The sequence below is a fragment of the Emys orbicularis genome, chromosome 2, assembly GCF_028017835.1.
Source record: "Emys orbicularis isolate rEmyOrb1 chromosome 2, rEmyOrb1.hap1, whole genome shotgun sequence".
Lineage (NCBI taxonomy): Eukaryota > Metazoa > Chordata > Testudines > Emydidae > Emys > Emys orbicularis.
In genome coordinates this window covers 16,372,809-16,618,656 of record NC_088684.1, presented here as the reverse complement: position 1 = coordinate 16,618,656, position 245,848 = coordinate 16,372,809, and the positions used below count along the sequence as shown (strand labels likewise).

Sequence of the window (245,848 nt, the reverse complement as noted above, 5' to 3'; positions counted from 1 at the left end):
GCAGTGGCGCAGAAGTGAGGAAGATCAATTTCTTTAACAGGTTTGTTTTTATTGATGGGAGTAAGAAAATGTGGTCACTGGTCACAGATGACAGGTTGTCGCTCTGCACAGTTTCTTCACAGTTAAATTATAGGGGAAAATGTTCTGTGGCCTCTGCAAGAAGTCACTCGTGACAAGAGCTCTCTCTTCAGAGATATCAGAGGGGTAGCCGTGTTAGTCTGGATCTGTAAAAAGCGACAGAGTCCTGTGGCACCTTATAGACTAACAGACATACACGAAAGCTTATGCTCCAATACGTCTGTTAGTCTATGTGCCACAGGACTCTTTGTCGCTCTCTTCAGAGATAGTCGCTAAAGGTTTTACTGTACTTTGGTCTAATTCTGGTTGTTGGGTTTGGCGTGTGGGTGGTGGGTGATGCTGGTGGCCTGTGATATACAGAAGCTCAGACTAGATGATCTGGTGGTCCCTCCTAGCCTTAAACTCTGTGACTCTGACCATCTATATTGCTAGAGACAATGAAGCAGACTGCTTTTTTTCATGGACTGTTAGGCACGCGATGGGAAATTATTGTGTGAAAAATTAACACAAGACCCCTCTACAAATCCCCGCTTCTTACCTGAGTGCTAAATTACACTCCGGAAATTCTCACCCTTTCATCTCTGCTCCTTGGATGTTCAGAACGTGTCCAACTTTCGCTTGAGTAACAAAATGACACAACATTGCATTGGCTAGTGAGGCTGTTTAGAAATATAGTGACAAATCATCTGTAATTTGTATAACTTGATTAATTGGAAATCTTAATTAAAAAAAAAAAACACAGCCAGAAACAAAAATCAACGTGAAACGAAACCTGACAAGAAGAGACTGGGGAAAGTGATTCATGCTCAGAAACAAGTCTCCCCACTGCCTGTTACAGTATGGCCAATGCTATAATATGCATCTTTCCACTCCTCTTTTTTGTGAGCTTTAAAGGTGGTACTCAGTAACATCAGTCTACGATTTTACTTTCCCTGGACTTGTCAGAATGGGGCGAGGACTGTTCCCTCAGTTATAAATCTCTTTGGTTGCATAGACTTGGAAAAGCAATGGCATTTTTAAAAAACAGCCACTGTGTATGCATCACTTGACAATGTTGGCTGTTTGGCACTGCAAACCCAAAAGTTCTCCCTGAGCCACATTGGAGTCTCCCATTTTGTTTGGCTCGTGTAATCGGATTGAGGCCTCATTTTGTACACTGCTGGTGTACAGCTGGGCACCGGTGGTAACATTTTTTCATGCACAGAAACCTTTTATCCAATGGAGCCTTGTGCATGCAAACCCCATCACAACTGCACAGACATGTTGCTGCTGAGAAAGTGTGTGGAGAATTGTGCGTGCACAAGTGGAGACTTGAGGCTGCACTGAAAATCAGGTCGTTTATCCCTAAAGTTTTCATGGTTTTAGTAAGTCATCTTATCAATGCACCTTCCATTCCCTTTCTTCCCCAACCCCAATAGAGATTGCCCAACAAAGCTCATAGTCTAGAGTTTGAGTGGCTATATTTATTTAGTTATTGCAAATCATTATTGGAAGTCTAAGAAACTGTTTCCAGGGGTAGTTTAATGGCCTGTAAATCATTACTGCGTGGAATGAAGTCTGCCAATATGGTCTACTAAACAGTGAACAGAGACCCCTTCTCCGTCCCCTGCCCCCAGTCATTTCTACACTAAATTAAGGGGTACTTCAATCTTCAGTGGAGAGAATGCTGAGGTGATGACAATATGGACCAGTCCATCCTCTCTCCATTTTTTATCATGTTATTGGCTGGGGTTCATTTGTTTTGAATTTCAGGCTGGTCATAGACTTCAAGTGATTTTAACCATGTTTGAAGAATGTGGATTGCGCAAATTGCTCTGTAAACTACTTTCGCCTGCCCCAACAAGCTGCTGCATCCCACTGAATGTGCCTGTACCAAGATTCATGTGGGCTTTGACGCAGATCTAGCTCTGCTCAAGTGGTGCTGAGTGCCAGAGCTCAACGAGTCAGGTATCCCTGAAAGGGTTTTTGTTTCAGTCGTGGCTGAACTGGGATGGTCCAGGGGATGTTTTGAGGAACTAAAAGTAATAGCGGTATCAGTGATCCTGTAATATTTACCCAAATGGCTCCATTTGTAAATCAAATACATCTCAAAAAGTGAGCAGTTTGGGCAAATGACCTGGCTGGTTCACCTAGGTATGTGCTGTAGTCAGCTTTTACATGGCTTTCTGCTCCCAAGAGCCAGGACCTGCTGCGGTTTCTACTGTACAGACAATAGAAGATTTCTTCTGCATTGCAGAAGCCACAGCAGGTCTTGGTCCTCATGTCCTGGGTCTTGGGCACAGAAGGTAATAACAAAACCACTTTCTTTGGATAAAATTCATTGAAGCCACCAAAATCCACAAGCTGTACGAAGTCACCTCCTGAGGTAGTTCACCCTCAGTCCAGGAAATGCCTTCACCAACCTGCTCCTCATTCTCATAAGTACAGCCCCTCCCACCCTTCCTTACACTTGTCCACTGGGTCTTGATTCATTTCAGAGTCCCTTTCAAAACTACATTTCTTGCTTTTAAATCCCTCCACAGCCTTGCCTTTCTCCTCCCCTCCTTATTCCTTCATCTGTTAGCCCTGGTCTCCTTTTAATTGCTTTACACACAATCTTCACCCCTGCTAGTGCAAGAGCCTTCTCCTCTGCATCTCTTTCCATGCCTCTCTTTTGCTGCCTCATCTTCTTTGTCTCCATCTCTTTTCAAATCTCATCTGAAAACACATCATTGCCTCCTTGCCTGTGCCACCTAATTCCTCTCCTCCTGATATTGAGCCCAGCTGTGCCACCTTTCTTCTCATAAGTCAACGCTGCTCACACAAGTCCCAATGGAATTACTTAAGCAAGAGCTTGCCAATGGAAGTAAGCATTACGCAGGCAAGTCCTCAGATTTTAATGATGATTTACACATTAGGGGGATTTCAATGCCAGGATCTCGTAATATTTCACAGGTATTAATAAGAGAGGCCTCACACCACCACTGTGTGATTGAAATTATTATTCCTATTTTATAGATAGCAAAACTGAGGCAACAGAGAAGCTAAGTGACTTGCCCAAGGTCACACAGCAACCATGTGGCAGTGGAAGGAATAGAAGCCAGGTAACCTGATTCTGTGGTGTTTGTATTGCAATAGTGCCTGCAGGCCCCGACTCCCACTGGACCCCATGGTGCTAGGCACCGTACAGTCACATAGTAAGAACAGTCCCTGCTGCAGAGAGCTCACGTTCTGACTAGACAAGGCAGACAAAGGGTGGTTTAGCTTTAGTTATGTAAATACAGTAACACAGCAGACAGTGTGTGTTGGTTGTGTGTCTGTCTGGTTGTCTTTCAGATGCAGATCTGTAGTGTACTGACACTGAACCATTTTGTGAAGACACACACAGGTATAGTCCTGAAAAGAAACTAAACTGCATCTGGTCTGGAGCCAAACATTTTCCAGCTGGGATGAAAAATATTATCCCTTGCTGTGCTGCAACATTTATCACTTATTGCCTGCCAGCAACGTGCTTAGCACCGGCCATACATCTGAGTTAGCCACAGCCTATATGATTTAGTTCAGATGCACACAATATATGGCAGATGACAGTCTAAACTCCCACTCGGCAAAGTCTAGGTCAGGGGTCTCCACCCCCACTCCACCCCTTCCATGAGGTCTCGCCCCTGCCCAGTCTCTTCTCCCCCTCCCCCGAGCGTGCTCCTCCCCCCTCCCTCCTGGAAAGTGCTAAGCATTATACAGAGCATACAGATCACTGCTGCTCCTACAAGTCATTTCCAAGCGGTTTTAATAAAATATATACACTCAGTAATGCACCTCACTCAAAGGACAAAACATGCACTTAGTTAGATTTACTTCTGTTAAAGCCCCCCCACTGCACCACCACTCCACCACTGCTCGGCCTCTTCCAGGGGTGGCAGGTTTGTAGAAATTTTGGTGGTGCCCAGAACCTGCCCCCCCAAACTCCACCCCCACCTGCCTAAGGCTATGGGAGGGAGTTTGGGTGGGGGTGGGGGTCTGGGGTGCAGGCCCTGGGATGGAGTTTGGGTGCTGGGTGCAGGCTCCGGGCTGGGGCAGGGGGTGGGGGTGCAGACTGTGGGATGGAGTTTGGGTGCTGGGTGAAGGCTCCGGGCTGGGGCAGGGGGTGGGGGTGCAGGCTCTGGGATGGAGTTTGGGGTTAGGAGGGGGTGCAAAGGTGAGGCCGGGGGACACTCGGGGGAGGTGCGTGGGGGCGGCAGGCGGGGCCGGGGGAGGGACCTGGCCCCAAACATTGGGGAGCAGCGAGCAGGGAGCTTAGCTGCCACATAAAATAACTCGGGGGGGGGGGTGAGGGGAGTTTGGCTTTGACCAGAAGTAACTGGGGGGGGGGCACGGGGAGCTTGGCGGGCCGCAGGGAAGAGCTCCGCGGGCCGCATGCGGCCCCCGGGCCGCGTGTTTGAGACCCCTGGTCTAGGTCCTTTGTGCTTTAATTAATTTGCACATTGGTTCAATTCAGCCCTCCAGTCTCCTCCATTGTATGTTGGCAGTTTGTTCTGCTCGTTCTCCTTTCGGGTGACTAGGTGTACAAGTGCTCCCTGGAGAGGAGATTAGAGCTGACTGATGAAGAAATCCACGGGGACGTTCCAGGTGAATGAGGCCCTCATGATTTTCTTAGAAATATAACCTGCGTCAGTCACCCTACTTAGTGCCCAGTCTACCAGCTCATAAGTGAATCTGTTCAAACAATGGCTGCTATAAAAGTCTGGCAGAAGCTAGTGCAGAGCATGCAGGGTCTTGATCCCTCAGCATAAGAAGGGGTCACAGTTCCTGCATCGAAAGATGGGCCCCGTACTTCTCAGCACCCTTTTCTGCTTTATTAGCACAGCATCAGCCAATATATTTGGTAAGTTTACCTTTACTCATTCTTGTCCCTTATGTGTCTCAGGCTGGAGCCATGCTGTGTTTGCCTCTGCCTGAGAACTTGGCACTCATACTTCACTATTATTGATTATTTATATTATGGCAGCACCTACAGGCTCAGGGCCCCATTATGCTGGGCAATACACCATGAAACAAGACTGATTTTATAAAAGAGATGTGCCAATGACTCAGTGGTCGTTGCGCTGCCAGGGATTTGAGTTTAGATTCCAAGCTATGGCCCACGCTCCTGGGGCCAGCAAAAGCCCCGATTCAGTGAAGTCAGCGTGCACCTGTCTCAGGGAGGTGTGACATGGGCTGATGACTCCAAAAGAAGCTACTGGAAGGACTGACTGGCCAACACAGATGCGTGGGTGAAAAGAATGGGGCAGCGGGGAAATACAAAGGATCCTGGAGGATGCCCTCAAATTTAGGCACCCTGGTTATTCGTATTGATTAACCATTATTCCATTTTACGATGAGACTCGTGATATCTGGTGCACTAATGTGAATACACCAGAATCTCAACTCGCATTACAAAAAAAAAAAAAGTTTCTAGCGCTCATGGTTATAGAGAGAAGCTCAAAAACGTGACCCCGGAAGGCAAATAAATATAACCCACTGGTGAGTGTCTATTACCTGCCCCCCTCTGTGCTAATGCACAGAAGATCTGAGTTGATACTGCCGCAAGTCCTAGAGGCCAGTTCTTTAGGTTAAATTGTAGCAGCCCATGATTTTTAGTTCTGGTGACCCCTGGTTCAATCCCTTCCTCTGTTGGCCAAGAGGGCAGCCATCAGGCAAACACCACTCCCAATGGATTATTTCTTAAAATTCATTGTTTTAAGCTAATCTCATGATTTTTTTGGGGTGGGGGAGGGGGAGGAGACTAGCTCATGATTTTTGATCATTAGGAGTTGGGAATACCCAATACCTGGTACAATCTCCCAGGGCTGCCCAGAGGATTCAGGGGGCCTGGGGCAAAGCAATTTCGGGGGCCCCTTCCATAAAAAAAGTTGCAATACTATAGAATACTATATTCTCGTGGGGGCCCCTGTGGGGCCTGGGGCAAATTTCCCCCCTCGCGCGCGCCCCGCCCCCCCGGCGGCCCTGCAATCTCCTGACTGTGAGGTCTGTTAGACTGTGGAATAATGTCACCAAAGAAGGGGAAACCCCATTGTGGTGTTTAAAACTAGATCCAAAACGACAGCACAGACTATACTGCTGGAGACAGTGCTGAGCCAGGCTCAGGATCTAACAGGATGGTATAGAAATCTCAGTGATCTCCTTCCCTGTTTATTGCATGCAGAGTACCAGGCTGAGTCCCAGCCTCTCCGCCCCTGTGAGCTCCAGAGGGAAAAGGCCTTTTTGGAACGAGAAGTCTACGTCCCTCAGTGCTTGGAAGATGGCCAGTTCCGGTAAGATAGGACAGCCACCTGTGGACCCAATCCTGTACCACTGAGGGCAAAGGGAGCTCTGTGGCTGAGCGGGATTGGACCCCAACGTAGTGGATAAGGAGGACTGTGCTCCAGCTTCAGACTCTGTTGAATGAGTTCTGTCTCTCTCTAGTTTGGAATTATCTATGGGGTCCCTACTATTAAGAAAAAGAACGGGACTGTTTTAAATGTGGTGGGCCAGATTGTCCTTTACACAACACACCTGGTGGGTTCCAACCCACAGGGGAGAGCATCCTCCATCGGGTTGCTACTTTCCCTCCCACAAATGCGGCAGGGAGGGGTTGGAGCCAAAGCTTTGCCACCCCCAACGTGCTAGCCTGCATAGCTGAGCCAGAGCGAGGAGGGGGGAAGTAGTCTGCAGCAGGTATAGGGGCTGGCACAGTTTACGTCTTCCTTGCAGCAAAGGGCGGGGGGACCAGCAACTGGATTGGGACTCTCAAATTACCAGACTGGCCTAGATTTGAGTTAGAGAAGAGACTGACCTGCGCAGAGCAGATCTGGATCTGGATCCGGATCCGGAAAGGAAGGATAGTCTTGTGGTTAAGGTGCAGGACTAGCAGTCAGAGTTCTGCTATCAACTTTCAGTGCAACTGTGGACAAATCACATAGGCCCAGATCCTCAGATGTATTTAGGCACTTAACTCCCTTTAAAATCAATGGGAGTTGGCGCCTAAATACCTTTGGAGATCTGGCCTTAATCTTGCTGTCTTTCAGTTCCCTATCCCCCCAAATAGGATAACAACACTCTCCGACCTCACCTCACGGGGCGCTGCTAGGATAAGCTCATTAATGTGTTTGTGGTGCTTAGACACTAGAGTGATAGATAAGCCTATAATTAAAAATTAATGCATTATTTAAAAAAATGAATCTGAGCTTTCCCACTATTTGGGGCTGTTCAGGCCTGCCTCTAAATGAACATATTGTAGATCTGATAAGAGGTTGCACAGCTAGGCACCCATCGTACTATGGGCTGGGCACTGAACTGAATGAAGACTGGAGGGGCCCTATGAGAATTCCAAAGAGATCCCATCAGTTAGCTCTGAATAGCCTAGAAGCCATCTCTAGAATACAGTTCTTCCTGATGCCACTGCTGTGTTGTCACATTGTTCTTTGTCCTGTGACCGTCCCATTGCTGACAGGTATATTTCATATTGATGGACAATTCTGTTGCCAATAGAAAATGATGACGTGTGTCTTCTCCCCAGGACTGTGCAGTGCAATACGAATGGCCTCTCCTGCTGGTGTGTAGATGCCAATGGTATTGAGGTACCAGGCACTAAACAGACTGGAGTTCCAATAGCCTGTAAGTCAGAGGTCGTCACTTTTTTTCATGGGTGGGTGGTAAAAAGCTATTTACATCCCAGTGTGACAACTGTTGAAATCAAGTGGACTTTGGCCACTGACGTCAATGAGAGCAACAGCAGGCTCCTGGTGGGATTTATCCATCTTCCTCAGTGGAAGCTCTTTAAGTTACTCAGGACCTCATCATGCAAACTTTACTTACCTGAGCAATCCCTTCTTGTGTGAGTTATCCCAGTGTAATCAATGGTGGCCTGTCCCTGTGCAAGGGCACAAGGAGAGAGAGAGAGAGAGTGTGGGTGTGGGGGTGTGGGGGTGAAACAGGGGCCTTGAGCCCCCATCCCTCAGAGTTTGGTTCTAAATGGGGCATAAATTTTCTAAAGCAGGTGCCAAAATTTCACATACAAAAAAATACAAGTAGCCTGTGGCAATAGCATATGCAAATTCAAACTCCATGTGGGATTTCCCACTGTTTCCTTTGCACTTCCATGATCAATTACTTGTTTTAATAGGAACAATTACTCATTTACTTTCTAAGGGCTAAATCTGCCTTCCAGTGCCACACCCAAGTAGTCAGGTTGGGTGCAAGGACCTGGGAGGAATTTACTACAAAACACTTATTGTCTTTAATAGGAACTGAGTGACTATGGCTTTAATGGCAGCTGGGAGGAAAATGTGCCCCTCCCCAGGATCTTATGGGAAAGAGCAGGAAATTGACATGATAGAGCATTGTTCTGGCTTTAGTCACTCCCAACCTTCTGGTACAATTTCACTTCACCTAAATTTCAAAATCCCCTAAGTTTGGATTTTGAGGCTCAGACTATCAGCTGGTGTAACGTGAAGTAAGGTCACTGATATGATGAACAGGTCGATTCTCATTTAAGTTGGCTGGTGAATGATAGATTCAAAGGCCAGAAGAGATCACTGTGATCATCTAGTCTGACCTCAACTCAGTCTGATAATCTGGCCTTGAAAACATGAAGTAGAACTCACCTGAAGCCGGCAGGTTTTGCCTGATTTCAGCTGATGTCAGGTAGAATTGCTGGGTTTCTCTTGGGTAACTAAAACCATAAATCCTTCCCTGGTCCCCCAAAATGGTGAGTTTAATCTGAAATTTATACCAGGCTCTCTTGCAATATTTGATCACTCTCCTTGGCAAACCTGACTGAGCGACTGAACAAATTCATGGTCTCGATGTGGCCCAGAGAAAACTCAGATGTCCTCTAGAAAAATAAATGGTTTTGTGCCCAGCAATCACCTTCCACTAATGATGCCTCTTTGGTATTGTAGGTTTATCCTTTTGCCAGCTCCAAAAACAGCAGATCTTGGTAAGTCATTACGTCAACAGCAGCGCCATCTCCTACGTTCCACAGTGCTTGAATTCGGGGGAGTTTGACCCAGTGCAGTGTGATGTGGGGCCGGGCCAGTGTTGGTGTGTGGACTCTGAAGGGATGGAGATTTATGGCACAAGGCAGACTGGGAAGCCAACGCGATGTAAGTAAAGTTCAACAAAATGTAGATTTGATTTCATGTTTGGAGGAAGGGAAATAAAAAGCTTGCGTGTGATGAGCTTGGCTGCCAGGAAATTTCAGAGTTGTCTTTCCCAAATCATGGAATGATGGTAGCATGTCCAGATAACTTGCATCCAAGAGTTTTAAAAGAGCTGGATAAGGAGCTTGCTCGATTTTAATGTTGATTTTCAATAAGCCTGGGAGCACTGGGGAGGTTCCCGAAGACTGAAAGAAAGCTAACGTTATGCCAATATTTCAAAGGGGTAAATGGAATGATGTGGGTAATTATAGGCCTGTCAGCCTGACATTGGTCCCAGGCAAGATAATGGAGCAGCTGATACAGGACTTGATTAATAAAGAATTAAACGAGGGTAATATAATTAATGCAAATTAACAGGATTTATGGGAAATAGATCATGTCAAATTAACTTGGTATCTTTTTTATGAGATTACAAGTTTGGTTGATAAAGGTACTAGTGTTGATGTAATATACTTAGACTTCTGTAAGACATTTGACTTCATACCACATGATATTTTGATTAAAAAACTAGAACAAATAAAATTAACATGGCACACATTAAATGGATTAAAATCTGGCTGACTGATAAGTCTGAAAATGTAATTGTAAATGGAGAATCATCATTGCTCAGGTGTGTTTTTAGTGGGGTCCCACAGAAATCTGTTTTTGGGCCTCCACTATTTAACATTTTCATCGGTGACCTGCAAGAAAACAAAAAATCATCTCTGATAAAGTTTGCAGATGACACATTATTTACCACACTTCCAAATTTTATATCAGGTTACTGATACAGAGTGATGTGGTTCGCTCGGCAAACTGGGCTATGTTGTCGGGTGTTTGGCTGCATGTGTGTGCGTTCTCTCTGTGTGCTGCCCCCAGCCCTGCGCAGACAGCTGGCATGGCAGACCTCGAGTGAACCGCCCAATGACCAGAAGATCTGTTAAGGTCTGAAGGCACCCAGCCAGGTTTATTGTCGACAAAGCATGGTCCTAGCTCCCTGGATCAATGTCTACAGTTACAATAGCACAAGTATGCCCATGACAATGGACACAGCTCAGTGAATGGTGGGATTTTCATTCCCCCGCTAGACTGGCCAAAAACACTCCCTCTGAGATACCTCTTTATACACCGATATGAACAAGTTACATATTGCCCCTCTGACATATCTGGGTGCCACCCTCTGATGCATCTGGGTGCCACCTATTGCCTTATACTTATTGGCTCAATCAAAACATCTCTATCCATCATGCTGTCATCTTGACTTTATCTTTAGGATGGGTCAGCGTGTTCCTGTTATCGTTGGTGAATGTGTTTGGTATTGAGGTACCACCCTTCTGGAATGTGTTTACGTGAGTGCCTAGCACTACTTAGGAATGTATATTTCTGCAATAGCAGCCCTGTTCTTGCCAGATTCTGTGAGCAGGGCCTGCCTCTTGCTCACAACTTAACTTTGCTTTATATCAGCAAAGCTTGTCCACTACTTTAGCCCAGGCCTCAGGCCTCACACCAGGCCTCTGATACAAGGGCTTATGTCTCAGGCTCTGTTCCTACTACAGGCTGAAGCAAACAATATGCCTTTTAATATTTCTCAATGTGAATGTATGCATCTGGGAACAAAGAACATAGGCCATATTTGCAGGATGGGGAAGTCTATCTTGGGAAGCAATGACTCTGAAAAAGAGGATGGGATGGGATGGGGGAGCTAATTAGCTGAACATGAGTTCCCAGGTGCTACACCATGGCCAAAAGTGCTAATGTGATACTTGGCGGCATAAACAGGGGAATCTCAAGTCGGAGGTTATTTTACCTCTGTATTGGGCACTGGTGCAACCACTGCTGGAATGCTGAGTCCAGTTCAGGTGTCCACAATTCACGATTAGAAAGGATTAGAAAACCTGCCTTATAATGGCAGACTGAAGGAGCCCAATCTATTTTGCTTAACAAAGAGAAGGTGAAGGGGGGACTTGATTTACAGTTTGTAGGTACCTGCCTGGGAAACAAATATTTAATAATGGGCTCTTTAACCTAGCAGAGAAAGGTATAACATCATCCAGTGTCTGAAAGTTGAAGCTAGACAAGTTCAGGTTGGAAATAAGGCTTCAATTTTTAATAGTGAGAGTAATTAACCATTGGAGCAATTTACCAGAGTCATGGTGTAATCTCCATCACGAACCATTTTTATATCAAGATTGGATGTTTTTCTGAAAGATCTGCTTTAGGAATTATTTTGGGGACTTCTATGGCCTGTGTTGTAGAGGAGGGCAGACTGCCTGATCATGGCTCTGGCCTTGGAATCTATGAATCTGTGTGGCTTGCTGTCAAGCACTTGTGGGAGGGTGAATTCATGACAGTGGATACTTGTTTTCCATCAGGTCCGGGGAGCTGTGAGATCCGAGACCGTCGCATTCTGCATGGAGTTGGGGAAAGGAGCCCACCACAGTGCTCAGCAGATGGAGAATTTTTGCCTGTCCAGTGCAAATTTGTCAACATGACGGACATGATGGTCTTTGATCTTGTTCACAGTTATAACAGGTAGGAGCAGACATTTCTGCAATTGAGTGGCAATTCTGCAGACCTCTGTGAGTCATTACATCCTTGCACATTCCGGCTGTAGCCCACACTAACCCCAGTGAGTCTTTGTCTCCCTCTGCCGGTTGGACCAGATAAAGAGCTCGGTGTGTCGTCTATTTCCCAAAAGCGAATAGAATTATGTTAGTTTACTCAGTAGCAGTTTGTGATTTAAAAACCAGAGCCAGCTCATCAACCCCACAGGCAACGGAACCAGCGTATCCTTACGCATTCTCAGCTATCTCAGTATGATTGTCTTTTGTACAGTGTCTGTCATCCAAGGCAGCCCTCACCATACAGAATGAATTAACACAATGAATGAGCTAGCTAAGAGCAGCGGGAGAGAGACAGGTAAGAGATGAAAGATGTTCCCACTGGAGACCTGGACACAGATGCAGAGTCAGGGAGGTGGAAACATACAAGGAGGCTGTTTCATCTCTCAGGGGTGGCAGAGCAGGGGCTCTTGCACCCACAGTGGTGAGGGTGCGTGAAAGGACATTGCAGCAAGTCAGCCAGTGGGAGATGAACAGAGGGTGAAAAGAGGAGTATAGAGAGAGACCAGGGCTCTTTCATGGCTGGAGCAGGCCATTGGGGGATTTTAAAACATTAAAACACACAGATGGGACAGGAAACACTAGTCCTGTTGAGGTGCAGGAAGAGGGAGGGAAGTAGTAAGGTTTGCCATGGAGGGATGGGGATTGGAAAAGGGGACCTGATTAGCGACAGCTCTCCTTTGGCACAGCTGCTGTTGAGGCTGAGTCCAATTTTTCTGTGAAACAGTTTTGCCTGCCTCTCTCTAATGTGGCTAAATGGTCATGGCTTCAGACTCATTGCTTGCCTCTGTCCCCTAGAGGGCAGAAAAGTAAACATAATGCCTGTCTTCTGGCTGAAGCCTATTCCTGTGGTGAGAGAGTCTAATTTAAATGTGAATCTTGTTGTTCTGAGTTTTGGTCTTTAATTTAAGCAAAAATAAAAGTACTACAAAGGCAGGCCAAGCAGGGCAGCCCAGAGGATTTAGGGGGCCCGGGGCAAAGCAATTTTGGGGGCCCCTTCCATAAAAAAAAGTTGCAATACTATAGAATACTATATTCTCGTGGGGGCCCCTGTGGGGCCCAAAGCCTGGGGCAAATTGCCCCACTTGCCCCCCCCCCCCCTCTGGGCGGCCCTGAAGCCAAGTGCCTGGTGCAAATTTGTCAATGTGTCAGAGGAGGCTATTTTGGCAAGTGAAAGATAATGCGTCTGTTTCACTAGTTGGCTGGTGGGTATGGACAACCAAAAAGGCAACTAGAGTGAAGGAAGTGATGCTTTAAAATGACATTTTGCTGTTCCCATTGGGAGTTTTGCCTAGAAAGTGGCTTCAGGACTGGGTTTGAGTAGCTTCCATATCACCGTATAAATCTAAGCAAGATTGTTTTTACTTCCAGCTTTCTACCTTTCTCTCTAAGGAACTTACGTAGACCCCGTTACCGCAGCATCTGAGCAACTCACAATCTTTAATGTATTTATCCTCACAGCACCCCGGTGAGGTAGGGCAGGGCTATTATCTCCATTGTGCAGATGGGGAACTAAGGCAGAGAGAGGCTAAATGACTTGCCCAAGGTCACACAAAAAGCAGCAGAACAAAATCCGGAGATAGAAAGGTAGGAGTTTGGGAGCTGAGAAGCCACACTATTTTCTTTCTGCTTTCCGCATCATTTCCTCCGCAGTAAAGATTCTGGGGGCAGATCTCTCAGCTGCTGTTAATTGTCATAGCTCCATGAATATTCTGCCTCTCTGTGTTATTTGGTTGTTGATGTACAGAACACAACTCAGCCACCTTTCTTGACACTGGGTGTGGTCCGTAAACAGTGGATACAATTGGAGCTGCACAGTCTGATGATAAAAGGGGGCTTCCTTAGAATCACTGAAAAATGAATAACAATGTAAGCCTGATGATGCCAACAAATCCATGTTTCTCTCCTTTCCTTTTCCCTTTTCTTTACACCTGCTCCCATCTCAGAACACATAGGACAGAAACACGAACATGGCCGCAGTTCACACATCTGCTTCAGCCATTTTTATGACTGGGTATGAGAGTTAAGATCTTGGCCATTTTGTCATTATCCACTGCTGGACAAGGACAAGCAAATAGTAGGGACAATAGTTAAAAAAGGAACAGAGAATGTAAGGGGTGGATTTTCAAAGCTAGGCACATGCAGTACAAGTTACATTCTTATGTGGGCCTGATTTGTACTTTTTTCATTTTATTTAGTCATATTCTGAACTCAGGACAGAAATGACCAATACCAGGATATGACCATGTGTCTATCCACACGTTACACATGGCATAATTTGGTGTGTAGTATATTTTTAAATTGAATTATTAAAAAAACCCATGTGCAGAAATGTATTTACCCAACAGCCTGTCTGAAAGCCGTACATGTTCAGATGCCATGGTGATAGGCACGGTATAAGAACCTGAATTGACTAGAAGACTCCCATTGCATTTAGTCACACTACTCTCATAAGAACAAAGGATGTGCCAAACAAGAGCACACCATTAGTTTAACAAGTGTGGTGACCTTTCTTCTGAAAATGACCAATGCTTGATGCTTAAGAAGAGCCTGAAAGCACCAGCAATGCACCAAGTCACTTGTGCCACTCTGTATATGGGGGACAGGATTCTCTGGCCTGTGCCGTGCAGGAGGCCAGACAAGATGAGTGTACAGGTCCCTTCTGGCCTTAATAATTTGTTACTGAATTTCTTCCTTACCCCAATAACAATCCATCTATGTCCTGGAGCATGACATTTGATTGCTCTTCTTTTATCATGTCAACTTTATTGTTAGTGGGCAGATTCTCTTTTGGGGTGTGGCAGCAGCACCAGTGTAAAGGGGCCCCAAAGATGATTTAACCAGCCCATGGAGGATTGTTCCAGAGTATGAGTGATCATCTGTGGTATGAAGCTGACGTAGGGGCGCTTACATCCCTCCTCCCATTTCACTTCTGGAAGCGTGGCCAAGACAGCCCTATGCCAGAGTGATACTTGGCTGCATTTTTGGTCTCTTGGGAATGTTTCAGCCTGGTGTTAGTCAGAGCAGCCCCAAGGCTACTGTAGTATCCACAAGCTACTGCATAGGGGACCAGCCCTGTATACAGCTGCAGTAGGACCAGGGAGAGCAAAGAGGAGCTTCAAACTCCTTTGTGCAACATCCCTGACCAGTATCCCAGGGTCCAGTCCAGTATGTATCTACCCCTCTACCCACCCAGTCTCAGGTTTTTATACAGCACGAATCACCATGGTATCTAAGGGTGTAATACATTATTTCTGCTTATTAAAGCATCCATCATTGTTGAAAAGCCTGACTAGATTCTTTGATTCTGTTTACTTCTTTGGTAGTGAATTTCACAGCCCTTTGCTGGATTTCACCACACAACTGCACACAGCTGGGAGGTGTGTGCCTAAATCACATTTAGGAATATGAGCATGGATGTATAATGCTAATCTGATTGTATTAAAACATGGGGAAACTGTTTCATTTGCCATACTGCCTGAACCTAGAATATTGTATCTTCTAATTGCTTAAAGAAGCCCTGGTATATCTGTCAACTAAGATCACACAGATTATGGGTTTTTTTTTTCAACTCTGACCATATTAAGTTTCCTTCTTAAATCATTCCTTTGCTGGAATCTGGCTATTGTCACTACTAGAATATGTTAAAAGAATCCAGAGCTCCTTTGATCTCCAGAAGTAAGCGTCAGTCTCACTTGTAATATGTTTAAAAAACCTTTCCTTTTAATCCATTGACTCATGTTTTCATAATGTAACAGATTAGTGTTAGGTTTTATCTGCTGTTCCATGCTTAATTCAGTGTAGAAAGCAGATGTGGGGGGGAAAAAACAACCTCTTTGTTTAGGCTTTCTGCCATCTTGTGTGACTTTGTGGAAAGCTGCTAATGAGAGGATATTCGTAATTACATTAGCCTCACTGACACACATTTTACAATTTTTGCTGCGCTTTCAAAGGTTGGACCAGGATCCAAAATTATCTGTCAACATTTCTGCCGCCTTCATCATTTTAGAACATTAGGTGCTAATAACAAGACTAAAAATGGCCTGAAATCGAACCAAGAAATGACCTCATTGCCCTTTGCTCATTGGGTTCTGTTATCCAGGACGACGGTGCTTAGGCTCATTTGTTGAGGAAACACATGTATAAACTCTTGTAGTATATAGTGAGCAAGGCAAATCTTGGACTAATCCTGATCTGTGGGGAGCCAGGACACATTGCTCCATAGTCTAAGGCCTTGTTAATAAAAGGAAACACTAAAATTTGGATCACAGTGGAGTAGGGTTGACATAACTAGCCCCAGAAGTGCCATAATGCCTTTGTTCTGTGAGCCCTGCAGTGGGAGTTTGGAAAAGAATATGATTTCTTTGTTATTGTCAAAGGGTCACCACAAACTTTCCACTTCATAACTTGTTGCTTTTCCTTTTAGGTTTCCAGATGCATTCCAAACATTTAGCTCCTTCAGAAGCATGTTCCCAGAGGTCTCTGGGTACTGTTACTGCGCTGACAGTCTGGGGCGGGAATTAGCAGAGACTGGTAAGTGCCTTCCAAAATCTGGTATGTCTTAGCAACAAGACTCAGAATTCCTCAGAGAAGGGTAGATGATGAACAAACACCAGGAGCACAGCTTCATTTCAGTGAGAAAGCTAAGGGCTAAGCTGGAGTCATCTGTGAGCAGGCATAGCAGCTGATTGTACCAGATACATATCTGTGGCAAGATCACTTAAGGATGGTGATTACTCGCTACATTTTCTCATTAAGAGTGTCTGACCAAAGCATCATCGTTGCATTGGCCAGCCCAGTTTAGCCGTGATCAAAAGTTATTTTCCCATTGTTGTTGAGTCCCTTCTGTCAATAGTCCAGTTCCTACTGGGCTGGTTGCATATCAGAAAGCCACCAACACAACCGGCCGCCTCATTAGCAATCTCAGCAGAGAGGTGCAGAACTGAATGGACCTGGAGACTGAACAACTCCCTTCCCTGTAGAGCAGGAGTTCTCAACCTTTTTCTTTCTGAGCCCCCCACTCCCCCTCGCTCCCTAAACATGCTATAAAAACTCCACAGCCTACTTGTGCCACAACAACTGTTTTTCTGCTAGCGTTAGGAGGTAGCAAGAAGGGTAATTGCTCGGGGCCCCGCGACACAGGGGGTCCCACAAAGCTAAGATGCTCAGGCTTCGGCTTCAGCCCCAAGTGATGGGGCTTTGGCTTTCTGCCCTGGGCCCCAGCAAGTCTGTTATAAAGAGGACGGTGCCCAACTGTTCTCTGTTTCCAGTGAAAGTAGGACAAGAAGTAATCAGCTTAGTCTTCAGCAAGGGAGATTTAGGTAAAAATATTAGACATTAGGAAAAACTTTCATCCTATAAGTGTAGTTAATCACTGGAATAGGCTTCCAAAGGAGGTTGTGGAATCCCCATCATTGAAGAATAGGTTAGACAAACACCTGTCAAGGATGGTCTAGGTTTACTTGGTCCTATCTCAGGCTGGGATAGGGGCTAGACGACCTCTTGAGGTCCCTTCCAGCCCTACATTTCTGTGATTCTGACACTGTATGTTCAGTCACCCATGCACAGTTACAGCTTGCTTAGCTACCACAAAGCAGCTCAACCCAGCCCCTGAAACAGATAGTTTCTTAGAAGGTAGATCATGCAGCCCTTACTCATTTAGGTAGGCACTTAATCACACAAATAGTCTCCTTTATTTCAGTGGAGCTACTTGTGTGACCAAATGCCCATCATCTAGCCTCATAGTTCGAATGATGGAGGAGTCGATGTTTGTCTGGTAGGAGGCATCCATTTCTGTCACCTCTCAGTTGTGTACGAATGGCAGATGAAGCCTCTCTTTTTAAAATGCCCCCCCTGTGCTGAAAGGCTCTCTTCTCTCACAGGCTTGGAATTGCTGCTTGAGGAAGTTTATGATACAGTTTTCACCGCATTGCAACCTGCCCACACCTTTACTGAGACCAGCATCTATCGGATTCTGCAGAGACGGTTTCTGGGGGTGCAGCTAGCGACCTCTGGCAGGTTCAGATGTAAGTACAGTAGCACCAGACTGGAGTCCCAGGGGTGACACAAGACTTCTGGAATACAAGTGTGATCACCATGCTCTTGGCTGGCACACTGCGGACTGAACCAGGAACCTCCCGAGCTAAAAGCATGAGCTGCTACTACTTGAATTGAAGAGCTAACCTTCATTAGCTGGGGCTCTGCAGACCGGGCACAGTGGGGGACTTGTAACACGCACTCACCATGAGAATGTAATGCCTCAGTACTGAAGCAGGTATTCTTTCAGCTATGCGGAAATCATTTGCCTTTCATATTTTTGGTGTTAGCTGATCACTCTTGGGGTCAGGAAGGAATTTTTCCCTCTCATGTGGATAGCATTGTGAAATAGACCCTGGCTGCATCTATTCAGACATGACAGTTGTCAACGGAGAACAAAGCACAGACTCTCAGCCCCTCTAGCACCGTAACAGCCGCTAGAGAGAGGCTTGATCACATGTGCTAAGACACTGTATTACAAATGGGTAGTTGCATGATGGGAGTTTTACATCATCCTCTAAAGCTGCTACAGGTATAGACCATTATATACGCTCTGGCAGATGTAAAATGAGTCGGTGGCCTCGGGACCATTCCTAGTGTACAGACGTCCACAGCACAGCCAGCTTCTTAATATTCGCAGCAGAGAGGCCAGGGATTGTCCTGTCCGGGAAATGCAAATACCATCCTACCAGGCCCACGGTAAGAAAATGTGGGGCTGGCTCATATTGCCATTGCCTACGCTGGACCCATTGCATGATAAAGAGAGATTTTATACTGTCTGTCCACTTGGTACCATTAAATCCACTTTAAAAGCAAATGTGTATGTAGCCCTGCTCCATTGAATGAGAAATTACATTTACAGTTATGCAATAGCTATTAAAATGGCTGAAAAGTGTGTTGAAGTTTTAGTCTCTATTGTTTACTTTGAGGAAGGAATTCTAACAATTAAAAAAACCTGAGCATCGGGGCCTTCCCTGAACAAACGTCAAGGAGTTATTCAGACATGACAGAACCAGGACTGAATGCAGATTTGCTCCAACACTTAACACTTTTCCTCCATAACCAGCAGCATTTCTCTTCCAGGCCCCTCTAAATGTGAGGTTGAGAGGTTTGCAGCCATTCGCTTCAGACATACTTATAGTCCGTCTTGTGAGGATAATGGGGACTATGCCCCAGTGCAGTGCGAGCAGGAAGGGTCTTGCTGGTGTGTGGACCCTGAGGGGCGGGAGATCCAGGGAACGAGGAGGCAAGGGCAGCTCCTGACATGTGGTAGGTATTGGAGTGATATAGTAATAAATTCCTGGCACTAATTTTCACATAAGATGCACAAACGCACATTATGTATCCTCCCCAATCCTCCTGAAAGTTTTGTTAGATTTTGGAACAAAATACCACAGTTATTGTCAAAATTTCCTGCAGGCTTCTATTTTCTCTCCACCCCTTTTTCTTCTCTGGCCCCACAGCTGCACAATACACAGTCCTGTGAGAGAACAGCAGTACCACCAAATAGACTTCACTTCCTGCCCATCCAACCTAGTGATGGCCCCCTATCCAGGACCTCACATGAGCCCCCCTCTCTCCTAGCCTTTATCCTGAAATGGGAGTGTTCCCTGAGTGAAAGGTGCAGCACCAGTTCTCTTGTCAATATTGTCAAGCCCAAGCATTCAGAAATTATGAATCCGGCACTGAAAATTCATTAGATTTTAAAAACAATAAATGGTGGGTTCCTTTTATTTGCCCTCCTGATTTTGGCTCCTTTTCGGTTCACATTTTCAAGCATTTCCCTCTAATTATGACAGCTAGAAAGTCACATTTGTTTTAAAATAGAAGCTGAGATTCACCTGACTCCAAGAGCTGGGACTTTAAGAAAAACACCCAATATCACAAGGCTTGTGACAAAATTGCGAGTGTTGGTGACACTGCACTTGTGGTTTAACCCTCTTTTTCTGCTGTGATGCCTCTGGTGTGGGGGTGCATGCTTCTGAGGTCTCTTTCCAGCCACCTTGTTCCCCATCTCTGTCCCTGTGTTACTTGACCATGAAGGTTGCCAAATCCCATAGAAGCAAACGAAGAAAAGGTATGTGAGCTGCCATTTCATGAAACGAGGGAGATTTCATTAAGGAAAAAATGCATCAAGCTGGAGCCCAAAATGGAAGATGACAGCAGAAAATGTCAAAGGGGTCAGATGGGGGCAGGGAAGGATTTGTTTAAAACCCTTCATTCTGGAGAGTAATGCCTAAATATTCAGGTTCGTGCTGGAGGGTTGGGGCTACAAAGGCTTAACGCAGGCAGCCTTCGGCAAAATTAGTTTTTCTGTCTACTAGACATAGTTATGCCATGTAGACAAAGAAACAATCAATTCTGGGTGTCACTCATGATCCAGAGTCACTATAAGCTTTAGGTAAAGATGAGCTTACTGTAAAATGAAACTCTTTGCACGCCTTCAAGGCTGATGAGCAAGGATATTGCAGAAGAGCCTCTGGGAGGCCTCTGCATCTGGCAGGGCTGGTTATTTTCTCTCTGACTGCTCCTCTGAGACCTTCTGATGGGTTTTTGTGACATAACTTGAGGCTGCTTGAAACTCAGGGATGCAGATTTTTTTTTGGCAAATTCAGGAAATCTAAGCAGAGAATTTGGAGGTTCTGCCGATGAACCACTGAAAAGGAATTTTCACAAGGATATATTCTTAGGGAGACTGGTCTAGCAGCTACATGCAATACAGTCATCACATTTTTTTAATCTACCTCGTTCAGATATTACAGGAGTGCTTTGTCAAGCAAACTGTCTTCTCTTTACACACTGGTGTGATTTGCTTGAAGGAGGGGAGGGGAGAACATTTTAGAAGCATGTATTTGTTTCTTATTGACATTTTTGGGGATGTGAATTTGTGTGGGTCAAAAGTGCTGGCCTATTTGATCCCTCGAAGAATCTCACCCAAAAGAAACACAAATAGCCACCCCTCCACTAAAAATAAGGAAGGGGAGAGCTACAAAAGGACATGGATCAACTAATTAAGGGAGAGAATCCAAAAGCAGGAACGGGAGTGCAGGCTAGAGGGTGCAAACGAAGGAACCAGAAGGGGACAGCAAGTATAGCTCCTCCATCAAGGGGCTGGCTTACTGGAATCCTAGGAGGTGGTGGGTGGATCCCACCAGAGCTAAAGGCCCACCCCCTCAGGTGAGGCGAGGGTCACATGACCTGGGGGACAACAAATGAAAAAACAAGAACAGGAGTAAGGGTTCAAAGTTCAAAATGAGGGTCTTGCATGGGGACATAGACCAGAGAAACTCGGACAAGTTGCTGGATTGATAGCCTAAAAGACTGAAATGTTTATCCACAAAGCAGGTACAATAGGATCCGTGCAAGCTACCTCACCCGTGTGCATCAAACCTGCGTTGGGCACTAGAGATGAAAGGGTAGTTTAGTCTCTGTGTGGCCTCAGCAGAGGCTGCCACGAACACGAACAATGATGACTGTGGGTTCTAGGATTTTTGTGAGACGGTGGGTTCTCACCAGCCCCAAGGAGTTCAGTAAACAATCACTACTGTGACTTGGCCCTCCAGCTAAGCCCCAAATCCTACAGCTCTGGATGTCACCAAGCCATTCCTGGTGACCTGACCACCACAGAAAGGGGTTGGGATTGGGGGGAGAAGGATTACTTATAAAACAGGTGTGTCAGTATTTAGTTTATAATCATCTACACCCAAAGTCTTTAGTCACATTTCCCCATTATTTCACTTAGCCTCTCAGGCAAGTCCACAGTTTCCTAGGGAGGCTGTTCCCAGCCGGTGCCCAACTCTCCCCAAACTCATTCCCTTTTCCCTTAAGAAAAGGCCTCTCTTCATGCCCCTTTCTGGGGCTGTTTTTCCTTTAGCCCTCCTTCACCTCTCTGTGTTCTTGGATGCTGCCTCTCCTCCTCTTCCCCCCTCCCCCACCCGGGATGAGCTGGGTATGGTTTATATAGACCCACCCCAAACCCCTCCCATTCCCACCAGCCTCTGAGAAGCTTGGTTAATGGAATCATCTGCTAGGGGGTTATTCCCCCTCCCCCCATGTGACAGCACATACTATGTCACCAATTCCAAAATATTTGTCTCCTTGTTTTCCTGTGTCCAGGTGAAGAACGAGCATGTGCCTCAGAGAGACACCAGGCTCTATCGAGGCTTTTATATGGACCTGTTGGGCACTTCAGTCAGCACAGTTTGTTCGACATCCCAGATGTGACGTCAGAGACTATAGCCAGGTTTTCGAGCTCTTGCCCTCCTTCCTTCAAGGAGTTGTTTGTGGACTCTGGATTGCTATCTCCTATCACAGCAAAGCAGGATGCCAGCCAGCTGTTCGCACTAGAATCCATCCTCAGTGACGCTGTCAGAGGGATGTTTCCATCAAGACAATTAGCTCGAGTCGCCCTTCGGTTCACCACCAACCCAAAGCGCTTCCAAGAAAACCTGTTTGGAGGAAAGTTCTTGAAGAACCTGATCCAGTTGAACTTTACGGGAGCGCTCGGCACTAGAGGGAAATTCAGCATTGGCCAGTTTTTCCAGCAGGGAGGCGTGACAGGAATGGACAACGGAGGAGGCTTTGCAGAACGACCCGAGGGGTTGTCACTGGAAACATCAAAGGAGAGCTTCAATGTGAGTCAACCTCTTGTGGACAGCTTTGGCCGCACAGTTAGTTTACAGGACAATCAGAATGGGGTGGAATTTCTTGCTTCTCTTCTGGAACTTCCAGAGTTTTTTGTCTTTTTACAACATGTTATTTCTGTCCCTGAAAACATCGCTGAAGATTTAGGTGAGGTGGTGAAAATAGCTTTAAAGTCCAAAGATTGCACTCAGCAGCCCACGGATTTGTTTGTTCCGACGTGCACCAAGGAGGGGAGGTATGAGGAAGTTCAGTGCTATGAAGCCACGTGCTGGTGTGTGGACTCGCGAGGTAAGGAAGTCCCAGGCTCAAGAGCGCTAGGCAAACGTCCAAGGTGTCCCACTGCATGTGAGAAGCAAAGGGAAAGTCTGCAAAGCTTGAAACAAAGCCAACCTGCAGGGTCTGATCTGTTTGTTCCCTCTTGTACAACGGAAGGTGGTTTCCTACCGGTCCAGTGCCATGGAACTAATTGCATCTGCGTTGATTTGGAAGGCAGAGCTATTCCAGGAACAACAAGAAAAGCTGGGGAGGCCATGCAGTGTAAGTCTAGGGATTAGTGTTTATTTTTTTAGTAGGGATTGTGCTGCTGTTCATGCTACTTCTCCTCTTATTCGATATTGGAAATATATGGGCTAGTATGTGAGAGCACCACTGCCCTCTGCTGGAAAGAATCAGAAGTGGTCCAGCATTTGTTCATGTAGCCCTCTAATGGTTGGGGGATCACAGAGAATATACCCTCAAATAGTCCTAGAGATAAGGAAGAGTCCCCCTTAGCACAAGTGGGTGTAGGGCCTGCACATCAGAGCAGAAGGATGTGAGCTCTATCCTTGTTAATGAGCATGTCTCTGAGTTCTGTTCCTGCTGATGTCCTTGTGGCTACTGTGAATGGTATAGCTAGTGACCATGAAAGCCAGTGAGTGCATGCAATTGGCACATCATGCTCTGCTCACTGCCTCTAGAATAGCCTGTCTTTCGATAGAGTGGAAAGCTGCTTTTCTTATGGGACAAAATAATCCATGCAACTGCCATTGACCCTCCTTGGGCTGAACCCAGGACATTCTGAGCTAAACCTATGAGCGTCTATTACTTGAGCTACAGGACTGTGTCCCTCAACTGCTAGCTGTAGGAAACGCATTAACTTCGTGTGTGCACCAGCCGCTAAAGGGGACAAAGGCCAAAACACCTAATGTGGGTCCCACAGTCAGTTCAGAAAATTGAGTGTCAAATGTTATAAATGCTACTGTCTCTTATATAGTGATTTTCATCGTAAATTAAGCTGATGATTAGATGTTCTAGTGCCTAAGTATGACACTGGGCATAAGCCTGTAAAATGTAATAACAGCCCCCCTCCACTCTTCTATTAATATGATATAATGGCAGAGTGAAGTGCCTTGGCTAAAAAAAGAGATCTTATATTGACACCTCAAGCTCAGTGGGCTCGAACAATGACAGACAGGCAGAGGAAGCTGGTCCCAGAGGCCCAGGCCCCCATTGAGAATAACCTGCTGCACTTTTTGGAGAGTTCAGCACCAGAAAACAATAGCAAAGCAGCCAGCAAATTGTCACTGCCATGATGGTCCAAATGGAGAGAGAGAGATCTCAATAGCTATGTCCTGCAGCATTTAGGGATTCATTGATTGCAGTCTATAACCTGTTTGGCCCACAGTCTGAAGCAAACAGGTACCATAGCCAGGGGAGAGCACAAAACACTGGTGTTTTAGGTTCATAATGGTCTGCTGGACTCAAAGAGACGTGCTACTACGTTTTGCTCTTTTTATCGAGCCACTAGCAAGTGTTAACAAAATGAGATTTAGCCCTGACGTTGGCAGTTGTGGCCTCCAAAGGAGACAAACTGACATCTGTGCTTTGTTTGAGGGCTGAAGGTATGTCCTATAAATGGCTGTAAAATGTAGTTAGGTGGGAGAAGTGAGGCCTGGAGTTGAAATTTCCTTTTAGATTGGGGTGAACACGTTCCGTAGTACTTTGCTACACAAGTATTCCCAATGGTATCTATGGGGCTTGGTTTTTACTCCAGTGGGAGTTTATCTGAATAAGGATGGAGGGCAGATTTTCAAAGGTATTTAGGTACCTAAAGATGCAGGTAGGCACCTCACCTGCTTAGGTGATTTTGAAAATTCCATTTGGTGCCCACCTGTATCTTTAGGTGCCTAAATGCCTTTGAAAATTTGGCCCTGGGTAAAAACCTCAGGATTTGGTCCTCTTTTAATAATGGGACAAATAATAATAATTGCCCCCAAAATAGGCATACAATCAATAGTAACAATAAGCAATTTCTCTAAATGTTTTTGCAAAGTAACCAAGTTCAGGTCAGCTTGCATCACATACCTACGGTGCATTCCTGAGATTATTGAATGCATATTTTCCTTTCCCTAGGTCCAAGTGCTTGCCAAGTAACTGCTGCTCAGGTTTTTCTGAAGACGGTGCAGCTACTGTTGTCAGACCCACGTGCGCTGTCTCAGCTGTCCAGTGTTTACATTCCACAGTGCAGCACCGACGGTAACTGGAGACAGGTGCAGTGCGATGGCCCCCCTGAGCAAGCTTTTGAATGGTACCAAAGGTGGATCACCCAGAATAATGAAGGCAATACTCTGCCTGTTGTTGACTTGTTGAAAATACTACTTGAATATAAAGAATCATCTTCCCAAGGCTTTGCAGCCTTTATTAAAGGCTTGTATGTGGCTGGCCACCAGAATATCTTCCCAGCATTGGCCAAGTATTCTTCTTTTGATGCTCTTCCCCCTGGAGTGCTGGAGGGCAACGTGACAGTTGTGTCAGAGAACGTTTTATTGGATCCATATACATTCTGGCAGCTTCTGCATGGTCAGCTCACCCATTACCCAGGGTCCTACGCTGATTTCAGTGCCCTTTTAGGCCACTTTGAACTGCGCAGTTGTTGGTGTGTTGACAGCAAGGGAGAAGAACTGCAAGGAACTAAGGCCGAGGCGAACAAGATCCCAGCATGTAAGTAACATGACAGAGTTTCTGGTTCTTTATTTACTCCAGTAAGAAAAATTCATTTAGAGAACTATGAAGTAGAAAGTTATTGACTCAGGGAAGGACCCATTGATTCCACAGTTACTGCTAGCAAACAGCTGTCTTTTGGAAAAGAATAGATTGCCCCAACTTTAGTAGCATGGTGTGTGGTGTATTGAAAACTGTTCAAATGACAAGCTATCACTTTAAGTTTCAAGGGGTTTCCTGCTTCTGCTTGCAGGCTAGGGAACTCTGTAGGCAAGGATGAGATCTGGGTTTTCTGCAGTCAGTCTGCAAAAGACGCAGTTGGGTCCAAGATGGATTGAGTTGTGCCATTCTGCCTTAGATAGCAGCCACTCTCTCTCTCTCTCTCTCTCTTTCTCTCTCTCTCTCTCTCTCTCCCCCCCCCATTGATTGTTGTGTGTTAGATTTCTGGATTCTAAGAAATGAAGTAGTGTTAAATTGCAGCCTTTCCGGAAGAGTATTTATGTTTTGTTTCTAACTCTGTGTGTATGCCGTGAACATAACATGGAGAAATAAAATAGAGAAAATCCTTTCTGTGGAAAAAATGACAGACAGCCTTATACCAGGGTCAAGTAGATTTTGTAATGTATGGATACCATTTTTGGAATTTGAACACAATCAAAACACAGATAATGAGAAGGGATTGAGCAAGTAGAGATGGGTTTGGGACTTATGGAGGTAATAAATACAAGTTATGAAAGTAATTTGTTACATGAACTTATCATACAAGCATTATGTTAAGGATAAAATAGAAGCACTATAAAGTAAGGTAAGAGGAATTTTCCTTGCTATTCTTATTACTCAGTGTTTTCTTGCCATCAGCCTGATTCAGAAAAGCAAACCTCTTTAGGAAAGCACTTAACCAATGTTTAAGTCCTTTTGAGGTCAATGGGACTTAAGCATGTGATTAAAGTCAAACACATGCTTAAATGCATTCCTGATTTAGGGCTGTAGTTAGCATGGTATAGTCAGATGCTGCAGCGACGAGGACCATGTAAGTACCTAGATAGATGGATTGGATTTTCAAAAGCACACAGCGGTAGCCTAACCCTGCTCCCATCAACTCAGTGGCAAAACTCCCCTGGAAGTCAGTTGGAGAAGAGTAAGGTCAGCGCTGAATGCTTTTGAAAATCCCACCTCACAGGTGCTGACTTCATCATTTCCCAGTGGGGTGCTTGATCCCTGCTCCGCACCAGGCCCTGCCCCCACAATACCCCTTCCCCCAAGGCCCCGCCCTGCCTTTTCCCGCCCGGGCCCTACCCCACCTCTTCCTGCCCCTGCCCTGCCCCCGCCCCGTTTTTTCCTGCCCCATTCTGCCCCCTCCTCCGAGCACCCCCTGCCCTCGCTCCGCCCCCTTCCCCCCTGCACACCGCTCAACAGCTTATCGTGGTGGGCGTGAGGTGCTGGGAGGGAGGGGGAAGAACTGATCAGCGGGGCTGTTACCAGATTTGACCATTACTTTGGGGTATGCTCATTTATTCAGGTTACTCTTCTGGGGGGGAGGGGGAGTTCTGTAATTCTATCAATGTACTGCTTGTGTCACTTGTGTGTTCATATGGAGCTCTACTTCTCCCTTCTGCAAGTCCCCTCCCGATGGAGCTATCCTGCGGGACCTAGGTTCCCTAGGGCTGGGTTACTCCAGCCCCAGAACTGGATCCCACTTCTGACACCACGTTGTCACGGACTCACAGATCGTGCCCACTCTTGGCCCCGTGCGGTCCGTGGGGGGTGCCCCTTTTAGTGAGACAGCCCTTCTCGGGGGTCCACTCTCTCTTGGGGTCAGGCCCCTCCACCTCCTGGAGCCGCACCTCTCGGAGCCTTAGCACGTCTGTCTCTCGCCGTGGGCCCCCTCGGGGAGTCCACTCGCTCTGGACCCCCGGGGCCTCCACCCCCGAAGGGGTTGATGCAACTGTTCTCTAGACCGGAGTGACTCTCAGCCAGCATGAAACAGAAGGGTTTATTGAGAGTTGAACACAGCACAGGAAACTCTCTGACCTCAGGCCTGGCCTCCCTCAGCCCAGCACATCCCAGTCTCTCTGCATCCAGGTGGGAGACAGACAGACACAGACACACACACACAGACAGACACACAGACACAGACACACACACACACACACACAGAGCAAGTCTGAGTGGACCGGGTCAATCAGCACTGTCAAGGTGACCCCTTATATGTCTCTGGACTCACTGGGCTGGATGAAGCAGCACTTTCAAGCTGCCTCTCCTTATATGCCCCTGGGCTCCATGGACAGGGTCAAGCAGCACTTTCAAGCTGTTACCCTTATGCATCCCAGATTCAGCACGTCCCTATCCCCACTCTCACATCACAATTGTACTGGCAGTAACCTACTTGATGAGCAAACCCCACAGTATTTTGGGAGCTGCAGGGATCTTTAGCTTAGGTAAAAGAAGCATTGCTGTAGAGTGAATGGGGGAAGCTAAAAACACAAAAGCAAGAGAGAGAGAAGCAACCAACTTAACCATAAAAGTTATGTATTGAATAATAGTGATAACTACACAAAGAGGGCTAAACCAACATAACATACATGATTAAAGGTTAACACCTAAGGTAGACAGGAAAACGAAGAGAGAGAGAGAGAGAGAGAGAGAGAGAGAGAGAGAAGGGGGTCTCACCGCTCCCTGAAGCTTGAACTGGTCAGGGTTCCCAGGTGATGATGGTGGTAGCTAGGGTGACCAGACAGCGAGTGTGAAAAATCGGGACGGGGGTGGGGGGTAATAGGAGCCTATATAAGAAAAAGCCCCAAATATCAGGACTGTCCCTATAAAATCAGGACATCTGGTCACCCTAGTGGTAGCTGAGGGTCCTGAGGGCAGGAGACAGGCAGAGTCCCCAGCACGATCAGTCAGGAGAATATGGAGTCCCAGTGGAACTGATGCATAGTTTGGATCTAAGCATCAGCACCCTGACTAGAGGGTGAGTAGGGATTTTTGTAGAGAAAATACAATTGTTCAAGGGAGAACAATAGATTTGTTTATAGGTAAGCTGATGACTCAAGGGTTTTCTTTAGGCTAGACAATACGAGCTGATCACTCTTGGCCATGGGTGGTGTTTTCTTCCAGGGAGCTCACAATGCAACTAGGCTGCTTCAGTATTTGGATATCAATTAAGGATTCATTACTAGAATTGGTCTGATAATTGCTGAGCTGGGTGTGTGCAGACATAGGTTCATTAGCATCTGGAGCAGAGATTCCCATGATGCAGTGCTTCCCTGCTTTTTCTGGTCCCAGAGTTCAGTGTGGTTCTCTGTTCTCCATTCTGTATGTAAATTGAGATGTCTTCCTGTCCCATCTTTCATGCAGATGAGGCTAGGGGAGTTGTCTCTGCTCTCCATTCTGTATGCTAATGGAGATGTCTTAATCTTGTCACCCTTGTCAGGAGGGGTCTAGGTGTGTCTCCCAACGCCCTTCACTGCTCTCTGCAAGTTTTTTCCTCTGATGGGTTTTGGTTTAAGCAGAGGCTGGGGGGGCGGGGGCTGTCTTTCATGAGTCAGGCTGGATACTGTACCCTGGTTCCCCAAGAACCCAGAGCTGACTGGTATCAGGGCCCACCAGCGGGTGGGAAGCACTGTGGGTGAGGAGAAGGAGCTTATCAATGAGGCTGCAGGTAGGGACTATGCTCACCTGTATATCATGTTGCTACCAAAGCAGTGGGGTTCTGCACTGCACCACATGGATAGATGAGCTGTGAGATGGCCCTGGGAACTAGAATCGCCATCTTAGTTCCTCAAGTGGGTGGCAGAAAGGACAAAGGGTGGAAAACTTCCAGTGGGGGAAAGAGCACACGAAAGCTTAACTATCGGTTCGGGGGGCAGGACTGGAAGAAGGGAGATATTAGATTAACACAGATATATATTTGCAGAGAAGCTTGCATGGAGCCTGTTCACAGTATGCCTGGCTACAAGAAATGAGTAAAAGACAAAGCATAAAAAATGCAAATGACAGGCCATATGCCAATCATCACCCTGGACACTTTGCTTGTATGTTGCATCCTTTCTCCCAACCTTTGTCTTAACTGACTCAAGGCAGGGACTGAGCCTTTCTGCCTGTTTACATGGAGCCAGGCACATTCTGGGTCATGCTGTAATACAAATAAAGAATAATAACAACTCTTACTGATCACTTATTTGTGTGTGTGTGTGTGTGTGTGTGTGTGTGTGTGTGTGTGTACGTACAGAGAGGGTTTTTCTTTTAACTGATGCAAACCAAAATAAATATAGAAAGAACCAAGAAATGTTTTTTCATAGATTCTAGGACTGGAAGGGACCTCGAGAGGTCATCGAGTCCAGTCCCCTGCCCGCATGGCAGGACCAAATACTGTCTAGACCATCCCTGATAGACATTTATCTAACCTACTCTTAAATATCTCCAGAGATGGAGATTCCACAACCTCCCTAGGCAATTTATTCCAGTGTTTAACCACCCTGACAGTTAGGAACTTTTTCCTAATGTCCAACCTAGACCTCCCTTGCTGCAGTTTAAGCCCATTGCTTCTTGTTCTATCCTCAGAGGCTAAGGTGAACAAGTTTTCTCCCTCCTCCTTATGACACTCTTTTAGATACCTGAAAACTGCTATCATGTCCCCTCTCAGTCTTCTCTTTTCCAAACTAAACAAACCCAATTCTTTCAGCCTTCCTTCATAGGTCATGTTCTCAAGACCTTTAATCATTCTTGTTGCTCTTCTCTGGACCCTTTCCAATTTCTCCACATCTTTCTTGAAATGCGGTGCCCAGAACTGGACACAATACTCCAGCTGAGGCCTAACCAGAGCAGAGTAGAGCGGAAGAATGACTTCTCGTGTCTTGCTCACAACACACCTGTTAATACATCCCAGAATCATGTTTGCTTTTTTTGCAACAGCATCACACTGTTGACTCATATTTAGCTTGTGGTCCACTATAACCCCTAGATCCCTTTCTGCCGTACTCCTTCCTAGACAGTCTCTTCCCATTCTGTATGTGTGAAACTGATTTTTTCTTCCTAAGTGGAGCACTTTGCATTTGTCTTTGTTAAACTTCATCCTGTTTAACTCAGACCATTTCTCCAATTTGTCCAGATCATTTTGAATTATGACCCTGTCCTCCAAAGCAGTTGCAATCCCTCCCAGTTTGGTATCATCCGCAAACTTAATATGCGTACTTTCTATGCCAATATCTAAGTCGTTAATGTTAAATGTTTAATGTTAAATAAGAGACTCTTGAATATAAATGTGTGAATCTTTATTAATTAAATAAAAGTTATTAAAACAACCCTTTGCTGTACATACAGGCCCTGGTGCATGTGGAAGTGTAAAGAAGGAAGCTATGCAGTTCATTGATGAAGCAGAACAACTCATCCTAGCTTCGAATGGCTCCCATATTCCTTTGGGACAGAGCTTTTTAATGGCAAAAGGACTTCGACTAACGGACAACGATCTTCTTCATTTTGCTGAGACCTTTCAATCAGGGATCGCATTCTCTGAAAAGCTATTGGCAGGAAGTGACTATGCAGTCCGACTGGCAGCACAATCAAGTAGGTTGGGAGGAGTAGAAGTTGGTAAAATTGATTGAAATTAAACCTTTGGAGAACAGGGCCTTTGCTTAAAGGGGAGTAATGCATAAACTAGCCCAAAACATTATCTGTATATACCAGAGCTCTATAGGCCAAAGTCAGCCTTACTGAAAGTGGATGTAAATCCATCAGAGTTAATGAAGTTTCAACTGCTTACATCAGGGCTGAGTTTGACCCTTTTTCTTATGTAGCACAGTGGGCGACATTAGAACCTGAACATTTCCCATTCATTAAATTTCCCAGTGTATTTGTAGTATTTCCCCTTCTAAATAAAGGGAATAGAGTAGGATGTTGTATATGTGCATTTTTAAAGAATATCCTGGTTTGTTTATTTTTTTTATAGCCTTGCATTTCTACTGGCGGAGTCACTTTACTTCAAAAGGTTCTGCTGGACAAGCTACGCTCCTGGGATTTCATCCTTACATTCCCCAGTGTGATGGCCTGGGGAACTGGGAACCAGTCCAATGCTATGAGAGTACTGGTGAGGCATCACTTGTAAAATACTCGCTGCTTCTTGTTGAGTTGAGATGAGTAAAGGCAGGTCAGACTGACATATAATGTAACAAAATTAGAAGAAATAACATCACAAGTTATTTCTTAACCAAAAATATATTCGCCAAACGTTATTTTAAATATATATCTGTATTGCTAGGAGAAAGACTATGGCTGCACCATGAAGATACTTGGCCAAATTCTGCCCCTCTGGCTTTCCGTTGTGAGGAATCCCTGGGTAACATAAAGCTGGCATACCGGGCTTTGTCACCCACACTCTTCCAGGTGTAGGGAGCATTCCCGGGGGCCAGATGTGGGAAGGCAATGAAGTAGCCCTTTGAGGTCTGTTTTACCTGAAGTAATTTAGAGCAGTCTCTAGGCTAATCTAAATTATGGCAGGGAATGGCTCAGATGCCGCTCAGCTCTAGTTGGGCTTAAAGTCCCCTTTCCCCCTGACATTGGGCCCATTGTTGACTGCAGCTTGGCCAGACCTAGTGTTACATGTTCATACAGCAACAACCGAAATAATATTCTGAACTTGTTATTTTTAAAATTAATGTTCTTGTAAACATTACAGACCATCAGCCAAATTTTAATCAGACTTATTACCCTATAATATTTCAAGCGATTCCAGTAAAGTCTTGTGGGTTATCAGTCTAGGTAAACTGAGCCCAATGTGTTCATGCACTGATCATGTGAGTTTACTCTTCACAAAATGTGCCAGATCGTATAAAATAAGAAATACCCTGTATCGTCAGCTAAAGTACAAACCAGAACCCTGATGCAGAAATTGGAAAATTTTTGGTTTTTCTTGCCAAAATGAAAAACTGAAAGAAAAAAAAAATTCGGTGCAAAGAAACATTTTGTTCAACCCCAAATTATTTTTTTTAGGTTTGGTTTTGTTTAATTCTGTTTCTTTTTTATCCTTTTAAAAATAATCTAGCTAAATTTAGAAACACAATGTTTCTAAGCAAAAAATCAAAACATTTCATTTAAAAAAGCCAAATGTTTCAACTTTTTTATAACAAATATTTCTCTGTTTTTGAACGAAACTGTTAACTGAATTTGTCCCAAATTCACAAATAATTTTGGTGGACCCAAAATTGTATTTTTTTTTTTTTTGGGTGAATAAACTATTCATCCAAAAAATTCACCCAGCTTCCTCTTCACTGATCTGGATTGTGGAACGAGCCATTATATTGTTTTCACGATTATGCTGCCATATGGACTGTGTTCAGTATCCCAGCCAACAACAACAACAACAATCCTCCTGCTGTTCAGATCAGCATGTGATAATAACAACATAGGAAAGGGACATACATTTTTCTAATGTAGGGCTGCTATTATTTCTTGCCTAGGTCACTGCTGGTGTGTGGATGAAAGGGGAGGCTACATTACAGATTCTCTGATCATACGCTCAGCACAGTTCCCAAAATGTAAGTTAACCTTTTCGTCCTACAATTTTCCCTATTCTTAGCTGATACAGGTATATATTTTAGTTTTGATTGAGATTTTTAGTAAATCGCAGATAGCATAACAGAAGGTTGTTTTTCTTAAAACCTTCACAAAAGAAAGCAAAGGGAAGAAAGAAGTTTTGTTTTGTAGCTAGATGAACTCTGTGTGTCTGTCTCAACTATTTGGCAGGCTATTTAGAATATAAGAACAGCCATATTGGGTTCCTAGTTCATAACAATGAGTTCCACAGGGTAGTTGTGTGAAAAAGTACTTCCTCTTGTTTGTATTAAACCTGCTGCCTATTCATGTCATTGGGTGACCGCTGGTTTTTGTATTGTGAGAAAGGATCAATAACACTTCTCTATCCACTTGTTTTCCACACGGTTCATGATTTTATAGACCTCCATCATATCCCCTCTTTCTAAGCTGAACAGCCCTACTCTTTTTAGTGTCTCTTCATATGGAAGCTGTTCCATACCCTCGATCATCCTTGTTGCTCTTCTCTGAACCTTTTTCAGTTCCACTATTTCCTGTTTGAGATGGGTGACCAGAACTGGACACAGTATTCCAAGTATTGTGCGCCCCATGGATCTACATAGTAGCATTATGATATTTTCTGTTTTATTTTCTATCCCTTTCCTAATGGTTCCTAAAATCCTGTTAGCCTTTTTGACCACTGCTGCGCTGAGTAGATGGTTTCAGAGAACTATCCTCGGTGACTCCAAGATCGCTTGCTTGGGTGGTAACAGCTGATTTAGAACCCATCTATGTATATGTATAGTTGGGATTATTTTTTCCAATGTGCATTACTTTAAACTTATCACTGTTGAATTTCATCTGCCATTTTGTTGCCCAGTCAGCCAGTTTTGTGAGTTCCTTCTGTAACTCCTCGCAGTCTCCTTTGGACTTAACTGTCCTGAATAATTTTGGATCACCTGCAAACTTTGCTGCTTCTCTGTTCACCCCCTTTTCCAGATCATTAATTAGTATGCTGAACAGCACAAGTCCTAGTACAGATTCTTGGGGAATCCCACTATTCACCTCTCTCCATTGTGAAACTGGCCATTTATTCCTACCTTTTGTTTCCTATCTTTCAGCCATCAGTGATACTTGAGATGAACTTCCTTCTTACCCCTTAGCTACGTAGTTTCCTTAAGAGCCTTTGGTGAGGGATCTTGTCAAAGACTTTCTGAAAATCCAAGACCACGTATTGACTGGATCACCCTTCATCCATATGTTTGTTGACTCCCTCAAAGAATTCTAATAGATTGATGAGGCATGACTTCCCTTAACAAAAGTCGAATTGACTCTTCCCCAACAAATCATGGTTATCTGTGTCTGATAATTCTGTTGTTTGCTATAGTTTCTACACATTTGCCCAGTACTGAAGTTAGGCTCACCAGCCTGTAATTGCCAGGATCTCTTCTGAAGCCCTTTTTAAAAATCTGCAATATTTGACTTCTACATTTACCCTTTTGCTTGATAGAATTTAGGAATGGACGTGGTTTTTTCGAGGAAGTCTTCTGCTTCATTCCCCCAACATTGAATCTACAGTGTGATTAACTGGGCTAGAATGTATGTGCACTTCTGCCCTCTATTGCATCGAGTTGGAATGCTCTGCTGAGCTTCAGAGGCCCTCTACTGCTAACATCAAATAGCAATTCTTGGCCCTGATGTAGCAAAGCATTTAAGCATGTGTTTAATTTTAAGCATGTGAATAGGTCCCTGACTTCAGTGGGACTTGTCACATATTTAAAGGTAATCATGTGCTTAAGTGCTTCGCTGAATGGGGGTTGTAACTCAAATGGATGAGGCATAAGTTTTTTGAGTATACGCAGGGGTGAAAGTAACTTAAAGGATTTACCCATATGCTGGAGTCCTGAGTGGGGGCGTGGCCTAAACCTGAAGAGGTGTGGCCTCAACCGGAAGAGGCAGGGCCTTTTAAGATTTAAAGGCCCTGGGACTCTGGCTGTGGCTGGGAGCCCCAGAGCCTTTAAATCACCCCAGAGCCACCAGCTGCAGAGGCGGCTGGGCGCCCCGGGGCTCAGGGGCAAATTAAAGGGCCTGGGGTTCTGGCTGCTGCGGAGCTCCGGGCCCTTTAAATCACCGCCAGAGCCTGGCTGCTGGAGCCCCAGGGCTCTGGCAGCCGGTCTTGAGTCTGCCACTGGGGGGTAGCGGCAGCAGGGCTCTGGCGGTGATTTAAAGGGCCCGGGACTCCGGCCACTGCGGGGAACCCCGGGCCCTTTAAAGCACCGCCGGAGCTCCAGCAGCAGGGGAGTGAGGACAAAGGATAAAATGTAATTTTAAACCCAGGTTTTTATAGGATTTCCATATGAATTCTTTGTAAAGGTAAGTGTTGTTTCTCGCAGGGCCCAGTTCTTTCTGCTGGATCAAGCTTGTGGGCTTAAGAGCAGCTTTTATTTGATTTTTGTGGTTCATCTTGTCACTGCTTTCTTACATGAAACTGGAAGATGTTTTTAATTGTAAGGTCCCATTGGAAGAAAATATAAGGGATAAAGGATTTCAGGAAAGCGGGCAGTTTCTCAGGGAGACAATATTAAAGCCACAACTGCAAACTACCCTGATGCAGAGGAAAAACAGGAAGAATAATAGGAGGCCAATACGGCTCCATCAGAAGCTTTTAAAGTGGAAACATGGATGAATTGCTAACGAAGATTACAAAAGGATAGCCCAAGCATATAGGAACAAAATCAGAAAGGCACATACTGAGTTACCCCTAGCAAGTGTAACCCTTCAATATCTAAGGGTTCCTTTCCATTGATACAACACAGAACTGGCTCGAGCCCTCACCCAGTTTGGGAAATTTACACCCCACCCCTGGGTGCCTCTGAGAGGCAATATTCCCCACTCGCAAGCACAGAGGGAGTGAACCTAACAGGTAATGATCAAGTGATCTCTCTCCTGCCCTCCATCTCCACCCTCTGACAAACAGAGGCTAGGGACACCATTCCTTACCCATCCTGGCTAATAGCCATTAATGGACTTAACCTCCATGAATTTATCTAGTTCTCTTTTAAACCCTGTTATAGTTCTAGCCTTCACAACCTCCTCAGGCAAGGAGTTCCACAAGTTGACTGTGCGCTGTTTGAAGAAGAACTTCCTTTTATTTGTTTTAAACCTGCTGCCCATTGATTTCATTTGGTGGTCCCTAGTTCTTATATTATGGGAACAAGTAAATAACTTTCCCTTATTCACTTTCTCCACACCACTCATGATTTTATATACCTCTGTCATATCCCCCCCCTTAGTCTCCTCTTTTCCCAGCTGAAAAGTCCTAGCCTCTTTAATCCCTCCTCATATGGGACCCGTTCCAAATCCCTAATCATTTTAGTTGCCCTTCTCTGAACCTTTTCTAATGCCAGTATATATTTTTTGAGATGAAGCGACTACATCTGTATGCAATATTCAAGATGTGGGCGTACCATGGATTTATATAAGGGCAATAAGATATTCTCCGACTTATTCTCGATCCCTTTTTTAATGATTCCTAACATCCTGTTTGCTTTTTTGACTGCCACTGTACACTGCATGGATGTCTTCAGCAGACTATCCACCATGACTCCAAGATCTCTTTCCTGATTAGTTGTAGCTAAATTAGCCCCCATCATATTGTATGTATAGTTAGGGTTATTTTTTCCAATGTGCATTACTTTACATTTATCCACATTAAATTTCATTTGCCATTTTGTTGCCCAATCACTTAGTTTTGTGAGATCTTTTTGAAGTTCTTCACAGTCTGCTTTGGTCTTAACTATCTTGAGTAGTTTAGTATCATCTGCAAACTTTGCCACCTCACTGTTTACCCCTTTCTCCAGATAATTTATGAATAAGTTGAATAGGATTGGTCCTAGGACTGACCCTTGGGGAACACCACTAGTTACCCCTCTCCATTCTGAAATTTTACCATTTATTCCCTTTCTTTTAACCAGTTCTCAATCCATGAAAGAATCTTCCCTCTTATCCCATTACAACATAATTTACGTAAGAGCCTTTGGTGAGGGACCTTGTCAAAGGCTTTCTGGAAATCTAAGTATGCTTTGTCCACATGTTTGTTGACCCCTTCGAAGAACTCTAATAGATTAGTAAAACATGATTTCCCTTTACAGAAACCATGTTGACTATTGCTCAACAGTTTATGTTCTTTTGTGTGTCTGCGCGAGGCTGGGGTCGCTGCTCGCCCGGGCCCTGCCTCCCCCTCCCCCTCGCATGGGGCTGGCATTGCTGCTCACCCACCACATGTTCCTCCACACCTCACTTTTTGACAAAAGTGGCATTTGTCCTATTTGCTCTTGGCAAGAACAAATGGGACAAATGCCCACTTTTGACAAAACAGTCGGGAAGGGCAGAACTTTAAAAAGGGACTGTCCCGGCCAAAATAGGACATATGGTCACTCTAGTCAGATGTTGTCTTATTCAGCAAGGCATGAGGAGATCAGATTTATTTCCTTCATTCAGCCATACGTTTTCTCTCTCAAAGGCCAGACATCATGTCAGCGATCTCGAGCCAATGCGTTAATTTCCAGCTGGAAACAGAGTGGATCAAAGCTCAGCGCTACTGCTGCAGACCTGTTCATCCCCTCCTGTCTTGAGGTAAATGAGTATAACTGGGGGATGGGCAGGGAAGGAGCAAACTGAGCCTTCCCCACCATGTTTAATGCCTTGGCAAGGTCACAGGCAATTGCAGTTCCTGTGCTGAGGAGCTTCCACCATGCACCCCTGGGGGTTCACGTCACCCTTCAGGTGGAGGCATAGAGGTAGGATGCTGAGCAGGGTCTGTGCCCAAAGGAGAGTAGACATCACCCTGCTTAAAGGATGGTTTAATGTGCTCACCCTCCACACAGGGAGCTGGGGAGGTGACGGTCTCTCCTGAGGTGCCATTCCTGATGAAGCTTTCCCTGGACAATGTGGCTCTGCTCTGGCCCCAATGAAGAAATGTGCCTAAATGACACTATTCAGTTAACTGAATTTTAAGAGGAACTTTCCAATGATTTCTTCCAATGGAGGGGAAGATTTGGGCCTCAGAGACAGAAATCAGTTCCGCCCGGCCCCAGGACAGGCTCCACAGTGCTTTCTAGTTATATGACAATGATCCACATGGGGCTTTGAAGAAGGGGACAAAGGATAAAATGTAATTTTAAACCCAGGTTTTTATAGGATTTCCATATGAATTCTTTGTAAAGGTAAGTGTTGTTTCTCGCAGGGCCCAGTTCTCTCTGCTGGATCAAGGTTGTGGACTTAAGAGCAGCTTTTATTTGATTTTTGTGGTTCATCTTGTCACTGCTTTCTTACATGAAACTGGAAGATGTTTTTAATTGTAAGGTCCCATTGGAAGAAAATGTAAGGCATAAAGGATTTCAGGAAAGCGGGCAGTTTCTCAGGGAGACAATATTAAAGCCACAACTGCAATCTATCCTGATGCAAAGGAAAAACATTAAGAATAATAGGAGGCCAATACGGCTCCATCAGAAGCTTTTAAAGTGGAAACATGGATGAATTGCTAACGAAGATTACAAAAGGATAGCCCAAGCATATAGGAACACAATCAGAAAGGCACATACTGAGTTACCCCTAGCAAGTGTAACCCTTCAATATCTAAGGGTTCCTTTCCATTGATACAACACAGAACTGGCTCGAGATCTCACCCAGTAACCTGGGAAATTTACACCCCACCCCATTGCTCCCCAAGGGACTAAGACATAAGACTCAAGAGGTAATTGTAGCATTCTACTTGATGCTGGTGAGGCTTCACCTGAAGTATTGTGTCCAATTATGGGTGCCACACTTTAAGAAAGATGTGACAACTTGGAGAGAGTCCAGAGGAGAGCATCAAAAATGATACAAGGTTTAGAAAACCTGACTTATGAGGAAAGCTGGCCATGGTTTGTGTTGAGTAAAGACCTGATAAAAGTCTTCAAATATGTTAAGGGCTTTTATAAAGAAGTTGATGATCAATTGTTTTCCATGTCCACTGATGGTAGGTCAAGAAATAATTAGTTTAATCTGCAGCAATGAAGATAGGTTAGATATTAAGAAAAACTTTCTAACTCTAGGGCCAGGTCTACACTACGGGGGGGGGGGGGTCGACCTAAGATACGCAACTTCAGCTACGCGAATAGCGTAGCTGAAGTTGCGTATTTTAGGTTGACTTATCTGGCTGTGAGGACGGCGGCGAGTCGACCGCTGCCACTCCCCCGTTGACTCCGCTTCCACCTCTCGCTGTGGTGGAGTTCCGGAGTCAACGGCAGAGCGATCGGGGATCAATTTTATCGCATCTACACTAGACGCGATAAATCGATCCCCGATAGATCGATCTCTACCTGCCGATCCGGCGGGTAGCGAAGACGTGCCCTAAGGGTATAGAACAGGCTTCCAAGGGAGATTGTGGAATCCCCATCATTGGAGGTTTTTAAGAACAGGTTGCACAATCACCTGTCAGGGATGGTCTAGGTTTACTTGGTCCTGCCTCGGTGCAGAGGGCTGGACTTGATGACCTCTTGAGGTCCCTTCCAGCCCTACATTTCTATGATTCTATGACGAAGGCTTTTGAAATGTGGGTTCTAGTGCACATTGCGCATTAGCAACAGCCCTGTGTAAAGTACATCACCCTACAGTGACTTTTAATTGGTCCATCTTAGACTGGAGAATATACTGTGCTACAGAAATCAGATACAGGTGCTTGGTGTGTGGATCCCACGTCAGGAACCGTAGTTCAACACAGCAGCAAGGATTCAGATGGCAGCCCCCTCTGTAAGTACTGGTATTCACCAACTTGCTGGCTAAACCATTTTGAAACTCAACCATTTATTGCCTCAGTCTGACAGGTTCTCTATTACACAATTGGGAGTCGAGAGGCTTGGTTCTGTTCCTGGGCCTGCCACTGACTTGCAGTGTCCCCTTGATCAAGTCAGCCTCCTTAATCTTATGTACTCAATGGTTGTAAGTTGGCTTCAGTTGAGCTTCACTGATTTCCATCAGCTGGAGGTCTGGTTCCTGGATTTTACAGTCCCATGGTTCATGCTGAGGTATAAATTATGAGGAAGTCTCTGAGTACCATTGAACTTTAAAATATCCTCCTCCAAAGGCTATAAAATAGCATATATACAAAATCACAGCAGGTATAAAATATCATCTATTTACATGGCAGTCTGTGGCCCGGCTCCAGTGAGATTCCACAGTTGCTATGACAACCCAGAATTGTACCTAGCAGCTCAGTGGAATAGGAACAGGCCTGTCTGGACATCTGGGAACCTTTTATCTTTTTAAAAGATAGGTGTGAATCAGTCCCTTTTGCCTGTGCCATTTAGGGCTTTCAGCACATTAAAATACATTTAGTTTGTTTATTTAAAAAATTGCAAGATGCCTTCAATACGTCTTACTACTGGCTGAATAAATCATTACAAATAATTTATTTAACAAATTTTGCTTTTTTTATGTTTGCAAATTGTCCACAAAAAAGATTGCAAAACCCTTGAATTTAGTCTTTTCACTGAAATTGTTGGCGAACAATTTCTGCTTTCAGACTGTTCATTATCAGTGGATTGTGAATATATACAATTTACATATGCAAGAGTACAAGCTTAGTTCCCAGTTCTGCAAGATCTTACATCTATGTAATTTTACATACAAGCTCAGTCCCATTGAGTAAGAACCAGGCTGAACACTTTGCCCCAAGCTGGGATTGAGTTCATTGGAACTATTCATGAGCGTATAGTTACGTGTTCATAAGTGTTGGCAGGGTTGGGCGCTTAAAATTAGATTTTTTGTGTGTATTAGTGTTAATAAATAGAGCTAGTTGGGAATCTTCTAATGAAAGATTTTTGTTAGAAAATGCCAATTTATCAAAATGAAAACAGTTCACAGGAAAGAGTCGGTTTTGATGGATCTCCAGGTTCAAAATAAATAAACAAATACATCTGGGGAACAAACATTTGAAATTGATGAAACATTCTGTTTCAACATTTTCAAAATGAGAAATTTATTTTTTTGGTTCAAAATGACTTTTTGTTTGAACATTTTAATTAATTTACAGTTAGGCTTGACAGAATTTGATTTTTATTTTTTGTATAATTTTGATAGATAATATCAATGTCTATCTTTGACCAAATTTTTAATCAATCAAAATTTTCATAGTTGCTTGAAATTATGGTGTGTGTGTGAGAGAGAGAGAGAGTGAGGCAAGAGAGGGCAGACAATAATTATTTAATAACAGTAGATTTTGAGATTCAAAAAGTTAAAGCTCCATAAAAACATAAATTGTCAGCATCCTATGTCAAAATGTACAAAGTAAATATCCTTAAATCAAACTCTAATAGGTTCTCAAGCAGCATTTTTTTCACTTTGCCTATCTGTAAATTTTGATGATGATGATGATGATTTGTGTGTGTAAGGTGAAATTGATGTTTACTGATATTTACTAATAAACAGACTAATCCTTCCAAGCCTCTTCATACTAAAATAAGGATAAAAAAAAAAAAAAAGGAATAAGTTAAATATATAAAAAGGTCAAAATCAAAATGTAACACTTTGAAATTTTATAAATGAAACATTTTTACTGACATGACCCAAAAAAGTTTGATGATTGTTTTGCAAAACATTTTGAGATTTCAATTTTTTGTACCAGTTCAGGATGGGAATATTTTTTTTAATCTTGAAAATTTTCATGGCATGGGAAAACTGTCTGTCCCCCCTCCAATTTTACTAGTAAAGCTTATTCACTGGAATACTCATGGAAAGTGAACACAGAAAGTGCTCAAGCACAGTTGAAGCAAAATTGTTTTAAATATGAAAACATATCAGTATAATCAGTATTGTATTTATACAAGATCACCTTTATGAAGATTCAGATAGCTTGCATATTAATGGTTCAAAACGGCAGCATTTTGTAGAGATAGTAAAGTCCCATGTATAACTATACTGATACAAACTTAACTATGGTCTCACGACAATTTGTCCATTATAATCTCTCTGTTTCCTTCAGTAATAGCCCCAAATTTAAAGTACCATTATGGTAAGATGTAGTGTTTTGGACAATTACTGTACAATACTGAAGTTCATTTCTGTAGGTGCTCAGAGTTTCTCCCTTTCTGCTCTTCTTTCCCTTGTAATCAATCTCCTTGTCTTTAAAGGTCCTGGTTTCTGTAGTATGCTGAAGTCCAAAGTTAGCTTACGAGAAATTGGCAAAGGGTACATCCCTCAGTGTGAAGGGGACAATGGGAACTTCTCACCACTCCAGTGTGACCAGGATCAGGAAAGCTGTTGGTGCATCTTTGAGAATGGAGAGGAGGTGCCTGGAACACGAGTAAGAGGAGAAAGGCCAGCATGTGAAAGTGAGTTGTGACAACAGTCAAAATAACATTTACACAAGGTTCAGATCTAGAACAGGACCCCCTGATCTAAACTTTCCCAACATTTAGCTGTGTTGAGATTTAAGGTTCCTGTTCAATCTGTTATAGAGATTTATTTTTATTTATCTATGTATTTAGAGGCTCCAGCCAGGCTGGGCACATTTTCCAAACTTCCTTAAAGTTCAGAGGGGTTGTGTTTGGTTGGGCAGGGGAGCGGGCTTTTGGATTCAGTGGCCAATCTTAGTGGTAATGAAGAGTCAAGACAGATGAGCCAGTCATGCTAATCTAAGAACCACCCTGAACACTTTGCTCAAGACTTGAACTGAGCCCAGTCTCAGCCTGCCCTTGGATTGGAAAAAAATTAACTGGCTGGAAAAAAAAGAGTATATTTCTGCAATTCCTACTTTTGGCCTTTGACCAGGATGATAAAGTAGATGGGCCATAACGGTTATAGATTCCCCATCACTGAACTGAAGCAGAACAAATTAAACATTTTTCAATAATATGGTCCAAATTGCAATGATAAATTCACAGAAATTAGATCTAGAAAAACTTCTTCAAGGCCAGAATTATCCCCTGCTGGACATTCTTGTGCACTTTGTTCTATTTTTGAAATGAATGTTGTTGGTAGATTTGAAAAAAGACCGAACTACAAGAAAGTATGTAGGATTCCCTATGTGATTCTGGGATTTGCCGAGTTCTACACATGGATCTAACTGTTTCAACACAGGGCTGCAGCAATGTATGCTAGTCACATGGATGAATCCTTTAGGAATTTGGAAGCTAATGTACTACATTACATTGCAGCAATAGAGCATTCTGTAGGAGAGTTCTTGTGACAAAATAATAATGTTTAGGGAGCCTAGGAAACCAGGATGCTCTCAGGGCATCAGAAGAGCAGCAGAGAAAGGTGGAAGAGCTTTTGATAGGCTCCAGGAAGAGCATGAGTTGGCAGAAAGGACCTAGTTTGGATCTTCTCCACTCGTCCTAAATTCGGAAGTCCTTTCTCTGTCCTTACTCCCATTGAAGGTCAATAGCAGTTTTCCCTGAGTATGGGCTGAAAATGGAAGCTACCCTCCAAGATGTTGGCAGGTTTTGCATGGGTGCCAGGTATTGTTTTGGAGCCTCCAATGCCCAGTAGGTTTTTTTTCCCCATCTCTAATGGATGCAGGCACAAGAGTGATCAGTAACAATTCATGGTTTAGATACTTCTCCAGCCCCAAATTGTTAGAAAGACGTATCGGAAAAATCTCACAAGAACAGGTTTTCTTGCCAGATTTCAGTTACCTGCTGTGTACGGTCAGGCTGTGAAGATACCCCGAGAACAACCTTTCTCCTGGAATTTTGTCACATCTACTTCTGGAAACACAGAAAAAAATATGAAAAATAATGGATAAAAAAAAGTTAATGGAATGTTTTTGAACTTAAATAGCTTGGTTAGAGTTTAGGATGAAGGTTCAGAGGGTTCTTATTTTCCTCCAACTGGCTTGTCCATCCAGCCTGTAACTGCTGGTTACTAATCACTATTGTTAAGAGCTCTGGAATAAGCCTGGGAAGTAACCCAAGTCTTTATCACTACCCTGGACATATTTCCAAGATGGCAAGATTGCCTGTCAGCAGATGAATCTGACATAGTGGGAGAGTACTATAAATCCATTTGTCTATATCAGAAAAGACAGCAGTAACTGTAGGTAGTAACTTTCAAGTGCACATTGAATACAATATGGTTTTCATTAGAGCAATCAGTTCCATAATAGCTGGGTTCCCCATAGCTCATTTTCTGTCTCCATATAATAGAGTTTGATAGAAGCCAACATTTTCTTGTTGATGTGTACGGCTTGTTAATTCTAAGTATCTTCATATTCCGCACCACCCACATTCCATCTTTCCACTACTCATAAATGGAGTGGGGGGGAGAAAGAGAGACGGGATGCTCTGAGTAAATTCAGACGCAAGTCCCTGGATGTGATGACTTTCCTAGGTAGATTGTTAAAAGTGCTGGGGAGAGAGGAGTCAACATTCTACTTAGTGACCGTTAAGCCACAGGGATGAATTGCCAGTGGATGGTGAAAGGCACTGTTCATTCCTACAACAACAGCAAATGGGCTTCAAAAGTGTAAAAATGACAACACAGCCTTTCTCTTGTGAGCTGCTTGTCAGCCTAACAAGAATGAGGAAGGAACTGGAGTCTGGATCAAACAAGGAAGTTACTGATTGGGTTCAGTAATGAGGGACCCAAGCTGAAACCTATGTATGATACAGGAAAAACAAAGGAGTACAGCCAGCAACTCTAAATGTTACATTCTTTGGGGAAAATTCTGCTCTTGATACACCAGCACACCCCATTAGAATTAACCATACTGGGCCAGTATAGATGAGAGCACAATGTGGCCTGTTGGTTGTGAAAAATATTAGAGCAATACAGAAGACAACAGGTTGGTTTTACATTGACCCATGTGAAGAGCTATTAATAGAGGTTGCCCTAAACGCCTACGATGACAACAGATAAACTGGTGATAATAGAAATTACCTGTGTTATATGTTAGAACTGATGCTGTTGTGCTGATAATTGTATTTGTCTCCAGAAGTCTCAGGAATTGCTTTGGGAGTTTGTAAAGCAAGCGACCACCTCCCTTCCTGGCCTCTGGCTTTGGGCTTATGAGCTGATCTGGAATCACTAAGAGGATAGGAAATCTTGCAATGACCTTTTTAATGAGATATAATACACTTCATTTTTAAAAAAGGTGCTATAAGGGAAACTTGTAAAATAGCATAAGAGTTGGAAATTAAGACAATGAGCAACTGATATTCTTCTCTTAGCTCCACATCATAATGTTCGGCACTGAAGAGTGACATGAAGAGGAGGTGCTATGACACAGTCAGTGTTTGGGGAAACAAGCTATATTTGGCAAGCAAATGAGCTTTCTGATGAGATGGATGAAATTGATATGAAGGCCTTTCCACTCTAATGGCCAAATAATATTTTCAAGCCATGCATGCAGCAGTCTGTGAGCCCAGTCCAATGCCCACTGAAGTCAATGTAAGTCCTTTCATTGGCTTCAAAGGGCATTGTGATCAAGACCATTGACATCAGTGGGAACTATATGCCTAGGTCTAGCACACCTGGGAGGTGATGAGGGTTACTTGGAGAGTTTATCCTGAATGTTTCATAGTTTTATCTTTCACATGTTCCTTTTCTTCATATCTTCCCAGGTCCCCAATGCCTCCTGCCTTTCAATGTGTCTTACGTGGTCAATGGAGCACTTTTCTGTGCAAACATCTCTGAACAAAATCAGAATTTTCAGAAGTGCCAGCTGATTTGTCGTCAAGGCTTCCATAGCGCCTTTTCCAATGTGACATTCCTGTGTGATAGAGAGAGTCGCCGTTGGATCTCAGAACCCCCCATCTCTCAAAGCTGTCAGAGTAAGTACAGCTGTTACAGAGGCGTGTTCTCATATTTAACCGCAGATCAATGTTTAAAAGCCACCCATGTTTATTACCTGCACCTTCACCTGGGAGGATGCGGGGGAAAGTAAATAGATTTAACAGAAGCTGCCCTCATTTTGAAGCCACCTTTAAATTCCAATAACAGGAGGTAGTAATGAGATCCGTGGCTTCTAAATAAGCATGTGCAGTAGGTCAATCTTGCTCTATGCCTTTATCCACATCTTTGCCTTTCAGCTGCTTCCAGACCTGGAACACTCCCCTTATTCTGTAATTATAGAGCTATAAATAGATGGACATTTAACCTAAATGCAGATTTTTCTCTGTAAGTGAAAAGTCGCTGGTGTCATGAAATGGCTCTGATGGAATCGCTTACTTCTGAAAGAACAGATGAGTGCCAGATGTCTGAATTTGGCAGAACTCAAATGTTTATTCACATAATCAAGTAATTTTGTTACTTCTGTGTCTTTCTGTAGCAATCTGTTCCCTCAGGTTATTGACATCTTCATTGGCTGCCGCTTGGTGTTTTTGTTTTGTTCAAGAATAAAAATCACCTCAAATCTTGGAAGCTGCATGTGTCTGTTCTGAACTCATGTGGCCAGTTCTTTCTTACCACTGGCCTTGTCAATGATTTGGACAGGAATGGGTTCTGATCAAAATGTCAGACTTGAACACTACTGATGTTTGAGGTAGTATGGATCAGATCTGGAACTCAACTTTGCAGCTGACCCTTGTCTCTACAATAGGCCAAATTGAAATGCTGGTTTCAAACATTCCTACCCACAACAAAGCACCCCCCCCCCAGCACACACACACACACAGCCCACCACCCAAAAAATAAAATAAAAAGTTAAACACATTTGGATCTGGATTCTGGTCTCGATCTAAAATTTTATCCATCTTTCACCCTAAGCCTAACTAGTTCTCTCTTTTAAAAAAAAAAAAAACAAAAAAAAATTCTGAATGACTTTAGTATTTGCAGAACAGGTGTTGATGCAAGATCAAAACTTGGCTTGCAGTGTCAATGGCTTTTCTATACCCCCTCCCCTAGGTAATTTTGAAAGGCAGCTTTGGTAAATGTTGCATCATAAATATTAAGAGCACTAAACACCCTTTTTTTCTTTTTCAGAGCTCCAGTTATTTCAGAATGTCCAAGCTCAAACACACTTTGAGCTGTTGCTGCCTTCTGAGAAGACCTGCAGCTCTGACTATGCTGGTTTACTGCAGGCATTCCAGATCTTTATATTCGATGAATTGAAGGCCCTTGGTTTCTGTCACATTCAGGTATTCTACGTCTCTTTTTCTGGATGGGTGAAAAAAGTGTGCAGCATTTTATGTTCTGGACATGAAAAGGCAGAGACAAAAAATATGGGGTCTTATAGATAACCCATTCACAGCTGATCACAGACCAAAAATTTCATTTGGATCATTTGGAGTGAATTTTTCCACAGACTTCCAGGACTTTATACAGACTTTCAGCTATGGAGAGGAGTGAGCTGGATTATATTCTGACTCATGGAGCATCAGCTAACAACACATTATAATAAATCTCTGTGTTAGGATGTTTGTTTTGATAATCAGGGTCAAATTGACCATTCTTGAATTTCATTTCATTACTAGTATGTTTTCTCATAGGTGGTCTTGCCTAAATGTGCAGTAGCTTTCACCAAACTATGATATGCTTCTCTTCTTATGTTAACCCTTTCTACTGTGTCAACTTCAACCCTGTGTGGAAGATCAGCACAAGGCCTATGCATTGTTTAAGTGGTACATAGACACTGTGACAGCCCTTTGCAGAGGGGTGAATTTCACTCCACCATGCATAACAATTATTCCATTTTGTATGCAAAATTCCAGTTTTTCTATTGTCTCTTACATGCTAAGGTTTCCTACAATATACAATTCAATCAGTATTAAATACTGAATATGAACTAGTTTGATACTTACACTATTCCATTAATGCTGCTTAAAATAGTTGCTGAACTGTGGTGGGCAGGTTCAGGTCAAGCTGCAGATGCTTCCTGCTTGATAGACCTTTTCTACTATAACCAGCATGGGCATTTACAACAATTACCCTGCCCCCTCCAGTCCACTCCCACAACACCAGTGAATTCTGTCACAGCTGGGGTGTGAGTGTTCTGGCCTAGTGGGTAGAGCTGCAGCCAAGGATCAGAGCTGGAGTTGGAAGCCAGAAATCAGAGCCAAAGTCAGCACTGCCAGGCAGGTTCTCTATGGGTGGCATATCCTGTGGTGCTTGACCCATGAGGCTCATAGCCCGTCAATCACTATTCTGCCAGAGCTCTTGGGTGGTGGCACTGATGTGGTAGTTTCTCAGCAACCAGTGGACCCAGGTTTTAGCCCCCACCTACCTAAGGCAGAGATGTGTATTATCCGAAAAGAGAAAAGGTAAGACAATTCCATGGAGCCTACTAGGAACCTTGCCATGCCAGTCAGATAAACTGGAAATTACTCAGACATGAGGGTGATAAGGGCCAGTTCAAAAACCTTAGATAGGGAGTGAAATCTCCTGTGTGTTGCATTGTCTATGCCACAGGTATTGTGACAAAGGAAAATCATTTAAGCAGGCTTCTTCTAGTACAAGTAACAGTAAATACAATATGTATAGTAAATGCAATACATCTTAGGGTCAATATCTGGTTTGTGTATAAAAAAGACCTTGGATAAAAATTTCAAAAGCATCCAAGTGATTTAGAAGCCCAAGGCCCATTTTCAAAAGGGACTTAGGCACTTAGGAGCCTAACTCTCACTGAAAGTCAGTAGTACTTAGACTTCTCAGTGCATGGGTCATTTTAAAAAATGGGACTTAGATGCTTTTGAAAACATCCCCTCTTGTCAAATGCTTGTTTTGAGCATAGGCCCGTGTAAATATTCTGATACAGAGGCAGCAGTGAGAGCGAAAAGGCCACAAACCTTAAAATCTGTCTCTTTTAAAAATTATTATTAAGGTAAATACGTTTGGAAACACGGGTTCCGTTTCTGTTTGCGATGATTCTGCTGTGCTGGTGGAATGTTTGAGTGTGGACCGACTGGGGGTGAACATCACATGGAAAGCTCAGCTTGAAGGCATCCCAGCAGCTTCTCTCCCTGATTTACATGATATTGGTATGTCTTTTTTCCCCCTCTGTTGATGTTTCTATTTATGGAGCCTATTTGGCTGTTAATTATACTCCTCTGCCTACTCCTGGGAGAAGATAATGAGCTTAAAAACTGTCAGGAATGCCAAGTGGCATTGGGGGGCAGTCCTGGAATGTGTTTTCCCCACTCTGAATTGGAGCTGAAGTTTAAGGCCTTCAAAATTTGGCTCTGAGAAGGATCAATACTTGCCTATTTTCAGGCTGTGACTACACTATGAAAAGGAATCGTGTTTGAATATAGTTATCAAACAGGGCTCTCCATCTGGGTCTCCCTCAGCTGGTGTTGAGAATCGTTGTGTTTCTGACATGGGCAGGCTCATCTCAGCTGTTGCACTCCACTGGTCATGTCCCCAACAGCGGGAACAGTTGTATTACATACGACTTGAGTTGGACTTGGTGGAAGCCATAGTTTGCACCTGTTGTCAAACTTCCTCCCCTATACTATTGTATTCTATATAGGTTCTTATACTGCCCTCATCACCATAGTATCTGGGTGCCTAACTCTTTAAATCCTAAATCCTGTGTCAAGTACACACACAGTCCATCAGTGTGGTTGCCGAGTCAGCCACAGAATCAGGGCAAGGCACTCCTTTCTTGACTAGAAGCTGTGAACACTGCTGGCCTCTGCCAACATAGAAAGAAGAGACGGAGCATTTATCCCCAGCTCAGGTGCCCCTCATGCTGGCATGTCTGCAGTACTGTGGCTTTGGAATGCCATTCCCAGCATTTAAAAAAAACCCAACCCTACCTCCACAAGTTCCCTCTTCTAATTTGGGGATTTCAAGACTCCATGTGCCCTCCAGTGCTGTTGCTTGATCGGAACTGAGTTCAAAAGTCTTTAGAACTTGGCTCTGAGTGGAGTGGTTGTGTGGTTAGCGTACAATTACACGGTCTGTTTGTGTTTACATCCATTTGGGGAAACATGAATATTACATTGTTTGCGTATGGTGGATCTGCGTACAATTATATTCAGTTTTATATTCAAGTTTATTTTGAACAGTCTTCTAGAGTATTGGGAATACATTTTGTCCCTGTTCACGCTACCGTTTCCCCCCAGTCCTGAAATGCTTTTCAGGGAATGATTGAACACTACAACAATACAGATGAAAGTATGAAAGTCTCAATTGATGTAAAATGTCCCATTTTTCTCATTCTGGAGCTATTCTATACACCTGAATGATTGCGAGGGGAGCAGAAAAGTCAATTAAAGTTGTACCAGCTTCAGTTTCTTACTATTGTAACTGTTCCCTGCACACTCTCAGAGAAATATCTTGGTTCCCCTGTCTGCACCTTGGCTGTACTATATGTACAGTTTGTGAAGACAGGAAGAATTTTCACCTGCATCCGTGAAGCACAAAATAGCTTCACAAGGAGGTGTTCCTATCATGACATATTTAGTAGTATTACAAAACATTTACAATGATTTTTCTTCCTCTTCCCTTCTTTTTGTCTTGAGGATGGCTTACCTATCCCACTGGAATCCAAGGACCCAAAAGTTCTTAGATGATTCACTGATCAGAGAATCTAGGGATTCCACAGTGGCATAGCAACAGTTCCATAAAACTGTTCTATCCACTGTATCAAAGACTTTTTGGAAATCTATACAATTCATATAAAGTGGTGAATGCCATTTGACTGACAGTTCTACGATGACATGTAGGGTTACTATTTGATCTGTACATGATGTCCCCTGTCAGAACCTTGCCTGTTCTTGTCTTAACTTTGAATCTACTGCTTTCTTTATTCTGTCTAGAATAATATGTGTAAATACCTTACTTGGGATAAACAGCAATTGAATTCCCCTCCAGATTTTACACAGACTGAGGTTTCTTTTCTTTGGTAGCTTCATTATATGACCATTTTCCCATTTGTTTGGTATTTTTTCTTCTTCCCATATCTTTTGAAAGAGGCCTTTCAAAATATTTACTATGTTCAAGTCTTCCTTAAGAGCTTCCAATGGAATGTTGTCCGGAATTGGTGCCTTTCCACTTTCTAACCGATTGACTGTCCTCTCTATTTCTGCTCTGGGGCTAGGTCTTAATTTGACATCCAGATCTTCTCCTTCCTTTGTACCTGGGGGATTGGTCACTGACTTGCCATTCAGTAGTTGACTAAAGTACTGTCTCCATGTATTTAATTGTTCTGATGACTTTGTTTTTAAGTTGCCCTTATTGCCTTGAATTGGTTGGTTGGTATTGTTTTTCTTCTTGACAACTGTCTAGTGATGTTGCAGAGTGTCTTCATGTCATTTTGTGCTACGGTGATGTGTGCATCTTTTGCCATTTTGTATATAAAGTCTTGTTTGTCTTTCCAAACACTCTTTTTGGCCTCTTCTTTCTTTATGGCATATTCCTCCTGGAGTCGCTGTATCTGTGTTCTTGTTTTTGCTTGATTTAGTTTGTGTGCTGCAGGTTAAGAGTGTTCTTGCAGAATAAGCATAATAACACTACAGTCGATTCAGTGCAGCCAGCTGTACAGAGTTGCGTCATTAGCTGCCTGCACCTAGTTGTGAAATTTCCCCACTTAGTTCAGCCGGACAGATACTCCTAGGTTACAGCACATAGTCAGGAAACTAGACCCAGAAGAGTCCAGAGGTACAATGATTGATTTGAGTCGGCTGCTCTGCTGAAAATAATTTTACCGTAGGATGCACACTTTCGCATACCTAGCTCTCTGTTTACGCACATAACATGCTCTCTTTGAAAACCCAGCATTCACAGTCTGGAAGCTGTCATTCCATTCAGGAGAACCCAAGGACAGTACAAAATGTACACCTAGGATGCTTCCTGTCTGATGTATTATCACGCTGGGCATCAGTTATGGCTATTCGGAGGGCATTTGGAAGCTCTCAACTTGCAAATTCATAGCAACAAAATCCATGAACATTTCAAATGAAGCCATAAAGCTTCTGAGCAAGGGTTAGCAAACAAAATCTCCTCCAAGAGCCCTGCTGTCTCTGTCTCTCTCCTGGCCCATCCAAACCAAGGAATCCACACATACTTAGTGTAGGAGTCTGTCCTTACAGAAGCAATAGGATAGCCAGGTTGTTTGGTCACAGAATAAAGGAAAGGGAAAGATACTCGCATTCCCCTGGAAGGCAAGTCTCCAATTCCTCTTTATCCTGAGCTACAGGGAAGAGGGGCTTGGTCATCTCTGCACAGGTGAGTATCCAATGCTGGTGCCGCATTCTCTGTCTCAGGTTCTTGGCTGGCTGGTTCTTGTTCACGTGCTCAGGTTCTAATTGGTCACCATATGTGGGATTGGGAAGGAATGTTCCCCCAAGCCAGACTGGCAGGGACCTTGGGGGTTTTCATCTTCCTCTGCAGCATGTGGGTGTGGATCACTTGCCGGGGTTATCTGGATATGTCTCTCTTAATCAGTTCCCTGACACTGCAGGAGCCTTGAGCATTGATACATCTTGGTCCCTCCTGTTCTCTGCCTCTGGCACATAATAGCTTAGTCTCCTGTGGGCTGTAATACTTTGATCTAAGTTTGGTTGTTGGGTTTAGTGTGCAAGTGCTGGGTGGTGGAGGTGGCCTGTGATATACAGGAGGTCAGTCTAGATGATCTGGTGGTCCCTTCTGGCATCAAACCCTATGACTCTATGATTCTAAGAGAGAGAAAGCAGTGTCCACTGAAACAATGTGTACAGGTTAAATCTGATTATCGAAACCTCAACTCTCTGAAATTCATGTTATCCTGAACTGGGTTCTGTGTCCCAAATCTGATACAAGACTAAAAATTGAATTTTGTTTATCTGAAATGCCAATTACCCAGGGGTGTTATTAATGACTGGTTATTGTTTGTATTAAATAGCACCAAATGCTCTCAAACAGGCTGGGGTCCCATTGTGGAAGCATTATACAGACGTCAGCTGTCCCCTTAGGCATCTGGAGAATCCGAATCTATCTGTACCTTTTGTTTAAAGCTTATCGGCCTGATATTATTTTTTTCCAGCTAGATCCAGTATCATAAGTGTGCTGCTCTATTTCTTTTTCCTTTAGAAAAAGCAATTGTTGGGGAGAATCTCATTGGACGCTTTGTAGCACTGATTGAAAGTGGTGGCTTTGTGTTACACTTGGACTCCAAACAGTTCCCAGCAGATACGTCCATTCGTTTCCCCCGAGATGAAGATTTTGACCTATCTCCCAGTGTTCAGCTCGGATGCAGGAGCGGATTTCGAAGAAGTTCATCTCTTGGGAGAGCGATCCCAAATTCCCAAGGATGTGGTATGTTTCCTTTTGACTTTCCCTCCTTTGTTGCTGTGGTTACTGTGAGTCAGTGCAAAGTTACAGTTGGAACATTAACAAGAAACTTTCATTGGCACACTTCTCAGGTGTCAGTCTCTACCTATGTGTGAAGCACCAACATGAGTGCAAGGCCCTCGCTGAGGAAGGAGCCACTCCTGTGCTACTCTTGCTATCCTTGAAGTTCAGTTACACTCTGAAAAGTGAATCTATGCAAAGGGCAGCATTAGATTCTGTGTCTGACCCTCAGACTTCATCTGAAATGTGCTCCGTTTATAAAGAAGAAGATCATGGTTTTGGAAGTTCAGCCTGGTATCTGAAAGTCAGGGGAGGCTCTTTGTGGCTTGTGCACCACCACTAGTAATAAAGACTCTGCTAAAACGTCTGGTGGTGATGCACGAACCAGAATAGAATCCAGCTCACTGAGCAGCTGCAGAGGTGCCAGCAGTCCTGGGATCGTGTATCCCTGGGCAAAGTCCCAGGAGCTGGACGAGCCAGTACAAGACGCAGATGGAAGTTCTCTCAGCTCCAGCCAACACACAACCTGATTGCAGCTCTGCCCCCTTATTCCCCTGCTGTTAGGTTTCTGTATCTCCTTCTTCACTGGACACTGACTCACGTTCCCCCTAGATCCCCTTCCCTTAGTGACTTTGCTCCTTCTGTCAATTTCCCCCAATATTCCTGCATGCTCCAGCCCTCCCGAAACTCCAACCTATGGCCCATTGAGCCCCAACTTCCCCAGGCCCCACAACTCCCAGCTGGACAGGAATTCCTCAGAACTACAGGGTAAGAGCAGGAATTCCTCTGGTGCAGGAGCAGGAGAGGGGGTTGGCCAATCTCCTGACGCAAATACTCTTGGTGTGGCAAACTTCAGCATTATCTTGCTATTTTTTGAAAACCGTATCCATTTAAAGCCCCTGACAATGAATAAATTCGTATGGAGACAATCTGCCAGAATAAGCACACAGGGCCCTGTTTTCATTGGGATAATTCCCCTACGGTCGGCATATTACAGGGGCAACAAAAACACTGAAAGCTGCTTGATGTCACTCTGGTCAAACAATTTGACTGGTATAAACAGGGTGAAATACACCCCAGTCCAGAGAACCAGCCCAGGCCTATGCACTGCTTAACTCCCACCCAAACTCTGTTTTGGGGGCTGTGGGTGGTGCAAAGAGTTGAATTTCACCCAGAAGGAGCACATCTGCCCTTCTGCCACAATCCTTTGTCAAACCCCAGACACCCTTTGTTTGCTTTCCCTGCAGCCTGATGGGAGGTCACTGTTCTGTCCGAGAGCCGAGAATAAAAACAGTGATGCCCTGGCTTTCCCACACCAGATAATCCTGACAACATCTTTAGTTAGTTTCAGTCCCATATTGTTCTGTTTAATGTTCTTTATTAAAAAAACAAAATCGAATGCCTTACGATGCCAACTAAGTAGCTGGCCTGGAAACACGAGCTGGAGTTTTTATGTTTAAAGTTCTGAACATGCTGCAGCCCTTTGATGCTTTTTATATCTTAAAGAGGAGGAAAAAAAACCAAACAATAAAAATAAGTAACAGGGCGTTGCCAGATGATAAGGAGTGAAGCTCCTACCTTGCTGTCAGTGGGAATACTGGCAAAACATTTCTTTTTCTTTGTTGTTTTAAAAGTTATATGAATCTTAGTGCTGGTGAAAGGTTCTGGGTTGAAAGCACTGGTGTCTGGCCTACACTATAAAGTTGTAATGCTTTCACTACCGCAGGATATTAAAGCAATACAACCCCTCTTCTGGTGGCTGTAGTTATACTGGTATAAAGGTGCTGTTGTACCTATTCGTGTATGGGAAGAGGAATAAGCTATCCTGATGTTACTGCATCTACCTTAGGGGTTATACCAGTATGACTATTTTGATTTAAAAAAAATCACACCCCTAACTAAAGTAGTTAAACCCACAGTTTTTGTACCAGTATGTCTTCACTAGGAGAAAACATGTGTTCCTAACTCATGTCAGCTAACATATGGTCACCCAAAGTCTATGGGGAAGCCTAGGGTTCACCTCAACCTGTTAAATTATGTTAAAACTGCAAACGGCCTTGTCTTCACTAGAATTGTACCTTATGATACTTACCACATGTGAAAAAACATACCTTTTTTTCTTAGTGAAGACAAGGCCTTCAAGGCTAGCGTGGACACTTCCCAATCATTTGTTCTAGGCTACAAATGTCTATAGTTTACGCTAGGCTCAACATGTTAACTTCCTCAAATTAATTGCCAATCAATTAACTCAAGGTAAAAAATGCAGTGGAGACAGCCTATGCTACACCAGTTTCTGGAGGGAAATCCCATGCCATTCATACACACTCAGATATGCAGATATACCATGTGAAATGATATTGTCCAAAAGCTCACTGTTATTTTCAATTTAAGAAAAAAGCTCTAAGGTGGGACAGTGTTTAGACCTAGTGCCTTCTTAATCTGTCTGTTTGTTTGGGATTCTCCTCACAAGCCCCCACATTTCCCCTTTGTTTTGTTTTTTCACACAGAACCAGATCAAACTATTAATGTGATGTGGGTCAAAATGCTCTCAATCTGTTGAGTTTTACCCAAGGTAGTGCCATGACACCCTCTAAAACATTGGAGGACTGAAATTTGAGAACTATATTGAAGAAAATGTAATTTTTTTACAGTTCACATGTGCCGATAGAGAAAAATGGGAAGAGTATCCATTCTTGCCTTAATGTTTGACTTTTGTAAATGCTCTAGAAGCTGAAGGGTAACTCAGGTTCCTTTGAAATTTGGTGTGCCTCATTGAGGCATGGGCTAGCATTAGTGATCCATATTTGGGCTCATTTGACTTGAGTCAAATGAGGTTCTTGAGTTATAGGCCCCCACAAAATGGTTTCCTTCTTCTGCAATGCGCTGTTAAGCTGAGAGGCACTCATGCCTGGATGAATCACAGACTTCATTGAAGTTGATGGCTGTAAACTCACCCTTCAGTTAACATAACTAAAGAAAAGTTAATCACAAGCCCAACCTGGACTGGAAGTTGCTACAATTTTTTAGTCATGGGCGTCCATTTTATTCTGGGGGAACGTAATCATAATATTTGGACAGCCTGGACTGTGCATTTCCTGGGTTTCAGAAGTCTGAGTTTTGCTCAGCTCAACATCCTGCAAGGGACCGACAGAACACCAAGCAACCTTAACTTAGCGTTAAGGTAATTTTTTACCATTGAATTTAATGGAATGCAGTGCACAGAGCAGGAGGACTTTTAAATGGAGTGGACCTTTTTATACCTATCATGTATAAATACTACAGAAAGTGAAGATCAGGAATATGCGTTAGCTGTAGCATTAAGAGTACAATTAATTTTGATGGCTCCTGTTTTGTATTGTGCTGATTCTATCAACTGCCTTTGTAAAAGAATGTTTTAATGGGCTTTTGAAAGAACTGTTGAGTGGAGCAAAATGCTTCATAGTCCAGCTTTTATAGGGATTTCATTTTCTAGTTCTTAGTCTAGAAATGCAGCTGTGCATTACTTGGTGAGGCCAGTAGGTCATGGCCTAGGAGTCTCTAAACACAGAATTTAGCAGGTAGGAACTCCTGAGTTCTTAACCTGGTTCTGCTATTATATGTTGTTTATGGTTACTAACTATTAAGCATCACATGCGTGCCCTATGGCAAGTCATTTATCCTCTCTGGCTTAGTTTCCCCATACGTAAATGGGGATGATAATAATATTAGTAACTTATTACTTAGGAGTCTTTGTAAAGTGCAGTGAAGATGGAAAAAACTCCATCTGAGACCGATTCTTCAATCAGAACCTCAATAGATTTACCTTTACATGCTAAATATAATTAGCAGTGAAAGCCATTTTCCTTTCTCTTTTCTCTCTTTCCTAGTCCAGTTGGTTGTTGAGCTACAAAATATTTTCTCAGATCCTGAGCTTATTTATTTAATTAGTTGTTTTATTTCTCTTGTTCATGACATTTTCCCCTTTCTACAGGGCAGTTTGGATAGCTCTTGATGGCAGTGAGCCATTCTGGTGGTCTCAGGAATTTGTTGTGCTCAGTGTATTCCTTCTGAGACATGCACTGTGCATTAATCTTCCTTTTCATCTCCATTACATTTTCCTTCCTGTCTTCTAGACAAAGAATGTAGGCCATACTTACAGGATAGGGGACTGTATCCTGGGAAGCAGACTCTGAAGATTTGGGGGTGATGGTGAACAGCTGAACATGAGGTCCAAGTGTGACGCTGTAGCCAAAAGAGCTATTGCGTGCCAGGAATGCATAAACACAGGAATCTCAAGTGGGAGTAGGGAGATTATTTTGGCTCTATATTTGGCACTAGTGTGACCACTGCTGGAATACTGTGTCCAGTTCTGGTGCCCACAATTCAAGAAGGATGTTGTTAAATTGGAGAGAGTTCAGGAAATGAGCCACAAGAATGATTGATTAAAGAATTAGAAAACATGCCTTATAATGGTAGACTCAAAGAGTTCAATCTATTTAGCTTAACAAAGAAAAGTTTAAGAGGTGACCTGATTACAGTCTATAAGTATCTAGATGGGGAACAGATATTTGATAATGGGATCTTCAGTCTAGCAGAGAAAGGTATAAATGATACAATGGCTAGAGGTTGAAGCTGGACAAATTCAGACTGGAAATAAGTAAATTTTTCATGGTGTGAGTAAATAACCATTGGAACAAGCGTCATGGTGGATTCTCCATTGTGACCATTTTAAAATCAAGATTGGATCTTTTTCTAAAAGGCATGTCTAGGGATTAATTTGGGGAAATTCGATGGCGAGTTATTCAGAAGGTCAGACTGGGTAATCACAATGGTCCCTTCTGACCTTGGATTCCATGAATTTGTTGCTTCAGGTTTGCTTGTATTGGAGGCATATAGGAGCATGTTTTCCTGGCTGGAAGATGGATGTTTCTTTGTTCATGTTTGCCATGTCTTAGTTTACTCTTATCTGCATTATCATTACATTGACTAATCCTAATCTATAGAGTATTTTGTGGATATGTCAGTTTGAGGTGATTGGTTGTTCATAATTGAACCTTGATGAATGTGGCAACAGAAATCTCATGATTGCCTAAGGTGTTAGTGGAAAAATAATTTTAAATATGTACAGCCAGCTAGTGGCTTTGTGAGCTTGGAAAAGCTTTTCACTTCAGGAGGACAATCTGAGGCCTTTCATGACACCTGTTCATCAGTCACTCTTGTAGTTTGGTGGTGATATGAATTCATACTAGTTCCCTTTTCCATTTAGAATTTTATATATGGAGATATACTTATCCTATCTCATAGAACTGGAAGGGACCCTGAAAGGTCATTGAATCCAGTCCCCTGCCTTCACTAGCAGGACTGATTTTGCCCCAGATCCCTAAATTGCTCCCTCAAGGATTGAACTCACAAGCCTGGGTTTAGCAGGCCAATGCTCAAACCACTGAGCGATCCCTCCCCCCTCTGTAACTTGTATTAAAATAGTTTCAAACAGAGATCAGTATGAATCAAAAAGCTGCTAGGTTCACAACTGAATTAGCAGCTCAAACCTTTCTCTGTGATAGGCTCTACCCAAACACTGGTATCCCCAGACTTTGGGGTATCTCTGAGGTGCCTATCGCCATGAGGTCTAAGCACCAAACAATTAGAGGAAGCATTTAGCATATCCTAAAGGAACTAAGTTCCCTCTTTTACACCTTCTATTCCCATTTTTCCCCTCTGCCCTTCTCTTGTGGTGCTTCCTTCCACTCCCCTGCAATCATTCCACTGTGGGCTGGTCCTGGGGCAGAATAAATGCTATTCCTGGGGGAAGATCTTACAAACGAGGTGATTCTTGCACGTAGAGCCAGGCTTGGGCTCACTTTGTTCTTCTCCTGTGAGGTGCTTTATCGTCTGGGTCCTGCTGTTGAGAATGCAGCGCCCCCTGCTCATGAGAGCCTCAATCTAGATAAAACAGCACCAAGTTTCAAACTCATATATGGAAGTGTTGGATCCAAGGTTTTGGTTTCTCCCATTTTAGGGGTATAAAGATTAAGTCCAGAGCTGTAGTTTAGATCTGGGGTTTCGTTCAGGCTCTCCTCTCGTTTCCAGCCTGGTTAACATGTATAGATTTTAAGCTAGAAAGAGACTATTATGATTATCTAGTTTGACCTGAATAACACAGGCCATAGAACTCCACCCAGTAATCGCTTCATTGAGCATAATTTGTGGTTGAACTCGGGCATATCTTTTAGAAAGACATCCAGGCTTGACAGCTCTATTTTTGCTTTATCCTTTCATCTTTTTTCCTTGCTGTTCACTTTTTGCTTCTATTAAGTAAGAGTATAAACCAGACATAAATCTACTCTGCCTGTTTACATACATATGATATCAGGCACATGCCACTTCCACTCTGTGGTTCTACAACAAGAAACAGAGGAGAAAGTTCTGAAAAGTTTTTCTCCTTTTAAAATTGTAAATGCTTTAACTCATCTCTCCATCATCCTCTGCATTCTGCCCTCCCACCCCCCGAGTGGCTTGTAGATTCTTTATTTCATCTGTAAGTAAAAAAAAAAAAAAAAGTTTCTTCCCTTGAGGTTCTTTTTTATTTGTATGATCCCTTCTGCATACATTGGAAAACCTCTTTAACAAATGGAACAAATAGGCTGGTGTTCTGAACATACGTGAGAGATGAGTGTCCTGTCTCTTCCAGGATTTTGTACTTCCTTAATTGATTTTTGATATGTGTTGTGCCTGGTTTGCCTGCTTTGGAGCCCATTGAAATGAATCCTCCAGTCCCATGACTATCCCAGACTCTCCTACTGGAACATGACAAATGTGAAGAGGAATGAAGGAAGATGGTTGTTATTAGGCTATCTGTCATTCTGATTTATCACTGAGGTCAGTAAATTAGTTAATTCACAAGGCAGCATGTTGGCTGATTAAACGCAAATACAGCACCCTGTGGACTATAGTGGTAATGGCCAATGTTCTACTAGAGTTACTCTTTGGTACAGGTTTAAATTGCTGTCAACACACTGGGCAAGAACAGAAGTGAAATTTTGCACCATATCATTGTCCCAAAATATGCATTTGATGGTTTTTGAAGGAAATCTACATCTGGAAAGCAGCTGTGAAATAGCAAGTAAACATACTGTCTGGTAAATGTGTCTGTGGTGGTGATACTGTTCCGAGTGATCTGAAAGGAAAGATGGTATTACATGATTGCCCAGAAGACAATTAGTCATCTGCTTAACATGCAGACTGTCAGCTGGAAAACTTGCTCTTGGTTTGTTCTGAAATGCTGAACTCAGAAAGGTATTGTTAACCTATGGGGAGGAAATCTTTGTGTTGTGGTTGTCGTGTATACAATAAGTTAGTTGTCTTTAATCCAACAATTCCTTTCCTGCTTGGAACTACCTACCAACAATTTCATTACCAGAATTTTTTAATGAAAGCATTACCATATGGTGGCTTTTCCCTGAGTTTTTCAGAGTCTCTGTTAATGTGAATTTTCCTATTATTGTCTAAAGCCTTTGTTGCATTTTGCAATCTGCCCCCACAGTTGTATCTTATTACAGATGGACCCGATCCTCAACATTCCCACTTGGAGTCAGGTCCATCAGAGTTTCATGTGCTCTGGTTTGAGGGTCTTCTTTTAGACCCATCTGTGGCAAGGCACCTTCTCGGCCTCACCAGCCTCAGCTGTTTTTAGCCTTGGCGAAATGGGCTTGGCTGCACAGGGGCAGTCCATTCCTTCTCTCTGCCAGTCTTTTGGGCTTGTTTTTTCTCCCTTATGGGAGGGAGTGCAGCCTCCCCTCCTGGTGAGTCTCGCTGTCTTGCTGCTCCTCACCTACTGGCAGCATGACTCCTTCTCTCCCTCCCTCTCTCTCAACAGGGGAGGGTTTAAAAGGGTCTCAGGCAGCCCTTAGTTGGAATCAGCTGATCCTAATTGACCTCAGGAAACTCCCTCCCAGCTGGTCCTAATTGACCTCAGGTAATCCTCTTCTCAGGTGAACCTGACTGACCTGTAGTCACCCCTCCTCAGTTGATAGGGAGGAGGGCCTTTAACCTTCTGGGACTGTTTTTTACCCCCTCCTTGCAGCTGTCTGTCCTGAATTTATCACACATCTGAATTAGGACCCTGGTCTAGATTCCCTGGATTCCAGTCACTGGAGGCTTTAGGTGAACATTTTAAGTGGGGCAATGTTGGTAAACCCTCCTAAGGTGCACATGTGCTCATCAAGGTCTTGCTCCAAAACCTATTGAAGTCAATGGTAAGTCTACTGCAGCTGTGTTCTGCTTATGAACCTATGTGTATGGATGTCTGAAATGGTAACATTTCAGTTGAATTCCATAGAACTAATAATGTGTTTTCCTCTGTAGTTGTTTGTCCTTCAGGCAGCTACTTTCAGAATGACGAATGCATTCCGTGTCCTCCTGGATTCTATCAATTTCAGACAGGAAGCTCCTCCTGCATCAGGTGTCCTGTGGGGAAAACTACAATCTCCGTTGGAGCTTTCATTGCTGATCACTGTAAGTGGCCTGATTATCATTGTGGAAGAATGTCATTCAGTATCTACTTGGTGAGAGCTTTTGAGCTTTCACAGAGCTCTTCTTCAGGTCTGGGCTTACTCTCTCTCACCAGCAGCAGTTACTCTAATAAAAGATATTACCTCACCTACCTCAGCTCACTTAACTGAAATTTCTAAGGACCTAACTAAAACCTTGCCTTGATAACTGTGCCCTTCTGTAGCACAACTTGTGCTCATAAGGCAGGTATCAACATACTTACAAATTTGTATACTAGTAAAATCAACCTGAATTGCGTCTGTTGGCCCACAGACCTATGAAAATAAAGGCAATGATGCCTAAAGGAATGCACAGATTAAATCCCTCAGTTTGTTTTCAGTATTAGCCCTTGCTTAGAAAAGAGAGGAAGTAGAGAGCAGAAGTATGTTGATAACGTGGGGGAAGGTATTTGGGTTGAATTGTTGAAGGAGTGACCGTCTTGCATTTTGGCTGGTATCTGTTTGGTTTCGAACCTCCGTTGAAGTCAAAGAGTTATGCCAGGGTGAATTTTCTCCCCTGGTTTTATTCATATAGGTAGCTCTTTGGGATTGATAAGGAAGGGGGCATATTTCTCATTTATACCTTTTTCCATTAGTATCACCTTCTGCGTTACTCCCCAAAACACATGTGAGGAGACTGATGTTAATGTAGACTGGCCCTTTGGGCAAACTTCTCTCTCAATACAGATTACTTTCTATGGGTGTATGAACTGGGGGGTTTAGTCAATGCATTCCTTGGGCATTATTGTCACTTAAAGCATGACCCCTTTATCCAACCGTTAGCCAGTTTATGATAAATGAAAAAGTGAGTTGCAATCTCAGACATCAATGCACACTGCTTTCTCATTTTAAAAAGCTACTGGATTTCTTTGATACTCTTAGCTAATTGGGCTATACCAATTTTTGAAGAATAATAAATAATAATAATAATTAATAAAAAAACCATACTCTTAAATATATGGGCCTGCCTCTGTAGGTGAATTTCCTCCTAGCGCAGTGGACCAGAGCAAAGCGTATGCACTGCTTAAATCCCACTTAAGTCATTTTCTGAAGTAGGAGGTGGGATTCAGCAGCACATTGGCCTAGTGCTGGCCCTTTGTATAGGGATAAATTTTAAGCCTTTGGATTTATTCCCCTTTCTCCTCTAGCTTGCTGTTGGTAGAGTGCTGTCTCTTAAAAAAAAGTGCTGAGGATTTGCTGGGCTGGGTACGGGGAGAAGAGTGGAATCCTGACTGCCATTACGGATTTGTTCCTTTGTGCAGTGGAGGAGACCTTTGATCACTTCTGAATCCTTAAAAGTTCCAGTTAGCACTGGGAAAAGCATCTTCAAATATAAAGCAAAGCTCTTTATAATTTAGGAGTATCTGGGAGGACTTGGTTCTCCAAGAACAGGGGAATAAAAAAAATAACAGAAGCAAATTGGTTTGGTGAGATCTTGTGACTCCTTATTATTGTTCTGGATATTTCAGCTTCCCATTGTAGTTGGCACTGCACATGCTTCCTTCTCTGAAGAACTTGCCTGTGCTGTAGGCTCCTAAGGGACCCATAGGCCCTCCGTAAGCTCTCTGTGGCAGGGACTGTGTTTGTACATGGTCCATGACTAGAGCTCTTAGGCTCTACCACAATGCAAATAACAATAAAAATAATTTAAAGTGATGGAACGGCAGCTGTGAAATGCTCCCTGTAACTGACATGAGAGAGCCCTCGCCTTCAGGCAGTAACGCATCCATTTCTTCTAGAATACCTTTTTCCTACTCATACACTGAATGCAAGATACATAATGATCCAACTCTTCCCTTTCATGTGACAGGTATCACGGATTGTCAGAGAAATAGGCAGGGTTTACAGTGCAGTGAAGATGGGCAGTATAGGCCTTCCCAGGCCGATCCCATCACCAAGAAATCCTTCTGTGCTGATAGTCTTGGAATGACACTGGACTGGACTGAAACAGACCACCCATTGACAGATTCCCAGTGCCTAGGTAGGTATCAGAAAAATAATTGCGCTCACTTTGATCCTATGCAAGTAACTTCTCCTTAACAAAATTCTGGTTTCTAAGGACAGCTGAGTCTCAAAGGTTATGGGAATTCACTTAACTATAAGTCTGGTCTCTTCCTCATCCCACATGCCTGCCATTCTCCTTGCTGGTGGGTTTATTTACTAGACTGGAGAAAACATTCTTTTTGAAAGGGAAGGGGGTGACGTATGTTCATAGGTACCCTTGGATAATTGACAAATTGTTTGTCTGATCATTTCTTGCTCTCTGTCTGGTGCAGTCATTACAGTATAACGTAGCAGGACCAGGGCAGAGCAAAGGATTTCCTAATGTAAACAGCACTCATGGTTGCTCTCATAAGACCTGCTCTGTAGTGTTAGACAAGTGAACACATTGTCGCTGTTTATTATTAGATTTTGGTACCCTTGCTCATGTTGTGTAGTGTCTTACTCCATGAGTGACCCCAGGTAAGTCAGGGACCTGGACTCCAGCATGAGTAAGGTTATTTTAATCTGTCCCTTAATGATTAATAATTAGATTTTTAAGTGATATTTTTAAAAAGTTATTTCTAAATGTTGCTTTATTGCCAAGATACTAAGCTACGGCCACAGACTAGATTGTATACAGCATCCAGAGCAGTGGAACAGGAATCTCAAACATAAAATGAAATAAAACGGAGTGTCACTAAGTTAAAGCTAGGAGACAATCCATTAAATGTTCAGAGACAGGGTAGGGAAAAGCAGCATTTCAACACGCTAATCATACTGTATATAAAGAGATGTTAATAACTACAGGAAATAATCCATTACACAACCAAAACTTGTTTGTGGTCATTTGCAGTCATGTTCCTCAGCCAGAAAGCTTGTACTTTCCCCTCAACCAAAGTGATCAGTTCAGCCTATAATTCTGTAACTCTGGGCTTTCTCATGCCATCAATGGTGCAATTAATGAGGATCACTACTTAAAAAGTGATGGCATGGTATTGTCTTCTACCAGTAATTTGGTAACACGTTTTTGGTGTGTGTTGAATGAAAGATGTATGAAATGAAGATTTTCAGTAGTGAAGGAATTGACAGAAGAATTTCATAGAATCATAGAAACATAGCACTGGAAGGGACCTCGAGAGGTCATCTAGTCCAGTCCCCTGCACTCCTGGCAGGACTAAGTATTATCTAGACCAGGGGTGGCCAACCTGAGTCTGAGAAGAAGCCAGAATTTACCAATGTATATTACCAAAGAGCCACAGTAATACATCAGCAGCTCCCCCACCCCGCTCCCAGCGCCTCCCGCTCACCGGCAGCCCCGCCGATCAGCGCCTCACCCTTCCTCCCCGCACCTCCCGATCAGCTGTTTCATGGTGTGCAGGAGGCTCTGTGGAGGGAGTGGAAGGAGCGAGGGCATGGCAGGCTCAGGGGAAGGGGTGGGAAGCGGTGGAGTGGGGACAGAGCCTGTGGCAGAGCCAGGGGTTGAGCATTCAGCACCCCCCCGGCACATTGGAAAGTTGGTGCCTGTAGCTCCAGCCCGTCTGTGCCAATACAAGGAGCCGCATATTAACTTCTGAAGAGCCGCATGTGGCCCTGGAGCCACAGGTTGGCCCCCCCGATCTAGACCATCCCTAACAGGTGTTTGTCCAACCTGCTCTTAAAAATTTCCAATGATGGAGATTCCACAACCTCCCTAGGCAATTTATTCCAGTGCTTAACCACCCTGACAGTTAGGAAGTTTTTCCTAATGTCCAACCTAAACCTCCCTTGCTGCAATTTAAGCCCATTGCTTCTTGTCCTAACCTCAGAGGTTAAAAAGAACAATTTTTCTCCCTCCTCCTTGTAACAACCTTTTATGTACTTGAAATCTGTTCTCATGTCCCCTCTCAGCCTTCTGTTCTCCAGACTAAACAAACCCAATTTTTTCAGTCTTCCCTCACAGGTCATATTTTCTAGACCTTTCATCATTTTTGTTGCTCTTCTCTGGACTTTCTCCAATTTTGTCCACATCTTTCCTGAAATGTGGTGCTATTTTCAGCCCTGCAGCGCAAGCCTGAGTCAACTGACCGGGGCTCAGACTTGGTGCTGCAGGTTTTTCTTTGTGGTGTAGAAATACCCTCCCACACCTAGACCGTGATAAAATCACTGCTGCTTAAGCCGTTCTGATTTATATATTTCAAAAAATTCTGATATATATAGTTAATGGAGCTGGTCAGGATGGAAAAAGTAAAAGCACCTACATTTTCGATTTAAAAAAAAAAATCAGAATTTTTTGAAATGCAAAATATTGTTTAATTTTTTTTTAAATCAACAAGTTCTAGAGTGGCTCAGAAATCAGGGGAATGTTGTGAAAATTCCATGACATTTTTCCTAAATTTTAAAGTTTTGAAGCGTCATTTTGAAATTTGAAAAAATCTTATCCACCCCCTTCCACTATCAATCTCCTCTCAAAGTAGGATCAGCCACCACAGATTACACTATCTTTCTTCTGGGGAAAAAAAAATCTCCTTCTTAAAATAGAAAGTGATAAATTATAACAAAATCGGGGCCCACCCAGGGTGTCCTCACTGTCACTATGTTGCAAACCAGGGACACTCAGAATTGTATAGCAACAGCCCGGATGGAATCTACATCTTCCTCCGCCAAGAGTACAGACCCCTATCATTTGAGCTAAAGAATCTTCATGAACAGTTATCAGAACAGGGCCTATGACACACAGCTGTGAGTTCTATTTCCATCCCTCCAGTGATGAACAACCAATAGCAAATTCATTAACATTAGGGCTGGTTGAACATTTTTTATTATGCAGGGTTTTTTGACAGAAAATATATTTTTGAAAAAAAAACATAAAATTTTCAGCTTTCAACATTTTTTATTTCAAAATTTTTCATGAAACAAAATATATATATATTTTTAAATTGTGTCTAGGTTTTTTGTCCCACTACCCCCTAATTTTTTTTTTTACCCTCTTCCTTTTCCTATGGATTTTTTTTTTTTTTTTTTTTTTTAAAGAAAATGGGAAGTTCCCTCCCCAAGGAAAAAGTCATTAAAAAAAACCTCAAACATTATCTTCCAAAAATGAAAAATCTTAATGAACATTTTCAAACAAAATTCTAAAAAAAGTAGTTTATTTTGACTTTTTCCTGAAAATTGAAATCTGTTTGAGATTTTTTTTGTTTTGTTTTTAAACCAGACATAATGACAACACTCATTCAGCCTGTGCATTTGAATAGAAGGAATTAACTGTTCTGCATGGAATGTTTTTGGCATTGTGCTTTAAGAAGGAAAACTTTTCTCCCCCCATCTTACCCACCCCAATCCCCTGCCTTTCAACCCTCTTCCCAACCTAGTTAAAGTGCAGGATTTTTTTGTGTGTTACATTTTTGGCTTACTCCTTTGTTCTTTCCAAGCAGAAAATGACGGTTTTATCAAAAGCACCTGTTGACTCAGCTTTGACAACAACAAACATTTGTTGTCAATTAGCGCTGGCTGTTTTGCTTTAAGAGGACAAATGATTGTTTTAAAAATTGATCCTCTGCTTTTATTCTGTGGTTTATCCAGACGTCTCTGGGCAAAAGCTCTGCTCTTGGATCCTGGTGTAATATCTCTGCTTTGCTATTCCACTCTGGTGTGCAAGGGAATGAGAGCTGAGTTTGCAGCTACTCCATGCGCAGAGCTCTAGGGGCTGAGTCCAGCCCAGGATGCCTGGTCGCTTTGGCTGTGTTAGACCCAGGGGAGGCTCTATTGACAATCAGTCTGAAACCTCCCCTCAGTTGGTGGTCGGCCAAGGAGAGGGGGTGGTCAGGCCAACTGGGTGATGCTGCTGGCTCAGTTCATCCCCTGAACTCCCGGAGAGACCAAGAGGAGAAGTTTCTGCTCTCTCCAAATCTTTGCGTGTTGGTCCAATTTCTGCTCTTAGTGATGCTAAGGTAAATCTGTAGTAACTCTGTAATCCTTAGTGGAGTGGACTTAGTTCTGATTTATATTGGTGTGTCTGAGAGCAGAATTTGCTCCATTGCCTTTGTGTTTCATGTAATTGCATCACAAGAAATAAGTAAAAACATCAGTAACAGCACTTTTCAATCTACCCCATCCAAGGGTTTTACCAATCTGCTGATGACTTTTCTTCTAACATCACTCTCTCCATTTAGCTAGTATTCCTGTATTGTAATAGAATCTTTGCTAACGACCAAAGAAAGTCAGGATATTCCACACAGATTTCCACATTCAGTTTTCCGTTGCTTCAGAACTTGCTATTGTACTGGAGACCATTTCTGGGATATTTGTTTTAGCAAAATGGCTTTGTCCAGCAAAATGATTTGGACTCTGTTTCCATGACAAGATTGTATTATTTGGAGTTGTTATATGTCCAGCATGACTAATTAAATTGTCTTGTTTTCCTTTCCTCCTCTCAAGGACAAATATAACAATCAGGTTTTATTTTAGGGTCATGTTCAGGTGGAGGAAAAGAAAGGAAGCATTTATTTCTCACTTTTCCATCTACATGGGAATAAATCTGGCTTTGATGAACTAAAAACTACCAGCTTTGGAGGGATGCTATCCAGGGCTTTCTTTTTTCCCCCTTTAAAACAATTCAAAAATGAATTTATGGCTATGAAAAGTGATTAACTGGCACTGCTCTAGACTGCAATCACTGATTTACAGTGCAAGCACATCTCTTTCCTGGAGGCACCTGGATAGGTCCATCAATGGCTATTTGCCAGGATGCACAGGGATGGTGTCCCTAGCCTCTGTTTGCCAGAAGCTGGGAATGGGCAACAGGGGATGGATCACTTGATGGTTTCCTGTTCTGTTCATTCCCCCTGAAGCACCAGGCATTGGCCACTGTCGGAAGACAGGATATTGGGCTAGATGGACCTTTGGTCTGACCCAGTATGGCCGTTTTTATGTTCTTATGACCTTCACTCAGAGAGAAAGTAGCTCTCTTTCGATGTATTCTTTAACATCAGAGAATAACAACAGGGAAGGTGCCTGGTTCTCTGATGGGCCCCGTTGCATGCTAGGACAACATTCAGATATGACACACACAATATTGTAAATTAATCTCACATTAAATTAACTTGGACTCAGTTAAACTCCCTTTGACCTTACTGACTGATCTGTAAAGGAAACTAAGCTTACATGCCAAGGAGACAAAGAGAGTTGTAACAAGATATAAATTAATTCTTATTATTAATTATATTCCAGTAACTCCTAGAGGCTCCAAATGAGATTGAGGCCCCGTGGTGCTAGACACTGTGTGTGGTGCGACACACTCCTTACCCCAAATAGCTTACACTCAAAGGGGGCTACATTCTTCTCTGTACGTTTGAGGTTTGTCTCAACCAGTGAAAGTGGTCACGTTTACGTTGGGTGGCTGCAGATCCTCCCTACGCACAATGTTTCAGATTAATAACCTTATCCTTTAACTCCTTGGCTCCCTTTTCTCTACTCAGCCCAACAGTATAATGAATGCTTATCCCCAAATAGCGCTCACAGTTTGTGTAAACATGAAGATTGAAAAGCAAGAAGTCACCTTTCTTGTCCATTTATGGCCTCGTACTACACTACATTCTGCTCCAAATGGAGACCTGGTCCTGAGCATCTAATACCTCACAGGAGAGTTCTGCAATAGTTTGTTTCAGACATTTAAAAAAAAAATTTGTGATTGTTTCACAGAAAACTGATGTTGTTTGTTCATTTAACTAATGAATCCTTCCCCCCCTACATACTTTGAGTTTTCTTTTTTTTAAGTAAAGTCTGTGTTGAGTTTCTCTGGAAACTGAGGAGCAATTGAAATAACATGCAGGAGACTTGACCATGCTGTCTGCCTTTTAGTGCTCAGAAAATTTGAAAGAGTTCCTGAATCCAAACTGATCTACAGTGCAGAAGATGCTAGGATCCTTCGCTCGGAAACCATCCAAAGAGACCCTCAGAGTGCGCTCTTGCAGTGCATTTCAGGTAAGGGAGAGCTCTCAGCAAATCTGTGTGATTTACGGTAGAGGTCACCAAAGAAGACAGCCTTCAAGCACTGAATTTACTGTTCTGCCTTAGCCTAGCATTGTCTGCCTTGCAGTTCAGCAGCAAATTCACTGTGAGAGGATTACAGTGTTTGGTGATCTTCCTCACATATCAGAGAGGACGTCTCTGTCTGTGAATGTGCTTTCAATTACCATGTGGCCTTGGACAAGCCATCAATGGTCTGACTTTCAGAAATGCTAAACACCCATCATTCCTGTTGACTATGGTTGGACACTATGGGTTTTCAGTACCCCTGAAAATCAGACCACTCACCTCTCTGTACATTGGATGTGTAAAGTACCTATAAAATAGGGAAAAACAGTCCTTATTTACCTCACAGGGACATTGTGAGTTTTAATATTCATGCACGATCACCTGTGTTTGCACTGTGAGTAGTCCTTTGGCCACCTCATGTGTACTGACTTTGGGGCTAATTCAAAGCCCATTGAAACCAACTGGGAATCTTTACATTGATTTTAATGGCCTTTGGATCAGGCCCTTTTATGTTCGGAAGTGAGGGAGTTAGAAGGCAGAAAGAGATAGGAGAGTGTTTTAAAATCACGCAGGAAAGTGAATACAACATCAGCAGGAGCAGCAGTGAGGAGGAGAGGCAAAGAAAGGGAGGTGGGCGGTGGCTGAGCAGCAAAAAGGACCCTGGTCTGAAGACACTTGGCATGTGTTTCAGCCCCAGAAAGTGTGGTGAGACTAGTCACACAGCTCGGATAGGGAATTCTGACTACTGAAGAAATGTTTGTGCCAAACCATTCACGGCTGCCACACACTATGCACAAAATGTTCATTGAACAACTTCCAGTAACAGTCTTGCACAAGTCTCTTGGCAGGCAATAAGTGGAGAAAGAAAAAGGGGCTAAATTCAATAGAGAAATAGTTGGTCAGGAATCCTTTGACCAGCTTTGGTTTCTTGAGCAAAGGCCGCAGTACTCTTACAAGCCATGTTCATTACATTACATACCTAGTCTCAATCAAGATAGTTTGTCCTCCAGCTCAGTCATGAGTAACTAAAACCTGGTCTGTATCCCTGGGAGGCTGGAGCAGGTTATCCCATATCTGCCTACTGCTGGGTTTCTTGCACCTTCCTCTGCAGCGCCTGGAACCGGACACTGTCGGAGATGGACTACTGGACTAGGTAGACATGGGGGTCTGATCCAGTCTGGAAATTCCTGTTTCTTTTACAAATTGCACTAGTTTAACTAAAGGTGTGATTTTAAACGGATTTAGCTGAACTGCTGCAAAACCTGTGTGGAGACTTAAATCAATTTGTACCTGGCTTATGTCAATTTAGCTCAAGGAGCTTCCTGACCCAATGAAGCTAACTTGATATAAGCTAAGTTTAAAGTGATTTAAGAGTGTCCAAACAGGGTTTTGCAGTAGTTTAGTTAAATTGGTATAAACTGATTTCAAAACCTGTTTTAGTTAAATTGGTGCAATTTGTAATATGGCTGAGGGCTATGGTTCAAATCCAGTAGGAGGAGTCCACGTGTATACAGAAGACACAGCTATCAGCCAGCTGGAAACGTGGTGTTGTGTAAACGAAATGGTGAACCTTTACATTTCTTTCATGCTTTCAGACTGTGAGACAGATGAGTCATGTGGATTTGTCACAGTATCTGCTCTGGGTTCTGAGGTGTTGTGTGAACTGCACAGTGCTGCTGAAACCAACTTCAACTGTACCACTTCTGGACTGGTAAACAATGACACTTCTTTAAAACGCATAGCCCAGATAATACCTGAGAGCCAGTATGAGAACCCATTGTCAGAATGCCAGGGAGTTTCCTGACTGTTTAGACATTGTGTTCTAGTATGGTAATGGTGAAGTGCTGGTGGGTTAGCAAAGAAATGAGAGTGAAGGTTTTCCAAAAGTGATTTTTGGGTGCCTCTGTATTTCGTTGGGACACCTTAAAGAGGCTTGATTTTTAGAAAGTGCTGGAGAAACTAGAAATCAGGCCCCTTTAAGGAGTATTGATTTGAGCACCCTAAAATGAAGGTACCCAAAATCATTAGTCACTTTTGAACATTTTGGACACGGCATAGTGCTCTCTAATTCCTGCATCCCTGCCGTGAATAGCATCCCCCCCGTATTGCATTAGAGTAACAGTAAGACAGACAGTGAGATGAATTAACATGTCCAGAGTGTCACAGTGTGTCAGTGGTAGAGTCAGGAATAAAACACAGCAGTCCAGGTTCCAAATCCCCAGCACTGCCTGCCCTTATTGCACGTGAAATAAGAAAGCTAATCCTAAATTTGCTGGGACTGCCGCCTATATTGGTCTTTCCTAGAAGATGTTTGCCTCCCCTGTGCTGATCTGCTACAACTCCAACCAAATCACCATTCACAAACTCCCATTCTTCAAAGATCTAGACCAGGAGTCGGCAACCTTTCAGAAGTGGTGTGCCGAGTCTTTATTTATTCACTCTAATTTAAGGTTTCGCGTGCCAGTAATACATTTTAACGTTTTTAGAAGGTCTCTTTTTATAAGTCTATAATATATAACTAAACTATTGTGAAAAGCGACAAAGAGCCCTGTGGCACCTTATAGACTAACAGACGTATGGGAGCATGAGCTTTCGTGGGTGAATACCCACTTCGTCAGACGCATGTCCAGACTAACACGGCTACCCCTCTGATACTAAACTATTGTGGTATGTAAAGTAAATAAGTTTTTTAAAATGTTTAAGAAGCTTCATTTAAAATTAAATTAAAATGCAGAGCCTCTTCCCCCCCCCCCCCGGACCGGTGGCCAGGACCCAGGCAGTGTGAGTGCCACTGAAAATCAGCTCGTGTGCCACCTTTGGCACACGTGCCATAGGTTGCCTACTCCTGATCTAGACTATGCTAACAGTGAAACAGATAATCGTGTCAGTTGTCAGATCTTTGTCCATTCCTCCACTCCAGGGTCTTGAGCTAGATGGCATTTTGCCACTTTCTTTTGGCAACTCATTGTTTACGAAACTACGCCACCGTTGTTAATACAGTGGAGTAGCATCAAAGAATCATGCCCTGATCTGATGGAATTGTGATCAAACAGCAGAACTAGACAGCCCCAGGGAGTTGTGGCAACTGTGAACAGTATATACTAATTCATCATCCTCATAAGCGTGAATAGACTGTATTTTCCCTGCTATGAATTAAAGCACCTTTATGGTGTCTCTGTCTGTCTCAGATGAAAGGTGTTATGGGAAATTCTGCTGCCACTAGCATTGCTAATCTTAGCTGCCTGCTTAAAGTGAGGAACCAAGAGAAGGATGAAGTGACTGTGTATCTCAAAAAAGGTAGGTACTGAACCTCCACTGATAGTTCAGTTGTCTAGAAAAGTGAAAAACGGATCCTGCCAACAGTTAGGCATGGACTCCATGAGGACATGAGTCTCTGCGGGGTCAGGCACTGAATAGCAGCACGACAGCCTCTGTCAGTCTTCTAGAACTAACAGTTAAAGGATTTTTGATTCTATTAAGATTGATTTTCTTGCAGTGTGATTTATATAGAGAGAGCATGAGTGGCTTTTTAACCATCCTCTGGGGTGCTGAGCAGGAGTTTAGGATCAGATGGGTATGTCCCACACCATTAGTTCCTTGTAACTGTAATGTGGGGCTGAGGGTGGAGGGTGAGCAGGCAGGGACAGATGAGAAGAGTAAAAAGGCATTGATCATTCTTGGCCTATTCTCTTACTTCTGTGTTTCTGTATGATGGGGAGTCTTTATTTAGCCTAGGTTTTCTGTCCTTTTATTAATTACAGAAATCCGACACAATATTATAAAGAATCATATACAAAATTAAAATCTTGTCCTAATTTTTACCCCTTGATAAAACCTTAGATCATTAAAATGGAATTTGCTTTTCACCATTTATGCTCTGTAAATTTGGCATTTCTCTTGGCTTGGGCAGTAATATTAGACTGGTCAGTTTTTAAACTATTATTGATGAGTATTAATGTAGCACCTCGTCCTAGATCAGAACCCCATTGTGCTAGGTGCTGTATTAACACAGACCATTCAGGGGAATGTTCAATTTTTTTAAAAGTCATCAAAATGTCAATAATATCCCCAAAATATTTCTATTCAGATTAGATTTAGCAAAACCATTTTTATAATATCACAATATTGGGGCCTAAAACTCAACATTGTTCACCTTTTTAAGCAACTACAAAGTGTTATAAGAATTATCAATTCCGTTGGCTGAAAATCATAGCAACATGTGGGCATGCAGAATGACTGTTATGTAGTGCATCATTTCGTATCTCAGGATCAGCGAATGTTCTGTTGAAAGTGTGACTGAAGGTGATTATATCTGAAAGTTTCTAGGTTGATTATTTTAATTATATTACAGACGCAAGACCAGACTTACGCAAAGTCACATTTACGGAAAAAGTTCCATAAGCCAGAAATAGGATTTTCAATTTGCGGAAATTTTTGCGTAACGTACAGGTATATGTTTCCGACTTACGCAAGGCTTTCCAGAATGGAACGATTGCGTAAGTTGGGGGGTGTCTGTATTTCCTAAATTCTCAGGTCAAGACAGCACAAAGTTAATTATTTTAACAAAATAAACCCAACCAAACAAAAACAAATCCCAAACCCAACAAAAACACATTTTATAGGGCACCTTTGATGCCTTTTCCTTTACAATTTGAGTCAATCTTTAATGTCAGACATGAACATCTAAATTAATCCCACAAAAATTTGCACCTGCACCTCTTGCATAAAAATATCCATTTCTGTGTACAGAGAGCGCGCACACAATCTTGTGGATGCAATTTAAGCACCCCTATTCAAACCTGTCTACCTTAATGTCTCATCAGAAGGAACTCTAGCATCTGCTTGGAGTGGAAATACAGATTTTTCACAAAAAGGAATTCCTTGGCAAAAACACGTTGTATTTGATGTGTTGCTTCATTGTGTCTGTTGTAGAACTGCATTATTTGGCTATCTTGGCTCATTTCGACACAAATTGTGATACTCTTACACTGAGAAATACCTTGCTCCCCAGGTAATCTCATTTACTTCAATAGGATTTACTCATGGTATATGGTACCTTCAACCACACAATATCATCTGTCCTATGCGTTTTTTGTTCATTTGGGTTCACGCTCCTTGCACAAACTCCAAAGCTCAAAACAAACCATCCCAAGTGGCAAAGTTCTACTAGGCATGGGTCCAAAACTTCTCCTTTCACTGGCTTCATTTGATTTCTATCAGAAACCATAAACTGAGCTCAGATTTGCTCAAAATTAAGTCAAGTCCCACTTGAACCTGGGCAGAGACTTCTGCCTTGTATCTTGGTGTTTTAGACTATCTGAGATTTGAGAAAGATCGTAATAGCCTGGATATGTAAACCTGTTGTTGAACTTAGCATGAGTTTCAGATTTGTAATGAAATTTAAAGGCCAGAAAGATTTTGCTATGTTGGGCTTTTATTGTAAAACATTCAGCCAGCTCAGGTCTGGAGATATTCTGCGGCTATTGCTTTGCCTCCTACACTTGTTGGAACACGCTTTTTTTTTCCTTCCTGTTCTGTTCAGGACAAGAATTCACCATATCTGGTCTCAAGACCTTTGAGCTGACGGATTTTCAGAATGTGCTTTCTGGCGTGTACAGCTCAGTGGTTCTCTCGGCAGCTGGCATATCTTTGACAGACGTTCATCTCTTCTGCCGTCAGGCTTGCAGCCAGGATCCTTGCTGTGATGGTTTTATCCTCAGCCAGGTTGTACTTGATGGAGGTAATCATGTTCAAACTGCAAAGGCAAAATGCTATCCCATACAATGGGAAACTTAACAAAAGCAAAACACTGGGTGCAATTTATGCCTGTGCAGAGGGCCAGTGCTCTGCCTATGTGCAACTTAAATCCTTAATTGAGACTTAAGTGGCACATAGATCTTTGTCCATGGGTGACTCTCACTCCTTTATGTGGGCAGGCAGAATGTCTAAACACTGGATGCCTATGGTAGTAATCCCCTTTCTGTATTTGTATACATCTTTTAAATGGCATGTACTGCAATAATGAGGCTTGTCAGCAAGTTTGCCAGAAGTGGGTACTTGTTTGTTGATGGGGGAATTAAAATATAATAGGAAATGTTTAAAATATAAACCAATTACCTTGTTCTATGAGCAGGAAAAGGAGCTTTTCAACCAGACTTTTTATATCAGGTTATAGTTTCCCAGATACTTCATAATCACTGGAATCCAACTAGAATGCAGTGAGGTGGATGGAGTGCAAAGCCCAACCCATGTGCAAAGGCTATTACCTTTGTCAGGGCAGTCTTGTCCATTCTCTCCTCTCATGCATTCTCTCCCTTGCCTCATCCATATCCCCTACAGTCCTTCCAAAAGTTAGAATAACAGACTTTAAGGCCAAAAGGCACCATCAGGTCACCTAGTTTGACCTCCTGTATGCCACAGGCCACTAACTCAATCCAGCACCCCCACACTAAACTAAGTGTGGGCACAGTCCTGCAAACATGTATCATCCTGTGCAGTGCATCTCACTGACTTCAAGACTGATCCCAAATATCTTGGCAAGATCATTGATTCTCTGTCAATCAGATTTATGGTTTTATCTTCTGCTGTATCATCTCTAAGGGCTATGCTTACCTGTCATGATGATATTCATTATTCAACGTCCTTCCAAAAGTTAGAATAACAGACTTTAAGGCCAAAAGGCACCATCAGGTCACCTAGTTTGACCTCCTGTATGCCACAGGCCACTAACTCAATCCAGCACCCCCACACTAAACTAAGTGTGGGCACAGTCCTGCAAACATGTATCATCCTGTGCAGTGCATCTCACTGACTTCAAGACTGATCCCAAATATCTTGGCAAGATCATTGATTCTCTGTCAATCAGATTTATGGTTTTATCTTCTGCTGTATCATCTCTAAGGGCTATGCTTACCTGTCATGATGATATTCATTATTCAACGTACATTTCTGTAGCTGTTGCTCGCTAATATAGTGCATTCTGGCTTGGATACTGGGATATGGTCCGAGAGGTCATATCTTTTGATGTAAATGGTGGTATTCGATCTGGCCCATTTAGCACCAGCACTTACGCATGTGCTTAACTATAAACCCACATTTAAATCCCATTGACTTAATTAAGTTAAGCATGTGCTGAAGAGCTGTGCTGAATCAGGGCCTCTCTGAGGCATTTGATTTTACATTATTGGTTCTGCAAGAATTGTTCAACTCTTTCTTGTATTTCCAAGCAGTTGATCATACTTGACAATGGGACTGCTCATGGTTGAAAGTGCTATGAATGGGGTTTGCTCACTGGGACAGGGACAACATGTCTTGAACATTGCTAAAGAATCATGCACTTTTGTAGTGCAATAGATACAAAAAACTGCATTAACAAAACATTATTAAGGTATCAATTCTGCAAAGGATGATATGTATACTTAACTTTAAGCACATGGATAGTACCATTGAGTTCAATGGGAATGTTCATAGGTATAAAATTAAATACACGTGTAAGGGCCTGATTTTCCAAGATCAGAGCCTGAGACTGCAGCACTTAAAAGTTAGAAAATGCCAGAACTAGGGTTATTCATGCAATCGTGACTTTGCCCCTTGTGCATTATAATACGGTCTTTGATTAGATGGGCGAATACTGTTTTTCCCCCCAGAACATTGCATTATTCAGAGCACAGGATTTATTTACACCATGTGACAATTCAGGGCTTTGCAAATCAATGGCTTTGGATATAAACTTTCCTTCATGTCATAAATATGGAAAAAATGTTAGTGTCCCATGAAACAATAAATATGTGAAAGAAAGTCAGTTTTTAAAGGAATCTTGGCTAGCATTTTAGCTACCATTTTTCTGGAACTTTAATTCTTGGAAATAGATTATGTTTATTGTACACAAAGTCCAAGTTATTAATGAAAATCCAACAGAGTGTGTTTACCAAGATTGATTTTGTTGGCAGATTTTGGGTGTATTTTTTGTGCAAAATGCCAAGATGAACAACCTTTGATGTTTCTAAATAATTTTTAATATACTTGCAATTTTATTTATGATGTGGTACAGTAAGTATATGTCTGCTCTTTCGGGATTGATACCCTGATATTTGTTTTTCATTTCTACTTCCTATGTTGAACTTCATGATATATTTCATTGCTTAGTTTTGGCTCATGTCATTTTAAAATGAGAGCTAATGGTGCAGACCACAGAATGATGTTACTGTATAAGTCACGAGTCATTCAACAAAGTGGCAGCACAGCAGACCTGATTAATTAATGTGTAATCCAATATAACTCCAGTGAAGCCATTGGATTTACATCAGCACAAAACTGGAGTAATGCAGTAGTGAATCAGGTCCATCATATTTCTGGTAAGGACAATACAAAACAAAAAGCAACCCATTATAGGTTTGTACACTTCGCATGCATTCATTGTCAGAATGAGCTGGCCTCCCTTTTATGTGTTTAAGGTCTTGCTATCTGAATCTGTAGAAGAGATTATGAAATGACTGCACATTATGAAGACCGGTTTCAGAGTGGTAGTCTGTATCAGTACAAACAAAGAGGAGTCCTTGTGGCATCTTAGAGACTAACACATTTATTTAGGCATAAGCTTTCATGGGTTATATCCCATGAAAGCTTATGCCCAAATAAATGTGTTAGTCTCTAAGGTGTCACAAGGACTCCTTGTTGTTTTTGCACATTATGAAGCTGTCTGGTTACCTGTGATAGCATGTTTGGGTCAATAATGCCTCAAAATGCATGGATCTGACTGGTATTTTTGGTTAAAAATTGTATAGCATTCACTGCTAGTAGGAAAAGGGGGGAGGGATAGCTCAGTTGTTTGTGCATTGGCCTGCTAAACCCAGGGTTGTGAGTTCAATCCTTGAGGGGGCCACCTAGAGATCTGGGGCAAAATCAGTACTTGGTCCTGCTAGTGAAGGCAGGGGGCTGGACTCAATGACCTTTCAGGGTCCCTTCCAGTTCTATGAGATAGGTATACCTCCATATATTAAAAAGAAATACTTACTTTTACTTAGAGAATGAATTATTAAAGGACATTTTATGTCTGAGCCATGACAGCAGCCACAAACCAAGAATGCAATGAGTCTAGATATTATAGAAGTAGATTGGGAGCCAGAATGCCTGGATTCTACACCTGGCCATGCCACTGACTCATGGTATAACTTTTGGGAAGATTTACACCTAAGTTGACTGAATTCAGGCTCCTGTCCAATAAAGCATTCAAGCACTTGACTAAGTGCTGTGTTGGTTCAGGGCCCAAGATTGTAAGACTTCTGAGGCCATGAGTGTGTCTCTCTATGTCTGCTATGAAATGCCTCGCACGCGGCTGGGTGTTGTTAATTATTATTCAATGTTATTTGTAAAGTAGGAGGTATTTGTGGGTGCTTAGCATCTCAGAAAACCAGGTTACAAGCTTATATGTCTTAGGCATGAATTTAGGTGCTCCGCTTTAGGCACTCAAATTTGTAAAAATTGGCCCAATTTTCTGAGCATCCCAGTTTAAAAAGGGGATAACACTTACCAGTCTGACTGTGGTGTTGAGGTTTATTTAATGATTACAAAGATATTGACACCCTTGCATGAAAGGTGCAGTATAAGTATTATTACAAACGTACAATTCTCTCTTCAATTGACTCTAGGTACTATCCTGTGTGGGTTGATGAGCTACCCAGATGTGTTGCTCTGCCATAGAAATGACTGGAGTCGAAACTCAAAGCCTGGAGGAGATGGAATATGTAAAGGGGTGAACTACAATGAAAAAAAGCAGCAGTTTTTATTCAATCTGGGAGGCCAAGAGTTCGCTGGAAGTAAGTAAATAAATTCTTCCATCTTAAATTACGTTTGCTAAATTATCCTATACTCACTGTCCACATAGACCCTCCAGCCCTTTTTCTTCGTTCCACTCAGTGAAAGCTCTTCCTGACTTCAGTGATAGTTTTGCTGGAATAAGGACTGCAGGATCTGGCTATGTATGAGCCAAGTGGAATGAATTTAATTGCAATGGGCTTAAATTGCAGCAAGAGCGGTTTAGGTTGGACATTAGGAAAAACTTCCTAACTGTCAGGGTGGTTAAGCACTGGAATAATTTGACTAGGGAGGTTGTGGAAACTCCATTGTTGGAGATTTTAAACAAACACCTGTCAGGGATGGTCTAGATAATACTTAGTCCTTGCATGAGTGCAGGGGATTGAACTAGATGACCTCTCGAGGTCCCCTCCAGTCCTACGATTCTATGATTCTATGAATTATCCATTAGTCTGGTGCATTTTTATGACTTAACCTACAAGATGGGCCCTTGTACTTTATTGTGGCTACCTGTGTTAATAAAAATGAACAGAGTTCAAAACACATTGTTTTACATTGTTCTGCAAGGGCTTTGTGGAACACTTAATTCAGGTCTGTTCAAGTAAACCGTCTATCTAAAAACAAAGGTGTTCATTGTCTCATTTCTAATGTAGCCAATGGCTGCTTCCAGATTTCATATGATCTAAACTCTTGGCATGAATTAATTTTATGGCAATTTAATTTTCAAGGTTTGTAAACTCAAAACCATGGTTCAAAGCCAAGAGATCCTTTGACTATGCAGTTATGTGGTTTTATTACTTATTTAAATAGAAAGGTCAGAAGAACCTTAGCAATATGTAAGACAGATACCTTGTGGGGTGTGTTGTCTTGAGGAACTAAAAATTCTTATTCAGCTTTTAGAGTTAGATTAAAAAAAAAAAAAAAGGCACCGCAATTGCTTGTGTAAATTAATTACGCATTTAAAATTACAGGCATGCATATGCAGCAGGTCAATTGTGTGCACAAAGGTCTTGAACCTTTGTGTGCACAAAGGTCTTCCACTCCACGGAAGTGACACTTGGGTAAAAGTGGGGAAATATAGCAATGAATCAGTCTCAAAATATGGAGTTCACATTTAAACAGGATAACTGCATGCGCAAACAGATGAGTGTATGCAACTGCTTTTGGACCCTCAACTGTATATTGATGGTGTTCAGTTGCCAGATTTTACCCATCACCATGTATTATGTATACGTAGTTCAGGCACCAGGTTCTGAAAACTTAAACCCAACATTATCACAAATGTCTGCAATTTTAGCTGCCTTCCAGGGGCCTAATTTTTCAGAGGTGTGGACACCAACAATTACCATTTAAATTGAGTGGTGTTATGAATGCTCAAAACCTCTAAAAGTCAGCCCTGAATATCTCCACTTGAGTGGCCAAAAATTGGTGAACACTTCTGAAAGTAAGGACCCCAGTACTGCAGCTGGATCTGTCTGGGCAGAGACCCAGGTCCTGTGGCGCTTCATTGAATTCAGTGAGATACCACATGGGCATGGGGTCTGCTTGCATAGATCCCGTTGCAGGATCAGGACCTTGGGACTTAACTTGTCTGCCAAAGATTCACCATGTGTAAAAAGGGAATAATCATGCTTACTTGCCCCCCCCCCCCCACGGGGGTGCTGTGTCGGTCAGTTGATGTTTTTACAGCATTTTTAAGATAAAAAATGCTAACGATTATAATACAGTCGGTTACCAATGCTTTGACTGGTTAGACAGCATTTAAGATTCTTACTGCAGTACTTAGCTACTATGTCAGGGGTAGGCAACCGAAGGCGGCACGCGAGCTGATTTTCAGTGGCACTCACGCTGCCTGGGTCCCGGCCACCGGTCTGGGGGGCTCTGCATTTTAATTTAATTTTAAATGAAGCTTCTTAAACATTTTAAAAACCTTATTTACTTTACATACAACAATAGTTTAGTTATATATTATAGACTTCTAGAATGAGACCTTCTAAAAACGTTAACATGCATTACTGGCACGCGAAACCTTAAATTAGAGTGAATAAATGAAGACTCAGCACACCACTTCTGAAAGGTTGCCGACCCCTGTACTACGTTGATGGGTGCAGTATCAGAATCTATATGGACAGATAGAGAAATGCTGCTTACAGTACTTATGACTTCTCAACACACGTCTGGTGGAGGTTCTTAGTTCTTATATATCCTCCATTACTGCAGTATCTGAGCACCTCATTCCCTTTAATGTATTTAGTCTCACGACATCCCTGTGAGGTAGGGATGTTCCCCTTTTTACAGATGGGGAACTAAGGCACAGAGAGACAAGTGACTTCTCTAGGTTTACACGGGAAATCTGTGGCAGCACAGGGCTCACCAGACATAGGTTAGCACCCGAACTACTAGACCATCTTTCCTTTAGTGTCGTTGTACTAGAAATGTTATTGCATAGTTGTATTAAACTTTGGAATGTGGTTTGATATAATTTCCCGGCCGCTCACCATAAACCATTTAATTAATTTTAGCAATTGCACTAATGAACATTTCTTTCTTTGTCAGCTTCTGAGCTCTCAGAAGAAACGGAAGGAGCCTTCAGCAGCTTTCAGCGTGTCTATCTGTGGAGAGGTGAGTTTTATCCTGCTGTCACTTATAAGAGGTTGGAAAGATAAAAGACCAAAAAAATGGGGGCCACATTCTCTGCGAGTGTAAACGGAAAAGTCATTTGACTTTAATGGAGCTGCACCAGCAGAAAACTTGGCCCTAGACCAGAGTCTTTTCTCACCTACAATGGCATGCTGCTGGTGTAGAATCAGTGTAAGCAAGAGGTGAATCGGGCCCCTTGTTTCTGAAATCTATGCAAGAAGCTATGGAGACACAAGCCATTTATCTCACTGTCAGCCCCTGGATACCAGGGTAATTTGGCACTTTGCAAATATCTAGATAGATTCGTTTAATTATCATGACTCATCACAAGCTTCCATTGTTCCCAGTAGATTTACTGCATGAATATCCCAAAACACTTTTTTGCTCCCACTCTAAGAGTACATAGGGCTGCATGCTTCTAGAGCCTTGATATTGAATATTTACTGAATACGGATATTTACTGAGTTTAGTGGATTCATTTTGGTTCAGCATGGTGGGATTTTCAAAAGCACCTTAAAGCAGTTCCAGAGCTTTTGAAAATCCAACACTCCGAATATAAGAACTGCCCTATCAGAACAGACCAGTGATCATCCTAATCTGGTGCCCGTCTCAGCCAGTGGCCAGTGCTCAGCCCTTTAGCGGTAGTTGTAAAGCCTCCTGTAGTGTAATTCACTTGTGCAGTATATATCACAGAGAGGAATTTCTTCCTAACTCCAGCTGGTGAACTGCTTGTACCCTGAAGCATGGGGACTGATACACTAACTGGCCCCAAAACAGGGGCTAAGTGCAGACACTTACTTCATCCTTTGGTGAAACTTACTAAGCTGTTTGCTTAGATAGTAACATTGCCCTGTAAGATGTTCTTTGTTAACTTGTTGTGTAAAACTCAGTATCAGGAAACTGGGTCATTACAAAACCTAAACCGAATTTCCCCAATACTAATTTCTCCCTACTGTTACTCACATCTTCTTGTCAACTGTCTGTAATGGGCCACTCTCATTACCACTTCAAAAGTTATTTTTCCTCCCCTGGTATCCTGCTGTTAATTGATTTATCTCATTAGACTGACCTCACACTTGGTAAGGCAATCCCCATCCTTTCATGTATTTATACCTGCTCCTGTATTTTCCACTCCTTGCATCTGATGAAGTGGGTTCTAGCCCACAAAAGCTTATGCCCAAATAAATTTGTTAGTCTCTAAGGTGCCACAAGGACTCCTCGTTGTTTTTGCTGATACAGACTAACACGTCTACCACTCTGAAACCTGTTTAGGAACTAATAGTGTGTTTCACAGACGAACTGCAACTGGAATCAATATGAGCTTAAGGGACAGTCTTTTTGTTCTGTGTCTGTATGGGGCCTAGCACAATTGGGGCCTAGTCCATAACCAAGACTTCTAGGCACTATATTAATACCAATAATACAGATTAATAAATAGCTCTGATTGTGTTGTAGGTTCTGATATGATTACCCAGACGAAATCCTCTGCATGTGATGCTGCTGTTTTACAAACCCAGACCGAGCTAATGTTACCAGGTACTGGGGTAGTACTGTAGTCGATGCTGGGTGGTGACGGTGGCGGCTTATGATGTACAGGAGGTCAGACTAGATGATCTGATAGTCCCATCTGGCCTTAAACTCTATGACTGTGTGAAATAACAAGGGGAAACTTCAGATTTGATATATTTCATGTGACAAACAAGGAGGATGTGTTTAAGACAGTGTAGGAGAATGCGGAATTTAGCTGCGAGTGCCCAGAACACACGGTGTCAAGCCTATTGTTTTTCTCTTTGTTCAAGTACATTCATGGGAAATGAGTAGGTTTGGGCAGATTGGTTCAGGCAAAACAAGAACCCCCCTGAACTTTCTCCCTGGCTTCTTTTTCTTTTTCATTTTCACATGACCCTGCACTTCCAAGGCCAGGACAGAAGCGAAAGTGCTAGAATATCAGAGGAGAGCCTGTTCTAATGACAATAGTACAGACTCAGAGGATTTGGCTTCTTCTGATAAGCTTCTGAAAGAACGTATTGGTCCATAACTATGCTGATTTGCACCAGCTGAGGTTCTGGCCCACAGACTTTTGGGAGCTTAATGGAACCAAACCTGAAGTCTGAAACTAGAATCATAGGCCTTTTGTCCATAGACACCTGCTGTTCCAGATTCTGCTCTTGGTTAGGCCCGTGTAAATCCAAAGTAACTCAACTGAAGTCACTAGAGTTTCTACACAAGTGTAACTGAGAAAAAAAATGTGACCCCTTGATGGCAGAGTTTTGGTTCATCTACACCAAGTTGTAATCCTTCTGTGAAGCTTTGATGAATGTCTATGGGAGATGCAGGTGTGATTTAAGGCAGCTAAAATGGTAAAACATGGCAAACTGTTATTGATTTACCTCATATTATTTGCATGAAAGATAAACTAAAATTCCCGTTTAACTGGCTAAGCTCCCATATGATTAGTGGAACACAAGTCTAGACTTTAAAAGGAGGAATAAAAACATTTAAAAGATTGACTGAAATTCTTTTCATTTACCTGCCAAGACTTGAGTTCAGGGCCTGGGGGTTCGACATTTTCCCTGCAAGAACTGATGATATCATTAAAACCTAAAGCAATGTAAGGAATGCAGCTTTCTGCACTGTGTTTTAGGGATGAGTCATATCAGCTACTGTTTCAAGAGGGGCTGTCCATAAATTACGCAACACATTTTTGGTGATTTTTCCCCCCCCCAAAACCCACCCACCTCTTGTAACTTTTTGTAACACTGAAACAAACACACACACTTAAGGACCCACTCACCCGCTAATGTGTTACATAATTTATGGACAGCCCCAGAGAAACCTAGGAGACTGAAGGCTTGGGTCTTGACAGGTAAAAAGACTTCCAGGTCACTTGTTAAAAATACAGAGTTACTGAGAAATCTGGGGAAATATCTGCAAGAGTGAGACTTTTTATTACAGCACGATGATGTTTAGAACACATGGCAACATTTCTGAATATTTTATGATGAGAGAAAATGAATATGGGGGGGAGGGATAGCTCAGTGGTTTGAGCATTGGCCTGTTAAACCCAGGGTTGTGATTCAATCCTTGAGAGGGCCACTTAGGGATCTGAGGCAAAAAATCAGTACTTGGTCCTGCTAGTGAAGGCAGGGGGCTGGACTCAATGACTTTTCAGGGTCCCTTCCAGTTCTATGAGATAGGTATATCTCCATATGAAAAAAAAAATAGACACAATAAACCCCCTGTACATGTTTAGCCTGAGATATGTGAGAGGTTTAGCATTTGTGATCCAAGTATTAGTGTTTCTTTGGTTTTGTGTTTCAATTTTTCGCTGACTATTTTAGTGCTTCGTGGATTAAATAACGTGGGAGTCGTACAGGGCCAAAATAATGTGCGGTGTGGTCTGCTCCTCCCTTTTGAGAAATAAGAGAGTGTTTATTGACAAACTGGAAGGAGATCAGTGGAAAAACAACAAAAATGTCCCAAGAGCTGCATGGGCTTATTTAAGGGGAATAATTGAAGAGAGGCAAAAATAGCTCAGGGACAACAATGGGAAGGCACCACAGTCTACACACATTTGAACGGAGCACATGCCAGGGATAGAGAAGAATTACTTAAGATGGTATATGGGGGTAATTACTGGGAGATATAGGATTAAATTAATAAAAGGAGCATTTTGGCTAAGTATTGGGGGGGAAACTTGCTGATAGTGGGCTGTTGGATAACTTCCCAAGGGAACTGGTGGAAATTGCATCACTTCAGGTCATTAAAACTAACTTGATTAACATGCTAGAAAAGATATTGTGAGGAATGATCCTGCAATGGCAGGTAGATGGACTGGATAAAGTTAACAGAGAGATGCTGTGATATGAGCATATTGTGCTTTATTTCAGCCCCTTAATAGACTCTTGGAAAAAAAAGATTAAATCCCAACCCAAACACAATTCAAATATACAGGTATTATCCCTGAGACAGTCCTATTTAAAACCAACCTGGATATACATTAACCCTGGGAAAAGGTTACAGCTGACACACTGTGGAATTCAGAGTTTTACGTATAAACCATCCTAATGTATCCCAGATTGTAAATAAATCTTGCTTTTTTTTTTTTTTCATGTGGATCAGATTCTGTAATGGAACTTTTTTCCCTAATGGACAACAGCCTGATACAACTAGACCAAAGCCGTTCCATCCCATCCCAGCAGTACTGGCTCTTCAAACACAAGTATTCAGCAGAGCAGGCGACGCTCTGGTGTCTCACACGTAAGAAATCTTAGACCTTTATTCTACATGCTAGTAGGGAAACAATAATTAATCAGCAGTTTCAATAGCTACCCTAGTCATGGGCATTAGAAACTGCAGCATTTATGGATTTTTTTTCACAGGGAAAGCGCAAAAATTGACATGGGAGTCATGGGTTGTACTCTCCAGTCTCAATGAGAAGCCACCCAGCCCACGATGAAGCTGGCAGGCTGGCACCACTCCCTTGCCGCTCAGTGGCTTTGTTGACTGTGGCAAAAAACTCAGTCATTGCTGGCGCATCTCCACTAGCGGTAGCAGCAGTGGAAGGTGTAGTGTAGTGTAGACAGTACCCAACTGTTCTTACTACCAAGTTAGATGACATCGTGTTAAAATCATCTGGGTCCTGCTTACACTAGAGCTGTGGAGCTACACCAGTGGTGAATTCCAGAACATGAAGTTTTCCCAGGATAGGCACAGTTGTTGGTAAAAACTTGAGTGAGTCCCTTAGCCCCTAGGTAAAGAAAAGGACAAAAGTCATGGAGTAATGCTCAAAAATGTTTGTTATAAAAGGTGATGATATCTCTAGTTTTCCATGATACTGGGGCTCAGATATGGGCCTGATGCTCCTCTCATACGACCGAGTAACTCCACTGACATCGGTGAAGTTACACTGTGGGGTAACAATGGGGTAAGAGAGAGGAGAATCATTCAAGACATCATTCAAATCAAGTTTATTGTCTATAGTACATATTTTATGAAACAACGCTGGCATAGTCTACCAATGTTGGGGGATAACATATTTCCATATTTTGGAAAGATGGGTTGCTAAATCTCTGGCTATGTTTACACTGCTCCATAGTTCGGACTATGGAGATATAAACAGCAGTGCACACCTAAATGCTGTCCTGTAACTCCCACATGTGGATGCTGCAGGTGTGAACTAAAAGATTTCTGGATCACATTAACATAGTCCTGTTTGAAGAGGATTGTATTATCTTGAACTTTTAGTTTGCACCTGCAGCATCCACAGGGGGGAGTTACAGAGCAGCACTGTGATGTAGACTTCTATTCATGCCCATGTAGTCTGAATTGCAGGGCCATGTAGATAAGCCCTCTGACTAACAGAAAAGCAGCTACTAAGAGAGATGCCCAACACTATAGACATATTTAACTTTAAGAAGTCAGTGGGACTACTCACATGCTTAAAACACTTGTGTAAATTTTGCAGCATCAGGGCATCAATAATTAGCACAATAATTAGCAAACTGGCCTGATCAGTTCGTTATTTTATTTTTTTAAAGTGCATTAGAGCCTTGGAGTTTTGCAAAATTCCTTTATTATAGCAAGGAAGGAAGGCAGCCAGACAGGGTGTGAATTTCAAGGTAAACCACAAAAAGGAACCAACTCATATGGTCAATCTGCATAGAAGCATTTTTAGTGTATGAGAGGAACTCTCCAGAAATAATTTTACAGACGTTTCATAGGACGTTCTAGAAAATGTTTGCTGATACTGCCTCTTTTATTTTATAAACCAGAAGAAATATGCAATTGTTATTGTAGGTTTAATATATTGAATTAGTTTGGAAATCCTCATATCTGTTTCTTGGGTGTTCTGGTCCCTGTTTTATAAAAAGATTGCCTAAAACAAAAAAGACTGTGAACCAGATCCTACTCTCAGCTTTTCCTGTGTAAAGCTGGAGTAACCCCACTCATGCCAGGAAATTATTCTGAGTTTACACCAGTTAAAAGCAGAATTTGTCCCTATTTATTTTTCTTATACAGTAATAGCATAATAATAACAATAATACACACCTCAGTAAAGAATATTTGTGCTAAAGGTTTAATTTTAAGAATTATAAACAAGGGAGAGATGAGACTGGAGAGAAGGGGAACACAAATAGCTAAGTTTATAAAACTGAGCTGCTCTGCCTCTTAGGTTGCGCACAAGAAGATGCATTTTGTCAGCTGGCAGCTCTTCAGAATACCACAAACACGTATTTTGCCTGCACACTCTATCCAGAGGCTCAGATCTGTGATAATTACATCAACCACATCCCCGAAAACTGTCAGACAGTATTACCCCAGCAACTGCAGACCGTGTATCACAAAATAGGTGAGCTTCAATTTCTGTGTTAAATTGGAATTTCAGACAGATGTATGTTGTATTCCTGGCGGCATCGATCAGCATCTCAGCTTTTACTTTGAAGGATGTCAAATGGGAATGTAGGAATGTTATGAACTGCAATAAGGAAGACTAGGTGGCTCTGGATATAACATGAAGTAGCAATGAAAGACTAACATTAGTAACTGAAAGGCATCATGGCTATGTGATGGCCAATTGCTGGTGATCTCCCTTCAGTTCCTAGTGGAAGGATATTCACAACGCATCCCAGTTAGCATCTATATCAGAGGGGCCAAAGGAAGCTGCACCAGGAGTCCTCAGACCGTTCCCTAGTCTGAACAGTATTTGAATATGGAGATTGTCATTGGGTTGGAAGGGGGAAGGGATAGCTCAGTGGTTTGAGCATTGGCCTCCTAAACCCAGGGTTGTGAGTTCAGTCCTTGAGGGGACCATTTAGGGATCAGGGCAAAAATCTGTCTGGGGATTAGTCCTGCTTTGAGCAGGGGGTTGGACTAGATGACCTCCTGAGGTCCCTTCCAACCCTGATATCCTATGATTCTATGTCTCCCTTCCCATTCATAATCATTGACATCCTTGTGGAGACTACAGTAGTTGTGTTCATAGAAAAGTGTTTAAAGTATTTTTAGCTTCCTTATTGCTTCCAGCCCCATAATATTGCTCTGTTATAAATGAAAGAACACAACACCTGAAGTACTGAACATTGACTCTATTAAGAGCCAAAGGGAAGGGGAAGCTGCATACACTACCCACTCTGCATTCTCCTAGTCTATCCAGAGATGCTGCATTCAGTCTGAAGTGGACTACCTAATTCAGTGGACTGGAATCACTTCAATACAAGTCCCTGCTGGCCTGGGAATTCAGAACCTGAACTTGAGTCCCTTACTTATCAGCCCATCTTGCTGCCATTAGAATGCCTGTTGGGCATTCATCCTGTGTAGAAACAAATCTAGCTGTCAAACATGTTCGCCTAAATTTATTTTCCAATACACTGAGAAATCACCACTGTGTCATAGAAATGTTGCTTTCTCCCTCCTCTTTATGTTCGCTTGATAGTATAAATCATTTGAAGAAAGAAGTAACTTTCCCTTTGATGTTTTCAGTCATTCTAGAAGGGACTGCGAAGAGCTTCTACACACGTTTACCGTTCCGTAAAGTAACTGGAGTCTCAGTGAGAAACAAGATTGACATGAGCGGGAAAGCCATTTCCGATGGGTATGATCCAACTCAATTCAGTTTTGTTAGCATGGGGCTGTAGCCACATTCAAAATATCAAAACCATATCACGTAAATGGAGAGGATCAGGCATATTCATTAAAAATATTAAAGAGCAGTATATCTTTTGGGGAGAATAACCAATATATTACAAATATTAATCACACAATTTTAAGTGAATTTATAATATATTCATTGTATTATCTAGTCTGTATAATGTGATACCACAAAATCAGTGATTGGGTGGATAGAACTGTTGTCAATAACGCACACAATGCATCTATGCTAATGTTTTCAGTACAGTCACTGTTCTAAATAACAACAGCTGAGCTCTTATACATACAATACAAAGAACTGGAGAGCGCAGTGTGAGTTTGCAGATTCTGCACAACTCCTCACTGCAGTATATTGGCTAAACTCTCGGGACCTCCAGATCTAGGGTTGCCAACAGTCCCATATTACAAGGGACGTCCCTTATTTAAATAGAAAATTGCCTGTCCCCTACTAAATCAGTGCAGGATGCCTTTTATCCTGTACCTCAGCATATTAAAATATTATCATTATGCAAAACCGGTTTTGTTGTGACCTTACCTTCCAGTGAGATAAAGTTTGTAAAATTAGACAATGTAGTAATGCAGAATCGGTCCCAGGATTTACTGAACCAATGTATGTATAGCGCAGCGGTTCTCAAACTATGGAGCACGGCCCCCTGGGGGAGCACAATAAGGTTATGGGGGGGCATGAAGACCTGATGGGGCCACGCTGAAAGGGTGGTCAGGAGGGGGCTCTGCGGCAGGGGAAACAGACAGGGCTCTGTGCAGGTGGTCTTGGCTTCCAGGACCAGGCTCCCTGCCCACCTTGTTCCCCCACTGCTGCAGCTGGAGTAGCTACCACCCAGCAGTTATGCTCGTCTGCTGGGGACATTGGCAGAGACTCTGTGAGCGGGGAACAGAAGGCTACACCCCGGGAGGACTGACCCCCCTGCCAGATAGAGCCCCTTCCTGACCCTGGCCCTTCAGCGCAGCTCCAGGGCACACAGCCCCATCCACTTGCCCTGCCAGATAGAGCCTGTGCAGGGAAAGCAGATGGGCCTGTGCTCAAGGATTGGAGTCCGCAGAGGGCCAGTAATCACTGGTGCATCTTTCCACTCCCGTCCCAACCCTGGCCCTTCAGTGCTGCCCTGTTCACTTTCAGAGCTGGGTCCGAGCCGCCAAGAGTGCCTGCCTGTTGCAGGGAGAGGAAGGTTTCCTCAGCTGGTTAGTACGCCTCACCCTTTGTGGTACAGGGCACCCCACCCCTGGCCCAATATCACAGGCTATTCCTCCCCCTGAGGGGTGCTAAGAAAACAGTTCTGTATTTTTGAAATACAATGTTGGCAACCCTAGGCAGGAATTGTGAACAAGGCTATAGTTTCAACAGGCTGTCAATTGTACTAAAGTCTGGAGTATTTTCTTCTTTCCTGTTAGGTTTTTTGAGTGTGAGCGCCGATGTGATGCTGACCCCTGTTGCACAGGATTTGGGCTTTTAAATGACTCACAGTCAACAGGTATTCTTTACTGAAGCTGGATTTACAGAGTTCATTTTTCAGTCTGTGTCCGTTACATTGAATGTTGCTATTCTTTCAGCTTGAGATGGCCAGGCTAAAGCCCTTGCCGAGCTTGTCAGCGCCCCTTCGGAACATTTCTGGTGACAAGCTACTCTCTCACACGCTGTGGCCTGGTGGCTTGGGCAGTTGCCATGGATGTGGGAAACCAGCATGCAGGGCCCTGCTGTGCCTGATTCAGAATGGTTGGAGATGGAAAATTCTCCTCTGAATTAGGCACAGCAAGGACTTGACCCTGAGTCTCCCACATCTAGGCTGACCAGATCACAAGTGTGAAAAATTGGGATGGGGGTGGAGGGGAGTGGGAGCCTATAGAAAACAAAACCCCAAATATCAGGACTATCCCTATAAAACTGGGTCATCTGGTCACCCTACCCACATCCCAGGCTACTGCTCTAAACATTAGACTTTCAGGCATCTCATACATGCGCACACACTCCTCTTCCAAATTTCAATCAGAAAACAGACATTTCCACACAATTCTGTTTTCACAAAAACATTCAAAGGGTCTTGTCCTTCTTCCAGTGCGGAGCAAAACCAAATTTTGAAATGGAATTGTCGTTCTCTAGACCGCTCTGCTTCCTATCTATTTACAGCCATCTACCAGAGCAGTAAAGTACTTACCAGCCTTAGCTCCCATAAGTAACATCTCATGGGAATGGTTTCTTAGCAGGGCTGTAGCTCTACCAATATTTCACACAAATGGATAAAATGGTATATCATCCGTATCCCTCTCTTACTAGCCCCACTCTAAAGACTTTGGCTGATGTCCAAAGTGCCTCAGGGAGTTAGACACCCACACCCTAACGAAATTCAGTGGGAGTTGGGCATCTCATTTTCTTCTGTGCTTTGAAAAACTTTAACTTTGGCTTCCTGTGTTCTCACAACCATGATCTTGCACACATTTTCAACTTCAATTTTGGTTTTCCTCATTTTTGGGAGTATTTAGCTTGAGATGCCCAAGTCAACATTTTCAGACTTGGGTGCCTAATGGTTCTTAGGGTAAAATTTACAAAAGCCCCCATTTGACTTATAGCTGATTGAAAGTCAAAAGGACGTGGGCTCCTAAGTTACTTAGGTGTTTGTGAAAATTTTACTCCTCAATTCATATTTAGGCGCCTAAGCGAGTGGCCTGATTTTCAAAAGTGTTGACCACCCCTCAGCTCCTGCTGAGGTCAGTTAGAACTGCTAGGTGTACAACACATCTGAAAATCATGCCAATTTACAATCAGGCCTGGTTTTGAAAATCTTGGGGCTAGGCCCTCCATTTCTCAGAGGTGCTGAAAAGTTAGTTGAGAGACATCAATGGGCTTTGGAACTAGCTCTAATTGCCTGATAGTGTCCCCATTGAAATCAAAGACAGTTTCATCGTTAACTTCAATGGGAGCAGGATCTGGCCTTAAGTGACCTAATGGGTCTTTTGCTTCTCTGATTTCTGAGCCTAAGGAACTTTCATATAAGACTTAGTGGAACCAGAAAATATTAATTTTCTTAAAAATCTTATTTAAAACAGTTACCACGATGATTTTTGTAACTGGATATTTTCCTGGTAGGTGGTGAGGTGCTCTGCTTGACTCTGAACAGTTTAGGAATCCAGACCTGCACTGAGGAAACGGGAAGCACTTGGCAGATTTCCGATTGCAGCTCTCCAGATGTCAGAATATATCCATTTGGCTGGTATCAGAAGCCTGGTGAGTAATGCAGGTGGTCTGCCATTTAGAGTGTCTTCTGTGTGATGTTATTTATTTGCTTTATAGTAATGCTTAGAGGCCCCAACCAAGACTGGGAACTCATTGTACTAGGAAATGGACAAACACATAGTAAGAGACAGGCCCTGCCTCTAAGAGGCTACAGCTAGAGGAGGCAGACAAAGGATGTATTTTTATCCCCATTTTGCAGATGGGAAACTGAGGCACAGAGAGGTTAAATGAGTTTCCCAAGGTCAAACAGAAAGTGTGTGACAGAGCCAGGAACTGAACAAAGATCTCTTATATCCCAATCTAGGCCCTCAGTTTAGTTACAAGACCATACTTCATTCCCACCGTCCAGATTATACTAAGGTGCAGCAGTCAGTAAACCGTACCAATCTTAGAAGCCATACTGGGATATGTGGAGGCCAATACTCTCTTATCTAGGTCTTGACTTTTGAACCATTGAAGCCAATGGGAGTTTTGTTCCTATGTTTAGTGAAGGCAGGATTATGTCCAGAGTTTAAATACCAAAAATACCGCGTTTCTAGTGTGCATTGAAATAATTCAGCCATTGATAAAAGCTAGCCTATTTAGGTGAAGGAAGTGTTTCCAGAAGACAAGAACAGCACAAAGAGGGAAGTTGATTAGAACTGGTCAAATATATTTTATTTTCCATAAAAAAATTTCAACAAAACTAAATATTGTTTCTGATGAAAATTTTCACTGAATTAGTTTAGGGTCAGGGGTTATTTGTTATTTGTTTTTGTTTTTAAAGAAAACTCACAACCCCATAATTTTCAGTTTTGGAAAACTAAACCCATGATCATTTAGATTTTTAACAACCGCAAACCAAGCACTTTTGTTTTTTTAACAAAAACATCAAAAATGTAAATGAACATGGAAATTTTCTTGGGAAAATGTACATTTAAACAACAAGCCATTTTTTGTCCAAAAATAAAAAAGCTGGAAACCTTTCAGTCAGCAATAGTAATAATCAGAGTTTCAAGCTACCGAGTAGCTCAAAAATATAATTTATGGTGTTTTTTTTTTCTACTTACAGAGCAATTCGGTGACAGTCACATTTCTTTTAGATAGAAAGAACAAAACACAAGACAGAATAAAAGTAACATGGCTGCTAGTCATTTGCGTTTAGATATTTAAGTGCCCTGCACAGAAAATATGGACATAACATTTCCACGGCTAAATGACTCACATAATGCAAAATCTTTCTTGGTGACTTTCAGTTACTCTGCTTACAGTAACTATATTGGTGCACTCAACACCAAGTTTGCAAAAAAAAGTAAAAGAATTTGGAACAGCGAAATCCTCTTGTCCATTTATCTGGTGGAAAAATATAGTCATGTGGCTTTTTGACTTATATATTCCAGAGGGTAGGTCCCAGGGAGGATAATTTCTAATTTGGTTGGGGTGAGTCAATGGCAGGAGAGGGAGGAGTAGAGTAACGGGATGGTGCATAGGTGCTGGAATTAGGGGTGCTGCTGCACCCCCTGGCTTGAAGTTGTTTCCATTATATACATGATTTACCGTTTGGTTCAATGGCTCTCAGCACCCCGCAATACAAATTGTTCCAGCACCCCTGGAATGGTGCATTTCGGAGTGAATGTTCTCTTGCTGTTCACTGGTTTTCTAGGAAGTGGACCGTCTGACCTGAGCTGCAAAGTTCAGCTCCAGATCTGGATTCAAACTTCCCTGGATTCGGGGAATGTTTATAGGTTCATTCACAGATTCCAAGGCCAGAAGGGACCGTTGTGATCATCTAGTCTGACCTCTTGTATAACACAGCCAGAGAAAGGCCATAGAACTTCCCTCAAATAATTGCTAGAGCATATCTTTTAGGAAACATCTGGGAACTTGGTTTAGGCTCATTTCTGCATACAAATATTGTTTGTTAGTTTGGTTTTTTTGTGGTGGTGGGAAACGGAAGGAGAGGTAGTATTGTTTTTAGGAAGCCCTGTTTTACACTAAAAGGCTCAGCCATCCTGAATTCTCTCTGTGTGGCCTAAAAAATATGCGCCACAGACCTTAGAGAACATGGGGGGAGATTTCTGCCTGCTGGAGGGGTCACTGAACTCTGTTAGACTTGCAGTCTCTTTTTTAGCTTTGCCAAGCTAATTAGAATCCTGCCTGCAGGTGGCTGTTCTGCATGCACCACATTGGAGCCTAAATTGTTTATTTTTTCTTCATCTTCTTGGAAAGTATTAAATTATTTTGAGCAACAAGCTCTGTGCTGTCTGACTAGCTGACCACAGCGTGTGGGTGGGGTTCCACTTTCTCAGGCTTTCCTTTGATGCATCAGAAACACTAAGAGAAAATGGAGGCATGTCTGAAGCCGATCCTGCTATCGTTACTCAAGCAGACTACAGGGGGACTAGTTCTATCGAGGTTAAGGCAGAAGGGACCATTCAATCATCTAGTCTGACCACAGCCCATTTAATATCACCCCTGTATTGAGCCCAATAGAGGTATGTGCAAGGATTGCTCATGTGGCAGAGGGGTTACTATATCAGGATCTACTGGATATGCAATCCAATCTGTGTGGGTGGGCCTTTGCTTTTGTGCAGAATCCCACTGAAGACTGCGCTCCACAGGGGCGCAAGGGCCTGCTGGGGTGGATCAAAGCCTGAATTTGTACCAAATGACAGGAGTAAGGACTCAATCCTGCTCCACCCCTGTTAAAGTCAATGGAGATTTTTGCCACTGAATTTCATTGAGAGCAGGATCATACTGCCCGTTGCTTCATTACTGCTATTTTTAAGTCTAGTTCCTTTCTCCTCTGTAATACATAGAAAGCTTTTGCTTCTTGTCTCCTCTTTCCAATGGAGGATGTTGAGCTAATTGTCTGAAACAGCATATGAAAATCCTTCTCTGGGTGACTATTGACAGTTTTGGTTATTAGAACTGACATAACTGAGCAATGAATTTACATTATGTTCTGCATTTCACTCATCTTGGGCATTGAAATTAGGCTGGTCAGTTATGGTTGATGGTAGATTTTCATGGTTTGGTTCTCATGCATTGGCACAACATTTAAACTATAAAATGTGCTGCAGAGACCAATTCTGCTCTGGTGGGGAGTTAGTCTAGATGGCCTAATGGGTCCCTTTTATCTCTAAATTCTAGAGTTTTGCCATAGCATAAAGTCCAGTGGAGGCTGAAGGCACACCTGCTTCTGTGTTCCAGCTGCACGGAGCAGACGTGGAATGTCCCCCTTAGTCGTTTGCAGCTTGACTGGCAAAAACGCCAAAGGATTTGTCCCCATTTTGTAGGTGCCCTGCTGTCGCTGTAATCATCCTTAATCCGTAATTCAACTGTAGTTAAAATGATTCACTCTTCCTAAAGGGTACGTTATTCTAAGAGGGCAGATAATTTAAAACTATTAATCTTAGATACATATGCACCTTTTAATGTATTTATCCTCACAACACCACTGTGAGGGAAGGAAGTACTATTACCCTCATTTTACAGAGGGGAAATCAATGCACGGAAAGGCTAAGTGACTTGCCCAAGGTCATATAGGAAGTCACTGACTGAACGGGCTTGAACTCGCATTTCTCAAGGCCTAGTCTAGTGCCTTAACCACTTGACCATCCTTCTTCTCATTAACAAGCACCCCTGTTAAAGTCCAGAGGATTTTTCATTTCATTCACTCCGGGCTTAGGCATTATTATATGGCAGTTCCATCAACAGAAGATGTCACTTCTTATTGGACAAAGGCACTGCAGAGAGGAGCCTATGGCTCAGGCCAAATGGGGCGCCGAAGAGAGAATGGAGTTAGCTGCATTTCTTTTTGATGGGGAGGAAGTTTTAATGCGTTCCCACTGTACCATGCATCAAGACAAAAGTCTGCACAGATGTTAATGCAAATCAAGATATTTGCAGACAAAAATTTGTATCACTTGTGCAGGTGTGTTCCGGCTTCGGGGACTAGAAGTGGAACAATTATGATGAAAGTTTTGAGGCTGAAAAAGAAAGTGTAAAGTCGGTGACTGAAATCTGGAGGGCCTTACACATGCCAATGGACGTTCGCTCAAATAAAGCCCTCTGGCTTTAGCCCACTATAAAATATTTTGCTGCGGAAATTTTGCTGAAATCTTTATATATTTCATGGTATGTTGGCATGCAAATAAAAAAGAGCTAAAATAACAGCAAATATGAACAAGCGCTACAGCCTAAAGCCAGTGTTTGGGAAGCAAAGATATTAAAGTCTGTTTGGTTTGTGTTGTGGATGTGCAAATCCCAGAAATGAAGTTGCAGGTTCAGAGATGATATAGTTAGATTTAAAAAACTATCTACCTTACATTGTTGTAACAAACTGTCTTTTTTTTTTTTTAGCAACCATGACGAATACTATACCCAATGTGTGCCCACCTGTTCTGTTTCCTCGTAGCCCAGAGAACGGTGAGTGTCATAGTGTATTAGGGCAAAGAAAAGAATTGAGGAAATGTGTAACCTCTATTTTTCATGCCCTGCATAACAACCACTTTCATAATGATCCATTTATGTTTCCTTTTTTTACTCTGTACAGATATAGCAGGTATTTTCTTTCTTATGAATCATTTAACCAAAATAGACGAGCTATTGACTGGCATGATTAGCCTGTGGAACTCATTACCACAAAGATGATATTGAGGCCAAGAATTTAGTAGGATTCAAGAAGGAATTAATCATTTATAAGTGGAATGGTAACTGTGATGGGTTGGATCACAGAAAACCCCTTGGGAACTGCCAACTGATGTGCTGAGACTACCCCTGAGCCTGTTTCCCCTGGCAGCTTGGGACTTCAGTGCCCTGCCTGGTTTGAGCTAGACACGCTAGCCTGCTACAAACACAGACCCAGGTCTGAACCACGTCTCCTAAAAGCTGCAGGCTTAACTGAAAACAGCTTAAGAAGTTTTCCTATCTCTAACACTCAGATGGCCAGCTCCCAGTGGAGTCCAAACTCCAAATAAATCCGTTTTACCCTGTATAAAGCTTATACAGGGTAAATGCATAAATTGTTCACCCTCTATAACACTGATAGAGAGATATACACAGCTGTTTGCCCCCCTAGGTGTTAATGCATACTCTGGGTTAATTAATAAGTGATTTTATTAAATACGAAGAGTAGGATTTAAGTGGTTCCAAGTAATAACAGACAGAGCAAAGTAAGTTACCAAACAAAATAAAATAAAACACGCAAGTCTAAACCTAATACAGTAACACAATGATTACAGATGAAATCTTACCCTCAGAGATGTTCCAATAAGCTTCTTGCAGACTAGCCTCCTTCTAGTCTGGGTCCAGCAATCACTAACACCCCCGTGGTTACTGTCCTTTATTCCAGTTTCTTTCAGGTATCCTTTGGGGCTGGAGAGGCTATCTCTTGAGCCAGTTGAAAACAAAATGGAGGGGTCTCCTGGGGTTTAAATAGACTTTCTCTTGTGGGTGGACACCCCTCCCTCCCCCTATGTAGAATCCCAGCTACAAGATGGAGTTTTGGAGTCACACGGGCAAGTCACATGTCCATTCATGACTCAGAACTTACAGGTAGCAGCCATGGTTCACATGCTACCTTGAACGTCCTCAAGTAGACTTCTTATGTGGATTGGAGTCTTCCAAGATCCATTGTCTGTTAAGTGTTTCTTGACTGATCACTTAACTTGCACATTCCTTTCTCAAGAAGCTGACCAAATGCTTTACTAAGGCTACTTAAAATCAAACAAGTACACAGCCAATATTCATAACTTCGAGTACAAAAATTATACATGCATACAAATAGGAGGAATATATTCAGTAGATCATAACCTTTGCAGAGATATGTTACATGGCATATCTAGCATAATTATGTCATATTTACTTTCATAAGCATATTTCCATAAAGCCTTATGAGGTGCAACGTCACAGTAACATCCACAGTAATGTTAAAGATGATTATAAAGGGATATATACCTTCATATTTTAGTGCATAAGCCAATCACTAACTGATGAGGTGAAGAAGAAACTTCCCCTCTGGGTAAGTTGTTATTGTTCACTGTGGGGTTTATTGAACCTTCCCCTGAAACATCTGGTGTTGGCCATTGTTAGAGACAGCATACTGGACTAGATAGACCACTGACAATTGCTATATTAGTACATTGTTCAGGGGAGGCTTTACCAAATCAAGGGAATCCAAATGAGTTTTCAGGTGATATACAGGAGCCTGTAATGTACAGTAGCCAATTCCGAAAACACAAAGTTTCAAGTATCTGGGTTCCAGAATCTGGGAAAATGGAGGATGAAATTAGAGCTAGGATACTCAATTGAAGAAACATAAATTCACACTGTGTAGAGTCAAGCACAGGAGTTTATTATGCACAGCGCTGGCGGAGTGTCACCTTGCTTATTAGGCTCAGAGACACTGCAGAACAATTAATTACAATAGATTATATAGGGTTCTCATTGGGCGGAGAGAAGCAACGGGGATGGGTTTTCCCAAGCCCCTGGATAGGTTCTATCAGCAAGACAAGATAAGCACAATAAGCCAATGGTCTCTAAAAGATTACATAATGACTCCGCCCATGGCCCAAATTAACATATTGCTGACACACAGGTAATTACCCCCAAACTATGTCTATTAAAGTATATAGGTTAAATCCTAATTTTGCGGTCCAGGGGAATGACGTAGCAGCTCTCTCGGTTGACCAACAGATACATTCCTAGAGATTTAAAGCGAAAAAGCAGTAATTAGTACTTAACAATAACAATTGTTTATAAGTTTACCCTTGCATTTCTGTGGGCTAGGAGGGTGTCATACATTTGTGAGGGGAGGGTGTCATAACTCATGTCAATTATATTGGGCTTCTTCCTGAACTCTGTCTGGGATCTGAGGGGTATTGTACCACTATCTCCTCCCTGCATTAGGGAGTAACCATGAGGCCTTTCTCGGCGCTTCATGTGTCTATAACTCGCGATAAGGACGCCCAATTACATTCGGAGTTATGCTGACTCTGCTCACTGACTTGAAACACACAAGGTTATCTGTTTACCCCAGCTTTCTCTTAGTTAGGTATTGTTCTCTGTTAGCCAGCCCCCATGGCCCAGGCCAAGCTGTGGACTCTGGGCCTATATAAAAAGGTCTTAGCAGAAACTGCAGTTAAAATTTTACATCCACATTAAATGGATTATGGCCCTTCACAATGCCTGACTCAACTGGAGAGAGAAACATACCAGTAAGATGAAAAGGGAAGTCTATAAACCAGTGGTCTGACCAGTTTTAATGTGTGGTGTTGGGTGTTTGGCAACAAGGAAGAAACATGAGCAAATGATCTGTTCCACTGAAACGCAAGTGTTGAGATGAATGAGTGGTGTAAGGAAGAAGGACCATGTGAGGCGTGTGTATGTTACAGATGTGCTCAGAGTAACACCCAAAAATGAGGGAGCGCAGACACAGAGGGTTTATTCATGTAAAGTACAGTCCTGACAACAATGTGGATAAGAGAGTCTAACAGGTCAATATTGAAGGAGGAAGACAGAGAGGCCGACCCAAAAAGAAGTGGCGGGATGTCATAAAGGAAGGCATGTTAGCATGTGATGTGACAGAGGACATGGCACTAGAGGGAGAGGGCTCATAGAGCAGAGTCCATTTGATGAGAGTAATGGAAGGCAGAGGAATACAGTAGCCTGTAATGACTATACACAATTGCAACTCCAAGTTGAAATCTATTTTATTCCACATAAAGCGTTGTCTTTTTTTAAGATTCGCTTTGAATCAGGGAAGAAAGGAGGTGGTGAATCAGGCCCTTCGCCGTTTCTTCTTTTGTTATTTCCTGTGATGGTGGAAATAATGTGACAAATGTTGCCTGATCTGTTGGTTGCATATTAAATTACATTGATGGATTAGAAATCCCAATGAACACCCTGTGGTTTGACACAATCCCTCCTGACTATGGAGAGATCTCTTTAATGGATGAAACTTAACTGCTGTTTGTTGGGACTTTACAGTTGCTGTTTTCCAGAAATGCACGTAGATTGTCAGCAGGTATGGGGCTTTGCAGAAATGACTTTCCATAATATATGGCATTTCTGGTCAGTGCTGTATATAAATGGAAAGAACCTGATCAACTATACCATAATAAAAACTCATCTGGCACCAACTACATTTAAACTTCTCTGCCACTGACTCGCCGTGTGGGCTTGGGAAAGTCATTTAAGCTCTTTGCTTCCATTGCTCTATCTGGAAAATGGGGATAATAATACTGACTTAGCGCACAAGAATTAGCTAACGTGTAAAGCACTTTGTAGATATTTAAAGCAGTGTGTAAGGTGTGACAGACCCAGACCATTGGGGTACAGGAGTCTGGTAGAGGGCAAATATACTGGTCACTGGATGAGTAGTTTTCTGTTCCCTGAGTGACCAGAGCAGGGGCTGCACTAGAGTAATCAGGAACCTGCTAGAACCAGTTAAGGCAGGCAGGCTAATTAGGACACCTGGAGCCAATTAAGAAGAAGCTTCTAGAATCAATTAAGGCAGGCTAATCAGGGCAACTGGGTTTTGAAAAGGAGCTCACTTCAGTTTGTGGTGGGAGTGTGAGGAGCTGGGAGCAAGAGGCGCAAGGAGCTGAGAGTGAGAGGGTGTGCTGCTGGAGGACTGAGGAGCACAAGCGTTATCAGACACCAGGAGGAAGGTCCTGTGGTGAGAATAAGGAAGGTGTTTGGAGGAGGCCATGGGGAAGTAGCCCAGGGAGTTGTAGCTGTCATGCAGCTGTTACAGGAGGCACTATAGACAGCTGCAGTCCACAGGGCCCTGGGCTGGAACCCGGAGTAGAGGGCTGGCCCGGGTTCCCCCCAAACCTCCCAATTGACCTGGACTGTGGGTTCTCCTAGAGGGGAAGGTCTCTGGGCTGTTCCCCAACCCACATGGTGAATCTCTGAGGCAAGAAAATCCGCCAGTAAGCACAGGACCCACCAAGGTAGAGGAGGAACTTTGTCACAAAGGTTAAAGTTTTTTTTTTTATTATTAACCATATTATTTAAACTTGGTTGTAAGGTCTGTGTAGATGTGGCTGTATAACGGGAGGAAAAACAGGTGTCCAGATGGGCATGTACAGAGATGACTCCTTTGGTGAAATACTGAAGTGAGCTAACAAGGGTTTCTAATGGATCAGTGTCAAGCTGGAAAATTCCATTCCTTTACAAACTATCTTTTCACCTGGAAATCCAGAAAAGGCAGTTCTATTTTAAGCCCTCTCTTCCTCCCCTTGTTAAAGGTGGTACTAATCTCGTCAGCTTCCTTTTTCATTCTCTTGCCTTAGTGCAGGGAGCTGGAGTTGATGACTTCTTGAGGTCCCTTCCAGCCCTACATTTCTATGATCCTACAACCCATGATATTTAAAAATTTGCATGACCAAGCTGGGTGGGGTTGCTAACGCTTGGAGGACAACATTAGAATTGAAAACAACCTTGACAAATTGGAGACTTTGGGCAGAAAACATTTTTTCAGCGTGGTATCTGAGATACTGGGTTTTATTTCTCTACTTAGAATAGGACATAATTAGTTAACTACATATTTCAGACACCATGACATAGTGACCATTAATAGATGTTCATTTTTTAAATGGTGACCTCTACATCTATATACTGTGTCAGTCTTTTTAATACAGAAATATGATATTCATGGCCAAATCAAACAGGACCTACTCAGTCCAAACTCAGGTAAATCTCCCACTTACCTCAATGTACAGTAAGGAACAGTCCTACACTGGCTGGGGGATGGTCTAGATGATTTCTTAGGACTTTTGCCATCATCTCCATCTTCTATGGCTCTATGATAATGGGAGATTTTCCCCAAGGAATAACTGAACAATGGCTGTAAGATTTGGCCCCATGCGAATACATTTATCAGCATGTATTTTCAACGTGTTACGCCTCCCACCTCAGTACAAATGTTTAAAAAATGTGGATGCACCACAGCATCCAACCAGAAGAGGGAGCACTATGTTATGCTGGAGACAACCTGAGTGAGGTCACAGGAGAGCAGAAAGCCAATGGGAATGGAGGGACCAATTTCCTTCTTTCTCCCCCTTTCCCCCCTCTCTCTCTCTCTCTCTCTCTCTCTCTCTCTCTCATTCTCAGCAGGTGACATTTGCTCTTCTGCAGAGGGCCAGCATGAGCAAGCACCCTTATGTCTTGCTGACGCTCACAGAGATGTAAGTGGTGCGTAGGCTTTGTGCTGACCCACTGCTGTGGGATGAATCTTCTACTTTGTGAACTAGCCCGAAATTAAAGGGCCTGATCCTGGGAAACCCTATAGTCCTTATCCTTGTAAGCCACCCCATTGATTTAACTGAGGCTGCACTGCCAAGAAAGGGCTTCTCACTTGACTACCAGGTCCAGAGAAAGGAAAGGGGTTGCTGAGACAGCCTGTCAATATGTGGCATTCTGCCACAAGTCAGAAATGGGCAGTAGTGCAAACCTGGGCACGCTGTACAAAGATCGTTCACCCCCATTATAGTCAAAGGCTGTCTTATACTTGCAGGTGTTAAATTGGGCGACACTGAGCCACTTTGCCATGTGAATCATAGAATGTCAGGGTTGGAAGGAACCTCAGGCGGTCATCTAGTCCAACCCCCTGATCAAAGCAAGACCAATCCCCAACTTATATAATATAATATAGGCCCAATCCTTCAATCTTACTCATATGAGTAATCCTTGTTCACATGTGTTATCCCACTGACTAGTTGTGTGATTAAGGATTATTTACACAAGCAACAGTTGCAGGAACGTGCCTGGAAATTATTGAATTGAATTGGTCTGATGTCTTCCTCCAAATGCTGTGGGTATATCAGAGGTCTAGATAAGATAAGAACCTTCCTTTTCTCGACATTCTCCATCAGTGTATTTGGCACTTTCCTTGTCGTAGTTTGAAGAGTTGGAGTTTACCCTTTTTAAGAACTGGATAAACATCTGGTGCACTTATGTTGTCCTACACACCACTTACTATAACTGGCACCACTGAAAGGACACTTGCTTCCATTTCACATCTGCGCAACATCGTTACTGTACTTCTCAATGCCATAAATAACATCTTTGTGTGTAGGTTAAAGTGATTATAGTTATTATGTGGTAGGTTTAAGAAAATGGTTCATTCCGATTCATTCATAGCCAAGTAGGTTCGCAAAAATGTGAACAAAACCTATTTTTAAAAGGGAAGTGAATCCATGCCGCATTGATGTTATCCAGTGAGCTGGTTTTGGAGAGCAGTAGAATAAATGCATTTGCTGAGAGGCATCACTATTAGGCCTGAAGGCATATACTGTATGCTATCCACCAACTATGTTGAATTATCACAAAGTGTTTCCTGCCATTGAGGTAGATTCTGGGCACCTTTAAATCTGTATTTTCTAGTCATGAGTAAATTGGTTCTGAGTGGTGTTAGTGGTGAATCAGCCTTAGCCACCTTCTAAAGCACAAACCAAACTGACTCTGAAGTTTAAAAAGGTTGGATGACTTTTTTATTATCATGCATCTTTGCTCTTCTTCCTGGTTCTGCCTCTGGGAGCAAAGACCTTGTAATGCTATGGGAAAAGCTGTTCCCATTATCTTCGCAGCCAGAAATCTCTCAAGACAATTTATTTTCAACTCCGTGTTGCAGAGTCAGGAGGAAAAGCATTTGAAGTGTTATGGCATCAAACCTCTGAATTTTTTGAGATTTGTCCATCACTAGTAAAGACAGCTGAAATTTTCATTCATTATAATCATCTTAAAGAACCCTAGCTAATGCTGCTCTGTATCAATAGTGATAATAGCAAATCTTCCATTAATTTGTCTAGTCTGAGTAACTCAGATATTGATGGTTGTGTAATTGTTATGTTGGTGCTTAAATAGGATGTGACATAATTTGACATCATAGTATTTGAAGCGCAGATATCATAAAATCATGTTGTAGAGAAAATATCCAGTCTGTCTGATCTGGGACTGTGCTTAGAAGGGAGTGACTTGCAGTAATCTTGTGTACCCTAAGTGAGGTTTACATTAAAGTCATTGAGCTTTGAAATCTCCCTTCACTATGTTTTAAAATGACCCAGCCAACTTTTAGTAGGAAAGAACAACTATAAGAGACAGGGTCCTGTTGCAAAATTCAGATAGAGATTCAGAACACCTCAAAGTTCAGGGGGTTTGGGATTTAGGCTTGATCCATTACTGTATAATCATAGAGGTCACTTGCAAAATTCAGTTCTAGATGTGAATTTAAAACACCCCAAAAGTTTGGGATTGCTTGCATCCAGGTGTTCAGTTTGGCCCCGTTTAAATATAGGGACCATTTGTGAAATTCAGAGTCAGGTCAGAGTTTGACTTTCTAACATAAATTAGGCATGTCAGATCTGGGGATTTGGTTTATGCCCATCTCTAAGCACATCATGCATTTTTCTCTGAATTGGACTCTATTCATTACAGTATGTGTGCCTCTACTTCCAGACATCAAGGGTGCGATTGTCCAAAGCTTTGGCCTATCTCTTCTCCCACTGAAGTCAGTGGACTCCATCATTGACTTCACTGGGAGCAGAGAGAGACCAGTACTGAGTGCTTTTGAAAATCCCGCCCTAAACCTTGCATACCCTAACCATAAAACATCTGGAAGACAGAAGCATTCTGTATGAGACATCTGTAATTTTTCAATAAAAGTTACAGAGCTGGATGGATTCAGACCACTATAATTATCCACTGAAAGCAATTGCTAGAATGTGGTTAGGAAGAGTGGCATCTAGCCTATATATATAAAACAGTAACTTCTCCCATCAGGTGCACTATGTACATTCAACAAATCAGCACTTCTATGGACCTATGTGCCTTGTAAGATATTGAAAAAGCAATTTCTGCATGAGACAAGCTTAGATCAGACTTGGGAAGGCCTTCCTTTGGGACATATTGGAGAGTGGGTGGGAATGAACCGTGGACACAGGTAGTTACCTACCAGGTGGAGGAAAGAAGGGGACTACTAATCAGCCAAGTCTACAGCAATGTGATCAACAGCACAGCAATGAAATGGGTTCGTCCCAGAGTTCACACCATGTTTGTCACCCAAATGGTCATGATTTTGCACGTATCTGTACTTGAATTCAGCGGCAGGGAGACAGTGAGAAGACAAAGCTGAAAGTAATTTTGACAGATATTATTTGAGAAATGGAAAACATTCCCAGAGCGGTAAAATGGAAAGGATCATATATGAATGATGCAAGGATCAATTCTTTGAGGATTAAAGCAAAGAACGAGCAAGGATTGTGCCTAGAAAAGGACACTCTTCATACACCATGTGTGCTCCTTGTATCTTTGCATTGTGCTCGTGTGATCTTTTGCGCTGTTCCTAATATGGGTTGCAAAGCAGCTGCTGAATTCTCTGTATTTTAAAATGAAATGAAATGTTTGGATCACTCTCTTTCACACACGATCACGCATGCACATACAGGTGGATAAAATCAATTACCCATTAACTTCTAATCAAGATAAATAAGCCATTTGTATTCCTTGTTTCACTTGGGATATGTCTGCACAGCAACTAGACCCCCACGGCAGGCCAATGCCAGCTGGCTTGGGCTGACAGGGCTCGGGCTGCAGGGCTGTTTCATTGTTGTTTCGATGTCTGGGCTTGAGCTGCAGCCCTGGCTCTAGGACCCTGCGAGGTGAGTGGGTCCCGGAGCTTGGGCTCCAGCCCGAGCCTGGAAGTCTACACAACAATGAAGCAGCCCCAGCCCTGCGAACCTGAGTCAGCTGGCATTGGCCTGCCGCGGGTTTTTTGTTGCTGTGTAGACATACCCTAGGAATAAACCTCGCACCGCTGCTCTGAGATAGCTATACTGGGCAAAATTCAACACTGGTATAAATCCAGAGTAACTCCATTCACTTTAATAGAATTGCTCTGGATTTACTCCTGTAAGAACAGAATTTGGCCTAGTAAGAACTATTATGGATATTTTATAAATGGATAAACTGAGGCACAAAAAGGACATATGATTTGCCTGAGGTCACACAGTGGAAGTTATGGAAATATAATTATCCTAGCGAAAATAGCTTCCAACACACCAGACATGTTGACTTACAATGGAATCCAGACAAAACTCTCTTTTTTTTTTTTAGAACATAATTAGTAATTTGAAGCTTTGTGTCTGAAGCTAGACAGATCACCAGTTCCATGCTGTCAGAACTGGATTATTGGTACTCTGTGCTCTGCAAAGTTGAAGCATAATGATTATGTAACAATCTGTAGCTTAAGACACATTGCTAAAAAGCTTCTTTTGTTCAAACAATAATAATACTAATAAAAACAGATTTTTTGAAAAATTATGTACATGGGAATTGGAAAAAAAAGTCACCAAAATTTAACCTAGAAACAAATAAGACATGGATTTCTAACAGTACAGGCAAATAACTATTGGAACAGATTATCAAGGGAAATGGTAAATTCTGCATCACTTGGAGATTTTAAATAGACTCAATATTTTTCAAAAAGCTATGCTCTAATTCAGCCACAGAGTATTGGCCTAGATGTAGGAACCGCTGGGAGAAATTCTTTGGTCTGCGTCATACAGAGATCAGACTAGATGATCATAATGGTCCCTTCTGGCTTTAAAACGGTGAAGTCTTATGAATCGTAAAAAATAAGATTTGCCTTATGAATCCTATCATTGGGCCCCTGAGCATTTTGCCTCTTGTTCTGGCCAATACTTAGGCCTGGTCCACACTAACCCCCCACTTCGGACTAAGGTACGCAAATTCAGCTACGTTAATAATGTAGCTGAATTCGAAGTACCTTAGTCCGAACTTACTGCGGGTCCAGACGCGGCAGGCAGGCTCCCCCGTCGATGCCGCGTACTCCTCTCGCCGAGCTGGAGTACCGGCGTCGACGGCGAGCACTTCCGGGATCGATCCGGGATCGATTTATCGCATCTAGACAAGACGCGATAAATCGATCCCAGAAGATCGATTGCCTGCCGCCGAACCAGGAAGTAAGTGTAGACGTACCCTCAGTGCTTCGAGCGAAGTTGAAAACCAAAGTATAGTGCACCTGGTATGCAATGCAGGGACACGTTCACAATCCCACTGATTGTATTTCTAATGATGGCTACATTAATTTGTAACATGAAATAACTCTGTGTTCTTTCTTAAATATCACTACAGTACCAAATTAACTGACTAATTATTTTTAGTTAATTAGGGACAATCAGCCTCCATCGTCATGGGCACAGGTGCCCTGAAGTGTAAGAGAAACGGCATGGTTCCAAAGTGTGTGGGAGGAAGATTAGTGGAGGTTGTGTATACGGCGCACAGCTCTTCCTGCACTCCCTGCTCACAGTTGGCGAGGGATGTGCAGCACAGACGCAAACAGGCTGTGGGAGGGGTATGGTAGGGTAGGTGGATTCATCACTATATGAATCCACTTGACATTGCTCCCTGGAGAGTGGAAGCAGAGGAGCTGCCGAAGCGTCTGTAGCCTCAAGGCTGAAATGACAGCCACGGCACAGCTTTGCAGCAACTCTTTAATGTGTGAGGGGCAATTCATTCTGTCTGATCTTCCCACGCAACCCCCATAGGACAGCCTGACCACGTGGGCTTCAAACTTAGCACAGGATTTGTCCTTAATAACAAGGGACTTTTAACCAGGTATATTTTGGTTTCATAATCCAGTTTAATAAATCACATATTATTCTGAATTCACAAACTGCACCTTCCCCTCTTGGTTTACTTATGTAGTTCAAAGGGCAGTGTCAAGGTGAAACTCTGAGCTGCGATATTTCTCCTGTGTTACTCGTACCATCTTAGATAAATTCTTCTATTACACTGTGAACAGTGGAACAAGACCAATCTGTCAGTTTCACTTCCTTTTTCTCATGAACTAGCAAGGTGTTTCACTGCTAAGGTGGAGAATATGTAACAGCCCTGTTTATGTGAACCACCAAAACCTTCAGCTAGAAGGTGCTTTGGATGATGGAGGAACCTGCTGACCAACTTAGAAAAGGCTCTCTTCCAGTGATGGGAATCAGGAGCAGAAAGCTGGCCATCTTTACAGACCGGCTGTCTTTAAACAGGCTGAATCCAATCTTTAATAAGCATACACCGCTATAAAATTGCATCTTGCATGGTAGGTGAACTCAAACAGCAGGCATTGCTGTTCACCAGCAATCGTAACACAGCAGCTGGAACAGCATTCCTCCACCCTACAATGACATGGAGAGGGTAGTCCCAGGCTTGCAGGCCCCTCTGCTTTATAACCTGCTGAATTGGTGAAAGAAACCAAAGTAATTAAAGGCCCATCCCGGCCCATAATTTTTTTTTTCTACTTATGCATGTCAGATTCTAAAAGACCCACATAAGTTATTTTTCTCTGTTTGCATATGAGAAAAAATTCTGAATGTATGGGGTGTTTTCCTTTGAAAACTTCTGTGAAAAACACTAGGGCCAAATTAAAAAAAACACAACAGGTGTCTAAAAGTTAGATCCTAAGTCCATATTTAGTTGTGGGCTTGATGCAGGAATCCCTGCCTGAAATTCTATGGCTTACGTTACATGGAAGGTCAGGTTAGAGGATCAAAACAGTTCCTCTGACCTTAAAATCTATAAATCCATGAAAAACTCCCATTGACTTCAATGAGAGTTAGAGCCCATGCTATATATAAATAAACTTAAGATAAGTCAAGGGGTAAAATTTTCAAAAGCGCCTAAGTGACTTAAGAATGCAAGTCCCATATTTAGAAGTGACTGAAGCTGTGAAGGTGTTATGAAGGAACAAAGGTGCCTAACGAGGCAGTTAGACACCCAGAGGGGTTTACAAAAGCTCTTAAGTTAGTTGTATGCCTAACTCCCATCACTTTCAATGGCAGTTAGATGTAGGGTGACCAGACAGCAAGTGTGAAAAATTGGGATGGGGGTGGGGGGGTAATAGGAGCCTGTATAAGACAAAGGCCCAAATATTGGGACTGTCCCTAAAAAATCGGGACATCTGGTCACCCTAGTTAGATGCCTCTCCTGCTTAGGTGCTTTTGAAAATCCCACTAGGCACTTATCTATATCTTTAGGTTCCTAACTACCTTTATAAATCTGGCCCTCAGTTACGTTTGAAAATTGAACTTGGTCTCCCCAGTCACTTAAGTTTGCTTTTGAAAAGTTTACCCAAGATCTTCTCAGTCAGCCCAAAGGTAAATCAAGGTCTGCTGATGCCCCATACCACTTTTCCTCCTTGAATAGCTATTCCCTCTGAATTTTTTGCTGGTCTGCTTATTTTGTTTATTTTCCTATGCTTTGTCTCATAGTGCCTTTGGACTCCTGGCTGCTCTTGGGTGCCTCCTCAGTACTTACTGATCCATCCATCTTAAACTTTGACGTTGCACAAGTCAGCAGAGAGATTTCTGATGACTTCTCCACTGCTAGAGATTTTTGTCTGTCAGGTGAGGAACTGATTTTCTTATATTGAAGATGGCTGTTTTCTTTGGCTTTGTAGAACATGATGTACTGACTTATGACAATGAAGCATGTTGTTGAGAACAACCGATTTTTAAAATAACTCTACCCTAGCATTTCTTGAATTGGGAAGAGGGACCTGAAATAATTTACCTAATGAAAGACTTAACAGAAAGTCATTTGGTGAAGTGGCATACTTTTCAGCTGCTTTTGGATAACTTTGACACCTCATATGCATCTACTAGCCACCACGCAATTTGACGAACAGCAACAAAAATGTTTGAGGAGCTGAGGGGATTAATTTATCAGTAACAATTAAAAGATAACTGTGTGTAGCTAGGCTAACAAATGACTTAAGAGACAGATGTGACAACCACTTACAACTATTTGAAGGCTCCAGGAACTGTTTAGGATGGCACAAGGGCGGTGGGAGGTATAGTTAGGAGTATTGGGTTGAAATTTAGCAAAGGTATGTTTAATCTGAGCCTGAATATCAGAGACAAATCTTCCCAATGGGAAGGCCTACTAAACAGTATATCAAAGTCTTCTCTATTTAACTTCCTATGCTCAATCAACCTTTAGTCCCAACAAGTCCTGGGAGAGGGGCTAATATGAGAACAGGAAGCTCTGAGCTTGAGTAAAAGCTTCCATTTGCTGCAGAAGGCTCTTTCTCTGCAATATCATCCCTCCTATTGTGCAGCTGGAGGTGTAATTCCCAGCTTGGGTAGATGTACAGTTGCTAGCTCTGATTGAGATAGTGTTCTAAAAATAGCAGGGTGGCTGCATCAGTGTGGGCGGTGGCTTGGGCTAGCCATCTGCATACAGTCCCATTTGAGTTCTTAAGTACATACTTGGGTTGCTAGTTTGAGCCATTTTACTGTGTTAGCTCGATCAGAACTAGTGCGTCTCTGTCAACTGGAGCTGGGAATTATACCTCCGAGCTGCAGGGCAGCACTGGGCTTTTCCATTTTATTTTCGTATTAAATACTTTTAACCACTGGAAAAGGTGATTTCCAAAGGCAAAAGATGGCAGACAGTGGCTCAGCTCCATTTGAAAGTCAGGAATGTTAGGAGCTTCATTTTCCTCTGTGCCTTTGAAAAATCTCCTCTTAAATTGTTTGGGAGGTTTGATATTTGTAGGGTGACCACATGTCCCGTTTTGGCCAGGACAGTCCCTTTTTTAAGCCCGACCATCCTGACTTTTTTGGTAAAAATGAGCCTTTGTCCCATTTGCTTTTACTGACTGGATCAGTTGGCAAGAGCGAATGGGTCAAATGCCCTCTTTTGCCAAAAAAATGGGGTGTGGAGAACGTGTGGAGGGCAAGCAGCGATGCCAGGGTTCGGGCCTCCCCAGCCTTATGGGGACAGGCAGGCATGGCTCGGGCGAGTGGCTCGGGCCAACCCAGTGTTGTGGTGGGAGGGCTCAGACTAGCCCCAGATGGTGTCCCATTTTCCTTTTGGGAAATATGGTCACCTTAGATGTTTTGAAAACACGTCGCATCTGCTTTTCTTTCTTTCTTTCTGTCTGTCTGTCTGCCTGCAATCTCTCTCCACAGCCTGTTCAAAGAACCAGTCCTGCACAGTGATTACCCTTGAAATCCAGCCATCAGCGATACAATGCATTTTCTACCCCGATACACAGATATGCACACATGGCCTGCAAGGCCACAGCTGTCAAGTTTTACTCAAGGAGCCAGCGACTTACATCTATTGGAGGCAAGGTAAGAGCAAGGCTGTAGCATATTGAAGTAGGCTCCATTGTAGAAGCTTGTCTGATAGATGGGAGAATGGTGAAGTATCTGGTAGAAGCAAAGCACTAGAGTTGCCACCCATCTGATTTGTATGGGATGGTCCCAGTTTGGGTGGGGTTGTTCTGCTGCATCCAAAAAGGCACGTGAACACCTCCCAAAATATCTGTTGTGGTGAAGCCCAAAATCATCATCATTGTCATGTTGCATCACAACAGTGGGGTGCAATATGTTTGGCCTGCAAAAAGACTTTGAAAGAGGGTAAATCTCAAATAATTTAGTAAAATTTTCATCAGTATCTAAGTACTTAGAAGCCTAAGTTCCATTAACATTTAAAGAGACAGCGTCCATAAGGCCTAGATTTCAAAAGGTATTTAGGCGTTGCTAAACTCAGCAACTCTTAACTGATTTAGGAGCCTAAATCTCAGTTTCAAAAGAGATTTAGGCTCCTGAGTGCCTAAATCCCTTTTGAAAATGAGATTTAAGCTTCCAAGGAAAACAATTTTTTCTTATTTTCCCCCCCTCTCCAAATAGATTCATTCGCACCCGTCTCTGCACCTGATTTAACTTCATCCGTGTACATTCCATCCCATGGAGTTTTGCTCGGCAGGTCCCAAGCAATCCGGGTTGGTTCTGAGTGGAGAAATGTTAGTCAGTTTTTTGGCATTCCATATGCAGTACCTCCGACAGCAGAGAACCGGTTTCATCCTCCAAAGCCCTTTACCTGGCTGCAATCCTGGAATGCTACTATGGTTCGGTGAGCAGGCGCATTGTTGAACAGTCCTTTGATGTCTTTGTTTGTCAGTGATGATCGAAACCCATTCAGGCACTCAGATACCATAATGATGAGCATGGTATAAATGACTAGATATGTTGATAAATTATTACATTTGGGTGCTAACAGAAAAAAACACCTCACACTACATACACACTGCCCAAAAGTTGTATTTAACATTACACCATATAGTGTATTATAAATAATACTGAGATTCCAAAATTAGTGCTCCTTTCACTTTCTTTCTTTCTTTTTTTTCTACATCTCTCATATTTCAGCCCTGGTGAGATCTGGAGGGGGTTGATGCTGTTTGCGGTGGTTGGTTTTTAACTCATTGAATCCAAAAGATATGCTCTTGCTCAAATAGAAGTCATGGGCTAGATGCAGGAATTACTGGATGAAATTCTCTGACCTCTGCTATGCAGGAAGTCAGATTAAATAATCAGAAGCGTCCCTCCTATCGTTAAAATTCTGTGAAAACACAAATATTGATTGAAATGGTGTGAGTAAAATTCTGAACATTACTTGTACTGCACAGCCTGATGTTCAGGGAGAGGAGACTTGGTGGGCATTGGGCATGTTACCTTGCAGGATTTCATTTATCTTTGTTGTGTGAAGCCAGTTAGCATTAATTAGTCCAGGAGAGCCAAAGTATACTTGTCACAAATATAAATTGATTAATGAAAGACAGGAGATTCTAAATACATTTGTACGAAATACCTGTGCATTTGGAATCTTTAAGTGTTTAACTCCGGCAATTAGTTTTAAAAAATGCAACAACAACAACAATGTCATGAAAGTAGATATATATATATATTTTTTTAAACTATTAAAGGGGTTCCTAGCTCAAAGCATCTATGCCCCATGAAATAGAAAGCACCGTACAAAACACGTATCAATCAAACTGAGCCCTGCTGCACCAACACACAGGAAGCTGACACAGAAGGGAAACGAGAGGATGGAGGATAGGTCCATCAATGGCTATTGGCCAGGAAGGGCAGGGATAGTGTCCCTAGCCTCTGCTTCCCAGAAGCTGGGAATGGGCAACCAGGGATGGATCACTTGATGATTACCTGTTCTGTTCATTTCCTCTGGGGCACCTGGCATTGGCCACTGTCGGAAGACAGGATACTGGGCTAGATGGACTTTTGGTCTGACCCAGGATGGTCGTTCTTATGAGATTGCCACAAGACATGAACTTTCACTTGAGCAAAAGTGATCAATTCCCAGCTGGTACAGAGAATAGCAGACTTTTGTCTTAGTAGATGGAGAAAAACAAAGGAGGAAGCCTAACACAGGGATATTGTAAAGGCCAAAAATATTACTGGGTTCAAAAAAGAACTAGATAAGTTCATGGAGGATAAGTCCATCAATGGCTATTAGCCAAGATGGTCAGGAAAACAGCCCCATACTGTGGTGTCCCTTAACCTCTGACTGTCAGAATCTGGGACTGGATGACGGGTGGATTACTCAATAATTGCCCTGTTCATGCCGTCAGAAGCATCTGGCATTGACCACTGTGAGAAGACAGGATACTAGGCTAGATGGGCCATTAGTCTGACCCAGTAGGGCCATTCTTCTGTACTTACGTAAAAGGGACATGGACAGAGCCAGTGAAGGGCCCCAGCTGACCTTTTCTGGGAGAGAGTCCAAGAATTAAAGACCATTGACCAAGACCCATGATGACTGAGGCTAGTAATCAAGAGCAGCCCTGTGCCAGCCCTGTGGGGAATGGGTAATAGCTCCAGTACTTCGGATCTGTGTTATCAAGGGTTTTTAATAACACACTCAAGAAGTGAATGCAACTAGAGACTCTCTCGTGGGTGGTTGAAAGCGCTTGGCGTTTGGTCGTCGTGTGCTGCAGCATGCACCTGAGCCATGTGGGTGTCAGCAGCGTAACCACATTAGCCATGCAGCTTGACAGATGCTCAAGGGATCTGATGAGATGCAGCTTGTTTATTCAGGTGCACAGTGATTATGTACAGTTGACATACACAAACTGTTGCAGTAACATATACAGCATCAATTCTTGGTGACTGCAGCCAAAATGCTGTGTATAGTCATCTGCTGTACATCTTCGGTAAGGGCTATCTGCCTCTACTGCCTCCATCTGAAAATCATCTCTTGCCTCAGTGTGAAGAATTTGGCTGAGATTTTCAAAGCTGTTTAGGGACTGTGGGTGCCTCATTCCCATTAATTTTAATGGGAACTGGCTGTCCAGATCCCTTAGGCGACTTTAAAAATCGCAGCCTTTGTCTTTTGTTGTTTGTTTAAGATCAAAAGCACTGTTCGTAATTGTAAGCTTAGATACAAGGAGGATTGCCTTGGAGAATCACACAGACCTTAAACTGCCAGGTCTCCTGGTATAAGTAATGAATGCAGATCATTATAATATTAGGGGCTTACATCATCATAGCACAATATTTTTGTCTCTTTATAACAAAAAGTCAAAGTAGCAGGCCAACATTACTGATATGAGAGAAGTTTCCCATATATATTTATTGTCGTGGTAGACCTGGGTCATACTTGGATAAGAGATCTCCAAGAAACAGCACCTATGGAGTTGATTCAGTAGGTGGCGCTATTTCCTCTGAGTCAGTACTGAACCGCTTCCCTTGTATGTTGTTAGGGGAATTCTGGAGGTGCCATATTTTTGGTGAGATGTAAACATGAGGCTCTGATGACTTGTGATTTTTTTAAAAAAAACAACCATGATGTTTTTCATGAATAAGTTCACTAGGGTTGTGTCCTGCCCATGTTCTTACCTGAGGACAGGGCCGGCTCCAGGCACCAGCTCAGCAAACAGGTGCTTGGGGCAGCCAAGGGGAAGGGGCAGCACGTCGGGCTGTTCGGTAGCAATTCAGCAGCGGGTCCCTCGGTCCCTCTCGGAGGGAAGGACCTGCCGCCGAAGAAGAAAGCGGCGTGATGGAGCTGCTGGCGATCGCGGCTTTTTTTTCTTTTTTCTTTTTTCTTTTTTCTTCTCTCGCTGCTTGGGGCGACAAAAACCCTAGAGCCGGCCCTGCCTGAGGAATGCATATATTGCCCACCCAGATTTTCCCCTGCAATGTCAATTCAATGTGCTTCATTGTGTCAATTCAATGTGCTTTGTGTTTTAAACTGTTGCATAGCCTTGTTGTGCTACACAGCTCCCTTGTGGGAAAACTCTGTAGAATTTAACAAAAGACGATAATTTTTCTATAATATATTGGAACCACCCTGAAGAATTTAATAGCAAATTATATCCCTGATACTGATTTCTGTCCGATAATTTAAAAAGTCTTAGAGAGAATTCCATAGGTTTTTAGGGTAGTTTCTATAGAACCCTATCAGTTCCACCCTTATTAAATTTGTAAGTCCATAAAGGGTAAAACAGCACAGATGTGGCTGCATTTCGGTATGTGGGACTCCTCTTAGTCCAAAATAGCCCAAATGGTGGTGACCTTTCAACACAGGCAAAAGAAGTTTGTTTGATAGGGTTTTTGGAGAGGGCTGGTGGGATGCTCTCTGGGATGATGACGGGCTGGAGAGGAGTGTCTGCAGGTGTCTGGTTGATTGAGTTTCTGTTGAAAGAACTGTTTGAATGCTGCTGGGATTTTGTTGTATTTATTGTATTGTGAACGATTTGTTAGGGCACCTCTAACATTGGATAGGCATCCTTTTTGTTATTTTAAATCTAAATAAATAAATATATCCTGTCTTTGCCTCCCAGGGTGGTTGTTAGATGAATGCTAGGAATGTGTTTGAGATCCACAGATATAAAGGTGCTACTGAAGTGTAAAAAAATTATTTTATTGAACTTCAGCTAAAAATAAAATGAGCTGCAACAGTACAAAATGCTGGTTTGTCAGCCAAAATTAACACAGCCTGTATCTTTAGGGCTAGTTGTTGGCAGCCTGGAGATGGACTGCACCAATCTTCTCCTGTCAGTGAAGACTGCTTGTACCTGAATGTGTTTGTGCCTGCCAGCATTGTAAGTATTGAATTACTAGAACATGGTGTAGCAAACTGTTGTTGTCATGCTGTCTGGAGTGGCTCACGAGTGAGAATACCAGCCTCAGGGCAGACTGTTAAAATGCAGGGCACAACTCCCAAATTAGTTGTGAGTTCTATAATTAGTTTTCACCAACCGAGTAACAAATGTAATGTCCTCAGGCACTATACAGCTTTAACATGGAGTCATAGACAGCCCCCTTGGGCATTCCGATCTATCTTGCCACACAAGCAAGCTGGACTCTGTGATAGGTGATCACTTTACACCAAAGGTCACAAAATATTCAGGTTGCTTCCAGTTCCAAAGGACCAGTCACTTATCCCAGGTCAATTTGCACCTTAGATCTCACACCAAAGACAATGCTTGTAGCCAATCCGGTAATAAACTAGCTAAAGGTTTATTAATGAGGAAAAATAAATTAGAATTATTTACAAGGTTAAAACAGATAAACATACACACACACACATGAGTTGCATTCTTAGGTTTCAGGTGGTGACAGAGCTGTTGAAAGATGCCAGCTTTTTATGTCCATTAGGGCTAACCCAGCTTAGTCCGGGGGATCTCTTGTTTACACCTTCCGTAGGAATCCAGCGTTTTGCATTAGGTGAAGTTTTTTCTCCTGTTTGGTGAGTTACGGTTTCAGAACAAACTTTTTACAGTTATAGAGCAAATACTTAAGTATTGTCTTATAGCACGGGATACAGAGATTATAAGGAGGATTAATACATGCAGCATCCTGCAAGTAATTCATAAAGTCAAAACAGTAAACATATTGTTATAACATTAATATCTATTATAACTATACTAACCCAAAGGCAAGCCAGACTGGTTCTCAGCTATGCATTTGTCAGTATTCAGTAAGGCCTAGGGGCCTTGGCACCTGGTCTGCTAGCGTCACAGTTGAATCACTTGAAAATGTTTTAACCACGATAAGCGGAAGTGTTTAAAGTGGTATCCACAGCATCCTAGAAGTAAGAGCTGGAGAAGCCTTAGCAATGGTAAGTCACCTAGTCCAGTCTCCTGCCAGTGCAGGACTCTTCCTTGCAGTATAGTTATTTGTGCTTTGGCTAAGCTGTGTCTCAATATGTCTGCAGAGCAGGAAATGCAAGTGGGCAGAGAGGAGGAGATACACAAAGGGCTAGTCTGTACTACACAGGCTCTGCTGAGACAGCTGTCACAGTTCAGGGCAATTGCATTTGTATTTCTCCACCGTGGTCCACCGCTTTAGATTCCCCGATCTTCAGCCATCACCTCTTGGGCAGAGACCCGCATCTCTCCCTCTTTACTGGGGTTTGTCCAGTCTGCACAGTTCACTCCCTACACTGTGATATTCCTGGCAAGCCAGTCTTCCTCAACAGGCCAGCATCTGCACTTTGCTGTCTCCTTTCTAAGCAAGCACATTTATTCTTAAAGTGAAAGCATTGCACAAAATACATATTAAAAACAATAAAAGAACCAGTGCGCCTACTAAACTGCTTTCCAAAGGTCACGCCAACTCCAGCCTTGGGGTCTGGCAGCTGTCAGTCCTTTCAACCCTTCCCTAAGGATTTGGGGCCCCTGTTGGACAGCAGGTCCTGTCCATTGGCTGGATCAGAAAGAAGGCTCCGAGTCAGTTTAAACTCTGGCTATTTATCCAAAAGTCCTGTCTTTGTCTGTTGAACCAATACATGTGAGCCTTGCCACGTGGTGGTACTTCTCTGGCGGCATTACAGTTTGACTAAGGCAATTTGCCTAATCACCCCCGCCAACTGTTTTTAATTCCTGGAGGGCTGCAGTCACCTGCCCCTATGGAATTACATACACTCTGTGGCCCACAATGATGCATAAACTTAATGCAGTAAGATCTCCTAAAGATACTTCAGGAAATTGTTGTATTTGTCACAACTGCTATATCAGAATAGCTATCCTGGCATAGCCCTTTAGTGTAGCTGCAGCGTGTATCAACAGAAGGTGGTTTTCTGCCAGCATAGTAGCACCATCTCCCTGAACAGTATTAGCTATGCCAACAACAGATGCACTCTTTGCCTTTGTGTCTATACTTGGGGTTTTGCTGGCACAGCGATGTCCGTCACACCCCTGACTGACATAGTTATGCCAACAACATGTTGCAGTGTAGAGCCGGCCAAAGACAGGGGAAAGAGAGGGAGGCAGAAAAGAGGATGGGGAAGGAAGGAAACTAAGGGCAGAAATAGCAGTGTTCTTAAAAACGAGACTGTTTTCCCAGGGGGTGATACTGAATGCAACCCAGCTAACAGTGATGATGACTAGCAGTTTAGTTACTATATACGGGCCATAATCTACCCTTGATCTTTGTGGAAACCTCCCACTGATGTCGGTGGAAGGTCTGCTGTGGATTGAGTGTAGTCAGCAGTGCTAAATTTATGCCCCAGCCCACGGATCACAAAAGTGTTCCTCTCCAAAAATGGGAGCCCCTGCACTCAGATAAACTGTCAACTGAAAATTTTAAGTTAAACTTCATAATAAGTAAAAAATAAACTTTCCTACTGGCCTGGGTATTCTAGCTGAGCTTTTAACCTGAGAGTAAACAGGGACTGGGGGGCCTAGGGTATTGGTATAGGGATGTGCCTAATGTACAAGCATGCATTTTGCATTCAGTATTATTTGAGCTGCTTGAGTGCAACTTCATGTATGTTTTAGAAGTGGCCAACAGTCTGTTTTCTTGCCGCAACACCAGATTGTTATCGACTTTCTGTGCAAAGTCATTGCTTAGTAAAAACTTCAGGTCATCGTCTCGGGAAGCTTGCCAGCTCCCTTTAGCTACTGCTTTCCAAAGAGCAGGGGCTTATTTGAAAGCATCGTGTTTACAACAACCCCAACTATCCAAATGGGCTCTCTCTTTTATTTATTTATTTATTTATTTGGGTAGTCTGTGGGCCTAATACTCCTCTCACTCATATGGGTGCAAATCAGAAGTAGCTTCATTGAGGTCAGTGGAGTGTTGCATGGGTAAATCTGGCGTAAATGAGAGAAGAATCAGACCCTTTATTTTTACAGCAGAAAGCGGGAACAGGATAATATGCCCCAGAATGGCATTTCCCTGCTCTTTATTGTGGTAAACTGAAGTTTTTACCCACGTGCGAAGAGCAATAGCAGATGGTTTCAGTCTTGATGAAGTTAAAACAACAAAAACAACCAATATGATGTCCCCTGGAGAGAGACCGAGCCCAGTGGCTCGCACAGTAACATTCTACATCTGAAGTGAAACACAAAATGGGAGCTTCCTCCTGTAGCTGGGAAGGGACTCTAACATTTAAAGCTTCAGTGCCCAGAAAGCAGAACACATAGTTCCGGGCATCACATAAACTTCCACTTACAGCTGGCATTTCTGAGCTCCTTTTCCCACCAGTAGCCATCCTCGCTTGTCACGCTAGCAAAGCAGGGCTGGGTTTTGTCTCGGGTTGCCTGATGCAGCTCAGGCAGAGGGCTGATGGTAGTGTTGCTGGCCTAAATAAAGAGTTGGGTTAATGTCGGCTGTGCACCCTTCAGGGAAGAATCTTCTTCGCCTTCCCATCCTCTCTGTGCCGTCAGTGTGGTGCACACCTCCCAGGAGCGCCGCCAGCTTTTCTGCCACTCTAGGCGGCGGAAGGTCCCGCCCCGAAATGCCGCCGTGGTCGCCGCCCCCCAAATTGTAGTGCCCTAGGCGACCGCCTAGGTTGCCTAATGGGTTGCGCCGGCCCTGACACCTCTTAATGCAATCCTGTTAAGGGCAGGGGCGGCTCTAGCTTTTTTGCCGCCTCAAGCACGGCAGGCAGGCTGCCTTTGGCGGCCTGCCTGCGGGAGGTCCCCGGTCCCGCGGATTCGGAGGCTTGCCTGCGGGAGGTCCGCCGGTCCCGCAGCTTCGGCGTACCCGCCGCCGAATTGCCGCCGAATCCACGGGACCGGCAGACCTCCCACAGGCAAGCCACCAAAGGCTGCCTAACTGCCGCCCTCACGGCGACCGGCAGGGTGCCCCCCGCAGCTTGTGGCCCCAGGCACGCGCTTGGAGCACTGGTGCCTGGAGCCGCCACTGGTTAAAGGCTGTTACACATCCTGGAACTTGGCTGGTTCTGTCAGGGTTAAAATGCTCCTGCCAAGCCCCTTCTGAAATGCCTTGCAGTGGAGCGGAGAGGATAATTGAAAACATTTCTGAACTCCAGAAAGCCTGTCAGAAATGCCTTTTATTTTCCGTGTTTCACGAAAACCGAAGGAGTCAAGGCTCAGGTCTAGCGTGATGGCTAGCCTAGTTGCAGAAGGCAAGGGCAGTTTTATACTATTGCCCATCACCGTAGTAGGTGAGCTTTAGCTGCAGAGTTCAGATCTGTGTTCCCATCCTAGTCCCTGAAATTCAGGAGTGCTCTGCTCCTGGCTTTTGGGTCAGGTCCATTCTATCCTGTCCTGAGTTCAGATCTGGATCCAGACGTGTCCAGATTTCACGAGCGTATAGCCCTGGGATTGGCACTGGGCACAAAGGACACACTGGTGTAAAAATTTGGCCAGTCCTAACTCATTCTCTTTATTTCTTTGATGAGGGTGAGGCTTCATTTTGGGCCCAATCCTGCCAGGCACAAATCTGCTCCTGTGAAACGTTGAGCACCCTCCGCTCCCAGGATCAGGCCCATTGGGACTGCCAGCTTCAGTCCAGCTGCTAGAGAGCACATAGCCAATTAGTGTGGACCCCAGCTGATGACTGTGCATGTGTGCCATGCACATTAGCACAAGGGCAAGCCCGTTGAGTCCTTAGGCAGCAGCAGCTCCCCTGGGTGAACCGAAACGTACCTTTCCCACTAGCTGAGCCACTGGGAGCTGTACTAGACTTGTCTCTGTTGAAAGTCTCTCTGCGTGTTTTACTGCTAACAGTTTGACCGTCCATTCCTAAATGCAAAACCAGAACTGATCAAACAATGTTGGTCAATAGCCACATGACAATCGTGGCTGGTGCTAGCGTTGTGTGTCTGTGAAGAACTTGCTGGCCAGTTTTTCCAATTAGCTGCAGTGTTTTCTGTAGTATTGTTCTGTGTTGCGTGCAATAGGCCAGATTCTACTCTCATTTACAATGGAGTGTCGCCATTGACTTCAGTGGAGTTACTCCAGATTTCCACCTATGGTCCAAATTTGGTGTGAACCAAAGGTCTTTAGAGTCAATGGAAAGGGTTGGCTTTACTTGGCTTTGGACCAGGCCCTACATTCTCTCTGCCCTAATATGTAGCTGCCACCTGTCCTAGCTGTGTTGGTTAATTGACTGTAATTCAGGATAGAGAATAAAGAATGTGATAATTTTTTTTAAGGGAATTTATCAACCAATATATAGTATAAAATTAATTGGATACCAAATAAGAACCTGGACAATGCAATGCATCTCACATTTTGTATGGAATAGTTCATTTTTAATATAAAAATATGGTAGCATCCTGCTGAAATGATTAATTCCAAAAAGTGAAGGAGAGATTAGTGGTTGCTACAATTCAATACAAAGATCTGCTTTAGATGATAGCACTAAGAACCAGTAGCTCTGTGCTTGAAATCTGTGCTCATCAGGGGATCACTACCCAAATTATCCCATGTGCTTCTCAAAAGGTTGGATTCATGTACAAGACAAACCAGCTGGGGAATTTGCCACTTCTCTGTGCAGAATAACCATGGGGAAAAGAAGCAATTGTATCTAAACCTTGTGTATTGTAGGGGAGATGCGGTGAGTGGGTGGCATTCTGTTTACCCCTAATACTTGAAGGCTGAATCTTCTCAGTAAGATGCTCCACATCTGCTACCACAGCTTCTGCTTTCCCCTATCATCTCTTCTCCTTCCCCCTTGTTATCACTAGGAAATTAGGTAATGTTATCTAACATGACTTTAAACACAACCGAGGAGTCAGCTAGACGGGGACTGTTTCTAGGGAATCTCTACTGGAACCACTTTGACAAGCTGACATGATGTTAAGTAAGATTTGCCCCTGTGATGTTTAACATTGTGTTAGCTAACATGACTCTGCAAAGTGGTGTTTGTTAGATCAGATTTTTAAGTGAAGACAAACCCTCACACCTGCTCTCTCTCATTCCTTTGTTCCTCCCCTCCAATTTCTTGGCCAGGACCTGCATAATTGTCAACTCTGAATGGGAAATTGGGGATGAGACAGTCTGAATTAGGTACTTTCTCTGGAGAAGCAGAGGCAGAAGATTCAGAGAAAGCAGCACTTTTCAGCACTTCTGGATGAAGGCAGCACATTACTCAGTCGAACTCAATGCCACTTTGCTCATAATAACAAACATCTGAACTGATTTTCCACCAGACAAAGGAGGGTGCAACACATTTTCAGTTAAAAAATCAGGGTCACCCCTTAACAATTACAGAAAGCTGAGGGCAGTTTGCTACTTGCTCCTGGCCTCTTTTTTTGCTGGTAACTGACACTCCTGTGATGGTTTCCTCCTGCACGGATGGCCACACATTTGCTGGAAACAGATGCGCAGCCATCTCTTTTGCCTGTGCAAATGGGATCATCGTGTTTAGTTAATTCCGTTCAGAAAATGACAGCAGCAGCAGCCAATGCTATCTAGTTGCAGGCAAAAACAAACCCCAGATGTGTTTGATGCTGGTGTACGGACCACCAGCCTGTCTCTGAAAAATACCAACAGCTGTCAGGCTGGAGGGAGGTTACTAGTGGAATTCTTCAGTGTTTGGTCTTGGGACCTATCTTATTTAACATTTTTATTAATGACCTTGGCACAAAAAGTGGGAGTCTGTTAAGAAAATTTGTTGATGACACAAGTAGGGAGGTATTGGCAATACAGAGGAGGACTGGAATATCACACAAGAAGATCTTGGTGACTTTGAAAACTGGAATAATAGAAATGGGCTGAAATTGAATACTGCAAAGTGAATAGTCATGCACTTAGGAACTAACAATAATAATTTTTCCTATAAGCTGGGGACTCATTAGATGGAAGCAACAGAGGAGGAGAAAGACCTGGGTGTATTGGTTGATCACAGGATAACTATGAGCCACCAATGTGATGTGGCCATGAAAAAGGCTAATGCAGTCCTAGGATGCATCAGGCGCAGTATTTCCAGTAAAGAAAGGGAATTGCTAGTACCATTATTCAAGGCACTGGTGAGACCTAATCTGGAATATTGTGTACAATTCTGGTTTCCAATGTTTAAGAAAAATAAATTCAAACTGGAACAGGTGCAGAGAAGGGCTACTAGGATGATCAGAGGAATGGAAAACTTACCTTATGAGAGGAGACTCAAAGAGCTTGGTTTGTTTACCCTAAGCAAAAGAAAGCTGAGGGGTGATATGATTCCTCTCTATAAATACATCAAAGGGATAAATACCAGGGATGGGGAGGAGTTAAAATTTAAGTTAAGCACCAATGGGGACACAAGAACAAATGGATGTAAACTGGCCATCAAGAAGTTTAGTCTTGCAATTAGACAAAGGTTTCTAACCATCAGAAACTTTCTAACCAACAGCCTTCCAAGGGGGGCAGTGGGGGCAAAAAACCTAACTGGCTTCAGGACTGAGCTTGCTAAATTTATGGAGGGGATGATATGATGAGACTGCCTACAATGGCATGTAGCTGATCTGCGACTGCTAGCAGCAAATATCCCCAACAGCCAGCGATGGGACACTAGCTGGAGAGGTCTCTGAGTTACTACAGAGAATTTTTCCCCAGGTGTCTGGCTGGTGGTTCTTGCCCACATGCTCAGGGTCTAAGTGATCGCCATATCTGTGGTCAGGAAAGAATTTTCCTCCAGGTCAGATTGGCAGAGACCCTCTTGTGTGGGGGGGTGGGGGGTTGCCTTCCTCTGCAGCACTAGTGTAAATGGTGGATTCTCTGTAACTTGACGTCTTCACATCATGATTCAGCTAGAGGTTATGGGTCTATTACAGGAAAGGGTGGGGAAGGTGCTGTGGCTTGCAGCGTGCAGGAGATCAGACTAGATGGTCATGATTCATAGATTCATAGATTCTAGGACTGGAAGGGACCTCGAGAGGTCATCGAGTCCAGTCCCCTGCCCGCATGACAGGACCAAATACTGTCTAGACCATCCCTGATAGACATTTATCTAACCTACTCTTAAATATCTCCAGAGATGGAGATTGCACAACCTCCCTAGGCAATTTATTCCAGTATGATGTTCCCTTCTGGCCTTAAAGTCTATGACTGTCCACTGAGCAAAGGATGGTGGAGAATGATGTAGGAAGGTCCCAGGGGATATAATAATGGGATGAAACTGAAGAATGGAAAAGTGCAGAGAGGACCTAGGGAGAGTGATGCTGCTTTTTAGACACTACCTATGCTGGCAGGAGGGATGCTCCCATTGGCACAGATAAATCAACCTCCCTGAGAGGCGGTAGCTAGGTTGACAGAAGGATTCTTCCAATGACCTAGCACTGTCTTCACGGGGACTTAGGTCCGCTTAACTGCACTGCTCAGGGGTGTGAATTTGTCACATCCCTGAACAACAGAGTTATGCCGAGGTAATTTTTAAGCGTAGACCTGCCCTCAGGAAAGTTAATCTAGATTAATTTAAGGTGTGAATTTAAACTGTGTTAAACCCCTCTATGGACACTCTCATTAAGAATTAAAGTGGTCTTAATTTGATTTAGTTTAATTCACTTTTTGGAATTGAATCCAGGCCACTTTAATTCTGAATAAGAGCATCCACACAGGGGTTTAATGCAGTTTAACTTATCCACTTTAAATTCACATCTTGAGTTAATTCCTGAGTATCCCCATGTAGACAAACCCTACGATTAGGAGGCTGGATTCAGCTAAATGGCACATAGTCCATTCCAGGGACTGGTAACCAGTCAACAAACCGAATGTAATTCTAGGGCTGCTGCCAGGCAGGCAGTTCTCCTCTCATCGGTGTCACTGCCAGGCAGTTTTGAATTGCTTGGAATGTTCCAGAAGAGAGGATAATCAGGTTCACAGCAATGACCCGAAGGAGACTATAGCCCTACATAGGAGTATCAGCCGCTATCATTCTCAGACAGACTCATTGTTGCATTAACTTGTCTGTGATCCTTACAGGGCAGAAACATGGCTGTGCTGCTGTTCTTCCACAATGGTGTGAGTGGTGAGGGTGAGAAAGGGAGGACGGTCGTAGACGGATCATACCTAGCTTCCATCAGCGATGTCATCATTGTAACTGCAAGTTACCGTGTCGGCGTTTTCGGCTTCCTTAGCACTGGTAAGTCTGTACACTGTCATGAATCTATGAACTGCAGGCGAATCACATTCTGCAATGTTTGTTTCCAAAGCGTTTGTTAGTTCTGCTTTTTCATAAGCCGGCATCTTTGAATAAGTGTTTTGGAAGACACATCCAAGGAAAGTCGGGAGCATTGTGTCAAGGGGACATGGAGAATAGCATGAGCCAAAAGGGGGCACAAAGCAATCATCCCATTTCAAAAGAGCAGCTTGACTTTTGTTTACAGATAAGATCATGGATGTTTGTATGTACAGTAGAACCTCAGCATTACGAACACCTCGGGAATGGAGGTTGTTTGTAACTCTGAACAAAACATTATGGTTGTTCTTTCAAAAGTTTACAGCTGAACATTGATTTAATACAGCTTTGAAACTTTACTATGCAGAAGAAAAATGATGCTTTCCCTTTTATTTTTTTAGTAGTTTATGTTTAACATAGTCCTGTACTGGTGCTTTTTTTTTTTTTTTTTTTTTTTTGTCTCTGCTGCTGACTGAATGTGTACTTCCAGTTTCAAATGAGATGTGTGGTTGACTGGTCAGTTCATAACTCTGGTGTTTGGAACTCTGAGGTTCTACTATAAAGGGAAGTGGGCCAAAGCGAAGGTCTGGCTTTAAATCTTAGGGCCTGATTTCCAGAAGTGCTGTCTGACTGTAATCCGAGTTCACAAATTTGTGTGTCATCCTTGCGCAGGGGCCATGCTAATCTTCTCTGTATCGTTCCAATTTTAGATGACCCACAGTTAAGGCACTAGCCTGGGATTTGAGAGACTGGGTTCAATTCCCTGCTCTGCTATGGACTTTTGTGTGACCCTGGACCCTAGTCACGTAGTCCCTCTGTGCCTCTGTAAAATGACAGTGCTTCCCTGCTTCATGGGACTGCTGTGACAAAAAGTACATTCAACTTTGTGTAAGATTAAAGATGTAGTTTGGTAGCTGCTTGGCACCTCTGAAAATCAGCCCCTTGTCTCCTATACAGGATTTGCCACTATAATGTGCAGTGACTAGTTGAGGGTTTTTTTTAAAGACAGCTTCACCATGTCTATGCCTCACGGAGCCAACAGAGGTCGCCCATGTTATCTTCTGACAGATCGGGAGTTACCGTCCATTGACTTGAGTTGTTACCATTTTCCATTCCAGACACTACAGCAAAACCACACAGTTCATTATTGTAAGCTGGGAATTAGCACACTTTCCTCCTCATGCTCTGTAATGCTGGGGACTTCTGCTTCCCAGCGCCCGCTGATCCCGCCTACTATAAATAAATGGCTTGTCTGGCCAAATTTCCAGAAAACAGGTGCATACCTTGCACGGACAAAGTACCCATTCTGCCTGCACAAATACATGTTTGCACCTACCTATGTCTGTCTGTCTGAGAGCAGTGCAGGTACCTGCTGTTTGGCTTGGCTTTTATTAGGTCTTTTAGATTCATTTTAAACACTTACAAAATATTTGTCTTTTCCCTTATTTGTCTGGCAGGTTTATTTGCCTGAAGGTCGAGTTTTGCCTGTGTAGTGACTCAGCTGAGTTTTGCCTGGTGTGGGGTTACAGCAGCATTTCTCTTCTAGGGTGTTAGATGTTTTTGGAGCTCATCGCCAGCAATGCCTGTTTTTAGTTCAGCCACCTGAGAGCCACGCGCTGCAAACTCCTTGTGCATTTAGGTCTGAGGTTGGCAAGGGCCGCATCTGGGGAAAGTATCACTATGGTTAGTTTTCTGCGAACCGGATGCTTATGAAACTGACACTTAGTATTGGCTAGAGCTAGACAGGGTAGATAGGCATTGTGCAAGCTTCCATTACGCAGCACTGCCCACACATCTGCCACTAACCTCCTTCAACCCAACTCGTCTCATCGTGGTCTCTTCCTGAGAGGAGTCTGCGAGCTGGGCTGAATATTGCATGATAGCGTTGTGGTGTGGTCAGATGTCCTTCTCAGTACTCGGACGAACCCTTCAAGCCCATTTTCACCTGTGTTCCAGTTGGAATTAGAATTTGGGTCTTCAGGGGTGAAAAGGGATAGTGCACAAACCCACTGCCTAGAAACCAGTGAACAGCAGCGTCTGTAACGTTCTTTGCCCCTGCTGCAGCTGTCCATAGAGACAGTGACTGATCCGCCTGTGGGTGTGTTGGCTGAGAGGATGCAGGAGCCTTCCCCCAGCCCCTTGGCCCAGTTCACATAGGGCAGGGACTGCTACCATTTCTGTGTTTGGGAGAGCTCAGAGATGCTTCCTCAGTGTACCCCTGGGGGCCCAAAAGGGACAGGGAGGAGGTGGGGCCACACTTCACAGCAGCCTAGGCAGACCGTGGAGCAACTCCTGCACAGTGGGGAGCATGGGGAGGTCCCTCAGTACAATCACTCCTATCTCCCCTGAGGGCGGGGCAATGCCTCACTGCTGGCCAGGGCCAAAATGGCACACTTTGATCTAGTCTGAGGGGAGAGTTCACACATTCATTGCAGCTAGAAACTTTGCCACTACTGTAGTTACCCTTTACCTTTCTGTAGCATAATGCAGACTCCCTAAGGTGCTTTTCTCTAATGTTTAGCAGCAGAAGATTACACCGAAGGCTCCCCAAGCTGCTTCAGATACCATAAGAATTTTTTCCTGGCACACACACCAAAACCAAATAGAAACTTCTGGGAGGTTTTCCTTTTCAAGTACTTGTTGAATGAAATCCTGGCCTCACTGAAGTCAATGGGAGTTTTGCCATTCACTGCAACGGGGCGAGGCTAAATATAGAAGTGTGAATATTAAAACGTTTTGTAAAGGGCCCAACACCATGAACGAAGGTCCTGATTCCCCAAGCAAAGGCAACTTCTGGATCCTTTGATGTTTGCTTCTCATAAATTGCAAACCCAGGAACGAATGGGTTAAAGCTAGTAGTTTTCTTGCAACAAAAAAGCTGCCTTTTCTATTGCTAGCTCTGCAGTTATTCCTGACTCTCTTATGTGGCAGAGCTGTTTTAGGGCTAGGTGGGTCATGGGTATATACACATGGTGGTTGCTTTGAGTGTAGAGAAAACACAGATATGGGTTACACCTGCTTTTCTGTACATATTGAAAGGGCACTGTTGTAGGTATGTCTGGATGTAGGCAAAAAAAGATATTGTGAAAAAACAACTTTCCTCATTTATGATACAAACAACACCTGGGGTGGTTAGAACTGAACAAATCTGAAAAATCCAATCCATTGTGTGTTGTGTGGTTTGATGATGAAAATAGGCTAGTGCTTACCTTTAAGTCCCATAGAGTGGGATTACTCAGATGCTTAAAGCAAAGCCCGTTTATAAGTGTTCTCAGGAATGGAGCCTTAGTAACTATGGATGATCTCTATCCATAGAACAGGCTATGGCAGTGAAAGCTTTCCCCATTGCTCTGCCATTGTCTCTCAACCCAATATGGCTATAGGCAAGAAATTCTAGTCTCCATGCTCATTCAGTCCTTGTCATTCTTAGCAGAGGGGCCAATAGTTGTGGTGTAGACACCTTTAAGAACTATATTGAGACCACTAAAATTCTATTCTATTCTGATTCTTCTATTTCACCCATCATGGTGGCATTTAAGCACCTCATTATATTATGTTGGGGAACAACTATTACAAGATGAGAGCTTTCAGTCACTATTGGCCAGGGTTGGATTTGAACTATTGACCTACAAACCAGAAGGCTTCATATTCCATTACTAATTTGTTCCCCAGAGTGTCTTTAAATGTATCCTTATTTTAAAGATACATTATTTTGGTCTTGGCAATGGAAGGAACAAATATTTTGAACGAGATTGCTATTCGTGGCTGTTCTGTCTCCTTTAAAGCTTTTCTAGTTTTGAATAAGAAGGCATTGAAGACAGGTAGGTAAATATAAATGGCCGACTGTGAATCAAAGTCGTAGGCAATGAACAATTATTTTCACTTCCTTTTTGATACTTAACAAGGAATTGCTTATTTCTGCTTTTATTGCTTTAAGTTCCAGTTTTTTAGAAAAAAGTGTCATTGGGAAACTAATGCCAAAACCATCCCGCTTTTAAAATATCAGGTTACTCTCGGGCACTGTTGAATAGTTGGCTGTCCTTTGGGTAGTCCTGGGGAATATATGGTACTAGAATGTTCTCGGCTTTTCTCATTTGCAAAAGGGCTGTGAGTGGCGAATTGTAAAATTCATGGTTGTTATTGTCAAACAGTTATATGGGACCACAGAGATGATGTATCAGTTGGTTGTATTAAAATACATATTGTATTTTAGTTATAAGACTGTAAGGGGATGCAAGGGAATCCAGAGGGTTGTAATTTATATGGCAAGGGGCTGGACAGGATGGGTACAGGAGGAAAAGATGCTACAAGAATGTAAGCATTGAGAGCTGCAGATAGCATTTTTGAAGACGAAGCTACCTATTTAGGTAACTAAATATGGTTTGAGAAGTCTAACTTGAGGCACTCAATTTAGAAAATCTTGGCCTCAGTCTGTAGACAGTATGATAGCTTGCTGGTCTGCTAGCTCAGCTGCCCTTCCCTTATTATATTTAAAACAAAAAACAAACAAACAAACAAACGAAACCTCCTGTAATTGTAGAATCATAGCTTCAGTGTCTCTGTTCTAAGCTGTAATGTTTTGGGTTATTGTTGGGAGATACTGTAGTACTTTGTTTTCTTTTTTAATAGAGGAGTGTAGATTTTTGGTTAATTTCATTGAGACAGAAAAGTCCCAGCAGGCCGATATAAAATGAAAACAGAACAACATTCATGATTTTTCCATTTGCAGAAAGAGGGGGTGTATTGTTGTTACTACTAAATAAAAACCCCTTTCTCATGGCAATCCATGCAGCTGGAAAAGCCATTCATTTTATTCATTTTGTATAAACTGGCCACTCTTATATTTTCATTAATATTCTCTGGGAGTGGAGTGGAACAAGCTACTAATATATCACAGAGGCTTTGAAGAAAAGTTTCATCCGTACATTGCTGCTCTCATGGTGTGTTAATTGTTAGCCTGCTGTTTCCAATCATCTCCAGAACGTTGCCAGAGAACGAGTGAAATCCTGAACCCATTGAGGTCAGCGATAAAGCTCCTACTGACTTCAACAGAGCCAGGATTTCATCTCATGTGCTTGGCTCGACCTTGCTGCAGAACTCATCAGTGATGCGCTCAACACTTCCCCCCTCTGTTCCTTCTTTTATAGACATTAGAGCACTGGACTGGGACTCAGGACATCTAGGTTCTATTCCTGGCTCTGCTACTGACCTGCTGGGTCATCTTGGGCAAGTCACTTCCCCTCTGTGTGCCTCAGTTTCTCCATCTGTAAAATGGGGATTATGATAGTGCCGTCCTTTGTGAAGTGCTTTGAGATCTACTGAAGAACTGGGTAGCTGAAGAACTGCCCTGTGACGCTTCTCCATTGCAACTTGCCTTAGCTGAGTCTGTTACATTCTAGGCTCTTTGGGGCATGTAATTTCTTTGTGTCATGTACAGGGCCAAGTATGTTGCCAGTGCCTAACAAATAATGAATAACCACAAAGTCCCCTGGCTTGGTTGTAACAGTGATGCAGCCGAGCTCTTAGGCTGAGTCTGTACTACTAGGGCTCTGGCAGCATAGGTATGGCATCGTAGCTATGCCGGCATAACCCTGGAGTGCTGCCTACAGTGATGGAAGGGTTTTTCCTGTCAGTGTAGGAACACCCACACCCCCGCCCTCAGAGTGACGGTAGCGAGGTCAGTAGGAGCATCCTTCCATCAACCGAGCTGCAGCTGCACTGTGGGTTAGGTCAGCGTAGCTATGGAGCTTGGAGGTGGGGGGGAAGGGTTGTTTCCACACCCCTGAGCACTACAGCTGTCAGCTTAAATTGTAAGTGTGCACCAGGCCTTAGATAAGATGCCCCCACACGGGGGTTGAAATGGAAAAGCTTGCATGGTCACTGTCTGTGCCCGACCTGTTTGGTAGGGGAGATTTCTCTTTCCAGGGTTCCCATTCTGGCATCCAGTGCCCAGTCTAAATCCCACTGATGTCAACAGAAACATTCCAGTTGCTTTTAATGACTGGTTAAATTGAGCCCCTATGGAATAAGGCACAGAGCACTGAAAACTGTCTCCTTTTATCTCTTGTAATGGAGGCAGCTCTAAGGGGGGTTGTCTATACAGTGACTGCCATGGAGGAAGGTGCTATAAGCTGTGATATCGGTTTTATCCAGTCCCAGATGTAGGACTGATATTAAAAATGTATCATTCCTCCACTTAAATGTTCAAGGGTCTCGCCTGTATATCATGTCTGCTTGCAGAGCAGTAATTGCCCTCTTCCCATATCGTCCAACAGGTTCTAGTGTGGCCCGTGGAAACTGGGGTCTTCTGGATCAGGTGGCAGCTCTGAAATGGGTGCAGAAGAACATTGCTAGCTTTGGAGGAGATCCAAGTCAGATTTCAGTAGCAGCTGATCGTAGTGGGGCAGACATTACCAGCATCCACCTACTTTCAGGTGCAGCAGATTTGAATCTCTTCAAGAGGGCGTTGCTGATGGTGAGTCCCATTCCTCTGTATCTTAGTAGTGGATACCAACGGAAAAGACATGAATCAGTGTTAACAGAACTAGGGAGAGTGCTTGCTGGTTTTATTCTATACATCTATACATTATATATATTTTATTTTATTTTATTTTTTTATTTTATTTTAGCCTCACTAAAATATATTATTGTATAATAGCACCTAGCAGACTCAACTGAGATTGGGATTGCCTTGTGCTAGGCATTTTACAAACACACGGTAAAACCCATTTAAGTGACTGATTTAATCAAACTGACATTTTGATTCCTGTCACTGTGGTTTTTCATGTGTATATACACAGAACTGGTTCATAATTTATAGAGTTTCCATTCTGCAAATATTATTGCTATTCAGCACTTTTTAGACTACAGAGCTGATCTGCCAAACATCCGGCCTCTTTGAAGGATCCGTCGTCCTTGAGGTATGTTGCCAGTCCCATGAGAGATTCACATTCTAATTTTCACTTTTTAAAAAAAGTAAGTTTCTAGTCTTTGTGGTTGCGACAGTAACTTGCTGACAGGGATTGCATGTTCCACTGTTTCACACTGCAAAAGAAGTGTCCCCATTCATCTCAACTTGAAGTTAACTCTTAAAACTAACAATGATGATTTAAAGGTGCAGTTGATTTGCACGTACAATTTCTGCAGTATCTCCATACAAAATGGATAATTGAATTTGAAATTGGCCGAGCGAACAAAGGGCAGAAATAGCACTGGTCCTAACAGTGCCTTGATTTTTTTTTTCATTTAGTGAGTCTAACTATGACTTGACTCATACCTCTCCAAGTTACCTCATTTTGAGGAATGTTACTTATTTTAGTCCCAAAGTTCAACATCAATATTGTGTTCTCTCACTTTTTCGGGGGGTGGGGGTGAAAATTAGTTATGCCAGAAATAAGGAACCATGAAACTAAGTTTCTAGGAAGAGTTATTTTCATGAAATGAATAAATCCCTTTAAGCATTTTAACTTTCCAGTATGAATCATTTTTGTCCCCCTCATTATGGTCTTTGTCACATATTGAATCCCACATTTTGATCTTGGCAGGCTGGGAGGTATGACATAACCAAGGCCTTGTCTATGCTGAAAGTCGCACCCGAGAGAGCACAGGGAATGTGTGTGTCTGCTCTGTAACAGATTTAACAAATTCATTTGAAAACTGATTTAGTTAAACCAGTGCAAAACTCTGTGAAGGCTCTGTTTTATTTAAACCTGACTAATATCCATTTAGCTTAATGAGGTAAGGAATTGAGTTAAGAAATTGATATGACCAAGATTTAAATCAAATTAAGAGTCTCGATGGAACTTTTTATCTTTATCTTTTATTGGACCATCTTGTCTCTCTCACCAATAGAAGTTGGTCCAATAAAAGATATTACTTCACCCACGTTGTCTCTCTAATATCCTGGGACCAACATGGCTACAACTAGGGTTACCAGATAGCAACTGTGAAAAAACGGGACAGGGGGTGGAGGGTAATAGGCTCCTATATAAGAAAAAGTCCCCAAAAACGTGACTGTCCCTTTGAAAATGGGACATCTGGTCACCCTAGCTACAACTACACTGCATGCAATAACTAAGTCAGTGAATATCCACCTTTAGTTAAACCAGTGGAACTTTGATAGAGACAAGGGACTTTCGATGAGACCTATGCACTGAAGTCACTTTGGAACTGAGACTTACGCTCCACAGTAACTTAGCTGCTTTTGAAAGTTTTACACAAGGCCTAACTAAAAGTATAGTTATCCTCCGTCTTTGTGCAAAACCCTAACTGTTATCAGTGAGAGATCTGCTATCTGGAGGGTGGCATATGATCCTAACTTTGTAGTACCAGCCATCAAACCGTAATTTAAAATGTAATTTATCCCTCTCATTAGAATGAGTTTGACAGCTCACTACTGTACTGTAAATATTAAAGTATTTTCTTGAAATATTCATACACAAAGAGGGGTGTGTGCTAGTAAGCTAAGAGTGTGTGTTGTCATGCCTCTATGCTAATGAACCCTCAGGTTACCATAGACAACAAACTTAAGCTGAATAGCGATTACATATTATTTTAATGGGGAATAAATACAAAGATGTGCTTTAGAAAATGGTAATGCTTCACATATATGTTTCATTGGTTAAGAGCCCAACCCTTTAGTAGCAATATATTAGAGTGTACAAACATCTAGAGTTCCTGAGTCTATTTTGTTTTGTGGTGGTCGCTATTTGTAAGTAAGTTACATTCACGTTTTATTGTTCCCAAATGTTTTTAATCAGACTATGGACTGTTTACATAGATCATTGTGAACTTTTATGACATACACAGATTGTGCTAAGAGACAAGTACAGAAGATATCCATAAAGGACCCAGTTCTTCAGTGATCCCTACCTTGGATAGTCATTTAGACCTGTGCAGAGTGGCTGTGTTAAAGTCAAAATTCTCAATTCATGTACATGGATGGTACAGTTTTATTCCGACAGGGGTAAATGACTCCCCTGAAGCTGAAGGCACTGGAGAGTCAGGGTTCAAAGGGCCAAATTGTTATTTCATTTACAGACCTACAGAAAAGATACACATGCATCAGAAGATACTCTAGTCCATGATGGTTCAATCTATTTGTCACTAGATGGCTTTAGGTAATATCTGATTGCAGCTGTTCCCAAACTGTGGGTTGCGACCCTAAATGGGGTCGTGCCATCAGCCGATGGGGTCACGGCCATCCCTACCATGCGGAGGATTCCATTTTGGTCCGCACAGCATGACCTCCCATGTACAGTGTGTGTGAAGTCACAATGCGTGGAGAATGCCATTTTGCTCAACTAAATGGCATCCTCTGCACAGAGTGACTTTGCATGCACCATACATATGAGGTCACAGTGTGCTGAGGACGCAATTTTGTAGAGCAAAATGGTATCCTCTCTGTGGTGTGACCTCCATCCTGCCTGGGGTCCTGGCAGGAAATACTTCATTAAAATGGGGTTATGCAGTTAAAAAGTTTGGGAACCCCTCTCTTATTGCTATTTCATGTATCTTTTCAGAAAAGATGTTCAGAAAAAAAATGTCTTGTACCTGTTGCTGCTAAACTAGTATATAGTTTAGAAATAAAAAGCATTTAATATAAATATTATACATAAATATATGTAGCCTTCAAGAAATTAAGTTGAAATCTGAGCACTTTCACACAAATTTCAGACATACTGCAACTCACTATGACTGTAGGACCTAATCTGAGCATACTTTAAATGTCACTTTAAAACATTTCCTGGTGTATATTACTAGATTGGGCCTGAGTAGCTGAATTCTACTCTGTTACACCCATGTATCCACTTTGAAGCCGTTTAGCTCACTGCGAAGAACAACTCCAAGATTGCTCTGTCTTGTGATTTCACTTGGCATTGCCAGCAGCTGAGTTAAACCATTGCGAAGAGCAGGTTTGTTTTGTTTTTTTTCCCAAGAAGATGAAATTCAGTCTAGATTCAGTGTCACCAAAGCAGTTCTTGGAAGTTAGATACCAGCTGCGTTTTAATGGTCTTTGGGGAGCCAGCGAGTTTCTGATTTCTCTGCAGCAGAGATGGAAATAACTTTGCATCCAGAAGAGAATAGCCTTATTGCTGAGAGTCTTCTAATGACACAGAAAAGGTGATGAACAGCAAACCCATCCTTTTCTAATAACACTGTGTGATATTCACTCCTGAGGATGGTGCCAACATAAGGCCTAGTATGAAGGCTCAAGTGAGTCTTAAGTGGTGCCTAAACCTCACTCTGGCCCTTGGTGCAGTGGTGATTTCACCTTTTGTTGAGTAGTCATTTGCTTCACTTTATCGTTTTTTAGTTAGAGTTCCTCTCTCAACTTAAATTATAACCTGTGCATGAGCAAATTAAAGGTGCAGTGTTATTATTTATGTACATAGTAGCTGAGATGGTATTTTTTTAAAGTATCTGGTTAACATTCAAAATCCATACAAACACAAAACCAGCATTAATTTTGGCTTCATTTCCTTCAATCTCCTCTTTGATCATCCGCTGGTATGCTTGTGTCTTTCAGCTGTGGTAGGACTGCCTGGTGATCATGGTTTGCTCTTACAACTCAGTTCTTTTTCTGTGGACTGCATCTGTCTCAAGTTCATTCTTCATAATATGTAGTTGGCAAATGGAGGGTACTCTTGCGTTTGCTTCCAGTGTATATGAGAGACTGGCTTTTTTTCTTTCTGCTACTCAGAAAGGAAGAGTTGTCCTCGCCTGCTAGGGAGATGTAAGAGGCGATACTTTCCCTGAGGCCGTAGCTGAGACAGGAATCATCCATGGCCAGTGTGTTTTCTGGTTCTTCGTTACTTATCTGCAGCCTTAAAAAAAAAAAAAAAGTTATGTTTAACGTTTCAGATACGTATACTGGACTTACTAGTTTGTTAGTGCTACATGGTTGCATAAAAGAAACAACTCCTGGCTCATAGCTGATTGTGATCAATTCTGTGTCTCCTCTGTTTCCTTAAATGTCCCTCAGCACAGTAATATCTGAGCAACTTTGATGTATTTAAAATACAGAAAAAAAGAACGAAACTCTCTCTTTCTTCCCAGCTTGTAGGAGGAATTGCTTAAGTAGCATGTGGGTTTTGTCTGTGTGAGCAAGTGAATAAGGTTGTTTTGACGAGAGGAGGGGGCTGCATAGCTTATTGAGAGAAGCTTACATTGAAGAAATGAGTTGGGCATGTATTTCTGAAATTGATTATTTCTCTGTGGTCATTCTTATTTCTTGTGGGAGTAGCTTCCTCTGTCCAATCCCAGCTCCATGCTTTCATGGTTGACAGTGTCACAGGTTAGGTGGAAAGTAACTGTCTTGGTAGGATCTAGTTGTGGAGGGAGGGGTGATCTCTCAGGTGGCTAGATCTAGCTACAGGCAGCTAGACTTGTAGGAAAGAGATCTCTACAGAGCATGCATAGAGACGTGTTCTATGCTGAAAGGCTTGTTTTTTGTCTGATAGCACCTACCTGAGCCTCTGGTGTGATGCCAAACTATCTCCCTCCTGAAACCTGACCCTCTTTCTCCAGTTCCACTCATGGTTCTACAAATCCCATGGAGGGCATTGAATATCATGACAAAGACCTTCAACTGGGCTCTATATTAAATTAGAAGCCAGTGAAGAGAGCTGAACTCTGGGATAATGTGTTCATGGTGGCCTGTGTTGCTGCAATTTGGGCAAGTTGAAGCTTTTTCAGATTATGTGCATTCATTCTTAGATATAGTAGGCCAGATTCTCAGCCGGTGTAATCTGTGTGTGTATATCTTTATTGGGGGAATATCCTTGGCAGACTTCATTGTCAATCACGTTACCCATAGCAGCCCTATATCTGCCAGTAAGAATCTGTGGAGGTAGTTAAATGCACCAAAATTTGCATAAGTGAACACTTAGACTGAAATGTTCAGTCACCTGAGAGATTTGGATGCCCCATTCCCCTGTTACAAAGCCCTCAGTGGCTTGGGAAATTTCAGCCTTAAGCCGTAATATTGACCTCAGCAGAAGTGAATAGCTTCTTCTTATTTTCTGTAATTGCACGTATATATTTAACATGTTGAAAATAAGCCTGTAGACTCAGATGCTGTATGGAAGATGTGGTACCTGTGAATGTTTTTCCAGTTGAAGTTTTTGTTCCTCATCACCACAGGCGGTTCTTGGTTCCTCACTGCATTGTTGTTAGTGCACTGAGCAAGACAGGGTGTTGTAAGGACACAGCACAGACCATCAGGTACCTCTGAATGAAGAAACCAATACCGGATGAGTTATCCAATATTGCCCAATAGTGTCTCAGTTTCTAGCACCAATGTTTTCTCCACTAAACGTTCTTGGAGATGTGTGTGTGGTAAGTAGGATAGTCATTTAGACGCTGGACACTGTGGCATACAATTGTTGAATTGCATTATGGCATACTGTGTTAGGTGGTTTTGTTCTTTGTTACTAGGCTTTTTATTGTAACATGCTGGTACTTATGTTTGGGCCTAATTGCTTACCACAGTTTTTACATTGCTATAACTCCAGTGTAACTGCTGAGGACATCAGACTTTCTAGAGCTAACCACACCCTTTCTGGTAATGATAACACCCCTGAGCATAAGGCCATACGAGGCCTGCGCACAACGTATCTCCCACCTAAGCCCCATTTTGAGAATAGTTGAACCTTGTGCTGGCTTTGGGCTCACGGTGAATATCAGCCATAGTGAGTAAAAAACAGATCTATTTGTGGCAATGATGGTATGCAGCTAAGTTCCCTGTAAACTGCACAGTCATTCAGCAGGCTATCAAGAGCCACGCAGCTGGGAAGAGGCACCCTCCCCCGGCCTAGCCCCATTGGAGCTGCTGGGGAGAGGAGTCCCACCCCCGCCTGGGCCCAGCCTAGCCCTGCCCTGCCCCACCCTGCCAGAGCTGCCGGGGAGAGAGCCCCTGCCCCGGCCCAGCCCAGGTCTGCCAGAGCTGCAGCCCAGGAGAGGTGCCTCTCACTCAGCCCTGAGCTGCTGTGGTGAGGGAAGACTGGGGGGCGTCCTCTCTCCCCGCCCCAGCCCTGATCCCCCTCCTGCATCCCGAACCCCTCATCCTTGGCCCCAACCCAGAGCCCTCACCCCCTGTACCCAACCCTTTGCCTGAGCCCTGATCCCCCTCCCACACTCTGAACTCCTCGGCCCCACCCGCACCACACATCACCTCCATATTGCTGCACATAACAAAATTCATTCCGCACATGGATGTAAAACATTAGAGGGAATATTGGTGCAGTAAAGTGGGTGGGGGCAGAATGGATTGAAATATACACATTGCAAGTTGATAATGATGCCGTGTTCTTGAGAAGCTTAGTTCTATTCCTAATTAGGTTCCTGTTTGAGATGAGCACATCCAGGATTCTAGCACAGTTTAAACATGTATAATGAGGCTTTTCATTTAGTTATATTGTTAAAGCGTTGGTATTCAGAAGCACCCTGTATCACATAGCTTGTTGAGGTTATGCAGAAGAATGTGGACTCTGATTGGGTATATCAGACAAAAGAGGGGTGTTGATTTGGAGAAATAGAGCCAGATTTTGCACTGCCTTGCCTCTTGCATAGTCACTTACACCTAATTGAGGTATTTGTATGGCATCCATTATCTTACACCTCATCATCGTTAATGCATATATCCTCCCAAAGCCTTTGTGGGAAGGGAAGGACTATTATCCCCCTTTCATAGGTGGGCAACTGAGGCATAGAGAGACTGACTTCCCCAATGTCACAAAAAATTTTTTTAGTAGAGCAGGGATTTGAACCTTGGTCTTCCTGACCCTAGGCCAGTGAACTAACCGTTGGGGCACAACATGGATGTAAAATGCCACTATTCTGACTGAGTAGTACTTCCACCTACTCTGCTCTCACTCTGCACTGCAGTACATGACTATACAAAAGACAAAGCAGCAGACAATCAGGTTCATCATGTGTAACTTACCCAACCAAAGCATCAACACATGTTCACCACTATGAACACTTGTAAAATATTCCAATGTACAAAGTAGAGCTGCCCCTTGACTGCTCTAACCTGTGCTAATGAATAGCACCATGTAATTGGTAAATTCTGGGTTTTTTTTCCCATACACTTATTTCACTATCAATTTTGCATATTCTCAGAGAGGGGAAAGTCATTCAGAGACAAAATGTTGATCATCGTCATCCAGATGTTGTGGATTATAAAGTTTCAGATTCTCATGTCCTTCCTTGACAGAAATACTTTTTTTTTTTTTTAAGGGAAAAATCAACTAACTAAAACATTTCAGAAAAGAGATTAGTATCCTGTCAAGTTTATTACTGCTTCTTTCCACAAGCTGGTCTAAAAAACTCCTTTTATCATATTACTACATCAACATACAAGTTATTAAACAGAACATTTTCCTTCCTTACTTAAAAGTAGGCTTTTTGGCCTACACACAGTATTTCAATTTGGCCAGCATTATGCAAATATTGTGGCTTCACACCTTTTAAATGATTTCATTGTTGTTATTAATTGAAAGACTAGAACCATTTATTCTTCACAAGTACGGTGTGATTAGTTTATTCCAAACCTTCTTCCTCTTTCATTTTAAACCTTTCTGGTTTTCATATGATGTCATTGCAGCACTTACTTAACTATGGTATTTAATATAAGACTACTTTCTGATCTGAGTTGTACTGACATAAATCTGGAGTAACTCCATTAAAACCAATGTAGTTTCTCTGGACTGACATCAGTATAACTGAGATCAGAATTTAGTCCATAATGATTACATAAACTTTGAGGTCTTAGGCCATATTTGCTCTGAGCTGCACTAATATAAATCCAGAACTAAGCAGCTAAGGCAATAACAGAGTAACTGACTAATTTTCCCAGCACGCACTGATACAAACAAGGTTGTGTAGTATGATAGGTGTGAAGAAGCTAATACAGTTGGCACATCATTCCAGGGGGGGAAATGCTGTTGTGACGCTACATTGAACAATGGTAGCTGTAACCATATCAGAGGCTGGTTTCATTTAACATGGCTTTGTCTATCTGTACTGCCTGTACTCAGCTGAGCTGTAGTCTTTCTTTCTGCTGGATTAATAGTGGAGGAATGTTGTGGGAGATATGAATTGGGGGGGGAGGGGGAGTGAAGTAAAAAAAGTACAGTGGGCAGAAGCCAAATTTCTCTATTATTAATCATTAGTATTATTATTTATTTTGTACTACAGTAACACCTAAGATCCCCAGTCAGGTCCCAGGACTCCCCTGTGCCATGCACTGCATGATATTTTACCATTGCTGGTGAAACATATTGTGTTCCTGCAGTTACAAGTCTCAAGGGACTTACCTGAATAGTGATTCACAAGGTCCTCAAGGCACTGAAATGTTTGCCGTGGAGAGATGTAATACCAGTTATTCGGCAAGCGGAAGATCCTATAATGTTTCACTTGCCTGTGCCGGACTGACAATGAATATAATCCTGCAGAAACAGGAGAACCAAATGACATCAAGTAGTCACAATCCTAGGAAAACAAAGGCGCATTTCACAGACCTCTGTGGCTGCTGACTAAAGTCAGACCAGCTCTGAAATGTGGTGCCACAGTAACAGGTGTGCACTCGAAGAATCTGAAAAAGCTAAATGACCTTTCTGATTTAAAGATCTCAAATAGAGACAGATAGAGCAGAGGGTCGGTGATTATAGCCCTAAATCCCTGATGGTGAGTTACTCTAAAGCTCCAACAATTTTTCCTTGAAGCTTGTTGGTAGGATTTTCAAAAGGGCCCAAAGGGGTTAGATGCTGGGCACTTAGATTCCTTAGGAACTTTTGAAAATCCTCACCTGTTTGTTTTTTATTTAATTTCTTCCCCTTGCTGTCTTTCCCTGGAGCTCTGAGGATCTTTTCCCATTTAATTCTGCACCCTGCAATTTTTGGAAGCCCCATATCGGAGCCATGTGGGCAGGACTACTATGGACACTCCCTTTGAAACCCATTAATACCATTCCTTAACAGGCCAGAGGGGGCCCTATTCTATTCATGTTCTTATACTGTGCTCATCATCCTGCACCTAGCAAAGTTAAAAATATGCAAGGTGACTCAGTAACGTTTGTTCACCGTCCTTCCCTCTGGGCGTGAAACTTCCATGTGTTTGTAAAATGAATGCGCTTTGTGTTCCTATCTAATTTATAAGTGAGGTGGGAAGGGACCAAATGTTAGGAAGGAAGAGTACACTCATTAGAACTGAAGCTGGGAATTGCTGTGAGGGTATTTAAATTCAGGCTGGATGAAAAATTTCCAAAAAGTGTTTTGTTTTGTCAAAAACCTAATTTACTGTCAAAATTTTTCATGAAGAGTCTGCTTTCCGAGGAAAAACTCTGATGGTTTGTCAAAAACACACACACAAAAACTGAAAAATTGTGCTCCCTAGCCAGATTATATCTCCCATGAAATACTATGGTCAGGGCCGCCATCATGCATTGCTCAACAAGAGAGGAGACCATTGTGATGTAGTCCAGCCAGGGATCCGAGCCTACAGAGGAGAATGAGGGTATGAGATACCCACATAACAACTCCCCTGAGGCACCACCCAAATCAATGTTTTTGGGTTTTGGCTGAAATATTTTAGGTTTTGATTTTTTGACAAAAAGTTAAAATTTTCCTTAGGGGAGGAGCCCATTTTCTGACCAGCCAGTCAGGGGGAGGGATAGCTCAGTGGTTTGAGCATTGGCCTGCTAAACCCAGGGTTGTGAGCTCAATCCTTGAGTGGGCCATTTAGAGATCTGGGGCAAAAATTGGTCCTACTGTGAAGGGAGGGGACTGGACTCCATGACCAGGTCCCTTCCAGCTCTATGAGATAGGTATATCTCCTTTTTTTTTTTTTTTGGCGGTGGAAGGGTGGTCAGAAGAAAATTTCAAGTGTTTAGTTTAAAACAAAACAACCACACAACTAAATAGGAAATGTGTTTAGTTACTTTTTATGTATTTTACGTTCCTTTCCCCCCCCCCCACCTTTATGTATTTTTTGTGGACTGAGTCAAAGGCTGGGACCCTTTTACCCATCCTTTGGGTCTTCCTCTCTGTTTGAAATGGCTTGGGACCTTGGAGCATTTTGGGTGCTACCACCCAAATAAACTGTTTAAATAATGTTTTGTATGTGCCAGTGATTAGGGAACTCTCCAAAGCCGTGGTTTTCCATGTTTCCAGCACTGTTTGTTATGTAGGTGATTGTTGAAGATGTTGCACTGTGCAGTATGTTATTTTTTTATTACATATGGTTTAGAATTCTGGCCTGATGTGTGTGAAGTGAAAAAGGCAGAGAATTAAGAGCTATGGAAAGCCCAGTTGAAAGGAGATGCCGCAGTCTGAGATTCAGGGTGGGGGGGAATGTTATGTTTTCTCACCTTTCCTAGTTTCGCTCTCTCTAATCATGAAGGAGCCAACCTTGGTGTCGGGAAGCTGTAGAAGTTCCTCTGCTTTTTCTCTTCCCAGCCCTTCAAATAACCAGCTGTGAAACAGGAAAAGAAGTTCTAGAATGACATGGCTGAGAAAGAGAGCAGCGTGTGGCCCTTAAAGTGCAGGACTAGCTAGAAAAGGACTGCAAAAATGACACTGTAAACTTCTGCTGTTGCTTTCTTAACTATTCCCAGGATTATTTCCTCAGTTTATGGGGCAATTCTTGCTCTTCTCACTCATGCCAGTAATTTCATTAAGAATGGCCCTATAAGAGAGGGCAAAACCCTTCAAGCTCGATTAATTTGAAACACTAACATTTACTAGTGTTAAAAAAGTCACTGAGTTTAAATAACTAAACCTTTTCTTGTTGTGAGTCGTTACCCACATTTATTAATCCAGGGACAGAGGTGTAATAATTCTGCATATGCTAGGCCAGTTTCTGATCTTACTTTACTCTGGTTTTACACCAGTCTTAATTCAATGGGCTTTATTGGTGGGAGAGTAGAACCAGGCATGCTGATTTTCTCTACCACCTACTGTCGGGTATCTGATACCTTCAGTAGGAGACTTAAGCACATGCTTAGCTATAAGCAAGGGCTAATTCCCATTGAAGTCAATAGAATTTAAGGACTTGCCTAAAGTTAAGCGGGTAAAATGCTTTGCTGAATAGTGACAGACTTAAGCAGATGCTTTAATGGATTTCCTCAGTTGGGGCTGAGGGCAGTAACTGACCTCTGAACCTACAGTATCTATTTTAATGTGCAGGGATTCCATTCTTGAATGATCTCATTAGCCTTTTGAAGTTCCCCTTTTGTTCTAGTTGGTCTGTTTTTCACACAAACTCCAGTTTTGTGTCAGACTGAGTTTTCCCTCACCGGGGGGGAATTCACCCCTATGCAGAAGACCAGCCCAGGGACCCACTCAAGCCACCACATTGTCTTAATTGAGACTTAAATAGTGCATAGGCCTTGTGCGTAGCAGTGAATTTCACCCCAGTTCTTATAAGTTGGATCTTTTTATCAGTGTCTTAAAATTAGAGATGGGCCCAAAGCTCACAGCTTGGATCCAGAAGTGGATCAGAAGTTTCTGGGTGTTTGGAACTGGAGTTTTGCTTTGATAAAAACAGCTGCTAAATTTAGATCTGGATTGAAATATCCCCGAAGTTCAAAGGAATTCAGATGTAGATATTTAATTCAGGTCATAGATTTTTCTAGCAGGCTGTTGCTGGTGGTGGTGGTGTTAGTAGTTGTTATTGGGGGGAGGGATAGCTCAGTGGTTTGAGCATTAGCCTGCTAAACCCAGGGTTGTGAGTTCAATCCTTGAGGGGGCCACTTAGGGATCTGGGGCAAAAATCAGTACTTGGTCCTGCTAGTGAAGACAGGAGGCTGGACTCAAGGTCCTTTCCAGTTCTAGGAGATAGGATATCTCCATTTATTTATTATTATTTGGATTATGATAGTACTTAGGGCCCCTAATTAAGGATGAAAAGTTGATCCTATAAACTATGGTATGTGTGAAATAACAGCACCTGTAGTTTTGGAATGCTGTGGAGAAAGCATGTACTCACCCATGGTAAACTTTTGCTACGCATTTTCCTGGAATATAGTTTTCTCGACCGGTAGTGAGGGAATGGACTCTCCACCAACCTCCTTCACTGTCAAAGCAAGAAGGTGGGTATGGTCAAATACGTTTGGAGAGCCTGCTTTCATTTTAGAAACATGCTAAAGCAGAAAATGGGCTAAAATGCAGTATTTGTTAACTAATCTGAGTATTCAGGAACACACACATAGATCTACGTTTTTTTTGTTTACATTATTTCATCTTCTAAATCTCACTGTTTGCTACATTATTGTTTAAATTGTCCACAGAAATAAGCTAAATATTAAACAATAAATATTTGTTCCATTTGCTGCTTAAGTAGTGAAACCTATTCCTGTAGTCAAGAATAAGTTTCCGATATTGAACATCTTTATTACAGCTAGAAACAGAGCATTCGTAAAGTCTAGTTGGAGATTAGATTTACAGCCCATTGTTGTCAATGGGAATCTTTTCATTTACTTCAATGAACTGCAGATCAGGCACTAATGCATAGGACAGCCTGGTGGCTGAAGCATAGATGTGGGAGTCAAGATATCTGGGTTCTTTTCCTGGCTCTTCATCAAACTTTATTTCTGACATTGGGCAAATCACTTAGGCCAGGTCTACACTACCAACCTATATCAGTATGACTACATCACTCAGGGGTTTGAAAAATCCACATCCATGAGCGATGTAGTTATACCAACCTATCCCGCCGTGTCAACAGCTCTGTCGGTGGGAGACGTCTCACGTTGACATAGCTATTGCCTCTCAGGGAGGTGGATTAACTACGATGACAGGAGAAGCTCTTCCGTTGGCGTACAGCATGTTCACTAAAGTGCTACTGCGTGTGCGAAATCTGTGGGATTTCCTGTTTCCATTTGAGGTAAAACATACCACGAGAATAACTTTGCTGGTGGTATTTTCACATATTCTCTTAAGAATAATTAAAAGATACCCCCTCGGTCTCAAAACCTTGCCCAGAAAAAAAGTCTCTCCTGAGCAAAGACTCCTATTTCTTCTTTTATCCAAACTCGGACCTCCATCCTGAGTTAACTCTGCCCCTAATGAATGACGTCCAGGGAGTGAGCAGACTGTGAGAGACTCTAAGAGGTTGGGGCCTGTCTCATAGCACACTTTTCCAACTGGACCCCAGCTTGCTCTTCATGAGCCAGTTCTGTCCCTGGGGGAATTCTGCCTGGAACCTTCTCACCCAATCCAAGGAAGGTAGTTTCTAGCACTCAGTTGTTGTGCTTTCTTCTCTCTTTTTTTTTTCCAGTCTCCTCAGCAAACAAATCTTTCCCTCACCCCCCGATAAGTTCCTGGCTCTTACCTCAGAGCCTTTTGATAATAGGATTTCTCGCAGTCTCCCTTCTGTCCACTTTTGTTTCTGGGAGCAGTTCCTCCCAGCAGTAGCTCCAGCCTCCGGGAGGAATGGCAGTGCCCTACCTCCATTTCCTGCTTCTCCTTTGATGAGGATCAGCCAGTTAAGCTGGAGGTCTTTTCCCAGGTGCAGTGGGCAAGGCTAATCAGCCAGCCAGTAAGTCAACTGCTGGCCTCTGACCTCCGTTGAATGGTATTCCTTATATCTTCTCAGGGGCTAACCTGGCACTGCTTACCTAACACTGTTAACCATCTCCAGGTACTAGTGACCATTACAGGTAATCTATTCTGAGTAGATTCTGTGTTTTGTGTTGCTGCCCTGACTCATGCAGATGATTACCAGCAATGTTTTGAGTCCCAAGTGAGTGTGGTAATTTCAACATTATTCCTTGTGAACTGTCTCATAGTTGTTTGAATAAAAGGCTTAGAAAAATAACACAACAGGAGCAATGTGTGCAGCATAGAAAGGTTGCGTTTGACATGGCAGCTCTCCTATCACCGCTGCTCTAACCAACCTAGCATCTCTCCTTTTCTTTCTCGGAGTGGTGTGTTTCTCAAGTGACCTGAGAGAGACTGTACCTCCTGCTAGTGTATGCCTACCCATAGTTCCCATTAACATCCACACATACCCCAGCGGGGAGAATAGACCCTCTGTTTAGGAGAGTTGTGCCTACTTGCATAGAACATTGCAAGGTTTTTTTCTGCGCTATAGCTGAATCAAAACAGGAAGAGAACTTTTCATTTAATGCTTACTTCAGCACTTGTTGATCAGTACATAACAGACAAACAGACAAACAAAAATATGTGCTACATGTATCTCGTTTTCAAAGTTCCATATTAACAATTAGACTGTACTATATAGTATATGAAGCATATGTACAGAACGTATAGAGAGAGAGAGAGAGGAACCTTAGCTGATCTAAATCAGCATAGATATTTTGGGCTGGAATCTCTAGTCTGCTAAGACCATTTAGCACCATTTACACAATGGTGGAGAATTGCCCTTGCGTAGGGAAACATTCTAGCATCAGAAAGCTGGTGGAAGCTCTTCCACCTGCTATGCCAGGGTCCCTCCCCTGATATGCCCTTCTCCTTATGGGACATCTGGGGTGACGGGGGGATGGTTGACAGAGCACCATGACCCAGATCCTCCAGTGTTGTAAGGTCCTTTGTACCACTCATGAAAGTTAGAGGACACTGGTTACTTCTCTAATTTTTGTCAGGACCGGGTGGACAAAGATCAAGGAGCCACAGCCAACTTCCTCTGGTTGCCGCTCTCCACTACTTCCGAAACATGGGCATAGCAGATCATCAGGGCTATTGACTTCAGTTCACTCCAGCTGAGGATCTAGCTCTGTATAATGTCTTTGTGTAGGGGGCTAACTGTCTGTAATACACTAGAGAAGGGTCGGAATGGGACCTCCAAGTCTGCATCCCTCAGAACTCTGAAGAAGAGATCTGGATCCCAATCTGAAATTCATGGCTCAGGGTAATCTCTATCTGAGAGTCCAAACAGGAGTCTAAAGTCCAAAGACCCTCAACCTATGCGAAAATTTTGGATAAGGATAAAGTATTTTTTCCTTTCCAACTCTAAAATTGGTTCAGTTTGGTTAAGTACTCAAATGCCTATCCAAAGCTGAATCAGTCTCATGCAAGTAATCCCATTTTATATCATGCAGGATGAGTCCACGTTTTAGAACTGGGCCCTGTACGTTGACTTAGCACCTGGAATTTCCTATCGCTCAATCCTGTGAGGTGCTGGGTGGCCTGCGTTACCAGTGGGAGTTAAGCACTCGCAGAATCGAGCCCTATGTGCGTGCCTGAAAGGAGGCGCTCCGTCTGGAACTGCACATTGAGCAATAAGCAGCTTTCCCAGCAACAATAGGCCTTGAACAGTCTCCTGTTCAATAGAAACAAAAACCACAGCATTCATCTAGCATCAAATGACTAAACCAGAAGCTGTTCCCTATCTCACATCAGCTGTATCGGGGGCTAATTTAAAAAGGAACAACTTACTCTGATATCACACGTAGTTTCTCTCCTGTATGAAATATTGGCTGGCTTATATCCGGGGAGGGATAATCACAGAGGACAGCAAGGATATCGCTCTCCTGACCTAGGAAAAAGATGAAAATGTCATTTTTAAAGGATTATAAAATTCATAGCTTGGGTGGATGTCTTCAGAAAATCACCCTCAACGCCTACTGTACAACACTGTAAATACGAGCACCTGTAAGTTTGTAGATCTTTCTTTACTTCTAGTTAGCCAAAAGCTTCTGCAGACTGACCTTGTTTAATACTTACCATATGCAAAGAAGAGACTCAATCTGAAAGTAGCAAAATGAATAAATATGCATAGTATTAGGAAATGGCCTCAGTTGAATAACACCATCATGCATGAATGGCTTAAATTACAATATAAGTAATGCTGATGATCAGGTGCATTATATTAGATAAAGGCATCTTTCATTGCATTATACGTCTTTACTGATATTTTCAAAGGTACAAAAATAGATTCCTTAAGTGTAGTAAGAGGGGGAACTTTTCATAAAATAATAGGAAACCAGAAAATCAGTCTCCTTCCTATTATGTTTATGGTTTGTTACTAGACTGGGTGACTAATGGGATGCATGGCTCTCCTACCCCCACACTGCAGCTGTCTTGGGGATGGAAGACAGAGGCTTTTTCATTTTAAAAAAAGGAAAAGTAAATTTGTGTGTGGTTTGCTCATTCATGTACAAATGTCTTTCTGAGAACTGAGGTCAGAAAGGAGGAAGTTTGGGAGGAACGTCCTGCACCAGTCCGGAATTGCACTGCGAGTAAAGCTGCAGGGACTGAAGTTACACTCTGCAAGTGTTCACATCTTCATAGGGTTGAACCCAAAATGTACCGAGCTTCTACAACTCCCAATGAGAGGCTGCTCAGGGCTTCCTAGGGTCGACCTCTTAGTGGGGATCTTTCTGCACGCTGTGCAGATGTGGGGCTTGATGCGCTGGCTTCTTCCAGCATACCCCAGAGTGCAGGCTTCCTGAGTGGTGGAAATTCTGCATGGAGGAAGGTTGTGACAGTGGAAGGCAACTGCAGCCCTTCCTCCACTAAGGGGTCTGGAGCCAGCCAGAAAAGCACTAATAGATGGGGAGAGAGCGGCATGGTACATTGTGGCTTCCATTGGAGCCCTGGTGGTAGTTTAAAATTGCTCTTCGGCAAAATAACTGGCGAGGATGATGGTGGTACAAACACTACCTGCTCCCCTCCTCCCGCCTGGGCCATAGCAGCCTCTGCTGGACTGGCAGGGACAATTTGTGACCCAGTGTAAGTTACAACTACTGACCATATTTTCAAATAATGTGATATGACAATATTCTTTATTTAAGGACGACAGAGTCAGCTCCCAGGCCTGCGTGGCGCTTGCTGTCTCAGTTCAACTTAGCATAGAAAGGGCTTACAAGAAACAAAGTGCATTACGGGAGTGGAGCAGAAAGGTTACAAGAGTGTGCGCTCGCACGCACACACGCCTGCGTGCACACACATACTTCCTGCTAGGTCTGTTTCTTCCTAATTCCTCTGTAGATCATTTTAAACCCACACAATGTATTCAAATCTGGGGCCAGCATCAGGAACGAAGGCCTGGAGGGAGTTGAGTTGGCAATACCACACTACAAATAATCCTTCATAATAATAATGATGATTAATATTAATAATAATTATAATTGTTATTACTTAATAATATTAACGGAAGGCGAACCAAACGTAGTGGGCTTTGAGGAAGAGGGAGTTGAAGGAGCTGAGAGAGGTTATTCTTATTCTTATATTACTGAGGCTGATAGGTGGGGTACCTTGCTGGAATGAAAATAATTGAAAAAATGTAAAAAAATCAATAATTTCTACATCAGTTTTGGATGGATGCTTGTTCTCACACCATAGCCCAGGGGAGAGATGATCTGTTTAGTGGATATATTTAGGGGGTGCTTCAGTGCAGGACAGACTGCCGTTCTATAAGAGTTCGGCCCTGTAAACCCTCATGCTTGGAAGTAGCCCTGTTAGGCAGTTAGGAGCAGTAAGGTTTCTTAAGGATAACCTTAGGTTCTGCACAAGGATCCTTCTGCACAGGGACTTGCAGAATCAAGTGCTAAAGGAGGAATTAATTGATCAACATGTTGCATGTGTGTAAATGGTGTCAGCAGCTTCTCACTTGACCCGTGCCAGTGAGTTAAGTGGGGTGGGTTTCCCAGGATGTGCTCTTGGATCAACTCCCAGGTTTTAGCCTAGTGTCGTATGCTTGATATATTGTATAGTTTTAAAAAGATTCTAAGAGACGAATGGGCCTCAAATTACCTTTCTGTTATGCAACAGAAGTTCACAAATCCCTATGTCCGTGAAAGGCTGCCTTGTACTTTAGTCTTACTAGACCTGACTTAGTGTACATAGTGCATAATGTAGAATCCTCCTCAGGAATGGCAGAGAAATAAATGCAAGGAGATAAATGATAGGGAAAAACACACTGAAAAATGCACGCTGCTTCCCTGAATTACCAAAGCAAAGTGACAAGCGACAGTTCTCAATGAAATGGCATTTGCTTAAACTGGTCGCATTTTATGAAAGTATCTTAGCATCACATTTTAAAAGCATGAAGCTATTTATGCAAGGTTTAGTTTCCATACTGAGATATGTAGTGGAAAACTAACTGTTCTTATCAGCCCTTCTCGCTTGCTTACATGGTGGCTTGCATTCTGCTATGCATCAGTGGATATGTTACTTTGTTTCTAGGCTGCAGGATCTGTAATTATTTGACAGACACTTTTATCTTCTGTTTTTGTTTCAATTTTGCACATTAATTTGCTAGTTCTGAACTGGCCACCAGCTACATCCTTTTAAAGTGCCTGTGTTTACACTAGAGATGGTACAAAATAACCTAATTTATCTGACCCCCCCAGCAGTTCCCCCTACTTCACGAACATTGGGGTTCCATTTAAAATGAAATCTGGATCCAAACCTTCCTGGGTTTTGGTTTTGCAAAACCGAAAATCACTCTCAGGTTTGCCGGTGGCTAATTCAAATACTGGTATTTCAATGCAGGGACCATACAACCCATGTTTCTGCCCCTAATCCAAGCTCTGAAGGGATTTGATACATTTGGCCCAGCCCCACCCAAAAAGCTTCTGGTTATGTCAAACTGAAACCTGAGTGAGGTTTCTGAACCCCATCCTTTCTTTAGCAGTTTATTAGTTATATAAGACATCTCTAAAATGGAACAGTCCAACAGTTACAAAGGAAAAATCTAAGAACAGTTATTTCCACTGAATCAGGTGCTCTGTCGACAGTATTTATGCCCGAATACATGGTGCATGGTTGTTTTAGAAACCTATATCCCCGAGGTGTCTTGTGAGGCATGAAGCTAAAGATGAACTACTTTAGGTTACGTCTATACTGTAGCTGGAAGTGAGCCTCCTAGGCCGGGTAAATGGAGTCATGCTATCGGGGCTCGAGCGAGCGCACTAGAAATAGTTGTCCGGATGTTGTGGCACCAGCTTTGGTTGGTCATGCAAGCTCGGATCCACCCGAGCCCTTGGTTCCGAGCTTGGATGGCTAGCCCAAGGCTTGGCCAATTCTGCAACGGCTACATTGCTATTTTTAGCAGACTAGCCCAAGCCCCACTAGCACAAGTGGTCCCAGGCTGAGAGACTTATTTCCAGCTGTAGCATAGACATATCCTTACCCTGCTCAATAAGGGCTAGCTTGTGACTTGGACTATGCACCCCTATACGGAAGTAAGGGGGCATAATACCCATAACACCCGTGCATTGGCTACCTAGACACTGGGGCTACCTACACACCAGCTGATTCCCTCCCTGGAGTAAGTGGGCAGGAAGGGGCAAAGAATGGGCAAAGCCCGGGTCTCACACACAGTTGCCAACTTTCACGTGGTAAATAAGCACCCCGACTTTCACAATAAGCCAAAAATCAAGCTAATCCCATTTAAAAACAAGGCCAAAACAAGCCAATCCCTAAGAACCCCAACACTCTGTGTGACTAGACCCCCCTGGCGTGCAGTCTGGGACTCTCTCCCCCCTTGCCCCTGCTTGCCGGGAGCCGATCAAAAAAAAAAAAAAAAGCAACAAGCTGAAGCCAAAAACTAGTCAACAAGCAACTCACAAGCCAATTAAGCCAAAACCAAGCCAAATTTCTGCGTTTTTTTGCGGGTTTGGCATCTCTGGTCCCACACCCTTGCTCTCTGGCTGACGCAGCTCAACTGGCAACATCCTGCTGGTATAGGCTGGAGAAAGCAGGGGAAGAATTGTGACTCAGAGGTGCCTGCTGGAGTAATGCCACTTATGCAATACCCCTAGCTTAGTGCTGTGCTTAAAATACAAGATCCTCTGTTGTCTGTGCATTGAGCAGCACTAAAACTGGAGGCGGAGGGGAAAAGTAGGGGTATGACCTGAGTGCAGGTCTGAATGGGAGGGAAAACTAATGATCAGACGACAAAGGTTATCACTGCAGAACAGCTAGTCAGACTCAAAGTAACAGTCCACTTTGCCTTTCCTTCCTCTTCTGTGTTCTTTCCTTTACCCTTCTGTTTCATTCCTTCAGTTTCAGCATCGCCGATGTCTTGTTGAAATGAGCCAGGATGAAACAATTTTTTCCAAACTATTTAAAATGTTATAAAACTGTGGACCGAATCCTGAAACCCTTACTCCATTAAAACACTGACTGAGGGAGAAATTCAGTATTTGGCAATGTGAGTTTATGGTCTGAAAGATGCTGGATTGACAGCCATAGAGACGAAGGGCCTGGTCCAATGCCTGTTTCAGTCAATGGAAAGAATGCTGTTGACTTCCAGGGGCATTGGATCAAGCCCTAAAGTCCTGGGTGTATCCACAGAACAAGTACAGCATGATCAGCAACAATGCAAACTTCACCGCCCTACCCATTCAGTGTTCCCCAATGGCAGCCCGAAGGGACCATGATTATGAGAAAAAGAATAGGTCAGTTTTCAAGGCCATTCAGTTCTTGCTTTCTGTTGGGAAGACCAACAAGGGCACTGAATGAAAGTTGGACACCTCTGCAAAGAACTGGACTGAGACTGTCACCTCATTTCACACAGACCACAAACCCAGCCATCTGACAGTAACCACTTTCAGTAAGTATCAGTCTAAACTGGATTTGAACTGGGGACCTTCCTCCTTATGCCATTATCAATCCCCGAGCTGCTCAGCTTCCTGAAACATCGATAATATAGAAGTGCTGGTTCTTGGCTCGTGCTAAAAATAGTGCTGGAGTTTCTGCCCCTCGTGGCCAGATTGATCCCTTGCCCTGAGGAAGGGCTAGCACATAGTTGGGCCATCCTCGGAGAAGCCCTGGGAAAGAACTATGACCCAGAGTCATATTTGTTCCCGTAGTCTCTTCTTGCACCTGGAGGGGAGTAATTTTCTGCATCCCTTTATAAGACTAGCTTACTTCCCCCTTGTGCCAGCTGGCCAGCACATTGTGGCATCTGAGCTCTGCCCATTCCTCACCTACTTTCTTGTGGTGGGGAGTATTAATGCCATGAGTCTCTTCCCCCTGCCACCCGGAATCACAATCCAGGTTGCATAGTGGGAGGCCTTATACATTTTTTCCCCTGTGTGTCTACATAGGGCCAGTTGACAACCTAGCCCCCGCCCCACCCCCTTTGGTAGCTGCCGTCCTTGAAATGTGTCATTGCTTCATATAACTTTTAGCAGCATGGAAAGTTGTCTGCATATTCGTTTTGGTGCAAATGTTTGAAATGATCAGTGTGAGTGCAGAATTATTATTATTAGGGTTCCCAGATTGGGATTAAAACCAACAAAACCTGAGCAAAGCAAAATGTGGGAATAGGTTTTATAAAACATGCACAGGAAACACCCCAAATGTGCAATTTCTTGTTTATGGAGAAGATCTGGGCCTTCTGAATTGTGAGAAGCTCATCACAAAGAGTGCTACTGAAGGGCAATTGTTTTTAAAACATTTAAAAAAATATTTTTAAATATTTTTTAAAAATGACTCCTAAAGAATGAGTTCTAACTCGCCTAAAAGTGAACACCTTATACTGTACACCTCTGGTCTTGCATAGCACACTCAAGCATGCTTTTTCAAATGTCATACAGGTGAATAAAAATGCAGTAACTTTTTTCCTCAAAGAAATTAAAAAGTGCTTACCAGTTTGGGGTGGCACGTTTATTTCTGCCGGGGCTCTTGTTGTTTTCATAGTATTTCCCATTGCTCTCTTTATTTTCATCAATGCACTTCAGAACTAAAACAAAGGAGACATAAAAAAGGACTCAGGATAGCACCCGCTGTGCCAATGCATAAAAATGACCCAATTTCAGACTCTCGGGTTTTTATATAGTTGGCTTTTGAAAGCTGATGTTTTACATGCAGTTGAGTATCTATTTGCTAAACTCTCACCACTTTGGTGCTTTTATCAGGGGAATAGCAGAAAACCACAACTAGGGAAGTTGCTAAGAAGTACTGTACATAGCAAAAGTTTCCATTACCACTACCTTAGCATAATAGGAAGTCACAGCAAAACGGTGAATATATACTCATGTATTTCTGAGTGTATGTACGTCTCAACATTTGGAGTTCTGAAGTGATGAGGCAATTGATTAGCTTGACGTATCTGTTGTCAATGTCGGCTTTGATGTTTCATTACCAAGTACAGGCAGAGTTGTGATGCAGTTTCCTTTTGACGCAATTCTGGTCTTGCTGTAGGTGCTCAAAGAAATTAAAAAAAAAAAAAAGAATGGCTCAAAAATCTTCTGATCCTAAAAGGTCCCATAGTAATATAGGAATTGCCAAACTGGATGAGACCAGGGTCCATCTAGTCAGTATCTTGTCTTGTCAGAACAAAATGCTCAAGAGGAAGATGCATGAAACACTGCAGTGGGCAGCTATGGAACTTGTTCCTTCTAAACTATATATAGAAAGTTCCTTTCTGACCTGGTATAAGAACCTATCTAGAACTGAATAGAATAGAACCACCATTAGTCAGAGGTTGGCTTATGTTATAGCCTAGTTTCACAGTCAGAATAGCTAAGCAATGCTTGTTTAAAATAGCAACAAAACAAAATGTCCTGACACCATTACCTAAAATCGGATGATTTTTATCTCTTTCCGGCTGCTAGTCTGAGAAACTGACAGCATTGGCCCTAACCAAATCCTAGATCACAGTGCCTACTCTATTTACCAAACAGTCTGTGAACTGTGCAGAAAAAGCTGATTTAATCTATCTTGTCTATGTTAGGTATTTCAAAGACACCTTAAATCTTGGGGCCACAGTCTGCTGTCCATACTCACAATGGGCTAGATTTAGATAATCTCTCATTTTGACCAGAAATTCCGATCTCTCGCTCAGATTTTGACCAGAAATTCCATCCTGGTCCTGAGAGTCCTTCTCAGTGAAAGTTTCATTGAAATTGACACATTTCCACTAAAAGTTTCAGTTTTGACAAGTCAGCATTTTCCAACCAAAAAAAAAAAGTCAAAAAAATTCCCGGCAAGCTCTACTCCTAAATCACTTAGACCCTAATGAAAAATTTACCCTAAAGCTTTAAATATATGAAACTTTTTAGTCTCATGACTCCCATTCACTTCAGTGGGAGTTACATTGCTTAAACCCACGTTAAAATATGCAGAGTGTTTTTGAATGTTCAGGTTTACAAAAACTGTTCACTTGAGATGTATGTAAGACTTTTGTGCGTAGCGACGAATATATCTCCTTGAATGTAATGTGCATGTTAGCAGAGCATACAGTTGCCTGAAACTAAGAGTACATATGGACAGATTCTGAATCCTTCTTAGAATTGCAAAAATGTAGGACTGGAAGGGACCTTGCTATGTCCTCTAGTCCAGTCCCCTGCACTAAGGCAAAACTTAGTTCGATTTAGTTGGGGATTGGTCCTGCTTTGAGCAGTGGGTTGGACTAGATGACCTCCTGAGGTCCCTTCCAACCCTGATATTCTATGATTCTAAGTATTATGTAGACCATCCCTGACAGGGGTTTAACTAACCTGTTCTTAATAAACCTCCGAAGGTGGAGATTTCACAGCCACCCTAGATAATTAACTACCAGGGCTTAACTACCCTTACAGTCAGAAAATTTTTCCTAATGTCTAACCTAAATCTCCCTTGCTTCAGTTTAAGCCCATTACTTCATGTCCTGTACTCCGTGGGTAAGGAGAACAATTTATCAACCACTATTTTATAACAATCTGTTACGTATTTGAAGACTGTTATCATATCCTCCTTCAGTCTTCTCTTCTCCAGACTAAACAAACCCAGTTTTCTCAATCTTTCCTCGTCGGTCATGTTTTCTAGACCTTTAATCATTTTTATTGCTCTCCCCTGGACGCTCTCCAATTTGTCCCCATCTCTCCTGAGATGTGATGCTCAGAACTGGACACAGTACTCCAGTTGAGGCCTTATCAGTGCTGAGTAAAGTGAAAGAATTACTTCTCATGTCTTGCTTACAACAGTCCTGCTAATACATCCCAGAATGATGTTCTCTTTTTTTGCAGCAGTATTATGTTGTTGACTCTCATTTAGTTTGTCATCCACTATAACCTCCAGATCCTTTTGTGCAGTACTTCTTCCTAGGCAGTCATTTCCCATTTTGTATTTGTGCAATTGATTATTCCTCCCTTAACATAGTACTTTCCATTTGTCCTAGTTGTCACATTATTCCATGAGTAGCCCTTCTGAGATCAGTGGGACAACTCACATAGTCAGGTAACTGCTCAGTGAGGCTAAAGTTGGCAGAACCTGGCCTTTAGAAAACTAAAAAGTTCTGAATGTAAAGTTTTGTGCATTCATGCGATTATAGCTAGGGTTTTTATGTCACCACAGCTACTTTTTAAAATATATCAGTAACATTTTCCATGTTAAATTTCACTGCCACTAATGACAGTTGTTTAAAATAAATAAATAATTTGGGAAGTGAGTGAAAAGTTGCAACTCTTTCCCACAATTCACTTATCCAAAGTGCAAAGAGCAGCCTTTGGGCTTCAGTTCATTTGGCACACAATATAGTTTGCCAGAGTAACGGCACATTTCATGCACTTCAGGGCATGTTCCAAAGTTCGTCTTTCCTCCCACGCAGGGCCGACAAGGGGGGGGGGGGGGGAAAGCCAGTACAAATTACCAGGGCCCGGCTTTCCCCTCCCCCCCCATTGCCTTACTGGGGCCCGGCAGTCCGGAAGGGAGCCCGGGGCCTGGCTTCCCCCCTCTCGTCGGCCCTGTTTAGCCAATCCGCCCTTGCTGGGGGGCCCGAAAAATTTTTTTCACCGGGGCCCGAACCTGCTCTCGGCGGCCCTGCTCCCAGGCATTTGAAAATGGGAAGGGAGCCGTTCAGGGGAGACATGTTTGTGTTTTCAAATTGCTCATGGATTGTACCACAGCTCTTAAGTTGCATTTTTAAGTAAGTTCAAGGGAGTCCAGAGTATATGGGTAGCAGCCTTATGTAGTATTTCATTCATCTAAATAAAGGGTGGCACACATGGTTCTTCAGTACATAAGTGGACTGTGCAGATAAGTAATGTGTACTTACATACAGTGCGCTGCATCAAGATACAATAAACTAAGCGATTTTTCCTGAATTTTGCATATAACATGCACCACTAGAAGACAGGTGGAAAATTGCATAGCAACATATATTGTGGCCTTATGGATGAGCAGATTCTCTGTCATCTAACTAAATGCCTATGAAACTGTAATTGTTTAGCTGAAATTCACCCAAGAGTGGAGAGTCTACTCAAGGCATTATGTACCATGTAAACCCTGTGTAAGCTTGGTATGTGGGCAGGGCAAACACACAGGGTTCCATCCCCTGTGTGCCATGTTGGCAGGTTTCTATGCCCATCTCAAAACGGGTGGCACAGAGAGGCCTAGGTTAAGGAGCGATTATAGAAGCTATGCTTACATGGCTCCAATGGGCCAATATCCTGCATAGAGAAGTGGAGTTGCTGGAGCTGCTGTTTAGGAACAGGACTGGGAGGACCTCCTGGGTCACCAAGTCCAGTTCCCTGCTATTGTAGGCAACCCTGTCAGATAGTCCTGTTCATAACATGTTCAAACTCTTGTATTAAACTTATTTCAACCCATAGGCATGGTAGCCACTGAGGTGCTGCATTGACACCACTTAGTCTGTCTGCAGGTCTAAGAGTGGCTTTCCTCACACAGAGACCAATTACTCAGGCTCTAATGAAAGTTTGAATTTCACCGTAAGAACTGCATTTTCAGTCCCAACTCCATAGCCATCCTTACATCTGCAAATAATTGTAGCCACAATTGTCTGAAAGCACAATTCAGGTTGCTTTGGCATTTCGCTTCTTGATTTCACCCACAGCTCAGGTATTTAAAGGGCTACGACCCCGATCCTGCAGTGAGTTCTGCGTATGGGGCCAAACAGAGCTCCTTGGACTTCAACAGGGCTCCGTATAGGCACAGGGGTCAGGCCATATCGAGCTCACTGAAGGACGGGGGTCTTGTGGGCCCAAATAATTGTGAGCACAGTTTTGTACCAAATATTTGCACCTGCAGAAATGGATCTAAATTTGGCTCGAAATGTATGTACCATTCAGTTTTATCACACACAATATTTATTTTAAAGACAATGTCATGTTGGGGTACTTCGATTAGCGTTGCATATCTTAAACTAGTCTGCTTTCCCAGAGATTGTTCAAAGATATATTCAGAATGCCCAAGAGATATTGCCCAAAGCAAGAACATGACTAATCCCAGTTCTCCAAGGAAGCTGCTTACAAACGAGCACATTTCAAATGAGGAATTCCATGGTTCGTCATTTATAATATGCTGGGTGTTTTTTCTCCATTAACTGCTTATTAAACCCCTGCATTTGCAAAGAATTAATCATAGGAAGTGTATGGCTAATTCCCACACCTCTTTGGGAAACAAAGGGGAGTGTGTCACTTTTATTCAGCACACTCCTCATTCCATAATGTATACATTTGAAACAACACATTTTACTAGTTTGCACAAATGGTGAAATCCAAATACTAGGCAAAACACAGAGAAATCTCATTTGCGAATCCCTGACAATTTGAGTTTAAAAAATGAACCTGCTGTTATATCTGTGATGTTTCTCATAGGTTATCGCATGTGAATGTTTGCTTCACCATTGGCCGTCTGTCTGTCTCTCTCATTTTATTTTAAGATTTTTAGTAGAAATATATAATTCATGCTCATTTCACATTTACAAACACCGGCAAGGAGAGGGACTAGAGGATCCAATGGACCTTTTGCATCTCTCTCTTTGATGGCTTTTTATATTTAAAGTCCAAATCCTGCACTGTTTACTGGGACAAAGCTGCCTTTTGCTTGAATAAGGACTGGAAGGTTTGGCCCAGTATGCAGAGAATGCTATCCTGAAAGCATCAGAACAGTGATTACCTTTAAATGCTGAGCATGGTATTCCACTTGGCAGGATGTTTCACGAAAGGAGCAGGCATGATAGAGTTTTCATGTTGCCTGCAGCTGATCAGGTCGAGAAGCAGCCAGCCAAATGAGAGTGTTGTGAACTTCACCCTATCATGTAGAACGACACTTGCCAAACAGGCCACATACTTCCTCTGAGAGAAATAAGGAAGGCATGAAGTGTTTGCAACAGATGTGGTTCCTGTTACTATTCAAGGTCTCTGTGACACTTTTTCTCTGTGGGCTGTGGAAAACAGGGAGGTTTTGAATATTTAACACTAGGTTCTGTTTGATCACATAAGAAAATGAGCAAAATCACCTGTATTTTATGCTAGTTATACATAAAGTGCTGTTCTTGTTTTCTTCATGCATTTATCCAATACAGTTCAACCTCCAAAGCCTCTAGCTTGTTTTCTGTAAGGTCCTGCCTTTTCTAGATCTGCAGCTTGGCAGATTGAAACACAAAGCTTTGCCCAAGATCAGATGCTGAGTCTCGCTCCAGCCAGACTCGGTCCATCCCAAGACCCTCCTTTATTCTCAGCCTTTTGGTCCAAAGACTAGCCCACTCCTATTGCAAAATATTTAATGTTTTTGAGCAGACGACAACACATAAACAATGTTGCTCAAAAGCCTGAATGTAGAGCACCTTCTCATTTCAACATCTGTCTGCATTATACCAAGTAATTAACTAAACCTCAGAACACATCTGTTGTGCTCAGTATTATCCCTATGTCTCAGAGGGAGAAACTGAGGCACAGAGCTATCAAATGACCTGCTCAAGATCACTCAGTGAACCCATGAAAGAGGCTTGTACATAAAAGTCTGTAGGTTATTTAAGGTAACTTAATATACCCATTGTTTTCATGACCAGCGTGTGTTCTGAAATGTTAACATCATACGGCAGGATTTAAAAAAACATACTAGAGTTCAGCTGTTGATTAATGTTTCAGCCTTAAAATTGCTGCAGGTTAGAATTTAATTGTCGAGCCATGACACTTAATGAGATGGAAAAGCTCAACAGCCCTAGAAGCTGTTCAATAGGACTTATTGCAACCAAGGGAGAGTGGTTAAATTCCCCTGGTAGCAGGTTGTGCCAAAACTGTGAACCACAGTAATTAGAGGAGAGTTTCCTTATTTTTATGTGCTATGCTAGTGGTTGTTACCTTGAACAGAGGGTAAAGGATTGGGAGGTTTGGAATGGAAGTGGGTTTGCAAGGGTGAGCTCTCACATCTAGTGCTCTTAGAGAGAGAGGTTGACAGTAACCATTGCTCCCTTAGCATTGCATGATTATCACTGCTAGTTAAAGCCTGACTGTAGGATCTGACTGTTTCTGGAAGGCACAGTTCTACGGCAGAAGGTGCACCCCCCCTGCTAGAATTTTCCAGACTGAAGCATCATGTCTCTGGGATCGTTGGAGGAGCCCAGGTCAGGTTCTGTATCAGACTCCATATCTGATCTGGTCACCCTGCTACTCCATATCTAACAGCAGCCCGAGCCTGGTGCAGTTCTTGTGCCCAGGAAGTGCAAGGACTGGGAGTGTGGCGGGCTATCCTCCCTGCTCCTCCCCCGTGTATAGTTGCACTGGGTTAGTCAGAATCTAGCGCAGAGTGTAGCAGTTTGAAGGCTGATGAGGACTCTGAACATGAAATGAGCATTTTTCTATTGGAGAGGGCCAGGGGAGCATACTGTGTAAGGAATATGGCACCGAGCAACAGATGGCATTCACAAAGCTGGATTGAAACACACCTGTCCTTGCCAAAACAGGGCCCAGTCTGATCCAAAACCAGGCAGATTCAGGGTGGCCCGGGGGGGGGGAGGCAAATGGGGCAATTTGCCCCAGGCCCCGGGCCCCACAGGGGCCCCCACAAGAATATAGTATTCTCTAGTATTGCAACTTTTTTTTACGGAAGGGGCCCCCGAAATTGCTTTGCCCCAGGCCCCCTGAATCCTCTGGGCGGCCCTGGGCAGATTTACATGTTTAAAGAGAAGTAGATCAATTCTTGACGGAGGGAGTTAAATGAGACTCCCTACTCTCCATGTACACACTTTTGATTGCTAAGGTTGGGCTCATGGATTCTGCACTGCACCTATGCAACTACAGCAGCCATCTTGCATCTGTACAATGGGTAATACCAGCACTGTAGGCTAATCACATATTGAAAAATATGGTAAACAATGAGATTTGATAGGGGCGTGGCTGTGCTCCCTTCTAAATCAATGAGTTTTGCCGTTGAATTCAGTGGGGAGCTTGTAAATTGTGTTAAAGGCGTTCATATCCTGTTACTGCAATGTACTGGCTTGATACAGTAACCATCAGGCAAGCAGCAAGTGAGTCATTTGAGATACAGGAACACTGTGCTTTGCAGAATCTCCTCTGTTACTAGCAATATGGCATCTGTCGAGAGCTGTGCAGGAAATAAAAAAAGAAAAAAAACCTTACCACCTGCAAAATGTCAGAATTGATGGAAAAAACAGTCTTTTTTTTTTTCCATTTTCAGATATCTCAGTGTTCACAAGCAGATGCTTGTGCAGCAAAACCGTCCCTAGCTCTGACCCACCATATTTCCCCAACATCATCCCACCCATCCGCCAATGCTCCCAGCCTCGTCTGTTCATTAGCATCTTTCTTGATCACCTCTGTGCCTTCTTCACTGCAGCTCCCTATATTTGGTGTGATCTTCCTGAGCTCATCCAGTAGACCCTTCCCACATGTAAGTCCCTCTTGAAGACCCTCTTCTGCTGTGCTGGGAATGTGGAAGACCTTAACATTCTTTTTTCAGAGCATGGCCAAATGCCATTTGACGGCTCTACTTACATGCTGTACTACTTCCCCTCACTTATGTGTGCTTGTCAGCTTCATGACTCATGGCTGTGCCTTCTTGCTTCTTTGTATAACACCTAGCACTCCGTGGGCATTACTGTTAACCAATAATAGTCATAAATACAGCTTTATATTTGACATTGGCCAAATGCAAGCATGGACCATCTCATTAGCTTTGAACACTGGAGTATTTGTTAGACAGATCCCAGTTTTGCCCTTTGGTTTTCTTATTATTGTTGATGTTGTTATATCTCCATGCACGTGCATGGTGTGCTTTCAGGCAGAGATCAAGACAGCTTGAATTGGCTTCTGCTTCATCATACCCGTCCAGAGTAACTCCATTAACTTCAGTGGCAATGTGAGTATCTCAGGGCAGAAGGTAGCCCAAGAAGGATTTACAGTTAGTCCAAAAGCACAAGAAAAGAGCAAAGAGACCATGGTGCATGAGAGGATGTAAGGAGGACAGTGATGGAGGGATACTGCTCTCTGGGAGCACAGTTTCTTGTGCAGTGCGGGTGGTAAAAGCCATTTTCAGTGCAGGTTTTTGGCTATAGCTCGCTGGTGGCTCAGCACTGAAAGACTTGGCAGGCGTGAGTCTTCAGAGTCCATGTGAATGAAGAGAGGTGTGGTTGTTTGCAGTCTGAGGAAGTTGCCAGTTGCAGGCATAGATGAGGCACACAGCCTGCAGTGTCCCTGCACAGTAATACTAAGGTGGCTAGCATAATGCCATCTTGTCATTGAAATGGCCATTCATTACCCTTTGTACAATTGCACAATGTTCACTGTAATGCGTCCTGCTATTTCTGTAAATGGGGCTGGCCTGGAGGGTGCAATGACATTAGTTAGGATTGCTTCACTCGAATGCAGCAATTCATTTTCAGTGAGGTAAGATTTGTTCTTATTTTTTCAAACGGGCTGACAGAGAGGTCAAATGACTTTCCATAGGTCATGGTGAGCCACCCCAGTGCAGATAGCCAGAGCGAGAACTGTGTGTGACTTAAATTCCACTTAAGCCCAATTTTGAGTGGGATTTGTACAGTGAATTGGTCTCATATTGACCTTCTGCACAGGGGCAGTGTTGCTAACTCTCATGATTTTGTTGTAAGTTGCATGATATGTGAGACATTTTTTTCTTAAAGTCTCAGCTCCTGGAATCATATGATTATGTGGGAATCTCAGCTTTCATTTAAAAGTAACTTTCTAGCCCCCATGTGTGCCCAGAAAAAGACTTGAAAATCAGAAGGCAAATAAAAGAACCCCAAATTTATTATTTTAAAGCCAATCTCATGATATTTTGGTGCCTGACTCATGATGTTTGAATGTTTGGAGTTGGCGATACTGGGAATTTCAGCCAGCATGAGTGAACAATTCATTCAATGTTTCTGCGTCTCTCTAAACAGGCCCTCTTTTTTTTAAGCTCATGTCCAATTTATCCCTGGTTATTATTAATAATCATACAGAGACAATGTTTCTATGGTGAATGTGATTAAGAGAAAAGCAGGACCCTCCATATATATTTGTTTTTTCCATGCGTCTCTCTTTAAATCATAGGCCTGTGCTGGTGTATATAGTATATTTCTGTTAAATAGGAGAATTATTTGCTCAAAGTTGAAGCCTTCTTTGTGGGTAGTCTACAGCTTCTGCTCTCACATTTGCTCCTGAGGTCTGCGGATGCGGATGAGGAAATGATGAAGAAACAAATTTTGTTTGTGAATTTGAATTTTGCTTGCCTAACTCTTTTGTTAATAGGAATCTCCCCACCCCGACCTTCAAACAAATTTCAGCAGGCGCACTCCAACCGGGAAAATAATGCTATCACTTTTAAATATTACTGTATTACTCCAAAAAAAAAGAGTGATTAACCATGAGGCATAGTATTGGATCCTATATTAGGTTTAAAGCCAAAGGGCAAGACTTACTTCCTGAATACAAATGTTATAAAAAAAATAAAAAAAAAGCAGATTGAGGAAATGGTCACTACCATGGAAAACAGCAGAACAAACTCTGTTACTGAGCCTGCAGCAAAACTGCTGCTGTTAAAGGAAGAGAAAAGAGATCGCTGCTAGACATGGGTTCCAGAGCAAACCCCCTGAGAAGGTCCTGACCTTTGCAACCCCCTCAAACTTCTGGGAAGCTTGGGTCTTCATTTGAATTTTGCAGTTTGGGCTCAGCTAATATATACTGGAGCGATGCCAATTTACCCCTGCTGAGGGTCTGGCCCTCATTCTTCCCTCTGCAGGAATAACCTATAGGGAGTTTCAGCTTGCGGAGTTGGCTATGAACTTTTGTGTTTGGCTGGGGTGGGGAGAGCAGGGGTTTTCCCCATGGAAGAAGCTAGAGATCCCACTCCCAGAGCATGTAAATACCCAGAGATCAGGAGGGAATGCAAGGGATTTTCTTGCTTCTGCTCTGTTCTGCTATGCAGCGGCCACTAGTTCCTGTTGGCCCATGGAGAGCACAGCTCCTAGAGATTCAGGGATTCCTTTGAAAACTCCAGTGTGTAGTTCTGCACTGCCAAGGGAGAAGCTGAGCTAATCTATACAGGCTCAGGCCATGTATGGATTTGCTTGTCTGGCTTTCCCTGGATTTCACATGATGATGATTAATAATTATGTTTGTTACAATAGTGCCTCAGGGGCCCCGTTGTGCTAGGTGCTGTACAACTCCTGACCCTAAAGAGTTACAATGCAAATAGGCAAGACAGAGGCTGGGGGAGAGGAAGTATTTTCATGCCAAGCCATGTAGTGGCCCAGGTCTCTCAATTTGGACCAGGTTCCCAGGGAAGGTTTGTGAACTGAGTTTCAAGTTAGTGGTGAGTTGTGTGTCATTTCTGATCTCACCGCGAACATTTCACACATCTTGACTCAATACCCCACATAATGCTCCTGCTCATATAGCCCCAATCCAGAACAGAACTTTAGCCTGGGCTCTGAAGTCAATGGAAGTACTCTCATTCTTCATACTGAACATACACACAAGTGCTTTGCTGGGCCACAGCTAATTTTGAAGCTAGTAAGGATTGTCTACTACTCTGGTTTGTACAGTGCCTAGCATAACAGGGCCCTATTCTTACTGGCCTTTAAGCACTACCATAATAACCCTGATAAATAGTCATAACACAGCTATTGCCTGAGCTCTGGGAACAAATAAAGTTTTGGGCTCCTGTAGGAGTAAGAGCAAACTCAGCCCTTATTAAGACGTTGAAGTCAAGGGGGTTCTGATGATTTACACCAGAGGAGGATCTGGTCAGTTGCTTTCTCAGTTAATTGTTTTCATTCCAGTCCTCCTTAAAAATTTGCCAGTCTGAAAATAGCCATATGAAAATGCAGTAAAGGTGGGCACCTAGAAAGCCATATGCTGTGGTGTTGTTGTAGCTGTATCAATACCAGGATATTAGAGAGACAAGGTTAGTGAGGTAATATCTTTTATTGGACTAACTTCTGCTGGTGAGAGAGACAAATTTTCAAGCTATGCAGAGCTCTTCAGGTCTGGGGAAAGGTATTATGGGCTTGTCTACACTAAAAACTTGCATCTGTGCAGCTGCAGTGCATCTGGTGAAAATGCTCTAAGCCAAGAGGAGAGAGCTCTCCCGTTGGCTTAATAACTCCACCTCCGTGCGTGGCGGTAGCTATGTCACTAGGAAGAGCTCTCCCACCAACATAGCGCTGTCTACACCAGAGCTTCGGTCTGTATAACTATGTTGCTGAGGGGTGTGGATTATTCACACCCCTGAGTGATGTTGTTATACCAAAGTAATTCTGTAGTGTAGACCAGGACTAAGAGTGTCATAGCTAAACATGGTGTCAAGTATCAGGGGGTAGCCGTGTTAGTCTGTATCTACAAAAACAACAAGGAGTCTGGTGGCACCTTAAAGACTAACAGAAGAAGTGAGGTTTTTACCCACGAAAGCTTATGCCCAAATAAATCTGTTAGTCTTTAAGGTGCCACCAGACTCCTTGTTGTTTTTATAGCTAAACACAAGGTCGAACAACTAGTTTAGCATAAGTAGTTAGCACATATTTTAAGGGATCATTCAAGGTGAAGTGGCCCGTTAACACCCCTGTAGTCATAGGACAAAAAGGAGGTGGGGGGGGGGGAGGGGGATAGTGGGTTACAGATTGTTATAATAAGCCATAAATCCAGTGTCTTTATTAAATTGATAACTTTGCTAGACACTAAAAATCATGGTCTTAAAATCAGTGTTAACAATCCACTTCACCTTGAATGGTTCCTTAGAATATGCTTACTTATGCTAAACTATCTGTTCGATCTTGTATTTAGCTCTGACACTCGTAATACCTTTCCCAAACCTGAAGAAGAGCTCCAAAGCTTGTCTCTCTCACCAATAAAAGATATTACCTCACTCACTTTGTCTCTCTAAGATCACGGGATACTCATGCACGAGAGGGAAGGGAAAGGAGCAAAGTTGTGGTGGTGTGGGTTGTGGTTCAGTCTATTACTATATGTAACACACATGAACAAGAACAGGAGGTCCGCATGAAGGCTTCTGTTCCACAGTTAGTCTGTGTTGCACATCTGATACAATGGAATCCACACCACAGCAACATGCCAGAGGGACACAATAGTCCTGATTAACTGAGGTTCCTTCATGGGAATAGCTTGCTGGGAAAAAGTAGTCACTCCTATTCCTCGAACTGCTTCAAAACAAAATCCTGGAGTGCATTAAAGAGTGAACTAGACATGGTGCACCAAAACTACGCCCTGGCTGTCAGTCAAATTATTAATAATTATAGTCTGTATCTCTTTAGTCACCCCCTTCATCGAAACACCCACCTTTGTAAAGAGCTATTTGACATCAGCCCCATTTCCCAGACTGGGAAACTGAGGCTCAGAGAGGTTGCGTAACTTGTCCAACATCACAGAGGGTGCCATCCAGTGGATGCTGAGCACTCCTTGAAAGGTGCTGAGCACCCTCCACTCCCAGGGGCAGGCAGAAGTGGCGCCAATTTTAAGTGACAATAGTACTGTGCAGTCATAAGGCCAGACTCTCAGCTGCTCTTAGCTAGTTGCCTGAGTCTCTGCTTCAGCTAGAGCAACCAGGGGACTGCTCTAAATTGTACCTGCAGGCTACTGTCCCTAAAGGACCATCTGTTACCTGGGAATAGCTGAAGTGTGATATTCATCTTCCCCACCCCCACGATGCCTCTTCTCAGCTCTATCATATCCCCTGTGCAGAGGGCGTAGGAACCTGTTATATTGTTTCTACCCCTGCTAAGGACTCCTCCAAAAGCACAGGTTTCTCAGTCAGGGAAGTTTTGGACCGTCTCTTCTCCCTTTGGCCCACACAGGCAATGCAGCAAGCTAGAGAATCTAGCCGGTCTGGCACCTTTCCTCCACTGATCTCAAAGCACTTTGCAATCATTAATGAATTATCCTCACAATATCCATGTAAGGCTGGGATTATTACACATCTAATTATTTGTCTAAGAACACCTGGCAGATCAGTGGCACAACTGGGAATAGAATCCGCGCCCCTTTACTCCCCCTGGCCTGTTTCAACTCAGAGACCCCTTTCTACAGTAACTTCTTCGGCACCAGAAAAGCTGCACTTTACTTCAGGAATCAGACAGAATGCTTCACTACCACAGTCAATGTATATGCTGCTAGAAGCAATGAAATGGACGTGGATGTTTTTAACTCCTATGCACGGCTTCTCAGAGACCAAATATTAAAAATACATTTACTTTTTTTTCTTTGCCTCTGTTTTTGTGTTTTGCTGGGTGTATAGTTTTGTATTTAACATGTTTTATATTGAAAAAAGCTAATCAGCTGAGGCGATCGGCTTCTCTGGGTTTTTTTTAAAGACGGAAGTGCATCTGAGCAATTATTATAGTAAACTGATCTAAACGTTTGGAAATTAGAACTGACTCATTTTTAACTATGTCACTGCTTATTCCAGCCCTGATGTTGTAGGTCAGATGCTATCAGGCTATGCTAACATACCTGCATTTTGAATAAGTGGCTTTTGTGGTTACTCAACGACATTATGACATCCTTTCCCAGTGAGCTCTTTTCCAAACACGACCCCAGCTGTGACAGGTCTGGGGAAGTGGTCTGAACATGGGATTGGAAGCCAGGAACTCCTGAGTTCTCGGCTGGGCTCTGTGGCTTTGGCTCATAATTTAAATATTGATCCTACTCTGAAGAACACTGTAATGTTCTATATTCTCTGTATCTCAAAAACTTCTACATCAAGCTTTAAAGTACAAAGGAGATTCCCCATCCCCACAAATGTTAGTCCTGCAAACTCACCTTGAGTTTTGAAAGTCAAAGCCGGCTTCTTTCCTGCTCATGCTTCATCATCACTAGTGAAGAATCCAGGTCCCGCTCCCCTAGTATTGTTGGAATTGCAATGCTTACAGATATAAGAGGCGAACAGGGTATGATAGTTAGATTGTAAGATCTTTGTGGAGGCTCATGGCCACCTGTGTGTTTGCACAGTGCCTAGCACAAGGGAGCAGTGATCTTGGTTTGCATCCTTTGGTTGCTCGTGTAGCACAAATAAGGAATAACAGTAATAATTAATAAGTGACATTAGCTCAATGAAAGTAGTAGCCATTGCTTAAACTGCACTAACTCTGAGATTTGTGAGACCACAGTAATAATATATACCACTTTCCATCTAAAGGTTTCAAAATGCCATGAGGTGGATTGTTGTCCCCATTTTACAGATGCGGGAACTGAAGCACAAAGAAATTAAGTGACTTGTCCAAGGTCTCACAAAAAAATCTGTGGTAGAGTTGGGACTAGCACCCAGCCCTGCTCTCTCCTCATCGTTTGCTTTAATCACTAGACCATGCTGCAGTTTTTGCAAACTCCATTTTTCAGTCAGTGACTGAGCAGATTTTTTTTCCCCCGTCATCTTCTCCTCATGCAACAGGGAAGCACATGTTGACAGGATCAACTGACTTGGTGTCTGTTTTCTCTTCTAGGGAGGATCTGCTTTTTCCCCGGTGTCGGTGATTAGTGAGAAGAAAGCTCAGGACCAAGTGGCAGTTCTGGCTAATGAACTTGGATGCCCTTTGTCCAGCAGTGAGGAAATTGTATCCTGCCTCCGCCAGTTGCCTGCCAATGTTCTCAACGATGCACAGACTAGGGTGAGCCATAGCAATATATGTGACTTTGTATTATAACTGAAATGTAGGCTGCATGTACAGCAACTTGCAGGAAGAATTTTTAAAAATGTTGGGACAGATCCTTAGCTCGCATAAATTGACATTGACTTCAGTGGAGTTACCCTGATATCCACCAACTGAGGCTTTGGCCCATTGATACTTGTGGCCTGATTCTCAGTTAAACTAAGGCTCCTTTGCATCGCTTTGGCAGTGTAAACGTGTCTGGAAGGGAGTTTCAATGATCCCTGTCAGGGTGGGGAATGCCTGGCCTAAGTGTCAATGGAAATCAGACCCCTAGTTTCCATGAGAGTTCTCTGCAGAAAAGGCGGTGTGAAAAGATTACTCTGCTTTGCATTTAACTTAACAAAATGTAATGCTTATGAAAGATGCCGCGCTGACAGTCCTGGAGGCTGGAGTCCTTCACACCCAGGTAAAGAAGAGGCATCAGCAATACAAGTTTCTCAATCACACCATCGCGTTGGGCCTCACCCCTAAACTAGAAGTAACAGCCCTAGGAACAATGGAGTCGTTTATTCTCTCTGCCTGTTCAGCTCTTAGCTCCTCTGCTGAGGCTATCAGCAAGGGCCCCCGTTCCTTCCAGTTGTGATTTTGGACTGTGTTACGTGAACACTTACCCATTATGAGGCCATCAGCTTAATTCATCATTTCAGACAGACAGACAAACAAGCCGTGGTCAGGTGGGAATGATGCGAAGTCCTTCCTAATCTGGTCTAGCTGCTCACCACTGGAAGGTCCTGTATCTCCTTACCAATGCCTTGGTCTCTAGGAGAGCACTTTTCCCATGTAATGGGAGTTTTACCATTGATTTCAATGGCCGCAGAGTCAAGCTAATGCTGACCACTTTTGAAAATCCTGATCATGATTGTACTGTACTATTCTCTGTTCCCTTTCAACACAGCTCCTCGCCATAAGCGGGCCATTTCAGTACTGGGGCCCAGTGGTTGATGGAGTCTACCTTCGGGAACCTCTAGCTGCAGCCCTGCGGCGTTCTCGACTTAGGAAGGTGGATCTGCTCATTGGAAGTGCTCAACAAGACGGGCTGATCAGCAGAGCTAAGGCAATTAAGGTAGGCATAGATTTACTGTGCAAAAGAACGATCAACTCTTAAAGCACTTAAGCAAATATTAACGAAGAGGATCTGTGCTGGCAGGAAAGAGACTTTTTGGCTTTCATTATTCTTGAATTGGACTCCATGCAAATACACCAAAGCATTGTCCTTCATAAAGAAGTGCTGTTTTGACTAGCCAATGGAAATATATGTCCTATTTATGCAATAATACTGTAGTTCAGGGAAGGGGCAAAAAGTTGGGAGACCAGGTTGGTTTAGCTTGTATTTTGCATGTGTCTGCATGTCTTGTAGGTCTCTGAAAAGCATGTAGTATTCATTTCTCCTGTTGTATGTTAGTGTGTAGGTGATACTTTAAGATTAATTTGGCTGTTGGGTTTCTCTAGAGTAGGGATGGGCTCAAGTCAAACTCCTGCATTTAGACCCTGCTGACCTTTATTGAGGATTCAGAATCTAAACCCAGATATGGGTCCAAAATTCATAGGTTATTCCCCTCTCCAAATCCTATCTTATGTTTTTGCTCATGGATTGTTGCACTGGTTTATTTTCTATATCATTGCTTGTGCTTTTCTGTTTTGTGAATCCTCCCCTTTCTTATAAGGATGCTTCCAAATTAGAACTGCCCATGAATGGAAATAGCATCTGCGGATACATGAGCTAGGTTAAAAATGAAAAGGGTTATCAATCCTTAAGCATCAGGGCACAAACTGATCACCCACTGGGGACATTTATCTAGTATTACACAAATAGTCCTACTACAGGGGTGTACTACTTTCCTCTGCAGCATCCGGCATTGGCTGCGTTAGAGACAGAATCCTGGACCCAGTGGTTAAATAGTCCCTTTACCTAATGGCAATTACTCTGTTCTTATAGCCTGTTGAAATGATAGCACAAACTATATATGTGACTTTGTATTATAACTGAAATGTAGGCTGCATGTACAGCAACTTGCAGGAAGAATTTTTTAAAATGTTGGGTCAGATCCTTAGCTGGCATAAATTGACATAAACCTGTCCCTTTCAGCTTTCTCTTCATTACCCTGATATATAATTAACACATGCATTCAAGAGCGAGGTACATTCCTGCCCCATAATGCCAAACTCCCTTTAAACTAGTGGTTTTTGTTTACAAGTGAGCAGACCCCCTGGAGACATTCTCTCCCTCTCTCATTGTCTGTTCCTCTCTCTCCATATTTACTTCCGGGACCATCTATGCAAGAGTATCAGTGCAGAGCAGTATATACAGAAGGACTAGAGTATTCTTCAGTAATTGTCCAGAACAACAAACAAAAACTTATAGTATACTGGAGCGTAACCACTGAGTTAATGGGAGTTTGGGTTGTGTACGAAATGGAGAAATGGGCTCAGCAGTGCTATTGGCTAGGAGTCTTTAGAACATCTGCTCTGACCTCCTGCGTTACCCAAGGCAACAGAACTTCAAACCGTCACTGTAACTCTTACTAACATTGCTACAGTGCTCTACCGTAATGATCCAAAACACCGAGGCTTGCTACCATGGGGCCCAGTGATAAAGTCCATTCTGGCCATTAATGCTGGATACCAACATATTTTTTAGTAAGGAATCTAAAACAGTAGGAAAGCTTTCAGGTGAGATTTAAAGAGAGCAGCAATGGGAGGAAGGGATCTTGAGACACAAAGGGTTAAACTTCGCTCCTGTGCAGCGAGCCAGGCCCAACTTAATTTTTGAAGAGGAAGGCTAGTCCAGTGGTTAGGTCACTAGCTTAGCGCTTTGGAGACCTGGGTTCAAGTCCCTGCTTTGCCACAAACTTCCTGTGGTAAGTCACTTAATCTTACTCTGTGCCTTAGCCCCCATCTGTAAAATGGGGATAATAGCACTGCCCCATCTCACAGGGGTGTGGTGAGGATAAACACATTAAAGATTATGAGGTGCTCAGATACTGTGGTAATGGGGGGGCCATATAAATACCTGAGGCCTGGTCTGCACTAGAAATTAAGCTGGTTTACCTACATTGCTCAGGGATGTGAAAAACCCACAGCTCTGAGTGGCATAGTTAAGCAGACCTTACCTCCACCATAGACAGCACAAGGTTGATGGAAGAATTCTTCCATCGACCTGGCTATTGCTTCTCGGGGAAGTGGATTCCCTACGCTGACAGAAGAACCCCTCCTGTTGGTGTAGGTAGTGTTTATACTACACGCTCCAGTGGCGCAGCTGTGCCACTGTAGCATTTCAAGTGTAGACTAGCCCTAAAAGACAGCTAGAGACCTCAAAATAGGGCTTTAAGTGGAACCAAGGCCTATTGCTGTCTGTCTGCAAAGAGGTGAATTTCACCCATTGTGAAACAGTGCAAGAAAAGGGTAAACCCCAGTGCTGCCCAGTAGCTGGTGATGTAACATAGGACATTTGTACATTCAGAAATAACAACCAAGGATTTGACAGGAACCTCTGTTACGACAATTCTGAACAGAGACAAAGTGACTGCGTTGGTTCCCTTCAGGGTATTTTTGCTTTTGCTTTGACATCATGTTTTCCTTTTGAATCCTTTAAAAGTGATTTAAAAAAGGCAAGGGTCAAGGATGTAACAGCAACCACTGGAGTCAGCCCATAACGACCCCTGTGTTGTGATGGGGAATAAACCTTTGTAACCTTGGCCCAGCTCATGTGGCTGGGGCCAGGAAATGAAGTCCTGTGTGTTACCACCACTTGTATGCATCCCACCTTAATTATAAACAGTCAGTGAAATCCCACTGTGTTGTCTCACAGAAGATTATGCGGCAAACCAGGGTGTTAATAAGGGAGACAGCTGGAAGCTTCCAGATTTTTCTGATGTGCAGATGTTTTCTCTTTTCTGTTAAGTACTTACACAGAACTTGGGCTTCTGAGATGAGAATTTGGAAAGTCCTTGTAATTCCTCACTAGTAGTAGTAGTACTAATTATAGTAATGCCACGGAAGCCCAACCAAGGACCAGGCCTCACTGTGCTAATCACTGTACAGGTATGTAATAAAGACAGTTCTGCCTCAGTGATTTCATGTTCTCCATGTTAGACAGGCTGCAGTTCAGTCCTTCCCTTTCATCTCCTTTGCCTTAATACCTTAATACCTGCTGATTATTCTCATCTGCTCTGGCTCTGTTTCTGCCTTCTCATATCCTAAGGCCTGGTCTACACTGGGGGGGGGAGGGATCGATCTAAGTTACGCAACTTCAGCTACGTGAAGTCGACATACTTAGACCTACTTCACCGCGGTGTCTTCACTGCGATGAGTCGACTGCTGCTGCTCCCCCGTCGACTCTTCCTGCACCTCTCGCAGTGGTGGAGTACAGGAGTCGACGGGAGAGCGCTCGGGGGTCAATTTATCGCGTCTAGACTAGACGCGATAAATCGACCCCCGTTGGATCGATCACTGCCCGCCGATCCAGTGGGTAGTGTAGACATACCCTTAGTTTCTTTCAAATGCTCTAGGTTCCAGTCTGTCTTGCAGGCATCCATTGTCGGGGTCGTGTTTGTGCAGGTTTGTAACACTATTAATGCTGATCTACCCACAGGTGGCTGCCATAAGAAAAGTTCCAGAAATAATAGCTGAATTTGAGAAGATGGGGCTTCCAAACTGTGCAGGGGCCATTGATGGCACCCATATCCCAATACTTTGCCCACCAAAAGGGGTCAAGTAGTTGTGAACCGAAAAGTTGTATTATTCATTCATTCTGCAAGGCTTAGTGGACCACTGAGGCAGATTCGTGAATACCAACATGGGGAAACCCTGGAAAATTTCATGACACTGTGGTACTGAGAAGATTGGGATTGTTCTTGAAGGGGGAAAGAAGGCACTTTATTCCCCAGTAACAATATGGTTCTCTACAGTGTGTCTGTCCAGTTTTTGTTTTGGCATTGCCGCTCCTAAATTGGCTCATGAAACCATACCCCAGCATCAGTGGGAATTCAGTTACAGAATCAGTAGCTGTAGAATGGTCATGGAGTGTGTGTTTGGTAGGCTGATATCTCATTGGCAGTGCCTGTGTCCCCATCTGGATGCCAATGTGGCAAATGCTGTTCATATTATCCTTGTCTGCTGCACACTCCCTAACATTTGGGAGGGTAAAGGGGAGTGCTTCCATCCTGAGTGGGCCCAGAACAAGTCTGGTTTACAAACCCTGTACAGGCAGCTGGATCCTGTCCACATGTCCACAGGCAAGGGAAATCAGGGATTCCAAACGTGCACACTTCTCGGAACAGCACAGACACAGAGGGGGGTACTGAGGGACACCTTTAGAGCCCTGCAAATCCACAGATATCCGCTTTATATCCGAGGCTCATTTTTGCGGATCAGATGCGGATACAAATTTTGTATCCATGCAGGGCTCTAGACACCTTCACACCATAGGTGCTTGAACTAGAGGTGCTGGAGGTGCTGCTGCACCCCCTTGCTTGAAGTGGTTTCCATCATATCCAGGGTTTACAGTTTGATTCAATGGCCCTCAGCACCTCCACTGTAAAAATTGTTCCAGCGTCCCTGCTTTGCACTCTGTGCAACTGCAGAAAAGCATGAGGGGATATGGGCACACACTTCTGGGGGTTACACAGCTTTGTGAGGCTATGGCTACACTGGCTCTTTACAGCGCTGCAACTTTCTCGCTCAGGGGTGTGAAAAAACACCCCCCTGAGCACAGCAACTTACAGCGCTGTAAAGCGCCAGTGTAAACAGGCTCCCAGCGCTGTAAGCTACTCCCCTCGTGGAGGTGGAGTACCTGCAGCGCTCTTCTTAAATCTTAAATTTGTGCCTTCTTGGAAGAAACTCTTAAGACCTCTGCCATTTGAACAGACTTTGCCTGCCTTGTCTTACTCCATTAATGCCTTCTGACTGGTTGTGGAAGAGCCTGCCACCCTTGTAAACACCACTTGTCGTTCACTGCTGTTTTATGAATATGCAGTTAAATTCTAGTATTGAAGTTCTTTGAAGTTTCGAGTGTAGCCACGGCCTGAGGTTTTTGTTCCCCTGTAGCTGAAGGTCACTAGCTGATCCTTCCTGTGGCTATTCACACAAATTACAGATAATTCTAACAAGGCACCTCCCCTGGGTTAACACCTTTTGGGTTGGATTTGTGCTGCCAGGGTGGTGGCCGAGTTGTCATGTGGACATTGTGCAATGCTTTTTTCCTAACTGTTCACACTTCCCTACAAACCTGTTATCAAGTGCACTCAATCTCTAACAATCTTATCGTTTGATTTGCGGGGGGTGCACGCGTGCCCATTCATTTTTATCTATTCTTTGTCAGCACTGCTAACTGCACTTAAAGGCTATTATGGATAATCACTACTAAGGTTGAAACTTGTCAAGGATTTGTAGGGGAGGAAGGGCTGTTCAATCGCCGAGTAGTGGCTGGTGCCTGCCTCTGTTGTTACTTGCATTGTGTTTTGTTTTTCTGAATGTGAACCAAGCCATGTTTATCTGCCCATTTTCTGGGTTAGAGACAAGGTGGGTGAGGTAATAGCTTTTATTGGACCAACTTCTGATGGTGATTACCTCATCCACCTTGTCTCTCTGATATCCTGGGACTGCCACAGCTACTGGGACTGACACGGCTACATCGACATTGCTTTGTGTGCACTGTGTTGTGAGTTCTGGTACGTTTAGAACTAGCAGTGCTTTCTGTGAGCACATAACTGCACTTTCCCCATCCCTCCCATGTATCCTTGGGACTTCAGATATTTCTTAACATGGAGCTTGTCTTCACATACAGCTCATGTTATTCTCCCAGGGGATCCTGCCCATCAGTTCCCTGAGGGAGTCAAAGTCTGCTTTTCTGAAGTCCAGGGTCCGTATTCTGCTGCTCTCCTTTCTTCCTTGTGTCAGGATCCTGAACTCGACCATCTCATGGTCACTGCCTCCCAGGTTCCCATCCACTTTTGCTTCCCCTACTAATTCTTCCCGGTTTCTGAGCAGCAGGTCTAGAAGAGCTCTGCCCCTAGTGGTTCCTCCAGCACTTGCACCAGGAAATTGTCCCCTACACTTTCCAAAAACTTCCTGGGTTGTCTGTGCACCTCTGTATTGCTCTCTCAGCAGATATCAGGGTGATTAAAGTCTCCCATGAGAACCAGGGCCTGCGATCTAATAACTTCTGCTAGTTGCCGGAAGAAAGCCTCGTCCACCTCATCCCCGTGGTCTGGTGGTCTATAGCAGACTCCCACCACAACATCACCCTTGTTGCTCACACTTCTCAACTTTATCCAGAGACTTTCAGGTTTTTCTGCAGTTTCATACCGGAGCTCTGAGCAGTCATACTCCTCTCTTACATACAATGCAACTCCCCCACCTTTTCTGCCCTGCCTGTCCTTCCTGAACAGTTTATATCCATCCATGACAGTACTCCAGTCATGTGAGTTATCCCACCAAGTCTCTGTTATTCCAATGACATCCTAGTTCCTTGACTGTGCCAGGACTTCCAGTTCTCCCTGCTTGTTTCCCAGGCTTCTTGCATTTGTGTATAGGCACTTAAGATAACGCGCTGATTGTCCCGCTTTCTCAGTCTGAGACAGGAGTCCTCCCCTCTTGCACTCTCCTGCTCGTGCTTCCTCCCGGTATCCCATTTCCCCACTTACCTCAGGGCTTTGGTCTCCTTCCCCCGGTGAACCTAGTTTAAAGCCCTCCTCACTAGGTTAGCCAGCCTGCTTGCTCTCCTGTTAGCGTAGGTAGTCAGTGTTTACACTGATGCACTACAGCAGCGCAGCTGTGCCACTGTAGCATTTCAAGTGTAGACAAGCCCTAAAATAGATAGAGACTTCCAAATAGGGCTTAAGTGGAACAAGGCCTGTTGCTGTTTGTGAATTTCACCCATTAAACCACAGTGCTTCCCCAATAGCAGGTGTTGTAACATAGGATATTTGTACATGTCAGCTCTTGGGAAATATTTATCACAGAGTTCTGTACCCCAGGCAGTAGTTCTCAACCTATTTACCACTGAGGCACATATGCAGCTCTCTATGTGTTATGTGGGCTGCATCTACACAATACATACAGTACCTGTGTGGCCTTGAGGATGTCATATAGGCCGCAGCTGTGTGCTGATTGGGCCACGATTTGAGAACCACTGGTGTAGATCTACAGAATCTGGTGGTGGGGGTGGTATTTGTGATTTCTTTCCACTAGTGCCCACAATGCACAAGGTGCTTTCCAATCATAAAAGGAGGCATGGTCCTTATTCTGAAGAGCTCACAATGTAAGGGCTAGATTTTGACTAGTGCGAGCAAGGCTGCACAGAGCAATATACAGAAATAAGGTCTCCCCCCAGTGCACTGGTTCAGCCGTGGCAGTGATACCTTGATCAAGGTGGGGGCATTTAGGGGGAGGGCAGAGGCTGTGCACCTGTTTTTTCCTTCCCCTCCTTTTTAGTAAGTTGTTGAGAAAATGGTGGAGAGGAGGTGGAGCCATGGTCCCATCCCCCCAGGCACTGGCCAGTGAGTGGGTTGAAGTAACCTAATATCTCCCTCAAGCAGAGAAAGTCAGAACAAGATCCAATAGCTGGAAGTTAAAGCCAGACAAATTCAGATTAGAAATAAGGCAACATTTTTAACAGTGGGAGGTGAATAACAATTGGAACAGACTATCAAGGGAAGCGGTGGATTCCACATCTATTAAGGTCTACAGATTAAGACTTAGATGCCTTTTGGATGATATGTTTTAGTCAAATGCAAGTTATTGGTCTCAATAAAGGGGAAAGTGGGTGAAAATCTACAGCCTCTGATACACAGGAGTTAGCTCCTCATACCTACGTCTGTCAGTGATGTGAAAAAAACACATCCCTGACTGAAATAGCTATGCTGACCTGACCCCTAGTGTAGATGCAACTACATCGATAGAAGACAGCTTCCATCAATGTAGGGTAGCCATTGTCACTTGCGGGGGTGTAAGCTCTCTCTACGCTGCAGGGTTATGCCAGCATAGCTACAGCAACATGTAGCTATGCCAATATAGTCCCCGTAGTGTAGACTAGATGATCTAAGGTCCTTTATGGTCTAAAAGTCTAATGCATGTGGTGTGTGCGTGTGTACACACAGTGTGTTTAGTACACAATAGATAGAACATGGATTGCAAGGAGGGATGCGTAGCCATGGTGGGAGTTTGAATTCTGTTTAGTTGGTGGACTAAGGTTTTGGCTTTTTCTGTCTTTTCTCTGCTGGTACACCCACCCTAGTACAGACCCAGGCTGTCTTGCACAGCCAGGAAATGGTGGGTGGGTAGATGGATGGATGGAAAGAAAGTTAGCAATATTATGCATTTATCCCATATATGCAGTCTGAGCTGTGCAGACAGTCCCGTACACCCACAGCATCTGCAGTCAGTGGGGCTTCTCAAGAGCACAGGACCTCACCTGCATGGAACCCATTGCAGGAGTTTGTAACTGTAATGACCTCAGGGGAAAAACCTGCTATTGAGCTCTGTCTGTGATGAGAATTGACTCTTTAATTCCAACTCTTTATTTCATCTCTTAACTAGCTTGAATCTGTGACAGAGTTGTGCTAAGCTTTTCACCTCTTGCCTAGCAAGTTTCTTAATAGTCTCCTGTGAGGGACTTAGTCAAAAGCCATTTGAAAAACTAAAATCACTATATACACTTGTTCCCCTTATCCACTCTGTTTGAGGGCTAACTCTTAACACTATTCTAACACATTGGCGAGGTACCATTTAGCCTTACAGAAGATGTGATGGTTTGTCTCTACCATATGCTACTCAGTTAGGTGCTTTAGAATATACTGGGCCAAATTCATTGGCATGCTAGAGTTTTGCTCCCACAATGAAAGGAACTGTAAACTCAGGGTGACAGTCAGTTAAGCCATGTTTATGACTGCTTCCTGTCACCAAAACAGTGCAAAGCAACATACCACTGAACCTGGCCCATTGTTTTTAAGGATTTTCTTACCTAGTTTTTTTATAATACTGAAGAAAGGCCCACGAGTCTATAATTCCTGAGCTCGGTAAACTGTAGCTCTGAAAGAGTTTGTAGAATGTAGATTATTTGACATAGGCTGCAGTTCTTTCTATCAATCTACTACTATCTATTATGTTAAGCCCTCTTTGGAAAATGTTTCCTATTAGAGCTGACTGAAAATTTTCAAGTGGAAAATTGTTCTGCTGGAATATGCTGAGCTGATGATTGAAATGTTTTGTGGGAATGTATCAACTTCATTGAAATTTTCACTGAGAAATTATTTAAAAGTTTCATTTCAATAAGGCCAAACATTTCATTTTGACTTTATCATTCTGATTCTTTATAATATAATATAGTCAAAACGATGAGGTCAAAAGAAAATATTTCAGAATATTTGGTTTTGTGAAAAATTCAACTTTTCAATTCAGGACAAAACCAAATTTCAAAATCTCAGAATTTCCAAGGAGACAGAAATTCCATTTTTCGGCCAGCTCTGTTCCCATGGTGATAGCTGACTCACAAGACCCTAGTGACTCAATTTTATGATCTGACTGCTGAGAAAGGGCACCAAAATTCTTAGGACATTTTTGGTGTGACAACAATTGTAATCCAAGCACTGTAAAGTGTTCTTCTAAGTGAATGAGCCTCATGTTTCATCATTCCCTTAGCATCTGTGGCAGCTGTTGAATAATATAATGTGCCTGTGATGGGTTGAATCACAGAAAACCCCTTGGGAACTGCCAACTGATGTGCTGAGACTACCTCTGCCCCTGCTTTCCCTGCCAGATTGGGACTTCAGAGCCCTGCCTGGTTGTGCCAGACACAGACCCAGGTCTGAACCATCTCCCTCAAACTGCAGGCTTAAGTGAAAGCAGCGTAAGAAGTGTTCCTGTCTCTAACACTCAGATGCCCAACTCCCAATGGGATCCAAACCACAAATAAATCCCCTTTACCCTGTATAAAGCGTATACAGGGTAAACTCATAAATTGTTCGCCCTCTATAACGCTGACAGAGAGATATGCACAGCTGTTTGCCCCCCCCCCAGGTATTAATACATACTCTGGCTTAATTAATAAGTAAAAAGTGATTTTATTAAATACAGAAAGTAGGATTTAAGTGGTTCCAAGTAATAACAGACAGAACAAAGTGAATTACCAAGCAAAATAAAATAAAACACGCAAATCTAAACCTAATACAGTAAGAAAACTGAATACAGATAAAACCTCACTCTCAGAGGTGTTCCAGTAAGCTTCCTTTTACAGACTAGTCTCCTTCTAGTCGGGTCCAGCAATCACACACACCCCCTGGTTACTGTCCTTTGTTCCAGTTTCTTTCAGGTATCCTTTGGGGCTGGAGAGGCTATCTCTTCAGCCAGCTGAAGACAAAATGGAGGGGTCTCCCAGGGGTTTAAATAGACTTTCTCTTGTGGGTGGACACCCCTCCCTCCCCCTGTGTAGAATCCTAGCTACAATATGGAGTTTTGGAGTCACAGGGGCAAGTCACATGTACATGCATGACTCAGAACTTACAGGTAGCAGCCGTGGTTCACATGCTACCTTGAACGTCCTCAAGTAGACTTCTTATGTGGATTGGAGCCTTCCAAGATCCATTGTCTGTTAAGTGTTTCTTGATTGGGCACTTAACTTGCACATTCCTTTCTCAGGAAGCTGACCAAATGCTTTGCTAAGGTTACTTAAAATCAAGCAACTACACAGCCAATATTCATAACTTCGAATACAAAAATGATACATGCATACAAATAGAAGGAATGTATTCAGTAGATCATAACCTTTACGGAGATATGTTACATGGCATATGTAGCATAAAACATATTCCAGTTATGTCATATATACATTCATAAGTATATTTCCATAAAGTCTTATGGGGTGCAACGTCACACTGTCCATCACTAAATATAAAATTAAAACATGCAATAAGGACTGGATCATGCAAGGTGTTCAGCAATTAGCAGGACTGGGCACTATCTATAAAAGATTATCCTCTTTACCCCACTCCTCCCTTTCTAAATTGCTCAAATCCATCAGCACCAATTCTTCAATGAAAGAGGCCACTAGATCATTAGAAATGCAGTGATGCAGCCAGCCCCTAAAGACCTGATCTTCCATGGACATGAATAGAAAGACAACTACTGACTTCAAAGGGCTTTGAATCAGTTCCTTAGTGATGTTTCAGTTTCTTGCCGAAAAATGTGCACTTATGTACACCGTTAATTCACTCAGTGAAATGGAAACAAATTAGATGACAGAACCTCCTAAAAATAAGAAAAAAAAGAGGGAAAGAAACCAAGCTGCACTGAAATTGTGCAACTAACAGGGCACATTACTCCTCTTTCACTTTTCTTTGTGTTTTATCCCATCACCTACCTATTATCTGTGGGCCTTTTAGATCCCATGATAACAGTCATTGAAAACTGGACTGGAAAGAACACTAGAATGAGTAGTAAGGACCATCCTAGGATGGCAACAGGGGATGGATTTTGTGACTTGAGACTTTTTTTCTCATCTCTAATTTCTATGAATCTATTGGAAAAGCAATTATTCCTTCTGTAGCTTTTGGTACATTCTATGCAGGGTAGTGGAAACATTTTTTGAGTTGTTTGAGGAAAAACAGACGCAGGTCAACAAAATAAAATATTCAGTAGAAGTATCTATAGTAATTTGACTGGGCAGATTTAGATCTGTTTTGTTTCAGGAGGGCCAGCCATGATGATAAAGACAGCTTATTAGATGTTTCTATTGGGAATGTTTTAAAAATATCTTACCAAATTTCATCCCCCATGCACCTGTGCAAGTGTCTCCTGCAGACAGGAAATCTCGTTTCAAGCTTTTAAAGAAGTCGCTCTGTTTCCAAACCTGGAATCAATTCTGCCATTTAAAAACAGAATGTGAAAGATCTAAAAGGATAACAGATAACAGCCCTAAATAACAGAGATGTCAAAAGCCTCCAGGACTTGTTGGCTCCATCAAGAACAGGGGCGGGAAACTGGGCATGGCATGAGACAGCTCTCTGCATGCCGATCTCTGGATTCCCATAGGAACAGAAGTCTTTTTCCCTTGGCCCTGTCTCCTCCACCCCTCCTTACTCCTGTGGTCACATGTGGCACCCTCTGACTTTACACCAGCTGAGGTTATGACCTGTGGTCTCTTTAGTATAACTGAAGTTTGATCCCCCATTTTCTTTGGGCTATATTGACTCACCCTGGAAGAAGCCATGAGAGGGCTTCCCGGCAGGGAGCTTCCCAGCATGATGGGGAGGGCTTGGAGGATTGTGAAGTATGAAGGTTGCACCCTCTTGCACCCTTGTAGATCTCAGACATCTGTGGGGAAGGGATTTCCCCTCTATCCTGGAACTGCCCCTCACCTTGGCAGTGTAGCCCCTAGTGCAGCTGCACTGCTAATGGCTGGGTCCCCCTATGGCTTCTTTGTAGTAGCCATGAAGAGGACTCAGAGGGAGGTAATGCAGCTCCAAGCCGAATTACCTGCTGCTTCGATTTTCAGATGCAAATCTAAGGACTATGCAGCAGAGAGCAGCATCCCCCTACTGCATCCTTCCCGTAAACCCCCACAGAGCCTCAGCAGAGGGGCATCTTTGTATGATAATGGCAGGGGTTGGAGACAGCACTCTGCCTTCCCATGGGAGTTCATCAGCATGAAGAGTGCTGTCTCCCCGTGTGATTCTGCAGAGGGTGGTTTGAGCCTATGTACAGGGCATTCTGTGGAACGTTTAACTTTCGTTTTTAAAAAAGACCCTGATTTTGCTCTTAGAAATTTGAAGAAAGTCAAGGACGAGCCAATAGCAAAACAGCCTTTTATCAGGCTCTGCAAAATTCCCTTGGAGGAGAGGACTCCAATTCCTTCATTGAAGATGCAGCTGTCTGGTACTATTCCCTCCAGCACTCGACTGCCGATTATGCATCATTTTCCCGGGCTTTGGAGAACGCCACACGGTAAGAAATTCATTTTAGGATTCTGTTGTGTGATTCGGGGTTAAACAGGTTTGGGTTTTCATCATTGTCAAATACACACTCAGATACTATGGTGGTGAGGACCTTACAAGCACTTGCATCGAGAGATGGGAAAAGGAGGCTGTAGGATTTGGATTGCATAGTAGGCTGGCTGTTTGGGGTTCTTTTTTCTTTTTCTTTTTGTTTATTTTAAATCTTCTAATAGCCATGCGCTGTTAGTAAAAGGAGGGAGATGAAATGGTTTGGGTGCCCTTTTGAAAATGGGTTTTCCACATCAGGTGCATTTTGGAGTAAAAAAAATATTGAGACCAAAAAGGTTACCGGACAATATTTGTCTAGGTACCCTTTGCTATTGAAGATGATTTGGTTGCAAGAAGGGATTTTCTCACCCAGGTGATCCTCATTACAGTATGACAGTTCCTGGGCCACATTTTTCAAAGATAGGTGACTAAGGTTTGCCACCAGCATGCACAATTCGATACCTAAATAACTGGCCTGATTTTCAGAGGTTCGGAGCACCTTACAGCAGCTCTTGAAGGAACTAGACAAGTCCAAAAACTTTGAAAACTGGTAACTTTTATTTAGGTGGCTGAATGTGGATTTAGATGCCTGCTATGTTCAGAGAGTCAGATTTCAAAATGTTGGCCTTTGCACTCATATGTATGTTATCAAAGTGTAAAAATATAATTTATCCTTTCTGGAAAGCGCTCCACAAATGGCTCTCCTATGGAAAACAATGCGATCTGCTTACACAGAAGACTTGCAGGTTTGGGCATTAACTAATTGTCACACCACCTCTGTGTATTATTGATCCCATTCCACAGACAGCTAAACGAAGGCAGAGAAAGCCTTTGAGTTTGATGCTTCATTTCCTGGCACCTTGTGTAGTCATTTACACCAGTGCACAGTGACTGTAAAATACCAGTCTCCTAAATTAGTGCACTAACTACTTCCTGGCTCCCTCCGTGCACCTTCTCCTCCACTGCACCCCTGCAAAGGTGGCTAAAATCTGGCCCTTCATGATTAGAAAGCCTTCCTCTTTGCAGAAACTATTCTTTGCTATCTTTGGTTAGCATACAGGCAGGACCGTCCTTACCCATACGCAAAGTACGCAGTTGCATAGGGCACCAGGAAATTCGGGGCACCAAATTTCCTGGTACCCTGCGCAGCTGCGTGCTGCTCCAGCCCCTGCTCCGCCCCTGCCCCGCCCCCACTCCCCTGAGGACTGCAGCAGGGCCGGGCCTGCACTCACCGGCAGCGGGAAGTGCAGCGGCCTGGCCCCAGCTGCGCCGCTGGTAAGTGCTGGGGGGTGGTTCCTCCCGTCCCCCAAGCCAGCCCTGTGCCCACCCCCCACTATGGAGGCCTGGGGCCAGTTCCCCCCCCCACGGAGGCCTGGGGCCCCACCCCACCCCCCACAGGGGGGCTGCGTAGGGCCCAGAATAGCTAGGGACGGCCCTGCATACAGGTTTGTTGTGAAGATTTCTCCTTATTCCCAAGAGGTGGGTTAGTTTGACTTGCTGAGCTGTCTCAATGTGAAGACCCGTCTGTTTCACACTTGCTTTTCCAGGAGCCCTTGCCACTGCAGTGTTTTGATTTCCAGTGTCTGTGCTACTAAGGCTTGGTCTACACTAAACCCCCAAATCGAACTAAGGTACGCAACTTCAGCTACGTGAATAACGTAGCTGAAGTTCGAAGTACCTTAGTTCGAACTTACCTCGGTCCACATGCGGCAGGCAGGCTCCCCCGTCGACTCCGCGGTACTCCTCTCGTCTAGCTGGAGTACCGCAGTCGACGGCGAGCACTTCCTGGTTCGACTTATCGCGTCCAGACAAGACGCGATAAGTCGAACCCAGAACTTCGATTGCCAGCCGCCGAACTAGCGGCTGGGTGTAGACATGTATGGTACTCCACTTGTGTCACTCTGCATACCACCGGAGGCATGCTTTCCTTTTCAGTAGCCTGTCAGCCTTCGTTTGCATTGCAGGCCACTGCCGCGGGAGAGGGAGCTGAAAGTGAGCCAAGGTTAATGTAGAAAATCAGATCCAAGAATCCAATGAATGAATGTGTTTGTGAAAGGCCCCTGAGTGGGCCTGGTGTGCCTGTGCATTGTGGCCCAGGAGAAAAGAAGCAAGAAGCAGATAGCAGGCTGCAGTTTGCTCCTTGAAATGATATTTGGGGATTTTTTATCAAGAATACCACTATGCTGGATTTTCCGGCCATGTCCATCCATCTGTCTGTCATATTTATGGGGTGCCAATCACTATAGTGTCTACATACAACTTATTCCAGTATGGATCCTAGTACTAAACATGCTAAAAACCATGGGGAGAATTATGATAACTTGTGGGAGTGCTGCATGGAAATTCCATTATATGTAAATCTGTCACTCACAAGAGGCACCACCTCTCAACCCGTGCGATGGCTACCTCAGCAAGGAGCCATTATAACATTCAGACTTGGTACTTCCCTTCTGTCACGTCTTTCATTCGAGGGCCTGCCTCAAAATATGCTATAAATAGGACCCTACCAAATTCATGGCCATGAAAAATGCGTCGCGTACGGTGAAATCTGGTCTCCCCCCATGATACCTGGTCTTTTGGGTGCTTTTACACTATACTATACAGATTTCATGGGGAGACCAGCGTTTCCCAAAAGGGAGTTGCAGGGGGGCCTCAAGGTTATTTTAGGGGGGTTGCAGTATTCCCACTCTTACTTTTGCGCTGCCTGCAACGCTGGGCAGCTGGAGAGTGGCGGCTGCTGACTGAGGGCCCAGCTCTGTAGGAAGCAGTGCAGAAGTAAGGGTGGCAATACCATACCAGGCCATCCTTACTTCTGCGCTGCTGCTGGCTGTGGCTCTCCCTTCAGAGCTGGGCTCCCGGCCAGCAGCCGCTGCTCTCTAGCTGCCCAGCTCGGAAGGCAGCGCCGCTGCCAGCAGCAGTGCAGAAATAAGGGTAACAGTACCACAACTCCCCCTACAATAACCTTGTATCCTCCCCAGGGCCGACTCCAGGCACCAGTCCAGCAAGCAGGTGCTTGGGGCGGCCAAGGGGAAGTCGGGCTCTTCGGCGGCAATTCGGCGGCGGGTCCCTCGGTCCCTCTTCAAGGGAAGGACCTGCCGCCGAATTGCCGCTGAAGAAGAAAGCGGGACGGTGGAGCTGCCGCCGATCGCGATCACGGCTTTTTTTTTTTTTTTTTCCCGCCGCTTGGGGCGGCAAAAACCCTGGAGCCTGATCCCCCCCTCCCCTCACACTTCCTTTTTGGGTCAGGATCCCTACAATTACAACACCCTGAAATTTCAGATTTAAATAGCTGAAATCATGAAATTTACAATTTTAAAAATCCTATGACTGTGAAATTGACTAAAACAGACCAAAACAGACCATGAATTTGGTAGGGCCCTAGCTATAAACACTAAACAAGCCCCAGAGCACCCACCATCAGGGGTGGATATTATTATCCACATTTATCAGATGAGTAAATTGATTCACAGAGATAAGTGAGTTGCCCAAACTCATACAGTGAGTAAGTAGAAGGACCTGTAACAGAACCCAGGTCACCAAAATTCAAGTCCCTTGTTTTAACCACTAGACAACACTTCCACCCTAATATTTACTCCAGGCTATAGCAGACATTTCAGAGAGGAGAAGGTGGTGATACATAACTTATAAATACTGAAGATGGCTAGATAGGGAAGAAGAAGGGTTTAAAAAATAATTGGGTAAATATATAAACCCAGACCAGTTTCATATTATGGGGCTATCATTTTGCAGTCAAGTTCTAGTGGGGTCATAGACCATGAGAAAGAAGCTTAAGTGGTTAAGTTGTAAGCCACGTGCCCTATGTATTACAATTTAGGAGTATTTCTGGGTTTTGGTTTTGGTTTTAATTTGCTTTGGTAATATTCTTAGATATTTTTTCTGGGTTTAAATTGTTTCACCGTTTTTTTTTTCTATATAGTATTTTCTGAGCTATAAGAAGGTACACAAAACCACACGTACTCTCCATGCTATTTGTTTCTATTCTTAAAATACACAAGGAAACTTTTTTTTCCAATTATGCAAGCTTCTTCAGCTCCTAGAATCGTAATAGGTGTTTGCAGAGATGCACAGGTTTTAAAGTGTTGCAGTATCTCATTTTTGTTTTTTTAAATTTCTCTAGAATATTTGACTCCTTTCCCTACTCCTCCTGCACAGAATTTAGCTTTTAATGGCCAGTTGATTTCAGAATCTTCTTTCAGAACGAATGGTCTCAAAGTGATGTAGCTCCTGATATTTCAAAGACCATCCGCTCTGATAAAACCTCATGCTTACAGATTTACAAAGAATAGTGGCTTTAGTTTTCAATGGTGTTGCCTACCGTAACTCCTACAGAGAGTTGTGGTCAGTCAGACCATGTCTTTGTGGTTTCTGAGCTGAGGTTCTGTGAACTTAAAATAAATTTTGGTCAACTAAAATAGCTGCCCTAGGGAGGGGCCGTGTAGTTGAAATGCTTAAATAAAGAAATTAATTGTTGTGCTCCTCTTACATATTCTTCCCCCTCACCACTCACTTATGGCAGTTCCTATAAAAGCTCTATGTAGCAGCAAGGGTAGCATATTCACTGCAATGAACAAGAATTGAAATCTCTGACTTTCATCCATGTATGCATATATATGTATATCTGGATGTATACACACACATACTGTCTTGTGTGAAGTCTTTGTACATATAATACAAGTGTGTGGTGGTGATTTCTATTTGATAAATTTCTGATCCATGTGGTAAATTAGATTTGTCATGTAACTGGAATCACTTTACCCTTTACTCTGCCCACAAAGCTATCTCTCCCAGACAACTGCTTATCCTATTCCGTATCCCCAAGCAGTGTCAAATGGATGCCTTTTAAGACATGCCAAATAAATGTTCCTTTCCTTCTCCCAAACGCAGAAGATCCCTCCAAAATTACACAGATCTGAGATTCAGAATGGATGATATTCAGCCTTAATCAATGAGCTATTTAAGTGCTTTCACAAAATGTCACTGAATACATATTTTGCAAACCACTGGAGCAAGAAGTAGGAGATCTATACCATTAGAAAGCCAGGAATCAATGAGAGAATGCTTCCTAGGCCTGCAAGCTCCTAAGATATCAGATTTTAAATATGCAACATTATTATGCATGGAAAAGCATAATTTAGAGCATAATTTTTAGAGCTTTCTAAACGACATTGGCTATAATTGCCCTTTCCTTCTCCCTGTGGAGCGTGGGTGTGCAGAGCATCTGGCTCACTCCACTAGGGAGAAAGGCAGGTATAGGAGGCAGAAGCCATTCTGGGAGACATGAGGAAGCCTGCAGTCAAAAATAGAAAGATTATTTAAAGTCTTTTCTAGTTACGTAATAATTGTTTCCATATGAGAATATTCTCTTCTTTGCCTCTTTTCAGTGACCACTTTATCACCTGTCCCATTATCAGCATGGCCAAGGACTGGGCTGATAACTCCAGAGGGAATGTCTTCATGTACCATGTGCCTGTGAGCTCCTCTCAGAGCAGGTAAGATCTGTCTTACCTTGTTGTTTGGATGTGGAGTTTGTGAAACCAAAACCAGGGTAGTCTGGTCTGGTTTTGTCTCTGCTCTACATTGGACAAGTCACTGGACCAGCTTTTCCTTCTTTACATGGTATTGGGCATAAGTCATCCATGGTCAATAGACTTTTTTTTTTTTTTTTTTTTTAAAGGATGATGATTCTTGATAAAGCACAAAAGGGAAAGGGGTAGAATTTTGAGATGTGCTCAGCAATGGTTTAAGACCGCTCCTGTTGAAGTCAATGGAGCTTTACCACTGACTGTTTGCCCAACGATGAGAAGCTTAATGATGACCTTCCGACTAGAGAGGATGGATGATCAGGTTAAAGCACTGGGCTGGGACTCAGGAGATCTAGCTTCATTTTCCAGCTCTGCCACAGATAACCTGTGTGACCTTGGACAGGTCACTGCACCAGACTCTGGGCCCTGAACCAGTCCTGTCCACCTCTCTGGTAGCACTGACAGACCACAAAGGAACTTCAGTGGTCCCTGGAAAACTTCCCCAGTGCAGGAGCACGGTAGGACCACTTTGTGCTGCGGCCATTCTTGGTTGCAGAGCAGTCCCATGGCAGCAGTGGCAAGACTGCCATAAGTTAGAGCAGCCTTCTGGGAAGCTATAATTCAACCAGCGTTTGCATTAGTTCCCAGAGCAAGCAAAACCTGTGTGATGGTCACTTAAAGCCATCTTTCTCCTCTGCGCCTTGGCTGCACCTTCCGAGAGTTCACTGGGAAAGTTACTCACATACATGAGTGTTTGCAAGATCAGGGCCTAAGCCAAGCATGTCTGACCTTAGCATGAGGGGGTTCCTTTTTGTGACTCTAGGGGGTTACTCACATTATGTGGAGAAGCAGCATCAAGTTTTAAAAGAAAGGGTTAAAACTCCAGCTAGAAACAGCTTCTCAAACAATTTTTTAAATGGTTTTGATAAGTACCGAAGCCCAAACCCCTAATTCTACTGGGCTGCAAGTATCCTCTTCCGTAGTGGATAACTGCAGATTATGAAGCTTAATCAGCTTTTACTTGTTTTATCTGGAGATTTTCAAACTCGTTTAAACGTGTCCCTCCAGAGAAGTCAAGGCTGGGCAGCTTAGTTTCCAGCTAGTGGTTGGGGCTTTTCACTGCCATGAGAAGCATCTGGTTCCTTCCTTCCCAGGCCAGAAGTGTCAGAGAGTCAGTAAAGGCAACATCTCGCATCATTGCTAATAAAGACCTTGACTGAGCAAAGCACTTAAGCAGATACTTACCCTTAAGCACATGCTTATAGTGCATTCTTGAATTGGGGCCATAGTGTTTCTACAGCAATTTTCTCTCTCCATGTCCTCCATTCACCTGGTCCAATAGTGTCTTTTAATTAATGTCTAGCGTTGTGGCTAGAGCTCTCTTTTCCCAGTGTCTCCCTGAAGAGATGGGATGGCTGAATGGGTAGAGGTTTTGTTTTGGTGAGTCAGGAGGGCGTTTTAGCTGAAGTTGGGCTACAAGCTGTGAATAAATTTGTTTCCGATTGCATGGCAGAGAGCGTTTTAAAACCAACTGAGATCTGGGCTACAGAAGATGGCCACTGTGGTGCTATAGCAGATATAGTCACTTTATTTAAAGCAGAGAAGAGTTGACTCCCTGGGGAGCCGTCATTTCATCGGGAACTCTTGCAGGAACAGTCACACAATTCTGTCTGGTTACCAATGTACTTAGATAAGTGACTTTTACGAGACTCCAAATGGAACAGAGATGCACTCCGCCCAGGAGCGCCGCCAGCTTTTCTGCCGCCCTAGGCGGCGGAAGGTCCCGCCGCCGAAATACCGCCGCGGTCGCCGCCCCCCAAATTGTAGCACCCTAGGCAACCGCCTAGGTCGCCTAATGGGTTGCGCCGGCCCTGACTCCGCCAAAACCCAGCAGGATAAAAAGGAAAGGTGTGTTCTCAATTTAGCCAGCAAGTTTCATCTTGCAGGAGAACGGAGGTAGCCCACTTATTGGCTATTCTAGCGGCTAATTGCGGGGTAGATGTGATAGTGCTTATGGATCCCATAGGAAGTGTTTTAGAACCACAGAAATCGAGGAGGATTCAGCAAACTTTCACCCTCGTCTTGTCCCATTAGAGATCTTGTTTGTATTTGCAAGATTAACTAGTTCTCAAACTCCCCATATCAGTAAGAGTTTATATAGCTTTCCCTGGCTTGAGTACACATTCTTCAAATATTTATATATTAGCCAGCCAACATCTAAGCCAGCTCTTTCAGTCTTGTTTCATGCTTTCCAGCTGAACATATTACATTCTTTGTGCCTCCCTTTTGGTCAGTTCAGAACTGATCATAGAAGAAAATTAGTTGCAACAAAGATTATTAGTTCACTTTCCCATAGCCACTTACAAAAAAGCTGGTGCCTGACACTAGGGAGGTAGAAAGGTGTAGTCTAGTGGTGAAAACACAAGACAGGGAGCCAGAAACTCATCCGTTAGAATCTCAGGCTCTCTGAGCAGCTTGGAGCTAAGTCGCTCATAATGAGAACTGGGCCCAAAATGGAATGTTAAATCTGAATCTTCCGTGTGTCAGGTTCAGGTTGGAGCTAAACTTCACGGTCCAGGCACATCTTTACTAATGCTTTGATTTAAAAAAACAAACAAAAATGATGTTAAAAGAGCTTTATTTAGGTTGCAAAGTCAAGCCCTTAAAAGTTAGGAAATACCAGAATTCAGGTTGCCTGTGCAACCTTAATTTGATCCTCTTGTACTTATACATCATCGCACACAATTTTTTCCATAGGACCCCAGTCTGATTCAGTGCACAGCCTCATACTGCACATAAATCTGTGGGTATATCACACAGTCTAACAAGTTGTGTGTGTATGGGCCACTGTAACATGCAGTGTAGTTGTATCCATGTCAGTCCAGGATACTAGAGAGACAAGGTGGGTGAGGAACAATAAAAAATATTACCTGGGCCATGTAAGTCGTTTGTTTCTAATTGAGCTTCTCCTAATTCTTCATTTCGTTTCTGGCAGGTGAAAATCGCTCCAGCACACTGTCTGACAGCTCCATTACACACCAAGCAAACCATGCTGATGAGTCTATTGGTTTGTGTGACTTTGCATGGAATAGACTCATCGCAAAGTGCTTTCAAGTCAATAACACGAGAAAAACCCTGTAATCTCAAGGCAGTAAAATACAAAATCCTTGTGTATGATAGAGATGTGTCCAAACGGACCCCCTCAAACTAGAGCCAGTTGAATCTGAGTAATTTAGATAACACATTTTAGAATATTCATTTGAATACACTATTCATAAACACCGTTTCTCAGAATTTACCTACCTCTCTAGATTTCCCAGGTAACTGGAAATTTTTCCATAAATCTCTGAATACAGGTATATTTTTCACTATTTCCCCAGCTTTACTTCAAGCCATGAGAAGTTCAGATTTGCCCCTGTGTCTAGTTTTTACATCTTGAGCCTATCTCTAGTATATGGAAATGTTTGAGACAGGGAAGCTGCATGATATGACTCAACTTTATTGACTTGCAGAGTGTTTTGTACGAGATGTAATAATTTCACATGGAAGAGAGGAAGGAGGGCCCAGTGGTTAGGAGCTCCTCTGGGACTTGAGAGAGGCAGGTTTGATTCCCTGCTCTGCTATAGACTTTGTGTGTGACGTTGGGCAAAGTCGCTTAGCCTCCCTGTGTCGCAGTTCAGTTCTCCATCTGTAAAATATAGACAATAGCACTTCCCTACCTCACAGAGGTCTTGTAAGGATAAATACATTAAACATTATTATGTGATCAGGTACGACAGTACTGGGGACCATATAAGTACCCAAGTTTCATAGATAGCAGTAATCGTCATACTGTGCAGATGGCTGTTCCCAAACCGGTTGTTGCACAATACAATGATCCCTGCATGTCTTCTAGTTCCTACTCTACTATGGACTCAAAACTCAAGTGTCCTGCTACATATGCCTTGATACTTTACACATACCTTGTGCATATATCACACAGTCTAACATGTTGCAAGTTCTGTGTGTGTCAGCCACTGTAACAGTTGTATCCGTGTCAGTCCCAGGATATTAGAGAGACAAGGTAGGTGAGATAATATCTTTTATTGGTCCAATAAAAGGTACTACCTGGTCCACTGTAAGTCATTTGGGCTCCCAAAACTTTTTATAGTTAACTAATAAATAACTGCAGAAGGCTAGAGGCATTAAAATATAGAGATGATGGTAAAAAGAGAACTTCGTCTTGCATTAAAATGTTGTTGATATGTATATATGCACACATAATGTGTGCTATATTGTTTTATACATATACAAATACACGGATCTAGATGGAAAGAACAGTCGACACTTCTGTTTATTATATATGTGCAGAATTACAGGAAACCATTAACTGGGGGTTCTCAAGTAACAAAGTGGAACTTGCAGTGGGTGAACTAATATCACTATCCATATGGTAAAATTCTCTCGGCTTGGCGTGACACTGTGTCTGTCTGCTTTAGTCTTCAGTTTCTATTTGAGTAAGGAACATAATACATAGCCAGCTCCTGCATTAATGATCTGCAGCAAAAATATATAACACATGTAATTTTTTTTACCCTTTGCAGAAGACGTAAAGCCTTAGAGTAAACATTGGTTCTAAACAATGCAGCAAGAATGTGGCTGCTCAGGACTGGTTGTTTTTAGAGTGTAGAAATTCAGGATATAATTTTAGTTACAGGAAAACGGAGACAGGATAAGTACATTGTGACCGCAATGATTCTGTTTGTTTGGTTTTGTAAATAGTACCAATAACGGCAAAGAAGCTATTCTTTAACCCTTTAGGCTGTTTCTATATAACCCCAGATGTGATCTGGCTTGTTGATGATTCATTAAGTGGCACTGCTCTCATTGAATTATTACTATAGCAAAGCCCCAACATGGTTTTCAGTCCCACTGTGCAGCCGGAGGTGCTGTCTTTTAGATGATATATAAAAATCAAGGTCCTTCTCACTTAAAGGGCCAGATAATGAGCTGCTGTTAATCGATGTAATTCCAGTAAAGTCAGTGGAGCTACATTGATTTACGCTCAGGCTAGGTCTACACTGCAGCGGGGGTCCGACCTAAGATACGCAACTTCAGCTACGTGAATACCGTAGCTGAAGTTGCGTATTTTAGGTCGGCTTACCTAGCGGTGAGGACGCGGGAAAGTCGACCGCTGCCGCGCTGCCGCCGACTCCGCTGCCGCCTCCTGCCGAGGTGGATTTCCGGAGTCGACGGCAGAGCGATCAGGGATCGATTTTACCGCGTCTTCACTAGACGCGGTAAGTCGATCCCCGATAAACCGATTGCTACCCGCCGGATCGGCGGGTAGTGAAGACAAAGCCTAAGTGAGGAGCTATCGCACAGTCAGTACAAATTCCATAATAGTTCTTGCAAGAGTAATTGTTGTTAACCTCGATGTCCTGCCCAAATTCCTGTATCAGTAATTGCATTCTGCTTACTTTCTGTAACTTTAGTTGGAGTGCTGTATTCTTCACTTCTGTACTCTTGTGTGGGGTTGCTGTGTGCTGCTGAGCAGCTGCCACGTACTCAGGGTTGGCTGCATTTCAGTAGCAGGCGATAGGATACCCATAAATAAAAGGGATGGGAAGAGTTCTTTATTCAGATTCAGTTTGGATGTGAATCTACTCAGCTGTGAAGTATATTGGTTTTCTGATGAATAACGATAATACAAATGTTGGCTGTAAAACTTACCAAGAATATGGCAGAATAAAAACAGACATTCTATATTTATACTTCAAGAAATGTATTTACTTAATTAAATAATTAATGATCCCAGAGGGGACCATTATGATGATCTAATCTGACCTTCTGCATAACAGGCCCAGAGAACCTCAGCCTAACTATTATTATTCAGGTGCACTCAGCAGCCTATCATGTTGAGTCCCATTGTGTTAGGCGCTGTACAAGGAAATTGCTTCTAAGAATTTACATATCTACAAGACAAGGCCTAACAGGTAGATGAGACAAACAAGTGAATTAAGATGGTGGGCAGGGGGACGTGGTAACAAACACTGGAAGATGTGTGGAGTTTTTAGCCAATCAGGATCAGTAATCAGAGTATACATTTACACTTGCCAAGGTCTTGTCACTTTTCCCTCTAGAATCCCTCTAAAATCTGCTACTTTCTCTCCACTGCTTCTGCTAAAACTTGGTTTTCTTCCCCTTGGACTATTATAATCTACTCTGCTCAAACCTCACTTCTCTTCTATCCATCCCATATACTTCCACTAAAATAATCTTCCTTTCCCACTTATCTAATCATGTCACATCTCCTCAAGTCCCTTTGCTGATTCTCTGATATCCAGCCTACTGGTCCAAATATAATCTTTTTTCTAAAATTTCTTCCTTTAGGGTGGTCGTGTTCAGATTTGGGGGCCTCATTACTCAGCAGATCCAGCTGCTAATCCCAACCGGGCTGGAGAGGGACAGGACTTCCTCTTTCCTTGCATGGGCCACTCCTGGGGCTGGGTCAGACCCACCCCGGGAACCTCCCCCGGCTGCAGGAAGCTCTGTGGCTGATGACTGGGAGCCCAGCTCTGAAGGCAGCGCTGCTGCCAGCAGCAGCACAGAAGTGAGGGTGGCATGGTACAGGGGAGTTATCACTTTTGTGGGGGCAGAGCCAACCTTATGGGTGGGCAACCACACATGGTGCTGTGGTAAGGGTAGCGCTGGGGTCCCCCGACACACACACATGCAGCCAGCCCAAGGCCCCTTTTGCCCCTTTAACAACCTTTAACCCCACGAGAGCTAGGCCTAGAGCCGGGGAGGGGCAGGGCTGAGGGCACCCCGGCCGAGGGCTACTACGTGTGCTGGGCTCCTACCGTGTGCCAGGCTCCATGGTCCCACCTCTGGGAACCTCTTCTGGCTCCAGCAAGCTGCTGCTGACAGTGGCACAGAAGTAAGGGTGGCAATACCACACCATGCCACCCTCACTTCTGTGCTGCTACTGGCGATGGCACTGCCTTCAGAGCTGGGCTCCCGGCCAGCAGCCGCCACTCTCCAGCTGCCTAGCTCGGAAGGCAACACCAGCACAGAAGTAAGGGTTGCAGTCCCACAACGTCCCTAACCCCTCCCCCAAGAGCCAGATTTCATGGGGGAGACCAGATTTCACAGTCTGCGGTGCATTTTTCACAGCCATGAATTTGATAGGGCCATACTGAAGGACAGGGAAGACATCAGCAGCAATCTAGTGTCACAGCAACAACAAGCTAAAAGTCTTGGGGGACCAAAAAATGCAAAAGTATCCTTTGAAACTACATACATCAACCAAAGGGCCAAGTTTTCAAGCATTCAGTTTCCATAAGTGCAGTTTGGCATTTGGAATCCACATTTTGGATTGCATAAAATGCATCCACCTTCCCAGCCCTTTATTGGAGCTCAGAGTCTGTGTCAGTTGCCATGAGCATGCTTGACCTGAATGGATGTCTTTCTAAATACATTCTCTAGCTGAACCACGTTTTACTGGGTTTAATGCAGGAATTACTGGATAAAATTCCATGGCCTATGTTATGCAGCAGTTCAGACTAGATCAGGGGTGGGCAAACTATGGCCCGCAGGCCAGATCTGGCCCCTGAGGACTTTGGATCTGGCCCACGGGATTGCCACCCCCATGGCGCCGCAGGCCCCGCGCCGCTCCGGGAAGCGGATGGCACCACGTCCCTACGGAACCACGGCCAATGGGAGCTTCGGGTGTGGAACCCACAGGCAAGTGCAGCACGCAGAGATCTCTGCCCCCCCCTCCCCCAGGGGCCACAGGGATGTGATGCTGGCCGCTTCCCGGAGCAGTGCGGGGCCGGGGCCAGGGCAGGTTCAGGGACGTGATGCTGGCCGTTTCCCAGGCAGTGCAGGGCTGCACCCCGCACCCCTCCTGCACCCCAACTCCCTGCCCTGAGCCCCCTGCTTGCACCCCAACCCCATCCTGCACCCCAACCCCTTGCCCTGAGCCCCTTCCTGCACACCGCACCCCGTCCCACACCCCGCACTCCCTCACGCACCCCAACCCCCTGCCCCAGCCCTACATTCATGGCCCTGCAAGCAATTTCCCCACCCAGATGTGGCCCTCGGGCCAAAATGTTTGCCCACCCCGGTCTAGATAATCACAATGGCCCCTTCTGGCATTAAAATCTAATAACACAAACATTCACATTCTTGACTTGGACCACTGTTCCCATTAGTTGACATCTGTTTGATTCAACTTGTACATCCCTAATGTACAGTTGAAAACTTTATGTATTAGGAGTAAATAGTATACAGTGATTGAATCATATGAAAATACCCAAGAAAGGTCAGGATATGCTTGCAACTCAAATATATCCGGTTGGGCCTGTTTAGTACGAGGGTGACCGTTTTATGCCAGTAGGAATTGTCATTCCTGTAAGTTTTTTCCATACGTTCCAATTTTCCTTAAAGAAACCAAGATAAATGTTTTTCTCTTTTATATATTCTGCCACTTGTCTGAAAGGATTATGTAATATGTGGAGACGCAAGGAGCCAAATGTATCCCTGGAGGCTATGAGGTCGCACCTGGGAGTAATTTGGCCCATTATGCTGCTATAAATGTCTAGTTATTTCTTTTCTTCTTTGTCTGCAGCCAAATAGTATCTTCTTCACTAGGTGGTTTGGTTTTATTTTTTTGTTAGTCATAAGGATGAACATAGAAATACAAGCAAAATGCTTAAATTGCTGGAAGATTGCTCCTTTTCTATAAGATTGGTTTAGATTGGTGCTGCCAGGGTCATCACCAGACACTGATTCTTTCTCTGTAAATCTATCAGTATTCATTCAAAGGGAATTTAGAAGTCTGTACAAAGTGAATTTATCATTTCCGATACTTCTTGAGAAACTAATTCTAGATTTGTACCATTTGATCTGATTTTCAAAGGGGCCAAAGGATTGTGCAAATGTGTGATCCATTATGTACAAATGAAATTTGGAATCATATTCTTAAGCTATACATCTGGCTCCATTAAAGTCACTCGGAGTTTTGTTGTTGATCTCATGGAGGCCTGGATCTCACTCATGTTGTTCTGTCAAATCAGTCTGAAAGTGTTACCTTCTAACCATAAATAACCTGTGATTTTTTTCTAATCACATAGGCTTGCTATGGCTACTACTAAGTGGCAATCAGAACCTAGTGCCTTGAGCATGAAGCTGGAAACCAGGAACTCTGAATTCTGGTCTCAGCTCTGACACTGACTCCCTCTGTAGCCTGGGGTGAAGTCACTTAAAATTCCATTCTTCTATTACAAAGGACTATGTAAAAATGATACTTTTTTACTCCCCAGATCTACTGCCGATCTACATCTAATGACTAGTATAAGTCTTAGTACATTGCTTTACTCCTGTTAGCTCCATCACAGCCAAGAAATTGTGCAGGGTTCTATTTTTGCTTGTGCATCAACAGGGTTGTTTACTGCATTCCAGTTAGAGGCCCAGTTGCACCTATGCAAATCAGCTGACGGCAGCGAGTCTGCACAGGTCACGGAGGGAATAATTTGGCCTGCAGAACGTTTGTTACTGGTGATGATACAAGAGGAGAAAAGCACCTTGCTTGACGCTGAGATCCCCAGGCTGGCAGTTAAATCCGCTGAGGCTAATGCTCTATCTACACTTAGAATGCTACAGTGGCCCAGCAATATTGCTGCAGCGGCACTGCTGTAGGGCTTCATGGTAGATACTCCCCACAGTGATCAGCGGGGTTAATCCATCTCCCCAGGAGGTGGTACCTAGGTCAATGAAAGAATTCTTTCCTCGACCTAGTGCTGTCTACACTGAGGGTTAGGTTGGCTTAACTACGTGGCTCGGGTGTGAATTTTTCCCACCCTTGAGTGACATAGCTGGGTTATCTAATTTTCCAAGAGAGGCCAGCCCTAACCATCTGTCACCTCTTTTAGTAGTCGTCATGGTGGCACTGCCCACTGGGATGTGCATAGGTCTGGCTTGATACCACACGGCATTGCAGGATTTTGCTCAATGTCTGCAGCCAAAACCAAGGCAGGGTTGAAGATCATACCAAGTCTAAGCTTCTCCAAATCAGCTGCTGTTCCATGTTTGCCTCAAACATCTCGTCAGACTCTCTCATTGCTTTGCATTTCCCCCATCCAGGTCCTACCACACTCACTACCCAAAAGAGCAAGGTTCAAAACAATATAGCTTGGGAAGCAGAGGACTTTTATTGCCTATACGTTACTTAATGCCATATCAGGAAACCTGGGTAGAGCTCTTCACACGGATTAAGATGGAATGAATTTTGGGGAGAGGATATCAACTAAATTCCATCCACATGTTATCTGAGCTACGGCACTCCCCAACCTTGCCCCCAGTTTAAATCCCCATGTATTTGTTCCCATTGTGTAGTTATCAATAAGAATTTAACAACACAAAACGGAATGGAAACATATGGCTAGACATGTCTTTCCTGTTATAAGTCATATAGCTTAGCCTAGTCTAAATCTATTCTGTTAATAGTTATCTCTGCCTTTCAAGGAGGACAATATTAATCATCATTGTTCAATGCAGTCAAAAAGACATTTTGCAAATAAACATCCCTTTGGTGAGTTTGCTAATGACCTAGGTTTAGTTCAACTAAGTTATTGTCCTGCTTTGTCAGTAGTTCTCACTAAAGAATTATGGTTATCCTTGTTATTTTCAACTTTAGAATGATTGCAAAATAGTTTACAATTTATTGCCTTTGAATTGCAACATTGATTTAGGTTGGATTATATCTTTGTCTGATGGAGTTTTTTTTAAAGAAACCAAAAAAATTTCATAAAACCAACTGAAAAGTAGAAGAATATGTGACTTGGAATGCTGTAAGATTAGCTCAAATTGTTAGATAATGGGGTTAAGGAACATTTGATGGAGAGGAACAAAAGAGAAGGGTTCCATTTCAGAGTCCATCATTCATCTAAAATTCAAACCACTGTACAATCCAAAAATGATTTTCTAGGGTGAAATAATGAACTAGATACAGGACATGGATAAAGTTCGGAATTATCTGCATATCTGCTAAGGGGAAATAATACAGAATGAGTCAGAATTTGAATGGGCAACAACAGTTCTATGTGTAGCTAAGATCCTGCTAAAAGAAACTATTGTGGTCTGTCGCATCACACTCTCCTGTTCTAATTGTGTGCCCTGAGTAGGGCTGGACAGAAAACAAGAACTCTACTTCATGAATAATTCTGAAGTTTTGACATTTGTTTTTGTTTCACACATGAGAATGAAAACTAGACTTTTCAGCATTTGCAAGAGACTGAGACCCCCATCCCTGAATACGCACTAATGCAGTGATTACACTCACCTGTGATGTGAGAGATCTAGCTTCAAGTCCCTGCCCAAGGCTATTCTGGGGCTTACTCGCTCTCTCTCTCTCTTCAGAAATTCCATTCTGGATTCAAGGACAGTTTTGCTAAAGCCAATACATTTGGAGTCAATGGGCATTTTCAGAGGGAAATTATATTTCATTGAAAAATCCGCAACCAGTTCTACTTCTGAATTATACACCTGACTCTGCCACTGAATTACTGGTTGACCTTGGGGAAGTCTCTTAGCGCCAGATTGTACCACCTGACTTTACGTATATTGAGTAGTGCCCTACTCTGGGAGTTCTCCCATTGAAATCAAGCACTGAGCAAGGCACAGTTCAATACAGATAGTACAATACAGTCCTTAGCTTCTCTGTGGCTCAGTTTAGCAATCTGTAAAGCAGATACCCTATCTCATAAGAGAGGTATCATGCCGAGTTGATTAATGTTTGGAAAATGCTTTGAGATCCTTGACTGAAAAGTGCTATACATAGTAATATTATTGGGTGAAATCCTGGCCCCGTTGAACCCATTGGCAAAGCTTCCATGACTTCAATAGAGCCAGGATTTCACTCATTACATATATCATTACAATTAACTCTCTTCATCAGAGGTTTATTAATATAACTGATTTATTGCTTTAAAAGAGGTTTCTTTAGATGGTGCTGTTTTCTGAACAATAGTTGGAGGGGGATATATTTTAATTTGAATGTCTGCACCTAAAAACATATTATTTAAAAGTCCCATTTGCTGTTGCTTTTTACAGTTTGTCCTTCCTAAAGACACCCGCCAAATCACCCTCCACTGGGCTCTGAACCTCCCCACTTAGAATCAGGATGGAAGCAGGCCAGTTAAGAGCTAATGTGGGGAGCCCTCTGGAAAAGGGGGAGTTTTGCAAGGGAAGTGACAGCAAAGAAATACTCCCTGGAAGAACTAATGAATTCCTTACAGGGAAACCATAGACAGTCGCTCAGCTCTGAACCCTCAGCTTCCCACTTCCCTTGTACTGCAAAGGGAGTCAGTGGGTGCTTCCCTTAGCTTCTGGTCTCCTGTCCGTTCAGAGCTCCTGCTGGACCCCAGGTCATTCACAATCTCTAGTGCTTTGCACTCAGATACAGTGGTGATGAGTGGCAATACAAACCCTTTGGGAAGATTTTTACCCATGGGAGAGAAAAGCTCCCCAGATATTTGCTGCCTGGTCATCTGGGGCGCACACTCACACTCCCTCCCTCCCTCCCCTTCAACGTTGTCTTTTCTTCCCTGACCTCTTACTACTGACATCCACTGGCCAAAGAGCAGTACTATCATACAAGAACAATAAACAAAATCCTACTTGCCGGTAGTTATGTTCATAGAAGTATGTTTAGCAAACTCTTAAACTGAGCTCTAACTCCATATCTATAACTACTAGTGCAGAGAACGTGATCTCATTGTGCGAGAGGCCTCCGCTAACAACCCACCTGTTTTCTGTGGAGAGACAATTTCAACCCTGGAGTAACTCCATTAAATGGATGAATTTGCCCTTTAACTACCTCATCACTGATTTGATAGAAGCCATTATATTCCAAACAGACTCTTTTTCTTAAACACAATGGCTCCTTTAAGTACCTACTACTTTGGCCACAGCACTGATGCCAAACATTGCTATAAATGTAGAAGGCCAAGCAAGTTATTCTTAAAGCAGAATTATTAAACTCTAATCGTGCTTAATCCTTTATAAACATTTGGAGAAGAAAAATATGCTTTAATCTAGTGTCGGACCTACTTTTTTAGTGAAAAATCTGTAAATAATTCCGTTTCCAGATGCTAAGTATTATTGAGGTTTTATGATCGGACTAAGGAAAATAAGAGCAAAGATGTGTTTCATTTAGTAGGATGGGTGGATGTTTTTTGAAATACAGAATTTGGAGACAGAGTAGCACCACCTTCCCTCTGACCCTGACATATAAAAGAGTTATCTTCCATTCAGTCCGCCTGCCTAGGGTGGTTTGAAATGCAAGCCTTGTTCCAGGGGAGGCAGCATCTGGGACTTATCAATGCTGCAGCACTTTATGTCCATAAATAAAGTAGTTTTAGTTGTGTCCCCAGCTACTGCTTTTGATAGCAACCGTGTGCAGCCACTCACAGATAGAATCTTGCTGAGTGGCTCTAGGTTTTATTCATCCCAGACTTGCTCCAAAGTCCATTGCTGCGGACTGCCTTGATGTTATCAATATTTGACCAAGACAGAGTAAGGGGTACGGAAAAGGACATATCTGATTTGTGACCCACAGTTCTGTTACCGCTTTACTAGAAGATTACTTCTGCTGAGCAACCTATTTTGGTTGGTCTCCTGATATACTAGTACATATCCCAAACTATTAGGTCCTGGAAGTCTGGCATCATCCTGCCCGCCCAGAGTTCTGTCGCTGCTGGAACACTCCATGTTGCATGCAGGAATCATTCCACTGCCGTAAAAGAGAGTTGCAGATGCCTAATCTGACCGACAGTGGTATCTACAGCATGTTTGCTAGGCTACCATTCAGAATTTAAGGAGAACTTGGCTGCAGGGACCAACTCCACTCCCCTCACCCCAACCAAAGAAACTAGAATAAAACTATGTTTAAAAGAAATTTGCATAAACATCTCCAGGCTTGTCTACACAAACAGCGCCCAGCAAGCTGGGATGCAAAGCTACCTCACACTAGCCTGCTGCATGCTAACTGGGCATGTGCACCCTGCTTTCATGCACTAACAGTTCCCTAGTAGTGCACTTTGACCCCACTTTGAAAGGAAATAGATCAAAATGCACTAGGGAACCGTTTAGTGCACGGCATCGGGGTCTAGTTACTGTGCGGCAGGCAGGCTAGTGCAAGGTAGATTTACACCCCAGGTTCCCTACAGAGAAACTGGATTGGAATCCAAAGACCCAACGGGTGGAATCCTGGCTTTACTGAAATCAAAAGCAAAACTCCCATTGACTTCAGTAGGGCCAGGATTTCATCCCAAGTCTCTGAAATAAACGGAGATTTATTCTTCCATCATTAATGCCACAGTCCATGTCACCCTTCCTTTTGGCTTCTCCTCTTTGAGCTTTGTTTTGGAAGAGGCCTGGTGACGCAGCAGGTCCAATCTTATTGAACATTTAAGCAACAGCCAAGTGCTTTCTTTTTGTTTTGTTTTTTGTTCCTTCCTCCATCTCTTATCTGCAGCCTTAATTCAGCAAATTTGGGTCTTCCTTTTTTCCACCACTTCCTCTTGTAGCACCTTCCTCCAGACTCCTGAATGAATCTGTTGTAAATTCTCTTTGCTTCCACTTCCTCGTTTGTATTGATTTATGGTCTGTTTTCAGAAGAGTTGAACACTTAATTTTTTGTAATGATTGAAAAATTTAATATGATGTTTAATTTTTTTTTTATGCTGCCCGCCCCCCAAAGTAAACGGATGGGGGGAGGGATAGCTCAGTGGTTTGAGCATTGGCCTGCTAAACCCAGGGTTGTGAGCTCAATCCTTGAGGGGACCACTTAGGGATCTGGGGCAAAATCAGTACTTGGTCCTGCTAGTGAAGGCACGGGGCTGGACTTGATGACCTTTCAAGGTTCCTTCCAGTTCTAGGAGATGGGATATCTCCATTAATTTATTTATTTATTACTTTTTTTGTATGTGTATTTTTCAGTTCAGGCCTGGAGCTCTTGCCTGATGTTCAGTACGCCTTTGGGCTGCCGTTCCACCCACAGTATGAAGAACAATTTACTCTGGAAGAAAAGAGCCTTTCCTTAAAAATAATGCAGTATATAGGCAACTTCATAAAATCTGGGTAAGTGAGTGACCTTAAAGTATTATCTACTATCTTGTGGGGTGGGGGTATATATTAAAAAGCAAATTTAGGGTCCAATTCTGCCCTTATTCAAATAGTCTCCAGTCACAGGAATAGGATCTATATAGCTGTGTAAGGCTTCGGCCAGTAGTGTTAGAAGGCTGTGGCCAAACCTGGATGCATAAAATAGTCAGTCACCTACATAAAAATAGCCTAACTTTTAGCTGTGCTGAGCATGCACAAATTCCATTGAAATAAATGGGAGCGACCGGTGACTAAATCCAGTTTTAGGAGTTTAACTTTAGGCAGCCACGTCTGACTATAGAACCATAGGGTTAGAGGGGACCACAAGGGTCATTTTGGCCTGGAGTCCTCTTTCAGAAGCACAGGAAGTAGCGGTGCAAGCTTTGTCACACCGCTCTGTGAATATTCCTCTGCATAAGTCAGGTGGGCCCATTTCTCTGTGTGAGAAATATTAGTGAGATGCTTGTGTGGGGTCTTCACTTGGAAACTGCAACTTTCTGTGCCCCTTTTGAGAGTTTCAGAGGATGGTCTTGAGTCTGAAGCCTGCTGAGGTGGCCAGTGAACATGCTAGCCATGATGGTGTTTGTGTGATGAATGTTTTGTCCAGTACGAATTGATCATAGATCACCAAATGCTATCAGATGATCATGCCTAACATTTTTGCTAACCAGGCTTGAATTTGACCCAGTGACCCAGAGGTGAAAAGCTCCAGTCCCTTGAGCCAGCCAATCCCTATCATACACTGTGCAGATTATAAACTGGTGATGTTTATGCCATTGTTTTCTAATAATCTTTTCTATTTCTTCATTCAGAAATCCGAACTATCCTCATAACTTCTCAAGAAAATTAACTGGAGCTGTGTCCCCGTGGCCCATGTTCCTGTCACATGCTAATGGTGATAACTATAAGGAGTTCACTGTTTCCTTGCCAAATCGTAAAGGACTGAAAAGAGCAGAATGTTCTTTCTGGTCTGATTATATCAAAACACTCAAAGCTTCTACTGGTAAGTAGATAATATTTTGTCACTTAATAGGGCTTGAAGCCTCTGTTTAAAGTCCTGTCCATGCTATGGCCCTATCTACACCATAATTCCCTTTGTGCTAGCAAATAGTTTTCACAGATTGCCTCTGCTAACGTGGTTGTGCTGATCGGTGTGGTAAGGGATAGTTTCTTTCTTAAAACTGATTTTTAAAACTTCTCTTGAGACTGCGGAACAGGGACTAAAGTTGAAACCATGTCAACAACAACTGCATTAAGCATGCTGTCCCCCATCTCCCATCATATGGTCTACAATAAAGGTTTATTATAATAGTTACAAGAAAAAAAATCCTTGTCCACGTTGATCAGGGAAAACATAGCAGAGCCCTGTGTGCAACCATTACTGGGTGCGTTGTGAAAGTGAAACGTGAAAGCTAGTGATGTCCAGGTATGGAACATCACCATCTTTTAACTAATGGGAGATGTTCAGATACTACAGTGATGAGGGTCATATATGTGGGCGGGTGCATAGATAGGTGGGGAAGGTACTAGTGAGGGGTAACCTCTCTGTAATTAAGGTTGTAACCAGGCTTCCATTATAAATCCAATTTTGCCTGCCTCGCTCCTTCCAAAATCTTCAAACCAGAGTCCTTTCCCCATCAAATTTCACATGTGTGGTCTAGAGGGAGAGAACACAATTTTTCTGGCCAAACTGGAGGTGAATTGGCCAAATCATTGGCCATAGGCGATCATAAACCAAAAAGTGGGGTGTAATTAGCTTGTAGAACACTTTTCATGCTTCTTTGCTACTTTTACTTCCTCTCCCAAAATGGCGTATCCTAGAAATGTCAAATTAGCAGTAATCAGTGTTTCTTGGGCAATATCTAGAGCTTGATCCTGCAAGACGCTGAGTGCACCTGTCAGGTGTTCCCATCTCCCATTGAAGTCAGTGCTCAGCGCCTTCTAGAATCAAGCCTCCAGCATATAGAATTAGTTGAAGCTTTGTAGTTGCATGTATTTAAAGTTATTCACGGCTGGATTAGAAATGGATGAGTATACACACAGCTGAGCTGCTCTCTGTAATTTCACTTCCATGAAATAAATCTGAAACAATATAAAAAGTTCTCCACCTTGAAATAGGTGTTTCATTATGTGACCCAGACCATAGCACTGGGCAATGGAACATACTGTTTGTAGTTAGCATATATCTGGGAATAAATGTGTCTTATTATCTTTACTTGAAGATAATTTATTGACACTCTTTCTATAAATAGTGCAAAGGATTATTTCATTACTAGCATTGCCATTGGCAAGATATTGAGAAGAGTCTGAGTCTATTTCATTGTAAATGACTTGTAACCAAAGCTGTATGAACGCTTCCAAGTTTGGTTTGAAACTGGTTTGCAAACTATGTACGTAGGGAACAATTCAAATGGGGTCAGGCAGATCACAGAATTTGAAATGGTTTGTGTTTCAACAAATTGAGTTTTCTGGGTTGAATTTCATAGTGAGCCCACACATTAATTTTGTGTTCAAGTTCGTGATTGTTCCCATGGGTTTGCACGGGCTTCACCAAAACCAGAAGTGAGACATGCGTAATGGAAAGTACTATATGGCTTTTTCCAGTGCCCATGTTACCGACTTGAAATTAACCGCAAACAACAGCCATGGAATGTTTGTGGGTATCCAGAGATAGTTGCAAGGGCTTCAAATTCCATCTGCATGACAGGGTCAATTCCACTGAATAACGCTGCGATCCTGCACAGGAAACCTCTCCCTCCTGCACAACTGGTAGATTTGGGGGCTCTAAGACCACAGCAAAAATGTTCACCTAAAGCTTTGAGAGACAGTTTGGAGCCATAGCAGAGATGTAATGAACCACCCCTAGTGTTGTGAGCAGTTCAAACATGGTTCAAGACTGACTGGGAGAATTTCCGGAGTTAGAGTCAAACATGTTGTACTACTTCTATTTTCACCGTTTTGTTTGACAAATCATTTGAACAACAGGTTCCATTAGTATGAGGCAAGCATGTGGTGTCAGTGCACCAGAGCGTCAAGCATGTGAGCACATGCCGGCTAAGCTACACTTGGGGGGGGGGAGCAAAAACAACTTTTTATAATCTTCTTGAGGCAACCTCCACTTCTGACACAGGAGGGTCAAGACTGCACCACAGAATTAATGCAAATTAAGGTTTACATTCCAGTGACTGTTACTTAAAGCATGTTAACACCTTGATAATTAATTTTATCATTAAGCAATCTGTAATTTCTGCAATGCAGTCTGTGTGTGGGCTGCTAAATGCAAATGAGCTGACGGAGAGGTTTACATCTGCATAAAAATGTTGTTATTAAAATGTCATCGATGAAGCATATTGCTCTTAGCCTGCTGTGTTCAAATGCTGCATCAATGAAAAAATATTGCATTTATTTTAATCCTATTTATATTGTGGTTTCAGGCAGGACAGCTAATGGAGAGCAATCGATGGAAAGCAGTCCCAGTGAAGAACCAGGTGTAGTGTTTAATTCTGAAGACACACAGAGCCAGTCAGTGGAAGACAAGGTGGCTTACAGCAAATAGAATGTCACACTGCATTTTAGATTGGTTAATCATGTCATTGTACATCTGTGTGACAGTGTCACGGCATACAGGCACAGTTGTTTCCATTACTGCAATACCTTTCCGATCATGAAAGCTTAAGTTAGATACAGCAACATTCGGTGTAAATATACGTGCGTTATTAAGTGAAACACAGCAAAGTAGTCTGTCAGCAATAATTTTAGGCCAAAAGAAACTGTATTTTGTGATGTAAGACCAGTGTGCAATAAAACTGCAAAAAAAACAAACCCCAAACCCTAAATGTCAGAATTTGTTACTTGCCACCCTAAAAAAGTCATTTAGTCAATGAAAGGAAACCTAATGCAGGATGGACTGCTAGTAGCAGTGCCATGTACAAGGTCAGCATTTATACTGAAGCACCAAGAAGTCTCTGCAAAATAGACAAACTGACTGGGTATCTGTGTCCCTTTGGGGTCACCAAGGGGTACAGGGTGAATTGCTACCACCTCTTACAGTGTGAAGGAGCCTTATCCATGCCCACCAGGGGAAACTCACCCAAAGCCACTGGCTGCCGGCAACACGAGCAGCTCACTCTGGTCTCGGCAAGCCCTGCCCTTTCCCTCTGCAGGTCAGCAATTTGCACACCCCAACCCTTAGGCTCCCTAAGTAACTACTTGGGGCAGAGCAGAGGTAACCTGTTGCTAAATCTATGGAGAGAGTTAGCTCCCAGAGTTATGCTCTGGCCTCAGGTTACAAGTCCCAACCTGTCTGCACACCCCACTTTGTACGCTCAAGTGCCCGGTCCCTTGACTTCATCGTGCACACACATTTGCTGCCTCTGTGGAAGCCCTGCCTCTGTGGAAGCCCTAGTTCACTAGGTTCACCTCCGTTCACACAGCACTTGATTGTTCCTTTAGAAAAAACACATAGACATTTATCTCATAGATTCCTAGATGTTAAGGTCAGAAGGGACCGTTGTGATCATCTAGTCTGACTTGCTGCACATTGCAGGTCACAGAACATCACCCACCCACTCCTGTAATAGACCCCTAACCTCTGGTTGAGTTACTGAAGTCCTCAGATCATGATTTAAAGACTTCAAGTCACAGAGAATCCACCATTTACTCTAGTTTAAACCTGCAAGTGACCCATGCCCCATGCTGCAGAGGAAGGTGAAACCCCCCCCAGGGTCACTGCCAATCTGACCTGGGGCAAAATTCCTTCCCGACCCCAAATATGGCGGTCAGTTGGACCCTGAGCATGTCGGCAAGACCCACCAGCCAGACACCTGGGAAAGAATTCTCTGTAGTAACTCAGAGCCCTCCCCTTCAAGTGTCCCATCACTGGCCATTGGGGATATTTGTTGCTAGCAGTCACAGATGGGCCATGTGCCATTGACAAAGATTCAAAAATTGAAGCAAGTAGAAGGATTGGAAACATATGCTTATAGATGTAAGAAATATAAAACACAGTCTAGAGCCTACACATATGAACAAATCTCTTTCCTGTCTGATAAGGTATTTCTCACCCAGTCGTCAGTCCATACATTGCTTGTCCAGCAGAGAGAGCTGGGATCCACTTTCCATGAGACATTCCCGCTGGTAGAGTGTTGCCACCATAATGGGTGCCGTTTTGTGCCCTTCTTTCTCCTATTAGCAGGGCCAGCTCCAGGCACCAGCCCAGCAAGCAGGTGCTTGGGGCGGCCAAGGGGAAGGGGCAGCAGGTCGGGCTGTTCGGTGGCAATTCGGCGGCGGGTCCCTCTCGGAGGGAAGCACCTGCCACCGAATTCCTGCCGAAGAAGAAAGCGGCGCAATGGAGCTGCCGCCGATCGCAATTGTGATCACGGCTTTTTTTTTTTCCCTCCGCCGCTTGGGGCGGCAAAAACCCTGGAGCCGGTCCTGGCTGTTAGACTGTTCCAGACTTTTTGTCTCTCTTCATAAACTGGGTGTTGTGTTAACTTCAGTTCACCCCCATGGTCACCCTATCTAAGATCTTTGTCTTGGGTTCTTTTGTGCTTTGTAAAAGTCTAAGCCTGTCCCTTGTCTAGGCTGTCAAACCTCAGCTGGGCTGGGTCGAAAGATGTCAGTTGTTCTAACTCTGGAGTGAGTTAGCTCTGAGAACCACCCCACCCTTGGAGATCAGTTTCACTTCCAGGAGCTTTGGAACACCATGTTCTACATGTTACATAACTCTGAAAAGGATTTCTGCGCATACATCCGACAGTAACCATAACAACCAGTGAGTTCTCAGCTTTAGGCAAAGATCACACATGGTTCCCTTCAGTGAAATACCGTGAAGATGGCGATCACAGGAGAAACACGCCTGTCTGGGCATGGCTAAGCAAATCCCTGAGCATAGACTCGTAACTTGGTACTGCCCGTCTGTTGCCACCATCGGATGCTTAGGCCACAGTATTGCATCTGATTTTGTTTTCTTCTTTCTTACTCATCCCATTATAAGCTGCCAGTAGGAATGTGATCCTGATGTGGCACATTGTAGAAAAGCAGGAAACTTGCAAACAGCAAGTTTATACAAAAAAATGGAGGTCCAAGAATAATGAAGTGATATAAGCATTGCCAGGGTGTGTTGTGGGTGGGAATCAAGAGGCATGCACACAGAGATTCAGAGATTCCACGGCCAGAAGACACAATTGTGATAAATCTAGTCTGACCCACTGTATAACACAGGCTGTAGAACTTCCCCCAAAGAATTCCTCAAGCATGTCATTTCCTAAAAGATCCAATTGTGATTTAAAAATTGTCAAAGATGGAAAATCCACCTCAACCCACGGTAAGGTGTTTCAAAAGTTCATTATTCTCACTGTTAAAAAATGTATGCCTTATTTCTAGTCTGAATTTGAATAGCTTCAACTTCTAGCCATTCATGTTACCTCTTTCTCTGCAAAATTGAAGAGCCCATTATTAAATATTTGATCCCCATGTAGGTATCTATAGAAGATATGAACATGTACACAAATCTATCACAGGTAAGTAATACAGTACACTGTCTTATTGAAAATTGGGTAAAATCCTGGCCTTATTGAAGTCAATGGCAAAACTCTCATTGACTCCAAAAAGGCCCAAGTTTCACCAGTGGTGTTGAAATGCATTAATAATAAAATTATCCATGAGGTTTTGTTTGCTGGCTGGGACTTTAGCCAGTGAATGAGCAATTAGAGCCATTTGCGTGGATCTAGGTTTCCAAAGATTTTACTGAGGACAGCAATTCACTATATAGCACTCCTGGATTCGAGATTAACATCCTGCTCAATAAGCAATCAAAACAATAACAGAGGAATCAAAAGATTTATTGCCTAATGATATAAGAAAAAGATACAAAGCTAGGGAAATGAGGTCGTCATTTCTCTGTCTCACTTTTATGGTGTGTAGCTAAATCATATCAGAATGAAAAAAAGTTTAGAAAACTTAAAAATATTAAACCCCCGATCTTAATTTTATAGTTCAGCCAAGCATGCTCTGTTAACAATGATTATGGAGACATCAATAGTGACTTGATGGTTGTGATTAGATTTAATTTTTCACTTCAAATGTGATCTGAGAAATGTATCACGTAAAGATTTAATTGTTTAAAACTGTCCACTTAATCTCAAGTAATCCCATATTATAGTGGGTGTGAGTGGGAAGATCTGCTCCATGTTTATATTATATACTCATCACCAATGTGGGGTTGATCCAGAGCTAAGCTTCAATAGTTCATTATAACACGAGGTGAGTTTAAATGAAGGCAGGTCCTTCCAGCTCTCTCACTTGATTTCCACTACTGTGATCTTTGTTTTTGTGTGACATGACTCTAAATATCAAAGATTTAAAGGACTCTTATTGCGAGTGACAGTCTTGTTGTTGGACAATACCAGCCAACAAAATGACCATTTATTTCTATTCTTTTTCCACTAAACAAATACGCAGTGACTTGTCTGAAACTTATTCAGCCCAAGTTTCACTCTGTATGGTGATTCTCCAACTTCTCATTCCGGAGATATGAGACGCCTTCTCCCAGGCCAACTCTCATCCCAGTCACCCACTGCCTGGTTCTCAAAATGTTTAAATTCTGCAGACCACCAGGGAGATGCCTGTGGTGCAGTGGTGACCTAGGGACTGTTGTTTGAGAACTTCTGCTGCATGCAGATCGTGTAGTGCCACCTCCAGACTCAAATCATCACTTTGGAGAATAATGGTCCTTGGGAACGAAACAAAACACATTTGACAGCTAAGCCAACATTCCATAACTCCTGCTAAATAAAAAAAGATTCAAAAATGAGAAGGATAATGCATGGACATCACGGTAGTGAAAAAAATGCTTAATATGCAAATCTACAAAATCTCAAATATATTTTAAATGCAAGCCAGTAATGTTCTTTATCCAGTGTATATGTTGGCTTATTTCATAGTCTCATTTTGGAACGAACAATTCTCCTAAACTTAAATAACCTCAATTTCTTTTTAAAACCCAAATCAACTAATAAAACATCTCAAAATAAATATCCAATAAATTCCAGAAAGAAAAATGTCATACAATGCTCATCCTAGTTCTACTCATGTGCACTTTGTAACACAGTCAACCCACTGTATTCAGCACCACAACATCATAAAATACAGCTACAATGTACAAAAGTTGACTATTCTTTATAAAACTTCACAATCACACCCAGCAACAGAACCACTAATCAGCTTCATTTGTAGCTAGTTACCAGACAACAACCTGAAGAAGAGCTCTGCATAGCTCAAAAGCTTGGCCCTTCCACCAACAGAAGTTGGTCCAATAAAAGATATTAGCTGACCTACCTTGCCTCGGACAACCAACGTGACAGGATCCAATAATGAACTTGTTTTGTGAATATGCTAGTAAATCATTTCCCCCCACTATTTGTCCAACTCTAGCCTGAGTCAAAATGCTGGGTCCAACTTCCCTCTGCTCCCTGAGGGAAGTTTGGATTTAGATGCAAATGCCAAAACTTGAGCTCCAACCCTCCCAATCACAGTCTTATCTACCATGCGTGTTTGATCCGTACACAGGACCTGATTTCTAGGCCATGATGCCTGATGTAACAGGCTCAACCTTCCATTTGGTAGAAAGGCCACTTGTAAGTATCAGATTTTGTAAAGCTTCTCGACATCATTAGTGGCTGAGTGCCCAAAAAATACTCCACATACACTGGATGAAATGAATCAGTCCTATCACGCTCCAGACTTCTTATGAGCCCCGTACTCCCCTTCCATGTCTGCTTCTCCTTTCCATGTCCCACTGGTATGCCACTCAGTTCCCTGCGCCCCTTCACCCCACCCTCCATGTCCCCTGCCCTATCCATCCTCCATGCCTTTCTTTTGCCCTCTGGTCCCTTCCCAGGGAGTGGGGACTGCAGTTTCATACCACTTCACCATATACACCACCCACTCCATTTCCCTCCCGGTCCTCTCCCCCCATGTCCCCTTTTCCATTCCCGCCTGGACTTTTGAGCCCAAACACCATTGAAGTCAGGATGAGCATTACCATTGACTGGTATGGCAGTAGAATTGGTCCTATTGTTTCCAGTCTTTAAGAGTATGTCTACTTGGCAAAAAAAACCCAAACCCCCACAGTAGCACATCTCCAGGATCAGGCTTGTGCTACGGCAGTGTAGACATTCCAACTCAGGCTGGAGCTTGGGCTCTGAAACCCACCTCCCTCACCAGGCTTCAGAGCTTGAGCTCCATCCCAAGCCAGAATGCCCACACAGCTACTTTTAGTGCCATAGTGGGAGCCCAAGTCTGTAGAGACTCTGCCGTGGGGGGGATGGTTTTGCCAGATAAATGTACCCATGGATAGTACAGTGTAGTGCATTACTGTAGTGGTAGGCCTGATTCCCCCCCCCTCCCAGGAGGAGCAGTAATTAACTCCACAGTAGCTCAAGTGAGATCAGTGGCAGAGAGTGGAGCATAAGCTATTGCTTCACCTGAGTAGTCGAGATCATCAGATTTCAATTTGAAATTGATCGGAAACTAAAACACCGCACAGGCATAACATGACCAGAAAAGAAAAAACATCTACAACTTATCAAAAGTGAAAACTGCCTTGAAACTTATCCCCCTCCCCCCCAAAAAAATTCACCTCTCAGTTGACTCCCCAACTATGAGAAATTTCATCTGAAGAGCATATTTGACAGACAAGTGATCCAGGCTTTGGGTACACGAGGCTGGGTTGTATCTGTATTTTAAGTTGTTGGCTATTAAGGCATGGCGCATCCTGTGATACATTTGTATGGAAGATGCTAGGCAACGGTAAAGCATATTGGGAAAGATTCTATTCTAGAAAGCCAGCAAAGGTGCTGAGTTCTTTCCCTGGGCCAAATGGCAGCTGTAATTGCTGTAGCTGTAATTGCTTTCATTGTAGCTGCTGTCCAGCAATTGCACTGTACTAAAGACATAGCCTCGGTTTCCTTTGTAACGTATATAGCAGAGACTTACGCAGTAGTAACTGTGGAGGTATGTGCCACTGCTCTCCCACCATCCCTGCTCCTCCCCACAGGCAACATAATGAAAAGCAAACGTAATCACAGAGAACCTGCAAAGCCATAGATCCCCTTCCTGGTTCTGATCTGTTCTTTTGAGCAGAGAGCCAGTGTCAAAGCAGGGATCCCAAAAAAGATTTAAGATCCAGACAAAGAGAGAACCCAGTTTAAAAAAGAGTTAGAGATTTAACCAACAACTTTAACTTTTTTTTTTATTTCCATGGCATTGATTTCATCCAAATCATTGAACTGGAGGAGACCTTGAAAGGTCATTGAGTCCAGTCCCCTGCTTTCACACCAGGACCAAGTGCCATCCCTAACAGATTTTTGCCCCAGATCCCTAAATGGCCCCCCTCAAGGATTGAACCCACAATCCTGGATTTAGCAGGCCAATGCACAAACCACTGAGCTATCCCTCCCCCGACTCGCTGAACCTACACGCTTGATTCCTCTTTAGCGATACCCAGTCGTACTCATGTGAGCGCCACCTCCCAGTTTTCTAGCTGCCTCGCTCCAGGCTTTAAGGGAATTTCTGGGAAAAGACCTTTCCACGCTAGCAGTGCTAGAACCCAGCAAACCTCAGATGAGAGCCGATGTGCAGCTACAGAGAGTTAAAGATGGTTTAAGTTTTTCATCAGGGCCCCTGCCAAACGGCTTACTCAGAAGTTTAGCAGCCTAGCCGTATGGTCGGGGGTGGAAAATAGCACGCTCCACAGCACAGCTTGACTCATTATGAAAGCTGGTATATGTTATTGTTTTAAGCATATCTCCCCTCTCTTATGGATACTGTTTCTCATGCATTCTCTCATACTAAGAGATGGTATCTTTTAGGAACCAACCCAGGTGCCTCATAGGCCATCACGCAGCACTCTCTAGTAAGGGACAAAACAACACAGTCATGACACTGTGTTCTCTAGGTTAGTGGATCTAATCAACCCAAGCTTGGATGTGCCTAAAAGCTATGGGTGTGATTAAGGAATTTGCACATTCAATCCATGGAAAATTAAGGGAGACCTGGGCCTCCAAATCCCCTGGTGGCTTTAAAAATCTTACCCTACAGCTGTGCAGTGGCCTATGTAAAGTGAATTGGAGGGTGTCACTCCAGTTCTTCCTAGGCAAGTGGCTACACTGAAAAACACCCTTGCAGCAGGCATTAATAAAAAGCCGCCTTTCCTTCAAAAAAAAATTTGGTCAGCTCTGTAGCGTGAAACATTATCACTATTATTGTTATTAATAGCTTTCCAGGGAGGTGAGCTTTGAGCCTCAGATAGTCAATATCTGTGGGATCATGTGGGATCTCTCCATTACAAGGGCAATAGTCTTCCGGATGATGTGGCAGTCCAAGTATTACAACAGTATTACACCACGTAATGGTATAATGCAGCATTCCTACAAGTGTTTTGCAATGCACAACAAAGATGAAAAAGTGTGTGAGCCACTGGGGACAGAGGCCCAGATCCACAAAGGGACTCCGGCATTGCAATGCTCAATGGTCAGATGTTGCCTGCCAGATCAGGCCCCAGAGGCAAGAGAGGTAGAGGAATGTCTATCTTCCCCGGGGTTCATGACGTGTTCTGGGGCTTAGGCAGGCGATAGGTGGCCAGATGCCTACAGTGGAACAGCAGTGCACATGCCCAGAGAGAGAAACCTAGGTACCTGGGGAACTCTTACAGTGAGAACATAAGTGCTGAGTGAGCTTAGGCACCTACTGGGTTGGCAGCAGTCAACCAGGGATTGTGGCTTGCAATGGTGCTTAGAACTGGGACTCAGGTACCTACATCTGGGTTTTAGGCACCTAAGTCCCTCTGTAGACTTGGGCAGGAAGTCAAGGAGAGGTAGTTAGGATACGACGGGTGGTCAACCACAGGCTATAGGTGTATGGCTTCAGAACTGTCGTTTAAAAGGGGGAGTACAATTATTAAAGTGTTGGACAGACTATGCTAGATGGCTGGTGTAGTGGTAGCAAAGGCGATGGGAGAGCTGAACTGAAAGGAGACCAGCAATGGGAAGAGTGGGAGTGAGTGAGAGGGAAATATAGAAAGAGATGAGATCACTGAGCTACCTGTAATTGGGAGTATGGTGATGAAGAGACCAAAAGATAAAGGGACTGATTCTCTAGTGGATACATTTGTAGGTGGAGCAGTGCATTCATAGCAGAGATAGACCAGAGAATACATCATTTGGATCTGCATTTTAACCCACCCCAAAGTTCAGGAATTTCAGATTTGGCATTTTCAATTCAAGACCATCTCTACCTCATAGCTCGGGTGAGTTAAGGACACTGGGGCAGTTCCCCATGTTAGGTCTCCAGGATTCCTTACCAACAGACTGTAGTGGTGACCAGCTTTGCTTGAGTACAGAGATTGCAGGAGAGTACCTTACACAGTCATCTTACCCAATGGGAAGTTGAATTCTACCACATCTCCCATCTGCTAAGGGAGGGAACATATGGGAAGTAGTGGAGCACAAACTCCAGATGGCGGGGGGGAGCAATCAGCTCCTTCCTTGCTCTTTAAAGGGCTACTGAGTACCTGAGATAAGAAGAGGGTCCTGAAACATTTTCTCCCCCGTTGGTGGGTGGCTGAGTTCTTGTATAGATTGTATAGCACCTTTGGGATGAAAGGTCTTCTATAACTGTAAAATGCTGTTATGATGAGCACTAACAGGGCTATGCAAATAGTCTGAGATAATCTGTGCTGCTTTATAACCCAGTTTCTGCTGCAGCAGCAAGTGTAGGGAGTACTTCATTTTTGCAATAAGCCCAGTATCGAATACATCTCCTATTTCAAAGCAGAAGTGCATGTTGGGGAGAAACTACACCAAAAATAATCTCAGAAGACTGAATGCTCTGAAGTTTTTAAAACCCTTAGTCTGTAAATCTTTCATCACCCGCTAAACTATGCCCTCAAATGTACATGCACAACCCTGTGCATGCAGAGGCAGAATTTCCTCATTCAGTCCCATACTATGGTGATGTAAAACTAATAGTGGCACGTTTTCCCCAAATCTCTTTAATACCACTTTGCACTCAGTTGTTGCAAGTAGAAGTGACTAAATGAGGGACAAAGGGTCATGACCGAGTCCTGGGCAGTCAGACCTAGTGATCAGAATGGGAGTCAGGAGTCAGGCTGGGTCGGGTACCAGAGAGTCAGAGTCCAAGACAGGCCAGATGTAGCCAATGATTTTAGTTTATTGTTCATTTATTGTGTGGTTATGATTAACTAACATGTAATGTCATATATGACCACTGTATGTTAAATAGAGTTAAGGTGTAGGATTATAGAAGCATAAGATCAATCAGTATGTCGAGGGAATAATCATGTATTAGATATCTATGTAAGTAGGGCTGAATCACAAGGCCTGTAGGCTGAGGCCTGCAAGATTTTAGCTTAGCTATTTTAGGCCTTGGAGATAAGAAATGCTGATATAAGTAAGTGACCAAAGAATAACCAGATGCCCTAAGATTATGGGTAAAGATGCACCAATGGGTGATATTGTGAAAAATTAACAGTAAGAGCAATCTTTGCTTACAAGATACCTGGTAATCACATTTTTCTAATACATGCCCTAGCCACAGAGTACACTCTCTGTAGAAATGCTAATGAGCTATAGTCAGAATTACATTATAAAAGAGGGTGCCTAGATTAGGAAAATTGAGCTCCCATGGGAAACTCCAGCGGGAACCACCCCTATACTGATGACCAATCTATGAGAGAGACATCAGACCCTAACACTATTGTTAAGGATGTGAGTATAACTATATTTAAATTTGTAACTTGTGCATGGGTCTGTATAGAATTTCTATATGCTTGGGTAATCATAACTTTAATAAAACTTGTAAAACAGACTTGTACTGGTGAATGTCTGTGTGGTCATTACCCTGGGCCTTTATGTGTTCCTAGAGACTCTAAATCTGCAGCAAGTAGCAGAGGTGCCTTTCACTCTGTTAAGCTTGAAACTGTAACGACCAGAGCCGAACCCACAGTGGCGTCATACCACATTACAAAATTCACTTTAAATAAAATAAAAGGCTACACGGGAGTCCGGCAGCAGTAGGCAGGCAGGGTCCAACTACCAGGAGGTCAGAGTCCAAGGTAAGCCAGAGAATAAACCAGGAGGATTAGAAGCCGAAGTCTGGGATCTCTCATTCACAGGGTCTGAAGCAAGCAAGACAGGCAGGCAGCCTGTATTGTTGCTAAGACAACTCCCTGCCAAGACTTCCTGGCTTAAGTATTGGTGTCAACCAACCAGTGGGCTGTGAGGCGCTGCCATTCAGGTCCTGCTGGGTGGTACGTCCTGCTGGGCCCAGCCTCACAGTGTGCTCCCATAAAAGCTTAGCCTAAGGCTCCTGTGGAGATGTCAGTGGTCTAGAACCAACATGGTCCCTGTGGATTCTTACACAAAGCCTTTGAAAACTCATTATCCATTTTCACATCAATCAATTATCTCCAGACAGTCCTCATAGCACAACTGAGGTCAATGGCATTATACTGATTTACACTAGTCACACCCATGGTATCGATTGTGTTTGTGAAGTAGGAATTATGACTGTGCTGATGTGTCATCAGCGCCCTCTCTCCCATAGCAGGCGTCCCTTTGAGAGGGCCTTTTTCACGAAAACCTCCCCTTTGAATCCAGTTCCTTGTTTAAACCTCATTTTCTCCTTCATGAATATTTTAGTATGATTAAAAATAGAGCTCACCGGCTATACTTAGCTCTCAATAGGGCTCTAGGACTCACTGGTCTAAATTCTCTCCCTTACACCTCCTGGAAGTCCGTAGAACTGCACCGGACTCCGCGGAAGGCTATATTTAGAACCTGACTCTCTCTGACATCGGTCAGTTTTGCCATGGATTTCAGCAGGGCTTGGGGCAGGCAAATTTAACCTATTACCTAGTTTTTTTAATTTACCAGCTTTTCCTTCATGTTATATTTGGCTTCACATGAGTTTTTGCTCCCCAGAGTCTGACAAAACATTTTTTGGCAGACAAAGTGCCTGAAGTTCCCTTTTTGCAAGAGCAGCACGACCCAAATTGTCAGCTACCCAGAACTTACCCTGGGGGCTCTGCTACCTTAGGCAACCTGGCACACCTCCGCCACTATGCTCAATTACACCCCAGGAGCTGCCAAGTTCTAAGTAGCACCTTGGTTGGTATCTCTCAGGTGTGGGGGAGCTTTTCCTGACTTGGCTGGCTCTCCTATCTAGTAGTAATCAATGGTAATATATGGCACTTACATAACACCTTCCATCTAGAGGGTCTCAAGGCCAAGATGAGAGCAGGAGCGCAAAGCTTCCTGACAATCAGGCCCCTTTAAGGTTTTTTAAAGTGGGGCCCCCAAAATCACTAATTATTTTTTAAAAATCACAGCCTTATGATGCTTTTTCCTGCCTTTGAGGTACAGTTTTTACTTTCCCTATTTTACAGATAGACAAATGTAACCCACTGGTCAGTGTGTGTTTCATGTTCCCTATCTAGAGAAGACAAGGATCTTACAGACCCTCTCTCACCCACGCCCCACCCACGCTGAGCATCTAGTTCTTAGTGTAACACCTAAGACCCCAGTCATTGGCAGGCAGGATTGAACTTGGGACTTCAGCCTATGAGCCTCTACTGCACGAGCTAAAAGCCACATGCTTCTTAGCTAAGGCTGTAAAGCAAACTCATTAATCTCTAAGTGGTCTCGGTGCCACTAGAGTATCGGAGGGGTAGCCGTGTTAGTCTGGAACTGTAAAAGCAGCAAAGAGTCCTGTGGCACCTTATAGACTAAGGCTTGGTCCACACTGGGGCGGGGGATCGATCTAGGAAACGCAACTTCAGCTACAAGAATAGCGTAGCTGAAGTCGACGTTTCCTAGATCGAATTAAGTTTACTTACTGTGGGTCCACGCGGCGCAGGCAAGCTCCCCCGTCGACAGCGCTTCCTCCTCTCAGCGAGCAGGAGTTCCGCAGTCGACGGGGGAACGCTTCTGGGATCGATTTATCGCATCCAGATGAGACACGATAAATCGATCCCAGAAGATCGATCTCTACCCGCCGAACCAGGTGGGTAGTGGGGACCTAGCCTAACAGACGTATTGGAGCATGAGCTTTCGTGGGTGAATACCCACTTCGTCGGATGCATCTGACGAAGTGGGTATTCACCCACGAAAGCTCATGCTCCAATACGTCTGTTAGTCTATAAGGTGCCACAGGACTCTTTGGTGCCACTAGAGGGGACCGAACACCACACCCAGGAGGTGGGTGGGTTTACATTAGCTCAAGCTGTAGAGACTTAGAGCTGGTCTACACTGGGAACTTACTTCAGCATAGCACATCTCTCAGGGGCATGAAAAAGCCACACCCCTGAGAGATGTAGCTATGCCAATCTAATCCCCGGTCTAGACAGAGTTAGGCTGCGAGGGACGACCTACACTACTCCATATGCTGCCCCACGAGGCACAAAGGGAACAACTGACCCAGCCAGAGGTGCAGTAAAAGGGGGAGGAGGTGGTAGCTCCCGCCACATCAGACCACTGAAACTTGGCAGGGATGCAGCCACTGGACCGTCTAGCCTATATAGTAGAGCTGGCATTGGCTGCAGTGACACTCCAGGGACAAGACTAAATTGCCACAACTGTCCCTTCAGGATTCTGCTACAAAATCTTTGGCAACGATGTGCAATTTTACGCCGGGCTTCTGCTGTGGGGAGCTACTGAGTTTTGCAGCTGTTTCATTCATTTGTCATGGAATTTTACCCCCATGTTATGATGACTTTGAATACAAAATTACACAAGAGGGGGGAGAAACCCCTAAAGTAAATGTAGTGCTGCTGAACAGTGTTGACCCAACAGCGAGGGGAAAAGTGAATTTGGTGCTAGTAAAAAAGTGAATTTAGAGCTGATGAAAGGTGCTGGCCTCACAGCCCTGGAGAGTGACATCCTGGGTAGAAAATATCTTGGGCCTGCTCCCATCACAAGCAATGGCGATTCCCCCTTTGATATCAGCTGGAAGCAAGATTGGGTCTTTGAACAGGAAGGCAGAGAATAAGAGTGGGACTGTGAGGGAGGGAGAAGGAAAAGGGGCTAGGAGAGACACAGTGGGTTACCGACAAAGAGACTACAAAAAGCATAAAAGTCAATGCAAGAGGGCATCTGGGCAAAGCCCTGCTCTGGCTTATGTGCATCCTGCTCTCACTGACTCTGGGGAGAGTTGTGTGTGCAGGTCTGAAGGCTCTCAGGGGAGAGAGAGAGAGAGACAAAAGGCAGAGAGGAAGGTGCTGAGATAGGTAGCAGCAGCTAGACAGGTACAGACACTAGCTTGCAGCAGAGAGAGGGACATGTGTCATGACTCTTTAAACCAGTGGCATTATTAACCTGGCTTTTTCCAGGTTGCCGGCCAAATGAGTAGTGAGAAAGAGCTGTGCTCAGTGTATGTATCTGTACGGTGTACTCCCCTTCAAACAAAACCCTATTAGCCGCACCTCCGCATTATCCAAATCCCTTCCTTGTCGCCGGGCATGAGCTACGTGAGATGCTGCCGCATGGATCTCATGCAGGGGGACGAGGAAGGGCTTCGGATAATATGGCATTTCGGATAATAGAGCGGAGACACCTGGCCAGGACTGGGAGGAGAAGAATGAGCCCGCTGCTGAATGGCGCCTGTCGCAGTGCAGGGAACCCTCTGCAGCCCCTTGTCATGGGAGTGTGTGAACAGGGCCAGAACAGCGGGCTGCCGAAGGCTCCCTGCACTGCTGTAGGGCCAGTGACATCCAGTCTCTGCAGGCGCAGAGTATGGGGGGACAGGGAGACTGTGGTCCTGGTGGCGCAGAGCAGAGACACTCCCCGCCCGGCCAGGACTGCGAGGAGGAGGACTAGCCCACGGGAGAATCATAGAATCATAGAATATCAGGGTTGGAAGGGACCTCAGGAGGTCATCTAGTCCAACCCCCTGCTCAAAGCAGGACCAATTCCCAACTAAATCATCCAGCCAGGGCTTTGTCAAGCCGGGCCTTAAAAACCTCCAAGGAAGGAGACTCCACCACCTCCCTAGGTAACGCATTCCAGTGCTTCACCACCCTCCTAGTGAAATAGTGTTTCCTAATATCCAACCTAGACCTCCCCCACTGCAACTTGAAACCATTGCTCCTTGTTCTGTCATCTGCCACCATTGAGAACAGCCGAGTTCCATCCTCTTTGGAACCCCCCTTCAGGTAGTTGAAGGCTGCTATCAAATCCCCCCTCATTCTTCTCTTCTGGAGACTAAACAATCCCAGTTCCCTCAGCCTCTCCTCATAAGTCATGCGCTCCAGACCCCTAATCATTTTTGTTGCCCTCCGCTGGACTCTTTCCAATTTTTCCACATCCTTCTTGTTGTGTGGGGCCCAAAACTGGACACAGTACTCCAGATGAGGCCTCACCAATGTCGAATAAAGGGGAACGATCACGTCCCTCGATCTGCTGGCAATGCCCCTACTTATACAGCCCAAAATGCCGTTAGCCTTCTTGGCAACAAGAGCACACTGTTGACTCATATCCAGCTTCTCGTCCACTGTGACCCCTAGGTCCTTTTCTGCAGAACTGCTACCTAGCCACTCGGTCCCTAGTCTGTAGCAGTCCATAGGATTCTTCCGTCCTAGGTGCAGGACTCTGCACTTGTCCTTGTTGAACCTCATCAGGTTTCTTTTGGCCCAATCCTCTAATTTGTCTAGATCCCTCTGTATCTGATCCCTACCCTCTAGTGTATCTACCACGCTCCTAGTTTAGTGTCATCGGCAGACTTGCTGAGAGTGCAGTCCACACCATCCTCCAGATCATTCATAAAGATATTAAACAAAACCGGCCCCAGGATCGACCCTTGGGGCACTCTGCTTGAAACCAGCTGCCAACTAGACATGGAGCCATTGATCACTACCCGTTGAGCCCGACGATCTAGCCAGCTTTCTATCCACCTTACAGTCCATTTATCCAGCCCATACTTCTTTAACTTGGCAGCAAGAATACTGTGGGAGACCGTATCAAAAGCTTTGCTAAAGTCAAGGAATAACACATCCACTGCTTTCCCCTCATCCACAGAGCCAGTTATCTCCTCATAGAAGGCAATTAGGCTAGTCAGGCATGACTTCCCCTTGGTGAATCCATGCTGACTGTTCCTAATCACTTTCCTCTCCTCTAAGTGTTTCATAATTGATTCCTTGAGGACCTGCTCCATGATTTTTCCAGGGACTGAGGTGAGGCTGACTGGCCTGTAGTTCCCCGGATCCTCCTTCTTCCCTTTTTTAAAGATGGGCACTACATTAGCCTTTTTCCAGTCATCCGGGACCTCCCCCGATCGCCATGAGTTTTCAAAAATAATGGCTAATGGCTCTGCAATCTCATCCGCCAACTCCTTTAGCACCCTCGGATGCAGCGCATCCGGCCCCATGGACTTGTGCACGTCCAGTTTTTCTAAATAGTCCCGAACCACTTCTTTCTCCACAGAGGGCTGGTCACCTTCTCCCCATATTGTGCTGCCCAGTGCAGCAGTCTGGGAGCTGACCTTGTTTGTGAAGACAGAGGCAAAAAAATAATTGAGTACATTAGCTTTTTCCACATCTTCTGTTACTAGGTTGCCTCCCTCATTCAGTAAGGGGCCCACACTTTCCTTGACTTTCTTCTTGTTGCTAACATACCTGAAGAAACCCTTCTTGTTACTCTTAACATCTCTTGCTAGCTGCAACTCCAAGTGTGATTTGGCCTTCCTGATTTTACTCCTGCATGCCTGAGCGATATTTTTATACTCCTCCCTGGTCATTTGTCCAATCTTCCACTTCTTGTAAGAGGCCACTTGCTGCTGAGTGACTCCTGCCCTCTCAATTGTCTGAACTCCTGATTATCCGAATAAAATCGGTGTCCCCCTGCTATTCGGATAATTGGGCATATACTGCACCCCCACAGCCTTCCAATAGTCATCCTAACCCATCAATCCGGAGTGATTATGCCCCTGGCAGTGAGAAATCCCCCATGCCAGAGCAGCCTCCAAAACTGCATGTCACACAGCCAAGCCCTGTGACGTGATGGAATTGAATTATTGTCTTGAACCGAAGCTGTTACGATCGCATGGGGAGCTATAAATGATTAGCTGCTATTTGCAGTGTCTCTTCAAATGCTGCACTTGGCTGGAATGGCTGTTTCCTGCCATTTGCTAGTATAAATTAACCCCGAGTCCAAGATACAGCACTTCTGGAAAATCAGAGCCAGGAATAAAGTCGTTATTCTTTGTAATAAGAAAGCAGTTTTATACATATATTTATAGCCATCTCAAACCATAGAAAAGTAGGGTTGGAAAGGACCGTGAGGGGTCATCTAGTCCAACCCCCAGTGCTGAGAAAGGACCAAGTATACCTAGACCGTCCTTGACAGGTGTTTGTGTACCCTGTTCTTAAAAACCTCCAATGATGGAGACGCCACAACCTCCATTGGAAGCCTATTCCAGTGCTTACCTATCTTACACACCCAGAGACACCAGCCCCCTCCACACACACCCTTATTCTTATCCTGGGAAGAGTCATGATACTGTAAAACATTATTTTAATTTTTTTAACCCTTTTCCTTATAGGACAGTGGCTAATGGGTCACGAGTAACGACACTGGACCCTTCTTATGCATTGCTTTGGGAATTACGGCATGCTTTTTTCAAATAACATTTTGTAGCCTTTACCCAGTGTAACACGCAGCTTCATATATATGTGCCCCACTGCCCTCTATTGGATGGAATCAGAACTGTTCAAGAATATGACAGCATGTCACCCTCTAGTGGCTGCAGCCTATAATGGCTACTATTTCTTTAGGTGTGATTTAAACAGTAGTGGTTTAGTAGTAGGTAGGAACCACTATTTCTATGGCAGCTATACGAGAAATTCATGCCTGCAGACAGCAAACCCAATTATTGTGTAAATCACTTGTAACCACAAAAGCTAGAGCTAAAACTTTTACCTTTTGGAGCCAAAAACCACAGACCTCTACTGTGCTAGCTAATGGAGTGCTCCTGTAGTTGTTACCAGTAGTATTAGGTCTCTTATCCACTCCACTAGAGACCAACATTCCACTTGCTCAGGTATGCAAAGCCTGCACATTACAGCAGGAATCTATAGTTTGAGGGCAGAACTTTGCTGAATACAATCACCACAGAGGATATGGAGGTCTTGGTGACCAGTGTGAAGAACAGACAATGACTATGGCCCGCCTCCCTAGCATTTTTACTCCAAACAGTTGATTTCATGTCCCTGACTGAATCCTCCATGATTCTCATGGCCCCACTGCGAATAGTTTGCACTGTTCTACCATACCACAACATGTTCTTTGTAAAAAGACTCACCAAGTACTACAGGAATCGTTCCCAAAGTCCAGCATAAGACTTGTGATAGAGGAGGCTGTTTGCACTTCAGAAAAGCCTGTAGTTATTAACATCTAAAAGTGCAAGGAGAGCCTAAAACTTTCTGGGTTGTTGTGCAGTAGTTGGTGAATCAGACCCTTTAAAGGAGAGCTGGCAATAACGTTTTCTTTTATTGTTTTTTCTTTGCATAAGGAATCCAGACGTTCAAATATCTGAAAACTCTCAAGCCGCAGCACTATAGTCCTTGAAGATTAATGCTATGTCTATCAGTGAAGAAAAATGAAGTGTTGGTTTAAATGAATGGTTCATGAAAGACAGAGAAAGAGAAATAAGAGGAAGAAGGAGAGGCAGAGATAGTCTCTTATACAAATACTTGGCAGTGTGCAGAGTTTTTATGATGGAGGTGCTAGTCGCAACTGGTTGAATCAGAAGTTTTCAGTTTAACATGACCTTTAAGCTTTTAATATGTAAAAATCTCATTGTAATGGCAAAACACAGACTTCAAACTCTGAGCATTGTTTGAATTTTTCATGGTGAAAAGTAAATTGAAAACATGTATGAGAGAAAGAGAGAGATCAATCTAGGGAGCAGAGTATAAGGGAAAGTGTGGTCCCAGTCTCTCTCACAGGGCAATTTTCATTCCACCGAGATCGCTCCTTTCTTGGGGGCTTTTTCCTTAGGACCCCAGCTTTATCCATCTTTCAAGACCAAGGATCTGCTTGACTGTCCTGTAGTGGGGGTAGCTTAATTCATATCAATCAGTCCTGAATTTGTGACTTAAGCAAGTAGCTAATGGAGGTAAAATAAAAAATGTAAGGGGCTAACTCAACGTGGCCTCGCCAGGAGTTCCTTGTGCAGGGCATTCATCTGCATATTGTTTTCACAGACATGACGGAGCGTTTCCAGCTGTTTGAGTGGCTCCTCTGTCCTCCCCCTCCACCTGGAGACGCACTTTGCCATGAGCATGCCAGACTCTCTCTCTTCTAATCTGCACACACCAGGATTCCTGGCTTGAGGCACTTGGCTGAGCTGCAGCTGCAGCCGTTAAACCTTCTTGGAAACACAAAATTTCACAACTCCAAGCCATATGATCGCTTTTTCTCTCTAAGATGAGAAAACACGAGCTGCTGGTCTGCGATCCTGGAAATTCCATTGAACTCATGGCAATATGGTCCTTTCATTCTCAGATACAGCAAGTACAGATACCAGAGGCTACGTGCAACTTGACTCTTTCGCATGTGGCACACACAGGATGTAGGTGATTTATTCTGGCCATAGTTGGCACCCGCCTGGATAAAAATGTTTAAACTTTGACCTGAGGTAAATTCATATTTTTGCATAAAGGTGTTTTGTTTTTGAATGTTATTCATTTCAATATCACTAGCGTAACCTGGAATCTGGAAGCGGCACCTTCTCTTTCCTCCAAATGTTACACTGCCAAGTTCAGTGGACCACATCTTAAGACAGCAATCTTCTCCTAGACACTACCCCTCCCGTTCCCAGTCCTCACACCTTCCCTACGTCAGTTACAGGGCTTCACTATGTGACACAAGTAATAGGACATGCTCTTCATTTTGTGCCTCTGTTAAATACATTTAATTTAAAGAAAAAAGTAAATGCGCTGAGCTAGCAAATGCCCCAATCTCCCATACTTTCAGTGCTTTGTCTTCAGGCACAGAGCTGTCACTTACAATGCTGGAGTCCTTGAGGTCCTGTAGGGCTATCAAATCACAGCCACCCCCAATGGATTCGCTGGGTGAGTTTTGAAGGCTGCACGGACTTCAAGTTAAATTAGTACCTTTGAAAACTCCATGGAACTCTTAGGTAGTTAGAATCTCACCAATCAGCAATGCATAATTCCACATAAAGAGTGGTGTGACAGAGTGCTGAGAGGCAGTTGCTGACCCAGCATTCTCATCAATTAAGCATTAATTAGCTCCACCTGGAAAGGCCTGATGGCATAGGAGAGTACTTAATTGCCTAAGCAGACTGGTGGTTGATGAGCTAAGGAGCTAATTATCCCAGCAGCTGGGGAGGCTAGTTAAAAGGACGGGAAGGCAGTGCAAAGAAAACCGGGCTAGCAGAGACCATGGGAAGGCAGGTCTCTGGCTGGTGAGATTGCTTCCTCTTTCTCTCCCTGAAGAAAGGGTTGGAGGACACTGCAGTTAGACGTGCTGCATAGGGAGTGTGACAGGGACTTGGTGGTGGTAACATTCAGAAAACTCTGAGGTGTTGATAAGCAAGTGGTGTCCAAGACTGGGAGGGACCCCAGAGTGAGAGAGGAGCTTGCCCTGTCACACATAGGGGTGCTCATCCTAGATCTTTCCCTCACCCATAGTAATGGAGATCCTGATGGGAGAAGCCAGTGACAATCTGAGCAAGGGAGGAGACACTACAGTGGTCGGTGGAGCAGCAGAAAGAGATGCCAAAGACCTTGCAGTCGTTCCAAGCATCCCCCCACCTGGAAGGGAAATCCCTCTGAACAGCAAAACAGCCTCCAAGAGTTCATCTGAGAGCAGGCGCAGCCGCAATCACTTTGCCATCTGGTGAGTATCCTTGCTGGGAATGGCAATTGGAAACAGGGGGTCAGGCCTGTGTAAAATGGGGCCTGCAGATAACACGGAGGCCGTTTTACTAACATTTGAAAGGAGCCAGTTGGGACAGAGGAATGGGAGCTCTCCGGTTAGCACCCTGCTTGTCGGAGGAAGCTCAAGCAGCCTACATGGCCCGGAGGGATGAACAGTACAGGGACTACAATATTGTTAAGGCAGCCATATTAGACCAAATGGGCCTTACACGGAAAAATATCAACAGACGTTCAGGCTGCTAGATGGGCTGGAGGGGTTTGACCTGGGGCGTTTGGCCAAAAAGTAACAGACCGGGCTATCTGCTGGTTCAAGCTGGAAGCTCAAACAGGAGGTGAGATTATGGACTCTCCAATTTTGGAGCAATTTCTCCAAAGTCTCCCCAGAGTACCCGAGTTTGGGTAGGCAGCATCAGCCTTTAATGCTGGAGGCAGCAGTCAGACTCCTGGAAAAGTTTGTCAAAGCAGACATCCCCTGAGAGGGGATGCACCTGTTTAAGGGACAAGCACCTGAGAAGTAGGGTTGGGAGTTTAAGGCAGTAAAGCCCTCAGAGAAGAAAGGGACAAGACAGGAGGAACGTCTTTGGGGAGTACAGAAATTGCACTTTACCAATGTAATACATAAAAAGAGATTGCCTCTATATAGACTGTGGGTAGCTGAATTTTGTGGTTGGACTGGGACACCGGGCGGAGCAAAAAAGAAAAATGCCAACTGTTTCTGCAAAGGTGGGGAGAAAATGGGACACTCCCTCAGGATGTTCACTGGCAGGAAAGGATTTGGGAAAGCCACATTGGATTCTGCCAGGGGAGAGACTGAGTTTGGAGTGTAGCCATGAGGAGGGCAAGCTCTGCCCAATGGCCGAGATACCTCCGGAAATTGGGGGGGGGAAATCAACTGGAAGTGAGCTGGGGTAGTGAATAGGTTGCCCCATCTAATAGAGTTAGGCACAGACTGGAGCCCCTTCCCATTTGGAAATTCCCTATTGGTGGCCTGGGGGTGGGTGGGGGGCACAATGGGATGGAATAAAGTCACTGGAGAAAAAAGAAAGGGATCTTGAAGGAGGAAAACCAGGGGTCCCTAGACAGTAGAATCCAAGTCAGGAGACTAAAGAGGCAAATCAGGTTTCCTGAGGGAAAATGGGAGGAGAGGGAAATGGCAGAGCAGACTTTGGTGGGGGCAAGAAAGCCTGAGTGCATCTGAAGGAGATGGGCAGTCCCTGGAATGCAGGCTGCTGGAGCCCCAAGATGAGGAACCCCAGGATAAATTTCTAGAACTAGAAGAGCTGGGCATAATAGAAAAAAAAGGATGATGAGGTGATAAAGGCCGTGAAGGTGGGGAGATTAGATCCCCAAATTGCCCTTGGTGTGAAGACCTGTGGGCTGAGACAGAATTGTGTGGATGACCCCACCCACAAAGTGTGACTTTGGGTGTGTGTGGGGGGGATGGACAAGCAAGAGGCATCCATGCCTGTTTGTGAAGGACCCAGGGTGGGCGAGGAGCCTGCCCTGTCATAGGTGGGATTTTGAGATGTGACTAAGGGGGTTAGGCACCCAACTCCAGGAAGTGAATGCTTTTGAAAATCCCACCCAAAACTTCTATTGGTCTTATATCGGTGCTGTGTATCTGATGCATTTTTTACACATGGAATATAGCAGAAAATATCTACACCCCCCCCACACACACACAAACTGGCGTCCTTCTCTCCTTCCTAACTCTCTAGAATCCCATACTGCCATATACCCACCCTGTCCTGCAAAAGATCCAACCCTAATAAAGAAAATACTCAGCTCATCATTGGCTGGGACAGATACATCTGGAAATGCCAGACTAATCTGGTTTAACCAGCCAGGCTTCCCCCGCACTGCCAAGAAAAGCCTCTGAAGGGTACGCTATGTTTATAGACCCACAAATAGTCCAGTCCTGCTGCCATGGGACACAGTGGGAGTTTGGCTTTTGACTTGAATGGCAGCAGGATTGGGCGGGATGTTTCACTGTGAGGGCAGACGTGTCCGGGGGAGGGAGAACCGTTCAAAAGTGCAAATTTCTGGCACTGTTACTCAGCCGGAGTTAAGTGAGCGGGAAATGATCAGGCGTTTTGTGTGAATACGCCCGATGAAGGGAGTTGTGTTTGACCACCGCACCAGAATCTGAGCTCATGCAGGTGACAGGCGGTCTGAAGTGACTCACGACTGAGAGTGCCTGCCTCAGGGCAGACTGTCAAAAACAGGGCAGACCCCCCCCTCCCCCAAGCGGGTGGTGTGGTCTATAATTAGATGTCACCATGCCAGTAACAAATGTGAACTCGTGGATCACTACAACAGCCTTACCATGGAGTCCCCGAAAGTCCCCCTTAAACTCTCCAGTCTATCTTGCCACCCAGACAAACTGGACTTAGTGACAAATGATCACTTACACCAAAAATCACACCACATTCAGGTTGCTTCCAGTCCCAAGAGACCAGTCACTTACCCCAGATCAATTGGTACCCTAGATCTTACACCAAAGATAACGCCTGTAGCCAATCTTGCAATAAAGTTCCAAAGGTTTATTAACTAGGAAAAAAGAAATAAAAGAATTATCTACATGTTCAAGCAAGCAAACACATACACACAAATGAGTTACCATCTCAATCCTAAGCGTTTATTTTTATTACTGTTTATTTCCTGCTATTTTCACGGAGTAACTCCTGGTACTTGTATTGTGGGAAATATAGGTCACCCAGGTCAGACATCAGCAGCATACAGATAGTCCTAAGGCAAAACCTGTCTCCACGGACGCCGATGGTAAAACTCTCATTGATTTCAAAGGAGCCAGGATTTCACCCATAAACTCCAGGACAGGAGTCACGTCTAGGGAAAGCCAAGGCTGCTGCTTGAAACACAGTAGTGCAATGGTCCATGCAACTTCACTGAAATGGGAATAACCATTCACAGAGGGCCAGGTGCTCGTTACTCAGGGGTATTAGCTTTACAAGAGGCTTATATTTCATTGTGTGGGTGTGGCCGGAGTCCCAGGGGAGCCAACTGAGGTCACTCAATTAGGGTGAACTGCAAAGAATGGGGCAGACAATCCCCAAAGCTGGTGGATATTCCAATACTTAGATTTACCAAGCCAGCATAAAACAACTTCTATAATACCTCACTGGTTACCCAAAAGCCAACAACACAGTTCCCCTGAAGTAACCCAGTCTCAGGCCTCCACCTAGACACCCAAGTCAGATATGATGAGGATTACTGAAAATCTTATTCATCATATAAAAAAGTTCTACCAATGCCAAAGGATCGGACACATTATTGAATATTCCAGATCTTACCCAAATACACGTTTACAGCCAATTCTTATTAACTAAACTAAAATTTATTACAAAAGAAAAGAGAGAGAGAGCATTGGTTAAACGATCCGTATACATACAGACATGAGTACAATTCTTGAGATTCAGATTCATAGCAGAGATGGTGAGCTTTGTAGTTGCAAAGAATTCTTTCAGAATTAGTTCATAGGTTATAGTCCAATGTGTATATTCAGGGTGATTCCAGGTTAGGACTGGAGATCTCAATCTTGGGCTTAAGCTTCCCCGGCATGAAGCAGTAAGCAGATCTGAGATTAAAAGGACCAGGACCCAAGCCATTTTTTATACAGTTTCAGGCTTTATTTGACAGGTTGGAGTCCTTCGGTGACCAATAGGCAATTATGGAGACTTATTTCCTAAGCATTGCCGGTAATTAGTTATCCAAATTAACACAAGGCAATTTATCCGTTAGGCAGTCTATCACAAACTTCAAAGAGACATATAGACAATGACATTATTGCACCCAAGATTCATCTAAATGTTAATATTTCCTTTTGATCTCTGAATCAATAGATTCATAGATTCATAGATTCTAGGACTGGAAGGGACCTCAAGAGGTCATCGAGTCCAGTCCCCTGCCCGCATGGCAGGACCAAATACTGTCTAGACCATCCCTGATAGACATTTATCTAACCTACTCTTAAATATCTCCAGAGATGGAGATTCCACAACCTCCCTAGGCAATTTATTCCAGTGTTTAACCACCCTGACAGTTAGGAACTTTTTCCTAATGTCCAACCTAGACCTCCCTTGCTGCAGTTTAAGCCCATTGCTTCTTGTTCTATCCTTAGAGGCTAAGGTGAACAAATTTTCTCCCTCCTCCTTATGACACCCTTTTAGATACCTGAAAACTGCTATCATGTCCCCTCTCAGTCTTCTCTTTTCCAAACTAAACAAACCCAATTCTTTCAGCCTTCCTTCGTAGGTCATGTTCTCAAGACCTTTAATCATTCTTGTTGCTCTTCTCTGGACCCTTTCCAATTTCTCCACATCTTTCTTGAAATGCGGTGCCCAGAACTGGACACAATACTCCAGCTGAGGCCTAACCAGAGCAGAGTAGAGCGGAAGAATGACTTCTCGTGTCTTGCTCACAACACACCTGTTAATACATCCCAGAATCATGTTTGCTTTTTTTGCAACAGCATCACACTGTTGACTCATATTTAGCTTGTGGTCCACTATAACCCCTAGATCCCTTTCTGCCGTACTCCTTCCTAGACAGTCTCTTCCCATTCTGTATGTGTGAAACTGATTTTTTCTTCCTAAGTGGAGCACTTTGCATTTGTCTTTGTTAAACTTCATCCTGTTTAACTCAGACCATTTCTCCAATTTGTCCAGATCATTTTGAATTATGACCCTGTCCTCCAAAGCAGTTGCAATCCCTCTCAGTTTGGTATCATCTGCAAACTTAATAAGCGTACTTTCTATGCCAATATCTAAGTCGTTAATGAAGATATTGAACAGAGCCGGTCCCAAAACAGACCCCTGTGGAACCCCACTCGTTATGCCTTTCCAGCAGGATTGGGAACCATTAATAACAACTCTCTGAGTACGGTTATCCAGCCAGTTATGCACCCACCTTATAGTAGCCCCATCTAAATTGTATTTGCCTAGTTTATCGATAAGAATATCATGCGAGACCGTATCAAATGCCTTACTAAAGTCTAGGTATACCACATCCACAGCTTCTCCCTTATCCACAAGACTCGTTATCCTATCGAAGAAAGCTATCAGATTGGTTTGACATGATTTGTTCTTTACAAATCCATGCTGGCTGTTCCCTATCACCTTACCACCTTCCAAGTGTTTGCAGATGATTTCCTTAATTACTTGCTCCATTATCTTCCCTAGCACAGAAGTTAAACTAACTGGTCTGTAGTTTCCTGGGTTGTTTTTATTTCCCTTTTTATAGATGGGCACTATATTTGCCCTTTTCCAGTCTTCTGGAATCTCTCCCGTCTCCCATGATTTTCCAAAGATAATAGCTAGAGGCTCAGATACCTCCTCTAGTAGCTCCTTGAGTATTCTAGGATGCATTTCATCAGGCCCTGGTGACTTGCAGGCATCTAACTTTTCTAAGTGATTTTTAACTTGTTCTTTTTTTATTTTATCTGCTAAACCTACCCCCTTCCCATTAGCATTCACTATGTTAGGCATTCCTTCAGACTTCTCGGTGAAGACCGAAACAAAGAAGTCATTAAGCATCTCTGCCATTTCCAAGTTTCCTGTTACTGTTTCTCCCTCTTCACTAAGCAGTGGGCCTACCCTGTCTTTGGTCTTCCTCTTGCTTCTAATGTATTGATAAAAAGTCTTCTTGTTTCCCTTTATTCCTGTAGCTAGTTTGAGCTCATTTTGTGCCTTTGCCTTTCTAATCTTGCCCCTGCATTCCTGTGTTGTTTGCCTATATTCATCCTTTGTAATCTGTCCTAGTTTCCATTTTTTATATGACTCCTTTTTATTTTTTAGATCATGCAAGATCTCGTGGGTTAAGCCAAGGTGGTCTTTTGCCACATTTTCTATCTTTCCTAACCAGCGGAATAGCTTGCTTTTGGGCCCTTAATAGTGTCCCTTTGAAAAACTGCCAACTCTCCTCAGTTGTTTTTCCCCTCAGTCTTGATTCCCATGGGACCTTACCTATCAGCTCTCTGAGCTTACCAAAATCCGCCTTCCTGAAATCCATTGTCTCTATTTTGCTGTTCTCCCTTCTACCCTTCCTTAGAATTGCAAACTCTATGATTTCATGATCACTTTCACCCAAGCTGCCTTCTACTTTCAAATTCTCAACGAGTTCCTCCCTATTTGTTAAAATCAAGTCTAGAACACCTTCCCCCCTAGTAGCTTTTTCAACCTTCTGAAATAAAAAGTTGTCTGCAATGCAGTCCAAGAATTTGTTGGATAGTCTGTGCCCCGCTGTGTTATTTTCCCAACATATATCCGGATAGTTGAAGTCCCCCATCACCACCAAATCTTGGGTTTTGGATGATTTTGTTAGTTGTTTAAAAAAAAGCCTCATCCACCTCTTCCACCTGGTTAGGTGGCCTGTAGTAGACTCCTAGCATGACATCACCCTTGTTTTTTACCCCTTTTAGCCTAACCCAGAGACTCTCAACACTTCCATCTCCTATGTCCATCTCTACCTCAGTCCAAGTGTGTACCTTTTAATATATAAGGCAACACCTCCTCCCTTTTTCCCCTGTCTATCCTTCCTGAGCAAGCTGTATCCATCCACACCAACATTCCAATCATGTGTATTATCCCACCAAGTTTCAGTGATGCCAACAATGTCATAGTTGTATTTATTTATTAGCACTTCCAGTTCTTCCTGCTTATTACCCATACTTCTCGCATTTGTATATAGGCATCTAAGATACTGGTTTGATCTTTCCTCCCAGTTTTGTCCTGACCCTCCTTTCTCTCTGCCAATATAGCCCACACTCCCTCTCGTTTCCGACCCATCTCCCAGGTCTCCATGTTCCCCACTTACCTGCGGGCTTTGCTCACCTGTCCCCGTCGAACCTAGTTTAAAGCCCTCCTCACTAGGTTAGCCAGTCTGTGTCCAAATAGGGTCTTTCCCCTCCTCGAAAGGTGAACGCCATCTCTGCCTAGCAGTCCTTCCTCAAATAGCATCCCGTGGTCTAGGAAGCCAAAGCCCTCCTGGCGACACCATCTTCGCAGCCAGGCATTCACCTCCATGATGCATCTGTCTCTGCCCGGGCCCCTACCTTTGACAGGAAGAATCGAAGAGAATACCACCTGCACTCCAAACTCCTTCACCCGTACTCCCAGAGCCCTGTAGTCACTCTTGATCCACTCAGTGTCACACCACGCAGTATCATTTGTGCCCACATGGATGAGTAGCATGGGGTAGTAGTCAGAGGGCTGGATAATCCTCGACAATGCCTCCGTAACGTCTCTGATACGGGCTCCTGGCAGGCAGCATACCTCCCGAGATGAAATGTCAGGGCGACAGATGGGCGCCTCCGTCCCCCTCAGCAGAGAGTCTCCGACCACCACTACCCTACGTTTCCTATTTGCAGTGGTGGCAGCAGACCTCCCAGCCTTAGGGGTACGAGGCTTCTCCTCCTTTACTGTAGGGGGTGATGCCTTCTTTCCTGTATCAAGAAGAGCATAACAGTTACCTATTACCACAGTGGGAGGGTTCGGAGCAGGGGTGGAGCACTGCCTGCTGCCAGAAGTAACCAGCTGCCAGTGTCCACCGTGAGCCATCTCCTCCTCCACCAGTGGTGTATCAGCAGTCCTGTGTACTGGGACAGCTACCTCAGCTGTCTCCACATGGACACTGTCCAGGAATTGCTCGTGGATTCGGATGCTCCTCAACCTAGCCACCTCCTCCTGTAGCTCTCCCACCTGCTGCCTGAGAGATTCCACCAGCAGGCACCTTTCACATTGGATGGTCCCCCCAGCCTGGATATCAGTAAGTGGAAATTGCAAGTTACAGTCTCTGCAAAACCACACCAGGATCTGGGTAGAAGCATCCATGCTCAGGCGCTCTGTCTGGCTACAGGCGCAGGTGGAGGAGACAGAAGCAGTGCTGGCACAGGTGTTGCGGGTCTTCCTAACCATCGTAAGCCTCCCTCTGTCAAACTCCCGTCTGCAGCCCCCTGTCCGCTGAAAGGGTTGTTTAAGCAAGAAGTTTTAGGTTTTAAGGGACCCTCGCCCCTTCCCACTCCCCTTCCAAACTCCCTTGCGAAACTCCCTGTTAGCAGCTATAGTTGCTATAGTGACACACAGGAACTGTCTGTTTACATGGCTAACATCTTAACAAGATATGAGTACACACATACAATTAGTATCACCCCCAATTTCTAACAATACAGGTTTGCATTTCAAAGTTCTAGCCTATCTACCATGGAATGGCCCTAATTACCATTTGCATACTCTTCTAACATGTCTCTAGAGGTTGGCTTTGGGTTATTTAGCCTGCAAGCTGCTTAACTCTTTCTGGCCATGTGTCATGCTTTGTATATGATTTGCTGCAATTATATAACATTGGTAGCAACAATGGTTTGCCTGGTCATATTTTAATCAGATAACGTCACAGTGGGGCTGTAGTTATATATCAAATGTGAGTCCCTCTCCTATCGAAGTTAATGCGAAGAACTCCTATAGACTGTGATATCCGTGGAGAACCTGTATTTAATACTTTGGTATTTGTATTTAAACACAACAGCAGCCAGAACCCAGCGTTGACTTCAGCCTGTAGCTTCCTGCAGGGCAGATCCCTGCCTTCCAAAATAGAAGCTGACCTTTGATCTCTGCAGTCACACCCACTTCCTTAAATAATTGCAGTTACCAGGCAAATTGACTTCAGTGAGGAATAGGATTGAGCCCTCAATTGCTTAATATGAAGAAAAATACCAGCTGGGACAGCACAGAGTATACCCACAACACACGTACACACTAGGGTTGCCAACTTTCTAATCACACAAAATCAAACAGCCCTGCCCCGCCCCCTGCCCTGCCCTGCCCCTTCCCTGAGGACCTGCCCCTCTCCGCCCCCCCCCACTTACTCCAGCCCCCTTCCCTTCATTGCTTGCTCTCCCCCACCCTCACTCACTTTCACTGAGCTGGGGCGGGGAGTTGGGGTGTGGGAGGGAGTGAGGGCTCCAACTGGGGGTGTGGGCTCCGGGGTGGGGCCAGAAATTAGGGGTTTAGGGTGCAGGAGGGGGTTCCGGGCTGGGTCGGGGGTTGGGGTGCAGGAGGGACTGCAGGCTGCAGCTGGGAGTGTGGGCTCTGGGGTGGGGCCGGGGATGAAGGGTTTGGGGTGCTGGAGGGAGCTCAGAGCTGGGACAGGGGATTGGGGTGCTGGAGGGGGCTTGGGGTGCAGGCTCTGGGATGGAGTTTAGGAGTGGGAGAGGGCTCAGGGCTGGGGTAGAGGGTTGGGGTGCGGAAGGGGGTACAGGGTGCAGGCTCCTGGAGGGGATTTGGATACGGGATGGGGAGCAGGACTGGGGTAGGGGGTTGGGGTACTGGACGGGGTACGGGCTATGGGACCGGGTTCTGACCTGGGGCAAAGGATTGGGGTGTGGGTGGAGGCGCGGACTATGGCTGGACGGCGTTTACCTCAGGCGACTCCCAGTCGGTGATACAGTGGGGCTAAGGCAGGCTCCCTACCTGCCCTAGCTCCGTGCTGCTCCCAGAAGTGGCTCTGCACAGTGCGCGCTTCCTGTGCCCACAGATGCCACCTCCGCAGCTCCCATTGGCTGTGGTTCCCGGCCAATGGGAGCTATGGCGCCGGCGCTCAGAGCAGGGGCAGTGTGCAGAGCTTCCCTGATTGCACCTGCACCTAGGGGCCACAGGGACATGCCGGCCGCTTCTGGGGGCTGCACAGAGCCAGGGCAGGCAGGGAGCCTGCCTTAGCCCCACTGCGCCACTGAACGGACTTTTAACGGCCAGAGCCGCCAAGGTCCATTTTTGACCGGGCATTCTAGTCGAAACCTGGATGCCTGGCAACCCTAATACACACCCTCTTTAGCGTGGAAGAAGCTGTTGACATGGGCCATTTGAAACTGGACAGTGCTTGTGAGCCTGGGACAGCTGGTCACCTTATGTTAAAAACATGGTCACAACCAGGTCATCTATGTAACTAACAGTGAGCTAAGAACGGTACAGCTAGGATAATCAAAGCAAGCAAAGCCAACTGTAACAGCAAAATAAAGTAAAACCCCTCTGAATGACTATACTAGTTTAAAGACTGAGGCTTAGAAACCTGGGAACAGCTTTGCAGGCCAAAGTGAGAAATACTTTTAAAAAATTATTTTGGTCAAGGTGGACAGGTCTGTCTGTGCGCTCATTTCAGAATGCCGAGAGCAGCCTCTCTCTGCTGGATCAGATTTTGTTCCAAATTCTTAGTTAAACATAGGATTATTTTGGTGGATTAAGTGTGAACTGTTTATTACTACAGACAATTCAGCATTATCATAAATCACACCAGCACATTGCCACAGAGGGCTTATTTGACATGAGTGGATTTAAATTATGAGCACATTCCAGTAAAGATCAGAAGACGAATTAAACAGCTGTTTCCTACATATAAAGTATATGTAGTTAATTTCATTTGTATGGTACCACAAAGTCTTTGATCATCACTGGAGACCTAAGTGATAAATCACACTTCTCATGAACTTTAGAGCACCTAACCTGCACCATGCCCATTTTCCCATCTCCACTAGAAATGCCAAAAATCATAGAAAAGTTACCCCGTTCCATCACCCTCCAAATACGGAATCCAACATAAAAATACACAGGTCTGGGTGCCGGATGGATAGGGCCCTTCGTTTTCAGGTTTGTTTTATTTATTCTTTCCTGGGAATTTGTCAGTGTTACCACAACAACAAAAACAGGTGAAAATCAGTGCCGAAACTATTAATTTCTCTGGGATAATATCGGGGTTTATTTTGGTGGATGGAAAGACGGGGAGGGGGAAGTATTCAGTAGATTAATGCTTTGAATTCTGTTCATCAATGTGGTTTGCTGCAGAACTAAAACAGAACTGGAAACACAATGCCACCTCTGAGTTTATCTCCTAGTTTCCCTGTGTCCCAAGAGCGACCATACCCTGTGCCAGCTGCACTGGCTTGGGTGTGGGGGGGAGGAGCTAAGACTCTGCCCATTCCCTACCATTATGAGTGTGGGAGAAATGGTGGCTGCTCCTTTCTCTGCGCGGCTACTTGCAGTGCGGGAACCAGCACAGGGGAGCAAGGGGCCTCTGACTCCCTTGCAGTTACCCAGGAGAGGTCTTGAGCTGGCCCTATTCCCATTTGATTTATGACCTCAGAAACACCCAAGAGAAATAGTCTAAATCCTTATGAACTGGGTGGGGAATCCCAGCCCAGATTTTTTTTTCTCTGCTGAGTTTCAGAACACAGAACTATTATGGTGTGTTATTGAAAGTGCACAGTACTTAGGGTATCATTGTCACAAGGTAACTGGTCCCTGTGGCTAGACTGCACCCAGCACCGCTGGACGGGAGCAGGTGAGCCCAATCCAGCCAATTAAAGAGGGCTGGGATTATTAAGGGTGGCTAGTGGGCAGTTGGTGGAGGAAGGACTGAGGCAGGCGGAGCCCTGCGGAGGGAAAGCCACTCTGGGAAGGAGCTAGCTCTTGTGGTGGGTCCCTGGACCGAGGGGGCCAGGGGCACAGGGAAGCAGCCCTGTGGCTGTTGCTCCAGTAAGGGAGCAGAGCCAATGGAGGCTAGGAAGTTGCCAGGAGCTAGAGTGCCACAAAGCCCTGGCCAAGGACAGAGTTAAGACTATTTTCTGTGTATTTGATAACCTCCTTGACTGAGACTGGGCATGGCAGAGCATGTTCTGGAGCTGGGGTGTAGCACAGCTTGGTGACAGACATGCTGCTTTAGAGACAAATAAAGTACAGTTAGAGTCATAACTGCGATGCTTTGGGGTTTACCTCGGCCAGTAAGGGGGTCTGCCACTGCCTGCCCTGTAACCCTGGATGCTTCTGTGCTGTGCATCTTTGGCTCAGAGCCCTGACACCAGCAGCCTGTTCACAGCACAATGGCCTCAACCTGGGTTCCCCAGCCTGGTTACTCCTTGCAGGGTGACACCAACCGCCCTTCCAGTCCTGAGTCTCCCCGAAACCCTCTCCCCTGCAGTGTCCAGCCCCTCTCCCTCGATACTCACAGAGGTCATTAAATTCACTGCCTCCAAAGAGACAGAGCAACCACCAGCCTGGTAGTTTAGCTGAAGACCTGCACTTCTGTTTAATGCGTAGCATGGAGATGGTTTTGCAATAAAACAAGAATAAATTTATTTCCAAAGAACAGGTTTACATGATTATAAGTCAGAACAGAAGACACAGGTGTGGTTACAAGTAAAACAACACAAAACACACTTTCTAGTGACTAAAAAGTGGCTTCAACAAGTTATAATCTTTGCCTAAGCAGGGTTTTCACCTATCGTCAGTTCCCAGAGACTTCAATCCCCTTTGCAGAAAGATCCAACTTTGACAGATTACAAGAGCTTTGGCCTCTTTGGTCCTCCTAGTGATGGGTACCAAAATGGCTTTCACCTTCAGCTTGTATTTTCCAAAATCTGTTCTCTGTTTCAAGAGCCAGGAAGGCTTCCTGGGGTTGCAGCCTCCATCCCCCATTGTGATCATTAAGCAGTCTCCCTTCCCCCCACCCCCTTCCCCAAGCTTCTTAAGCTTGATGGCTTTGTTTACCATCTACATAGATGTATTTTTCATTGTCCTCTGAGGAGTTATCTGGCTCTATTTACATGGAGACAGAGAAACCAGGCAAAACACCATTTCTTTCTCTACCGCAGGCTGGACTTACGCACTGCTTGCAAAACACCTTTTAAGAACAATTTCCATCACACATCTGTCATTCGTTATACACTGCCCATATATACCTCAGGCAGTAATATTAATGACCAGTTTGCATATGATACCTCAATGACACCTTTTCGATACAGATTGTGACAACACAGTGTTAGGGAAATGAGGGTGTCAGGCCTGATGCGAGTTATGTTACATGGTGCCCTCTGCCAGTTGTCACTGAGGGACTCCAGGGGTGACAGTAACGTCAGGCAGGGATAGTAGAATCCAGGGACCTGGGGGGGAAACCTCAACAAGCAGGGAATAGGTAGGAGCAGTCCAGGGAAAATGGCAGAGGGATTGAAGGAATAGTCCTAATCCGCTAACAGGGCCCTGAGCTGGAACCTAGTGGAGAAGGTGGGCCTGAGTTCCCCTCCCCTTCCCTAAACCAAGAGGGAAGGTACGGGCCAAATATCACAGGCCTTGATGGAGGTTGAGGACTGGGCTCAAAAGCTGTTAGACTTTGAGGTTTCCTACTGGGGACTTTTCTATTGACCCTTGGAAGGGGAAGGGATTAAGCAGTTATCTGGCCGGAGGACTAGGCCACATACAATGACAGACTGTTGTGGCACCAGAACAACTAAAGGGGGCACTAGAGTGACACTGCACTGAGACACTGGGAGGCACTCTGGAGGTAAGAGCTGTGATTACACAGCGAATAGGAGAGACTGAGGTGCACTGATGCCCGAGGCCCCTGGGAAATGACTATGAGAGATTTCCTCAGATGATCCCAACATGCGACCTGTGCCCCATGCTGCACAGGAAGGTGAAAAACACCCAAAATCGCTACCAATCTGACCTGGGGGAAAATTCCTTCCCTATCCCACATATGGTGATCAGTTAGATCCTGAGCATGTGAGCAAGGACTAGCCATCCAAACACCTAAGAGAGAGAATGGTTGGTACCACCTCAGTGCACTGGTCCACCCTGACCAGTATCCCATCTCCAGCTGTGGCTATCTCTGATGCTTCAGAGGAAGGAAACAAAAAAAGAAACCAGAAATTCCTTCCTGACCCCCGCAGGTGACTGGCTGAAGCCCTGAAGCATGAGATTTTAGGAACATAAGACATAAACCAGAAAGGGCCCCCACAGAGCTACCAATCCCTGCCCCCCACCATCGCAAGCAACCCTATTATACAATCCCACTCATAATTTTTATAGGCCCATACAGACTGCCATACAACAGTGAAATTCAGCCCTATGATGGAGGGCCAGTCCTAAATCTATGCATTGTTTACATCCCAATGTGGCCCTATTTTGAGGCCTTTCCTAGTGCTGGCACTTTGCACGTATGTGAATTTCACCCTGAGGACTCTATACTGCAAGGAGCTTAGTAACTGCAATGTGATGCTGATTGAGGGCACTTCACAGTTCACAAGAAGGGCTCAGTACCTGGCCGGGATGGATCATCTGTTAGACTTAATATTGCAATGGATGACTCTACAAATGTTAGGGGAAAGGGTGCAGTGTTTTCAGCTCCCGCAATGTCATTGCAAACCTCTTAATATTTGAGGTTTTTCTTAAAACCCCCAGCTCCTGGAGTCAGGTGATTGTGAGGATCTGTGCTTTCTTTGAAAATAAACATACATTTCTAGCCCTCATGTTTGTGAAGAGAAACTTCAAAACATGAACCTTAAGCCCCAAAACTAGAAGGCAAATGAAAAGAACCTGAAATGCTGGGGATGGGGAGGGGGCTGGTTTATTTTTTTTTTAAAATCTCATGAATTTTAAACCAATCTCTTGATGCGTTTGGGCCTGACTCATGACTTTTGAGCGTGTAGGGTTGGCAATTCTGAGGATGTCACCGGGGAACAAGAGGGCCATCAGTGAAAGGTCCTGAGGTGTGCTTATTGTGAGGTACACATCTTGATAGCTCCTCTGGGGATTTTTGACCCAAATAATGGAATATTAAAATGTGAATGAGGCCTGTGGTACAGAACAACGATGGAGTGATTACTTGTTTAGCTCTTCGCGAAGGCGGCCATCTTTTCGATCTGTGGCTGTACAGTGCCTAGCATAATTGGGTCCTGGTCCACGACTGAGGCGTCTAGGCACACTAGCACTACACAAATAATAATTAATAATAATCACTGAGCAAAAGGAATTCTCAGTAGGGATTGGAAGGAGGAATTCATAATCTGCAAACCAGAAAGAAAACAGAGTCCTGCTCTGGTCTGAAAAAGCCGTTCCCTGAAAGGATGCCAGTAACAAATAACAAGATCAGTACCTTGCCCAAATAAATCCAAGAACAGGAGCAATAAAACACTCCGCATCCCACTCCCATCAAACAATAACTTCACAGTGTAAAAAAAGAAAGGAAACAGAGTTGATCCTTAGCTTGTCTGGACATTGTGCTAAAGCTGCGATGTGAAGGAGCCCTGGCACGATACTTCCCTGGCTCCTCTCACCTGGCAGGGATTAATATCCATTGTGCCTAGCGGCTCCCCTTAGAGGTTGTCATAACTATAAAGGGAAGGATAACCGCCCTCCTGTGTACAGTACTATAAAATCCCTCCTGGCCAGAGACACCAAAATCCTTTTACCCGTAAAGGGTTAAGAAGCTCAGGTAACCTGGCTGACACCTGACCCAAAGGACCAATAAGGGGACAAGATACTTTCAAATCTTGGGGGGTGGGGAGGCTTTTGTTTGTGCTCTTTGTTTTGGTGGTGTTCGCTCTAGGGACTAAGAGGGACCGGACATAAATCCATGTTCTCCAAATCTTTCTGAACAAGTCTCTCATATTTCAAACTTGTAAGTAACAGCCAGGCAAGGCGTATTAGTTTATCTTTGTTTTTCTCAACTTGTGAATGTTCCCTTTGCTAGAGGGAGGTTTATCCCTGTTTTGCTGTAACTTTGAAACTAAGGCTAGAGGGGGTTCCTCTGGGCTCTTTGAATCTGATTACCCTGTAAAGTTATTTTCCATCCTGATTTTACAGAGATGATTTTTTACCTTTTCTTTTTAATAAAATCCTTCTTTTAAAAACCTGACTGATTTTTCCATTGTCCAAAGACCCAGGGGTTTGGGTCTTTGATCACTTTGTAACCAATTGGTTAGGATATTATTCTCAAGACTCCCCAGAAAGGGGGTGTAAGGGCTTGGGTGGATATTTTGGGGGAAGAGGAACTCCAAGTGGTCCCTTCCCTGTTTCTTGTTAAATCACTTGGTGGTGGCAGCATACCAGGTTTTAACCTAAGCTGGTAGAAATAAGCTTAGGGGGCTTTCATGCGGGTCCCCACATCTGTACCCTAGAGTTCAGAGTGGGGAAGGAACTTTGGGTATAAATCCACATGCAGTTATGCCTCTCAAATGTCGCTTATTTTGAAGGGCATTGCTCATTTTAGTCCCAAAGCTACTACGTCCCCTCACTTTTAGTGTAAATGTCAGAAATGTCAATTCAGGAGGCTGAGGTTATTGGAAGAGTTATTTACACTAATGGAAAGAATCTCACAGAATTTTACATTTTCTGCATTAATATAATTTTTTTCTTCTTCCTTTTGGTTGCTTGTGACATATTCCAGCCCACTCTTGGGCATGAGAGGCTGAGAGGTACGCACACAATCCCCATGGACGGAAGGTATGATAGTCCAGGAGAGGCCAAGTCTCCCCTGACTCAGGCTGTGGCCCTGCCCATGCTCCGCCCCGCGGTCCCACCCTTGCTCCCCCTCTCCCCAGAAGCTGGTAGGGGCTCAGCTCGGGCTGGTGGCCTGGAGCTCGGACGGCTCAGGCCGGCCAGTGGCCAGATGGTAGCCCAGGGCAACGGGTGGCTTGGGGCGGCTCAGGCCAGCCCGCGCAGCTGGGGCTGGCCGGCAGCTCAGGGTGGCTGGGGTGGGCTGGCCAGTGCTTGGGGCGGTTTGGCTGGGGCTCCTCCAGCCGCTGTGGGGTTGTTGGTTTCACAAGTATGATTCACCTTGACTTCTTTTAGTTCATAAAGGGGAATGAAACCTCACCATAAAATGTCAGTAGAGTAAGATTAAATATCTTGATTATTTGTAAGGCACAGGGAACATGTGACTGAGTGCAGGACTATATAATGCTCATGTTGACAGAGACCATGGAAAAAGCAAGACCTGGTTTAGCGGGCCCTACGCTGGGGGTAGGGGAGGGAGGTCAGAAAAAGGCTGAAAAGGGTCTTTGAGGAGGTTGAGGTGAGAAGAAGGAACCTATGGAGGGGTGAGAGTGGCTATAGAGAGAGGCCTCTTTGGTGAGCCCTGGAGAAGAGGGAGGATTTTGACATGCAGTACCGGGAAGTGGCCCTACCAATTGTCAAGCAGGGAAGCCTTGGGTTTAGGGCAGGAGCTGGGCTCCCCTATTATGTCACTAGAGGTTGTGAGGGAAAACCCTATGGGCA

The 245,848-nt window shown here is 43.7% G+C and overlaps 2 protein-coding genes and 1 pseudogene across 2 annotated transcripts; 1 reads left to right on the top strand and 2 right to left on the bottom strand.

The window, feature by feature from the left end:
• The first annotated feature begins 4,875 nt into the window (after positions 1-4,875).
• On the top strand, positions 4,876-208,373 carry TG (thyroglobulin). Its single transcript, XM_065397852.1, has 48 exons — positions 4,876-4,939; positions 6,260-6,368; positions 7,613-7,710; positions 8,997-9,200; positions 11,609-11,768; positions 16,284-16,390; positions 17,740-17,883; positions 18,977-19,162; positions 22,010-23,074; positions 24,929-25,516; positions 30,839-31,081; positions 31,464-31,601; positions 32,971-33,048; positions 37,566-37,678; positions 39,724-39,835; positions 42,214-42,414; positions 45,646-45,855; positions 47,006-47,160; positions 48,843-48,999; positions 53,036-53,260; positions 61,640-61,789; positions 63,635-63,805; positions 69,643-69,765; positions 71,415-71,530; positions 73,008-73,116; positions 75,362-75,559; positions 79,467-79,634; positions 82,189-82,254; positions 83,728-83,808; positions 86,395-86,532; positions 88,448-88,624; positions 89,755-89,866; positions 91,333-91,412; positions 93,023-93,160; positions 97,514-97,579; positions 110,440-110,574; positions 112,144-112,308; positions 112,870-113,092; positions 116,987-117,080; positions 126,135-126,294; positions 132,606-132,805; positions 169,945-170,109; positions 171,047-171,214; positions 183,908-184,089; positions 189,530-189,637; positions 204,653-204,793; positions 205,630-205,820; positions 208,252-208,373. Exons 1-48 carry the CDS (start codon positions 4,876-4,878, stop codon positions 208,371-208,373), a joined length of 8,304 nt encoding a protein of 2,767 aa, XP_065253924.1.
• On the bottom strand, positions 126,958-127,058 carry LOC135875330 (U6 spliceosomal RNA; annotated as a pseudogene).
• On the bottom strand, positions 134,866-160,249 carry SLA (Src like adaptor). The gene is made up of 8 exons (XM_065398796.1): positions 160,146-160,249; positions 154,896-154,989; positions 148,731-148,830; positions 145,321-145,407; positions 143,702-143,805; positions 141,651-141,782; positions 138,429-138,561; positions 134,866-137,156 (listed from the first exon to the last, which is right to left on the bottom strand). The coding sequence occupies exons 2-8, from the start codon at positions 154,972-154,974 to the stop codon at positions 136,937-136,939; spliced, it is 855 nt and encodes a 284-aa protein (XP_065254868.1). The 5' UTR covers positions 154,975-154,989; positions 160,146-160,249; the 3' UTR covers positions 134,866-136,936.
• Positions 208,374-245,848: the final 37,475 nt, after the last annotated feature.

Bases quoted from the DNA above. Each gene is read 5' to 3' on its own strand.
- TG (XM_065397852.1), top strand. From the start codon at position 4,876: ATGGGCCCCGTACTTCTCAGCACCCTTTTCTGCTTTATTAGCACAGCA. The intron at 91,413-93,022 runs GTATTCTTTACT...TTTTCCTGGTAG, and splicing joins AAATGACTCACAGTCAACAG to GTGGTGAGGTGCTCTGCTTG. The intron at 132,806-169,944 runs GTGAGTCCCATT...TTTCTCTTCTAG, and splicing joins TCAAGAGGGCGTTGCTGATG to GGAGGATCTGCTTTTTCCCC.
- SLA (XM_065398796.1), bottom strand. From the start codon at position 154,974: ATGAAAATAAAGAGAGCAATGGGAAATACTATGAAAACAACAAGAGCC. The intron at 141,783-143,701 runs GTGAGAAAACAT...CTGTTTCTGCAG, and splicing joins AGAGAGCGAAACTAGGAAAG to GATTATATTCATTGTCAGTC. The intron at 138,562-141,650 runs GTAAGTCCCTTG...TTCTTCATTCAG, and splicing joins CCTTGTGAATCACTATTCAG to AGGTACCTGATGGTCTGTGC.